The 288,358-nt window shown below is 45.7% G+C and overlaps 2 protein-coding genes, 1 long non-coding RNA gene and 2 pseudogenes across 3 annotated transcripts in view; 2 read left to right on the top strand and 3 right to left on the bottom strand.

Moving 5' to 3' along the window:
- Positions 1-143,538: 143,538 nt before the first annotated feature.
- LOC148163495 (uncharacterized) lies at positions 143,539-152,057 on the bottom strand. Its single transcript, XR_015768863.1, has 2 exons — positions 151,912-152,057; positions 143,539-145,636 (listed from the first exon to the last, which is right to left on the bottom strand). It is a non-coding gene; the product is annotated as an uncharacterized LOC148163495 (long non-coding RNA).
- A 3,160-nt stretch (positions 152,058-155,217) lies between these two features.
- Positions 155,218-155,806, top strand: LOC114205942 (large ribosomal subunit protein uL6 pseudogene; annotated as a pseudogene).
- Positions 155,807-163,821: 8,015 nt separating this feature from the next.
- DCDC2C (doublecortin domain containing 2C) lies at positions 163,822-287,029 on the bottom strand. Its single transcript, XM_088026159.1, has 13 exons — positions 286,743-287,029; positions 278,771-278,822; positions 268,098-268,174; positions 263,427-263,555; positions 258,801-258,938; positions 255,990-256,032; positions 247,921-248,047; positions 239,174-239,274; positions 236,920-236,929; positions 229,879-229,937; positions 193,166-193,229; positions 176,154-176,201; positions 163,822-164,153 (listed from the first exon to the last, which is right to left on the bottom strand). The coding sequence occupies exons 1-13, from the start codon at positions 287,027-287,029 to the stop codon at positions 164,044-164,046; spliced, it is 1,245 nt and encodes a 414-aa protein (XP_087882285.1). The 3' UTR covers positions 163,822-164,043.
- On the top strand, positions 221,033-222,206 carry LOC148163494 (mRNA cap guanine-N(7) methyltransferase pseudogene; annotated as a pseudogene).
- Positions 287,030-288,060: 1,031 nt separating the features above from the next.
- ALLC (allantoicase) overlaps positions 288,061-288,358 on the bottom strand; it is a 25,475-nt gene continuing 25,177 nt past the window's right edge. The window contains exon 11 of the mRNA XM_088026156.1: positions 288,061-288,326. Within this exon, the coding sequence (XP_087882282.1) occupies positions 288,120-288,326 (207 nt within the window). The 3' untranslated portion in view covers positions 288,061-288,119. The remainder of the gene's footprint in view (positions 288,327-288,358) is intronic.

Below are 288,358 nucleotides of genomic sequence, written 5' to 3'. Positions count from 1 at the left end.
GTAGTAGCGGCAATAGTGATAGTAGCGGCCGCGGGGGTAATACGAGTAGTAGTAATAACAGTAACAGTAGCGGCAGCAGCGGTAACAGTAGTAGTGGCAATAGTGATAGTAGCGGCCGCGGTGGTAATAGGAGTAGTAATAATAGTAATAGTAGTGGCAGCAACGGTAACAGTAGTAGCGGCAATAGTGATAGTAGCGGCCGCGGGGGTAATACGAGTAGTAGTAATAACAGTAACAGTAGCGGCAGCAGCGGTAACAGTAGTAGTGGCAATAGTGATAGTAGCGGCCGCAGTGGTAATACGAGTAGTAATAATAGTAATAGTAGCGGCAGCAGCGGTAACAGTAGTAGCGGCAATAGTGATAGTAGCGGCCGCAGTGGTAATACGAGTAGTAGTAATAACAGTAACAGTAGCGGCAGCAGCGGTAACAGTAGTGGTGGCAACAGCGATAGTAGCGGCCGCAGTGGTAACGGGAGTAGTAATAATATTAACAGTAGCGGCCGCAGTGGTAATACGAGTAGTAGTGGCAACAGCGATAGTAGCGGCAGCTGTAGTAACACGACAGTAGCGGCCGCAGAGGTAGCACCAGCGGAGTAGCAACAGTGAGAGTAACGGCAGCGTGGTAGCAGCAGCAGCCGCCGCGGCAAGGGGGGTGCTCGCAGGGAGGCAGCCGTCCGAGGAGTACTGGGAACGCGAGCAGCAGGGCCCGCCGCCGCCGCAGCATGTGCGCTGGTACTGCCCTCTAGTGGCCACCGCCAGCGTCCCTGGGCACCGGACCCGAAGGGTGAGTCTCCGTCTCCTCTGCCCCACCTCCTTCTTCCCGCACACTTCCCGGGGCCTCGGGGCTGCTTTCTCGCAGGTGGGGATAATTCGGTTCCGGAGCAGCCCCCGCGGGAGGAAGAGCAGTAGCACTAGGAGCCGCTCGGCAGCGGGAGGAGGAGGAGGGAGCGGAGGGAGGCAGGGCGCGCTGGATCATAACGGGAGCACGAAACGGCCCGGAAACCTGCGGACGAGACACGCAGAGCCCTGACTGGGGGGTTAGGGAAGAACTCCCGCATGAAGTAAGCCGGAAGCTGCCGGCTGAGACCTGAGTAGGGCTTACCAGGCCAGTGAGGGTGTCGGAGGGAGAGGGCGACCCTGCCGGACACATCCTAGGAGCGGAAGCCTGTCCAGAGCGGCCCCAGGGTTTTCAGCCTCGAGCAGCCGCTGCTGTTGCTGGTCCCAAGGTCCGCCATGGTCGAGGGAAGCGGCAGTGTCGAGGGGGCGTTGTCCCACGCCAAGGTTACAGAAGACCGTGACCTCTGCCTTGCCAGCAGACCCCTCTCCCCCCCCCCCCCAACACTGGCTTCCACCAGGCACCTGTCATGCTGGGCAGGTGCACACGACGAGAGACACGGCCAGCAAGGAGCTGCGGCCCCGGCCCCACAGCCGTCAGTAAAGTGATGCACGGAGCATTTACAGCTCCTTCCCTAACCGAGCATCCCGGTGAATCCCTGCCCAACGCCCTAATGGTAGCCTTGTGGACGCGTGTGAAGCAAAAGACCCACAGAAACTGAGACAAAATGTGCGCTATTTTAAGCGGCTAAATTTGGGGGTACTTTGTTACACAGCAGTGGATAACTATCTGCTTACCTAACGCGGGTTCCTTGAGATGTGGTGTAAATTGGGATTTTGTGAAGAAAATCAAAGGATTAAAAATTACTGAACCCACGTGAGAAATATACTCAGCTAATTTCAGCACAATTACATGCAACACATGACACATGGTATTCACTTGAGTTTCAAAATTAACTTTCAGTTCCATCTCCCATAGGGAATTTTTTTTTTTTTTTTTAAATACTCAGGTGTGATTATGATAACAGTCGCTTCTCTGGTCCTCTTTGGATTCCTTTCTCTCTGTGCTACCCCAGCTCTGCATGACCATCACCACCACCCCAGGCTCTTCTTGTACCCTTTTCCTGTGTCTGGACCGACTTTTATTTCCAGGAAAAAAGTCTCATTGAGTGTACTGGGTCTCTGCCAATGGAATTCCCAAGGCAGGTTTGCTTCTCCTCAGGGATGCTCGCGAAATGCCGGCCCCTCTTCATCTGTCCCTCAGAGGATCCCTGCTTTCTCACTGTCCCTGTCACCGCTGCAGTTGTCCCGGCTTGTAGAAATGCTTCAGACTTCGTGCTATCAGCCGCCGCCCCTCTGTGTCCCGAGCTGCCTGGATCTCTCTAGCCGAGGGTGACGGACGGACGGACCTTTTCCCTGCTAACTCCTCAATGGTCGGATCGGGGTCCGCAGTTAAAAGACTTTTCCTTCTCTGTTTTGTATCTTTGCTATTCTCTAGCACTTTCTCATCTTTTTACTGTTCCCCGTACACACACACACACACACACACACACACACACACACACACACACACAATCTGGACACAAACACGGACCTTTCTGCAAACTGTCATTAACCATTCTCTATGACTGTAACAGCCTGAGCGTGGTGCTTCTTAACCCAAAGCCGTGCGGGCTGTAGTAGTTTTACGCTAGAACCTCACAGGCAGGCTGCTAAAACCAGACACTCAATACTTCTTAACTTTCTCAATATGCATTTTACAATGAAAAACATAATTCTTATTAAAGAAAACACAGTATGGTTTAGAAGGGGCAAAATAAAATAGGTCTCAAGGACTCTACCACTGTCTTGGAAAGTTAGTTGCTGGGCCATGTTATCGTGAAGAATGTACAACTTTAATAGTCACTTTGTGTTCCTAACTCATACAGATCGCTCACATAGCAGGTCAGCGTAGATATCTAGATTTACAATCCAAACACGGACCAGATTTCCTGTCATTACAGGTTAATACATTGCTAATTGGAAGCAAAGAAAAATAGCCACGAGAATTGTCTGCGATTTTAAAAATGTATAATGGATATTTGCATGCTGTCTCTCTTCTGATGGGTCTAGAAATGTTATCCACTAACGCTCATAATGTACTGAATGCCACTTACTAGAATCCTTTGTAAAATTGTAATAAACGTGGCAAGCCTCTTTCACATGTCGGGTACTGCTCTGGGGTTATAGCATTTTCCTTCCCTTGACTCTGGATGCAGCACTATGAGATTATGGACTACTGTCGACATCCCCATGGTGCCAGCGAGGGAAGAGAACCACAGAGAGGTAGGTAATTCACCTTGCACACGGCTGATGACTGGTAGGGTGCGCGCTGGATCCAGGCAAACCCGAATGGAAGTCGATGTGTTGACCTCCACACTCTGATGCCTGTTTGATCTGCTCCATCCAATTGAGTCTTTTAACTGTATTATTCATTTTTAAAGAGAGAGACAGAGACAGAGAATTAATAGGAATTATAAATAATTTTAAGAGATGAGCCTGATTCCATCTGTTGGCTCAATCGCGGATCCTCTGGTCTTATGAAAAGACCAACGGCGTGGGAGAAAGCCAGGCGTGAGGCTAAAATCTCTGTGCTGTTAGGAAACAGCAGGATATTACATCATTGGAGAGAAGTTGCGATAGAAAGGGAAAGAATACAACGAACAGAGGTTTACACAAGGAACCACAGTGGCTTCAGCTTCAGCTAAGGCTGCAACCGAGTGTCCCAAATCCTCCCATCAGTAAATACTACGGTTTTACAAAACCAAGTAAAATGTCTTGTGAGAATTGGGGTCTGCTTGGCTTTGGCTCAGTTCAGAAGAAGGTGCTTAAGGAAACTTATAATTATAACCAGAAAATTCTACCAAGAAAAGTATTATTTTAATTGACTTGGCCAAAATAAATGTAACTTTTATAAGAAATTAACAACTCCTTCTCATGAGCTGTGAAATGAATACTTTTCATACGGTTGTAAAGGATATTTTTCTTGGTATCTCTCACTATGTTCCCACCTGCTTTACCTTATTCTATAGCTCACCACCACACAAAGCCGGGAAGCTGAGATTCAGCGTTATCTTCGATCACATGTAGATAGCATCCTGTGTCACAAAACTCTTGGAAACAGGAAAGAGAGCGATGCTAATGGAGGAGCTGAACGTGGATTTATCTGCTACCCACTAACTATGCATTTACTGGTTCGTTCATTTGCTCCCAGATTACAGATGGAGCAACTAAGCTTAGCCAGGTGAACAACTTGCTGAATCCTCCATATGTGTTCTTCAATCCACCTTTCACTGTACCTCCCTAGAGCAACCATGTGACCTGAAATTCCTACCTCACATTTGAGTGCAGTGGGTTGTATTCTCTCTCAGGTGAGAGGAGGTAAAATTTTATGAACTCCTTTCCAGAATAAAAATGAGTGCACAAAGGATAGTTTCATTGGGTGCATTTTGGAAGCCTTGACACGCACCTTGCATCGACAAGCGGGTGGTTAATATAGTCTTTGCACTTACTGAAGGAAACTTAACATGTGTACTCTTGTTGAATTCTGTGAAGCATGCCCGGCTTCCACTGCAGGACATGACAAAGGCTCCACCCTGTATCTCGCAGTTCCCAACAAAGTTTATCTCGCACAGATGGCATGATATAAAACTGTTAGGATCATTATTTATTTCAAAATATTTCAGTTGAGAAAACAGAGAGACAACACATCTCCATTTTCAGAATGTCCTAGAGCAGAAAGAGAATAACAGCATCCAAGATTCTTAATCGCACATAAAACTTTTGATAAAGGACATTTAAGAAATCATTATAAACCCATCAGTTATTCAGACAGTAAGATTTCAAAATCTTCACAATACACATCCCAGGGCCTTCTTGCCACAAGAAATCCCTGTTCGCATCCAAAATCATTCACCTGCTTCTTGGGATGCGTTAGCGCCTCAGATCGGAACACAGCAAAGATCAGTTTGTAAACAGCTCTTGCATCTGAAAACACACATGATGCATCAATATATTTCTCTTATAACATCTGGAATTAGTATGTCCACGGTGGTTGACGTTATGTTTAAAGTCAGATTCGTTTACTCCTTCATTTGAAAACCCCTTTGGCTGCACATTGCCCGTGGCAGGGCTGGCAGACTAGAGTCTGAAGCCCAGATCTGGCCAGCTGCCTGTGTTTATATGATCCTGAGCTAAAAACGGTTTTACATTTTTATAGGATTGTAAAAAAATAAATAAAAAGAAGAAGAAAATGCAACAGAGACTGGGTATGGCCCACAAAGCTTAAAATATTTACCATATGGCCCTTTACAGAAAAAGTTTGCCAACCGCTGGTCTACAGAATAAAATCCAAATTCCTGGTCTTGGCATCCAAGAGACCTCCTAAGTGAGCTCAGCATATTTCTCCAGCTTCATCCTTTACCTACTCCCCCACCGGAGCTGCGTTACCAAGTTACTATTCCTGCACAACTGCATCCCCCCAGACATCAGAACTTACAACAACCACTGTCTCCTCCCCATGGATGCTTCGGTCAAGGGTTACGGACGGCCACAGGAGGAGGGCCGCTGTCTGCTCCGTGATGCCTGGGGCCTTGGCTGGGGCCACTCTGGCCTGGAGGGACATCCACATCTGGGAGCCGGGATAACCCAGAGGCCGTGAATGCTGCTGTCGGCAGGGACGTCAGCCGGGCTATGGACCAGAGCCCCTGCGCATGGCCCCTCCGCTTGGCCTGAGCTCCCTCACAGCAGGCAACCTTGGGGTGGATGAACTTTTGACGTGGTGGTTCAGGGCTCCAAATGCCAGTGAGTGTTCCAGAAAACAAGGCAGGAAGTTCACCACCTCCGATGGCCCCTTGGGAGTGAGAGGCAGAATAATCTCCAGCACATCCTAATGCATACCAGCCAGTGACGAACCCGTCCAGGTGCAGAAGGAGGAAAAGCTGACGCTGCGTCTTAATGGGGTGAGTGCCCCAGATTCCACAGACAGGAGTAAACTCCCACGAGCCGTGGTCTACATCCATCCCTTCCAAGTGGGTCCCAGCCTTCTGCACTCAGAGCCCTGCGGGCCTCTCTGTCCCCGCGAATTATCGCCGTCTCCTTCCCCACCTGGCTCACTCCTGCACGTTCCTAAAGACCCTGCCCCACGTGCCCGCTTGTGAAGCTCCTGCCCTGCTGTCTGCCCTCAGCTTACCCACGAAGAGGAGGGAGATAATATGTATCTGAAGGAATGATGAAAAATCGAAGCTAAAGAACAGACATTAAATAGATGAATATTTCTGGAAAACTCTGCTGTGTGGAACACCGGCCCCATGGAAGGGGCTCCGTGCTTGCCCTGTGTTGTTTCCCTTCCTAGTGTTTGTGCTTCTAAGACAGGCAAGCACGAGAAGGGAGGGTTCGCGCTGACTCCAGCCCACCCTGACGTTGAGTCTGGCAGCTCCCCAGCTCGGCCCCTGGCAATGGAGAAGGGAAATGGCTGGAACAGATGAATGCAAGTAGCTACAGCCTTGATGTCCGAGAGCAGAGCTGCACTGGGGCTGAGATCTGACCCGTTTCCACAGCTACACCAGCAGCCAGCCAGAGAGGAGAAGGAGGGCAGGCGGCTCAGGCTCCAGGAAGAAGCTTGAGAGGGGAGAACGTGTGAATCCACGTGGTGGAGCAGCCCGCGGGGCTCCCGGGATGCCCTGAGGTTGGTGAGGGCTGCAGGGGTGGGCAGGATCAGCAGGCCATTAGTTCGCTTACTCATGTTCAACTCACATTTGACAAAAGCGAAGGGGGTTATAAAATCCCCTTCTTGGGGCACCTGGGTGGTTCAGTTGGTGAAGCGTCTGCCTTCGGCTCAGGTCATGGTCCCAGGGTCCTGGGATCGAGCCCCGCGTCAGGCTCCCTGCTCCGCAGGAAGCCTGCTGCTCCCTCTGCCTCTGCCCCACCCTCCTCTTGCTCTCAAATAAATAAGTAAAAAAAAAAAAAAAAAATTAACCACCACAGAAATCTCTCTGCATGTTTTCCGCATGTGACTGCCTCCTCCATGGGAACACATGGAATCTATGTATCTCTTTTCTGCAGACCCCAGCTCCCCTTCTGCATCTCGGCTCCTGCTAGCGGGTCGCACAGGCTGCCTGTGTGTGGCCACAGCCCAGCCCCTGACACTGCTCAGCTCTCACCAGCTCCTGGAGTGCTTGGCGCCCCCTCTCCACCAAGCCATGGGGTGGGGGACACCCATCAGCATGCCCGCACCCACTCCGCACCCACCTCATCCAGTTTGCTTCTGGTTGTCCCAGCCTAGAAAATCAAATCATCAAGCACGTTCGAGACTTAAAAGTCTTTAAATTAGAGCAGCAAGCCAAAAGCAGCTTCCCTAGGAATTAAACACCTCAACTTTAGCACATGGATTTGGCATTGATTTTGCATACCCAAGAGCCTTTGTGCTTCCCCCCCCCATTTATTTAATAAATATTGATAGACCAGGCCCTATTCTAGACAGCAGGGATAAAGAAGTGAAGAAAACGGATGAAGACCCCCACCTTTATGAATGTCTCACATTCTAGTGAGGGGAGGGACAACATGAATTAACAAAACACAGAGTGCTTAGACGGTGGTAAGGACAGCCGAGGAAACAGAGTCCTGATGAGACGTAGGGACTGTCACGAGCCACGGACATCGTGACAGCATGACCGAGAGCCACGGGAACAGAGGGAGGGGCACCTGTGTGCGAACGCGCCCAGCTCGGGCCCCGGGGAGCACCAGTTTGAGGACAGTGGGGAGCCCGGCGGCTTGCAGGTGGGGAGGCCCAGCGCACAGAGCAGGAGGCCATGAGAGGTGGGGGCCCGCTTGGGGTCCCGCAGGCGATGCCAACGACGGGCTTCATGTGGAGGACATGCGAAGTTCTCAGAGTTGTGCGCAGAGGAGGGACATGATAATTTATGGTTTGAAAGGACCCCTCTGGCTGCCAGGCTGAAGAGCGGCGTCTAGACAGCAGCCCAGAGGAGGGGTATGGGTCGGCCCCTGCACAGCGGACCAGGCGGCAGGAAGTGGTGCGATCCTGAGTGTATTTTGAAGATGGAGACAGTAGGGCTGTTGACATGTTGAGTGAGGGGTCGGAGAGAAGGGGGAACAGAGCACAAGAGTTTGTCATGGTCACTGACAGCGCTAAGTGGTTATTTACTGACAGGCAGGTAGACCTGTGTCCAGGCAGAGGGATCACAAGCAGGAGATGTGTGATGGGGCATCCCAGGACATATTCTGCGCTGGAGAAATATCAGCAAAAACAGCATGGAAAGCCAAGACCCTGGGAAACCTGCAGGGGCAGAGACCACCCAGGTGGGGTCCTGGGGGCTCCCGCACTGGGACTCGTGGGAGATGATAGCCAGCGGGGTCTGGGAAGCAGTGGCATGACATTGAAGGAGAGCCCGCAGGGGTGACCCCTCACAGCAGGGGAAGAGATAGTTTCAAGGAAGAAAGAAGAACCCCCTACATCGAGGCTCGGGGCTGACCCAAGAATCAGCAGCATGAAGGGCACTGGTGGTCCAGACACAGAGTTTCAGAGATGGAGGCAGAGCGCGAGGAGAGCGCTGATGGGAGTGTCGATGCGCAGTGCTGTGGAAGGAAGGCAGGAGATGAGGAGGGGAAGAGAGGAGAGCGGGGCAGACACAGCTACTCAAGGATGGGAGAAATAATGCCAGGTTGGCACGCCTAGGGGAGACCCGTGGAGAGGGAGGCATCCACGAGGCAAAGGATGGAGAACATGCTGGAGCAAAGTCCTGGAGTGGACAAGAGGGTGGGTTCGAGGTGCCCGGGGAGAGGGTGGGTCGTCGCCGAGAGTAGAGGCATCCACTGTGGGAAGGCAGGGAGCGTGGACACCGGTGCTGGTGGGCGTGTGGCTCTAGTGGTTAAGACTAAGGGAGTCCCCCTCCATTTGCTGTGTTCTCATTGCAGTGAAAAGCACGGTCAGCAGCTGAGAGTGAACAAGCTGGAGCTGGGGAGGGAAAAGGGCTGACAAAGAAGCACCCAGCATAGAAGAAAAGTAAGCACCCTAAGGAAAGAGGACGTGCTTTGCCAGGCAGCATGGAGGGTCCACCAGAAGCCAGTGGATTTGGCTTTACAGCAAGATATCAGCACAGTGGCTTGCTTTCCAGGAGCCACATCCCTGTTGGGCACATCCCTCCATGTTGTCTGGGGATAGGCAAGTGTAGGCAGAGAATGTCTATTTTTCCAAGTAAGCAAGAGAAGAGCCTGGAAGAGAAACCAGCCAAGAAGGAAGGAAGCAGTGTCTTCAAGGAGAAGCCTGAGCCTACGGTAGGAACGGGGAGAAAACATTCAGATAAAAGGGTGAGACTGTAAGAGATTTTTCAGATGGTTATGGGTTCCAGAGGGCATATCAGGGAGATGTGGGAGCTGGGGGGAAAATGTGGTTCAGAGTTGAGGTTCTGCAAAGAACTGGCTACCTCGATCCTGGTGCAAAATGAAATTGTGGGCCGCTTGCCAGGAATCAATAAGAGGCTCAAGAAGGAAACCTTGGGGCATTAAACCAAGCAGTGTTGTGTGTGCACAGCCCTAAATGAGGACCACACAGGTCACATGCCCATGAGCCAGCCTTGTTCCTTGTCCCAGAGGTCCTGGGTCATGAGATGAAAGATGTCCCCGGTGCCCACAGGTTTCTCGGTGGCTTTGTAAACAGGGCAACGGGTACGATCAGATGATCCGGACTTGCCCCAAAGAGAGTGCAGCAAGTCCGTGAGGCCGGGGAGGGGCAGGCAGAGAGGGCTTGCCAGGAAGTCTGGGCACACGGCCAGGATGCGCAATTCCCGCTGATGGAGGCTTGAATGCCAGGGTGGGAGGGCGGTGTTGCTCTGGACCCAGGGGCTCCCCCTGAGAAGCAAGGGCTTTCTTCTCTCTTCAAACCAAATAACAAACATGAAGTTGCAGAGGCCTGGCCTGGAGGTAATGTTCGTCCTTCCTCTTTCCTGGTCCCCGTGTTCCCAGAACAGCCCTGCACACCCAGTGCGGTTTGGGCAACACATATTTTAATACAGCGGACGCGTCTCCAAACACCCTCACATGTCGACTGTTAGATCACGGCAGGTCGTAGCAGAAATCATCCCAGAGCTTCCTGATGTGTTGCAGTCGGGGCTGTTCAGTTACAGGAATCCCCTCTGAACCTCAGGGCAGAGTGGATCAGGACAAAATGCCAGGAACAGGCGGGCCACTCTTGTCAATGACAAAACCGTTGTCTGGTGCTGGGCATCACGTCTAGCTGGGCTTGAATCTAGGCTCTGCCGCTCACTATCTGTGTGTCTTACTTTAACGGGTAACTCAATGACTCCATTCACTTCATGGATGGATCATAAAGATTACACGAAAGTGAGAGAATCTGCATAAAATACCCCAGTTCCTGAAGGTGCTCAAAACAGTACCGATGAGCATCAATAGATTTGCTGGGCGTGGAGGTGATGGTCGTGTTGTAGTAGGAGGTATGTGCCTCTCCGCTACCACCGGAGAGCCCCACTGGCCCCTCCCCACACAGCCTGTAGGTGCTCTCCTGGGAGTCCATGAGACACACCATTAAGGGCCTAATCCTCGGCCCAGGGAATGCAGCCACCTGCGTTCTAACTCACTTTTCCTGCCGTGCCAGGATTTGTATTTATTACGTATGAATGCCACTCACCAACTTAGAGTGCTAATGAAAACAATTTATGTTACAAATGGCTAATTATGTGACACTTGGAGCATTAAACATTCGGAACATGAAATTCAATAATGCATACATTTGATATTCAATTTACCACCAAAAGTAAAGACTGAGGACAGATTTTAAATCAGGTTAATTTGGTTGGATATTGTCAAGAATCAGCTGAGAGCTATTTCGTTTTCTCCAAGCCCGTCCTGCCTCCTCAGGGAGCAGATCTTGGGCACTAGAAACAGCATGTGCTCCTAGTTGATGCAGAACTGGGTTCTAATTCACACTCTACCAGCCTCCTGCTGTGTACTCTGCGGGAAGAGCTGAAGTCTTCTGAGTCCCAATTCACTCATGCATCCGCTTTATAAGGTTATTGTGAAGATTACATGGGTCATGTCTGAAAGTACTAAGTGCCTGGTTCACAGTAGGAATGTGATAAACGTGAGTGCTCTTCTCTGCAGGTTAGGAACTTGGAGCAAAGAACGTTTAGTTGTCTGCATAGTAACACACACACACACACACACACACACACACACACACACACACAGTGGGGAGGGAGATGGAGAAAAGTTGAGATGTAGGTCAACTGCATTAAGGATAACATCAAAGGCAGGAGAGGAAAAGGGCATACGAGAAGGGAGTGTGCCTCATTTCCAACAGTTGGTCAACTTCATAGAAGACCACACACTTTTTTTTAAAAGATGCTATATTTTTAGGACAGTTTTAGGATCACAGCAAAATTGAGAGGAAGTTTCCCATATACCCTCTGCCCCCACGTGTCCAAGCCTCCCCCCAACAGACGCCACCCCCCCAAAGTGGGACACTGTTACATCGTGAACCTAGCTTGACGCATCATAATCACCCAGACTCCACAGCTGACAATAGCAGTCATTCCCAGCGTTGCCCATCCTGCGGGTTTGGGCACATGAACAATGACGTGTGTCCATCATGACATCATATACAACAGTTTCACTGCTCCACCCATCCCCCACACCCTGTTCCCCCCAAACCCTGGCAACCACTGACATGTTTACAGACTCCACAGCCTCTTTTTCGGAATGTCATAGAGTTGGAATCTTACATTTTGTAGACTTTTCAGATTGGCTTCTTTCACTTAGCAATGTGCACTCAAGATTCCTCTGCATCTTTTCCATGGCTTATAGCTCATTCCTTTTTAGCGCTGTGTAATATGCCATTGTCGGACCACAGTTTATTTATCCATCACCTACCAAAGAACATCTTGGTTGCTTCCGAGTTCGGGCAATTGTGAATAAAGCTGTGATACACATTCATGTGCAGGTGTTTGCACGGACGTAAGTTTTCGCCTCCTTTTGGCAAACACCAAGGAACGTGATTGCTGGGGCATAGGACAAGAGTATATTCAGTTTTCTAAAAGGTCATCAAACTTTTTCAAAGTAGCTGCACGGTGTTGCATTCCCACCAGAGGTGGATGAGGGTTCCTGTTGTTCCACATCCTCGTCAACATCTGATGTCGTCAGTGTTTTGGATTTTGGCCATTCCAATAGATATGTAGTGATATATCATTATTGTTTGAATTCACATCTCCCCGATGACCTTTGATGAGCATTCTTCCTGTGCTCATTTGCCAACTGTCTATCTTCTGTGGTAGGACATCTGTTAAGGTCTTTTTAAAGGTATTTGTTTTGTCACTGTTAAGTGTTGGGTGTTCTTGGTGTATTTTAGAGAACAGTCCGTTCTCAGCTATGTCTTTTGCTAATACTTCCTCCCAGTCTGTGGCTTTTCTGCTTATTCACTTGACATTGCTTTTGCAGAGCAGAATATTTTGATTTTACTGAAGAACAGCTTTTACCAGTTATCTCTTTCACAGATCATGCCTTTGGTGTTACGTCTGAGAAGTTGTTACCACGCCCCGAATCTTTTAGGATTTCTGTATGTTATCTTCTAAGAGTTTTATAGTTTTGCATTTACATTTGGGTCTGTGCTCTATTTTGAGTTAATGTCTGTGCAGGATGTAAGGTCTGTGTTTAAATACATTTTTCTGCATGTGGACGTCGAGTTGATCCTGCACCATTTGTTGAAAACAGTCTTTGCTCCTTTGTCAGAGATCAGTTGCCTCAAGAAAGTGGGGGTGTTTCGGGTTCTGTACACTGTTCTGCTGATCTATTTGTCTACTCTCTCACCAAGACCGCATGTCCTGGCGACCGTAGCTTTGTCATAAGTCTCGAAGTTGGGTAGGGTCAGTCCTCCCATTTTGTAGTATAATATAGATGCTAAGGAGACATAAGAACTTAAAGATAAATATTAGGGGCACCTGGGTGGCTCAGCTGGTTAAGCATCTGACTCTTGATTTCAGCTCAGGTCATGATCTCAGGGTCGTGGGATCGAGCCCCGCATCAGGCCCTGGGCACTCAGTGCAGTCCGCTTGAGATTATCTCTCTCTGCCCCTCCCCCTGCTTGCACTCTCTCTAAATAAATAAATAAAATCTTTTTAAAAATATATATATAAATATTAAATTTCTTAGAGCAACACTAAAAATACGACACAAGGAATTACAATCTAAAACCAGCAGCTGACTTACCACAAAATACTTAAAATATATAACCCAAGAAGAGGGAGACAAAATGAAGAGAGAAGCAAAATGAAACACCCCCCAAAAAAAGAGGCGGGAAAAATATATAACAAATAGCAAACTGGTAGACTTATCACAAACTATATAAATTGTTAAAATATAAATATACTAATTCCAATGAAAAGGCATCAATTTTCAGACAATCAAAAAGCAAGAACCAACAATAGGCACCTCTAAGCAACACACACATGGTAAATGTAAAGGACCAGACAGGTTGAAAGTGAAAGGAGGGGAAGATGCACAATGCAAGGGAGAGCTTGTGTGCAGAGAAAGCTCAGGGAGACGCATCACCATCAGTCAGAAGAGACTTCAAGGCAAAGAGACAGAGGTAAGGAAAGAAAATTCACAATGAATAAAAGGTCAATTCTCGAGGAAGACAAATGTTCCCAAAGGTGACTGTCCCTGATAACAGAGCCACAAAATACGTGAAGCCGACGTGCCTGAACTAAAGGGGAAGAGAGAGAAATCAGCATCCTAGTTGATTTTTATACTTCTCTGTCATATGAAGCTCAAGACTGGCAAGGCTGGTCTATGATCACAGGGTCGGCTGAGGGGATGGTAACAGATCAGAAGGGGCATGAGGGAACTTTCTGAGGTAATGAGAATATTCTATAATTATATCTGATTACATGGATATATGTGTGTTGATATTTGTCAAAACTCATCAAAGCATACACTTGACTTTTTATAAAAGGAAAAGAATAGAAGATGCTATGTAATAAAGTGTGGCTACCATAACAAACATCACAAATGGGAGGCTTGAAAAACAGGTGTTTATTTTCCCTCATTCTGGAGTCTGGACGTCCAAGACCAAGGTGTCCGCAGGGCCCGTGTCCCCCGAGGCCTCCCTCCTCCGCGTGTAGACGGCGTCCTCCCAGGGTCGTCCCGCGGGGCGTGTGTGTCCCAGGCTCCTCTCCTCAGAGGACACCAGTAATACTGGATTAGGAACTCCTAATGACATCTTACCTTAATCACCTCTTTAAAGACCCTATTCTCAAATGCAGTCACATACTGAGGTTCCAGAGGTTATAACTTCAACGTATGAATTTGGGAGCAACACAGAGCCATGTAAACCGTAATGCAGTAAGAATACAGGAAAGGAAGACTTGGTAATAATCCAACTAAACCCATGCAAATCACTACGATGCGTGGCTTAAAAGAAAGTAACCCAAGTTAAACAGAAATTGGGAAGACATTCCTTTAAAATGAACCCACACGTATATATTTTTCCCTAAGATGGGCTTTTCTGTTTTGTTTTCTGGTAATTTCGGGGAGCCACAGGAATTTTCTGAAATCTGCGTTGATCCTTCTTACCCTGGTAATGAGCTTTGCAGAAGCGGATGTGAGGACTGTGAGGACGCCTGCTTCCACCCTGGAAGCTGACCAGCGTGCTTGGGCACAGCAGAGGGGCAAGCCTGGGCAGCAGGGCGGCCAGGTCAGGAGTCATCCTGAAGGGTGGCTGTGGGTCTTCCCGGACAGCCACCTCCCTGGACTACAGAGCTCGTGGAAATGGGGGATATCGACTTCTCCCCTCATCGATCCTCACGCTCCCCGTGTCCAGCTACCGCCGGGAAGACAGCTGAGTGAGACTTCCCTCTGTGAGCAGAACTGAAGTCCGTGTCGTGTTCAGAAGGTGACACCGGATGCAGAGCCCGGCTGCCAGTGAGGATTCGAACTCCCATCTAGAAACCTACCCAGCACAGGTGTTCTGCAGCGGGAATCCCGGAATGTAAATATTCAGGACTGCAGCGCTGACATCTTGAGTACTGTTGACCCAGTGCAGGCGGGGAACTTTGCTGCAGGCCACCGCCATCATTCTGAGTCTGTAAGCAGGTGTGTACACAAGTACCTAATTTATTTAAAATCAAGAGGCAGGTCACATTTAAAAATACAAGCTTTGCAACATCGCTGAGTTGGTTGTCTTTCACAAAACCATTCCATTGCAAAGTCTGCCCTCCCTCCCATGGCCGTTGGAATGGTTTCTTGTCCTCACGGAGAGTGGCCACACAGGAGCCCATCCTGCATGGCGTGGATTTTACTTGCCAAAGGATTTGGGGGCGGTGGGGGGCGCACAATGAAATGCGAGCTTGCTGCACGTAGAAAATCTGATGAAACCGGTCGTTAGCCTTCAAGGAGGAAAAGCGGGCCCAGTGCTTTCAAAATAAGCAAGGCCAATATTACACCATGACAGGCATTAGTGATGAATAATTAAGTGTCTCATATAATGTTGCTTGGGTGGAAAAAGGACAACTTTGCAATGGATGGACCTAAACCCCTTCTATATTATTATGTGACATGAGCGTGTCAGGGAGGGGTGTTAATAAAATAAATGCTTTTCTGAGGGCTGAGCAGGGGCCCTCCTGAGGCCGAGGATCTTTCAGAACCCCACAGTGACCCTGCCGGGAGAATTTCATGAAAAATTTAAGAGGGAAATTTCAACCTGGAACGAGCCCATGTTTCACGCCAGCTTGCCTGAGGTCAAACAGTGTTTTCTCGATAATGCTCAGTTAATGTCATAGATATAAATCATTCAACAAATGCAGATGTTACCATCTCCTGAAATGAAACTTCAGCGTCCCTTCAAATCCTATTTTTATGAGGTGCTGGAGTTATTTAAAACAATTTAACAAACGCATCCATGCATAACGTCCTATAAAAAATTTTTATTGCGAGAATTTTTTCTTTTCTTTCAGTAACTATAGCTACCCCTCTGAGGGGCCCCTCGATCACACCAACAGTTGCGGGACATTGTTGGCCGTGGATGTGTCTGTCATTTGCAGTAGCACGCTTGCCAAGAATTATCACTCCTCTCCGAAAAGAAAAATTATATTTCAAAGATCCTTAGTTCTTCCCAGCAACCGTTCTTTCAGCAAGGGGAAGAATAATCGCTTTAATTTTCAGGAAGTGCTAATTAGAATCTGCATTTTTATTCATTCATTCTAATTTCATTGAAAAGTGCAAAAGTTCTGCAGGCAGGCTTAATTAGGGCAACATTTAGAACAGAGAGATGAAAAAGCCACAAGGAACCACACCAGAGATTTCTATTTGAGGTAAATAAAAAACATGTTAATTATTTTCTTTGCGCATGTTGAACTGATCCCGTAGACCTAGGTGTCTCTACCTGCTCCCTGTCCTGGGCAAGAGCCGGATCGCACTCACGAAGCCTCGGGACCCAGGTTGAGGCTCAAAGGTGCATGTGACAATGCGCTGAGCCTTAACTATGTCCCAAGCACAGGGGTGAGTATTTTACAGCAGTCCCCCTCATTTATGATCCTCACTATTAAGCACACAAGGAAGTATTCACATCTTATAGATTAGGCTCAAAGAGATTAGGACATCCCCCCCGCCCAAGAAAAGAATCACATAGAGCTCCAATTTCAACCTGACATATCCAACTCCAAATCTCCTGCTTCTCAGCCAGTATGGTAGACCCCTCTATACAAGTGCCCCCTACAATGAGGGAGGTTCTACTGGCCCAACAGAAATTAGGCCAAAAAGTGAGCTCTCCAATCTTAGCAGCAAAAACAAGTCTGTGCAAAGCGGGACTCTGGGATTCTGGTTCTGGGTTCGCCTTGTACTGACCCAAATTAACTCGGGTGAGTCCATGAGGACTTTCGGAGCTCCAGCTGCTTGGTCCCTAAAATAATCCCACTCGTTCTGCCCCCTCTTGAAATAGTGAAGCAGGTGGGATCATGAATGAGACAAGTCTTGGAAAACTGTAAGGCTGGTGCTATTATAAGGTAAGAAGGATGCTAATTGCCTGCTTGAGAGCCTGAAGAGGCTGCCAGGGCCTCGCTGGGACAAGAAGCAGCATAATTTCCCTGCAAGAATCTAGAGACGAGGAAACAATAAAATAAACGCACAGAGAAGGGAAAGCACAGTGACGTTGAATGGACGCTCTTCGGGTAACGAAGATGTAGTGTGTGCTCCCACACGGACACTTAGACTCCCCTCCTGGGGTTTCCCAACGAATTTGCAGCATCTTGACTGGCAGGTCCTGTAACCGTCGGTGCCCGGGAGCGGGGGCCATGCACGGGACACGGGCAGGCGTTCCAAGCTGGGCTTCTTAGTTTTGTTTGCTTGCTATCTGAATTTTAACGATAAGCTAACCGTAAATGTTGAGGCAGCTTTTTTTTTTTTTTAAACTGAAACCAAATATAAAATATTTACTCCCAGGACATAGACTGTTGGAACCACGGGAGGAAACAGTCTGCTTTTAGGAATCAAACTGTGTGAGCCACCTGGTTTCAAGAGTGATTTTTATTTATATTCATGAGTAAAAACAAAGAGTAGCTGCCTATATTTTGCCCATCAGCTAGCAATTCTTTGGTCTTAACAGCTATATTAATATTCTAGACTCCACTTAGATTTCTTTACGACTCTGCCCTGTTCTCCAGGACCACAGAAAAATAAATGTGACCTTCTAGTCACTACTTGTGTATCTACTTGGTGGATGTGAAAGAGTATTTGCTGCACAATTAATAATTGGGGTGGTCCCCCATATCTGCAAGGGTTTTTGCAATCCTTATGAAATAATGTGGACTTGGAATTTAATAGGAGCCAAGTTAGCCTGCTGGGGGCCAGTGAACAACAGGCTGAATCACAGTAGCTCTCCAGGACATTGGTCTCTAAGCAGCCTACGAGAAGGGCTAGATTTTCAGACACTTCTTTCTCACAGTCTGGAGGCTGAAAGTCCAAGATCAAGGTGCTGACCGATTCAGTTCTTGGTGAAGAGATGGCCACTTTCTCATCGTGTCCTTGCATGAAATAGAGAAATCCGTCTGTCCTGTCGCTCCTTACAAGGGCACTAACCGATCCTGGGGCCCCACCTTCATGACCCCACCTAAACCTAGCCTCCTCCCAAAGGCCCCACCTCCTAATATCATCCCATTTGGGGCTAGGGTTTCAACATATGGATTTGGGGGAGACACACTCAGTCCCTAGCACTACATCTGTGAAATGGACACAAAACCCCTAAAAACTGGGTGTAGAGCACTAAGCATAGTGCAGAAGACAGGCCCCAGCTTTTATAATTTCTATTGGCATCCAGTGTTGAGTCTGAAACTGCTTTTGCACAAATATTTTTTGATGCAGAAAAAGCATTTGACAAAATACAGCATCCTTTCCTGATTAAAACTCTTCAGCGTATAGGGATAGAGGGAACATTCCTCAAGTTCATAAAATCCATCTATGAAAAACCCACAAAGACTATCATTCTCAGTGGGGGAAAGCTGAGAGCCTTTCCCTTAAGATCAGGAGCACATCAAGGATGCCCACTCTCACCACTATTGTTCAACATAGTACTAGAAGTCCTAGCAACAGCAATCAGACGACAAAGAGAAAGAAACGGTATTCAAATTGGCAAAGAAGAAGTCAAACTCTCTTCCCAGATGACCTGATACTTTATGTGGAAAACCCAAAAGACTCCACCCCCAAATTACTAGAATTCATACAGGAATTCAGTAATGTGGCAGGATACAAAATCAATGCACAGAAATCGGTTGCTTTCTCATACGCTAACAATGTAACTGTAGAAAAAGAAATTAGAGAATCAATTCCATTTACAATAGCACCAAAAACCATAAGATACCTTGGATTAAACCTAACCAAAGAGGTAAAGATCTATACTCTAGGAACTTCAGAACACTCATGAAAGAAATTGAAGAAGACACAAAAAGATGGAAAAATATTCCATGCTCATGGATCGGAAGAATAAACATTGTTAAAATGTCTATGCTGCCCAGAGCAATCTCTACCTTCGACACCATCTCGATCAAAATACCAATGGCATTTTTCAAAGTACTGCACAAATATTTCTTATTGAAAACTAAGACTTCTCACTGCAGCCAACTGAACCCAGCAAAAGCACTAATCCAAGTTTATGTTAACTTACCTATATTGACAATAGTTAGGTAAGATTTGTTAAAAACTCAAAATAAGCCCTATTCTTTATTTTAAATGATGGAGGGGGGGTCTTCCTTCTGTCTTTTCTGTTGGTCCCTTAAAATTTTACTCACTTTTCTTCTCTTAAAAATATCAGTGGCATTATTCAAACCACAGGGCAGAAGCTTCGTTCTAAAAGGCACAGAATGCTCTAGAAGCCGCAGGACTTGAGGGGATGCATCAGGCCCTTGCTGCAGAGCCAAGGTTAGAAACAGGTTTTCGGCCGGCTTTTCATGAGATTCCCCATCATCCTGATTCCTATCAGTCAGGATCAGTTTCCCCTGAAGTTATGTTCCTTTTCCCTTCTGTCTCCTGCCTGCACCTGCATCTTAATCCCTTCTAAAAACAGATTAGAAACAACCAATGTCGGTAGAGTCATAAAATCTAAGCAATCGGACTAGCAGTGACTTTGCTGATCTAGACGTTACATTTCATTCAACCAGCTGAAAACTGTTTCTGCAAGAAACATCACTTTTGAGGACACATGCATTAAAAATAAATCAGAACTCACAGACTCACTTCGTCTACACATGTATTTTTAAAAACTCTAAGAACCTTTCCCTTTTGTCAGTTCATCTTCTTTTGAGCTGATGGCTTCACCCGTTGAGGTAAGATGCGACAGTTCCCCATTACCTTCCTGACTCAGCGTGACTATGATTCCATTTATGTATTTGTCTCTGATTCTTTTCTAGAGTGTTCCCCAAGCCTTTCACCTCATCCTGCTGTCACATGACCAAGCCTGTCACAGGCTCCCCTGGGCCTGAAGAAGTTCTGACACCTGCCCTAAGTCATCCCTGGACCTCTCAGGAAGGGCGCAGTAGCATTGGGCAGGGGACCATGTATTCACAGAATTTACTCTGTTCTTAGAGTTGGCCCCGTTCTGGGGACTGTTTATTTTCTGCTGAACCAAATATTCCCACCTTTGCCAGGCCCCTTCAGAGCCGAGGATCTCTCGGGATAAATCGATACCTTAAGGTGTAGCCATGACAACGGGAGAGAATCAGCTAGCTTAAGCACAAATTGCATTGATTTTTTTTTTATTCAGTTCAAGATAACACCATGCTTGAGTGTCAGAATAAGTCCCCTTCTTTGCAACATGGGCTGCTACAACTCATAAGTGAACAGATTTTTGTAAAGGCATAATTGCATTAATGTCGCTGGATAAAAGTGCAGCCTCCCCTAAATAAAATGGACTATGCTGGCTGCTATTACAGTTTTAATAACCCATGACCACAGCAGCAGCTACTCCGTGTGGATTCCAGGCATCCTTGCTCCCCGTGCCCCCGTCGCGCACTCCAGTTGGCCATCCCTCTGTGCCTGGCCTCACTGGGCAGGCGCTGGGCCCTGAGCAAGAGACCACATGTGTCTCTCAGAGTGTTTCTAAAGCAACAAGAAGCCTTATTTATCTGCAAGATGAGACTTGAAATTGTGAGGAATGCGAAGAATTCTCCTCAACCCAAACATCATAAGTGAAATCATTAAGGTCCACATAGTTCCTTATGCAACTCGCCACTCTCCTAAAGCCAGAAGTAAGAGTGGGGTGGACAGATCACTGTGGCCAAGGGTGTGTCGTGCCCATTATAATCAACCACACAGTACAATAGCACTGCTCTTCCCTCCACCAGGAAGATAAATAATTCAGACACACAGTCTTGAGGACAAGCCACGCTCCCATAGCTGCTAAAGGTATTTTAATCATTGGTTGTTACACTGTGGCAGTTTTGGGTCTGCATACCCTGAATCCCCAAAGACAGTCAATTTTTAGGAAAAATACTCAATGTGACGACATATCCTTAGATCCCCAATTAAGACCGGAGCACACAGAAAGAACTCAGGAAATATCTCTACGAAGAAAACATCACAACGGAAGTCACCATGAAACTTTCAGTTATCATCTGGACTATGTTCTTTTTAACCCTGGGGAATACTGACATCTAAGTATCGGGGGAAATAAAAACAAAAGCTAATATTAATTAAGGGCTTACCATATACTTGGCATTGTGCAAAGCGTGTGACCACTGCACCCCTTGGTTCCCATAACAACCCTGAGAAAGGACTACTAGTCCCACTTTGCTGATGAGCAAACTGCAGGTGGAAGAGGCTAAGGAAGCAGCCCATACTCACCCAGCTGATAAATCCTAACACAGGTGCCAACAAAAGAAAAGAAACCCAGGCTTTGACTCCAAGGTTCGATCCTACATCACTAGGCTTTCAAGAGAGAATGAACGGACCATCACAATAGTACACATTAGCATGATCAATAAGGAAAATAGAGGAGCCCTCGGGATGGGCTGGAGTCTGGGAAGGTGTCCTGGGGAGTGGAGACCAGAGGAAGCCTCGCACACCTGGGACAGCTGTGGGCAGAGGCTCCGGCAACCCTGGCCGGGCAAGGTGGGCCAGGGGCATGAGCAGGGGGGCGGAGTGGGGCAGCGGTGGCATCCATGTGAGGGTGCGTCTGGAAAAAGAGGTTTGTTCCCATCCACTGCTGTCTTACATAGAGGATCCCCAGTCTCTCAGCCTGGCAGGTGGCCCTCTCCCTGCCTCCCATCATGTACATGAAGTGCTAAGGGCGTCACCATAGGAATGGCTTGTCGGTGCCTCAAACTCGACACGTACCGCACAAGGGTACCTCTCCATGTGCTCCCAAACTGCCTCCCACGAGTGCCCTAATTAACGCCCAAGTGCAGTTACCTCCCCCTCTCACCTAGCGAAGAAGCACAGCACCAGTCCCTGGCCACATCCCGTGCCCCAGCATCAGCACCCTGGTCACTGTCCTGCAGGGGGGTCCCCTAGTCGCCCCCACTCTGCTCATCGCCACTTCCTTACCTCACCTCTTTTCTCCCCATTTGAGCTGCCTACAAAGTTTCATTTCTTAATTCATCCTCAAACTGATGCCAGAAATGTCTTTCAAAATGCATTTTGTCATGTTGCTTCTTCACACTTCTAGATTTCCCATCACACACAGAAAACACCCAAACTCCTCCATCCTGGGGGAGACACTGGGCCCCTTGGTCTTGTGCCCCACGCCTGCCCCGTTCGCACCCACCCCAGCCTCAGAACGGCTCGACCCCATCAGCTTGGACTCCTACCTCCTCGGCCTGCAGCTCGCTGTCCCACCATCTCACACACTCTTCCATCCTTTGGGACCTGCCTCAGAAGCACTCTTCCTTGAGGGGCCTGACTCTGCAAGCCAGCGTCAGGAGCTCTGTTTTTGGTGATCGTTTGAGACCGAGCACGCTGCCTGGGGAGGTGCTTGCCACAGAGCAGTAACCGCCTGTCTCCCTCTCTGACTGGTCACCGGGGCTTCCTCCTGTGGCGTGGGGAGCCTCTGGGAGTCTGTGGGTGGGCTTCCGAATGCCACTGATCACGCTTAAATCGGATACAAGGTGTGTGTGCACGTCTTGTTGATGAGGCCAGGCTCTGAGCACCTGCGCTGTCTTGTTGGGAGAGGCTCTTACGGAGGTGCTGTAAGCGTCTGTCGAATGAACAAGGTTGCTGCGAAAACAAGCTGACCAGAAGCTTGAGACCATAAAATTCGAGGCTTTGAAAACCAAGAAGAAGAGCCTGGCCTTAATGTGTTAGTTTGAGTTCAGCTGGAATTGGGATCCATTTGGGCCTCCTTTCCTAATCATGAGAGACCCAGAGCTACTGGAGCAGCTCCTCAAATGAGCAATTTCAAAGCCTAACAATCTGTTTTTCTTTAGCCGTTGTCCATGTGGATGTGGAGGAGGGAACCAAGCATATTATTTTTAGATTTTATTTATTTATTTGAGAGAGAGAGTGAATGAGAGAGGGAGAGAGCATGAGGGGGGGAGGGTCAGAGGGAGCAGCAGACTCCCCGCGGAGCAGGGAGCCCGATGCGGGGCTCGATCCCAGGACCCCGGGATCATGACCTGAGCTGAAGGCAGACGCTTCACCGACTGAGCCACCCAGGCGCCCCGGAACCCAAGGATTTTAATGTTGAGTGAAACCCTGGTCGGTAAGTACTTATGGTCCAATCAATGGTAAACTCAGGTCACACGATACCGGAGCTGGTGAAAAGCCAGGAGGCAATAGCGTGAGCAAAGAGGGCAGTTGCAGTGACAATAGGCTTATCCCATCTCTCCTGACAATGCTGCCCTTAGGATGCATCAGCCCCCTCAGAGATATGATAGATACACCAAAGAATAGACAGACAGACGGATAGATAGATGATAATAGATGATGACAGATGATTAGATAGACAGGCAGACAGACAGGGACACACAGGTAAGAAATGGATAGAAAGGAGAAAGGGGCAGAGAAAGATGGCTGGTGAGTGGACACACACACACGCACAGGTGGATTTAGATGTGGGAACAATGTAGACAGGAGTTGCTGGTACTATGTTGGGGAAAAAACGGAACTCAGAAGCCTGTCCACATAAATATTATGTATTATATGCTACCTACTGGACATACCTACTACTGTAGAACACCCTACTTTGAAAAAAGTCTCATGATACACCCTGGCCAAAAATCCACATCTCTGAGCAACCAAAATCTCTGGCTTTTGGTTAGCCCTCTGGCTACAAAAGGTGGTTACATTACTGAAGAAACAGTCCACTAAATCAGTCCCTGTCTTGTCCCCAAAAAGCAAGCCTGAGAAAGCTGAGGGGCTGGTTGAGGCTGGGGCAGAGGCAACAGGAAATCACCATGGGTCTGGGAACAAGAGGGATGTGGGGGGGGCAGGGGAGAAACGTGGGGTTCAGACACGCACGTGTTTGGATCCAGCTCCTCTCACTATGTGATCATGGTCAGGTCACCAAACTGTACTGAGCCTCGATGTCCTCATTTGTAAAGTCGGTATAATTTCTCCACAGAGCAGCTTAGTTGGCTGGCCTGTAGTAGGAATTCATTTTTTCTTTAATTCCCGCCTCTCTTTTTTTTTTTACATAAGCATCTTTAAGGGTAAAGCCAATTCTTCTAATCATATTTATGTAGTATAGATTATGATTCTATTTGCTACTTACAAATATGCTATATTTGTGGGTATAATCAGGGAATCACATAAACTATGCTTGATACATAGATCTTCAAATAATGAATCATGGGACTAAAATAACGCATGGAAAGGCCACAGAGTTTTTACAACATTTTCAAACATAGCTGAGTTATCACCAGTACTGGAGTTCCTTTAGCCCAACACCCTGCAGTGTAATCACGGTTAGGGCCATGCAAGCTTGGTCTGATTAGGGTCCTGGATGTGAAGGCAGAGACAGGAAAGCCAGCCCAGCAGCACAACACTTGGCAATTGACCTCTTTTGACCTCTGTGCTGTGATGGAGACATGCCTTACCCATCTTGGAAGGTTTGCGTGTCAGATAAAAATGTGCATGCAGTTGACCCACACGTGGGGGATGAGATGCTCTTCAGTGAACACCGTGTCGTGTTTATTCCCATCTCAGTGGAAGGCAGCTTGCCATCCTCTCTGTAACAAGCCTGCATGCTCTTGAAGTCTTAGCGAAGTGAATGGCTTGCAGGGGTTCCTCACTCCCCCAGGGACCTCATCTAAGTTGGTTGTGCCACTTTGGCAGAAACCAAACCTACACTGTTCACCCTGACCTGAGCAATAGTGTTTCTTTAAAACTGACTCTAGAAAAGAAAACAATGCTTTCTAGGAGGGTCCGTATTTATGACCATACCTAATATAAATAACTGACCTACACAAGCCCAGCCTCTGTTCTCACAGAGCGATGTGAGGGATGCTGTCAATCCATGACCCCCAACAATCTCGGCAGGATATCACATCGAGGTCACCAAGCTCCTCCTCAAGATCCAGGGTGAAATGCTACAAATAAAGACTCTAGACAGAGCTTCCCACTGGTGTTAGAGAGCCCTGGTGTCCTGTAAACGGTGGCCAGTGAGTTCCCCTCTGCTCGCTGGGCAGCCAGGACCCTTGGCCACAGGAGACCTGGTTACGTTGATGTGCCTCCAAAACCAACACAATCACGGACGGTGTTTGTGCGACAAAGCAGGCAGCCCTCCAAAGCAGAGAGCATTTCAAACATGACATGCCTAAAAGACAAAGAAAAGCACGCTTTCCCACAGTTGTCAACTGTAATCAAGTAACACATATCTCCTTGTCAACAAGCATACACCCCAAGAACTTGATATGATAATACATATGTAAAATGCTATAAAGACAGTTGTTCCTATAAAAGGCTTAGAAAAAAACAGAAGATACAGAAGGGTCTATCTGAGGGACTGAAGGGGAGGAAGCCAATCATGCATCATCGACTGTCTGCACGCCCACTAGCAGTGGGAGGAGACCCTGGCGCAGGTCCTGAGGAGCACAGCCCATGGGGCACATGCACGCAAAGCCTGGGCGCACCCCAAAGTGCCCTGCGGTGTACAGAAAGAAGCGGTGTGTGTTCAAGATCAGAGAAATGTTCACTGCCTTTGGGCCAAATGTTCCACGTATTTTTGTTGATATGCTCGGAGTCAGCACAACCCACATGACAAAGAGACAAGAGTAGAGACCAAATGGTCACAGAGCGCTCACTCTCAGGGGCCCCGCGATGCGCTGAGCACGTTACAACACGGCTAATCATCTCAAACTCTGAGAAGAGAATAGATTTCTAATCCCCCTTTAGTGTTCACATAAATGAACATTTCTGCCTTTTTATTGGCAAGTAAATAAAAATATTTTGAAGAGATTTACTTTTCACATCAGTTAGCGGTTTGATTTTTTTTCTTCTTCGTGGTCATCTAGGCTCTGAAAGGAGTGGATTTCGTAGCAAATGCTACTGAAATACCAACTCCAAAATAGTGATGCTTCGTGAAAAAGATCATGGGTTCAGTCCCAAATTCATCTCTTACCAGTTGCCTGACATCAGGGTTTCAATCTCTCTGAGCCCGTTTCCTCATCTGCCAGAAGAGAATTACCATCTTTAAACGCTGGGCTTATTACTATAATAATAGCAGAGAATAACAGCTAACACTTACAGAATGCATACTTTTACCAGAGTTTCTAAGTGTTGCATCTGCTACTACTACTCAGTTACTCTTCCTCACAAACCTGGGAAACAGTGTGGTAGAGACCTCCAGCATTCACCAGGACCATGCCCTCCTCCTCTTTCTGGCCACATGGCAGGCTCTGTCCCCATCTCTCTACCTGCTGGGTAAACCACACGACTCACTCCAAGCCACAGAACGTGAGTGGAAGTGATGAGCATGCACGCACATCCAGAAGATGTGGCCTCTAAGAACAGCCCAGATACCCTCCTCTGCCATGCTCTTTCGTCCTCTAGAAAACGTGGAAGGAAGATGACCCCAGAGCAAACTGGGAAGGCCCACATTGAAGATGGCAGGCCATCCGTTTGCTGGGGCTCCTGGATGATTGTACAAGGTGTTCGTGAGCAACAAATAAGCTTCTATTGTGTTGGTGCCATGACACATTTTCAAGTCTACTGTTTGCCCACACTAGATGAGATCAAATGTAAACAGAATGTGCTAGATATAGACTCACCATTACTGTACACTGTCTTCACTTGAGGATGAAGCCCTAGCCACCAAGATCAGAAAGATGGGTGCATTGAAAAGACCAAAACCCTAAGAGTTGAAGACCCCCCCTCCAGCCCAGCTCCCGTACTGGGAGCACCACATTGCCCACAGAGGAGTGCTCCATACAAGGAGCAAGCTTCCCTTAGAGTTGAATGGGTCCAGAATGGATCCCCTTGTACTGCAAAAGGGGTGCAATTAGATGACAGGCTTACTTAAAAACCAAACCAAGAAGATGATAGGAAAAGAGAACCAGTTCACAGGAGCTGATTCTTGGGGAAAGAGAAGCAGGCCATCCAGAACGCTTGTCAGGACCCTCTTTAGTATATCTGACACCACCACCTGGCATTAAGATGTGTGACCATGGTTTTCCTCCTCTGTGACTACACACCAACTTAAAAACAAGGATAACTAACAACCTGGGGTTGGAAAACCCCGCCACATCGACGCTGCCCTTATGGTTGACTTGTCTACAATTCTTCTTCCTGGTGCTCATTTCCTCCTTGTATTCTTATAACACAACTGCATATGTATTTTCAAAGCACCCTGAGGCCCTTTGTGGACTAGAATGGAAAGCAAATTAATACAGTGAAAAGAATAAAATATTTCTGTGATTTGCTAAAAGGAGTTTATTTTTGCTCAAACCCGGGACTATGGACCCACGATTGTGTGTCCAGCTGGGCACTATATAAAATAACAGAAGCATCCAGTAACTTTGTCTACTTGATCACTTCCCAAATTCTGTGTTTTTATCATCAAGCATTTAGAGTAGATGTAGGTGCCACTTTGCACGTTAGAAAGCATGTGAGGATGTGGGCTGATGACCAGTGACAGCTAAGCCAGGAGCTGGAGAACTAAAAATGAACTCTCGAAAAGGTCCCTACAAGCATATCTCCTGTGTTTCCTAGAGGTGACAGGGGGAAACAAACTGGCCAGCCAGCTCCCTTCCTCACTCATCCATCCACCAGCTGCGGCCTCAGCAATGCACTTGAGTCGACTCAGAATCCAGTGTAGCCATGACTGTCCCAGAAAAATGGTGAAACTCCGTAGCTCTGTGAGAAGTCACTTGTCAGTGGACACAAATGCAGATCTCTCTGACCCATTCCTCTATACCCACCTGCCTTCAATCTATAAAATATTCCAAAGGCAGATCTATTCTGGGCTTTTATGGACACGCCATTTTATCTCAAAATGATGAACTCAATGTTTATCTTGATAGCTTTTACATGTGACTTCTTTTGAAGTTAATCATAATCAACGTAGACAACGAAATAAAAAATGCTAAGCATTGCATGAAAACAGGTGCATAGTTTGGTCAATAAGGAGGTGACCCACACAAGAATATTTCATTTTCAGACAGCAAATTCTATCTGGAGTGTGAACTAATTGTATCATTGCATTTTGTATGAAATACTGGCCAATTCCTAGTTATACCTTAGTTCACAAGTAAAGCTTTCGCCTTATTCAATGAATAAAGGAATAGAAGGCCAGTTGAGCACCCTCCATGCAAGATACAGATCTCTCAAGTTCCTGAACTGATACAATTGGTTCAAGGGAAGAAGTTCTCCAATGTTTTTGTTAAGTAATGATAATATTATCCTTATTGAGGGGAGTTAAAATTTTTTATTAAAAATACATTATTCACAAAAAAAAATAGAATGTCATAGGCACATGTTCTGGCAAAGCCCTCATGGAATTTTATAATAATAAGACTTGACACTTACTGTAACAGCCCTTTCCAGCTCCAAAACATTTCACACACATCAATAAACGGTTGTCGTTGACAAGGGGTTTAATATGCAGAATACCCCCAGGGGCCTCTCTTATCTCCCTGGCCGTTCGGCATTTATGTGCAGCCTCTTGATTTTTCAGCACCAGAAAGTGACATACGTAGAATGGGCCTCTCTAACTGCCCACCCCTTCCCCACAGGGTTCCAGACGGTCAGTCTCTCTGCCCCAGCGGTTCTCAAACGTGATTGCCACTTGGGCTTTCTCTCATCTCCACCTAAGGAATAAATAAACCCAGTTATTGGGAAAGATTAAGTAAGAGTGATACACGTTCCCAAAAGCTGAAAGAAATAACATGAGGGTAGTTATCAATGAGAAGTTTGCTGCTGAAAGCTATGCTTCTGATTTCATTTGTAAATGCAGTTTGCATACCTACTAAGACATTCTAGCTTGTTTGGCTTCAGCCTCGCCCACAGATAGCTCTCGCTATAGCTGAGAGCACTTAGAAAATAGAGTTTGAAGGCTTGAGTTCAAGCCTAAGCCCTGAGATATTTGGCCATCTTACTATAGTTTCCCAGACTGTGAAGGGAGAACCAGCCGGTTTTGAGAACTAGGGTTATTAGTTGTAGGAGGTGGAGAGCTGAAAATGAACTTTTTATAGCTTCCCTAAGAGTATGTGTCCTGTTCTCCCAACTAGTGAATGGGAAAACTTGGCTGGTAGATAATAAAACAAGGGTTGCTGTCAGCATTCAATCAGGGAGCATACACTAAATGTATTTTGTAAACTATAAAGTGCTCCATCAATACCTATTATCTATGTAACTATGATAGTCACTCATCATGGACAGAACATAGCAGAAAAATATTTGAGTGTTCAGACAAAGGCTAATGCACGTAGTATAGCATTTTCCACACCCTACAACATGTTCTCTGAGTGCAAGATTAGGTGTGTGTTTTTACTAGAGTTAGTGAAAGAAATGTGTCCCTCCAATGGCCCCTGCTCAGTTTCTGCCAACAACTGGCCTGTGACGTCTAGCCCTCTGGTGGCGAAGGACCACGCGCTGAGTGTTCCGAGTATTCTGGAGAGCCACATACTGAGATCTGGGAATCAGATAAAGAGGAAGCCAAAAGATGAACCTGCAAAGATCTATTTCATCTTCTAAATGAAGCATTCTGCACGTTCCTCTCAAGGTGTCAGCTGAAGGAGAGCGGCTGGTTGCTTCTAAGGAGGTGAGAAACAGAGGGACGGGAGAGGCGGACATCCTGTTGGAAGGGAATGAGCCAGCAGGCCAGTGGAAACATTCTCTGTAACTCCTGATCTCCACACATTTACAACCTGGCACTTGGCTGTGCTCCAGTCATCTCATCTGGCATTCAATCACAAACAATAGTTCTATTGAGTTCTGTAAAGCCAATGTCCTCCCCTCCCTAATGCTCTCTTCGTTACCTTCTTTGTTTAATGCTTTCAAAGTCTATTCAGTTAAATCAGATTTACAAGGGTTATGGTATTCCCAAGCCACGTCAGAACACTCGTTTATCTCGTATTCTCTCTTTGCTGAGGAAAAATGACTGCCAGCCTAAGCAGCGTTTTCTTAAAGGAATTTAAAAAAAAATGAATTTGGCCCACTGAACTTGTACTTCCACCTCCTGGGGGTTATCACTACAGTGTTGACATCGTTAGGCCACCCAGCTACCAGGCCACAAGCTACCTCTTACAGTTCTTTGCAGAATCAAGAAAGGTGAAGAAAATGGCATTTTAAGGCACCTCCGAGCCTGAAACAGCAAGTGGGACATAAGCTCGGGCAACCGCATTGCCAGCAGGCTAACAGCAATCTCACTGTCCCCGAGACTCAGACCCAGACGAGAGAAGTCAAAGGTGGGCGGACGGCATACATTTATGCCTCTTTCTCTTATTACAAAAACAATACATTCTCGCTGTAGAAAAAAACAAAGGCAAGTAAAAAGAAAATTAAAAAGTACGGTACCAGACACAACGTCTGTCGGCACCCCAGAATGTATCTTCCCACACGGATTTTTATGTTCGTTACACACATGCTCTTACCAAAGAAGGATTGTCACAGACATAATATTTTATAGCCCATTTTACCCTTTGTAACTTACAACTCTCTGCAGATGGCTGACAGGCACATGATCAACATCACGAGTCATCAGGGGACTGCAACTCAGAACCACAGGGAGAGGTCACCTCACAGTGGGTAGAAGGACGAGTATCAGAAAGCAAAAGATGGCAAGTGTTGGTGGGAATGTGAAGAAATTAGAACCCTTGAATGCCAACTGGTGAAGGCACGGTGGGAAACACCGTGGAGGCTCCTCAAAAAGTTAAAAACAAAAACACCACTGGACCCAGCAATCATTGCTCTGCCGGTGAGCTGACAGGGGCCTGTGAGCAAGCTGACAGATGCCGTCTCATGGCTTTTCCCTCTGTCTCAGTGCTTCCGAGGGAAGATCGTCATGTTAGGTCCACAGACACCAATGCAAATGGAAAGCCATGATCAATGAAAAAAGTGTTCTTTATCAAACATCGGTATTTCCCTTGTTTGATTGAATAACCTGTCCCTTTAGCCAGCAGATATCATTAGCTTAATAAACTGAGATTTATGATATTCATAATCTGTTTATTGAATTCATATAAAATTATTGAAAAGTAATATACCATAACTCATCCTTTTCTTTAAAATATAAATATTCATTGTTTATATCCTTCAAATGAAGGGGAATGTTCCCAGAGCTTGCAATGAATATCATTACCTCCCATCTCACATTATATATACACGGGCTGAGGAATTGAGAAACTTCTTTAATAAAGACCATGACAGACCGCAGAGACTGAATTACGGGTTTTAATAACCACCCTTTCAAATATTTGCATACCCAACTTGTTCAGGAGTTATTGATTTGTTTGCCTTTTATTCTTAGGGAAAACTGATCTGAAAGTGCGATCACAGGCACGCACTTCTCTATTCGAGGTTACTTGGGGTTTGGGCAGAAGGACATGGAGCTCAGAGGCATGGCGTCTCCGAGCAGGAAGGTGGACACCTGCTTTAGCTCCTCTCCGGGCCAGCTTCGCTCCGGGCCCGTAAGGCCACCTGCCGCCCGAGTCCGACACCTCACACGCCATCCTGTGGACCACCAGCTCCGTTTATGCTGCCAATGACATCACTCTGGACCTTGGGCCTTTCTCCTGCCCATGCCAGTGCCTGGTCAGCAGCACCACTGCCCACGTGAACAACCTGCTGATGGGTCTTGCTGTCCCCACCACTCCCATTCAGTCCAACCACCCATACAGTCCCCAGGTCACTAAAGTCAAATTCATGGGATAAATCTGGTTATGCCGCATCCCCACTGAAAAATATTCAATGACCCTCTTGTCCATCACACCAGATCCAGACTCTGCAGGCCTCTCCTGACCCTTTGCCATCTGGCCCCAGCCTCGCTGGGTTGGTGCAAACATCTTGCAGCTGTAACATCACTAGATCGGCCCATTGTAGAAAGATTTTCCTAAAGGCTTAATGAGCTTCTATTTCTCAACTCTTTTAGTAGTTTCCATTTTTGCAAAGTATTATACAATGGGAACGGTTTCCTTTATCCAGCACGTAATGATAATTGAATACTGTATACACAGTAAATAGAAGTAAAAGCCAAGGACAGGTTTTAATTGCATGTTTAAAGATATCATCTATGCACATAGATTTGGGGAGCAATATTATAATTTAGCAAAATGACATAAAACTTTAGAACATTTTTCATACTGTGGATAATGAGAGTATTAGCGGATTGACATGCTGTTTAGGCAAAGCTGCTGCATAGATTCTACCAATTGGCTTTAGATAGAAACCCACTTTCCACCCTATGGTGCCTATGGTGTTCTTCTCATTTATCTTGTGGGGGTGGTTATTGTCACAGATGTGGTAGACTGTTTACCATTTGGGGAGTTAAGCTGCTACATTTTCCTTTAAAAATTCCAACACATCCCTTTTTCATATAACATCAGCCCTTCATGTCCTTTGCTCTCTTCTGTAGCAATCCTGGAGTAATAATTAGAATTCTTTGTGCAGCAGGAAGGCGGGGGGGGTGCCTCGGTGCCCCGTACGTAATTCACTGCTGAAGACATGGCTCTGTGAGAATAGAAATTGTTCCGCTAGATTGTATCCACGGTGGACAGGAAGCCTGGAATATAAAATTGAATTAGGATTGTTTTTATTTAAAATGAGAATACATTGAAAAATGAAGCAGCTCTGCCTGGTGGGTGAGCCACAGCCCAAAGCCAGGCCTCCCTTCCGGAGCTTTCCACCACCACCTGCCAGTGGGATGCAGGTGCTGTGGGGAGACCGGCACAGGGCCTGGGACCCGGGAAGCACCCAACGGAGGTTACCAGTTCACGTCTAATTTCGCTTTCGATTTCATGCCTCAGAGGGAAAATGTATTTTCACAAAATTACCAAGCTTCCAGCTACTGAGTATACACATCAGCAAGGGGGTTCAAGGGTCATTTTCTCTTCTTGAATATTCAAGCGATGACATCACTTTTGCCATTTCTATAGGAAGAGGCTGCAGATACTTAAATACTCATTTCATTTGCCAGATGACGATAAAGATGTTAGGTCCCCCCGATGTTTTTTAATCCTATAATTGTTTCCAGATAAATTTTGAGTATTTTTATTATCCCATATAATAAGCAAAGCAGAAATTCCATTTAGAGTCAAAGAGGCCTCCTGAGAGGTTCCTAATGCTGTCAAAGTCCACGGCCCGCAGGGAGGCCCCAGGAAGGATCAGGGATATATACAGATGCTCAGGGCTGTGACCTCAGGTCGGTGGTGAGGAATTGTAGGAATTTGATGCAATAATTTAAAAATCTGAATTTCTTATCAAAAATAACTCTTATTTAAGGATAATAACAAGCATTAAAAAAGAAGGTTGTCAAGGTTAAGCCCAAGAGGCATTTTTAGCCATTCTTCCTGGAATTCCTTACCAGTGATCCAGTAACAAGTGACGGGATACATGACGTGCACACGTTTCCCAGGTTTTCATAAAGCACTGTAGCAGGTAACACAAGTCCCTCCCTAGCGCCATCGCCACTAGACCAACCTGGGGAGGGGAGCAGGGCTGCAGGGGTGCCTGCCCCACAGCAGGAGCGCTGCCACCCCGTGGGGGTGGCAGGCTGGGGGTCTCGGGGCTCCTGGTCCTGCTGCACAAAGTACAGACAGTTGATAAAAGTGGTATCTGTAAATCTTTTTACCAAATTTAGTTATACTTTCATACAGTCTTTTTCTAATTCCAAAGAGGATTCGTCTTCATGTGGGATGGGTCTGTAAGTGGCGTCGGACGCGTCACGTCAGCTGGTGGCCTCTTGTGTTGTCTTCCCAACACTCTGTGAGCACCCAGGAGCTACAGACGGAAGGAGCAACAAAGGAGGCCAAGTTTAAAAATCATCTCAAGGGCGGGGGTGGGGTGGGGGGATGGGTCGGCCTGGTGATGGGTATTAAAGAGGGCACGTTCTGCGTGGAGCACCGGGTGTTATGCACAAACAATGAATCATGGAACAGTACATCAAGAACTAGTGATGTAATGTATGGTGATTAACATAACAATAGAAAATGAAAAAAAACAAAAAAATCATCTCAAGGGCAACTTCATCTCTTTCATAAATCATTATCAGGGTTTCTTAAATAGGGACACACTTACAATTAATATGATAAATAAGACTGATAATTATAATACTTGGATAATAATATGTGTGTTAATATGATATACATAACACAGATAATATTAAGCTGTGTAATACGTATTAATAGTATCTGTAGGGCACCTGGGGACTCAGTTGGTGAAGCGGCTGCCTTCGGCTCAGGTCATGATCTCAGGGTCCTGGGATCGAGCCCTGTGTTGGGCTCCCTGCTCAGCGGGAAGCCTGCTTCTCCTTCTGCCTGCCATTCTCCCTGCTTGTACTCTCTCACTCTCTCTCTCAAATAAATAAAATCTTTAAAAAAATTTTTTTTAAACAGTATCTATAATATCAATACATGTAACACACAATATATTAAGGTACACATTTAATCACATAAATATCAGTGCATTGTCTAATGTTAGTATAGAACACACTATCAATATTGTATTAAATAATAAATATAATTAATTATAATAAAATACTTTTAAGTAACTACGAATACAATTAACAACATGGCTAATAACGAGTATGGCTGTCTCTTCTTGAACAGTCAAGTGGAAGTTCCCCATTTTACCTCACACACCTGCTCAGAATCCTCGCGAAGGTCCTGGCCGCGGTGGGAACGGTCGCAGCGGGTAAGCTGAAAGACAAAGCTTCCTCTCACCACCAGGCAGAAGGCCGTCCCGGGGAGAAACGAGGGCGCACGCAGTAGGCGCCGCGGCCGGCCGAGGCTGGGTCAGTCTCCCCGCGCAGAGGGCTCGCTCGCCTCCCCCTGCCCGCATCTGCAATGCCCGCCCCCCCCCCACGCTGCTGCCCGCCCGGCTGTGGGCTGCTCCTGGGTGGTCTCTCCCACGGGCGCGGGCTAGGCTCCGCCGGCTGAGAGCGAAAGGACTTCACCATTTACTTTTGAACACCGATCGCTGGACCTCTCCAATACTTAATGCCTTGCTTTTTATAACCACTGGAGTATCTCATTAATCCCCTCCCCTACCCCGCCACACACAGATCAGACTCAATAGCTTTTGGTCCGCTTTCCCGATTCAAGCGCCCCAAGCGGGTACTCTCGAGGTTTTCTTTGGACTTAGAAAGCTTATGCATGAGTTATTTTTCTTCTAGCTGGTTAAAATCTGCTGAAACAGTACAAATCAGATGTCAAACATTTTTAAACAGAGCAGCATTTAACGAAAACCAAAACAAATAAATAAAACTACAGTACACTGGACTCCCAGCAAGCTTACTTCTAGTGACAAGTAGGAGCTTCTGCTAAAACAAAATACTCATTTCAAATTGTGAACAATTACAAAATTTTAGAAAGAGGAAGTACTTACTTTAGTATGACTCATGGCATGGATGAGATAGCGGGTCGGCGCCAAATAAAGTATGCATCTTTCCTGTGCACACGGGTGTGTTTGATTCCAGAATAAAACGTAAGTCAAACCCACACATTTAATTTTTTTCTAATTTCATGTCGATTGGGTTATTCAGGAAAAAAAATCCATATATAGAAAATTTAAAAAAACAGGAAACCTAAGCAGCCCAAGTAAGACTAAAGCTAGAAACAGATCTTCAGATGGAATAGACACTCCAGGTGCTGATGAAAGATATATTTTTACATATTGATGTGTATTTTATAATATACAGATATATACTTTTAAGAATATATATCACAATGAACTCAGACGAATTCAGATGTGTATATTTATATATGTACATATAGCACGGTTATAAAATCAGTTTGTTTGTGAGAGGTGTTTTTGCTTCTTTAAAACTGAACACACAAGGCAGGCCTCGCCTGTTAGTACAGCCCAAGTGGGACTGTGGACTCACCCTCCTTTCTGCAGGTGAATGCTTCACTGAACCACAGCTGTCCTTAGTGCCCCTGGTCACAGGGTCTTGGCTAACTGCCCAGGAAAGCCCAGGTAAGCTTGCTCCGAATCACGGTCAAGGGAGCTTCAGGACCCGCGGCCCCCACAGCCTGATTGACAGGTCCCTGCAACAGAGACTCAGAGCAAGAAGGGTCAGGCCAATTAACAATAGCCCCTTGTAAAGCATTTCACAGTTTTTTAAAAAAGGCCCAAATTTTGTTGAATGGAGAAAAGCACTCACGCACATAAACTCAGGGCTCGCTCGGCTGTGAGGTACCCCTGGTGGGTCAGGCCACGAGGTCTCCTTTTGCTGCAAAGTCCTGAGGCTGCCAAATGCACGACTAGCTGCTCCCGTACACACGATTCTTGCTCAGAATCCGCGTCCTGCGAACACCCGAACGCCGGGTACATCCTGAGGAAACACCAAAGTCAGCATTTTCAGAAGAGAAAATACTTGGATTAATTGCACTGAGGACAGTGGAACCCATGCTTACATTTAAGCCATTCCATATCAAATGCATCTCAAAGCTTTTTTATGCCCCTCTTTACTGAGTATTGCTTTAGCTTCTTAAAATCCTTAAAAAGTGTTTACTAATAAAAACCACAAAATGCTGACTTGATTTTCTTGGGTTCCTGTGGGCTCGGGGACGGGTGTTAACACTGCAGAGCCCTGACGAACATCTGAGGACCAGAGCACATGTCTTAGAGTTTGACTGCAACCAGTTACATCTAACTCGCTCTCAGACAAATCGCGTAATTTTCCCCAACCTCAGTTTCTCTACCTGGAAACCTGCAAGAAGAACCCTTATTTTGCAAGGTACTCTTAGAACTGAAGATAGATAGCACAGAGTTCCTGATAAATAGCAGGAGCCCAGTATTTCAAACTTCTTACTGTAATTGTGGTGATGATACTTGAGATCATCATTATTAGTATCTTTTCTTTAAAGAAAGGTGAATTGGTTCTTAAATTAGTTTTCTCACACTGTATCGCGCCCTGGGGAGCTTAGATAGAAGAACTTTAGCGTTTCACACTTCTGGAGGTTGGAAGTCAAAGACCAAGGTGCCGCCATGTTCGGTCCTCCTGAGGGATGTGAGGGGGAGTCTGTTCCATCCTTTGTCCTTGGCTCCTCGGTGGCCATTTTGTCTTCCCGTCATCACTCTGCGTGTCTGTGTCCAGTGCTCTTCTGCTTTACAAGGACAGCAATTATATTGCAGCAGGATCCATCCTAATGATCTCATTTTAACTCGATTACCACTGTAGAGTCTCTATCTTCAAATAATGTCACGTTCTGATGTACTGGGCATCGGGATTCTAACATATGAATTTGAGGGCAGACAGTTCAACCCCTAATATATACATATCTGGGAAGAAAACAATAAAAAGAGCAAGAAGATGACGAGCGCATGGTGAGGAGGCAGCTCCGGGGCAGTGGGACGGAGGACAGAGAACAAGGCCAGCCTGGACCTCGGGTTGGGTGGGTCAGCTGCAGCTAATGCCTTAACTCCAATGTGACCTGTCCCTTAGTTGGTGTGTACTGCGTGTATAGCCTCTAAAGATAGTGAAGGAGAAAACAGACAAGAATAAGAGAGTGGTTTGCCCTCTTTCAGAAAACAAGAGAGTTAAAGTCCCTCAAGCGTGGATAAAACTCCCCTCAGACTCAGAGAGACTGCCCAAAGGGGCACCAAGCCCTTGATCAAAACTGACGAATAAGAGAGGACAACAGGGGGCAGAGTCGGGGCTGAGCAGCCTCCCTCTTCCTTGAGTTGGGATGTTTACACACATTCTGGCGGCTGCCACCCTATAACATTCACCCTCTACCTGACCTAAAGGATTCTGCTGGCCTTGGTGGCGCGACGAGGGACTGTCATCAAACCTCTTCCTGAAAAGGAGACAAATACTAGCAGTGGGGGCCCGGTTGCTGGACCAACAGCCTCATGACCGCTTCCATCATTCAGAGTCACCTATTCACCATGGGAAATTACAGGAGTCTTTAGGGCATGAATGAAGGCCCTGAATGAAGTCTTTGCAGACAGAGACAGACCTGATAGAACCAAGTTCAAGACCCCCAATCAAAAATCCTCTCTAGATAACCATCCACTTCTCTGGGTCAACACACAGAGAATTAAAACAATTGTTTAGATTACGTTGAGCCTCCAAGGCGAATACTTCACCCATAGTTTAAAATTTTTAAATACAGTCAAGACTCAATCACACGACAAAAAATTATTTTTCCCAAGTGACACATGGTAAAGAAGTGACATATCTTATGAGCAGAAATCTCATCTTATGCTTCTTCTCTTTCCTTGGACAGAGCATTCTTTCAATCAGTAATAATCACTGAGCAATAACATGCTTATAATGTACCTGAGCCTTTGAAAAAATAAGTATGTACCTCTGCTTAGAAGTTTTATTGTACTGCTCAAAATATACGACCTCATCTGCAGAATGACGATGTTAAAAGCAAGCAAAGTCACTTGCTTTGAGAATGCCAACTGTAAGAAAATGTCAAACGATGTAATGTGGAGTAATTAACAAGAAGGAAATGCTGCCCCAACGTTCGTGAGAAGGAAGAGATAAGCAGGAGGCTGTTTCTTATCATGTTTTCCACAGTGTGTGTAATCCCAGTGATCTCTGTTATTTGTTCATAATTGGGTAATAGAGCATGTATTATGCTATGATACACTCGCACTATTACTATTTTTAAAGCCTCTAATTCATTTCAGGAAGTGTCGACATTTCACACATTTTGAATTGAGGTCATTTAATCCTCGTGAAAATTCCAGGAAAAAAAAATATTATAATATTCACACATAGAGGAAAAGTCCAGTGTCTAAAGGTTAAGTGAATTTTTTCTAGGGTACAACTAGTAAGACTCAGGTCTTCTGCCCCTGAGTCACTGCTGTGTCCTTCTACAGCATGACGTCCAGGTGGAGGGGTCAGATATAGATAGATAGGTAGATAGATAAATCAATCAATAGATAAATTAATAGATGATCGGTCAATAGATTAATAGATAGATGATTGATAGATGATAGACAAATGATATATTAATCAGTAAATTGATAGATGATAGCTTGATGAATATAAACTGATGATAGGTGAATGATTAGTAGATGATAGATCAATGGATACATGGATAGATGATAAATCAATCAATACATACATGGATGATAGGTACAGATAATACGTGAGAGAGAGAGAGAGATTGTCTGTGGGCACTGGCTTCTACTTCCATTCCATTCTGTACTCTGTGCGCTCAGATCATAGGGTAGGACCTGGACAGTTTAAAACTACATATCGCAGACTCCTTGCAGCAGAGTTCTGGATGCCGTTTAGTTTCTGCCAAGAAGATGCATGCAAACGACATTCAGAAGATGGAAGGGGGCAGAGAGCATCTTTCCTGCAGCACTGATGGCTGGGTGCTGAGGTTGGGCAGTATCTGGACCCCGTGCTTTGGTCTTGGGTGGCAGGCACCGTGGTGGCTGCAGCTTCGTGACTGTGGACACCTCTGCACAAAGTGAACCAGGAAGACGCAGTGATTGCACAAAGCTCGGCTCATTAAACTTGAACTTATCTCAGTCGTGTCTCAAAAGGGGGAAACAGGGGAAGGGACTGGTAGGGGTAGACCCTTCCCCGGGTCTAGAGGGCCGGACGGAGGGTCGTGTTAGCAGAGTTGAGTGAGTCCGGTCTGAATGGCTCGGGGACGGCAGGAAGAGACGGGACCGGAGTACGCCAAGCCATGAAGCGTTGTGTTAAATCAGTTTTCCCGCCGTCTTATGACGGCAAAAATCTGGGTCTGAAGGAAGTGGTTTATTACAACTTGAAATAGAGTTTGCTTGCATGTTTTGGAGTGTTTATCTATTGTACAAGCCAGAGTTCATTTCAGCAATTATAGTTTCTGTGTGATTTTCCTTGACAGGATGGCAGCTCTGGCCAGCTGGACCCTGGAGTTAAATAACTCGTGGCAAGTCCCTGAGTTACTCTCTTTCTTCTTATCATTCATACGATTTTGCAAGCATTGAACTTTCTCAACAGAAATGGTTTCTGTTTCCTGCAGTGAATGCTTCCCTCTTGTTTTTTAATAAGGTACTCCAATGTAGATAAATGGCTTTATTTATTAAATGTCTTTCAAATATTAGAACAAGTCTTTGCTGCCAGGTGCCAAACTCTCTGAAGTGTAAATCCAAAAACCCCTGAAAAATAGCCATCCCTCAGAGAGCTGTGATTCTGAACTCTGCCCGTTGGAACCACCCGCCAAGCTTTTCACCAGATGCCTCGGCTCTACTGTCCAGTACTTCAATGCAGTAGTTGTGGGGGGGCAAGAAACTTTTTGTAATACAAGCCAATTTTTTATTCCAGAGAGGCTTAAGAATCCAAGACATGATCAGAAGGCAAGAGAGGCAGAAAAAAACCCCTGGGGAAGGACACCCACCCCACCCCAGCCTGTATGTGTGGCACAGACGGCTTCCTCACCCAGGTGAGCCAGCCGAGCTTCCTGTCAAGGAAATTGGCAGCACTTAGAGCAAACACCTCTGGATACTGGCCTCTGGGGATTCCCTAGCAAAACTTCAGGCTTCTTACCCCATCACCCTAGTCAACCATCCCTAGGTATGCACATGGAGGTTCTAAAAAGCTTTGTAATACCATTATCTAGTCTAAACCAGGGGTTTGCAATTTATGGCCGCAGGCTAAATCCAGCCCATAGCCTGTTTTATAAATAAAATTGTACTGGATTACAGCCCTGCCCATTTGTTTATGTGTTGATTACGGCTGACTTCTTGCTACTTCAGAAGGGTTGAGGAGCCATGAGAGAGACAGCACAGCCTCAGAGCCTGTCCTGCTTACCACCTGACCATCTACAGGCAACGTGAGCCAATCCTGGCCTTGACGATGAACTAACAACAGGACCCTCAAGGGTTTGGGGAAAAGGAACTCCTCAAGCTTATTTCGACCACCTTCCAGCGTGCTTCCTCCACTCACCCTCCCCAGAGCTCCTCCATAAAACCCACTTAACATCTTTCCGGCAAAGAGCAAGGAGGAACCCAGGAAACGTGCTTGGGACACATGGGCTCACGACTGTCCTGAGGTTCCAGGTGGCTGGACTGTTAAACTGCATGCCTGGCTTGCTCTTAGGCAGAATTTCCACATCTGGATATAGCTAACTTTCAAAGTTCACTTTGTGTACTATAACTCTTTTTTAAAAAAATATTTTATTTATTTATTTTAGAGAGAGAGCACGCGCAGGAGAGAATCCCAAGCAGACCCCCTGCTGAGCACGGAGCCCGACGGTCGGATGGACGTGGGGCTCCATCTCACAACCCCGAGATCATGACCTGAGCCGAAATCAAGAGTCAGACACTGAACCGATGAGCCACCCAGGTGCCTCTGTGTACTATACCTAGTAATCAGATCTTACAGTGAGTAATACTAAAGGTCAAATATTTTACAGTGTTAGGCACAGAAAGTACCTATGAGGGCATATATCACACTTGTGTGTATTAGTACATATATATGCACACATGTATATATATGCTAAAAAAGATCATGTTAAAAAAAAGATCATGTAGATCCATTGTGTATAAAAATATTGTATGTTGCAGATCATAGGTCAAACCGCAGAAAGAGGGAATGCAGGGTTGTGGATTTGCACTCCAGCTGCCAAGAGATATTTTGTTACAGAGAACCTCCTGAGTGTCCTAGTGCTAAATATAGACTCCCTTCCACTATAACAAATGCTCTTTTTTTTAAAGATTTTATTTATTTATCAGAGAGAGAGAGACAGAGGCAGGCAGAGGGAGAAGCGGGCTCCTTGTGGGACTTGATCCCAGGATAACAAATACTCTTATTGAGGGAGTGATTTTCATTCTCATCACAAGAAAAGATTCTCTAACTCTGTATGGTGATGGCTATTAACTGGACTTACTGTGGTGATCACTTCACAATATATAGAAATATCAAATCATTCCATTGTACATCTGAAAGTGATAGATACAATGTTATATGTCAACCATAGCTCCATATAGATAAGATGATAGATTAATAGACAGACAGGTAAGTAGATTGATAGATGATAGATAAGTAGGTAGGTAGGTAGGTAGATAGATAGATAATAGACAGATGAGAGACAGAGAGACAGGTAGCTAGGAGAGAGCGATGATACATAGGTGATGGGCGATCAGTGGTCGGTGGTGGCACTTTCCAGCTCGCTGCTCACGTGCAGAGCTCAGCGAGGGGCTTGGCCAGCTGCAAAGGCTGTGCAGGGTCTGTCTTACCTCTCAGACTCACCTTGGCATGAATTCCAAAGCAAGCATGCTTCGACAAAGCCTGCTACCAGAGAAACCTGATATCATAAGTGATTACCCAAAAAAGCCCTTTCCGGAACTCCAGACCTGACTGAACAGCCTCGCCAAAAAGTCAAAGGTATCAAATTCAAGATGGAGATTTTTTTTTCCCAAGCCATCACAAAATGAAAAATTGTGAACTTTTCCTGCGGCTGCCAGAAATCACGATATGGGGTCTTGGCCGTCCACCCGTGCTCACATGAAGCAACTGCAGGAGCTGGCTGCTAACAGGGAGACTCGAGTCTTGCAATGAAAGAAGAATCAATACGAGTGATCAAAGTCAGCTGGCCTAAGGAGAAAACTTAATGAAACTTGGAAAACAAGGTGTTTTTTATGTATAACCCAGATGCTTTGCTGTGCCATCACCTGCGCTCAGACTGTGCAGTGATCTTAGCACTGCGTCGGTTTGAGAACGCCAGCCGGGTGGGCCGGACCTGGTGAGCACCCTGCTCGCGCGGTTCTGTAAATCGCAGGCAACAAGGAGGCGCTAAGTGCAGTGTAACCGTCCAAGGAAGGGCAAGGGATGTAGCTGCTCCTCAGAAAAGAGAGTCCAAGAGTCCCTCCACGTGGGGAAATGCAGGGTGCACAACAGGTTGTTTTCATTGTAGCTTTACCATCAAAGGCCTGTCTCCAAGCTCGGCACATGTGCACCTGAGTTACCCATCACTTCCTCCAGCAGCCCCCACAGTAATGACCTCATTGTTCTGTGTCCATGGCCCCACTGCTCCAAGCGTGGACCATGCACAGTGGCATCAGCATCAGCCCATAGAAATGCCCAGTCCAGGGCCCTGCCCCAGACCCGTGGAGCAGAACCTGCATTTCAACAAGACCCCAGCGACGTGTGCAAAACAGAGTCAAGGAAGCACTCCAGAGAACTTCCTCGAAACCCGAACCCTGCAATCTGCTCCAAGCTCAGTGGCTGGGACTGTTCTCTCCATCTTCTGGAAAGCTCTTCGCATCACCAGCAGCTGCCCCACAGCCACATGTCTGGGACCCCACACCCCGTGCTGTGAGGAGGTCACACAGAGTCACAGAGCCAGTCTGGGTGGCCCAGCACTCTGCTTTCACTGATGAGGAAATGGAGTCTGAGTCCCTTGGTTGAGACCCAAACTGCGGACACAGGAGAGAGTACGCCTCGCAGCTTTCCTGGTTCCTGGTTTACTTCGGTTTCTTACTCTGTCATGAACAAAGCCGAGGCTGGGCCTCAGGAGAAGGGTTTGAGGAGCCACAGAGCCTCTGGGAGGGCAAGGAATCCCACGCCCCAATCAGGGGGAGGGAGCCCAGACAAGCGCCCAGTGCTCCCGCACGCTGTGTGACACCCAGGGTCACCGCGGTGTCTCCACTGTTTTCCCGAAGCGCACTTCCCTCTGGTCTTCCCGCTGCGACGTGGGCCCAGGGTCAGCAGGTGATGCGTCCTCATTGCTCACCTCCTGCAGCCCAGTGGTCAGGCCTCAGGGAGCCGACGCCACCAGCCGTGGCCGGCTCTTCCTTCCGGACCTGACAGGGACTCCGACACCATCTTCCACAGCTCGTGCGCTTTTCTGCCCTTCAAGGCCTCAGGAGGAAAAGGTGGCACGATCACACGCACTAATTGCTTCCCCTCCACTGCTACACACACGACGCGGTAAACTGCACAAAACACACATCCGGGAGGGGAGGGAAAGGCCTGTCCCCATGGGGTACCTGGAGGAATGCGTCCCTCTCACAGCTCACGGGTAGCAGGGCCCCTTCCTACTCATCAGGCTGTTCACAGGGGCCGGGAAGCAGGGCTTGGCATTGGTTTGCTAAAGGTTCTAGTTTTCAGCTGGAAACTTCTTCAGAAAATAGAAAAGCAGACTTGCCGTTGAGAGTGTATCGTCCCAATTCCCCTCCTTGTCACAGGAAACCAGCATTTGACCTGGCTACCGGAGGCCAAAAAGGCCCCACAAGGAACCAGGCAGACGGGCCAGGGCGGGAGGAGAGAGGAGGGGCGAGGAGGCGCGACCCCTCCTGCCACGCGGTTCGGAGACGCCAAACGAGCTCACGCCCCATCTGCCGAGGCTGCCCAACAAAGGACCCCCGACGGCGCAGCTCCAACAACAGAACCTTATTCTCTCGGCACCTGGAGGCCGCAGGTCAGAAATCCAGGGGCTGGCAGGGCCCGCTCCCTCCGAGGCAGGCCGCACCCTCCCGAGCCTCCTCCAGCTTCCGGTGGAGGCGCACTTCTGCTGCTCTCTGGTTTGCGGGCCCAGAGCCCCGGCGTCTGCCTCTGTCCCCACGAGGCCTTCTTCCCTCTGCGTGTCTCCAGCCCAACCCTTCTTAAAAGGACACCGGTCACTGGAGTAGCGCCACCCCAGTCCAGTGACCTCATCTGCACTTATCACCTCTATAAAGACGCTATTTCCGAATAAGGTCACGTCCACGGGCCGGTGGGATAAGACCTGAACAGATCTCCTTTGAAGGGCCAAGTCCACCCACAGCAGATTCCCGGCAGACGTCAGCGCAAGGAGGGAGGCCACGGCTAACCTTGGACAAGGCACACAACTGCAGAGGCCAAAGGGTCCTGGGCGAGGGGCGTCAGGACCAGAGGGCTGAGGAAGACCACGCTCCGAGAAGTGTGGTGGGCCTGGCAAGGACGCTGACTCGGGCAAAGAGGCTGTGATGTGACCGGGAGGATTCGGGCTGTTTGTTTTCTGAACAGAGGCATGTTGGCAAGTTGGAGGAGGCCCCGATTAGAAGCAAGAAGGTGGGAATGCAGAAGAGGGGTGTTTACTGATGGAGTGAAGTCGGCACAATGAGGGGGTTCAGCCGTGGGCAGGAGGGAGACTGAGCAGATTTGGGGGAAGACCCGTCCAGTAGGTGACGGAATAAGCAAACAGGGCGGGTGTGTTCGCAGCAAGGAAGGGCCGGAGGCCCAGTCATTTACTCGTCAAATACGTATCCAGCCACAGCTATGCGTCAGGCTTTCTAGGTGCCGGGGTTACAACAGTGACCAGACATGAAGCCCTCCCTCGTGCGGCTGGGGCTCTCCCGGGGGGAGGGAGGTGGGGTGGAAGACAGGCCAATGTGAAGATAAAGTTAACTTTCATGATACTTTCGGAGGTGAAATATGACGTGATAAATCATAGAGTAGGGTTGTCTGTGTGTGGGGAAGACACGATTTTGAAACAGGTGGTCGAGATGGGCCTTTCTGGGAAGGTGTCATTTGAGCAAAGCATTGCAGGGGTTGAGGCCATGGTTTAGTTGCTCATCTGGACCTGGGATGACGAAGGAGGCGTTCTTCGGGCCACTGAGACGTCCACGCTGAACTGCTGGGGGGCGTGGGGCAGGCGCCCTCCCTGGCCTCGTGCACCAGATCCTCTTCACCTGCAGTGCTCTTCCTTCAGACCCTGCCCCTCTAGCTACCACTCATTCTGCAAGACTCAGAAGGACCGTCAGGACTTCCAAGAAGCCTTCCCAGCCCTTCTCAGGCGATCAGGCTTGCGGGGCCCCTCTGCGCGCCACTCACACTCACTCTCACGGATGTCTCACGCGATGGCATGGTCTCCCTCCTCTGAGAGTGGGAGGCGCGTCTCCCGCTGTCCTTCCGTCTTCACTGTCACAACAGGACACACAGCTGGGGTTGGGATTCCATGGGTGGCCGCTGACTAACAGGTGAGAGAGGAAGGGGAGGGAGACAGTGGCACAGAAGGGCAGAGAGGCTAAGCCGGGGGGAGAGAAGGGGAGGGAGGGGGAGGAGAAACGGTCCTTTGAGAAAAGGAATCTGTCAGCCGCGTGCAGGATCATGAACTCTGCGAAAGAAACAGAGCGGACCTGGTGGGGTGAGAACTACCTTCCTGATCTTCCATTCCAATCCATTCTCCATAGGCGGACAGATCTTTCCAAATCCTACCTCTGATATTTTTCCTCTCCCTAGCTTGGGCCAGATGGAGTCCTTCTTAATTTCAGGACATGCTCTTCACTTCCCACCACCGGGACCCTGCCCACACGTCCTGTAACGTCCCTTACCACTGCACCTGAGACCCCACCCCTCTGTGATGGTTAAACTCACACACCGTTGATAACCCTTTGTCTCCTCCCAGCCTATTCCCCATTTTTCTAACCTTGTCTTTACAGTCATCTGACTTGGCCTTAGTTTGTGGATGTCAAGTGCAGGCTGCACATTTCTGACCGATCAGAAGGTCCATGAGCACCGCTTTACCCGTCTTTGTTCTGCCCTCACAGCTCAGCATCATAATAAATATTAATAAACACTTTGTACATGAATGAATGCATGAACAAATGAACGAGCGAACATGGTTTGAGGAGAACTGGCTGGTGGGTAGTGGGGACAGCACACAACGAGAATTTGGGACTCTGGCTCTCCGTCCCCGCAGCTGTGGGACCTCGGACGGCCAGGGAATCAGTGCCGGGGTACAGCCCCTCAGGACGCACAGAGCCTCTGTATTACGTACATTCTCTACGGCTTCCATTCCCCTCAGCTTTCTGATTTGCATGCAGCAAAACTCCAAATATTTGAAAGGCGCCTTCTAGTTCATTGACATCTCACAACATCCTATTTCCACAGTTTTTACAAGGTGGGTTTAATCACTCCGAATTACGGGAAGGAAATGAATATGACTTCACGTGTATATTAAACCTCTGAGACCAGGAAATGCCTGAGGCATGTGACGATCCCGGGACTGGTATATCTTGATCATCAAAATTATAAGGACGATCGCACCCAGACACGGAATTACCAAAAGCACAGAAAGCAGTGTTGTCCACGTTGGGGGGGGAGGGGATGAAATGCAGCAGGACATTCTATTTCCAGTAAGTATGCCATTTATCACAAGCCAGCATGTGACCCTGTGATGCACTCGCTTGGGGATGGGATGCTTGAGGGTGTGCACTTCTGCTCCATCTGTGTGGCACACAAGGAAATAAGGTCATGTGCATGGGCTCCAGCCACCTCTGGAAGCAGCAGTGGCTGGGGCTGACAGTCACGTGCTCGCAGACCCTCCAAAGCCAGCCAGAAAGCAAAGAGCTGCAGCAGCATAATGATGTGCCTGCGGAGTGGATGCTGGTCCCCTTTCCAGCCTGCAAGCTGCAGGAATGTGTCATCTACTTAGAACAAATGAGGGGCTGAGACAGAAGGTGTGAAATATTCTGGGGAACCTAATGAGGAGACGATCAAACATAGGAAGGATTTGGTCTGTTCATTTTCCAGGCAACCACTGCTAGTGCACGGTGACTACTGCACACCCAAAGGAAAGAAAATAAATCCACACTCTCCGTCAACCCCAAGACAGTCTCCATATTCTACGAAGGGCAGAAATAGGTTCCCTTGGGAAATTAAACCAGCCATTTTGGTGAATCTTCAGGAGAACATGCAATTAAAATTACATTTTTTTTTAAACGACGTTTCCCTCTCCGTGCTATGCAGCCAGATGCTGGAAAAACCCCTGAAGGTAGACATGCCCTCCTTCATCCTTCACAAGTCATTTGCTAACAGAGGAATCACAGCCCCAGCAGGAAGGGGGAAAAAGCTTATGTGGCTTTTTCTCAGCTGAGACCCTTGGCTTAAAAAATAAGCAAAAATGATCAAATCACCACATTAAAGGAATAACTATTAGCAAACTCTTATTTTCCCAGGATCAAGATCAGTTGAAACTATTGAAAATAAACATTCCAACGTTTTGAGATACTATCTAAAGATTTGCGATCCTGAGGGAAGTTCAAGAGAACAGTAATTACTGTGAATGTCCCATTCACCAAATCCGAAAGTTGGCAGCTATATGACAAAAGCCCAGGAATTCAGATATGATTAAAATCTTGACAGCTGTCAGAACAGGAGGGGAAATGTGAGTAAGGGGAGAAGCTGATGGCTTCTGCTCTGTTTAAAATCCTATTGACTCTTTCAACTGCTTCTCTTCCTGTTTCGTTCTCCTTCTAGATTTTGCAAATTACATTAACTTTTATCAGATTTCAGCAAAATTTTAGAGGTTGACATAACCAATGAACAAAGGAGGTAATTTCTGTTCATACCCGTTAAGTCCTCTGAAATGGCCACCAGCTACTCGAAATTTTTGAAGGTGATCTTACAAGTGTTCATGTATATTCTAGTTTTTCAATTCATTCATTTTGATTCTGATACTATGTGCTTGCACAATTGCTATCATTACGTCTAATTATATAATTAGCATAACATGTGTGATCATATAATTAGAATGTGCAATTACGTAATTATAATGTGTAATGGCATCACGGTGTAAATATCCTTCTGAAATGTCAGGAAGAAATATCCTCTGTTTGCTAGAGGTAGGTTTTAAAGTTCAGTTTCATGTGTTTTTTTTTTTTTCCAGGATGAAAATTCAAATATTATTTGAATCAAACGCTTTAATTATGTTTAGAAAATAAAAGCTTTATTTCTTTAGTATCTTTTCTAACTCAAGTGCAAGGTAAGATACTTTGCAATGTATCAAAAGTGTTTATTTGACTGATTGCCCTACATTATTTGAGTTGAGAAAATAAAATCATTAGAAATCCCGGCGACATGAGCCAATCTCAAAAAATGTAAACATTTGGGTCTAGCAAATTTATACTTAAAATTGTTTTAGAAATAATAAATATTTCCTTAAACCACAGTTTTAGAAATAACAAATATTTCCTTTAATCACGGTCTTGCGATACCACATGCCCAGCCTGCTTCACAGCTATCTCAAACCCGGAAGTACACAAATCAAGTTCACCCAAACCTACTCATCCACCCTCATGACCTACCTCCGTGGCTCTCAGACTAACAGCCCTCAGAACTATGCGGAAGGCTTGTTGGAACAGATTGCTGAGTCCCCCCCCCCCCCCCGCACCCCGGAGGGACTGACTGCGGAGTCCTGGAGTGAACCAGAGATTTGCATTCCCAGCAGGTGTCCAGGTCGATGCTGGCCCAAGGACCACACTGGAGTACTACTGTCTGATCCGTCACCAAGTCTCCCAAGAGAGAAGCTTCAAGTTCACTCTGGACTCCTCTGTGCTACTCAGCCTCTTTCCCTATGTGCTCACCTGGTCACCAGTTCCTGTGGATTGTGACCCTGGAAAGTAGGCCCTCAGTTACTTGTCAACCCTTCTCTCCATTCCCACTGACCCTGGCTTAATTCAGCCCTTACGTGCTTGTGCTTTATCAGACCCCACACGGGGTAATCACGCTTCAGCACTGCCCCTTTCCAAATGTCTGCCCGTCCTTCGTGGCCTACGAGGCCCTTGGGTCTCGGACACCAGCTTCCCTTTCAGACCCATTTCCCACCACCCTACTGGGCCCTAGCCGTGTTTGAGAACAGCATTCCCTGCATCAACTCTCTGCCTCAGCTAAGGCTGCTTCCTTCGGGTGCACTGAAGAACTAGACAGGACCCGACCCACCACTGGAAATAAGAGACTAGCGTACCAGGTCCCACCATGAACGTAGAAACCTTGATTTCAGACAAGTCAGCACAGAGTCACGATGAAGAAATATGGTGGGGTGCAGGGGGTGATTAGGGGAAGGGCAGGAAGAATTGCCCACTGTGCACCGCGTGCTTGCCTATTACCTCATTGAGACCTCACGTGCCTCTGCTTAATATGTTTCATTTGGTAGATGAGAAAATCTGAAGCTGAGGAAGATTATGCAAATTCTTTAAGGTCAAATACCCAGTAAGTGGCACAATCAAGTTTCAAATCCTTCTTAGAGCAAATACGTTGTCTGCCTCCAAAACTCACACTCGTTTAGCAAACTTCTGCTGTTCAATGAACTCACAGTTTGATGAAAAAAACAGTCAGAGAGTGCCAATGTGCCAACCAATGTCGAAAGCAATCTCTGGTGGGCCTGACCTCAGCCCTGTCCTTGTCGAAGTTGTGAATAAATCCTATGAAGACAGAGGGTCTGCGGCTCTGAGAGTCTGGAGTGTCTGCTGAAAAATCACTGGATTTCCAAACACAATATTAAACTGGAACAAGGACGTTTAGTTTTAAAATAATTGGACAACTTGCAGGATTAGAAGATATTTGATGTTGACAGCATTTAATTTGTGAAAGATCTAGGAATTGCACTCAACTGTCAATTCAGCAAGAGTCAACAGCATGACATACTCCTAAAACAATAAACAAAAATAAAGTTGTACTTGTTTTCAAGATGATGCTGAGTTCAATCTTTAAAATGACTCTTCTCCAGGCAATTAAAAAGAATGAATTGTAAAGATTTACCCAGACTCCACACAAGAGAAATAGGCCCATAGTTTAAAAAGGAAAGAAAACACAGAGCAAAAAAAAAAGAGGGTTAAAGCCATCAGTGTGCTGGGCTTTCAGTCCAGACACATGAAAAGGCTTGCACCGGATAAGAACCTGCGTTGCCTGACATGACGTGAAGGACCAGAACCAAGCAGGATGTTTGGGCCGCTGGGGTGGGGCTGCTCCACCCTTGAAACGAAAAGGGAAAAGGCTGCGAAGACTGCCTGTGACTGTAATTTAGAGGATGATTCATACTTGAGATGTGAAAGGACAACGGCTTTGAACAGAATCTGGGGCCAGCAACGTAAGACCCCTTCAGTTCCGGGCTCTGCTACGAAGAAACTCCATAACCTCCAAGGGGAGGCAGGGGTCAGCACAGACTGAGATGGAGAAAGTAAGAGTATAAAACTAAAATTTCACATCTGCTGAAAGGATGCTCCAGACCAGAGAAACGGCAAAGCAGATTTGAAAACAATAAGTAAGGATATATAAGATTTTTTAAAAATGAAATTAAGAAGGTTGTTCTAATGGTATTTTTTGTGGAACTTGACAAATTGATTCTAAAAGTGAGATCAATATAAAAAGTTCAAGAATAGCTCTGGAAATTCTAAACAAGAATATAGTGATATAACCTACACCTGATAAATAAAAGATGGGAAAATTGCAGACTAATATTATGAAATATTGATGTAAATATTCTAAAATTATATTCAAAAGATTCCAATATCAGATCAAATGGATATATCATGACCATATGTGATTTATTCCAGGTGTGCAAGTTGGGTCCCATACTGGAAATTCTTTATTTTTCCATACTGCAAACTCTTTGAAATAAAACATCATTTTAACACACACACACACACACACACACACACACACAGAAATATGAGGACAGAGGCTTTTCCTCCAGATATTAAGAATTATTATAAAGCAATACCAACTAACTGTGATTTTGGCATTGAGATAGACAAAACACTGGTAAAAATGCGGTCCCAAACTCACTCATGTGTAGTTTCTTGGAATATAATAGAGGAGGTATTACAAGCCATGGGGAAGTGTTAACATAGTCATTACCCACAGGTAAAAAGTAATAATAAAATTAAATACCAACCTCACATTATACAGTGAACTCTCAATGGCTGAATGAACTATATACGGGAAAAAAGCTTAAAATATTGGAAGAAAATATTGGCGAGTATTTTTATTTAACATGAATGAGCATTTGTGCTGTATGCCCCTGAGATTTCAGGGAGGTTGCTAGTACTGCATCATGTAGGGAAAGCTGATGCAGGCCTGAACAGATAATCCTGGGGATTTTGAGGATGTCCGTAATGTCACATGGAAAAGAACAATGACAAACTTGGGAAAATCAAGGTGCCCTTTGAGGAAGAGTTTAGCAAACCAAAACGGTTTTGCTAGAAAGAGAAGACTCGGGGAAACCTATCATAAGCTACAACCTGTCAGAAAAAGCGGGGTTTGTTATTCTCCATATCATCTCAAAAGGCAGAAACAGAACTAGTGGATGAAAACTGTCACAAGCACACTTCAAGTCAGAATGAACTTTCAGACTGTCACCAGCTGGAGTCCTCCTTGCCAGTCCCTGGGGAACAAGGGCTGGGGTCACCTGCTATTAGGACTTCACATTGGTTTTGTTATTAACTGTCTCACAAACAGCCTCACCACCACTCTCCCACGTGTAACAGTTGCCTCACACTCTCTATATGTGTGTATTATGTGACACTGACGGTCCCCACCCAAAGTACGTGTTTGCGAAGTCAGCTCCACACGGTAAGACATAAGGAGGAAAGGATGCTTATGTACAGAAATGTGTCAAACAGTGAAAACTTACCTCACCTTTCGATGCACACTAGGACACTGAGAATGAGCTACAACTCAAGAATAAATACGTAATTTTGAGGGATGGGTTTGACAGGCACAGCATACCAGTGTTACTATCCGTGGCCTTGCATTGGCAAACGGTGCAGGGTAAACTTCAAGAGCAGCCATTTTGAGCTTAGTTTTCTCACTTTTTGTGGAGACAAGGAAGTTTTGTGTAAGCAACTAGAGAGCAACATGGGGGTGGGAAGGCCGTGGGAATTTCCTTCAGTGACGGCCCCTGAGTACGCGGTGGAAGTCGCGTACCAGGGCTCTGGGGGGCTGGGCACAGACTCTTAGCTCTAACTGACCTCAGGCAAGCTGTTCACTTCTCTAAAACCTCAGCTTCCTCATCTTAAAATGTGGATACTGATAGTGCCTACTTCATTAGAGGTTTAAAGACTAAATAAAATCATCCTTACGTAATAACTACCATGATACCTGATAAGGAGTAAATACTCCATAAATGTTACCTCTTCTTATTTGAAATCAAACAGATGTCACTTGTTAGAGGTGTTCCCTTGGTCAGTGGCTCTTATAATATAATAGCTATTATTTACTGAGTTCTTGCAGTATGCCAGGCACTGAACTGGGCGACTTACATACATTAATCCATTCAATTCTTTAAATGACACCATTTAATGGGATGGAACCAAGTATTTGGTTACAAATTAAGTGAAATATCCAAAGGGTGTTGATCAGTGAGATCCAGCCCCTTGACAGACTGATACTGAAGCAAGTGCTTTAACCAGCATATGTCACTTATGCTCACAAAGTGCTCATTACCTCATCTGCTAAAGAGGCAAAATCCTGAGACCGTTAAGGGAGATTAACGAAACGTTGTCTTCAGAACACCTGGGTGCCTCACCCCTTTCTCTGCACCGACAGGATTTCCGGTGGCCTTTAGCACAGGGTCAGGAGATGTCGTTTTCATTCCCTTATTTGAGACCAGCTGGTGGTGATCCCAAAGCCTGGAACCACACAAACTCCCCTCAGTGGCATGGAAGCATTCAAGTGAGGGCAGAACGGCCATAGCTCTGGGCTTCCCAGTCCTGCTCTAGTCTCCAGCCAGCTCATCTGCTTCCAAGCAAGTGGGACAAACTGCACTTCTTCTGAAAAGATGCTCCAGACCAGAAAAACATCAAATGAGGCAAACGTGCTCTGCCAAAAACATTTCAGGTTGTGAAAATGTTGCAGAAAGATACATCCGAGCACATAACAGCTGCCTTCAGAATAGAGAACGTTTGTCAGGCCTCAAGAGTGTCGGTCAGTTCAGCTTCCAGAGTTGTACAGATGTGGAGGAAAGAAGCCTCTTTTCAACGGTGACCATATTAAATCTACAAACACTTTCTTGTTACTCGAGTCTGTAGCCAGGCAGCAAGCGTGGTGGGCTGGTTCTGGTCCTCAGCTTTGCTTTAACAGACAGGTCTCCTTGGTCGAATTATTTCCTCACTCTGTGTTGAATTTCCCTATAAAACAAAGGCATCAGATGCCACAAGGCCCAATATGATTCAGATGAATAGTTACAATGGATTGAATAAATGGGCCATAGGCAGAAATGTAAACATTTGCCTGAGATGTAATCTGGAGGGACTTTTAACACTGTGCAGAGGGAAGCTCTTGGTAACAGGCAAGAGTGCTGTCTGGTGTCCGTGATGGACAAAATGGAGGAAAGAATGGCCCTCTGGAACCACAAGAGCAACCAGTCTGGGAAAGCCAGCCCTGAGTGCAAGCCCTGAGTGCAAGCCTGAGTGTCCAGGTCTACTACTTCCAAAGCAAAGGGCCTTGGCAAACTGATGTCTCCCAGGACGGGGGAGATGGCAGGGAGGTGGGGCAATTCCTAAGGAACAGTGCTCACTGGCAGTGGGCTCTCTGCTGTGACCAGCAGCTCCTAAAACAGGCCCCAGTGACATCCCGGGATGTCATGTTTGAGCAGCAATGCTATCCCAACCTTGGTGTGTTAAAAAAAAAAAAAACCCACAGTGGAGGATGATGAGTACACATGGTAGGGAGAAAAAAGAATATGAAGTAGAGTGTGTTCCTCCATTAAAGAAGTGGTTTCCAGACCTGGCTGCTCATTAGGATACTCTAGGAAGCTTCTTAAAAATCCGATTGCCAGGCTCCAGACCAGTCAGAATTCCTGGAGCTAAGGGCCAGGAATGTGCGTGTTTGAAGGGTCTCCCAAGTATTGCTGGTGATGAGCTGGTGGGTGACTCTGCACTAGATTCTCCACTCCTCAGCTGAAATAGCACTCGGCACATTTCACCACTCTCGAAAGAGAAAGCAGAATGGGCCGCCCAGCTTTTGTCTGCTTGCTTTTCTGGTTTTGGGGAAAGAGGTGAGGTGGCCAGAGGTAGCACCTCACACCTTCCCAGATTCTTTCTCCAGACCTCTCCCTATGTAGGAGTGGAGGAAACTCGGGTCTAGCCTGCCACCCTGCCTCTTCCAGAGGCTCCTGCCCTGGTTGAGTCTCCCTCCTGAATCTCCCACCGCTACCCCTCCAATCTCAAGCCCACAGTCCTCGGCATCAGCAGGCTGGGAACGAATGAGCCTAACAGTGTGAGGGGGTACGTCCCCGAAAATGCCCGTGTGCTCGCCACTGTGGGTCTCCTTGCCTTGTATCCCGGAGGAACTTACATTAGGAGACTTGTGCACACAACTCATGAGCAAGGCTGTATTCCTTAGCCACTTATGTGGGTCCTGGGTCAGTTAAATTATAGGGACTAGAAAGTGCCTCCTCTAACACAATATTGACAAGCTCCTGTCTCTGTCCCCCTCCGAAACTTTTGCACTCAGTCTGTTTTCACTGGTTCTTTGTGAGCTTGTGGCTGGCTCTAAGACTTCATTCAGTCCCTCCTTCCTTCTCTCCCATCTCATCAAGTGCTTAGTGCTGGGGAGACGTTTAACCAAATGCTGGGGATACAGAACTAGAAGACGCCCCTTCCCTTAAGGATCTTGCCACCTGCCTTCTCCAGCCCTGCCACGTAGCACGTTGACCACATCTATGGTGAACCTTTTTATTAAAATTAAATGCACTCTCTTATGTAATACATAAACAATGTTCATTTACTCTTCCTGGGCCTCAGAGACTGGTCTAAGGTGATGGTTTTAAAATCATGTTCTACACAGACCGAGCTCCAATGCCCTGCTGGAGAGGGAGGCTCAGGTAAAAGCAGCAAGACTCCAGGCTTCTCTCCATCGCCAACATTATTCCCCACGTAAAAACTGGAGTTGATGTTTTATGAAATGCTTCAAAGTTACTGGTGCAGGTGATACATAGGGTCCTTCCAGAGTGTGCATTCTGTGATTCTGAGATCATGTATAAGGGCTGGATTTAAGAAGCGTTACATGAAGAAGAGTTTGGATTGAGGATGGAGGTTAAAAGGGAACCACCCTAAGAAACCATCTCAGGGCTCCATGTGCTAAAATCAAAGGAGGAGTTTTGAGTTACTCCCTCGAAGCCTGGGGAGGGGGTAGGAAAAGTGTCCAATGTTTTCATGCTACCAGAATAGAATTTAATGATCACCTGGCAGCTTCCAAAATTATAGTTGTAAACGAGGTTATTTTTGTCAGTTGACACTCCTCAGAAGAAAATTCAATGTACTCCGTATTAAACACTGATATACACATTCCATGACTAAATTATTCCTTTTATTACTTGAAGTATCCGAGTGAACACTCCATTCCCAGATACTTAACGGTAAGCAAACAAAGACTTAAATATTTGATGTGTTCACATAACTACCCAAGGAAAATAGTGTTTTCAAGGTTTAAAAAATAAAACAGAAAAAAGCAGATTTCAAAGTAATGCATACATTAATAATTATTTTCATCACTTTCTAAGCTGTCTTCGTGTTGAGAACTAGTTTCTTGAATAGCTTTGATGATGTAAGTTTTAGGCATGGATTCTCTGCCATTCAGTATCATACTGTAACAGAAATTCATCTGACCTGAAGTTTGCAAGAAATTATCATTTGCTTTAAATTAACCATGCAATTTTTTTTAAAGATTTTATTTATTTATTTGAGAGAGAGAATGAGAGAGAGAGAGAGCATGAGAGGGGAGAGGGTCAGAGGGAGAAGCAGACTCCCTGCCGAGCAGGGAGCCCGATGCGGGACTCGATCCCAGGACTCCAGGATCATGACCTGAGCTGAAGGCAGACGCTTAACCAACTGAGCCACCCAGGTGCCCCAACCATGCAATTTTTAAAAATAAGAAAACACACAGATTGTTAAAAGTGTCCCCTTTGCGGAACCCTCCTACACTGTTGGTGGGAATGCAAGCTGGTGTAGCCACTCTGGAAAACAGTGTGGAGGTTCCTCAAACAGTTGAAAATAGGGCTACCGTAGAACCTAGCAATTGCACTACTGGGTATTTACCACAAAGATACAAATGTAGGGATCTGAAGGGGTACATGCACCCCAATGTTTATAGCAGCAATGTCCACAATAGCCAAACTGTGGAAAGAGCCAAGATGTCCTTTGACAGATAAATGGATAAAGATGTGGTATATATACAAAATGGAATATCATGCAGCCATTAAAAAAATGAAATCTTGCCATTTGCAACGACATGGCTGGAACTGGAGGGTATTACGCTGAGCGAAATAAGTCAATCAGAGAAAGACATGTATCATATGACCTCACTGATATGAGGAATTCTTAATCTCAGGAAACAAACTGAGGGTTGCTGGAGTGGGGGGTGGGGTGGGAGGGATGGGGTGGCTGGGTGATGGACACTGGGGAGGGTATGTGCTATGGTGAGCGCTGTGAATTGTGCAAGACTGTTGAATCACGGATCTGTACCTCTGAAACAAATAATACATTATATGTTAAAAAACAGAAGAAGATAGTAGGAAAGGAAAAATGAAGGGGGGAATCGGAGGGGGAGACAAACCATGAGAGAGGATGGACTCTGAAAAACACACTGAGGGTTCTAGAGGGGAGGGTGTGGGGGGATGGGTTAGCCTGGTGATGGGTATTAAAGAGGGCACGTTCTGCGTGGAGCACTGGGTGTTATGCACAAACAGTGAATCATGGAACACTACATCAACAACTAATGATGTAATGTATGGTGACTAACATAACATAATAAAATAAAATTTAAAAAAAAAGTGTCCCCTTTGCCACAATTCTGACAGCGGTCCTAACCACATCTCCAAGGCTAATGCCCTTCTCTTTGTTGCCTTGGTGGACGCTATCTCAGGAAACGGCTTTCATTTCATGGAAGATTCAATCATCCTGACAAGGCAGTCTTCTTTTCCCCTCCATTTATGACAACATGCATAAAATAAAAAGAGTGAAAAATGGATTTTGACTAAGAACTAAATTGGCAAATGGAATTAGGGTCTCAAATGCAGTAAGGGCTTGGACATCCTCTGCTCCCATCTGTCTAAAACATCCCTGCACTCAGCCCTGGTGGGAGGCTGTGCCCCTTGGAAGGACTGAGGGACACAGCCCATGCACCCCCAGCACAGGCGGATGGCCCCACACGCGGGGAGCACTTTGCAAGGAGGAGACCTCCCAGCCGCACTGTGAGGGTGGCCCCTGCCCCTTGGGGGATCATCCAGGTCTCGGCATCTCTTGACTCCACCTGTACACGCGGATGGCCCCAGGTTTCTACTTGCAACCTTACCTCTCTTTCTTCTCCAAGTGTAAGCTGCCGAGGCGACAACCCTACCAGTGTCTGTGCTCCTGTCGCTACTGCCTGGTCACCACAGTGGAGCCCACCCAGCTGCGTGCAGCTCTCAAAGGTGCCGGGCGTGCCAGAATGTCACTGCTCCTTCCCTCGGAGAGTGAAGACCCAACAGACTGGACTCCAGGAGCAGGCTGCATGTTAATCCCTCATCCCCCGCCTTCCCCACGCTTTCCGGATTTGCGCCCATTGGCCACAGGAGATGTCCCAAGTGTTGCAACCCCCGTGATTAGGGGGTCCTGGGGATATATGAGGTACTTTGTGGGCTTAAGAAATGCTTTCATGTGAATTATCCCATTTTTTCTTCACAGTTGAAGATGCAGACAAGGGAAGGAAATGTCACTTCTTAGCATTTATTGAACATAGGGCAAATCCTGACAACACTGACAAGCAGTTTTACCTACCATTTTGCAGAAAGGTAGGCAGGCTCATGGTTAGTCACCTGTGCGCAGCCGGTCCGCCAGGGCACGGCTGCTGGCCTGCGACACCTCCCACCCTCCAGGCAGCAAGGCCCCTGCTCCATGTGGCTGCACCTTTCACATCCCAGTGCCCCAGGATAGAAGGGGGGGCTCCTGCCAGGGGGTTCTTTAGCCCCAGGTATGAACCCCATGCACCTGCAGCTCAGGGATGGTCCCAGAAAGCCTCGTGCACACACTGGAAAGGTGAAGGTTAGGGCCAGCTGGTCGACACTGGGAGAAGGTGCAGACCTGGCCCCTCGACCACAGGGGTTGCAGGTTTAGGGGTCCCTCCAGGGGAAGCAGGACCCTGCAGGCCCTTGAGAGGCCAGCCACCAGGCCCGGTGCCAGAGCTGCCAGAACTAGCCCCACAGCTCATCCGAACCAAAGGGAGCCAATAGCCAAACATGCAGGAGACTAAATGCCAAGCACAAGAGCAGAGGCAGGGACCATGAGTGGGGACCACGGAGTGTGAACAGTACAGCGACATGCCTGCCACCCCCCCTTTCCCCTCAGGGAGCAGTAAGCAGCTTGGAGGAGCGGCCTGGAGGTGCATTTTCGGGAGCAAGGAGTGTTGGGACCCTAGGGTGGGTGGGCTTTGCCTTTGCCTCAGGCTCCCGAGACCCAGGTCCCCGGGCCGGCTTCGAGCTCTGCACCCAGCCAGGGTGGGCCGCTCCAGGCTGGCTCTGGGTCCAGCGACACGGGAAGGGCCCATCAAGGCCCCCTTCCCAAGCTGCTGGCTGGGGTTAGCGCAGCGACGCTCAGCAACTCCGCTGCAGATTGGAGGCAACTTCCCCTGCCCTCCTTCAAGAGTGGAAGTGAGCAATGCCTCCAAAACCCCAGGGTGTGGAGGGAAAAGGCCAGATGCTGATGAGAAATGGGGACACGGCTCCTATGTGGGGCCAGCGGGAGACAGGAGAGGCAGCTGGGATAGGGAGGCGGGCCAGGGCTCGTCTCTGCCACTCTGACACCCCTACTCGCAGGTGCTGCTGTGGCTGCAAGCAGGGATGTGCGGAGGCTCCCAGGGGCATGAGGAAGCCCCTCCTGGCAGCCGAGGAGACCTGCCCCACCCGACACTCTGTCCTGCCCCGGCCACGGAGCCACCGACTGTGGCCAGCAGGGAGACGGGGAACAGAGCAGCCCCTCCAGAAGCTCGCCCCATCCTGGGGCTTGGAGAAGAGAATCGTGGGCCACCTCACCTCCAGCCTCCGGGCCTGGCAACGGGAGAGTCATCCACACGCCCAGCCGCAAGCGGTGTGGACTGAGGCCCAGACAGTCTCCGCGGACACGGGCGGCCCCCACCTTACACACACCAGCAGAGCCCGGGCTCCGTGTTCCCAGGAGACTCTAGTTGCTTCACAAAAAGGTGACAAGTGGGCATCTGCAGGAAGAATCTTGAAAAAGAACAATGGAACCAGTTTCCCCAGGAATAAAACAGCCGTCAACCTTGCTTCATGTCACGAGCAGTGTCACTGGATGCGTTTACCGGGATTCGTCAGTCCTATGGAGCCTTCCCTTCACGCTGTCTCTGCTTCTCTGGCCGGGCTGCCCCGTCCCCTCCTCATGCCTGGACATCAGCGTGAGGAGCCGCTGCCCCGGGCCTCCGTAGCGGTGCATCCTGCCCCCGGGGCGCCCCAGCCGACCCCGGCCCTGCCTCCCAGCCCCACTCTGTTCTCTTCCCCTCCCACCGAGGACTTCACACACGGCCTCGCCGACCTGGTGGCTGACCAGGCATGTCCACACACCGTCCCCACCTGCTCTCCCCTCTCCTAACTCCTGCCACAAAGAGCTGTCCCTGAGGCCGGTTGCTGTCCCCGCCCTCCCGAGATGCCTTCTGCATCTCCTCTGTCCCCAGAAGGGACCCATGCTCCAGACGCAGGAAGCATTACGAGCCAGTTCTCCTGCCACTGCCTCACTGCTTCAGGTGTGGTGCTGTGCTTCTCCAGCAAAATGGGGCGGTAGAGTCTAGGGTCTTATTCATCGGTTTGCTCATTATCAAACACGGATGGAGGGTCGGCTATGGGCACACCCCGTACACCCCGGGAATACAAACGCGGACAACAAAGAAGCCACTGGCAGGTGCTCACTGTCTGAGCAGAGACACCATGCCACGAATGCAAGCGCTGTGACATGGACCGAGAGTCTCCCCACAGGGTCGAGAGGCACCAGGGAAGGACCAAGATGGATCAGGGAGCCCCCAGGAGCCAGGGCGGGGCACTGAGCCAAGCGCTTTGCAGGCACGTGAGGTCACAGCTCATCTCAAGAGAAACCTGGTGGCCGCTGGTTGCGGTGCACGACGGAGGGGATGCAGAGGCCAGGGAAAGACACGCGGGTGATAAACGGGCCACTGCGTTGCCCCTCTTCCTCCCCCACCAGCACAAAGCGGTCTGCTTTCAGCGTTCCTGACAGCAAAGGAGTTCGGTTTGCAAAAATTGCTTTCACAGTAAAACCTATTCATGGCAGTGCACCTCCGGCAGGAGGCCATCCCTGACCGAGCAGAAGTGAGGTCTTGCCGCCCACTCTGGCGGATCCCCTGCCCACAGTCAAGCCCACACGAGAGAAAGAATGGCCGCGGGGTGGAACCAAGCAAACCATCGGGAGCAAAACACACATAAAAAGCCAGTGGTTGTGGATTTGTTTGGAATTGCTTTCCACTTCATAAATTAGGTGGAAGGGAAGGCGGTGGGGGGTGGTGGAAAGAACGCAGAGTTTAGAGTCAGAAGCCCTGGGTTTCAATTTGGGCCCTGCCCCTCGGTAGCTAGGGGATGTTGTATGTCACTTAACTTCCCGTCTTTAGTTTCCTTGTGTATAAATTGGTGGTAATCTTGGCTCCTCCTACAGCGATCATGAGACTCAGCTCTTCACTTGAACCTCAAGTCAGATTTTCAGGTGTTTTCCGAGTTGGGGGGCATAGGTCATACGTGGGTCATGATAATTAATCCTGACAACGAAATAAACCTTGCAGGACAGACGCCTTGATAATCGTTCCGGTCTCCTGGAGAACACCAGCCCCTGACTTCACTCTAAGTCCAAACACTGTGCTGGTGAATTTTGGGCCAAACCGACTAGCCATGGGTGCCCAGATTAGACATTATTTCTGGCCGTGTCTGTGAGGGCGTTTCTGGGTGAGATTAGCATTTGAATCTGTGGATTCAGTAGATGGCCCTCCCCGGTGCAGCTGGGCATCGTCCAAACTGTTGAGGGCCTGAGCAGAACAAGAAGCAGAAGAAGGGAGTATTTTTCCTGCCTGCTTGAGCTGGGAAATTGTCTTCTCTTGCATTCAGGCTGTGGGATTCATACAACTCGCTCCCCTGCTCCAGGTTTGCACTGGGTGAAACCACTGCGTTCCTGGGTCTCCAACATGCCGATGACAAATCACAAGAGTTTTGTATATATAAAATGCATATATTCCATCATGTATAATAGATGTATAATTACATATAAATATGCAATCAAATCATTAACATATAATGTAATCATAATAATAAAGCTATATATAACATATACGCAGATTCCTGGGTGCTACCCCATCCCCATCGTAATCTCTGGGCGGCTATATAGTTTTGTTTTCTGTGCAATGTAGATCCTTGGATTTTTTTTTTCAATACACTTTATTTTTTTAGAGCAGTTTTAGGTTCACAGAAAAATTGAGCAGAAGTTACAGAGATTTCCTATAAACTCCTTAACCACAGATGTGCACAGCCTCCCCCACTACCAACACCCCCCCAGAACAGCACATTTGTTATAACTGATGAATCTGCATTATCACATCATTAGCATACAAACTACATAGTTTAGATTAAGGTTCACCTTTGGTGTGCCCATTCTATGAATATGATCAAATTTATAATAAGTAGCCACCATAATAGTATAATACAGAACAGTTTCAGTGCCCTAAAAATCCTCTTCATCTGCCTATTCACCTTTTCCTCCCCGCTAACAACTACCTATTGTACGAGCTGTTCACTTACCGAGCTGGTCTGGAAGTCTCTGGTTTAGCGAAGTTTGCGATGTATGTGCGGATCTGCTCAGCGTATTGCAACCCTTTCATGTGTTCCTGAAAACCCCTGGTACGGGAGGAGGAGCTAACCAGGGAATTCTGAAACCGAAGCTTTATGAGGTTAGAATCTAGGTGACGTCAGGCATTGAAGGGTAGCAATCATTTTCTTTGAAGACATTTTCAGATAGAACATGGTATTTTGGTGCCCCTTCTGTATGTGTCCGCTTTCTCTGAACTTCATGTGGCAGGAAGTCGTGACTTGCTGGCCGGTGTCCGCCGCCTGCCCAGCTGCCTGTAGCACCTCGGTGGGGCCGCCAGGACTGTGCTCACCGATGGCACCCGCCACAGATGCTGGGGAGCCCTCAGCCAACAACAGGAGCTGAAAGCAGCAGTGCACGGCCCCCCTGAGGTTGGGCAACTTGCATCATACTGACCTTGTCATTAGGGCCGACGCAGAGACCTGGGCAACCAGCTCCACGCACTGCGGCATTATGCACAGCCGCCGGAAGCAATGGGCCACGGGACTCCCCGAGAGTCCATCACCAGGTGAGTGTGTAACAAAATCTGGATTATTCATACAATGGAGTGTGATTCGGCCACAAAAAGGAACGGAGTTCTGACCCAGCTGCAGCAGAGATGGCCTTGCCAACGTTATATGGAGTCGAATACCCCAGATGCAGAAGGAGACACACTCTGTGATTGCACAGATGGGGAATATCTAGAATGGGCAAATCCATTGAGACAGGAAACAGGTCAGAGGTTACCAGGGGGTCAAGGAGAAGACGAAACAGAGGCTCACTCTCTTATGGGGTCAGAGTTTTTGCTTGGGATAATGAAAAAGCTCTGGAAATAGGTACTGGTAATGGTTACACGACATTGTGGATGCAACTAACGCTACTTACAAGTAGTTACAATGGCAAATTTTGTTATATGTATTTTATCATCATTTCTAAAAGTGAATAATGCACTATACTGAAAACATTGACTTCCACACTTTGGTGGGTGAATTGTAAGGTTTGTGCATGACATCTCACTGAAGCTGCAGCACAGAAAAGGGAGGCTGACTCGGGGGGTCCAGGACGAAATGTGGTCACTACCCATCATCAGTGTTCTGGGCATTAAAACTCTATTAGTTTTAAAAGTACTGAGGACATCCTTACAAGATGTGATTATTAGTTTTGCAAATATAACCACACACCTCATTTGCTTTTGGAGCGAGTGAGCATCTCGCAGAGGGGCAAGTGCTCTGTGCCCCTTGGCGGACCTCACTCCCACCTGTGAGAACATCCCACAGGCACCACACTGACCCCGAAAGAAATTGTTACAGTAAGGAGTAACAGTAACTAGTAACTGGTACTACCAGAGTAACTGTTACAGTAAGGAGTAACAATAACTAGTAACTGGTACTACCAGTATAACTGTTACAGTAAGGAGTAACTAGTAACTGGTACTACCAGAGTAACTGTTACAGTAAGGAGTAACAATAACTAGTAACTGGTACTACCAGTATAACTGTCACAGTAAGGAGTAACTAGTAACTGGTACTACCAGAGTAACTGTTACAGTAAGGAGTAACAATAACTAGTAACTGGTACTACCAGTATAACTGTTACAGTAAGGAGTAACTAGTAACTGGTACTATTACAGTAACTGTTACTCGTGATTGTGTGAGTTATATATTTGATTCATTAAAAGAAAATATTCTTCAGAAACTCTTTGTCAATAATCAGGGCAGAGTCACCTGGGAGATTGAGTATCCGTGAAGGAGATGTGATGTCTTCTGAATACTGCTACAAGATACTTGTGGCCCCACTTTCCTCAGAGTACATGCAAAAGATATAAAATATGAGGAGAAGCAAACAAATCAAAATATAAGAAAAAGAAGTAAGTACTGAGGCAGCACCAAGGAAGCTTGGGAAGGTCCAAAACCCGAAGCTCCCCCTGGACGAGAGCAGCACAGCTCACTGCCTCACGAGCCGCGTGCGTGGCCAGTGTGTGCTCCCCGGCAAGATCTCTTGCAAGCCTTCACCACGCCTTCGTGGTCATGACCTTGGGGTGCTGGATAGTGGCTCATTTTCTATAACCTGAAAGGGCAGCCTCTTCGCATGAACAAATGCACTCTCTGCAGGCAGAACCATTTGTGGGCACGAGATGGAAATTGAATAAAGCCCCTTGCAAGGACCAGTAATCTCTTGCCCTTTATTTTATGGGTTCCAGATGTGTGCCAGTATAATCAGCCGTAGGAATAATTATTTGCACATGCAAATTGGCAACTGTAAAAGAGCAAAACGGTGGAGGCGCTTTCACCCCCGAACGCCTTACATTGGACCACTGGTCTGCTGACTTTTGCAACCTGACTTTCCTTTCTTGGTTATTACATCAGAGCAAGTTGTTTTTCTGGAGCTAAATTTCACAGTGAGTTTTAAGAATATGATGGTGACAAACATAAAGAATCTCGATCACACGATAAAATGTTGCCGAAATGATTCCAGTAAGGCACGCGGCTGATTCCCCAGACATGTAGGCCGCCTGCACCGCTAATGCTGTCTGGGCTGGAGGAGGCCCCATGGGAGGAGGCAGTGGAGGGACCAAGCAACAGAGGGGTCAACAAATAAGGACATCCTCACCTTGGAAAGTCATTCCCACCCTGTGACAGGCCCAGGGAGGGCCCATGAGGGGCAAAGAGCCCTTACAAAAACATAGAGGGTTCTTGCAAATTGCCCTGAAGTGGTTCTGCTAGTTCTGAGCAAAAAGCTGCAACTCGAGCTGCCCAGCACAGGAGAACTGATGCCCCAGAGATTGCAGCTGGGCATCCCCCGAGCCATGCAGCCCTCTCCCTGACAGTTCCCAAGAGAAAAGTCCCTCCCCTCCACCTTCCGTCCTACCCCCTTCCTCTATCTGAGCACCTACTGTACCCCTGACTCTCTTCTAGGCGTTCAGGATACAGCAAGGAACAAAGTCCTAGTCGCTGTGAAGCTTGCATCTTAGTTGGAGAGACATAAATAAACAGCAGGCACACAATACAATTTTATGAAGCTGTTTATGCTGTGAAGCCAAATGACAGAGGACGGTTGTGAGGAAGCTGGGAAGGTCTGCATGGAATGGGCTGGAATGGAGAGAACAGGGTTTGCCGCAGGAGGAAGAAGCCTCCCTCACTCTGTGCCACCGACCTCCCTGGGCTCCGCTCCGGACAGGATAAGTGCTCCTCTGGAAAAGCAATCTCTTTGCTGTAACTAAACGAGAGCACATGGAGGCCCACCCAGCATCAGGCCACAAAGATGCTCACCTGAGCGATGGATCCAGGTTTCTAACCTCACAGAGCCTAGAATCTAAGTGGGAGTTCCCAGCCCTAAACACACTTTAAAATCGCCTGGAGAGCATTTCTTAAAATAAGTCCTGACAGCACGCCAAAGCAATGGAATTGGCATTCTTACAGGTAGGACCCAGGGCATGGGTATTTTTTAAAACACTTGGGGCCATTTGAATGTACAACCAAGATGACCTAACAGCTTCCTTACAGTGCACAGGTGGATGCATGTAAGGGAACCCACTCTCAAACCCTCCCATTCTAAATGCAGTTTTCCTAATGTGGATCCACTTGAAATCAAGCTGTGACACTCGGTTTCCATCAGTTCTTAAATGATACTCTTCTCCCACTCACAGAAGAAAAGCATGCCTCTCTCCCACTGCGGTGGAAAAGCTTCCAAGTTCAGACTAAGGGGCAAATCTAAGTGTGCACGTGGGGACCGAGAGAGAGTGGTTCTCATCATCAGGCGAGGAAGACTCTGGCATGGTTGATGCTTCCTGAGTCTTTGCTTTCAACAAAATTAACAGGATCTGATTGAGATATTAGCTGGTAGATCATTATAATAGCTCTGGGATAATACATCAGTTATGTAATTTTTTGGCTTCTGTCTGAGAAGGACTTCAGAGAAGTGAATAGCGTCACTATGAAAAACTCCTGTTTTCGTCAATGCATTTCTATGGACTGCATGTATCACTATTTACATGCATAATAACAATAAAAACGAACACAATTGATGGCAAATCTTACCTCATTCTAGCAATAAGTAATATCACATATGAATCCACCAGCCAAAGAGGGAAAAGTAAACAGAACACACATACCCATCAATTAAAAGGGACATTATCAACACTTTACTTTGTATATTTAATAATGAATAAAATTATTATAGTTACACTGTTTTAATCAATTTTGTACTAATACTTATTGAATTCAGAAAAAATTTAGTACTTTCAGCCTTAGAGTCAAAGGAAATTTTTTTAATCAGTCTATATATGTATTTTTGTTGCAAAGAAATAGGACAACATGGTCAATAAAAGAATTTTGTTCTTTAAAAAAATATTATATTAAGATATAACTTTACGGGGGAAATAGAATAGAATTATGAGTTCAAGGAAGAAGCAATATGTAATATTTCCATTTAAAGAAGAGATTGTTCATGTGTTTTTAAATCAACCAGTGGTATCAAATCTCTATGGCGTTTAGATTCCCTTGGAAAAAAGTCACATAATCGTTATTTTTTAAATGTTAATATTCACAAACCCTGGAAATTAAGTCCTTCATAAAGGCTTAAAATTATGATGAAAGATTTTAAATTTCAACCTAAAAATGTATAAATGCATAAGTTTTCTTAAATTATCTCTAGAGTGTGTTCGACGCCCGCTGGTGCTGACCCTCAGCCACCCTCTGATGGAGCGTAGCTGACATTTCCAAGTCCTAAACTGCCGACCCTTTGCCTGGCGCTTCTATTTACCTTTCGGTAGAGCACGCGTAGCCCCCTTCAAGACGTGGCGACTTATCTGAAATCACAGGAAACCAGCAACAGCAAAGGGAATTAGAGTGTGAACTTCTGGTGACCAAAGCCCAGAGGGCTAAGTTATTTCTGCCAGAGAATAAGAAAAAGACCAACGAAGCCCATCTGAGGACCCACATTCTCTTTGCAGGGCTTTCCTCCACCTTCTGAATATAAGATCCATTTCCTTTTGGGTCAGCCAATTCACCAGAAAACCGTCTTAGTAATAAATCCAACAGACTTCAACTATCACGAATCTGAATCAGAAACTTTAAAAACTCTCCAGAATCTCACTGAACAAAAGGAAGTGTCAGAGCAAAGCAGGATAGCGACTGTGTGTTTGTGGAGGAAAGCTCCAGTGTGAGAGCATCGTGGGGACCCCAGTACGCACCCACGCACATGCTCAGGACCCCAGAGCCCATAGTCTGCCGCCACTGGCCCTGCATTCAACGTCCTTTCACACCACCAATAAAAATATGCATGTAAAAGTTTACATCACTTGTATCAACCAAAAGAACAAGTTTCAAATCTGAAAAAGAGGAGAAAAATAAGAAGCACTCTTAGGGACAAGATAGAATTGATATATTTGGAGGGAAATGCCTCCTGAGAACCTCATTTTCCCATCAATTAACGACAGGCGCAGAGTGGGAAGGTTGCTTACAGAAACATTGTGTAAGCCCCAGGAATCTGTGCCTAAGAGGAAAATCCTCCCTGCCCCCGTCGGAGATGGTACGGGCAGAAAATGACGGGTAAAGCAATCAAAACAGATTAGGTACCTAGGTGGGGCATCCCTCTGGGAGCAAGAGCCCATGAAGATGGAGAAACAGAGTGAAATAAATCAGTTCTGAAATGTAATGAAGAAGGTCCAAAACAAAATATCTTACTGAAGCCTATTTGCGGGTAATGCCCCACCCTGCACTGGAGTTGCCCTGGGGTTGGGTAAGGAGGCTCTGAAGCCTTGGTCAGCCCCCCAGCCACTCTGAGATGCCACCGTGGCCCAAAGTCACTATGAAGATGCCATCTGTCGAGGAAGCAGCCTCAGGGGTCCCTCAAGAGTGGCAACTTTGGAGCCAGCGGCATGGTTCAAATAGTGACCTTGGGCCCATTGTTAAACCCCACCTGGCCTTAGTTTCCCTGTGTGTGAAATTGGATAACATAGTACCTGCCTTACAAGGTGGTTTGAGAATGGTGTTAATATCCATAGACTAGAACTGTGCTTATGGCATAATTAACCTGCTCCATGTGTCTAATGTTCTTTCAGTATTAGAAAGAAACTTACTTTAAGGTAAGTTTTGAGAAGGTCAAATGTAAGTCAAGAAAATATTCTGTATGATTGTCATTCTAATGGATACATGTCACTACCTGTTTTTCCAAACTCACTGAATGGACAACACCAAGAGTGAACCCTACCGTAAACTATGGACTTTGAGTAATAATGATGTGTCAGTGTGGGTGTATCAATGGGACCAAATGTCCCGTTCTGGTGGGGTATGTCCCCAGTGGGAGAGACTGGGTGTGTAGAGGCAGGAGTATATGGGAAATCTCTGTACCTTCCTCTCAATTCTGCTGTGAACCTAAAACTTCTCTTAAGATAAATAGTCTTTTAAAAAAAATAAGTACATCAAAGTGACATCTACTGAATAATTACAGTGCCCAGACCAGAATAAACTGTTTGGGATTAAGAAAAATACCAAGGCTGAGTATGCGTGCGTGTGTGTGTGTGTGTGTGTGTGTGTGTGTGTGTGTGTAAGACAGAGACAGAGACTCATAAATGGACTCAGATATTTCAAAGGAAGGGCCCCAAGATACCTTCACCGGGATGGCTCCTTCAAAACAGTGGCAAGCCTGGAAAGTCTATAAAGAACATGATAATTTGGCAATCAGGGGGAACAGACAACCATGAAGAACCATGAAGAACAGAGAACCAGGGTGGAACAGAGAACCTGGGTCTTCAGGCTCCATTTGCTTGGTAAATGTCTTTAATCTGCCTAGTGTTCATGGGGGATACCTGGATGCTAGTCTATTTTAAGTCCTTTCGGACAAAGAAGCTAATGAGGATGCGGATGGTTTGGGTCCTCTTTGGTTGCAACAAATGGACAGAATTGCTTGAACTCATTCATTCATTCAACCAACTTCTTGGGCATGTAGTATGACTTGGCACTACCCATTGCAAATATGGAAAATGTCGTGACCACGCCTTCAGAGAGACCTGACTGGGGAAGCAGACGTGGAGAACACATGTCCTTGTGCATCAGAAGGCTGCAACAGAAGCACACAATGTGTCCAGAAGTAGCGAGAGGGGGACAGAGAACAGCACTGACCGTGGTGGGGTTGGGTGCAGGAGGGGAGCCAGCAGGGACAGAGATGGTTGGACTCAGGCCGATTTTAGGGACACTGGAGGAGGCGGGGGTCATGCAGGAGCAAGGATTCGTGTGTAGCAATCAGGGAGGATGGAATTACAAGACCAAAGGTACTATGAGAAAACAGCCTGAAGCGCAGAGAAGGAGCTGGCAAGGGCTGTTAGGAAGGGGAGCTCCCAGCGACAGGAGGAAAGCCCAGCCCAGAGAGGCAGAGAGACCAGGGAGAGAGTATGGAGGTTTGCTAGGATTCCTTCAAAGCAGTTCTTTCTGCTTTGCTTTACAGTCACACCTCCTTTCTGTCACCGGTAACCTATTTGAAAAGAGGGCTTTCCTGTGTTACTATTGAGAATATTACTAGCAAAAGTCCAGCTTCTGTTAGGTATTATTCTTCCAGACACTACCTCATTTTTTTTCATTAAAATCACCTTCCCTTTTCTCCCGTGCTCCACAATCATCTGTATTGCACCTACCTCCTCATTAACATACAATGTTAAATATTCCTGTGTTAGCTTCTGGTTCTGCAGTCTCAACCAGCAAATCAGTTTTGCTAATAATTAACAGTAATGAGCGCTTTTTGTATGCATACTCGCTAACGGGTTTACAGCATTCATTGTTCAATGAAACATTTATAACCTTTGCAGCTTATTAAAATGATTCAATCCTTAGGTAGTATACATGAAAAAATAGAGTAAAATTGCCACATAGTTTCAAGAAAATAATTCTGATAATTTAAACCAGTATCTCAATGACTTTACTTATTCCTGTTGTCACTAACTTCTTACCATTTGAGTTTAAAATAACAATCACTTTCCATACGTTCTGAGATGGCTATGAAAGCAAACATTAGCTACTGAAAGTAAGTGGAAAACCACTATGGGACATATGTAGGCACCCCAAATAAGTGTGGAAGACTCCAGCAGCCATCACTCAGGCCTTGTCATTGATGCTTAATGTAGAAATCTCATCAACCAGGTCATGTGGTTTGCAGAGAAGGTAAAGGGAGGAGAGGCTCCTGGGAAAGAACTCTAGAGGAAAACAGAAACCACCACAGGAAGCTTGGAAGAAGGCAGATTAGGAGCATAGTACCAAAAACAGTAGGTTTTAATTATCCAGCAAAAGCCCTTATTTGGAACACCACACTCATGAGCAATGCAAAATAACGGGTAGCTCTCTACCTACGTGTATACAGATGTGTATTTGTAAACAGCAAAAGGTTAACAAAACTGCCTATCCACAGGGAGGAAGACCAATTAGGAAAATTATTAGAGTCTGTACATCTTACCCCAGTGAGTGTTAAATATTTGTTTGCATTCATTATTTGCTGTCCTTTGTTTGCATTCACAAATGTGCTTGCATCACAGCATTTGTCATCATAAGGACTATTCATATGTTTATAGACTTCCACTTGTAAATAAGGTGACGGTTGTATTTAAACTAAGAAATATCTTCCTATTCAAGCAGGCCTGGAATAAGGCTCTAGTGTATGAGTACGTGCACTTTTCTTCTCTCCTATCTTTACTTAGGAGACTGCCTTTATTTTATAGCCAGTTGGATGGGTGCTGTCCAAATGCCTGAACTAGCAAAACCCACAAGGTGGGGAGAGGAACCTTGGAATAAGGTTGGTCTCATTGTCTAGGGCCACAAGTAGGCACAAGTTTATGTGCCAGATGTTATTCAGAGTTAGAGAAATCAAGATCCAAGGCAAGCACCTGTATTTCCAGAGAGACGGAAACCAAGTCTGAGGCAAAGGGACTCCAACAGAGCAGAACACAAGGGCTCACAAGCATAGGGGCAGGAAGCTGGAGAGGCTGGGCCATGTTTATAGGGCATGTGAGGCTCCACCTGTGTAACAGAGGCTGCTGCTAAGGGGCTGGGGTATGAACAGCACACTGATTTGGCAGAGGCTCTCCCACACTGGGATGTCAAAGGAGGGGCAGCCATGGTCAGTGCTGCTTTCTGAGATCATGTCTTCTCAGTGGAAGGGGCAGCCCCTGGCAATAATGTAAACAAGGTTCTGAGAACCTCCTCCATCCCCTGCTCCCCATATGATCACCAGGTTAAGAGCTGGCATGTCAGTATGGAAGGCGAGGCATCAGGGAGACCAAGCTGGTGACAGTAGGAAGCAGATAGGTGAGGGAAGTTCACAGAGAGAGACAGAGCAGTGGGGTTTGAAGACAGAAGCAATCTGAGGTGCTGATATGAGAGACTGTGGGTACCTGCCACAGACTGAAGGTTTGTGTCCGTATGCTGGAATCCTAACCCCCAATGTGATGGTGTGAGGAGGTGGGACCACTGGGGTGATTAGGAAATGAGGGTAGAGCCCCCATGATGGGATTAGTGCCCTTTTAACAGAGGGAGAGACACAAGAGCTCTCTCTCCACAACGTAAGGACACAGCATGAACATAGCCATCTGCAAACCAGGAAGAGAGACGGCACCAGACACAGGACCGACCAGCACCTTGATCTTGGACTTCCAGCCCCCAGAACAATGAGAAGTAAATCGCTGTGTTTAAGCCCCACGGTCTGTGGTATTTTTTATGGTAGCCCAAACAGACTAAGACAGTGCCAAGGCCACAGATTCGGATGGAAAAGAAATGTAAGAGCATTAAGATGATTTGAATAGGTAAGATTATATATGGATGTCTCTTACTTTTTCATTTGTTTGGGCTGGTTGGCTTCTGTTTAAATCCCTACCTTGTTGCATAAAAGTTGTTTGAAACAGCTTAAGAAATACAAAATTATTCACTCTTTTATTTGACAAAGAACCATGGCTAACTGCACATAGACTGGTGGGAAGGTTGAGGTAGCAAAACGTGTGCTTAGGATGTGTCACAATCATCAAAATGGGGCAGTTCTGAACTTCCCCAGTAACCAGTCAAGAAAAGCATATTTACATTTTAGGTGTTGCTCCACTAGGTTAGGAGAGGCAAGTCATAACCATCAATAATGAGAGACTGTTAGCTACTTCATCTCTACTAGTGTAGTTTCGAAAATTCCTCTGTGACAGCAAGTCACGGCCACACTGTTTCTATAGGAAGAGCAGCTCTTTATGGAGACCTCTGTTTCCACCTCTCTCTTGTCACTTCATCAACAGCATCTCTTTTTTTTTTTACTTTAAATTATTTATTGTTATGTTAATCACCATACATTACATTATTAGTTTTTGATGTAGTGTTCCATGATTCATTGTTTGTGCATAACACCCAGTGCTCCACGCAGAACGTGCCCTCTTTAATACCCATCACCAGGCTAACCCATCCCCCCACCCCCTCCCCTCTAGAACCCTCAGTTTGTTTTTCAGAGTCCATCATCTCTCATGGTTCGTCTCCCCCTCCGACTTACTCCCCTTCATTCTTCCCCTCCTTCTATCTTCTTTTTTTTTTTCTTAACATGTATTGCATTATTTGTTTCAGAGGTACAGATCTGTGATTCAACAGTCTTGCACAATTCACAGCGCTCACCATAGCACATACCCTCCCCAGTGTCTATCACCCAGCCACCCCATCCCTCCAACCCCCCACCACTCCAGCAACACTCAGTTTGTTTCCTGAGATTAAGAATTCCTCATATCTGTGAGGTCATATGATACATGTCTTTCTCTGATTGACTTATTTCACTCAGCATAACACCCTCCAGTTCCATCCACGTCATTGCAAACGGCAAGATCTCATTCCTTTTGATGGCTGCATAATATTCCACTGTGTATATATACCACATCTTCTTTATCCATTCATCTGTCGATGGACATCTTGGCTCTTTCCACAGTTTGGCTATTGTGGACATTTCAACAGCACCTCTTGAGCAGAGCATCCAGAACTTTCAGAGAATATTTATATTTATCACAGCATCTCCAAGGTTTTCTGTGGGACCCATCCTGAAAGAAAACCTGACAAAAACAGTCCTGTGTTCATACTGGAAATTGCCTGCAAGACCCTAGCTCATGGAACCTATTATTGGTCATTGACGTCCCATACCAAAGAAATTTTTATTAACTTCAGTTAAACTTGTATTTAAAAATTAAGTCAAAGACATTTTTATTTAAATTCAATTAACTCTCTACCTACTAAATATATTGTACAGTAGCTCCCCTTTTCCCATAGTTTTACGTAGCACAAATATTTTAGGAAACATCATAGGGCTGCCAGAAAAATCAGTTCTTCCTAGCCTCAAAATACATTATAACTGATAACCTATTTCTCCTCAAAATGTTCTTGTGCACACAGACAAGTCATAATGCTCTACGGAATTATTATTTTCTGCTTATTTTATCAAGCACAAGAAACTCACGCATATTCTAATACAATATCCTCATATCAATCGTATCACTGAGATAAGTTAAAGGTGGTTACTATAAACCCTGAAGCAACCACTAAAGTAAAAATACAGAATTGTAGCTAATCAACCAACAGAAAAGAACAATTGAATAAGGAGAAAATGTCCAATTTCCCAAAGAAGACAGTGAAAGGAAAAGAAAGTAATAATGGTAGAAATAGAAAAACAAGTAGCAAGATGATACAGTTAAAGCAAACTGTCAACAATAATCACATTGAATACAGATGGTCTAAACTCCGCAGTTAAATGATAGCAATGGTAAGATTGAATAAAAAAGCAACACTCAACACTATACTGCCTACAAGAAACTCACTGTACAAATAAACATTCAATATCGGAAAAGGATGGAAAAATATAAAACATGGTAACACTAATGCACCAGAATTATCCAACTCTTCATAGTAGATTAAAAAAACAAGACTAAACCATATTTACAAGAAATTCACTTTAAATATAAGGGCTCAGTATGTTTAAAGTAAAAGAATGGAAAATATATAGCGTGCTAATATTAATCAAAGGAAATATTAAGAAAGTATCCTATTTTTATAAAAGTCAGACTTCAGAGGGAGGAACATCTAACGGATGAAGAGTGGCACCGTATCATGATAAACGGGACATTTCTCCATAAGACATAACAATTGCCAAGAAGTGAGCACCAAACAAGAGAGCATCAAAATACATGAGGTGAAAACTGATAGAACAAGGAAACTGGACAAATCCATAATTCTGGCTAACGACTTTGACACCCATCTTTCAATAAGTAACATACCAGCAGGGAGAAATCAGTGAAGATAAAGTTGACCTGAGTAGCACTATCAATCCACTTGACCTAATGACACATATAGAACACTCTACCCAGAGCCGGAAGTCTCCGGCTCTTCACACATTCTTCTCCAGCTCAGTCTGGAATATTCACCAAGACAGACCACAGGGAGCTGCAAGATACACATCAACAAATTTAAAAGAAGAGAAATCATACAAAACATGTCCTTGGATCACAACGTAATTAAACTAGAAATTATAGCCAAGGGATAGCTGGGAAATCCTCCCGTATTTGAAAAATTACACAACACACTTCCAAATAACACATAATTCAAAAAAGAGGTCTCAAGAGAAATTTTAAGACATTTTCAAGTGAATGAAAGTGAGTGTATAGATTATCAAAACTTCCAGCAAAAACAGAGCTAGGAGGAAATTTTACAGCATTAAGTGTTACATATTACAAAAGAAGAAAGCTCAAAATCACCCACCTAAGTTTCTACCTCAGGAAACTAAAGAAAGGAAAACAGTTTAATCCTAAAGTAAGCAGATGAAGAAATCATAAAATTAGAGCATAAATCAATGAATACAGAACAAGAAAAACAGTTAATAAAAACCATAAGCTGCTTCTTTAAAAAGATCAATAAAATTGATAAACCTCTAGCCAGACTAACCAAGAAAAAAATGAGAGAAGACACATGTTGCCAATACTGGAAGTGAAAGAGGGGTCATCATCACTGAGTCCACAGACATTTAAAAGATAATAAAGAAATGCTAGAAGCAACTCTACGCTCTCCTATTTGATAACCTAGATGAAATAGACCAATTAACTGACAGATTAAAAACTACCAAACCCACACAGGTAAAGCAGATCATCTGGGTAGGCCTATTATCTACTAAATAAATTCACTGGTGAATCCTACTAAACTATTAAGGAAGAAATGATACCAATTCTCCACAGTATCTTCCAGAAAACAGAAGCAAAGAGAATACTTCATAACTCATTCTATGAGGCCAGCATTACCCAAGTACGAAAACCTGATAAAAACAATACCAAAAAAAAAAAAAAAAAAGGAAACTACAGACCAAGACCTCTTATGAAGAAAGATGCAAAAACCCTGAATAAACTATCAGCAAGTAATGTACAACAAAATATAAGGAAAGAATTTTACACCAAGATCAAGTGGACTCACTGCAGATGTGAAAGACTGGGTCAACATTTGAAAATAAATCACTGCACTAAACCACATTGACAGGCTAAAACAGAAAAAGCACATGCTTTTGCATATAGCAATTGGAACAGAAAACGCATTTGACAAAACTCCAACACCCATTCGTGATAAAACTTCTCAGCAAACATACAGAAGGATTTTCTTAACTTGTTAAAACAGAGGGAGAGACACAAGAGCTCTCTCTCCACAACGTGGAGAACATCTACAAGAAAATACAGTTAGTGTCATTCTTAATGGTGAAAATCTGGATGATTTCCCCCTAAGTTCAGGAACAAGGTAAGGGGTTCCTTTCTCAACACTCCTATTTCACACATGCTGGAAGCCCTAGCTGGTGCAAGAAGACAATAAAAGGAAATAAAGGAAAATAAAAAACAAACCATGGCCAAGATGGGCTGATGTCAGGAATACAACACTTCTCTCTCACTTAAAAATCTATTAAAGTAACTAATGACATTAATAGATTCATAACAGGATAAATGACAAAACCCACATGATTATCCCAATAGATGTAATGAAATAATCCTATAAAACTCAATATCCATTCAAGATAAAAGCTCTTAGCAAACTAGGAATAACCTAAGAGTGGGGGTTAAAAAAAACTGTTGCAAAGATAAGTCAACAGTGAAATGTTTAAAGCATCCCCTTTAAGAGCAAGAATAAGAGAAGAGTACCCTTTGCCACCACTTCTATTCAATATTGAACCGTGAGAGGGGAAAAAAGAAAGAAAGGGAAAAATTGAAAAGATATAAAAGGATTTAAAAGAAGGAAGATTGCACATAGAAAGACCAAAAGAATCAACAGTTAAATTATTGAATTAATAAGAGAGTTAGCAAGGTCGTTGGGCAAAAAATCAATCCACACAAGTCCGTGGCATTTCTGTAACCAGCCATAAATGTTAGAAAAATAATCCCACAATTCTCCATAGCAATAATAAGAAAAACACAAGAAAAAAATCTAACCAAAGATGTACAAGATCTTTATGGAGAATATTAAGCGCCATTGAAAGACATTGGTCATCTTTGTGTGCGCGCGCATGCGTGTGTGTGTGTGTGTGTGTGTGTGTGTGTGGTATTTTTGTGGCTATCGAGGATGATATGTTTTTTTTTACCTAATACCTAATAAGGTTGAGGGAAATATCCATGCTCATGGATAGGAAAGCTTACAGCATAAGGTTATAAATTCTCCGCAATTATCTCTCTTCAAAGCAGTCTCCATCAAAATCCCAGCACTGTTTTGAGGAAGTTGGAAGGCCAATTATAAACAGTCTCTGGAAAAACAGAGGCTCATCTCATACTAGCTAGACTTTTATGAAGATTAAGAACAAAGTTGATGGCGGACAAGGGAGCGAAGGATTTGCCCTCAGAGATAACAGCACTTGCAAGATTATAGTGACGTAAGGCAGTGTGATTTGACGCAGTGGAAACCACAGACCAAGGGAGCCGAGCAGGAAGCCCAGGAACAAAGCTATGAATGTGTTGTAAGTCGCACTCTGTGACTGTGTGTGTGTTGTGTGCAGAGCTGGAGTTGCAGAGGGAAAGGGACAGAAGCACCACTGGTTACGTCCTTGTGACAAAGTGCAATTGGATCCCCACCTCAGATCAGACCCAGGAATCCATTTCAGTGCACTACACTGTGCTACATTTAATATACTGTAAGGTTCATCTATAAAAGATGCTACTAAGAATGTTAGTTGTATTGCAAAATGAGTACAGTATTTTTCATAAAATGTGTGCGTTCCTTTACAAAAAAAAAAAAAAATCCATTTCAGTGCGATTTACAATCTTACTGTGAAGTCAAGGCAGAAGACACTTAACAGGCCGTAGAGAGGAAGGTCTTCATGAACTTTGGAAAGGACGGAGTTCTGTCTTCTCTGCCTGGAACCCTCTCCCTGCTTCCCTGGCACCTCAAACCAGGGGTAAGCGTGCTGGGAGACAGGGTGACAAAGCACAAGAGGCTGGTGCAGAAACCACTTGGACGGCCTGGGAGCGATACAGGGTTTCTGCGAATCACCGTGGCCGAGACCACAGCCACAGCAGACGCAGGCGCTCCTTCACTGAAGTCTGTGCACTGAGTGGGAGCTGGCCCCGGGGACAGCAGGGGACAGCAGGCTCCACGGGGCCCAGGCACAGCCCACCTCCAACGGCAGGTGGATCCAGCTCCAGCCTTCACCCTGTGACACCGACATGCTTAGCACTTCTGTTTGCTCTTTATTTCAATCTTGGTATTTTTAAAATACAGCTCTTCCATTTTTAGTTAAATAGAGTAGTGGTTGATGTTTGAAATTTTACACAGCTGAATTTCTTAACGTTTGAATAATCGTATCTCTGACAAATACCTGTCCGCCTTGGACTGGAGGGGACAGGTGAACCCTGCCTTTGCTGCCCCCAAGTTCTGATGTGAACGTGAGGACAGACTCACCCTGTCTGGGAGAAGGGGCTACCAGAAATGGCTCTGGGAGTGACGACTGACACTCCAGCGATGAGCAGAAAGAAACATGGCAAAGTGAGTTGACACAAGTTTGGAGATCAGAGAGAGACTTCAAGGAAAGGTAACTACCTGAGAAAAGTGTGAGGTGGGAACCAGCCTCCCAGGTGTGAGAATCCGCAGTTTGGTTCTAGATTTAAATCTTGGCTCTCGTGCTGAGCAGGTTTGTGATCTTATGTGAGTGAAGTAAACTTTTACCTTTCAAATCTACTCTTCAAGGATTCTGTCAGAATGAGAAAGGGACACCTGGGCGGCTCAGTCGGTTAAGACCCCACCTTCAGCTCAGGTCATGATCCAGGGTCCTGGGACCGAGCCCCGCATCGGGCTCTCTGCTCAGCGGGGAGTCTGCTTCTCCCTCTCCCTCTGCCCCTCCCCCTGCTCCTGCATTCTCTCTCTCTCTCTCTCTCTCTCTCAAATAAATAAAAATTTTAAAATTCAGAATGAGAAACAATGAGTGCAAAATGCCTGGAAAGTACTATGTATTCTGTGTGAGCTATGATTATTATTAATAAAGTAGGGCGGTACCTCCTTTTTTTCTCCATATGCTTGGATAATGACCGGGCCTTCACCACTTGTCACTTTATAGTCTATGTTTCACTCGGTGGTTTGCATTTCCACATTGGTCATAAAACATGTTTCCATTATGAGTGGGTCCATTCCAGGACTCCATATGCTCTTCTGTTTATCCATCTTTTTTACCAATGCACCGATGCTAAATGTCTCCTAATTGTTTCACCTTATTATCTAATGGAGCTAATGGAGGAATTCCTTGTTCTTCAAAATTGCTTCAAATATTAGTGGCAGGTTGTGTTTTCTGCATACACTCACTCATGTGGTCGACACGCTACTTCCACACCCTGCCCGGACTGCAGATCACTGAGTAAAATAAAGGTCTGGAGCCGCCAAGCTTTGGGGTAGCTTGTCACACAGCCGTAACTAGAAAGATATTCTTGGCCCTTTGCTTCCGTGAGCCTGTCACATAAAAAAAATTTAAAAAAAACCCTCAGGGGATATTTAATAGAACCGCTTTCCCTTGTGGATAAATGTGGATCTTTCCAACACTGAGCCTTCCCATCAGGATGAGTGCCACGCCAAGTCCTTCCCGTGTATCTACTGAAGTGACATGTGTTGTCTTCCCATTTAATCACTGGAAAGAGCTGAGTTGTGTGTGTTTTTCCCTAACGATAAACATCTTTGTATTCCTATGATAATCCCACTTTGTCAGGAGGTACTTTTGTATACACCCCTGGAATTGGTCTGCTAACATTAATATATTTCAGGGTGTATTCATAGAGAGATTAGCATATAATTTTTTACTGTTCCCTGATTTTGATATCAAGGTCATACCAAACACATAAATCAGTCGTCTCACATCTTTCCTGATTCTGCTCTCATAACTGGGATACACACCCCTGGAATGTTCCCTGGAGCCTGCACATAAAAGTCTTCAGGTTTGGTGCCGAAACTACCAATACAATCACTTAATGTTAAAAGTACATTTAAATTGTCTATTTGTTCTTGTTTTACTTTAGGTACATTCTAAATTTTCTACGGAGGAGACTAAAATATCTTATTTCTGTGCCATTCTGGAATAATAAGTTTACCCTGTGTAAAATCCTAAATTGATGATTATTTGCTCTTAGCACTTAGATGTTTTCTTTGCCTTGTGGCCTCTGTTGTTTCTGTGGACCCTTGCTGTCATTCTGGCCGTAGTTCTTAAAAGGCGACCTCTCTTTGTCTCCTCAAACTGCTTCTTGTCTTTGGTGCTCTGCTGTTTCATGGTAACCCATCTGCAGGCAGATTTGTGGAGTTGCTAATGCTGCGTGGGGCTCATTAAAATAATTGAATATGACTTGTTTTAGTTCTGTGTATACTATACATTCTTCTTACATTTTCTCCCTTTCCCAGCCCCTCACCCACCATCCAAGCAACTGTGCTGGATTTTGGCACGTGAGTGACACTGGCCAGAAGGAATGAGGCACCCAGTGAAGAGCAGAGGGAGCTGGGGACATCCCAGGTGGCCCGTCAACAAGCAATTCCAGCCACATAAATTCATTGGTGTGCTGGTCACATGGGCACAACTGACTGGAGGTTCACGGGCTGTATGATGAGCACCGCGATAGAGTGCTGTCCAAACATGGATGAGAGCACGGATGACCAGAGACACCAATGCCACTCTGAACTGAGACTCAGGGCGTGGGTTCTCATCCCGCCTCTGCCACTGACCAGCCGTGCCACTTAATTTATTTTCTGAGCCTCAGTTTGCTCCTCTACAAAAGGGAAGAGGAAAACCGGCTGCAGATGCCCTGCAGGGCTGTCGTCAGGATTAAATGAGCCCCTTGATGAGCAAGTTCAAGATGATCTCTCAAGAGCCACACACGGAAAGCATCGCAGATGTTGCCAGAAACGCCTGCTAGTGCTTCCCAGGCCTGCTTGGAATCCAATTTCAGAAACAACGCGCCCGCAGGAGAAAAAACGTGGTCCAGGGAGGCAGGTATTGGACACAGAAGGGAGGGATGGCAAGCCTGGAGAGTAGCAATTTCTGTAGCTGTTGATTTTACAAATCATTAAACATAACAGCAAATATAAAGCAAGCGTTTCCTGCCCAGATCAAAAGTGGAGTCAGAGGGTAATGTTTGATGTTCCCTGTGAGTGGCCATTCCATGGCCATTCCATGGTCAGCTGGTGCAGAATGGTTCCTGCTTTGTTCCTCCAGGAGCAGGTGTACCACTCATTGCAGGGGCCAAAACCACCAGGGCCCCTGTGCCCGGAACCCCAGGTCTCCCCAGGACCGGGAACCCCCCCATGGCCACTCCCAGAAAACATCTACAAAGCTGCCACAGTAGAGCTGGGTGGACACTGGAAGAGCCATCCTGTCTGCTCTTTGTCTTGTGTCTCAGCAGAAAGACCGTGATTTCTGTGCCTGTCAATCAATCCTGTTCCAACCATGAATAGACCCTAACAACCTGCATTTGCGAAGAACACCTAATCTGAGTTCCTGCACTTGTGTCTGATGCCTCTGACTTTCCTGTCCTCAGCACCGAGGACTGTGTCTGACATGGAGCTGACCCAAGAAAAGTGTTACAAGCATGTGGCTCACATCCTAGGGTCCTCTGGTTGCCATTTGGTTTATCCAGACAGAGACAGATTTGCCCTTTTCTATTGCATATCTGACAAGGTCCAGAGATAATCTGACCATCGTGCAGGGGTCCACACACCAGCCCATTTCACAGGGCTTGATGGAAACATTTACTCTACACCCTGGTGGCGATCCTAGGTTCCCACCGCTGGAGTTTTAAATACTTTGACAACATGGAAACTTGAAAGGTGATATTTCTTTTAAATCAAGAGCATGGGCTAGGTTGAAGACAGAAGGAAGGAAACGCACAGACCATTCCATAACATTTTGTTACTTTTTTCTTTTTTTTTTCTATTTTTCTCTTTCCAATGGTTCTAAGATATATGAGGCTGCTTATTGGTCACGATGTACTTATGGAAAGAGCTTTCATATCTCATGCAGCTCACAGTGGCTCCAATGGAAATCTATTTGTTGTGACTAAGTAAGAGTGATATTTTTGCTAGGGAGTACCTGCTACATTGCATTAGTTTTATTTGGGGAAAAAGCATTTTCGTCTCTGAATTGCAGTACATTTGATTTCCTTGGTTAGCTCAAAAACGTAGATTGACTGATTGACTTAAAAAGCGTTCACGGAAGCTCAAGGGATTAAAGCAGGAAATACCTATAAGTGCATGCTGTGAGAAAATAAATAAAATAAAGGCATGACATTGGTTACTTTTGAATTAACAAACATTTCCCTTTTTGGAAATTTTGTTTGTCTTTGAAATGAAGACTGAATATATACGATTTACATCAGATAACTTTCCAGTAAGTTTTTTCTGACCATAGACTCTTCATACTGCTTTTCTTAACCTCTGCTATTTTTCTGCTATCACACGACTATTCCTGTACCTTTAAGTATCTGGGGCATTTTTGCAGGCAAGATGGCACTTAAATTATTAAAATAATAAGCAGACTGGAGAAGATGTACACATTTCTCACTTACTGGTTTAAGTAAAATGGATGCCTCACAATCAATTCTGAGGCAGAGCCAAAGAATTTGCTACCCAAGGCAACACAGGTACAGCAAGTCACTTTATGAACAACACTGGAGACTTTAGTCACATGAATAAGGTACTTGTAGTAGACGCTGACTGCCAGCAACGTGTCAGAGTTCACCTGATAGTGCAGACGATGTTTTATTTTCACAAATGTTGATCTGTTCATCCATCCACCCATCCAACCAACTGTCCATCCATCCATCCATCCATCCATCTATCCATCCATCCATCCATCCATCCATCCACCCATCCACCCATCCATCCATGCATCCATCCATCCATCCATCCATATTTCCCCATCTATCATCTGCTTATCTATTCATCTATCTAACTTTTACATGCACACACCATTTGCACAGAGCACTGTTACATGTAATCAGACAAGTAATATCCCAAAATAAAATCTTTTCAACAGTGTGCAGTCCACCTCTGGAATGCGAACCCATCAAAGGCAACATTACACTACTTAGCTAGTGTTCAGCACAGTACCCAGCACACAGTAAAGGGGGGGGGGCTCAATACATGTTTCCTGATTAAAAAACACTGAAGGAATCATTGCAATAGCTCAGAAGGCAAGTGTCAGTCAACTGTTGGTTCCATGGAGTTAATGAAAACATGGGTCATTTGCCAGGTTTATCCTGCAGTGTCGTGACCAGGTCTTTCTCATGTGATGATTCATAAAATGGTTCATCTTTAGAGGTTTGCAGAAACTATGCGATATCCTTGGGGCTTCTACAGATTTCCTTGGGCTATACTATTAGAAAATTAGATCTGAAACTCAGCCAGTAGTGCATCCTTGATTACAATTATGGTTAATAGATTTAAGGAGAAGCATCTTACATTCAAAGTTTCCGCCCTTGAGTGGCTGAGAGCATCCTTCTTTATGGCCATGGAACTTGGAACACCAGAGTAAGTCCTAATGCTCCCTCAGACCTCCCAGGGATCTGTGCGGCACCCACACCACGGGGTCTCCAGCCAGGAGGCTTGGAGAACGGGCTGCCCTCCCATCTGCAAGTGGAGCTTTCATCCTTTCAAATATCGAAAGACAAAAGGAGGCTCCTGGTCCCTTTTCTGAATAAAAGACAGCATAAGCATATATACACATCTATAGCTCTCTCTAGATAGGTATCTAGGAAACTTTATCAGCAATACAGAAAGAAATCTCTAAAAAGAAGCGATCTCAACAGTTTCTTCAAATGTGCAAGGCTGGGGACAGCAGGCACAGAAACACACAGCTGTTTACAAAGCTAAGTATGATGGGCAACTTTCACAGTAAAGAGAGAGAATAAATGCTTATAAATGCTTTTTAAATCGAGAGAGAGATAAGAAAAAGATCTGGAGAGAGACAGAGACAGAGACACAGGTGAAGAGACAGAGAGAAGACTCGAGACAAGTGTTTGTCTTTCTTCATCCGGAATGCCACGGCCAAGTACCGCACGGCGCCGGCTCACACAACAGAAATGTGCTCCTCATTGCCGTGGAGGCAGCAGCGTGGACGGGTCGCAGACTGCTGGCTTCTTGTGTCCTCAAGTGGCATAAAGCAGGGAGGCTGGCTCTCCGGACGCTTTTCACAAGGGCACTCCTCCCACACAAGGGGGGCCTCCTCACCACCTGCTCACCCCTCAAAGGCCCCCCCCCAGCACCGTCACCTTGGGGGCTGGGATTTAACATATGAATTTGGGGGGGACACAACTGTTCAGTCATAATGGCATTATTACTGTATCACCCCTGCTATAGACCGAATGTTTCTGTACCCCCCAAAATTCATGCAGGTTCTTAGCCACCCTAGCTGCCTGCCTTTTAAGACAAAGAATAAGCCTAGCCTGGAACCCTCTATGGCCAACCCTCAATGAAGCACAGAGTTAAGGTGAGCCTTCCTTCCAACTGTGCTGCTGGGTCCAGGACTTCTCCCGGCCACCTCGGCGCCCGTCCAACACAGCTCACGTTGGTGACAGGAATGGGCATCAGCTTTCATGTGACCCAGCCCCACCTGGAACACCCTCCCAGACTCCTCGGCCCCACAGCCCAGTTAGAAAGGCCCCCAGCCTCCCTGCAACCCAGCGCCAGAGCCCAAACCTCCAGGGCCCACAAGAGCAGTGATTCAGTGAGGAAACCATCTAGAAAAGAAACCAGTACTTTTTGGCCACAGAGAAAGTGAAACTCCAGACTATTTGTTTCTTTTTTGGATAAACATTTAAACACAGGAAGACCCCAGGGCTCTGCGTAGACGCACTGCCCACCCCTGAGTCCTGTCTTCCTTGGCCACCAGAGCCAGATGGAGAAATGTCAGCAAGTAGACCCCACTTGACAATATGGCAAATGCCAGAGACTGTCACCACGTGGTATAGAAAGTCCCGTGCTCCTGCTCTCAGGACCCAGGACAGAGCATGGCCACTCCATCTCCTCTGCCCTTGCCACCTGCCCCTTGGGAGTCCTGCCCTCCAGAGCCCTGCCGCCATGTCTTTCCTGGCCACAAAGAATCGCCACATACAACAATTAAGTCTTGAACTTGGAGCCACTGAGATGATCAGAGACAGGTAAAATGGGGGATCTCCCTATTGGTACCGGATGTTCCATTAAAGGGTATTGTAGTAGAACCAGTAAGACATGTTGCATTGATAGAAGCTTCCAGCCCAATTCCATGGACTCTGACCCCTTCCCACATTGAAGAACACACACAGATAAGCATATGGGTAGACAGATCAACAGTCAGAAAGATAAAACCAACTTTTGATTATCTGTGTTAATGGAAGGACAACACAGAAAAGTCAAAATCGCAAAGCACCCAATCTCATTTGAAGATTTTAAGTTATTTGTCTTGACTTTTTCCATCAACTTGTCTCTGGTATAGCTGGAGAGAGAGACAGACACAGGGCAGAGAGGAAGGAAGGGGAAATTAAAATACTGTCATGTTTGAGAAATGTTTAAATATCTTTGTTTCCCATTCTTCTGGAGATGCAAGCGCGCGAGGAGATACGGTCACAGCGGACCACTCCTGCCTGGAGCCATGCGGAACTGGTGCCGGTCTTGGCTGAGTGACTGGGCACGCAGAGCAGCTTTGGGGAAGTCAGCGGCTCACCCTGTGCTTCAGCTTCTTCCCCAGAGAGAAGAATGACAATCCCCACCTTCCTGGGCCATGGGTGTTAGCAGGCACAGGCAGACTCGCACTCAATGACAGCCTCGTGACTATCGCCCCATCCCGTGGGGGAAGCAGTGCCTGTGAGCCCCAGTTTACATGCCTGCAGAGACAGTGTGTAGGCGCCACCTGCATCCCCAGACTCCTGCTCCCCAAAGCTGAGCCCTTTGCACTGTGTGGGTGGGTGGTGGTGGTGCATCGTCCTTCCCCTTCCTTGAAGACCCCAAAAGCTGCCGTTGGGACATTCCCCATGCCCAGCTGCCCTTGCCTTTAGCAGACTTATAAGGTGGCGAGCCAGGGAGCCCGTGGTGTCCCCCACTGGGCCCCACCCGTGGAGGGGATTGTTCCACCACTGTGGGGACAGGGAGGAGGGGGCACTAGGCAATCTAAATCCAAGCACGCTTCAATTCCACACAGCCAAAGATGCTCTGTCAACCTCGGACCTCCCTGAGCCGCAACTTCCTTCTGTGCAAAAGGGGATTGATAATCCTGAGCTGCTAACATGCCCCCGGGGTTTGGAAATCCTGGCCTGGGCCTTGAGGTGATACCAACAGGTGCTGAGTCGTGCTCTGCACCACCATTTACCACACGTAAGTGGGGGCGGCTGTGCCACCTGTCTGAGCCTCACTTTCCCCTCTTGAACACCACCTACCTTCCCTCACTGCTGTGGATCAGAAGACAAAGGACAGAGAACCAGCGCTTGCAGGATGATCGTGGTCGTTTCTACCAGTTACCAGCATGATGACAACGATCTCAAACGCAGATAATTAGACGTAAAGTAGGAAAGACACCAAACCCGATTCCCGATCCCTCCTACACTAAGCAGGAGTGGTCACTGCTGTTGTCGGGACAGTCCCCCAGCCCCTCTGTGAAGCTCTTCCCTGGGGGCCTCCCAACAGCATCGGATTCTAGCAGTGACAACAATCACAGGGAAGAGTGATCCGTTGGCAGTCTTTTCAGGCTAACTGTGTTTAGGCACTATCCAGAGCACTTTACATGAGTTTCTTGAGTCCTCACAGGGTGGAGGCTGAACGGAGAGGCCCCAAGGCCTGGGGTGCACTAGGGGCATCATTTGTGCTTGGCTGCTCTGGAAGAGGCTGATGAGCAAGACAGAGTCTGCAGTAAGGTCGAGATCCACTTTCCTACAGGAACAGAGCCTGTCCAGGTGTCGGCAGCCGCGACAGACCAGTCCCCAGACCACAGGACAGCATCAGCCCCGTGATTGCCCATGTCATGTCATGTCGGAGATGCTGGGCATGCTGCTTGCTCTCATTACTAAAGTGAAGTCTGGCCAGAGGATCTTCACGTTTGTTTAAGGCCTCCGGGTCTTTAGGGACTTATACTTTTATATTGAGAGACCTTCACCTAATTAGATGGCGGTGCCTTCCCACGAAGTAGGAACAAGTCAAGAATCAGCATGAGTGGGCGCCTGGGTGGCTCAGTCGTTAAGCGTCTGCCTTCGGCTCAGGTCATGATCCCAGGGTCCTGGGATCGAGCCCCGCGTCGGGCTCCCTGCTCGGCGGGGAGTCTGCTTCTCCCTCTCCCACTCCCCCTGCTTGTGTTCCCTCTCTCGCTGTGTCTCTCTGTGAAATAAATAAATAAAAGCTTAAAAAAAAAATCAGCATAAGTCACAGTGAACGGCTATGTCACAGTCCATCGGGTGTGTTACAGATCCGTGCTTCTCCCCACTAGGTCCAATTCCCCCTCTGGGGACGTAGGACTGTCCTCCTTCCTCTGAAGGTAGACATGGCCACGTGACTCACTACTCCACAACTCACCACGTCCCCTTCCCTTTGCTCTGTGGCCGGTGATGTCCCAGAGCCACTGCCCACCCGAAAGGGACGTCTGATGAGCCAGGAATACACCTCTGACATTCGGGCAGGGGGTGTTTGCTATGCAGCCTCATCCGGGCTATATCCCGGCTGAGACGCTGAGCATCTCATGGGTCCCAGGCACCGTTCTAGGCTCTAGAGATGCAGCCCTTCCTAAGGCAGCTGATTAGAAGTCCCGGATAGCGAGGCCTGCCTGACAAGAAAACCAACGGCAGCACTGGTTCATTCAGGAAGACAGCGGAGAACCTAAAAGAGAGAGGCAGGGACATGCTGAGACCATTGCTGTGGAGGGCTGGGGTCAGGATGAGCTGGCTCCGGGTGTGGCCGGTGGCACAGCCAACACATGGTTCCTGGAAGGAATTTCAGTGTGTGTGTGTCTGATGAGGGCAGTAACAACCCAGAGCAGGCAGGAGGGCCCCCGTGAGCTTTGCTTCATCTGTGCACCCGCAGGGGGGCGGGTGTTCCTCCCAACAGTCGTCTGCCCAGAGCAGACGGGGTCCTCAATGCACACTTGTGGATGGAACTGGCTGCCGGTGCGAGGCATTCATGCCACCGCTCTTCGGCTTCCCGGAAGGCTTTCGCCCTGCACCGTGATTTGGCCTGTCCAGCCTGCAGCTCTGGGTCCGGGCCAAGATGTGGGGCAGAAGAGGGGTGCAAGTGAGAGCACCGAGGACCCGGCAACACACGGAGCTGCAGCCACCTGGCCCCGCTAACCCCAGAGCCAGCCGCCTGTGTGGACGCGTCCGCCTCCAGGAGCCCCCAGCCCTCGTGCACACACTTGGCACAACACACTGTTGATGAAGCAGCGGTTAGACAGCTAGGATTTCACATTCTGAAATGAAATTTTTTTAATGCACAGTCCTTTTTAATTCTGTTTCTAATTACTGCACCGTATACAACCCAGAATGATGGGGAATTGATAAAATATGCAAATGAGCCAACAATTCATAGAATACATTAGAATTTCCATTTAAACTGTTAGTTAAGCTGTACACATTTGTAAATGTAAACATTCACCCTCAGGAAAAATATTTTTTAAACTACAGCATAATTGGAAACTCCACAATAATATAGAACAGAACAAGATCGTTGCAGGGAAGGGTACCCTCTCGCTGTAAATTTAAAAAGAACATTTCCACGGGGTTGTCGCTCGCTCCGAGCTGCTCCAGGGCACTTCCTCTGGGTCTCCATACAGCACTGCGTGCTCTCCTCCAGATAGGCCGTGGGGCCTCTCCCTCCCTCGCCAGGAGGCTCTGCACCACCACCGAAAAGAACCAAGCCCTCTGTGTCCCTCCCCGGCCCCACCAGCTCCCCCGCCACCGAGCAGGCGCTCGCTGAGTTCATGTGGAAATTGAACAAGGGGGAAATGAACCGAATTGAACAGGACTGAACAGAATTAGTTTACATGCGGTGCTAGGATGTCTGTGGATTTCCATTTGAGGAGCTAAGGAAGCGCATCCAAATTTCCTCCGCTTCTGCCTGTGCACAGAGGGGCCTCAGGTCAACCAGCGTGCAAGCAGGACTGAGTGGGTTAGGGGGTGTCCGGGGCTGGAATCACCCACAATCTAAGTACACAAGGCTGTGCATTTGCCCCGCCTTCCCGTTTGGGAAGGTTCTACACCCCGTGTCTGGATGGAGAGACAGTGTCCCTAACCCTGAGTGCAGCTCCCTCCTGAATTGCCTTTACCTGGCTCCTCCTTACACGGGATGCTCTGCGCTCACCAGAACCCAAGTGAAGACAGACACTGAGTCTTCAAAAAGGCTGCCGCTACCCTTATTTCCATCCATTAGAATTTAAGTCAGGAAAATGTCGGCTTTTGTGAAAAGCATACCTGACCATGAAACACACAAAACCCATAGGCCGGTTCCTACCCAGTTTTGCCAGTGCTGCTAGGAAGCGTGGAGCTAAAGGAGCTAAAGGAGCCGCAACCCCCATCACCAGTTCTTGGTGGGCTGTCGCCTCTCCCCTTCTATTCGGCTCCTCATTTCCCTTTTTTACTATATTCTCTACTGGCATGCATCGGAAACAGACTCAAGTTCCTTTTGAGAATGATAAGACATAATTAATAATCCAAACAGAACGAGCGTCTGAACATCATGAGAACTGCCAGGCGACCAAAGCTGTGCGCACATCCCAGGGTTACCGTGGACCCCACAGTTCCTTCCCGCAGTGTCGAGACACACACACCAGACATCTCACAAACCATACTGGGGAAACAGGACTCGTTTCAGATTGAAAAAAGACAAATCATTTGGCAGACAGCGTTCGTGATTTTCCCAAAGGCCAACGAATTAATGATCTATAAATAGGAACCACACTCCTGTGCTTCATCACATTCTCTAATCACTTCCTCCAGAGACTGATCAATTAATGAGGAGGAGGGAGGAGGGAGCTGGAAGGAAGGCAGTTGTGTGAGTACACGCTGTGTGCCAGGGGACAGTACGCACGGGGCGGAGGCGGGGCTCAGCCACAGGCCCACTTCCCGGGGTTCCGGTCACCTGTGGCCACCTGTGGTCCAGGAGCAGATGACCCCACTTCTGACGTGTGGTCAGCAGGTCAATAGAGCCTAAGGCTACGTCACCCACCTACCCCACCTCATCACGTGGGCATGTTACCATCTCACACCATTACTCGAGAAGGACAGTGAGTGCACAACAGTAAGATGGTTGGAGAGTGAGCACCTTCCTGTGTCTTTTGTTACAGTCATTGTTAAAATTGTTTAATTTTGTATTAGTTTTTGTTGTTGATCTCTTACTGTGCCCAATTAGAAATTAAACTTTATCATACATATGTGTGTGTTTAGGAAAAACAAGTATGTGCAGGGCTTGGTACTACTCCCCGTGGTTCCAGGCCCCTCCCTGTGGGTCTTGGCACGCCACGTACCTGCCACAGACCCAGGGCGACTACTGGACAGGGTTCCACGTGAGTAACTCTGCAGAGTAGGCGTCATCATCCTTATTTTATAGATAAGACTCATTCCACTGAAGCTGAGAAACAAATGACTTGGCCAGTGTCACAAAGTCGTAAAGTTGTAAACATTCCTTACAACAGCAAGCCCCCAGTTTTTCCTCTAAAAGATGCTGTGGTGGGGCGCCTGGGGTGGCTCAGTCGTTAAGCGTCTGCCTTCGGCTCAGGTCATGATCCCAGGGTCCTGGGATCGAGCCCCGCATCGGGCTCCCTGCTCGGCGGAAGCCTGCTTCTCCCTCTGCCACTCCCCCTGCTCGTGTTCCCTCTCTCGCTGTGTATCTCACTCAAATAAATAAAATCTTTAAAAAAAAAAATAAAAGATGCTGTGGTGCTTAGTGAAAACTCTGTCATACTTAAATGTTCTGGTGCCTCCCATTATTACATGTCATTCTTACACTAGCTGTGAGAGGTAGCTAAAACAGGGATCTGCCCATTCCGAAGTCAAAAAACTGGGGTCAAGAGGTTTAAGAGCCTAGTCTGGGTCCACCCCGATAGTGCACAGCAGAGCGGATTGGAGGCCCTCTATGCCCCATGCTGCAACATCCTCACCGGGTTCCCTCCACCTGTCCTATGGAGACACGAGACCCTGCGCCCAAAGGCACTGGGTCAAATGCGTCTGCTTGCAGGTTATCCTACCAAAAGCATTTTTCTCATGATTTTATGCCTCTTTTCCTCTGCACTGGATTTCCTTAGCCAAATAATACATTTCAAAGTTTTGAGTAAGTCCTTGGGGATAAATCCAGAAAAATGCCTTCTCCTTCAGATTCGATTCTGACCTGTGCACCAAGCTCCTAAGCTTTATGACGAGTACCTTCCTCCTGCCCGTTTAATACGACAGCAGAGTCGAGAAAATATAACCATCCCTGGAAAGAGGAGGTTAAGTGAATGCCTGATGGCCTCCAAGAAGCAATTAAGACTCGAGCAGAAAGCTGGAGCTGGTGCTGAACCTTCCCGTCCCCAAGCCCCCGAAATCCCGGGCCCCCGCCTCAGGAGAGACTGACATATTTCCAATGACGACGATGATGAATATTCAGCAGCCTGAACACCACTGGCATTTTTAAATCAATTATCAATGGAAACCCTCAGTCAATCAATGGGCTGAGGATAAACCTTCATCGAAACAGCTTTTCTGCTACCAACGGGTGCAACCTCCCCGCCCCCACCAACGTCTAACAACTCCTGGGATTCGCGAACTCTCTTCCTTGACATCACCTAAGCCTTTCAACCCTTACAGACAAGATTTCCTTCTTTCCATATCTAATAATTCACATCGATAACCGCTCCCCGCCTCCCTAATACGAACACGTCTGGCCTGACACTCATCCGAGATTCTGGTTAAATGAGAGGAACCTGAGCGGGCCATTGTTGTTTCGTCTTTGAATTGTTTAAGTGTGACTGAGCTCCATCAGGTAGTTCCAATACGACCCTAACCAAGGTTCCTGTGAGTAGTTGAGTGGCTCAAAGCAAAGCAGCAAGAAGCCAGTTTTGCTAGGTAACCAGCTGAGTGGTTTGCAAGAGGCCGGTTTCCTCACGGGGAAGTCGGGGATTGCGAGCACCTTGTGGGGCTGCAGTGAGAACCAATGGAAGATAGAGGATGGCAGGTGGGCGGGCACGCATCTCACGGCGGAGGGCAGAGGAGGGCCGCGGTGACCAGCAGCCCTCGCGGAGGGCCTTCTGTGGTCCACAGGTCTCTCCCCTTCCCCTGGGTGCTCTCACACCTTAGGGAAACTGGAAGAGAAAACCTCCCCTTCGCAAGGTCGTGCAGCTCCCCGTGGAATACCGGAGAAAGAATAAAAAGCGTTAAGAAAGGGGTGGAATTAAATAAACCCTAAGGCTCCTTCTAAGTAAGATTGTCCTTTTCTGGGCTCCCTGTGACAGTCGAGAAACCCACGAAGACAACAAGGATCAGTTGGTTATGTGCCTTTCACGGTAAGGTACTGACTTGGGAATTCCAACTGTTTGGACCAGCCCCGACATGGCAAACTGTTCGACCCATCTCAGGAAAGAGCAAAGCGAACGGGCTATTCCTTAGACCATCCATCCAGTCAACCCAGATTCTAACAGAGGGCCCTGGGGAACGAAGGAAATTAAGAAATTTTGAGATTAAACGTGTACTTCCCTGCAGTCCTAGCAGGTAAGACTGGAAACTCTGCCCCAAAGCAAAGGACCCTGGGATCAGAGATGTTGAGTAACATCGCCAAGGTCACACAGCTAACAGATGGCAGTGGCAGCACAGGAATTCAAATCTGTTGTCCCTGCACCCTGGAGAGTCAGATTGGCCCTCACAGCCGCAGAGATGGGGACCCACGGAGCCTCACAAAGTGGAAATTGATGCCAGGTGCCTGTAAGGGCTTCGTATCAGTTATGCATGAAACCTCACAGATCTGTGTGAACTAATATTCCTGCTTCCAAGATGAATTGCAAGATAAAAACTCGTGTTTGTGTTAGCAAAAGAAAACTTCTTTGGGGGATAAAAGAAGGGGAAAAAAAAAACCGACAGCAGTTCTGGATCTAAATTGAAGGAAGGAGAAAATATCCTGAGTTGAATAACTCAGGAATCAGTCTTTTCCCCGCGAGAACACAGGTTATTTATGAGAAACAAGGTTGAAATGTCTGCACCTGGAGCGGCTTCCAGAGGCTTTTGTCCTGACGCGGGGGGGGGGGGGGGGGGGGGGGGGGGGGGGGGGGCTATACCCAGTTGGTGGATAAACACTGACATCTAGTGGCCAATTAAATTAACCAATTACATTCTCTATTGAACCACCTACACCGGAAAAGAATTTGATAGTATGTATTTTGTAATTCATCAGACTTTTACTGAATACCTAGAACATGATAGATGTCATGCTAGACATTATACAACACTCTTCAAGCCTACAGAAATTTCTCCCACCAAAACCAACCCCTGAAAAAAATGGAAAATTCTCTAGAGCCTTAGACCTCCTTACAAATGCTCAAGGTGACCTAGCCAGAGAGGTCAGCGAATTGCAAGGGAAACGAACAGCTGCCTGAGTTTGTGGCCACATCAAGGCCCCCGTGACTGGCTGAGTGCAAACCTCAAAGCCTTCCCTGCTCATGTTGGTTCAAATGACGGCATCAGTACACGGCAAAGCTGACTTCCCTTGACTAATCTCCCTACCCTGGTCAACAAAGCCACCTTCCCCTTCCATGAGGAGTAAATTGTCACTTCCATAACTCCTTATACCTGGATTTGGGGAAATAAAAGAGACCCCAGAAGACAGGCAGGAAGACTTGGTTTTCCACCACGGCTGCACCCTTGGCATCCTCAGCCTAGTTGTTGACCTCAGTGAGGCTGTGACTTTGTCATAAAACGAGGTCCTTTCACTCACCTCACAAACTGTGAGGACAGAATGGAATCTTTCTTCTTGAAGTTACTGAGCAACCTGTATGAACCGAGCCCTATGCCCACCTGGCTTGGAGCTCCGTGCCCCGGGATCATCACCCATAATCAACACCTTCTCTTCCCTTCCCCTCTGCTCCCCAGATCACTCATGGCAGAGTCAGGAGGTGGGACCGGGTCCCCTCTAAGACTTCTTCCAAATGGACCAGTTATACTTCTACAGAATTCCCTCACTTCCTGCTCAGCTCCCAAGCAGGAGCTACGAGCCCATACAGAACAAGGGGCTTCCATGATTTACCGTTAAATTAGAAAGCCTATATTTCAAAGGTATGGATGTAAATTATGCCTGTGACAAAGGCATTAAATCACGCAGTGTTGAGGTTCCCAGACCTTATTTATGAATTTAGTCTTGCACATAACTTTATCACTTTCATTTTAGGTGGGATTCTTCCAAATCTTAAGGAGTGCCTGGCTTAAGACTAAAGTAACAAAGTACCTATGACAATCCCAAAATTAGATTCTTCAGCTATATCACTCAAAACAGTAACCAATTCAAAATAAATATTGCTCTTTTCTCTGGTTTAATTAGCCAATGGTTTGACTGGACTCATTTTTCAGAATGAATTTATGGTATTTGCAACAATATGGGTCATATCCCCTGACCAAACGGAGCCTGGCCTCCGAGAATAAATGAGCATTTTGCTTAGTCAGACTGGCAAGTAAAGGGAGCACGAAAAATGTAACATGCATATGTGGCATTTAATTGTGATATGCCTTCCCTGTTAACTAAATAAAAACATCATTTAAAACCCCCCTTTAAAAATATTAGTAACAAAGGATCAGAGTTCAGATCCCATACGTCTTGGATCTCAACCAACATCTTTTAATTAAACCTGGGGCACGGCCACACTAGAAGCAATTAGTATTTTCAAATAAAGCAGCTCTTTCTCTCAGATGCGAAGCTTTAAAGATTCATGTTGTGTATTGTACTTACTGCAGTAAGAAAAACAACAGAGACCTTTACACATCCAATACATAAAAGGTTTAAAGAAAGGGATTCTCTGTGAGCTAGTTAACCAGAAATTAGGTATATTAGAATATACCATTCTCTAAGCATTTTTAGGGAATTAGGATATTTCTACCTTGTGTCTTTCTTTGTGAGCCCTCAAAAAATGCAGTAATAGACTGTTCTTAAAAATATGATATATCTCTTCTGAGGTGAAAAAATAGTTTTAAGGAAATCTATGAATTTAATTTTTTAATATGATTCCACAGCAAACACTGTGAGCGACCTTGAGTTTAGTATTCTAAAAACAAAGCAACAATAGAGATGACCCCTCACACAGCATCTACAATTCGGAAAGTTCCTGCCCACCATCATGTTAGGTTATTCCTGAAATCTAGGAGGTAGCCAAGGAGGTAGGACTAGCTCCACTCTTCAGATGAGAAATGGAGGCTCTGAGCGGCATGGACGGGGAGGGAACGTTTGTATTGTTCTCTGGGACCTGACCAGCACAGTGACCAACTACTGAAAGCAATTCACAGTCTGAAAACAGAAAAGTGCCATAAGATAGGATGTGCTAAGTGCTGCTGGGCGTGAGAGGAGAGCCGGTGCTGCTGGCTGTGGGGTCCGGCCAGGCAAGCTTCCCTGCGGGGGCGGGGGCAGGATGATGCTCGAGCTGGGAAGGCAGGAATCTGAGTGATGCGCTTATGGTCCAGAGCCTGGAAGACAAGAAAGATGTGGAGTTACGGAGGAGACGAAAGAACTTTACGGTGGGAGTCAGAACATGCCGGGGCTCCAGAAGGTGGTTTTCGGGTGAGACTGACTAGGCACCCGAACAAAGAAGATCCCAAGTGTCCCAGGACCTCAAGGTAACAGGGGGCCCTCTGGCTGGCGTGATCGGAAGAAAGGCCACAGATTAAAGACGGCAGCATGGCCCCAGACTCAGGCACACTTGCCTGGATCCAGTAAGAGCGAGCACACACAACGGAGAAAAGCCAAATCCCTCTTTCATTCCGTCGTGGAGCCTACGGAAATTTCCTTGAGGTTCCATGAGATCTGCTCTATCTCATTTTCTCATTTCAAGTTTTGCATTAATTTCAACCTGCTCAAGACATTAAAGCACTAGAGAGTTAAAACATTCTAGGAGGTCTCCTTTCAAATCTCGTGCCAAGGCTTCCAGCCGGCTTTTCCATATTTAATCAAAAGCACTCGGATGCCTGCTTTCAAAGAAGTGAGCGCCACGCGCCCTGCCCACCAGCGGGAGGCTGAGGCTCTTCAAAGCGCTGGGCCAATCAGCCTCAGCCCATCGGCAGAGCTCAGAAGCCGGGGCGCTTCGCAGGCGAGGACTGAATGCGGAGTCAGGGGTCAGCGGCCCACGCACTGAATACAGCCACTTGGTGGGCGCTGGAGCCCTCTGTGACTTAGGGAAAGCAAGAGGAGGCTCTTTCTTCACTCCCTCCTTAACTGTCTTCTAACCTAATTGACAGAAAGCCCACAGAAGTGCAGTAAGAATTCCTCTCTAGCCGGTAGGTGAAAATGTGGTTTGTTTTTTTTTTTTTAAGGTGCACAAGGAAACGAAGGGCATGAGGCTGGCATGACCTCAATTTAAGGAAACAGTAACTCCTGCTCGGGACAAAGGAGGCAGAGTAGAAATGCGGGACACGGAGCAGGTGGGTGAGGTCATCAGATTTCATGTGTCAGGAAGGAAATTCACGAGTATAGCAATCCAGCTTTTTAATTATGAATGGGGTCTGTTTAATTCTCCAAATTTACTACTATTTCCTGAGCTGGGTATGTTTCTGAATTGAATATACCGGCAAGTCATTTCCTGTCCTTGGGCCGCGAGCTCTAGAGATGACCCCTCACACGATGACACCAGCTTGGGACGTGCCCCCGAAGGTCTGACCTGCTCCTGCCAAAGACCCAAGTCCCAGCGGCCGTGCAGGCTCTTGGACATTTCAGAATGGTTAACGTTACAGTTCTTGCGATTATCACGAGCTATTGTCCCGGGAGTTAAGACGTGAATAAGAGAATGCTTCTGTATTCTCATAATAAATGCAGGGAGCTGAGAAATCTTTCTCATGCAACTCTAAAGCAGAATTAGGACATTAAAGAGGGAAGCCCTGTGGTGGCCTTTCTGATTATCCAGTAATAACCTTGCTCGGTAGCTCCTGGAAGAGACAAGTGTTTTCTGTAAATTTAGTTGTTGTCTGCTTAGAACGTAAGTCCTAGTGGATGAGTCTGTTTTCTAGTATAGAGAATAATACGAGGATTATATGTATCTCATTTCCTACAGTCCCCAGAACAGCCCCAGTACATGCGTGCTGATGGGTAATAAAGTACAATTCCAAATGACAAAATCCTTACAACCAGATCAGGTTTTCCCATAAAAAGCATTTTTCTCTCTGGTGCTTGTTTGTAATCCATCATGCCATAGGATGAACCAGCACCTTAAAAATATCTTACATCTTAGAAAAACAACAATACTGACATACAAATATTTAAATAAATCTGTGCTCGCAACCTAATGAACTCATTTCAGAAGACTAATAAATTCTCAGGTAGAGAAGTTTACATCTGTATATGAACGTGAATAAGGAAACAGAAAGACTTGGGAAGAAGAAAAATAGAAATAGTTTATACTTTTTCCAACTAACTTATTTTTTTGCTATAGCAAAAAGAATAGCAATACTTCACTGAGTCTCATCGTCCTAACTCCTTGCTCATAAGAGAGGCAGAGAGGGAGTGATAATTTTTAACATATTTACTTTGATTAACTTACATCATATTTACATTTATTATTAACACATATTTTATTATTTTTAGACCTCATGCACAAAGCCAGTGAGGGAAATAATATCAAAATGAACACAAAAGATGCCAAGTGACAGGGATTTTTTTTTAATTTTTTATTGTTATGTTAATCACCATATATTACATCATTAGTTTTTGGTGCAGTGTTCCATGATTCATTGTTTGTTCATAACACCCAGTGCTCCATGCAGAACGTGCCCTCCTCAATACCCATCACCAGGCTAACCCATCCCCCTACCCCCCTCCCCTCTAGAACCCTCAGTTTGTTTTTCAGAGTCCATCATCTCTCATGGTTCGTCTCCCCCTCTGACATACTCCCCTTTTCTTCCTCTCCTGTTATCTTCTTCTTTTTCTTTTTTCTTAAAATATGTTGCGTTATTTGTTTCAGAAGTACAGAACTGCGATTCAATAGTCTTGCACAATTCACAGCGCTCACCGTAGCACATACCCTCCCCAATAAGTGACAGGGATTTTAAAAGGTACACCTGCCGACAAGGGCAAATATCCTATAAAAGCCTGGAGGTGACCTACAGTGGGAAATGCACCAGACCAGAGGCCGGGGAGGGAAACAGGTAGCAGGCCGTAGAGAGCTTTGCCACGAAGGCGGGCACCCTCACGGCCCTGACCTAAGCCTCAGTTTCCCGTTCTGCAAAACTGGACCGGAAAACCTGAAATCTACTTTCCGGCCCCCAGTGTGCACGGCTTCCACGGAGAATGAAGTGTGCACCCTTCCTCGCTGGGCGACGCGGATCCACACAGATGCTCGCGCCAGACTCACATCCCCACGTCCCCCCACATTTATCTGCGTCTGATTATCAAGCTGCAGACTGGACCGGTGCCAAACGGCAACTCCTGTTACGATTTCGAACCGCCTCCCACATAAAAAAGAAAACCATCTCTCTTCCTAGCCAGTGAGTGTCCTCTAAGCCAGAGAGGCCCTTTCTGAAATCCTCAAGGATGGGACGCCTGGGTGGCTCAGTCGTTAAGCGTCTGCCCTCGGCTCAGGTCATGATGCCAGGGTCCTGGGATCGAGCCCCGCGTCGGGCTCCCTGCTCCGAGGGAAGCCTGCTTCTCCCTCTCCCACTCCCCCTGCTTGTGTTCCCTCTCTCGCTGTGTCTCTCTCTCTGTCAAATAAATAAAATCTTTAAAAAAAATAAAAATAAAAAAATAAAATCCTTAAGGACGTAACCAACGGGAAGGGTCTGGTGTGTGGAGGAGTCAGGGCCCACCCTCACAACTGCCGGGAAAGCCACTGACCCAGTGCAGGAAAAGTATGGCCCCTGGACCCCCCGGTTCTTGTCATGGGGCACACCTGCTTCTTTGGGGATCATTGTAAGCAAGAATATTGTGTTGCTACTGACACAGGCAAGAAAGACATGTTCGTGCATTTCTCAGTGTAAAGTGAGTTTTCAAATGGCCCAGTCAAAGTAAAATGACATTTTCCATTCATAGGAAGGGAGGGGAGAGGAAGCGCTCCATCTCTTTAGGGGCCCAGACCACACGTTGGGTAGGAGCCTCCTTAACCCACTGGCCAGCACGCTGGCTGTGGGCACGCCCAGTTCCAAGAGAGGCTGTAAGGAGTCCTTAGCGGGTACCTGGTTTCCTGAATGAACCTCGGGATTATGCCAGCAGCGGGAAGGGGAGAGTGAGTATCAGGGCCACCAAGCAGGGCCTGCTACGCACCATTTGTGGACATCGGCCCCTTCCCATGCCTGTGACTCTGAAAGCCGGGGTCTGGCTCATCCTCTCGTCAGCCCCAGGGCCCTTCCACAGTACGGATTAACATTACAGTGTCTCTGAACGGAGAGAACGTCATAAATCTCCTCTGTGTAGCTTGAGGAGGTGAGTAGCAAACAAACAGTCGCGATGGTCATCACCAGGGAGCAATCACCCCTGTCACCCTGGGAGTTCCCCTAGGACACGCTGACCCTCACCTGCACACCCCGCAGGTGCATCTCATTCCCCCCATTTCACAGGTTCTGCCGGTCAAGCCCCCGGCCCCACTGCGTCCGGGCCATCTAGGGCAGCAGAGCCTCATCCAGGAGGCTGCACTCTCACACCTGTGCCTGCAGAAAATGAAACCCACCCTCACTGTCCTAGAGACGCCAGCAAGACGAGTGCTTCTTCCTCCCTGGGGAGGCCTCGCTCATCCAGCAGCATCTTGTCACAGCCCGTGGTAACCCTCCTCCAGAACGTCCACCGGAGCCCCCGCGTGGCTCATCCACAAGCGCTGCACGTGGATGGCCTGCAGTCCCACCCTGTTGTGGGTGCACGGCGAGCGGAAGAGGAAGGAGCTGGGAACCAAGCATGGTGCAGACAGGGTTCCAGTCGATGCCTGCACCTGCGCTTGGACCCTGCACTTTGCTAAAATGTCAGCTTCTGTCCTAGAGCTTCTTCTATAACCATCGATGATAAATTGCTTACCAGCCACCACAGATCAGGCCACTGCCCACCCCACCCATCACCCTGGCTCTTCCCTTTGGGTATTATCAGGCAACTGGTGTTCAAAATTCAGCCGTGCAGAACGCACCCAGGAGAAAACCTCTCCCGCAGTGACTGGCTCTTGTAGCCGAATGCTGAGCCACGTAGAGACTGTCCAGGAACACAACAGCTCATCCCCAAAGTTGGCGGCTTCACCGGTGGGCACTGGAGCAGGGATGACAGCTCAGCATCGGAATTCGTCTGCATCCCCGGGTGGGATGTCGATCAGGAGAATCAGAACCACTGCAGTACACGTGTAGTTGTGGGAGGGGAGGGAGAGGCCGGCAGAACCTGAGTTCCACGAGGCCAGGAGCCTCTGTTTTGTGCAGAGCACCTAGAACAGTGTCTGATGCCTCATGTCTCTCAGTAAAACTTGTGAAATAAATGCTGGTTCCTACATAACACAAAGATCACTAAATATCTCAATTTGTCTTCGGGATCTGCTGTTTCCTGCAGTGGCTTTTCGTCTGTGCCGTGTCCCCACCCACCGGGGCCACCCTACCTCCTCCCTCCTCTACCCCAGTGTGAGTGCCCCAGGGAGAGTCACAACCTGCCCATCACACTCCGCTCAGGATTTTCCCAGAGCCTTCCTTCTAGAAATAATGAAAACAAATGCCATAACTTTATAGTTTGTACATCCCTTTATACATTACTTTTGATATACGTTTGCTTTTTATAAAAAATAAGGAGAGAAGGCTTAGCTTTTGGCTGCAGAATCTCCAGGTGCCAAATCCTAGTTCGCTCGCCAAGAACCATGTAGCCTCAGGAAAACCTGTTGAAATAGATTTGAACCTCAGTGTTCTCGTGTATGCTTTCAACATGAAGCTCTCTGCAGAAGGGACAAAGTCTGAGACAAGAGCAACAAAGTGGGATGAAAACATGAGGATTCTGGACAAGAGCCAGCCTGATCAGAAGGAAGAGTCTGAGACCCAGCAGCAGGAGGGGCGCTGTGGCAGGGGGCAGGCGGGGAGCCTGGGGGCAGCTCTGTCTGCGCCCAGCATTGAAGGGGTCGACCAGCCGACCAGAAAGCAAGGTAGCTGGCAGACTTCAAAAAGCTATATCTGAAGTGCCAGGTAGATTAAACACTGGGAGACCCAAATATTCCAGCAGGTGGACTAGAAAAGAATTGCACTTTACCAGCTCCACAAACAAGGGGATATATCACTCGGGTTCTGAAGAAAAAAAGTTCTGTCAAAAATGGCCACCATATATAAATAAATCATTACCATATAAAATGCCAGCAAGATAGAAATCTTCAGAGAATGTGTAATGTCAAAACATTTACATGATATGTTTGTATGTTAAAAAAAAGTTACCAAAGGGTAGGAACAGTATGAGCTCAACTTTGTAAAAACTAGGCACAAATATACATAGTTACATCAGGACCCAGGACACAAGACAGGAAGTGGCAATCTTTTGGATGGTGAAATTTTACTCTTCTTAAAAAAGGTATTCTTACTTCCTATCTCGACCACGTATTAATTTCAAAACAAGAGGAACAATATGACATAAGCACTCTGTCTTTTGAGATGTCTATATTTCACTCCATTTGTAAGCCAGTAGCTGTTCTCTTAAAAAAAAGAAAGAAAGAAAGAAAAAGAAAGAAAGAAAACAAATTTCACTGCTTGCTTTTGTTCCTCCTGACCACTGAAACCTAAGCTAAAACTCAAAACCAGAACCGATGTCTGTGTGCTCAGCAACAAAGTCCACAGGGAAAAAAGCAGGAAGATGCTTAATATGGTCGGCAGAGCCATTCGTTGGCTGTTTCTAAGATCAAAAGTCATGGATTCTCCATCAGACAGGTCCTAACACTCCCAGGCTCTCTGCCTAGCAGATGGCAGAACAGCTTCATGCTTCCCTCTAAGATCTCGGTGTTATGGGGGGGGGGGGTAGAATTCCCTTGCGGGTCTCCACAAGGTCATCCTGCTTTGGGGGGACTCCGTGTCATCTGAAGGACACTAGCAAGAGATTCAGGTCCCCCCAGAAAAACCTCCACTGAATGACCAGTTCATGAGATGGAACTGCTTTCTTTTCATGATAGGAAAGATTAAAGATTGCTTTCAATCCATCCTTGAACTGCCCCGGTTTTCAAACATTAGTGTCTGTGTTAATTTAACATATATTGATTGGCAACTCTGATTTGGTAGATCTGGGGTAGAACCAAGGACCACACCTTTTCCACCTGCACTCGCTCACACCACACTTTGCAAACCACTGTCGGACGCACCTGGGTTTCTTGGACCTAAGTGGAAATTGGACCAATTCTGCTTGGAATTATGCAAGAGCAGTTGAAGGGAAGGTGAATTTCGGTCTTATTTTTGTTTCCCCCTTGAAAAAAATTAATATAATATCACTATTTATTGAGCCCTTGTGTGCCAGGAACTGTGATAAGCATTTTTTAATTATCTTATTTAATTCTCATGACAACCCTATGGAGCAGGAATTATTATCACATTCAGTAGATGAGAACCGAGCTCAGGAATGGTGTGCTCAAAGATCTACAGTCACGGAGAAGCAGAGGGAAGTTTCCATTATTCTTTCTCTCTCGAAAATCCAAGGACAAGTAAGTTTATTTCTATTTTCCACTCTGCTGCTAAACTTCATTCTTGTTAATAAATGTATTTCCTCATAAACAGCAGGCTACACATTTTTCTCCTTTCCTCTCAGAAGGATATTTAAAAATGAGCAGAGAAACAGTTATCTCATCTGAGAGAAGAAAGGAGAAAACAGAACATAAACAGAGAAGGCAGGCTTTGCACAAAAGTTCGAGGGAAAGAAGCATGAACAGAGTCTCGTCAACGAAGTGAAGATTTCTACAGACAGGTCTGGAGGAAACGGGACCCTGTCACTTGGTCATATGTGCCGGGGAAGAGTAACATGCAGTAAAGGACCTGAGCACAATTTCCAGCCTTTTCCAGCAAGCTCCTACCTGAGAGCAGTTCCTGGCTTCTCGACTCCACCGAGAACATGAAATACATCAGGGCGTGCGGTGCTCCTTGGGGAAATTCTTTTATTTTTTTTAAAGATTTTTATTTATTTATTGAGAGAGACAATGGTAGAGAGAGAGCACGAGATGGAGGAAGGTCAGAGGGAGAAGCAGACTCCCTGCTGAGCAGGGAGCCCGATGCAGGACTCGATCCCGGGACTCCAGGATCATGACCTGAGCCGAAAGCAGTCGCTTAACCAACTGAGCCACCCAGGCACCCGGGGAAATTCTTTTAAAATACTGAATACATCTGGGAACAAAGTAAAGCAAAGTCTCTGGAGATAGGAAGAAAATGCTTACCTAAAACTATAGATCAGGCATGTCCAAGAACTGGAAGGCTCCGTAAGGGAGCATCTAAGAGGGACTCGGGACCAAAGCAAGATGAGTGACCAGTGGCACCATCTTTAAAAAACAGCAGCAGGGGCACCTGGGGGCTCAGTCAGTGAAGCATTCGACTCTCCATTTCTGCTCAGGCCATGATCCCAGGGTTGTGAGGTAGAGCCCTGCATCAGGCTCTGCACTCAGGGGGGAGTCTGCTTGGGATCTCTCTCTCCCTTTGCCCCTCCTCTCTCTCAAATAAATAAATAAGTAAATAACAGCAACAGAACACACAAATGCCTCACATAGCTATCAATGGAACTGAGGTCAGAAAAATCCACCAGCCTCAAGACAGCAATGGAAAAGCACACACACCTCCAGGAACCAGATCCCAGGGCTCTAACTTCAACACAACCTCTTCTGAACAGACCTCATTTTCACATTTCTCTGCCACACAGCGTGCAGGACCAAATCATATTCTCTTGTTCTTTGCAACCCACCTCAACACCTCGAATTCATAACATATTCTCTTCTTGGGAATTGTAAGATGTGAGCAAGAGAGAGGCAGTTAGGCCATCGAAACCCGGGAAAGGCTCACCTATAAGCTTCTTAGTTCACAAAGCAAATCAGAAAGTTAAGGTCCTGGGATTTGCTTTCCCAACAAAATCCTCTGTCACTCCACCTCACCCTCTGTGAATGTCTGTGTTTCTGTGAATGTTCCTCCCTTAGCCCAGAGCACCATTCTTCCTTACCTGGGTCCTCCTCATGAACTCCTATTCATCCCTCAGAACCCTCTCTGAAATACTCTCTAGCTTTGAAAACAGTCTAACCCATCTCATCCTCTGGGTCAGCACCAGGCCTGTGGACATGTTTCATACCTGAGCCGCAATGACTGTGTTTGTCTGCCTCCCCGTTCAGCCTATCCAGAGGTGTGTGTGTGTGTGTGTGTGTGTGTGTGTGTGTGTGTGTGTGTGGATGTGCGTGTGGATGTGTGGTCATATGTGTTTTTTCCATATATCCAGCATATCCGGACATGTAGTAGGTGTTCTAAGTGCTCAGAAGTGTTTCTTGAACGAATATTGGTCAAGAAGGAATCTGGCCAAGGCCTTGGAGGATGTGGAAAAGCTGGAGAAAGCAGAACATTCAGCTTGAAAACCAGCCTGGATGCTGGAAACAGAAATTCTCAGCAGCAGTTTTGTGGACATGGAGGGCACTGTGCGTGCCCTGCAGTAACAGACTGATGACAGAGCCAAAATAATGTATGTTCTGAACAAAAGGGGAAAATGTGTTTATGATACAATATGGCTCTCACCCTCCTGATGACTCGTCCTGTTGCTGTTTCAACGCTGGGCAATTTAATTTAATTTTCTTTCCAGCTCTGTCAAGGCCTTTCATTATTTATTGGCCAGCCCTCCAGATATACTGTTGCAATGCACACATTTCCATATACAACAATTGCATTTGGACAGGGAGAGTATTTGGATATATGCTCTTTGTTTATACAAAGATCCAATCAGCGTGTGCAGGCGAAGCAAGATGGGCATGTGTGGTCTAAGCGGCGTGTTGGAAACTGGGCCAGGTACAGGCACTTAGCTCTGAAGGCAATTTTTCCAACGCAAAGTAATCATGATGAGCCCATGGCTGGATCCAGAACGCTAAAAAATAAACATCAAATTTATGTAGTGTATTTAAGGGCTTTCATAGCAGAAATTATTTATGTGTCAGGTACCATCTATCATAGGAGTGAGCATTTAGAACACTTTTAAAATGCATATTAGCTGCCTCATAGACTGACTACAATAACCCTCCCGAAATTACTGTAGTCTATCATGTACCCAGGGAGCACTGGGTCTTTTTAAAAAAGAAAATGTATATTATGTTTCCAGTGGAGCAAACAGTGTCTCTGAGCCCTCTTGGTCGAGTCCATCAGTGCCTGTAAATCGACAGCCTTAGCTCCCTTATGAGGCACGGCCACAGCTGGAGCACAAGAATGTGATACAGCAGAACAGATCAGGCTTGGACGCCGTCACTGGCGATGGTTCGTTGCCACTTCACTTTCTTTTTTTTTTATTATTATTATGTTATGTTAATCACCATACATTACATCATTAGTTTTTGATGTAGTGTTCCACGATTCACTGTTTGTGCATAACACCCAGTGCTCCACGCAGAACGTGCCCTCTTTAATACCCATCACCAGGCCAACCCATCCCCCCACCTCCTCCCCTCTAGAACCCTCCGTTTGTTTCCCAGAGTCCATCGTCTCTCATGGTTCATCTCCCCCTCTGATTTCTCCTCCTTCATTTTTCCCTTCCTTCTCCTAATGTCCTCCCTGCTATTCCTTATGTTCCACAAATAAGTGAAACCGTATGATAATTGACTTTCTCTGCTTGACTTATTTCATTTAGCATAATCTCCAGTCCCATCCATGTTGCTCTAAAAGATGGGTATTCATCCTTTCTGATGGCTGAGTAATATCCCATTGTATATATGGACCACACCTTCTTTATCCATTCATCTGTTGAAGGGCATCTTGGCTCTTTCCACAGTTTGGCTAATGCGGACATTGCTGCTATGAACATTGGGGTGCATGTGGCCCTTCTTTTCACTACATCTGTGTCTTTGGGGTAAATACTCAGTAGTGCAATTGCTGGGTCATAGGGTAGCTCTATTTTTAACTTTTGAGGAACCTCCATACTGTTTTCCAAAGTGGCTGTACCAACTTGCATTCCCACCAACAGTGTAAGAGGGCTCCCCTTTCTCCACAACCTCTCCAACATTTGTTGTTTCTTGCCTTGTCAACTTTTGCCATTCTAACGTGTAAGGTGGTATCACAATGTGGTTTTGATTTGAATTTCCCTGATGGCTCGTGATGATGAATATTTTTTCATGTGTCTGTTAGCCATTTGTATGTCTTCTTTTGAGAAGTGTCTGTTCGTATCTTCTGCCCATTTTTTTACTTGATTATTTGTTTTTTGGGTGTTGAGTTTGAGAAGTTCTTTATAGATCTTGGATATCAGCCCTCTGTCTGTAGAAGAAATAATACCTATTCTCCTGAAGCTGTTTCAAAAAAATAGAAACAGAAGGAAAGCTTCCAGTCTCATTCTATGAGACCAGCATTACCTTGATCCCCAAGCCAGGCAAAGACCCCATCAAAAAAGAGAATTTCAGACCAATATCCCTGATGAATATGGATGCCAAAATTCTCAACAAAATTCTAGCTAATAGGATCCAACAGTACATCAAAAGGATCATCCACCACGACCAAGTGGGATCGATCCCCGGGATGCAAGAGTGGTTCAACATTCACAAATCAATCACTGTGATAGAACACCTTAATAAGAGGAGAGAGAAGAACCATATGGTCCTCTCAGTTGATGCAGAAAAAACATTTGACAAAATAGAGCATCCTTTCCTGATTAAAACTCTTCAGAGTATAGGAATAGAGGGAACATTCCTCAATTTCATAAAATCCATCTATGAAAAACCCACAGCAAATATCATTCTCAATGGAGAAAAGCTGAGAGCCTTTCCCTTAAGTTCAGGAACACGACAAGGATGCCCACTCTCACCACTATTGTTCAACATAGCACTAGAAGTCCTACCAGCAGCAATCAGACAACAAAAAGAAATAAAAGTTATTCAAATTGGCAAAGAAGTCAAACTCTCTCTCTTCCCAGATGACATGATACTTTATGTGGAAAACCCAAAAGACTCCACCCCCACATTACTAGAACTCATACAGCAATTCAGTAATGTGGCAGGACACAAAATCAATGCACAGGTGCTCCTGGGTGGCTCAGTCATTAAGCATCTGCCTTCGGCTCAGGTCCTGATCCCGGAATCCTGGGATCAAGCCTGCACCGGGCTCCCTGCTCGGCGGGAAGCCTGCTTCTCCCTCTCCCACTCCCCCTGCTGCTTGTGTTCCCTCTCTCGCTGTGTCTCTCTCTGTCAAATAAATAAAATCTTTAAAAAAAATCAATTCACAGAAATCAGTTGCTTTCTTATACACTAGCAATGTAACTGTAGAAAGAGAAATTAGAGAATTGATTCCATTTACAATAGCACCAAAAACCATAAGATACCTTGGAATAAACCTAACCAAAGAGATAAAGGATCTATACTCTAGGAACTACAGAACACTCATGAAAGAAATTGAAGAAGACACAAAAAGATGGAAAAACATTCCATGCTCATGGTTCGGAAGAATAAACATTGTTAAAATGTCTATGCTGCCCTGAGCAATCTATACCTTCAACACCATCCCGATCAAAATACCAACGGCATTTTTCAAAGTGCTGGAACAAACAATCCTAAAATTCGTATGGAACCAGAAAAGACCCCGAACTGCCAAGGAATTGTGAAGAAGAAAGACAAAGCTGGGGGCATCACGTTGCCTGATTTCAAGCTATATTACAAAGTTGCGATCACCAAGACAGCATGGTACTGGCACAAAAACAGACACATAGACCAATGGAACAGAATAGAGAGCCCAGAAATGGACCCTCAACTCTATGGTCAAATAATCTTCGACAAAGCAGGAAAAAATATGCAATGGAAAAAAGACAGTCTCTTCAATAAATGGTGTTGGGAAAATTGGACAGCTATATACAGAAGACTGAAACTCGACCGTTCTCTGACACCATACACAAAGATAAACTCAAAATGGATAAAAGACCTCAATGTGAGACAGGAATCCATCAAAATCCTAGAGGAGAACATAGGCAGTAACCTCTTCCACCTTGGCCACAGCAAATTCTTTCTAGACACGTCTCCAAAGGCAAGGGAAACAAAGCGAGAATGAACTTTTGGGACTTCATCAAGATAAAAAGCTTCTGCACAGCAAAGGAAACAGTCAACACAACAAAGAGGCAACCCACGGAATGGGAGAAGATATTTGCAAATGACCACTTCACTTTCTGTCGCCAAGTTGCCATGACATTTGCCCAACTGGCCAGTTAACCGTGCTCTGCAGAATTCCCCTAAGAGGACGCCTTCCTTAAGGGGAGGACTTCGAGCCCTGTGGACTTCGGTCCTGTCTGCCTGCAATTACCAAAGGACCCAGAAAGGATGTGAACAGACAGGTAAGAACAGGAAATGTTCCCTTTGGAACAAGTGACCTTTCCTTTGGAAAGTGATCTTTGAAGAGTCCCTGGCTGAGGGTTGGTGTGTGTGTGTATGGAATTGGGGGGGGCGGGGGGGGAACAGGAGAGGGAATAACCAATCACTGCACACAGAAGCTAGAAGCTCCTGGTTGTTTTGATTCATCCACTGGGCTGGGAGTTTCTTAAGGCAAAGCTAAAGAACTCTTGGCATGTGTTTTATGCTGAGGTAAATTTTCTAAAGGTAAAAACATTCGTACATATTTCTACAATCCTATTTCTACGGACCGATATAAAGAAGAACCATTTCTTTCTTTTTCACGGATTTTTTTAAGAGAGAGAGAGCAGGGGGAGGGGCAGAGGGAGAGAGAGAATCTCAAGCAGGCTCCATGCCCAACAAGGAGCCCGATGCGGGGCTTGATCTCACGACCCTGACATCATGACCCAAGCAGAAATCAAGAGTTGGACACTTAACTGACTGTGCCACCCAGGTGCCCCATGGATTTTGGGTGGTTTTTTTTTTTTTAATCAAATTCCAAAACTGTCCTTCTGTGGCCCTGAAGCATGGAACATGAACTGTAAGGTATTTGACCAGATCTGGTCTAGATGGTCTAGGCATCATGCCTGGAGAGCATTGGGGGTTGAACTAGGAAAGGAGCGTTTTTGTCTGGGGCTCTCTCGCTTGGTCTGCAGGGTCTCACAGTGTGATACACACGTTCACAAGCTGGCAAGGGTGTGACTCCAAGCTCACATCCTGGAGCCTCAGGACCACACCAAGAGGCGGAAGAATCCTGTGGTTAAGAGCATGGGTGTTGGCACCAAGATGACCTAGACAGCCCAGCACCATCCACCCACTGAATGCCTTTGGGGAAGTTATTAATGGCTCCCGGTCTCAGGGCTAAAAATCGAGCCTGCCTCAGGGACCAGAGAAGAGGAAACAGGGAAATGCAGGCCCAGCTCCCAGAGTCGACCTCCTTCGTACTCAGCAAGTGGCTGTGGGCCCCCATAGCAGTCACAGCTTGGGGCCATCAGACCAGAGACAATACTGAAGCATGGACTGGTTCCATCTGCCTCTAGTGGGTTCTAATTCAATCTCTGATGAGAAACAGAAAATCTCATCTTTTTCTCCATCAATTTTCTTCTTTGAAGAATGCAAGATTACCTTGGAGGGGGCGCTAACAAAATCTGGAATGGTATTCCTAAGCCTCACATGTCATGGACACCCACATAACACACACGATCATGTGTATTATTATCGTTGTTTGCTAATAAAAAAGTAAAGCATCGTATCATAAACTAAGGCTAATAAACAGATGCCTGTTGTTGTCAGAAGGTCATCCTGAATGGGTGTGCAACTATTGTTGCACCAGGTGTTGAACCATTTCTTTTTATTTTTTTCCTTAAAAAGGTATTTTTTTGGGCTTTTATTTATTTTTTTATTATCATAATTCAATTAGCCAGCCTATAGTACGTCGTTAGTTTTTGATGGAACCACTTCTTTCTAGATGGAGATTTGCTGTTAGTCTTCGGGAGACATGTAGCTATTTTCTTTGAATTAATTATGTTCTTTAATCCTTCACTAAGAAATATCGGGTATTATGCATTTTAATAAATAACAGCACGATGACTGACATCTTGGACTTTAGAGGCAGACAGACATTTCCAGTTTAGACTTTACCACTGACCCACAGCAGCTTCACACACTGAGCTTCAGTTTCCCTGTCTGTGACCCTGGAGTTTTACCTCGTGGGACAGAGTCATACACATAGCCCTTCACCCAGCCCCTGGCAGACAGCAAACCCCCACTGAAAGGTAGCCACGAATGTTGTTAGTCCTATCACAAAGTAAATAATTAAATTTAATATAAATGGAAAGCTAGCACTGGAAGGAGATGGGTACAGACTGCAATTTTTACAACATTCCAGTACACTTTAGAACATGTTTTTAACAAACAAACAGACAGATTGGGGGAGATTTATGCAAAGGAAACAGAAACATATTACATAATGATATATAATATGTAACTGTATGTTATATTAATTAATTATTATAATTATATATAATTATATATATATTATAATTAATATGTAAGTTGGACCACCATATTTAACAAAGGAAATTGTTTAAGAATACTGCATGAGGAAAGAAATACAAGATGGTATGTACCCTGATGACATGTTAGCTAGTAACTCAGCTGTGGTTGACGAGCGTGCTCTCTGTGAAGTGCGATGGGTAAACCATGGATGGGCTGCATTCCTTGGGTTCTAAAAGCCCAGTGGTCATCACACTACAAAGTCACCCACTAAATTATTCACTCATTCACTCAACCAAACAACCAGTATTTATTTACAACAACGGTTGCCAAACATCAGGGGAAGTTACAAGGTGATGGTAGAGACTTGGGTTGGGAGTGGCCTCACTCCAGGGAAGTGAGAACACACTGCTTCTTACATTTGCACACTACACGTCCCCCTCTACCCAAAGCTCATTGTCCTGAGGCCGACGCAGCCTTCTCCAGATGTTCAATAGAACTGTCTGACACGGCCACTCCCACGTGTCAGGTCACCTGGAGACCGGCATCTCCCCACCAGACACATGTTCTTCCGAGCCTTGCTTCTTCCCTGTCTTCCCAGCCTCATTCAATGGCAGCATCATCTGTCCACATGCACTAGGAACCTACACATCACCCCAGACTGCTCCCTGTATGTCAGCACATAAATCTACTCACTGCCAAGACGTGCAGGTTTACCTCCTAAAATAACTCCCATATCCATCAATTTCTCTTTATTTCCACCATCCCTAGTCCAACCTGCCATCACGTCCCACTGGGCCATTCCAAAGCTTCCTGACTTATTTTTATATCCATTCTGCCCTCTCTCTGATAGATGGATGGATAGACAGTTAGATAGATAGATAGATGTAGCTACAGATACATATATAGAGAGAGAGGTAGAGGGATCTTTGTATACATCTAGCTGCCTCTGTATTTATATATCAAATCAACTAGAGGGAAATTTTCAAACAAGTATATGTCATTCATCTCGCTAATGACCCCAATTGCTTTTAGGGTAAAGACAAAAATCCTTTTAATTTTCAGTCCCTCCAAGGCACTATTCTCCCTTCCATCTGTCGGGATTCTCCACTTACTCCTTCTACTCTGTTAGCTCACCCTCATCCGCACCCATCAGATCTCAGCTCAAAGGCCGCTTCCTCCATGACCTTCCTTCTTGACCATATTGACAAATCTCCGTCTCACTCCACTGCACTAGTCACAGACTGCAGTTAGGCATTTGTTACGGACATTATCTGATTGGTGTCTTCCTACCTTGCTTGACCACCGGTCCATTAGAACAGAGCTTGTTATGTCAGTACTGCATAGCACAGAGTCTAGCTCCCCCAAAAACCTCAAAGCAATCTTTAAATAAATATTTCTCTTAAATAAATATTCATTAAATGAAACTTTTGAATAAATATATGTTTGTTGATGCATGATGGGGATGAGTCATATTCTGGTGGAAGTGTTACCACAAAATACTTTGCTTCACCCATAGAATGTGTGACTCCACTGTCCTGCCTTAACACACAGCACAGAATGAACTTCATTGAATCTGTTTAAGAATCCAGGATCTTCCAGTGAAGTCACCATTAATCTTTCCAGGACCCAGGCCCTTTCATTGATTTTTGAAAGCTATGTAGCCTCTTCCAGCAAATGCACATGTAAACATGCGTGCACATAAAATGGGATTCGCAGCTCTATCCAGCGCATTCCCAGATGCTGGGCAGAGGACTGCCGTCCTCGTGTCTTAGCAGAGTCACCCTCAACAACAAATATGACAGTCCAGGACTCCAGCTGCAAAAAGAGGAAGGTGAGGCTGTTGGGTTGAAATTTTCTTGAGGCCAAGACCTACCATTCGTGGTGTTTTTAATTTCTAACATGACCTCCTTCCTCCTTACAGGGTTTTTTCTGAGTAAAAATCAAAGGCAATGAAAGAGTCTGAGCGTTAGGACTACTAGGGTTTTATTTAATAATCGCACTGGTTTCAGGACACGGATCCTATAAGTAACCCCAACCCCTCCCTCCAAAAATGATGAACACTTTTAAAGGTGAGAATTGATCCAATGGAATGTTTTTGAGTATGATAAGTGGTCACTTTATCAAAAAATGATTTTAGCCTAATTGACTTGGACTTCCAGATCCAAGGTTTTCCTTGCATAGAGAAGTTGCCCATTGTTATCTATCCTGTAAATAAACACACTGATGATAAAGCCAGTTCTATTATTTGCTAAATGAGTCATTTATGGGAAGCTGCAGGAGCCTCTTACAGTGTTTACCTCTTAGAGTCTGAGGACTGGAAATAATATGCAAAATTCCTAGCACAGTGCTTGGCTCAGAATAGGGATTCAATAAAGATTAGCCATTATTGAAACTTCCTAGTTAGTCTTTATTCTAAATAAGCCATTCCAAATACCACTTTACCATTAAATGTCTACTAAGCTAAATAATATTGAAAGGAAAATATGGGAAAATTCCACTTTCTTTCCAAAAATGCAAATTAAAAGCAACCATTAAAAGACAAATAATTTTCACACACACACACACACACACACACACACACTATATATATATATATGCCAGTTAAAGGAACCAGATGAAAGAATTCACAGATGGTATTTTTAACCATATGCAGAAATGACAGTGTGAGGGTGGGTATGTACTCTCCAACAGTTTCCAAAATGGGAAAAGCTATCAACAAAATGAGATGGGGAGATAAAGGAAATATGATATTATTGTGGAAATGGTCAATTTATGGGTTTCCTGACATTTCATGTGAGTTTGGAGAATTACTAGTATGTTGGTGAAAATGCATAACAGCAGGGGAACAAACCTGAAAAATGTTGTTTGCGTACTGTTTGACAACATAATATTTCAGGGGGCAGAGGGGACATTTCAGCCACATTGGGAAACAATGCCATTACTGTGACAGTCTTCAGTCACCCTGCTTAAGCACTGTGCTCACGTCTATCAGCCACCACGATGAGCAGTGGGGGTGCCGCCTGGTTGTGCTTCTAGAAGACAGTACATTTCTTTTCTCAAAACAAAAAACACTAGCAGCTTTATGACTTAAGTCTAAACCATTAGGTCGGTTACCAAAAAAATTACATTTTTCAAAATAACAAGTTAGGAACTCTGCAAATCAACTGACCTACAGTCTCAAAATGTTCATTGTGAAAGATAGAGAAGCCAAGCAGCTGTTCCAGATTAACAGAGAGCAGAAATGTGAGAGCTCATGCCGTGCATGGTCCTCAACTGGATTGTTTTGAGTCAGCCATAAGGACATTATTGGATCGACTGGGGGAATACATTAAATTGTTGTATGAGAAAATTGCTGAATCTCCCGTCTGATAGAATAATACTCTCCCAAAGAGATTTTCAAGCCCTGATCCTCAGAACCTGTGAATGTGCTGGATTGCACGGCCAGGGGGAAGGATAGATGCTCTACCACTGACATTAACAGGGGCTGGTTTCCTGGACCACCCAGGTGGACCCAGTGTGATCCTAGGAGAGTCAGAGCTAGAGTCAGGTGCTTCAGGAAGGACTCCATCAGCCACTATGGCTTTGAAGACGGAAGGGGCCCTGAGCCAAGGGATGCAGGCAGTCTCCAGAAGCTGGAATGGTGAGAATGTGGATTCCCTCCTGGAGCCTCTGGAAAGAGGGCAGCTCAACTGACACCATAATTCGAGTCCAGTGAAACTCATCTCAGACTTTTCATGTCCAGAAATGCAAAATAATGAATTTGTGGCTATTTGTTGCAGCAGCAGAAGAGACCATAGGAATTCTGTGGAAATTATATAGAACGATGTTCTTGTTTTTGGGAAATGTATGTGGAAGTACCTCGGATGAAAATGGCATGCTCTCTGCAACCAGTCTCACAAGTAGCTCAGCAGAAAAAGAGGGGGGTGGAGGTCAGACATTAACATGATGATATGAGCAATCTCCTGATCAATCTCCGTGAGAAGAATGTGGGCACTCATGACGCCAGCAACACTCTTGAAAGGGTCTAAGATTTTTTCAGAATTAAAGTTCTGGTAATAAAAAGAGAAAAAATAAAAAGAAAGACTGTAAGATCATGTCAGAGTTCAGTGAGAAACAGGGTTTTAATCCATGAGCAAAGTCTACCATGGGCAAAGGAAGAGAGTGTGAAACCAGATGCACTGCGTATTGGAAGATCCCAGACAGCCCGCTGAGGGGAGCTGATGAGACAAACCCCAGGTCCCCCCTAACCTCCCCTCCCCAGGAGTTTTATTGTCTGGAGAAGAACAGAGGGTCTTTGGGTGGGGGCGCCACGTGGACTGAAGGTAGATATACCCTTCAGATGACAGGGGTTGAGTGAGAGCTTGCTTCCTGCACGCTCACTTGTGTCCAGTTTCCCCACGGATCCCCTAGGACCCCGGCAGCCGGCTCCCATGCTCCGGGCAGGCGCCTGGCCAAGCCAGCTCTGAGGAATCTGAGCAGCCGTGAGGGAAAACATCACAGCACCGCTGGTGGGGTTCCCACCAGATTGGCACTGAGACCACCCTGCAGAAAGACCCCCGAGAGCACATGCTTTCAATCACCGCTCCAGTGCTGCACTCTGAAATGTGAGCAGTTATTAGACATTTGAGAAATACTTCAATATGAAGAAACAGTCCAAAATAATACACTTTGTTTTGCAAACTGAAAACATCCCCTAAGATTTTATTAATAGTGTCAGAGAACAGGAAAAGATAGTGCATCCGTACAACAAAGTACTAAAGACTTTTTTCAAAAAAAGAAGGAACATGTGGAGAACAAATACATTTTGAAAACAAAAACAGCTTTTGGAAATTGATTTTATGAGAGCAGAAAATTTTTTAATTCAATGAATTAGTTGGAAGACAGAGAGAGTGGAGAAAACTTCACAGCAGAGGAGCCCCTGTGGCTCCCCATTTCCCTGTTTCCATGGTGATCAGTCACCTTCTTACTGGCCTATTTCAATGCAACCACAGTCTAAATACTCTGCCCTGGGAGCTGACCAGGGTCACCCCTGGGAACCTGTGCTCTAGAAACGCTGCACCAGCTTCAACCGGTGCAAGAAACGTGAGGCCACCTAGGGACAAAGCTAAAGGTGTCAGACGAAGTGTGAAACCAGTTGCGAAATTGGGCAGGAGGGGAAAGGCGATGCTGAAGGAGGCGCGCTGGGGAAGCAGAATGCAAAGCTTCTCCAAGGTGTCAGGGACGGGGTGGGCAGCACCAGCTGACCCTTGAGAAGAGTGAGGGCAGCCTACTCGGGTGGCTCTTCTATGTCTTTGCCTGTCTCTGATCTGATCCATTCCATTTTGGTTTTAAGGTGTAACTATCAAAGTCAACCTGATTTCAGGGGTGCCTGGGTGGCTCCATCAGTTGAGCATCTGACTCTTGATTTCAGCTCAGGTTATGATCTCAGGGTCCTGGGATCCAGCCCCACATCAGGCTCCACACTCAGTGGGGAGTCTGCTTGAGGATTCTCTCTCTCCGTTTCCCTCTGCCCCTCTCCCTACTCACAGACTCTCTCTCTCAAATAAATAAATAGATCTTAAAAAAAAGAAAAAAGAAAAAAGAAAAGTCAACCTGATTTCAGCCACTTTCATTCCAATACCATAGGACATTTTAAAAATAAGTCTTCTGAAAGCAGAGAATCTTAAATGTATTGATGAACAAACATGTCGTCATTCTAACTTCATTGAAATAATAGTTTACTCTCTGCAACCCTTCATATGGGACACAAATGCCCTTTCCACTGATATCTGTTCAAAAATAGACACACTACTTCAGTTCACAGTGAGCTTTTCTCCCAGGTACCTGGAGGCTTACTTGATCTTGCCAAAAATAAAGTGGCCAGTCATTATCTTCACATTTGGGATGCATTCCATCTTCTATCCATTGGCCATAATTAACATTTCACTCAACAAGGACCTGTCATTAATAAGTATCATATCCCCATTTCATAATTATTTATCCAACTAAAAACCATTTTTAATTTGTCAAGTTTGTAAGAAAATACCACAATGTTCACATTAAATAAATGCTAGTAGCAATTTTCTTCATTGCAGAAGTAATCACAGAAACAACTCAAAGCTAAAATTTCCATTACTTTACAACCAATGCTTAAATTTCATTTATTTGATGATGTTTCCTAATCATTCTCTCATTGTAGGCAGTGACATCAGAGACAGGAACTGCTAACAAGCTACATTTTGAAAATTCCCCTCTGACCCAAAGCCAGACTGGGAGCCATGAGGGCTGAACATGGGGTCACTCGTGTCCCTGCCTGATTCTGGAGCTCAGCCGTTCTCCTGCTGCCCCTTCCCCCGGTTTTCCAAGTCTTCCTGAGTTTTGTCAGTGTTGAGGCACAGAGTGCGGAATGTGAAAAGTAATTCTTGACAGGAGTCTGGTTTGCTGTAGAGAGCCTCCTGTATGGAAGGGGCACAGAGAGCAGGTGCCACTCCAGGCATCCCCCACACTTGCTGTGGCCCCATGTGTGCCGGAGAGAGCAAACAGAGATACAGGGCTTCTCACATGGGACAGCCTGAGGATTTTACTCACTGTGGGTCTGGGTGCCTAACTGAGTGCCTATGTTTCACCAGACAAAACTGTTGGCCATTAAAATCAATGCCGGCACATCTGCTTCCAGTCACGAGAAAGTAACAGGCTCCAGACCTACACTCAGTCGTAAACAACCAGAGCACTGGGCAAAATGTGAAAACACCATTTTTTAAATTTGTTTTATTGTTATGTTAATCACCATACATTACATCATTAGTTTTGGACGTACTGTTCCATGATTCATTGTTTGTGCATAACACCCAGTGCTCCACGCAGAACGTGCCCTCTTTAATACCCATCACCAGGCTAACCCATCCCCCCACCCGCTCCCCTTTAGAACCCTCAGTTTGTTTTTCAGAGTCCATTGTCTCTCATGGTTCGTCTCCCCTCCAACATACTCCCCTTCATTCTTCCCCTCCTGCTAAATTTTTCTTCTATTTTTTTTCTTAACATATATTGCATTATTTGTTTCAGAGGTACAGATCTGTGATTCAAGAGTCTTGCAAAATTCACAGCGCTCATCATAGCACATACCCTCCCCAATGTCTATCACCCAGCCACCCCATCCCTGCCACCCCCCACCACTTCAGCAACCCTCAGTTTGTTTCCTGAGATTAAGAATTCCTCATATCAGTGAAGTCATATGATACATGTCTTTCTCTGATTGACTTATTTCACTCAGCATAACACCCTCCAGTTCCATCCACGTCATTGCAAAGGGGAAGATCTCATTCCTTTTGAAGGCAGCATAATATTCCATTGTGTATATACACCACATCTTCTTTATCCATTCATCTGTCGATGGACATCTTGGCTCTTTCCACAGTTTGGCTATTGTGGACATTGCTGCTATAAACATCGGGGTGCACGTACCCCTTCGGATCCCTACATTTGTATCTTTGTGGTAAATACCCAGTAGTGCAATTGTTGGATCGTATGGTAGCTCTATTTCCAACTGTTTGAGGAACCTCCATACTGTTTTCCAGAGTGGCTGCACCAGCTTGCATTCCCACCAACAGTGTAGGAGGGTTCCCCTTTCTCCACATCCCCGCCAACATCTGTCGTTTCCGGACTTGTTCATTTTAGCCATTCTGACGGGTGTGAGGTGGTATCTCATTGAGGTTTTGATTTGGATTTCCCTGATGCCGAGCGATGTGGAGCACTTCTTCATGGATCCATTGGCCATTTGGATGCCTTCTTTGGAAAAATGTCTGTTCATGTCTTCTGCCCATTTCTTGATTGGATTATTTGTTCTTTGGGTGTTGAGTTTGATAAGTTCTTTAAAGATTTTGGATACTAGCCCTTTATCTGATATGTCATTTGCAAATATTTTCTCCCAGTCTGTCGGTTGTCTTTTGGTTTTGTGGACTGTTTCTTTTGCCGTGCAAAAGCTTTTTATCTTGATGAAATCCCAATAGTTCATTTTTGCCCTGGCTTCCCTTGACTTTGGCGATGTTTCTAGGAAGAAGTTGCTGCGGCTGAGGTCGAAGAGATTGCTGCCTGTGTTCTCCTTTAGGATTTTGATGGACTCCTGTCTCACATTTAGGTCTTTCAACCATTTGGAGTCTATCTTTGTGTGTGGTGTAAGGAAATGGTCCAGTTTCATTCTTCGGCCTGTGGCTGTCCAATTTTCCCAACATCATTTGTTGAAGAGACTGTCTTTTTTCCATTGGACATTCTTTCCTGCTTTGTTGAAGATTAGTTAAACATAGAGTTAAGGGTCCATTTCTGGGCTCTTGATTCTGTTCCATTGATCTATGTGTCTGTTTTTGTGCCAGTACCATACTGTCTTGAAGATGACAGCTTTGTGAGAGAGCTGGAAGTCCGGAATTGTGATGCCGCCGGCTTTGCTTTTCTTTTTCAACGTTCCGCTGGCTATTCGGGGTCTCTTCTGGTTCCATACAAATTTTAGGATTATTTGTTCCATTTCTTTAAAAAACTGCGTGGTATTTTGATGGGGATTGCATTGAATGTGTAGATTGCTCTAGGGAGCATTGACATCTTCACAATGTTGGTTCTGCCAATCCATGAGCATGGAACGTTTTTCCATTTCTTTGTGTCTTCTTCAATTTCTTTCGTGAGTATTTTATAGTTTTCTGAGTACAGATCCTTTGCCTCTTTGGTTAAATTTATTCCTAGGTATCTAATGGTTTTGGGTGCAATTGTGAATGGGATCGACTCCTTGATTTCTCTCTCTTCTGTCTTGTTGTTGGTGTATAGGAATGCCACTGATTTCTGTGCATTGATTTTATATCCTGCTACTTGACTGAATTCCTGTATGAGTTCTAGCAGTTTTGGGGTGGTGTCTTTTGGGTTTTCCACATACAGTATCATATCATCTGCAAAGAGTGAGAGTTTGACTTCCCCTTTGCCAATTTGGATGTCTTTGATTTCTTTTTGTTGTCTGATTGCTGTGGCTAGGACTTCTAATACTATGTTGAATAGCAGTGGTGAGAGTGGACATCCCTGCCGCGTTCCTGACCTTAGGGGGAAAGCTCTCAGCTTTTCCCCATTGAGAATGATATTCGCTGTAGGTTTTTCATAGATGGCTTTTATGATGTTGAGGTATGTACCCTCTATCCCTATACTCTGAAGAGTTTTGATCAAGAAAGGATGCTGTACTTTGTCAAATGCTTTTTCTGCATCTCTTGAGAGGATCATATGATTCTTGTTCTTTCTTTTGTTAATGTATTGTATCACGTTGATTGATTTGCGGATGTTGAACCAGTCTTGCAGCCCAGGGATAAATCCCACTTGGTCGTGGTGAATAATCCTTTTAATGTATTGTTGGATCCTATTGGCTAGGATTTTGGTGAGAATTTTTGCATCCATGTTCATCAAGGATATTGGTCTGTAATTCTCCTTTTTGATGGGGTCTTTGTCTGGTTTTGGGATCAAGGTAATGGTGGCCTCATAAAATGAGTTTGGGAGTTTTCCTTCCATTTCTATTTTTTGGAACAGTTTCAGAAGAATAGGTATTAATTCTTCTTTAAATGTCTGATAGAATTCCCCTGGGAAGCCATCTGGCCCTGGGCTTTTGTTTCTTGGGAGATTTTTGATGACTGCTTCAATTTCCTTAGTGGTTATAGGTCTGTTCAGGTTTTCTATTTCTTCCTGGTTCAATTTTGGTAGTTGATACATCTCTAGGAATGCACCCATTTCTTCCAGGTTATCTAATTTGCTGGCGTAGAGTTGCTCATAATATGTTCTTATAATTGTTTTTATGTCTTTGGTGGTGGTTGTGATCTCTCCTCTTTCATTCATGATTTTGTTGATTTGGGTCATTTCTCTTTTCCTTTTGATAAGTCTGGCCAGGGGTTTATCAATCTTGTTAATTCTTCCAAAGAACCAGCTCCTAGTTTCATTGATCTGTTCTACTGTTCTTTTGGTTTCTAATTCATTGATTTCTGCTCTGATCTTTATTATTTCTCTTTTCCTGCTGGGTTTAGGCTTTATTTGCTGTTCTTTCTCCAGCTCCTTTAGGTGTAGGGTTAGGTTGTGTTTTTGAGACCTTCCTTGTTTCTTGAGAAAGGCTTGTATTGCTATATACTTTCCTCTCAGGACTGCCTTTGCTGCATCCCAAAGATTTTGAACAGTTGTGTTTTCATGTTCATTGGTTTCCATGAATTTTTTTAATTCTTCTTTAATTTCCTGGTTGACCCATTCATTCTTTAGCAGGATGCTCTTTAGCCTCCATGTATTTGAGTTCTTTCCGACTTTCCTCTTGTGATTGAGTTCTAGCTTCAGAGCACTGTGGTCTGAAAATATGCAGGGAATAATCCCAATCTTTTGGTACTGGTTGAGACCTGATTTGTGACCTAGGATGTGATCAATTCTGGAGAATGTTCCATGGGCACTAGAGAAGAATGTGTATTCCGTTGCTTTGGGTTGGAATGTTCTGAATATGTCTGTGAAGTCCATTTGGTCCAGTGTGTCATTTAAAGTCTTTATTTCCTTGTTGATCTTTTGCTTAGATGATCTGTCCATTCAGTCAGGGGGTGTTAAAGTCCCCCACTATTATTGTTTTGTTGTCAATGTGTTTCTTTGCTTTTGTTATTAATTGCCTTATATAATTGGTTGCTCCCATGTTAGGGGCATAGATATTTACAATTGTTAGAGCTTCTTGGTGGATAGACCCTTTAAGTAGGATATGGTGTCCTTCCTCATCTCTTATTACAGTCTTTGTTTAAAAATCGAATTTGTCTGATAGAAGGATTGCCACGCCAGCTTTCTTTTGGTGTCCATTAGCATGGTAAATGGTTTTCCAACCCCTCACTTTCAATCCAGGGGTGTCTTTGGGTCTAAAATGAGTCTCTTGCAGACAGCATATCGATGGGTCTTGTTTTTTAATCCAATCTGATAGCTTGTGTCTTTTGATTGGGGCATTTAGCCCAGTTACATTCAGGGTAACTATTGAAAAGTATGAATTTAGTGCCATTGTATTGCCTGTAAGGTGACTGTGACTGTATATTGTCTCTGTTCCTTTCTGATCTGTGCTGCTTTTAGGCTCTCTGTTTGCTTCGAGGACCCCTTTCAATATTTCTTGGAGGGCTGGTTTCGTGTTTAGAAATTCCTTTAGTTTTTGTTTGCCCTGGAAGCTTTTTATCTCTCCTTCAATTTTCAATGAGAGTCTCGCTGGGTATAGTATTCTTGGCTGCATATTTTTCTCGTTTAGTGCTCTGACGATATCATGCCAGTCCTTTCTGGCCTGCCAGGTCTCTGTGGATAGCTCTGTTGCCAATCTAATATTTCTACCATTGTAGGTTACATATCTCTTCTCCCGAGCTGCTTTCAAGGTTTTCTCTTTGTCCCTGAGACTCGTAAGTTTTACTATTAGATGTCGGGGTGTTGACCTATTTTTATGGATTTTGAGAGGGGTTCTCTGTGCCTCCTGGATTTTGATGCCTGTTTCCTTCCCCACATTAGGGAAGTTCTCTGCTATAATTTGCTCCAATATACTTTCTGCCCCTCTCTCTCTTTCTTCTTCTTCTGGGATCCCAATTATTCTAATGTTGTTTCGTCTTATCGTATCGCTTATCTCTTGAATTCTGCCCTCGTGATCCTGTAGTTGTTTATCTCTCTTTTTCTCAGCCTCTTTATATTCCATCATTTGGTCTTCTATATCGCTGATTCTCTCTTCTGCCTCATTTATCCTAGCAGTTAGTGCCCCCATTTTTGATTGCACCTCATCAATAGCCTTTTTGATTTCAACTTGGTTAGATTTTAGTTCCTTTATTTCTCCAGAAAGGGTTTCTCTAATAACTTCCACACTTTTTTCAAGCCCAGCTAGTATCTTTAAAGTCATGATTCTGAACTCCTGGTCCGACACCGTACTAATAACCGTATTCAGTAGGTCCCTGGCTGATGGTACTACCTCTTGTTCTTTTTGCTGAGGTGATTTTTTTCGTCTTGTCATTTTGTCCAGAGGAGAATAGATGAATGAGAGAACAAAATGCTAACAGGTTAACAACGTCCCCAGCAAATATACTCTATACAAATCAGATAAGACCTAAAACCAGGGGAAAAGAAAGGAAAAGAAAGAAAAAACAAAGAGAAAGAAAAAAAAAAGAAAAAGATAAAAACAAACAAAAACAGAACAAAACAAAAAAAAAAACAGAATCTGATCAAATATGATCAGGCTGGTGCATAGATCAGTGCCACACACTAGATTTTGGGCGTATTTTGGTCTGTTAGAAGAAAGTGCCTCCTAAAATTTTTAAAGGAAGAAAGACTCCTATATGTACAAAATAAGGGTTGATACAATGAAGGGATGGAAGATGACTATAAAGATGAAAATTATAAAAAATTTATAAAAGGAATTGATAAGAAGTTGTTTGAAAAAAGAAAGAAGTTTAAAAGAAAAAAAGAAAAGAAAAGGAAAGGAAAGAAAAGAAAAGAAAAGGGAGAGAATGTGATCAGGGAGGAGACTAGAACAAAGCCATACACTAGTGATTTAGGGTATATTTTGATCTGCTAGAAGAAACTGTATCTCAGAATTTTAAAGAGAGAACAACTTATATATATATGCCAAAAATAAGGGTAACTACTATGAAGGGATAAAATATGACTCTAAAAATGAAAAATAAAAAAAATTTTTTTTTAAAAAGGAATTGATAAGATGTGGTTGAAAAAGGGAAAAAGAAAAATTCAAAAAAAAAAACAGTTAAAAAATTAACTTTGAAAAACTAAAGAATCATTGTAAAAAAGCCATGAATTCTATGTGCAGTATTCCCCTAGCGCTGGAGTTCTCTCATTCTCCTTGATCGGTAAACTTGGTCTTGGCTTGCTGGCTGTTCGGGCTGATCTTCTGGGGGAGGGGCCTGTTGCCATGGTTCCCAAACGTCTTTGCCGGAGGCGGAATTGCCCCGCCCTTGTCGGTCCGGGCTAAGCAAGCTGCTCGGGTTTGCTCTCAGGAGCTTTTGTTCCCTGCAAGCTCTCAGTACAGCTTTGGAGGACGGGAGTGAAAAAGGTGGCCTCCCAATCTCCACCCGGAGGAGCTGAGAACTCGGGGCCCCGCTCCTCAGTGCGCCCCCAGAGATAAGCAGTCACTCCCGTGTCCCCGGTCTCCGGCCGCACTCGGTGCTCACCCGGCCTGTGACCGAGCGTTTCTATCTCTGGCACCCGACCCCGTGTGGAGTCTCCAAACCCAGCAGATCCTGCGGTGCGCTCCCGCGCCGCTCCTCCCGGGGGAGGAAGGGGAGTCTCCCCGGCTCTGCCGCTTGTGGGGTCCCTGCTGGAGGCGCAGTGGCCCGACTGGGCTGCGGATGACAGTTTATGGTGACCCCGAGCTGAGAGCCCGCGCCTCGGCTCCGTCTCTGCAGCCGGCTTCCCCGCTCCGATCCCTGGGAGCTCTGCCGCACTCAGGCACCCCCGGTCTTTCTGTGACCCCGAGGGTCCTGAGACCCCACTGTCCCGCGAGGGTTCCACCCCCCGCTTAGCCACTGGAGCGACGTCCCTCCGCGGAGCCGGCTTCTCAAAGTTCCGATTTTGTGCTCCGCGGCTCTAGCACTTGCCAGAAGCGGCCGACGGGTCCCCCTCCCCCGCCGTCTATCCTCCCGAACATCGCCTCGGATTCACTTCTCCGCACGTCCTACCTTCCAGTAAGTGGTCGCTTCTCTGTTCAGAGAGTTGTTGCTACTCTCCTCTTCGGTCTCCTGTTGAGTTCGTAGGTGTTCAGAATGGTTGGATCCCTATTCAGCTGAATTCCTGAGACCAGACAAAATCCAGGTCTCCTACTCCTTCGCCATCTTGCTCCGCCCCTGAAAACACCATTTTTGATGTCAGACCAGCACAAGGACTGTGTCCCTGGAGACAGAACAGTCTATGGAAAGGGAACCCCAAATTAGCCCAGCAGCCAGATGAGTAGACCAGGCAGAGGGAGCTGGAGCTTGCTATGCTGAGTGGGGACAGGACCGAGCTAGGCAGAGGGTGAGCTCCAGAGACCCGCAGGCAGACCCTCCACGGTGGCTTTGGCTGAGTCTGATCTGCGTGCACAGGGGGAAGCTCTCTGAGAGCAAAGCTCCGGAGCTCACGTGGGGCCCGAGGGCCGAGAGGACAGGTATCCGTGAGGACAATGGGCATTCTGGCAGCACATCCTGACGGCCTGGGTGGCTGGCGTGCCCTCGAGGCCCTCTGGGGGACCAGGATCTTTGGTGGGCTGCCTGGCCTCACCCATCACTTTCATTCCAGGGTGCCCACTCCCGAGCATTTCATCCAGCTCTCCTTTACCATGCTCCAGTATGGGGGTTCTTGTACACGGAGTTTCTCCCGTGGCATGCCTGGCCTCCTTGCATCTGGCTGATCCACCATGCCATATGCATCATGATCCTGGACGTAAACTGGGCAAAGCAAACAGGCGACGGTCCCCTGCTCCTTGTAAGCTTTGACCCATCACTGTGTTCACATTCCACTGGTGAGAACCAGTCATTTGGCTGCAACCAGTTAGCTGTGTGCTGAGAAACGCAGGCAGGCCTGGCAGGCCTGCTGCTCCAGAGACCACTTGTCCCTAGAGAAGGGAGATCATGAACCTGGTGAGCGGCTAGCCATCAGGGTTTGCATTCTTGAAGCCCCCACCCTGCTCCTGATGTTGCACCTTGCACTGGTTCTGGATTTACTTCCTGAATAGCTCGTGAATAGGTCTCCTCATCCCCCCACCCCCAGCACCAGCTCTCACTTGCGTTATTGTGATGCCGCTAAAATGGTCTTTCCTCCTCCGCTCTTCATATGCTCCTCTTCACACTGTGGCCAGTGGACCTTCTCAAAACATGAATGTGAGCTTATCCCCTCAGTGCCTCTTGTCACTCTCTGGGTAGAGACCAAACTCAGAACTACACCGCGCGGTCCCTCCATGACCTCAGCCTCACCCCATCCCTGCACACTGTCCTCCTTCCAAACCTCGTCCCCGTGCACCATCCCCACCCAGGCTCCATGCCCTTCCTTCCCTCTGGAATGACCTTCACTGCTGACTCTCCCTCGCCCTTCAGATCCCAAACCCATCCCAAGGCTTGCTGACGTCCACTCCCAGCTAAATCCCCTTAGACATTCCGGTAGCCCCATGAAGTAAGCTGTCACCATGGCATTGGCATTTCTGCACTAATATGTTTAATGGCTTAATGAGTGTGTGGAATATGAGCTCCCCAAGGGCAGGAATGCCATGCACAGTGACCGACGTGGTGGGAAGGGAGAGAGAAGAGAAGGAAGACACGAGGAGAGAGAGCAAGATGAAAGGAGGGGGGTGAGCCAAGCAGGGGAAGAAGGGAAGAAGGAAGGGGGGGAAGGGACAGGCTGGGGAGACTCACACATGAGCCTGACAGTCACCCTTGCACTTCTGACTTCAGGGGATGGTTCACAAGGAGGACGAATGGGGAACTGAAGAACATGACGGGACACCTGACTCTTCCTAGGAAAAAGCTATGTCAGAGGAGACACTGCCAAGGACCACACACTCACAACACGGTGCTTACATTTCCCCGTGCTGGCCCCCGGGGTCACTAGGGTTTGGTCGGGAGCTTAGCAGCAGGAGTAGAATGAGAATGAGGACATCCTGGCAGGAGTTCCTGTCATGCCAGGGAGCAGAACGGGCACCTGCTCATCTCCACTGAGAGTCTATTACACGTCAGGCACTCTTCTGAATACTTGGGATCTGTGAGTTTAAAAAAAAAAAAAGCAGACAAAAGCCTTTCTGTCGTGTAGTTTACATTCAAGTAGAAGTAGACTCGGTATTTTCTCATCTCCCAGATGGGACCTGCGGGCCCGACGCACTGCCCGGCCCCGAGCATGGTGTGGGACCCAGAGACTACAGGCACAGCGGATAATCACAAACACACCCGTGCTGTCAGTTCTGCGAGCTGCCTCCTCCTTACCCACACTCATTATCACGGAAGCCCCGGAGACAATCTGCCTTCAGAAACACCAGGAATGGGAGTGCCCGGCTGGCTCAGTCAGAAGATCGTGCTACTCTTGATCTTCGGGTTGTGAGCTTGAGCCCCACCTTGGGTGTACAGACAACTTAAAAAAATAAGATCTGAAAAAAAAAAAAAGGCTTAAAACACTAGGTCTAAGGAAGAAACTACTGGCGGTGCAAATGGACAAGCGTTACCAGAACTGATTTACAAAGTGATGTTTGTAATGGCAGATATTACCTGCATCCACAGTCATTTCCATTATAAGCATAGGTCCCTAAGGGGCTAAGATGATGAGAATTATGTAAAGGGCAAATGTCATATTTTATTCTCGGAATATCGCCATTTGGGTAAATAGGCAAGAGGGAGCCTGCTCAGGAATACATAAATATAAAACTATGTGTACGCATCATACCTGCAAAAGCGAATTACAGACTAGACTTGCTGCAGTAGAATATCTCCATTTCTTTAAAATTTCCATGAATTGTCTTGGTAATTATGCTTGTAAGACTATCAAGCACTAATATGGAACAACTTTGGATTCCATGGACAAGCTATTCGCCAACTTCCAGACTGTGCCTGCAGATCTCTTTATTTTTCACAGCATCTAAACAGGAAATTAAAGTTAATAACACGTTTTTTAGCTGATTTTTCAAACTGGTGTTTTTAAAAATCATAAATGCTTGAATATTAAGAAGTGGTTCATTTCACAGGCACATTTTTTCCCACTTTTCCAGTAACTGGCATGATGGGATCATGAAATAATTCCAAGTGTTACATCGTCCCTCCCTTCTATCAACATCCTGCCCTAAGGGAAGCTCCTGCCCTTTGGCTTCCAGCCAAGACCATAATGACAAGGCATGATTTGGGCCCCAAAGAGGCTAAAACATCAGTAGTAAAGGTGCCCAGTTTTAATTTGAGCGAAGCAGAGACGTAAAGGGAACCAGCCTCAAAGCTGTCTGTGCCGAGTCCGGCTTGGGGAGCGCCTGTGTGCACGCACCTGCAAGAATGCAGAGTGCATTTCACACAGGCTACATTTGCACATGGTTCACTTTCGAAGTCCCAGTCTATCATTTGTAGAGGTAATAAATTGAGCCCCTTGATTTTTTGGCATGCCTCGGCATGCGTATTTGCTGTTCTGACTTTTTCAAGTGTCTTTACATTTGACTGCACATACATTCCATCTTGCTGGAAGTCAGACACTCATTAATTCACTTGACTGGGCTGGAAAACTACTCTTTAAAAAGAACAGAGAGTCAGAAAATAAAACATTTTTCCCTGGTTCATAAACAAGGAATCAGCAATATAATAAATACCAGGAAAATCAGACCAAAGAAAAACATAATTCAGCACTGACCATACAATTCACATCCAGGTCCTACCACAATTTCAATGTAATTGGTAAAAAGTAAGTTAAAACACTTTTTTTAAGATTTAAGTTTTTCTTTCTCTACAACTAGAAAAGCTAATAAAATCATAAGCCGGCATCCACTGTCCCAGCGAATCTTTAGACTCAGACACACTTGAAGTCATGAAAGTAAATTATGACACTGAATTTCCAAGTGCTTGTGTAATGTGATGTATTCTCTATGAAGACCCCAAAGAAATAAATATTCCAAGCCTTCTGGCCGAGGTCACCCTATTGATTGAGCAGGAAAGGGCATTCTAAAAGGCAAAGCATTTTTAAAAATTAACACTACACAGATGCACCTTAATGCTTTTAAGAAATGTCTCCGGCAGATGGAACATCGATTTAAAGAGTTAAAAAAAAAATAATCCACTCATGATGGAGAAAAAGAAGAGCGATATTTAGAAAACACAACGTTCTTCACTGCCCTGCGGTCCTACCTCAGGGGAAAGCGAGAGAGAATGGAGGAGAGAGGGAAGCAAGTCTCTTTAAGGATTACAGAACCACAGTGCTTTGATGGGCACTGAGTTCCCACGGCGTTCTGGGCACAGGAATGAGAGGGGAGAGCCAAAGGTCGTGAGGTCGGCCAGGGAGGTTGTAACCTTCGAAGCACTGGTCCCATTTGTAAATAGCCATGGCTTTGAGGGAAGAGAATAGAAACTCATTTATATTTTGGAAAATGTAACTGGGCCCGTGCAGCATGAGGAGGGACCTCCGGAGGGCCGGGAGAGGTGGGTCCCGGCAGCACCGTGCCGGGTCACCGCGCATAGAGCAGACGGTCCTCCTGTAGGGCTTCAGGGTAAGGGACGCAGGGACTCTGAGAGCCGGGAAATGGGCACGTGACAGCAACTCCAAGGCACTGCTTCTTCCAGGCGGGAGCACTCGAAGGTGGAGTCTGTCACCAAGCCTTGCCTCCAGCTGCAAGATTTAGGTTTTTACATCAAAGAGCAAGTCTTTGGTGTGCAAGAAGCTCTGGCTTCCCGTTTTCATCTCATGGTCATTTCCCCCGATCAGTCTTGCTCACAGATGTCGACGTGGGATTCTATGCCTGTGGTTTGCGATGCAATGAGGTCGGAACTCGCTCACAGGCATCCCCTGCCAGGGGCATTCTGTTCAGATAAAACTGGCATGAGAAGTCGCCAAAGCCATCGCCTCAAATGTCCTATCAGATTCTGCTCTTTTGTCTTCACGGCCACTTCAGACCCTGCCCCATACCCACAGACCTCACCCGGAATAAATCAGAAAACTTTAGACTAAAAGACACCTACGTGTGTGTTTATGGTAATAAGCTACTCAAAGTTTAACTATAATTTCATCTCAGCTAACAGTTATTTACTTAGCACCTAATATGCACCAGGAACTCCACTAAGAGCCTCAGAAATCCACAGGAAAGGACCTTCTCTTTGCCTGTAAGGACTTTGCCGACTTGTGCACGGGTTTCAAGTCCTAGAGCCGCAGTTCCAATCTGACACAGGTTTGGAGATTCCAGAATGTCAAAACCCCAACAGAGAGCCCGGATAAACTTCAACAGTTTGATATGCAAAATGGTGAAGGTCCACCAGTGGGTGAAGGCACACTCACACCCCATTCGGTCCAAATTTTTTCTGCTAGTGTTTTGTTTCTTTGACGTTCAACTCTGAGCCAAAATGTTAACAGTTGGCCCAGGAAACTCATTCACGTAGAAACTCACGCACATAAAAATTCACACTCATAGCAAACACTCTTCTTTTTACTTTGAAATTCCTAGAGTTTCTGTCAGGTGTACACGGCAGAGAATTCTGACATGGGGTTTGGTGACGTCCAGGGGGGCTCAGCCGAGCACACAACCCGCGAGGTGCTGGGGCCTGGGCAGAGTGAGCTGGGTCTCCCTCTGGTCGCCCCAAGGGCCCTGGCCACCGTGCCCTCCATGAATCTCCCATCAGACCAGGCTGTGGCAGGGCTGAGAACGCCCTCCCAGCAGCACCCTGGATGAGCCACACATCCAAGGGGCCATGTACACGACCTGTAACGGATCTCCCTGAGAGGCGCCCACTTCTGGATCCTGCACGTGCCTTATGAGAATCTAGGTTGCCAGGGCAACACATTTGTACCCTCCATCCCTTGTGTCCTTCCTTGGCACTCTATTATGGCCACATCATTATACACGCCAAATGGAGCAAGGTAAGAGCGAGCATGGGGAAGCCACGTCTCACCACGTTGGGATCCTTTTCAGTCACAAAGTAAAGGGGTTTGTGGTTGTTATTTCCTGATTTTTAGGTTTAGAGTAGGCTAAAGTCAGTTTTTCAGCAATAAAACACTGCCTTTGGAAGCCTGCCCACTCTAAAATCACTATCTTTGTTTCTTTGTTTAAAAATGCTAATCAGTCCAAATATCTTTCTGAAAGTGAAGGTACCATTCCGTGTGTGTGTGTGTGTGTGTGTGTGTGTGTGTGTGTACGTGTGTGAATACACACTTAGTAATAGACATGGTCATTCACAATGTCCCAGGAAGCATTTCAATATGACCTTCACCCTAAAACCCATGCAGAACATGTGTTGAGAGATTGCTTTGCACAGCACCATATAGTAGTCAGCTAACAAATTTCTTTCACCATGTATGTGACAAGAAGTAAATGAAATAAAGGGCTGGGCTCCAGGTCTTCCCGCCACAGACAGGGCTTTCCTCACACCCAGGAGTCGTCCTTACCTGGCTACTCACCTGAGAGTTGTCTGGACTCTCCACCCAGGGCGATCAGTGGCATATGCCACCCTAGAGTCCTTCCAGCCCTACTTGGAAAAAAAGGAAAGACTTCCCAAACCTACAGTGTTGGAAGAAGCCCGTTCTAGGCACACATCAAGACACAGCAGAACCTGCACATCAGCAGGGGACAGAGTTAACAGAAGGACCACAGAGGATAAACTCTCAGCATGAGAACATTCTCCAACCAAGAGATGCCCTTTGTGGGTATTGAGAAATTATGAGTCATCATTGAACATGGGGAATTTAAGATGCCTATAAACTAAACCTGTAATGTTTGATGATTTGTCTTTTTTTTTTTTTAATGAAAACATCTCCTTATATATTATGCATAGCTTATTTTCAATTGAAGGGCTCAGAGCTATAGAATATTCTCAAGATTTCTGGTTAGAGGCTTTAAAGAAAAGGACGAACACCAGCACTCCCAAGCACTTATGCTGGCGTCTGGGGCCCCAAGTTATCTTAACCTGGTTCATTTACATAACTAGCTTTCTGGAACACAGTCTTTCAACTTCTGAATGTTCTACAGGCAAGGGTAGCAGGCACTAGAGGGGGCTGGAATTGGGGCTCAGAAGCAGGGTGACCCGTGCGGTCTCAGCCCTGGGAGGAGGAAACTCCAGGAAGGGGGTCGTGCGGACTGGAGCGGGCGAGGGCTGAGGGCAGGGCGACGGCAGCTGGCTCTCAGGTGCGCGCAGGAAACACTGCGCCACCAACTGCCGTGCGAGCCCTCGAGCCATCGGCCGCACCGCGGGGGACGTGGGGCGTGGGGCGTGGGGCGTGGGGCGCGGACGGCTGCGGGGCCCGCGGAGCCCGCGCGGCTCTGACCTCTCCTCCTCCCCCAGGCTTGTCTGAACAGCGTGTATATGTTGTCGTCCCTGCGCTCCGCCACCCCCGGCAAGGGGCCGGGCTCCCTACAGCGCAGCGCAAGCAGCAAGGTCTTCAGACCACGGGGGCGCCAGGCCCTTCGTCCGCCGGGTCCGAGGGGCCGTGCCGGGCACCGGCGGACACGTGCTCCAGGATGCTCACCTGCTCTGCCCAGCTTTCCTGAGCACTTCTCAGACGACACGAGCTTGTCCCTAAGGGCCTGCCCTTTTCCCAGCCTGTTCTGGGAACCTTATAACTGCTATAGGACAGGCTCCCGTTACGTTCATCGCCACCTGGGCCTGGAGGGCACGCAGACCCGACGGCTCTCTGCGCAGGGGAAGCCCGCAGGACCACGTGCAACCACGCAGCACCGTGGGCCTCTCACGAGCTGCGTGAACCCGGGAGCAGGGCTGGCGGTCCAGGCATCTCCTGGAGCTGCAGGCGAAAGCAGCAACACGCTTCTCCGGCCATCACAGCCTCCAGAGTGGAGTCTGGACGGTCTGCACCCGGCCTCTTACTGCACCTTAGCATCACCAGCACGGTCGCCGCTCTGGAGTCTGGTTTGCCGTGTCGTGGTTCTAGGCAAGGCTCATCCCAGAGCGTCTCTGCACCAACACAACGCTGGTTTCTAAAGCAGGTTCTCTCTTCCCCAGTGTTTAACATTGTTCTCTAAGCGGTCCAACTAGTGACAGAAACTTGCTACTTTCTACACAGCGTTGCCGTTCCTCTCTGATTCCATTCCTCCACTCCCACCAACATCTCTGCGAGTTTACATACCGTTCTGCTTCCCATGAGATGCCTGGCTTTCTGTATCCCCCATCTCAGCCAATGTCAAATGCCCCTGGGCTCAAAAACAGATCCCACACCCACTTTCTTACACTGAGCAGGAAAAGGAGAAATACTTACTATGAGTTATTTCACACATATGTAACTCCAATTCCAAAAGCATATAGAAATTATCAGAAAATTGTAGATTACCAACTCTAATTCTTCATTTTTCCAAATATGATGTTTATTTGTACCTTAGAAAAAATCTTCTAAAGACATTTTTTTGTAATTGTTTGCTCTGCATCCCAGGAAACCAGCATAACAAGATAAAAATCCAAGATTTTTTTTTAAAAATGTATTAGCATATACCTCTTATGTGTCTACATCTTTATTTATTTGTATATTTTTCCAAAGTAACCAAATAACCTAGAACCGTTTCTAGGTAATCATCCTCCTTCTATATGATCATTACTCATTTAAGGCCATTTAATGAAGAAATACCCTCTCCTTCTGAGATATTATCTACAATTGGGTTTAAAAAAAATTAACACTCAACACGCTTCAAAAATAATAAGATCCCATGGGCAAAGTCCTGCTGTGAGATATATACTAGTGAGACCTGGCTAAAACAAATAAATCTCTAAGAATAAAATGGAGCTTAGTGAATGTTACTGTCCATGAACTTGCTACGATGTTACGGAGTTTACATTCCACCAAATGGGACCAATTAATCTAAGACTACCTGGTTGGCTGGACTATAAAAGAGGGAATCTCCCTTGATATCTTGTCATTCCTTTATTTATTCCATAATCATTTTTCATTTAGTCGAGAAACGAAATCTGAAGAGCTTCCAGGAACAGACTCCACTATCCAGGTGGGGTCCCAGGGTCTTCATGGATGGAGGGCCCCTTCTGCCCTTGTGACTTGGGCAGATAATGGGGATAGTGGAAGGGGGAAGGGTACATAGGAACAGACACATCTTAACAGACACTATCTTTGTGCAGGGCACCGTGTGGGATCCCTCAAGGAGGAAGAAGTCCCAGCCACAAAGGACTCCCACCTTGGTGACATTCTAATCCTGTCTCTAACGAGGCAGGCTAGACATACGGGATGAGAAAGAAAGGGCTCAGGCCCGGGACACAGACACACTCGTTGTCAGACAGGCTCTGTGAAAACCCTTCTGAAGTACAAACAACATTCTGCAGAAACACAGACTCAGCACAGAGGAGGTAAGATCTGTCAGCCTTACGAGGTACGTGGGTTTTGATCAGCCAAAGAAAGAGGGAAAGGATCTTGCAAATAGAGAAAGCAGCATGAACGAAGGTGGGAGATGTGAAAACACATGGCATATTCAGGGAACAGCAAGAGGTCAGTGATTAATCCCACATCGTTGAGAAACAAGTCCTATCACGTATTCTCATACTGGGATGAGACCTGCGTTTGCTCCAGTCTTGATCCCATTAATTCCAAGAAGCTCCGTGTCAAGCTTCCTTCTTCTTGTCTCATCAGGTGGAAATGGCAGAAGTCACGTGGTGAGGACAGCGTGGATCTCTCGAGCTGGCTCGTGTGGTGGTTGGTCCAGACTCGCAGCCCTTTCTCCTGTGGCTTGATGGTCAGTGTCAGCATCGTGGGCTATAAATCATGGGCTCTCACAGCCCTTAAATTAATTTAGAGTCACGGTTTGCTGAAGGCGATCACTCCGAAAATAATAAGAGGAGTTATTGCCATGGCCTAGGATTAGCATTCAGAAAACCTGAAATGATTCTTTATTCTCTACGGTTGCTATTATCCAGCTCAAAGATTCATCATCTTTCATGATTATTATGAGAAAGGTAAGTAAGAAAAGTCAAGATATGGACTTGGAGGGGCACCTGCGTGGCTCAGTGGGTGAAGTGTCTGCCTTCGGCTCAGGTCATGATCCCAGGGTCCTGGCATCGAGCCCCGCATTGGGCTTCCTGCTCGGTGGAGAACCTGCTTCTCCCTCTCCCTCTGTCTCCTGCTCTGCCTACTTGTGCTCTCTCTCTCTCTCTATCTCTGTGAAATAAATAAATAAAAATCTTTAAAAAAAATATGGACTTGGAAAGTATTTGTGACTTAAAGTTCAGGAATAAGGAACATGAGTGAAGAACATGATTATCGAATAGACAGGAGTCCAATAGATGAAGAGATTTCTTACAGTTACCAAAATTATTTAAATACATATCGCTACAAAGGACCGGAAGGAAAAAAGGTACAGATAATCTGCAATGGGGCCCACTTCCGAAAATCTCCACATAGTTTGCTATTAGAGCTTTGTGTGTAGTTGCAAGAGAGATTAACTCTGAAGACTTTAAACAATAAATGTTAATAATTGCCAAATTATTTACGGATTTCTTGTGTATATGTTTACATGTAAGTCCTTCGAAAACAATAAAGAACTGAAACATTTGCACAGAGCTGCTAAGAAAGCACGGGATAAAGCATCCTACACAGGAACAGCTTTCTTCAGTTTATCAATTAGCAGAATTAGCAGGGAGACGGGGAGAAGCAACAGATTTTACTTTATCAGAACATCTAAAATCCTGCAGGAATGTCTTAAGTATACACAGTCTTGCCTTAAAAAAAACCCTAGCCTGTGGCATCTGACAGCTCTTGGGGCGGGAACAGTGAATGTTATAAACACTGACAGAGTTTTCATTTCCATGTTAAGTCCTAAACTAAGGAATGATCAACCTCTATCCAAAAAAAAAAAAAAAAAAAATTCTTTGATTCTCTGCACCTTCTATCAAACGAAGTGATCCCACTAACAAAAAGTTGCATCACATTTAGGAATTTCTCAGGGTTCCACCTGTGCCTACGAAGCGTATCTGATTTTTAAACTGAGGACAGGGAGTTTGCTGAGCACTTTCTGCAAGACTCAGGCTGGTGCTTGGAAATATTACATTTAATCTTCATGAAGCCCTGGGACACAGACACTTCAATTGTCCCAATTTTAAGAGGAGGAAACCAGGGCTCTAAGGTTACTTTTATGGCCCAGAAAGGCATCTCTTTGTAACGCTAAAATGCCCGCTCGGTGCCTTGAAAAGTGGTGGTCATCCACCAGCCCAGCAGGGTTCTTAAATCCCCGACACTTGCAGCAAAGTGAGGTGGTCTCCTGCACTTGCCTCGGTGACCCAGAGCTGCACACACCCGTAAGGAGGGGACCCGGACATGGTCTGGGTCCCGGGTGGGGGCCCACGGCCCAGAGGCCCTGCACACTCCTGTCCATGTCTCCACGGCATCTTAGAGAGAGAAGAGAGAGCAGAAATGGATGAGCCGGCAGGCTGCTGAGAAGAGCCAACACTCACAGAACCCCTTGGATGTGCTGGGCACTGGTCTAACTTTGCATATGTCAGCTGGCTTCGTCACGACAAGCTGGGATGGCAGTGCCATTTCCAGCCCGTTTCCCGCCCAACCCCAGGGAAGGACAAAGCCAGGCCCAAGGCCTTTGGTCTTCCCCCGGGTGGTACCGGGGGTCCAGCCAAGGCCTCAGCATGAGAAGACCTGCCAGAGGGATGCAGGACACTTCTTTTCCCTCCTATCAGGTCAGGTGACTCCGGGGCACAAGGGATGATAGGGCTAACAGCCCCTGCGCATATATTATATCCACGAAACCTCCGATTTCCCACAGGGGAACCATGCAGACTTAGCTTCTGCAAAGTCGTGTCTTCTATGATTATCTTTACGAAGCAGAACGTGCAAAGGGGCTCCGAGAGTCTACTTTATCTGCATGTACTACCTCAAAACAGTCACGGCCATTTTTAGGCAGATTGTTTTTTATTTTAAATTGCAGGTTTCTGTAAATAGTTTACACAATGAGCACACATAATTTTTATTTTCAGAGAAAAAGAAGATTCCATTTTTTGAAAGGAAAACTGCCTTGTCATTTCTCTTTCCCTCTCTAGGTGTATGGTGAAGCTGCATGATCTGTGAAGTCTTCAATAACTTTTATACATGAATGAGCTTCAACAAATCCTAAATATAAGATTTTTAGGGGATTGATTGCCAGTGAAACAGTCCACCCGGGGATGACCACAGAACAGAGCTTCCCATATATTCCGAGGGCAAGGTCACATGGGCAGAGGTGACCCAACCAAATTCAGTCAAGCAGATCAGCAACGTTTATTGAAACCGTACTAAACACAAAGCATAATACCAAATCCTGAAAGATGCTCATCCTTTAGACAGCAGGCGACCATTAAAAGCCAATCCTAGTGGTGTAGGGGTCCAAAGCTCTCCCCTTAGCTGAAGCAGCAACCATCGTGAGGGGGTGTCACCTCCCAGGGCCCCCACCCTCCCCACCCCCGCGACTGCACACCCTTCCCACGCCCAGGCCTGACCCCGGCCCACACACACCAGGCACCAGTTCCTGGGGTGCTCTTTGGTTAGCGTCCCGTCTGCACAGAACCAGCTGTGTGTCTCCTGCTGAGACCGCACCTGCTCTCTGCATTCTGGACTGCACCCAGAGCCACCATACCCGAGCACCAGTGCCCCCCGATCCCATGCCAACTCCCTGGGACTGTCAGAGCCCCTTTACAGGCGCTCCCTGTCTCCTGAGGGTCCTCACGCCCCCCGTGCTGGTCTCTGTCCAAAAAGCACGCTCTCACCCCACCTGCAGTGCCCAGATCCTCAGCCCGTCCCCGGGGCCAGGCTCCTCAGAATTCCAGTTTCGACTCCATTTTTGCCTTCCGGGAGACCACATTCACTCCTAGAATCCCAGCCAGCCCCATCCACGTGGCCAACTCCCATCTCTTTCCAAAGTTGCCAGACCTTGCTATGGGTTGAATCACATCCCCAAATTCTCATGCTGAGGTCCTAAGCCCAACACCTCAGAACGTGAGCTTATGTGGAAATAGGTTCATTGTGGATACACCTGGACAAGGTGCGTTCACGCTGGAGCCGGGTGGGCCCTAATCCAATACGACCAACATGTCCTCATTTAAGGGGGAATTTGGACACGCACACACATGCACAGCGGGGGCACCACGTGAAACAGAAGGCGGAGAGCTGCTAGAAACACCAAATGTGACCCGCCAGCCATGAGAAGCAGGGGAGGGGTGGCAGGATGAGACTCGCCCTCATGGCCTCAGAAGGAACCCCCCGAGACACCCTGTCTTGGGCTTCTGGCCTCCGGCCTGTGAGATGATGCTTTTCTGTTGTCTGAGCCCGGGTCTGCAGCATTCCGCTGGCCACCTGGGAAATCACTCAGCACCTCCGTGCCCAGCCGCCCCCTGTCAGCCCCCAGCCAGCCCCCCGCTCCCACAGGGCCAGCTGGGCACATGGCCCAAATGCAGGCAGGACCCTCATGGGTCGCTTCCACCATCACCCCTGCCCCTCCTGAGCCCACCCTCTCCTGGCCCAGGGCCTCGTGTCCCCCACCGCACCCCCAGCCTCCAGTCTTGCTCACCCTCTGATCCAAATCCCACCTCGTCATCCGAAGGCCCTCCACCCGCACAGACCTGAGTGCTGCTCCCCACAGGGAAGGTTCCAGGCGCTGCGTGCTGCTTCCCAGATGAGGCCCAGAGCCCTTCCTGATGTCCCTCCGCTGGCCTCGGGGGTCTCATGTCTGCTCACCCCACCTCCTGCTCTCGGGGAAGCCCCACTGAACTGGCCCTGTCCCCAGACATCTCAGAGTCCCCCCGGACTCGCTTCCAAGGCCTGTGTCTGTGGCCTGGAGGACGTGTCCTCTTACAGCACACTGTGGATGGACAGTGGCCCAGTTGCCTCTTCTGAGAGCCCCAGGCGCTCTGTGGCCCGCGGGCCCTTCCCGGGGCTGGTGGCACTCCTGGGCCCCCAGAACAACAGCATCAGTTAGTCTGACGGATGAGACTCGCGTTCCCAGGGAGCAGGGCTCAGGTCTGTCCTTTCCTCCACTGAGCCGTTCCCTCGCCACAGGACCTTGACTCCAACAAACATTTTCCTAAGTGACTTCTTTCGTGAGCATGTGTTTCCTGTGTAAACTGCTCGGAGTTCTGAATTCACACGTGGGCCACTGGTCCCAATCCCGTGGAAAAGACAGACACGTGATGCAGACAGAGAGGTGGAATTGGCCCAGGCACAGCTTATTACAGACACTTTCTGTTCGGAATTGGGACTGAGAATCGCAACCTCCAGGCCCCCGCGATGTTTTGAGGGAGGAGCAAAGTCCTGGAGCTGGGGCGGAGAAATGAGAGACAGGATGTGGGCCAACCCCTACAATAAAAAGGAAGGAAGTTCCCAGTCTGTGCTCTTCAAGGTGGTAGGCGCCGATTCAGATTTAACTTAGTTAAATTTAAATTAATTAAAATCAAATGAAATCGAGGATTGGGTTTCTCCACCATATCCCATGGTTCTGGAAGTAGGAGAAGAGGAGAGGTGTGGACCTACAGCCCTCTGAAGGCATTAGGATAAGACTGGAGAGAGAGCCCCCACTTTCTCCATGAAGGAACAGGCCAAGCTGCTGCTGAAAAGCAGGGAACAATGAAGTCTGTAGGGTCTTTGCGGTGTGTGGCTAAATAGTGAGTTTGGAATTGTCGGTAAAGGGAGCAGGAGGGGGACTCATATAGGGGAAGCGGCAGAACTAGCAGGGACCCTGAGTCTCCGCCAATGGAGCTGGGGGTCTTGCTCCGTACTTCCCACTCCCCTGGGCCGGGGAAGGCAGGGCACCCCACCAGCGCACGGCCTTGGAAGCCCTGTCCATGGGAGATGGGGAGACACGTACAGGGGTGTGGAGAGAGGCTGGCCCCTCCGAACTGGCACCGTCTGAATGAGAACTGCATGCAGGGCCACCGGCACCAAGTCAAAGCCCCAGCGCGGGCCCTGGACCAAGCCCTCCTGCCACCCCTCCGTCTTGCCAATGTGCTGTGTTCACATAGCGGATGATCCCTGCTGTTTGGTATTTGACTTTGCTGGTGAAGTGCAAGCATGGATCAGGTATTTATCAGTACGTGTCCACTGGAGGATGAATGAAGGAATCCATCATCTGAGGGGCCTCCTATCTGGAGGAGTCACCTTAAAGCCCTTTTAAACACCTCCCTCCTCGAACCAGAGCGTGACATGCAGATAAGCCTATGCCGATGTCCCTGTGCCACATGGGCATGTCCCTGTGCCCGCACGTGGGGTCCCAACCCCACCCTCACTGCCACGCAGCTTTATACCACGGCTTTTACCCCTCTGAGCTACATTTCCCTCATCTAAAAGGAGGGGCTCATAACGCTTCAGAAAAGAGCTACCAGAAGAAACTGTTGAGTGTGTCTCACAAGAGCTAGGCGCACTTCACTGTCACCACTCACTCCCCACCTTTGTACTCACTCTTCTCTCGGGCCGCAGGGTCCACACAGGCGTGTTTGTTGACATGTGTTCCAGCCCGCAGAATCAGCCATCTCTAACGCAGCGGTGCTTCCTGACTCTGGTCTGATCCCCCAAGCCTGGCCCAAGCCTGGCCCTACAACCATTCAGCGAATGTGCTTCTGCAAATAAACAGGTGAATGGGTGATCACTACACTCAGCAATCAACTGGAAATTAGTGACTTTTTATTTTTTTTAATTTTATGTTATTATGTTATGTTAATCACCATACATTACATCATTAGTTTTTGATGCAGTGTTCCATGATTCATTGTTTGTGTATAACACCCAGTGCTCCACACAGAACGTGCCCTCTTTAATACCCATCACCGGGCTAACCCATCCCCCCACCCCCTCCCCTCTAAAACAAATAATCAAGTCAATAAATGAGCAGAAGACATGAACAGACACTTCTCAAAAGAAGACATACAAATGGCTAACAGACACATGAAAAAATGTTCATCATCCTGAGCCATCAGGGAAATTCAAATCAAAACCACATTGAGATACCACCTTACACAAGTTAGAATGGCAAAAATTGACAAGGCAAGAAACAACAAATTCTTTTTTTATTTAAGATATTTGAGAGAGAGAATGAGATAGAGAGAGAGAGCACGAGAGGGGGGAAGGTCAGAGGGAGAAGCAGACTCCCTGCCGAGCAGGGTGCCCGATGCGGGACTCGATCCTGGGACTCCAGGATCATGACCTGAGCTGAAGGCAGTCACCCAACCAACTGAGCCACCCAGGCGCCCCAGAAACAAGAAATTCTTACACTGTTGGTGGGAATGCAAGTTGGTACAGCCACTTTGGAAAACAGTGTGGATGTAACTCAAAAAATTAAAAATAGAGCTACCCTACGACCCAGCAATTGCACTCCTGGGTATTTACCCCAAAGACACAGGTGTAGTGAAAAGAAGGACCATATGCACCCCAGGGTTCATAGCAGCAATGTCCCCAGTAGCCAAACTGTGGAAAGAGCCGAGATGCCCTTCAACAGATGAATGGATAAAGAAGATGTGGTCCATATATACAATGGAATATTACTCAGCCATCAGAAAGGATGAATACCCCACTTTTACATCCACATGGATGGGACTGGAGGAGATGATGCTAAGTGAAATAAGTCCAGCAGAGAAAGTCAATTATCATATGGTTTCACTTATTTGTGAACATAAGGAACAGCAGGGAGGACATTAGGAGAAGGAAGGGAAGAATGAAGGGGGGAAATCGGGGGGGGGGAGACGAACCATGAGAGACGATGGACCCTGAGAAATTAGTGCCTTTTTAAAATAAACAAGTCCTGTGTCTGATCCCTGATGTAAAGCAGAAGAAAGTGAATGGTGGAGTGTGTGTCCCCTGCGGAATCTGTGTCCCCTCCAAGGTCACTTGCAAACATTCCCATGTGTAGGGCTCCGGGGCCAGGACCACGTCTTCAGAGGGACCCATACATTAATGTCCCCATAATTTGGAAATCGGGGTGGTTAAGTTCTAACTGTATTCTGAGCTTTTGGAGCAACTGGAAAAGCACATTAAATCTATCTGTAAGTTGAGGAATGTTTTATATGCTGAATGCTGGGGTATAATTGATAGAAACACAGCTCATCGTGTTGAAGCAACTGAGAAAAACACATTGAAAAGAAGTAGAACAGGGGCGCCTGGGTGGCTCAGTTGGTTAAGCGACTGCCTTCGGCTCAGGTCATGATCCTGGAGTCCCGGGATCGAGTCCCGCATCGGGCTCCCCGCTCAGCGGGGAGTCTGCTTCTCCCTCTGGCCCTCCCCACTCTCATGTGCTCTCTCTCTCTCATTCTCTCTCTCAAATAAATAAAATCTTTTAAAAAAATCTTTAAAAAAAAAGAAAAGAAAAGAAGTAGAACAATATAAAATATAGCTGGAACTTGCGAATTATAAGCCATTTATTTTCCTTTCACACCATATTGGATCACAGAGAAGAGTGATGTCATTATTTTATTATTTATCACTACTGGGACTTAGCCATGTGAGACTTGGCTGAGGTATCTGGATTTCAGACCATTTGTTTTCTGCTTTTATCATTAATCATTCCTCCAGCCAAACCCTGAAGCTATGGAAATGCAGAGATCCCAAACCCCCAGCTGTTATGATCCTGGAAGACTCACTGCCAAATGCCAAATAGCATGTCTGCATGTACAGGTTGGGCCAAAGATGCTGCTAACACAACAACGTACAGGCCCAGGGCTGGAAGGAATGTCGGAAGTCATCTGGGACCCTCACTCCCCAGGCTAAGGGTCTAGGCCTGGGGAGAGGTAGCATCACACTGGAGAGCACCCGTTTTGCCTGACCCTCATTCCTAGATGCATGACTTTGGGTGAGTAATATAAATGCTCCCGGCCGATTTTCTTATTTGCAAACCACCCTCCCCCACCCTTCTCCTGTTCCTCATCATGATGGTTCCCCTTCTGAGAGGTGCACTGCAGAGATGGTGAATGTTTGTGTCAAGTATTCTGGAAGCAACATCACTCCACAGAGGCTGGCCCGGACACTTGGTTCCATGTCACTGGAGCGTCCCACCACTGATACCCAAAGACAGCACGACTTCCAATGGCCATTCTGTCACCTCACTGCCCAATATGGGGACCACTGGTACATCTCGCGCTTGAGTGCTTGAAATGTGGCCATCCAAACTGAGACGTGCTGGAAAGGTAAAATATACGCTGGATTTGAAGGCTTACTACAGAAAGAGCCGACGATCTCCTTCATACTTTCATACTTTCTCCTTTCATACTCCATACTTACCTGGAAATGATGACATTTTGGTATATGAGGTCCAATAAAATATATTACTAAAACTAACTGTACCTGTTTCATTTTACTTCTTTTAATGTGGCTACTAGAAAATTTGAAATTGCCCATATGGCTCCCATCTGTGGCCCACATTCACTTTCTTTTGGATGGCGCTGTCCTAACACCCTCGGCCAGCCCAGCCAAGCCCTCGCACGGGATTTCCTCTCATTCGGCAGAGGCCACCCAGAGACAGGAGACCAGCGACGATGCGGGGGCTTGTCCAAGGCAGCCCAGCTCTCGGCCTCAGGCTGGCTGTTCTGTCAATCTTCACATGGCAGTGGGAACTCAGTCCACACCCTTTCTTGCCTTTTGCTCTCTATTTTCAGGTTTTCACATGGTATCATTTAAAACAGACACCCGTAGATACTTACTTATACTCCCAGGGCCAATGACCTAGCTGAGTGTTATAGGTTAATTATGTCCCCAAAAGTATATGTCCCAGTCCTAACCTCCAGGGCCCATGAATATGAACTTACTTGGAAACAGGGTCTTTGCAGAAGCAATTAGCAAGGATGAGGTCACTGTGGATTAGGGTGACTCTAAATCCAATGATTGGTGTTCTCATAAGAAGAGGAGATGCCTAGCGAAGACAGACGCACAAGGAGCATGCCCTGAGACAACAGAGGCAGCGAGCAGGGTGATGCCCGCAGGGATGCCAAGGATTGCCAGCCACCGCCAGATTCTGGAAGAGACCAGGAAGGATCTGACCCTGAGTCTCAGAGGGAACGCGGCCCTGCTGACACCTGGATTTCCGACTCCAGTGTCCCGCCTTGTGAGAGAATACATGTTAGTTTTAAGCCACCCCATTCGTGGTACTCCATGACGGCAGCCTCAGGAAATGAATACGGTGTGCGGAGGGACCGCCCTCTGATGTGCTCTGCCGTGATGAAAAGAGTTTCCTTTGCAGGTTCATAACCAAATAGCAACCTTTTTGGAAAAAAATACATATTTTATTAGTAATCGTAAGACATAATTTCTAGAAAACAAAGCATAAAGGGTACATAATGTCCAATTCCATTTATAAAAACACAATTTATTGACAGAGAGCTGACCAGTAGTTGCCTGGGGCCAGGCGTGTGGGAAGAAAGGACCACCGAGGGGCACGAGGCAACTTTTGGGGGGTGACGAAAACTTTATATTTTGAATCAGTGGGGGGCTCATGGGTCTATACATTTTTCAAACTTCTTCAAAACGCACAGTTCAAATGGATGCAGTTCATTGTATATTTCAATTAAGTTGATAAAAAGCTAAGCAGGGGATTGTAATAGGCTGAGCATTCAGTAAGTGTTAGCAGGACCATCTCCCTCCTGACGCGGGGCTAGCAAGGTCTCTGCGGAGCCTCAACCCCTGCACCGTTTCAGCTGCTCGGACGGGCTTCTGTGCCGAGTAATCCGCGCCATGAAACCTTCAGCTGCGGTGCCCATGGTGTTGCTTTTATTATTTTTATTTAAGGAAAGGTTTTGACACTGCAGACACAGTAAAAGGAAGTGAAAATCTAATGTTAACAGAAAACACACTTTTAAAAATCACATGCTAGTCAGAGTCTTTTATACTAACATCTTTAACATATTTATAGTTGCAGCTTTTTTCACTTTTCAAATATTTCAGGTAACATATTGTTTGATTCTGTTGGGTCTCTTAACATTTCTGTTACACTGTCTGAGCATGTTTCTCACAAGTGATTTTCATCCATTTGAAAGAACAGGTGGAAATAAGGATGCAAACAAATCATCAAGCATATGAGTCTTTAAAATCTTGTCTAGGTGGGTCATGCTGTTTAAGTCATACTATGAAAAAGGACAATCACAAAGTCTTCACCCAAAGCAACTGCAAAACTCAGAGGCTAATCACAAATGTTCTTGTCATATGGATACCCCAAGCAAACAATGCAAATGGTATTTAAATATCATTGGATCCTGATGAGATTTTAGCTACACAAGAGAGTTTTTTAATGTGAGACACACACACTAATTTTCCTCTTAACCTTAAGCAATGGCATAACCCACCGTTAATATAAAATCCAAAAAAAAAAAAAAAACCTCTGCATCCTTTCCGCTAAAAAATAATCACCTAGACAAAAGAGGTATCAGGAGCCATGGCAAGACTTTGTGTTGCCAGTACTTACAAAACAGTCCTGACAGTTTCAGTCGAAGGGGGGAAGCTGACAGAAATCGGAGAGTTCTCAAAGGGCTTCTGCAAGCCTCTGAGAGCTGGCTAGACATTGTTACAGTCTCCCCGCCCACCACCATAAGTCAGGAATTCCGGTGAGCTCGGAGCTAGAGATACTTTAAAGATGTTCTTGGAAAATATCTGCACGGAAAGGGGTAAATGTGACCACCATAATGATCTGCAATGATATTAATTTACATGCCCCTCTTCGTGTTTTCTTCCACACCACACGACTTTGTCATGCCCCTGCTTAACCAATTAGAGATTAGGAGAAGGTGGAACTAATTATTACCTGGTAATGACAGAATGATTTTTGGCTCCATAAACTGTGAAAAGTATAGATAATGCACTCGAACATTTATGGGATCTTACCTACTCTACTGCTAACCCAAGCCCAATACTACATAAAACGTATGTGTCAGCATTACACTACTATAGTCAGATTTTTAAGGGAATCCAGACAAAGTTGAATTCTTTCAAATAAAATTGTTAGTAACATCATGTTGGATCTTTACATGCATTAATTTTTCAGTGATAAATGGAGCCTGTTATTAGCAGATAGGCTCCCGCCTTTACTCTGTGAACCACACAGAGTTTTACTCTAATCGGTGAGAGCATATGCCCAGAATTGTATGTCTTCTGACATTTATTTCACAGGACTTGTGAGGATGGCTGTAGCTGCCCACCTAGCAGCTTAAAAAATTCTAAGGACAGCCACTGCAATTCTTCAACATCTAAACAGAAAGAAATTCCTGGGCCAAACAGAGCCGATCTGATGGTTTTCTCTTTCCCCTTCGAGGCAAGGCAATGACTCCAGGTCAGCAACAGGCGTGTCCCCACCAGGCTGACAGCCGGTTCCATGTGTCTCAGGGCTGCACCAGGCACTGGGCTGGCCTGACTCTTGGACTCCGCAGGACTCGGCTTTAGGAGGCCTCTCCTCTCTTTGGAAATAAAAAACAAAGGAGATTACAATGGAAATGGCAACAAAAAGATCACTGTTCCCGGGTTTGGCAGAGAGTGAACTCAGCCCAAGCTTCCTCTTGGCTAGCTGCTATCAAAGGTAGTGTTTTCTCTCCACCATTAGCTCGCTACACTGCAGAAACACAAAGGTGAACGATCGTCTTGTCAGACATGGGCTGGAAGGACATGTAGTTAGGAAGAAATATGTGTCCTGACTCTGTCAAGAAAGACCAAGCTCCCTGAAAAGCCAGGTGACCAGAGCCCAGGAGGAGGATTTCTGGGAGTGGAGCACAAGAAGGGTGAGCCCCAGGCCCTGCTGCCTCCTCACACTGGAGGTCAGGGTCAAGGTCAGCGAGGGCCCCACCATCACAGGTAGACCATCAGCCTGCCTTTTGTCCTGTAGGAAAGCAGGAGGCACTGACCTCACTGCGAGTGAACACACCTTTGTTTTAAGTTAACAAGTGTAATCTCAGGGGCTTGGAAATGCCCCATGGTTTTGGTTCTCAATTATGCAAACCTGGATTGTTCCACGTATAAATCACCCATTTGTGTGGATTATGAACAACAAGGAAAAAGCAAACGAGTACACTGAGGCTCACAGACTTCAGCTGGGCAATAAGGGCCATTCAGCCGTGTATGCAGGGACCCGAATCCGCGTCTTCTGGCTCCAGGCCACGCCCACTGCATTTCCGATCTAGGCACGATCGTCCGCCACCCCCTTCACCACAGTCCCTGCGGGGTCAGCCACGAGGAATGACTCGACTTCAGGACCACCAAGCAGAGGATCTCTCCCGTCCTTGATCAGGCACAAGGGGCTGGTGGCTATCTGCTGTGGCGAGAAGTGATACTCTTGGAGTATCCACCACATTTTGTGGAATGTGGCTCTGCCCACGGGACTCTGACCTCATGAACATCAAAACACAAGCAAAGTCGTGGCACTCTGGATTTAACTCAGCATCCTGCACAGGATTTTGTTTGTAGCTGGGCAGTCTTAGCTTTAAGACATGAGCAGCACAATAGAGCCCCTCACTGAGTGTGAGAAATACAGCAAACAAAGAAAGGAAGGGAAGGCGTCAGTAGACACAAATGACATACTTCAAACCACTGCTGTTGCTTATCAGTGAGCAAATTATTTCAAAATCTTTTCGTTAGTAGAACTGGAAATGTACCCAGAGCAGATCGTGGCTCGGATTTCTATTTAGACATCTATCTTTGTCTTTCTGATCTGACATTTCTAAAGGTCTAGAATGATTAACTATTTTTATTTTGTGGTGACGTTTTAGAATATGGCCAAAAGCCGGTTGGCCGTTAGCGAGGAAATCCTTTTGGCTTCGTGCTTGCTGCAATGAACTGTAGTGTTGGTGGAAACATCCTATGAGCTCGCTACAGCAACTGGACATCAGAGCCATCAATACTCTCCTGAGCCGAGAGAGCCATAATTCCAAATTCCATTTAGGCAACCACTGGGCGCTGTTCTGGTAAGTTAGCTATTTCCTCTAGAAACCGTATTTTCTTGCCCTGCCTCTCTAGAGCCGCCTGAAAGTACTGCACTAAGGTAGAAAAGGTTAACCCGGAACAGAGGGGTTTCCTATCTCCTGCCCAACCTTGGTGCAGATCTTTCCAGCAAGCAGTTTCTGAGATACTTCTCCAGAGCTGCCAGCTGACCGGAGGCCACCTCTTCATTCTGCCCCCCCCCCAATTTATTGTTTGTATTAACAATCCCCACCACCGGTTGTCAAATGGCAGATTAAACATCAGAATTAACCATCTGAGGTGCTAAACCAGATAGAAACAAAATTAGAATTAAAATTAGAATTAACTCCCATTCCTGCAAGGAGTGGGGTGGGTAGGTCCAGGCGGAGGACAAATACATGGAAAATCAACAGATCAGAGCCTGTGGAGGCCTGGCCCTGCGGGGTGGGCCCCGGGGCTGCAGCTCTATCCACAGTCACCCTTCCACCCTGTGTCCCCAGGGTGGCGCACGTGAATGCCACGAGGCCTTGCGCGGTGCACCAGGGAGGCCACCCAGAGTGGGCGCCAGAGCCATGCAGGTATTTAGGTCACCGACTTACCACCTCCTTCCTCTCAGAGAGCGTGACGCGATTGATGTGATCAGTCCTGCCCCCGGGCGCCGGGCCGAGCCCCCCTCCCTAGCTGTCTTAACAGCCTGATTCCTGCTGCTTGTGATTAGTGTGGCCTCAGCAACAACTCTGCAGGGGGCTGAGGAATGTTTTGTAATATAAACAATTCCTAGGACCCTTAAATTCGTGTCTATGTAGGTCTAGATTTATCATGAGGGAAGCATCATACGGATTCTGCACATAGCATCCATGAAGCATGATTGTGATTCTTTACAACCAGAACTAGGTAGACACTGAACACTAGTTTTATGAAATACTTTCATTTTTATAAAAACTTTTAAATTTTGCATAAAGTGTATTTCAACTATCAGCTTTATTTATTTTTTTAAAGATTTTTATTTATTTATTTATTTGACAGAGAGAGAGATAGTGAGAGCAGGAACACAAGCAGGGGGAGTGGGAGAGGGAGAAGCAGTCTCCCGCTGAGCAGGGAGCCCGATGCGGGGCTCGATCCCAGGACCCTGGGATCATGACCTGAGCCGAAGGCAGACACTTAAGGACTGAGCCACCCAGGTGCCCCAATCGGATTTATTTATTAAAATAATTTTTATTTAGTCTTTTTATATTCACTAGTTATTATTTCTATTTTGCCTTTTAATTTTAATAAGTCTGAATATTTTACCAAAAAGCTCTCTCAAAAACATCATGAAAAATACATCTAATTTAACTTTTACTTACCTAAATTTATATTTTATTGGTAACATGTTGAAATTTTATATTTTGCAACTGCATTTTCCTTTCTAATCTTCTAGATCAAGGGTTGGTGGATTTTTTCTACAAAAGCCCTACGTTATGGCCTGGTGATGGGTATTGAGGAGGGCACATTCTGCATGGAGCACTGGGTGTTATGAACAAACAATGAATCATGGAACAGTACACCAAAACAAATTATGTAATATATGGTGATTAACATAACAATAAAAAAATTTTTAAAAAAAGCCCTACGTTACATCATTAAAAATGATGAGAGTTGGTATTTTGCTACAAGTAGAAAACCTGAAAATGGGGCCTAAAGCAGAGAAGAAATAGTAACGGAAAACATTCACAGAGGCAGCCTGTCAAAAATTTTAACAACAGGGGTGCCTGGGTGGCTCAGTCCTTGAGTGTCTGCCTTCGGCTCAGGTCATGGTCCCGGGGTCCTGGGATCGAGCCCCGCATCGGGCTCCTTGCTCTGCGGGAAGCCTGCTTTTCCCTCTCCCACTCCCCCTGCTTGTGTTCCCTCTCTTGCACTGTTTGTCAAATAAATAAATAAAATCTTTAAAATTTAACAACAGTAAAGATGAGCACACTTCTGTCAAACATGACACACATAAAATTTGTGAACAGGTGTCACTAGTTTATTTTATGAAAATTTAATTATTGATCAAAACAGCAAATATAAGCATGAAAATCAAATCCACAACTTGAACAATTTGCTATTTTGCCAACTTCAATCATAAGAAACATAACTTCACATATATTTTGATTTTATTTCTATGAATGAATATTGATTATGAACAAATATGAAGAATTTTTATTGTAACCATTTATAGCTTATTTATAATTTTTAAATGTTAACAAACTGAATGCCTGGGTGGCTCAGTTGGGCAAGCGACTGGCTTTTGATTTTGGCTCAGGTCATGATCTCGGGGTCCTGGGATCCAGCTCCTTGTCAGGCTCTGCGCTCAGTGGGGAGTGTGCTTGAAATTTTCTCTCTCCCTCGGTCCCTACCCACCCCCCCTCTCTTTCTAAAATAAATAAACATTTTAAAATAAAATAAAATAAATGTTTAAAAAAAGCATAGTGTCTGGGCCTCCATTAATCACAGGGATTGCTAAGGTCGGGGCACACCCAAATAGAACCACAGGAGGGGCTGTTTCCTGGGCAAACATGAAAGCCCTACATGTCCTAATCAGGGGTCTTCCTGAAAGGCTGGTTTTGATCGTGGAAGCCCCAGATCAGAAGGCATATCCTTCCCCCACCCCCACCTGCATCGCCAGTCCAAGTTCCTCAGGCTAATGAGCAATGATGCCCACATTTTCTCCAGGATCTACTCCCCTCGCCCCCTCCACTTCCCAGCACAATCCTACCCAAAATCTCCACTCCAGCGCACCGGCTGCCGTTGAGAATTGTGCCACCTGGAATGGCTGCACCAGCCCGCCACACCTGTCTCCACGCTCGGGTCACATCTGCCACCTTGATGAAGCTTTCCCTGACTGCACCTGACAGTCTCTCTTCTGTCACCTTGGACAGCACGTGTTCTCTGCACCCCAGGAGGAAGGCGGCCTTGAAGTTATGTCACCAGGGATGATGCCTTATGCCCCGACCACCATCTGACACTTGTTGAGGCGCTACTACATGTCAAGTACTGTTGGGTACTTGACATTCACTCTCAAAGTAGTATTAACGGAACTGAATTGACAACTCTTCCTCCCCCCGATGCTACAGGTCCTGAAATTCCCGCCACACTACGTTTTCCAGATTCTTGCTGATCAAGCTCATATCTTATGCAAACCAACCCATCCCACTGTATTTCATTAACTGTTCAGAGCAGAGGAGTCACTCAACAAAAATGCAGTATTGTTGCTATAGAGGTCAAAGAAAAAAAATCGTATCTAAGCTTTAAGTAACTATGCAGCAACTACAGCTTTTACGTGTACGTATGTCATTCATCAAAATTAACTCCTAGCTTAGCCTTACTCGCTTCTATACCACACATACAAAATATTTGTTTTTTTTTCACATCCCAAATATGGCAAGTCTGAGAAACATTGTTTTAAATGGTTGGAAAGATGACCAAGAAAAATTATTTCACCCAAAATGAAATTAACACTTCTCTGATAAATTCATTAGACTCCTAGAAAGCATACCAAAAAGTTAACTAATGACATATGTTATGCTATTTTTTTTTCAAATATCAATATAAATAGATGAGATCTATAAAGAAAGAACCTACATCTGGTCGTTATTTCTCATTGACTGCTTGGCTAGCTCTGGTAAAAGAAGAATGAGAACTCCATTTGACTGTCCACGATTTTTATGACTATTATTTTTATAAGATCTGTTTTATCTTTAAAAAAGGGCGGGGGGAGGTGGCGCCTGGGTGGCTCAGTTAGTTACGCATCTGACTCTTGGTTTCGGCTCAGGTCGTCATCTCACGTGCCCTGAGACAGAGCCCTCCATCGGGCTCCGCGCTCAGTGTCAGTCTGCTTAAAATTCTCTCTCCCTCTGCCCCTCCCCCCACTAGTACACACGTGCACTCCCTCAAATAAATACATAAATCTTTAAAAAAAAAAAACCTGTCTTTACCACGGAAAGATGAGAACTACACTCTTACAGTAAAAAGATACTTTGAGAGAAGTAATTATTTTTAGATATCTAATCCAAATGTTTAGTTTGCCCCATGTTCACGGTTTTGAGAAAACAGTTCTAGGAACACATGGGCCTTTGAGGGGTTGTTACAGGAAGCTGTGTTTCCATCAAGCGCATTTGTCTCTGCAGTGGAGGGTAGGTGCCTGCTCACACAGAGTCACAAAAGCTGGTTACACACAACTCTCCCATTGGTACAGTCACTGGTGTCACCTTGACAGCTGGGAATCAGCCATGGTGGGAAGAGTCACACCTCGGAAGCTGACAAATGTTTACAGGAAGGGCTTCCCCCACCCTCTCCCAGAAAGCCAACTGTTCACCATTTACCAGCACACCACTGCCTATTAGCTAAGACTTTTTCCCCCAGAGTATTCTTGGTGAGCATATGGGAAGAGGAGAAGAAATAATGTAACCATTTTGAAAATGTAAACACAGATGTTGGAGGAAGGGTCCAAACTTCTAGTTTTAAGACGAATAAATGCTGAAAATCTAAAGTATAGTATGGTGATTATAGTTAAAAAATACCAGATCATAGACTTGAACATTTCTAAGAGAGTAGAGCTTAAGTGTTCTCACCACAAAAAAGAAATGGTAATTATGTGATATGATGGAGATGCTAGCTAAAGCAACAGTGGTAATAATGTTGCAATATATAATGCATCAAAACATTGTACACCTTAAACTCATAAATGTGATATATCAACTATATAGCAATAAATATGGAAAAATTTTTTCAAAAAAAAAAGAAAAGAAAAGAAAGGGGGTACCTGGATGGCACAGTCAGGTAAGGGTCTTCTTTTGACTCCAGTCATGATCTCAGGGTACCGGGATCGAGCCCCATGTCAGGCTCCCCACGGAGCAGGGAGTCTGTTTCTCCCTCTCCCTCTGCCCTTCCCCCTGCTGGTGCTCCCAATCTCTCTCTCTCTCAAAAAAATAAATACCTTTAAAAAAGAAAAAGAAAAGAAAGTTTAACTCCAGAATTCCTAAAAAAACAAATGGAATACAAAAGGAATTATCATGGAAAAGTTTTTACAAGAGTAATGAGGAGTCAGTGATTTGGGGCTAAAAAATGAGGTAGCTGATGTTGATAATTACGAAGTTGGTCTCCCATACTTTTCATTTCCTTATATTTTCTACCAGTTTCTGTATTAAAGCTTTAATAGTAGCATAGAAAGTATACATGATTTTGGCCTTAAAATTTATCAAAAGAAATTAAAACATACCAAAAATCAGTGTTTCATGAAAAGTTCTAAGTTTTCATTGGACAGATTTTTTTTAAATAAAAATAAAAGAAGTTATGACATCTAAGAGCTACAGTTTGCTGACCAGCTCACCAGCACCTGTACCCCTAGGAGGTAGGTATTCCCTGACCTTTCTCCCATGGCAATCTGGAATTTGCCCATTATGCAAAATGTCAGAAATAGATCAAAATATGTCACTATGAGAAATAAGAAAAAAATTTAAACTCACCAATTTTCTAATTTTAAAAATTTTGAATATCCTATGTGTGCTTCCCTCTGCCCCCCAGAAAAGAAGTCAGCTTACTTAGCATGTAAACTTGTTTTCCTACCAAAAAGTGTGACAGGGAAATTTTATTCAAACTAACGTGTGTTGGCGTTACTAGTGCACAATGCCAAAGACATACCACGTCTAAAATCTCTTTTAAAATTCTCTGAGTAGGTCATTCTAAACCTCAAAGTTCACATTCAAATCTCTTTTAAGTGTTTTATCCCAGCATTTGAAATGAGAAACAGGAGCTAAGGAACAAACAGAGCATCAAATGAGTCCATGATGTGCAGTTAAAGCTGGGTTTTCACTGAATTTTCTTTTCAATCATTTAGCTGAGTCACCAACAGTGAATTATTCTGCATATGCCTTATGAATAATAAGCAGAGATACTTCTTAAAAGCAACCCATAATCTTGGTGATAAATGGCGTTCTTATAGCCAAGATGCCATTTCCAGGTAAAACTCGTGCCCACCTGTTTCTAAATGGATTTCCACATCGCTAATATCTCATTAAAAGATAAGGTGTGCCTTGGCCAGCCCCAGAAGAGCTGTAGGAAATGACCAGACAGCCAAGTAAGGGGAGCTGCCTATTTCAAAATGAACAAAGACATATCACTTCCCTATCCCACCTGGACTTATCCAAGACCCAAAAAGCAAGCCCACGAGGTTTGCAGCTGGGACTAGCCTGCAGAGTCTGTGCTTGGAACTCATGCATTTTCCCCAAATGAGAGCCCCCAGCGTTCACCCATGGTCTTCAGCAGTGCTGATGTGTATGTCCATGTGACGTTTTGTTAGCTTGTTTCTAGTCTACAATAGATTGAAGGTAGTCAATTACAGTGGGGAGGATGAAGTGTTGAGACAAATTCCCTGGAAGAAGAGTTCACCGACAGGGCAGAGCCAGAAAGAGAAGGACAGAAACAGCAGGACACCAAAGACCTATAGGGATCTTCATTCCATACACCATTACACAGCCATCTGTTTTCACAATGCTCATCCTGAGTCGTCGAGACGATTACGTTGCCTGAGTATGCATGAGGTCCTTTCACACAGATTTACCCTCCCAAGATGTGCTCACAGGTGTGTGAGCACTCTGCAACCACAGTTCAGTGAGTAGCCACACCTCTATCGCGGTCCCTGCAGGGCACCGGCTAGCAGCCAGAGTTACTAAAATCCTATTCTGGGTTGGATGGGGTGTGTGCTCACTTGTGTGGTGCCCCTGAGTCAAGTGGAGGCATAAAAAACACCCTTCCATCTCCCCTTCATACACTTTCAGAAGAAAACTAGTCCACTTGCCCCTGGAAGAATGAGAACCCTATAGTCTACAGCTGTTTACCGTCACTGGGCAAAATCTCTCACCCTACCTTCCAAGTATTTCTCTACCAACATTATTTATTCTACCCAAAAATCTCCTTTCCAAAGGGCAAAAGGCAAGAGAATGTTCTATCTCTGATACAGAGAAATTCTGTCAAAAAACAAATCCCCTCAAAACTACAAAACTAAAGGCAAAACCCAGGACATCTATTTCAGGCCAAGATGTAGTAACAGGGACTGGATTCATTCTCTTTGTTTAAACAACTAGAAAACCAGAAAAAATATATGATTTTCTGGCACTGGACAGCCAGCATCACTGTAGTCCCTGAAGAAGGGAAATAAACAAGGGGGCCACAATTTCTTGGCTTTCTGCCTGGAGGCAGTTTCCAGGCCAAAGAGCAGACAAGCCAGGAGAACCCAACCAGACCAAGGGGATGGGGCAGCAGTGGGGGCAGGAGTATCAGAGAGGACGGGGCTGCCCAAAGAGCAAGCTCCAAGATCTGCAGACTCCTCTGGTGAAAAAGTGATCTGTATATCCAGGAGAAATAACTACCCAAGAAAAGACCCACCATGAAGAAACAGGCAATTTCCAAAGCCCACCTAAACTGGAAATAGTTGATGCTCCTGCCAGCCATGTGGGAAGACCTCATTGCACTTGGAATGTCAGGTAGACTCCTCCTAAAGCTTCCTTCCACATGATCTGGAAGACCTAGGCAGGTATATGCCTGCTATGCTGGGATCTTCCTAGCAGGAGGCCATCTTTAGAACCATGCCAGTCTGGACCCAGCCTGCTCAACGAAGGATGTGAAATGAACCCAAAAGTCTGTCCCATGGGCTATGAGGTGGTCTGACTCGAGTTCAGCCCAGCCAGGGTACCCCAAACCAAATAGAAACTGATCAAGTTATCAGATCTTCTCCCTTTGCATTAGATCAAATGAGTTTTGTAAATTAATCTGACTCAGTCTGAGCTTTCTGGTTCATGTACAAAATGTGAAGCAATGGCTATTAATGTGCTCGATCCAAAGGAATAATGTAAAGAGTTAAATTATGCCAGTTTTACATCCTGTCACCAGATATTTAAAATAGAAAATCAGTTTAATTCCAGTGATGATTCAGTTTCTCATCCAAATTCATAGAATAAAGTAAATGTTTTTGGAATTCCATTCTGTTGAGGATGAGAGCACCTGACATTACTGTGAATGCTATTGTGAATTCAGTTAAAAAACTGAACATATGAGATTTTTGCCACATCTCCTGCGAGAATGAAGACCATTCTCAGCAATCAGACTGTCAACATTCCAGAAAATGTCGACATCACTCTGAAGGGATGCACAGTTATTGTAAAGGGACCCAGAGGAACCCTGCGAAGGGACTTCAATCACATCAATGTAGAACTCAGTCTTCTTGGAAAGAAAATGACGAGGCTCTGAGTTGACAAATGGTGGGGAAATAGAAAAGAGCTGGCTACTGTTCGCACTATCTGTAGTCATGTACAGAACATGATCAAGGGCGTTACACTGGGCTTCCATTACAAGATGAGGTCTGTGTATGCTCACTTCCCCGTCAACGTCGTTATTCAGGAGAATGGTTCTCTTGTTGAAATCCGAAATTTCTTGGGTGAGAAATACATCCGCAGGGTTCGGATGAGGCCAGGTGTTGCTTGTTCTGTATCTCAAGCCCAAAAAGATGAGTTAATTCTCGAAGGAAATGACATTGAACTTGTATCGAACTCAGCTGCTTTGATTCAGCAAGCCACAACTGTTAAAAACAAGGATATCAGAAAATTTTTGGATGGTATCTATGTTTCTGAAAAAGGAACAGTTCAGCAGGCTGATGAATAAGATCTGAGTGGTCCATCTACAGAAACAGCAAGATGCCGGATGATTTTTCAGACTTGTGATATTTTAAATATGCAATAAAAGCTATACTGATAAAAAAAACTGAACATATGACAAAATAGTAGGTTTTGTGAGGATCACATGAGTCCACATTGAAGTGGAGCACTGTGTTGTGGTTCAGTAATATTCTTACCAAACTGAGGACTTACGGAGCAGAAAGGTATTCAGAATGGTTGTGCTGTGCATGTGATAGTCCACCAACCAGCTGTCATTGTCAAATTGATATCTTTATATATCAAAGAGCATGTGAACTACAATGTTTTGGTGACAATGTTGTTAAACAAAAACAAACTCTACTTGCTGATAGGTCCTTTTCTCTCTGCTTCCTCTCATCCACCATTGCAAAAATGTTTGCACTTTGAAGAACCCCTTTGTACATCAAACTAAGGGTTCTACAATGGATTAAATATTTCTTATATTTTTCTAAATTTTTGTTTTAGTTTGTTCAAAATCTGTTGTAAGCTTTGATCAGATTATTCAACCCAAAGAGCCAAATAAAACCTACTTTTGAAGTCTGGGCAACTTGCAATTATTGGGGAAAAGCTTGAAAACAGGACTCATTGACATTTATCCTTACAAAAACAAAAGAAACGCCCAACATTTTAAATGATGAGAGGCCAACGGGAGAGGAGGATTTCATTCTGAAATTCTATAATTTTGCTTGAAACCATCTCAACTTGTAGGAGGAATTTGTTGATGAAGCACCTATTTTTAATTGTATGAATTTATATGTTGTACCACAAGAAGATAAAATTCAGAAGCATCATGATTTTGTAGCATATAAACTTAACAAAACATTCAAAGATCATCAAAAGAAACAACTTCTCTGATGAGTTTATAAAAATATTTGTCAATGGAATGTGCCTTAAATGGAAACAACAAAGACAATAACCACAAAAGTATTTGTTTGAAATATTTACAATTTCAATATTTTTTAAATAGTATTGAGAATTTCCATATTTAGCAAAATTTGCTCTGCACTTACCAGGTCCCTAAACACCTCTGAGAGAGTATTTTCTCAATTAAAAATCTGTAAAATTAAAGTAAATAGAGAAGGAGTCAAATGAAGGTGTCAAAAATCTCAAATTTATTATCCACAAATGTTACTTTGAAGATGATTGCTGAAAATTTTATGAAAAATTAGTAAGAGACTATATTAAAACATACATTTTTTAAAAAAAATCAAGGACACGGTATTAAATAAAGATAATTTTAGGATGCAATTAACACATATGAACATATACCAAGAATAGTCATTTTGCTTTAAGTTCAGATAACATCAAAAATCTCCATTTATTTTGTTTTAATGCACATAGATATTTTGTGTTTTATATAAAAACTTGTTTTAAGAAGTTTTTCTAATATAACTATCTTCAGATGCACCAATGTGATCAAATTAATTTGGAGTTAATAAATCTCTCTCCCTCCACCCCGGCTCTGTCTCTTTTTAGGTATGTCTGTGTATGTATGTCTGTGTGACTTTCTCTACCCTATCCTCCTTCCCTCTTTCTCTCCCTCCCTTTATGCACATATGCATATACTAAATTATCTTTAATACTCTTTTTGCTATTAAAAATATCCTGGTTCAGGGGCACCTGGGTGGCTCAGTCAGTTAAACATCTGCCTTCAGGTCAGATCATGATCTCAGTCTCCTGGGATAGAGCCCCACGTCATCGGGCTCTCTGCTCAGTGGGAAGCCTGCTTCTCCCTCTCCCTCTGCCTGCCGCTCCCCCTGCTTCTCTTCTCTCTTTATATATATATTTATTGGTTCAAATAATAGATTATATGATCATCCTAATCATTGGCTCAATGGAGAATGCTTCAGCTTTTCCTTCCCTCCTTCCCTTTAAGTAGAGGGAGAAAAGTGCTTGCTCCGACATCCACCCAAAATCAAGTGAAGGAGGCGTCATATGTACCAATCACAAAAATTAAGGGCTTGCAAGAGAGATAATCTGATGTGCCATTCCCCAGTTGGGAGCCTGCATGGCAGCTGACTTGCTGATCTGCCTCTCTGTACTTACATGAACCAAAGGAGAACAGAGTTAAAATGCGGCAGATGCAAAACTGGGGAAGCACACAGTCCTAGCATTTGCATGTCAAGAATGCATGAGAGAAGCACTTCTGAGATGGCAGAGTAAGAACCATCAGAAGACCACCCCTCTATACAAGTAATGAAAATACTACCAAAGAGTGTCAAAATTAACTTTTTCATAACTTATGAAATTAACCAAAATGTTGCAGCTATTCAAAGAGCATTTATTCAAGACAAATAACTGAATCTCAGTAAGAACAGCAAACCTATTTCAATCTCCCTCTCCCCAGCTTAGCAGTAGCCATGAAAACTAACAGTCTCATAACTGTAGTAGCTGTGAAAAATTGTAGCTTAGCATCCACTGGAGAAAGTAGAATGGGTTTAGGACTCCCCAGAAGTTCATACCAAGATATCTGTCCCTATTTGACCTGTCTGGCAGCATTGTAAAAAGCTCTATTCTCGGGGTTTCTCTTTATTTAATATGACTCTGGGGCTCACTCTGTACAAACAGCCATATCCCCTGGGGCACTTCTCGAAAACAATCAGTGGCAATTGTTTAACATTGTGGCTGCTTGAAGTGGCAACATTAGTTAGGGCTGACCAAAAATTCTTACTTCTTAAGTTTTAGTTTAAAGGAAAAACTAGGGAATGAGATGTCAAGAGGGACCTTTGCAAAGTTCTGACATATTCTTGAGAAGCTAAAAGGTCACATACACATGCAGAGCTGTGTGTATACTCAGGAAAACCTGAGAAGGCCCTGCACTCTCACCTCTGGCTGATCTTAAGACTGTGCAAGCAAGAACTAAAGGCAAAAGCAGAGTGGCAAATCCCCTGCTGGAATACTGGAGGTCCCCAACACACATATAGAGCCCTTCAGGGAAGGTTGGATACTTTCTGGGTTCGGGTGTTTTAAGAAAATCTCTATCCAGTCAGTAGCTGAACACTAAACTCAACGAAGTCCCAATCAGATAAAGAGATCTGCAGCTAGATACATCATAATCAAAATATCGAAAGCCAAAGGCAAAGACAGAATCTTAAAAACAGTAAAAAAAAAAAAAGCGGCTTCTCATATACAAGGGATCCACAATAGAACACCCATACTGCTAAAAACTACAGTAAAGATAGAAGCCCAGAGAGACTCACCCCTGGGACAGCAGTCATGAGAACAGTCATCACTGGGACCAAAAGAATAAATATCTGAGAAACGAGAAAAACCCCAGCCCCTCCACAATGATCACTGGGATGATGTGTGCCCTTCCCACAACTTGGTCGGGGGAAGCCAGTCACAATTTTCCCAGTCTTGAGTAACTTACCTGTGCTAACTACTTCCATGGTAGCAGAAATTGTTTCTTTTGCTGTATCTTTCTCTGTAAAGGAGAAATAAGCTCCCACTGTACCTTTTCCTTCTGGTTCCTGCTACAAAGTTCAGAAGGTACAGCAGATGTTCGCAAACTCTCCTCTTCTGCTTACATTCTCTTTTTCTCATGTACGCCATTAGGTTCTGACACTGTCAAATCAGCATGCCTTCTTTGGTTCCCTTCTTTCCAAACCCAGATATTTGTCTTTTGCTATTCTTCCATAATTTAGGCCTTGAGGGAACTCCCACAGTGAAAGGTATAAAATTGGTAAGGTTTTATTTTGCCAAAGCATTTATTATTTGAACAAATTTTGTGTCTTCTCAACTCTGTTATAAAATTCCACCTGAACTATTTGCCCCCAGTCTACCATGAAACCCACATGCTAGCATCCTGCCTGCCTGTCCCCTAGCAGCCCTCGTGTTCTCTGTACCTTCCCTTAGAGAACTAGCTCTGTAAACTGTCCATGCAGTTTAGACCTGCTTCCCTGCCTAAAATACTGTGGCATCTTCATTCATCTGGTAGCGCCTGAAGTACTCTCTCTTACCTTTTCTTCTCACATCTAACCTTCCATAGTCCTGAGTCTCTAGGGGACAGCTGTCCAATCGCACTTATTACTGAACCCCTATGAGCATCTTTAATGGGTTTCCTGTCTCAAGGTTCATGAGTCTAGGCTGCCTTTAAGGAAATAATTCTATTTCACTCCCTTAAACTTCATCCTCTCTCCCTGTGTTATATTTCTTTAGGTCCCAATAATTCTCCCTGATATGATAGCAACTACTACTCCTTTTCCTAGTTTTATCTTCTCTCCTCCCTAGTCTTGGCTTTTAAGAGCAGTTTTATAACTCTCTAGCCTGGCCTCCTGTAGCAAAGTATTCCTTAAGGTCTGAAAACATCACGTCTTCCCTTGCAAGCCTCTCCAAGCTATCCTCTAAGATTACAAACTTTGTCCCCAAAAAACCATTTCATCTTCCAACTGAAGGAACCTACCATCCTTACTTTCTCTTCTCTGCTCCTTTTCTAATCTCAAGACCCAACCTTGAATTTGGCATGCATCACTGCCCCTTTCCTAGTAAGTGTATTTGATCCTTCTGCTCTCTCCTACAATTTCTTAAATCCCCTCTGCACTCTCCATTGCTGACCCGTGTATATTTCATGAAAACATATTAAAGCAACCAGAGATTCCTGCCAGCAGCCCTACAACTGTGACCACATCTGTATCAGTATCCCATTCCCTCCTGTTACAACAGAAGTGGTGCCAAATGTCCAAACAGCCCTCTCTCCACATGCTCTTGCCTCCTGTCCCTGTAGCTTCTTAAAATAGGCCCATCTCACTCTTCCCATGGGATCATTCCAATAATGGCTTGCAACATTTTGAGTAACAATCATCTGAAAGAAAGTGAAAGGAAAGGAGAGGAGAGGAGAGGGGAGGGGAGGGGAGGAGAGGGGAGGGGAGGGGAAGCAAAGGAACCAGAAGGGCAGGGGAATTAAAACCTTCCCTCACCCTCCATCTCCCTCCTTTTCCTGACCCACTTCCCCATTGCCATTAACAGGTTTACTTCTCCCAAAAGTTTCATTTCTTCTTCTGTCACATTCTCTCTGTCCTTCTGAGAAAGGTGAAATCTCCCCACTGAGCGAGGAGCCCAATGTGGAGCTCGATCTCAGGACAGTGAGATCATGACCTGAGGGGAATGCAGACGCTTAACCAACTAAGTCACCCAGGCGCCCCTCGGGGGGTGATATTTTAATACAATTAGGGACTAAGCTAAATCAGGCCTGGACTACAGTGCTCCTAAGATTCAACCACCCTCTTTCTCCTACTAGAAGTTCTGTGAGCAGAGGGCTTTCATGGGTCTTGCTCATCATTTTTCTCTTATGAAAGATATACAGAAATATTCCACAGGGCACTGTAGAGGCTCAGACCAATGAGAAATTTGATTCTCATTATATTTTCAAAAAGTGGACATACAGGAAAAATGAACTATTCATCATTCTAAACATATAATTACAAGAAAAAGGAGTCCATAGATGACTTTCACCAACCTTGTCAAATTATTTTAGTGATCAAACTGATTCTTGAAAATGTAACTACATTACATGTAGATAGCCTGCTGGCAGGGGCTAACATATAGCAATGATTCATCAAATCATTATGAAAAAGTTTAATTTTTATCAACATAGGTTTAGATTTTATTTTTTCTATTCACTTAATAGATAAACCCAATCAAATGTATTTAGCAAATCGATCGAGCCACTTAAAGGAGGAGAGTCACATATTCCAGGTATAATCCAGATATGATTGGCAATTCACAGCTTCATTCTGGAGGAAATCTTGATGGTGGCAGGGGCTCAGTGTGGTGATAAGATTCCCCATGTTTTCAACGGTCCCTCCATGAAAAGAAAGACCAATACAAGGGAAAATTATTCAAAGGGGAAAATGTACAAAATATTCCTAATGCCCAAGCATCAGCCCAAAAAGCCAATGGGGGTGGATGACTCGACCACTGCTGATCCAGGGCGGAGTCTCAGGTACTTTGAGGAGATCCATCAGTGAAATGATGGGAGTGGGGACTTTTAAGTCCATACAATTTACAGAGACAGTCATTAGGCTGAAGAAAACAGCAAACAAGACGCTCGGGTGGAGGGGAGTAGGGGAGATACGGGCATTAATGTTTCTGGGGGCATTTCTGCAACTCAAAAGAAAGCTATTTCTCTGCAAGTTTTTGTTAGTCAGCGTATCTTAGGCAGACAAGAAAAGGAATACAAACAACAGAGTTCCAATCTGCTCTGCTTTCTGGCTTAAATAAAAAACAAACAAAACAAGACTTACTTCTCTTAACAATCTTTCCCACAAACACAGAAACACACAGTATTATCTAATTAACAGAGAAACAAATGGGTTTTACCACATTTTAAATTTGCAAAAACGTCCCTGAAAACCTTTATATGTTTCCAAGTGTTTGAGACCTTCAGCCATTCGGGTGTGCTCCAGGAACAGACTCCAAGCTGTGGCCCGGCTGCAGCCTGCTACTGGTGGAGGTTCTGGGGATCAACACAGCAACCCTGACAGGTAGAACCAAGAAAATCACTCTACAAGGAAACACAAGTTCATGTTCAACTTTTTATAAAAGACTAGTTTGATTTAGGAGCACCCAGGTGGCGCAGTGGGTTAAGCGTCTGCCTTCAGCTCAGGTCATGATCCTGGAGTCCTGAGATCGAGCCCCACATCGGGCTCCCTGCTTGGCGGGGAGTCTGCTTCTCCCTCTCCCTCTGCCTCTCCCCCTGCTTATGTGTGCTTTCTCTCAAATAAATAAAGCTTTTTTAAAAAAGACTAGTTTTGACTTAGAATGTATGAAAATGGGATTATAAACTATTATAATTCTTTGAAGGTTTTGAAAATGGACCCATATGGCACATAAAATCTGGCTTTCTTCAAAAAGCAAACCATAAGAATGACTCTTAACTCTAGGGAACAAACTGAGATTTGCTGGGGGGGGATAATGGGGTAACTGGGTGATGGGTATTAAGTAGGGCACGTGATATAATGAGCACTGGGTGTTCTATGCAACTGATTAATCATTGACCTCTACCTCTGAAACTAATAATACACTATATGTTAACTACCATGAATTTAAATTAAATAAATATATAAATAAAATAAAAATGAGTATGCTCCAGAAAAAAAAAGCAATAGGAGTTTCAGAACAATCTAGGAAGTTGACATTTGAAGTTAAATAAACTTTAATGCAGACCAGCTTCTAAAACATTTTTAAGATCAGTAAAAATACAAGAACATGACACTATTGAGCCTACTGTCAACGGTTGTAATTACTTTAACAATAATTATAACAGTAAATACATTGAAGTTCTTAACATGACAAAGTCCACTACCTGTAAGATGAGGACACCGAAGTCTCTACTGAGCACATGTCACCTTGTAGATAGCTCATGATTTTTTTTACCAAAATGTAAAGGCAAAGAGCCTATAGCTTCTTTAACTATGACTAGAATGTGAGCAGAATAGAGATAAAAGCTGTATGTGTACACAATAAAACTTAATCCCCAAATTCTTCAAATGTCCATAACTGAATAGAGATATTTGAAGGCATATGTCATTTGTTGACATTAAAGTCTTTGCTGAAGAAAACTTAAATCTTTGCACTTAATTGCATGGGTATTACCTTTGTCTTCATGAAAATAAGAAAATAAATTAATACAATCCTTTTCCCACCTAACTTGAACATTTTTTCTTTTCATTTTGAACTGATCGTTCAGAAAGTAAAACTATTTTCATACTTAGAACATCATATAGCAGTTCTAGATTCCCCTCTGTGAGAACCAAGAGGGGCGCCTGGGTGCCTCAGTCGGTTAAGCATCTGATTCCTGATTTTGGCTCAGGTCGTGATCTCAGGATTATAAGTCCAGCCCTGTGTTGGGTTCTGCGCTGGGCACGGAGCCTGCTTAAGATTCTCTCCCTCTGCCCCTCCCCACCCTCTCTTAAAAAAAAAAAAAAAAATTAAAAATTCAACAATACCTTCCTATACACATTCCAAGAAAAACAAATGAGGGGAATGTGTGCACAGGTTTTTTCCAAATTCCTCTGGTTTTTTGAATGGTCTTTGTGAGGCTTAATTATAAAGAACTACATTTCATTCTTTTAAATGTTTACTAAAAAGAAATACCACCAAGAAAAGGAATTATAACACTACGGAATCCGTTGGAAAACCCTCATCTTTAGCTTTTGAAAAGACAAAGTGCATGGGCTTATTTCACCCCAGATGCTATTTTCTTGCTCTTAAAATATTCGTATGTGAGATGGAAGCACCGTGATTGAAGGAAAACTGAGTGTCAAGTAGATATAAAGGTGATTTTTTTTTACTTTATTGGTTTCCATTCCAAGGCCATCTGCAAGACATAAAAAAAGCAGGTTAAAAGAGAACTTCCCAAAACTACTCTGGCCACATTTTATTCCCAGATCCCAAGAGCTGACATTCCTGTTAGAGTCTAGATTCTGGGTGTTTTTCTAGACAGCAACCGTTGGCATGTTGAGAATCTACAGTATTGCATGAAAGCTAATCACAGAGCATTGAAACAGCAGTTTGCTCCCACGCAGGTACTGATACAGAAACAACCTTGAAAACTTATTTTGAAATTATTTCAGTAACTATTTTATATCTCATTAGTTCAGTGGTTGATCTAAAGAACCCCCCTTCCTGAACTGCAAATCAAAACCACAATGAGACATCACCTCACACCTGTCAGGATGGCTAAAATAAAAAACACAGGAAACAAGTGTCAGGATGCAGAGAAAAAGGAACCCTCATGCCCTGTTGGTGGGAATGCAAACTGGTGCGGCCACCACGGAAAACAGTATGGAGGTACCTCGAAAAGTTAAGGTAGAGCTACCCTATGACCCAGTAGTAACAATTGCACTAGGTATTTACCCAAAGAATACAAAAACACTAATTCGAAGGGATACATGCATCCCTATATTTATAGCAGCATTACCTACAAGAGCCAAGATATGGAAGCAGCCCAAGTGTCTGTCAATAGATGAATGGATAAAGATGTGGTGTTTATATACATATACAATGGAATATTATTCATCCATAAAAAAGAATGAAATCTTGCCATTTGCAACAACGTGGATGGAATTAGGTTTTATGCTAAGTGAAATAAGCCAGAGAAAGACAAATACCCTAAGATTTTGCTCATATGTGGAATTTAAGAAACAAAACAAACGAACAAAGGGGGAGAAAAAGAGACAAGCCAAAAAACAGACTCTGAACTATAGAGAACAAACTGATAATTACCAGAGGGGGGGGTGGGTGGGAGGACGGGGGAAATAGGTGGCGGGGACTGAGCACACGCATCCTGATGAGCCCTGAGTATGGAAGGGCTGAATCACTGTACTGTGTACCTGAACCTAATATAACACCGTATGCTAACTACACTGTAATTAAGATTAAAAACAAAATAAAATATAGAATAAAATAAAATAATATGAAGATGGCCTTTTGTCCATCTTCTCCCCTTCCAACCTCAGCCCCCAATTTCAAATGTGGTAAGACGCCATGACATTGCTTGGGTCTGCTTTTTTTGTTTGATTTTAATACTTAATAACTCTCTGAAGGGAATTAAACAGTCCATCCCCCGGGCACCCAGACCTCCCTCAAACTGCACCCCAAACGTGAACATCATCCAGATGTGATATTTTATAGGAAGCAGTATTCATGTATCCATTAAAATTAAATGAGTCTATATTACACCAGGATAGCACTAGGAATTTCAGAGAGCTTAATTTCATTTGATTCATACAATAATTCTGTACTAAGGCAGGCTGAGTATTATAGTGGATTTAGAACTAATTTTTTTAAGGAAGTTCAAGTCCTGCCCCTGCCACCTAAAGCTACAGTCACACGTGACTCGGGACCAGCCTCCAACCCCGTGATGACCGTGAAACAATGCCTGCTGTAACCTCTGCCATCTCGAGATTTTTTCGCAGCTCTAACATTCTCATTTTACAGAAAACAAGTGATGCTCAGAAAGGACAAGTAGATGTTCAGGACCATATGGTCAACAAAGGTGGCACGTGGACTGGGCCCATAGTTTTCACCCCCAATCCATCCTCTTCACACGATGACACACACCAGGACACTGGGACAGAAGCAGCTGGCTAAAAGGAGCAGGAAATGCCATCCTAAAGTTATTTTTCAAGCACCAAAATATGTACTAAGCTTGAAGCTAGATCAGAATCGATGGACTCTCCACCAGAAACTTATTAGTTAACCAAAAAAGCTATGGTGGTTTCCATGTGATTACAGTTTTCTCCTTACGGTGTCATAAATGCTCAGGGCATGTCCAACAAGAAATCAAGAAGCCATCATTACGGTGAAATGACAGCTTTCCTTTCTCCGTCCACAAGCCAACTCTATATAACTAATTAACAACAGTGAAGACCTTGATGATCCTAAAATCCTTGTTTCCATTTTTGTTCTGGCAGGCAAGAAGTTCAGTTAACCATAAGAGTCAAATACACTAATAATCATAGCAGAGAATCTGCTTGTCTTCTCATTTAATAACAAACAAAAACAACCAAAATGAAGTAACAATAATAACTAACACATTTTAGTGCCTTCCATGTGTCCAGCACTGTCCTAAGCATTTTATAGTAAACATTATTGCTTTAAATTATCCCAACAACCTATGAATTAGGTATGATTATTAGCCCCAATTTATGGATGAGTAAACGGAGGCACAACATAGTTCACACACTTAATGGAGAAGCTAAACTTGTATAATCTGACTTGAGAGTCCATTCTCTTAATCACCAAAAATGTACCTTTCCATGGGTTCTACTGTCATTTCATTTGATTCATACATTTCATTTCATTTGATTCATTTGATTGTATATGTGCTTGGATGTATATTATAATATGTATAATTACAAGATACCTTAATTCACTTTTAAATAGGAAAAATTAATCATAGATCACTATGTAAATATATGCCATTTTCAGGGCAGATGAGTCACTCTGGAATACCAGCTATAGACTGATACTGTAAGAAATGAAAGTCTGAGAAAGGTGGCAATATACATAGGTCTCACTAATCACTTCCTCCCCTTCCAGCTTTACATTCAGGGAACAGAAGAAGGAATTCCAGATGAATTTAGTCTTAGTCATTCTTTTTTAATTCTGGCCACCAAAATATGAAATGCACAATTTTAATATTGTACTAGCATACCTCTTCTGTATAATGTGAAAAAAATGTCTAATTTTATTTTCATTTGCTTTATGATCCTTTCTAGCTTCTGACTGTTGTTCTTTACAACCTGGCTGATATTTTGTTTTCATGGTATTTGTTGTTTAGTTTTTTCTCCCTGGGTCATCTCTTTTTGTCCCACTGATGGTTGTTCAAATGATTCTTGCTTGTCAGGTATCTGTTCTTGGGATGGTTGTCCGAAGGATGGCTGTTCAAATGATTCTTGCTTCTCAGGTATCTGTTCTTGAGATGGTTGTTCCCAAGATGGCTCTTTGAGCAATTCTTGTTCCTCAGGTTGTTCTTCTGATTGTGTCGATGATGATTCTAGTGATTGTTGTCCCATTGGTGGTTCTTTTTGGTCTTCTATTTTTACTGGGGTTTCTAGTAGTATAGGTGTGTTTTTTCCCTCTAGAATGTCATATCGTCCTTTTTCTTGTTTTCAGTAAACAAAATAAAACAAAATCACCAATAAACACAGTAGCCATCTAAACCAAGTGAAATAAATCATAAAATGACAAACATTGCACTATATCATTGATTTCATATTGATAGTGATAATATTTTAATAAAAATAATTCTCACATAGGATATTACACTTACAATGTGCTTTACATACATTATCACTTTTACTCTCACTTGGAAATAAGATCTTAAACAACCATAAAATAGGTAGACTGTAATAGTATCAGAGAAGCTTAAGAGAAGCAAGTATAAATGATGTTACCAAATATTAAATAGGACGTATTTGTTAGCTATTTAAAAACTAAATTTATTTTAAAAACTAAAAAACCATAGGGAAGGCTCTTGCTTTTTCTATAGGTCACTGAGGTTAAAAAAAAAAAAGGCACTTTTAGTAAGATCAAAAAGAAAGAATCAGAGTGCAGAAGAGTCCAGAGCCACTCTTTCTCCAGAAGAGGCACCAACACATGAAAACAACCTATAGAAGCAGAAAGATTACGAGGTACTTATGAAAGGATCACTCGGCAAACCACGCGTGTCAACGATGATACCATCTATTCCTGCCGTGATACAGGCCATTGGGAATAGGGGATCCGAGGCTGCTCCTGGAACTTGAAACGAGAACTATTTGAAAATTACCTGTGGAAAAACATCTTCAGTGGGAGGCCTCACAGAACCTCAGAGAAGCCAGGGATCTTCACCGATGTGCTCACCGGTTCCCTTCCCTCAAAACCTGTTCTTTCTCTCCTTTGCAGAAGCAGGACCTAGAGCCCAATCCAGAGCCCCAACTCCGACCTCATCCTTGCCCCTCAAATCCAGCCTGGGGCCACATCTGGTCAATCTGGTCAACTCCAAGAATCTTCCTGCAAAGCCCATTCTCTTTCTAGTAGTAGCCCACGCCCGCTCCAGGCCTCTGTCACCTCAGGGAGCGCTGTCCCTTCCGCGCAGCCCACGCCAGGCCTCTGTCACCTCAGGGAGCGCTGTCCCTTCTCCGCGGCCCACGCCAGGCCTCTGTCACCTCAGGGAGCGCTGTCCCTTCTCTGCGGCCCACGCCAGGCCTCTGTCACCTCAGGGAGCGCTGTCCCTTCCGCGCAGCCCACGCCCGCTCCAGGCCTCTGTCACCTAGGGAGCGCTGTCCCTTCTCCGCAGCCCACGTCAGGCCTCTGTCACCTCAGGGAGCGCTGTCCCTTCCGCGCAGCCCACGCCCGCTCCAGGCCTCTGTCACCTCAGGGAGCGCTGTCCCTTCCGCGCAGCCCACGCCCGCTCCAGGCCTCTGTCACCTCAGGGAGCGCTGTCCCTTCTCCGCGGCCCACGTCAGGCCTCTGTCACCTCAGGGAGCGCTGTCCCTTCTCCGCGGCCCACGTCAGGCCTCTGTCACCTCAGGGAGCGCTGTCCCTTCTCCGCGGCCCACGCCAGGCCTCTGTCACCTCAGGGAGCGCTGTCCCTTCTCCGCGGCCCACGCCAGGCCTCTGTCACCTCAGGGAGCGCTGTCCCTTCTCCGCGGCCCACGCCAGGCCTCTGTCACCTCAGGGAGCGCTGTCCCTTCTCCGCGGCCCACGTCAGGCCTCTGTCACCTCAGGGAGCGCTGTCCCTTCTCCGCGGCCCACGTCAGGCCTCTGTCACCTCAGGGAGCGCTGTCCCTTCTCCGCGGCCCACGTCAGGCCTCTGTCACCTCAGGGAGCGCTGTCCCTTCTCCGCGGCCCACGCCAGGCCTCTGTCACCTCAGGGAGCGCTGTCCCTTCTCCGCGGCCCACGCCAGGCCTCTGTCACCTCAGGGAGCACCGTCCCTTCTCCGCAGCCCACGTAAGGCCTCTGTCACCTCAAGGAGCGCTGTCCCTTCTCCGCAGCCCACGTCAGGCCTCTGTCACCTCAGGGAGCGCTGTCCCTTCTGCGCAGCCCACGCCCGCTCCAGGCCTCTGTCACCTCAGGGAGCGCTGTCCCTTCTGCGCAGCCCACGGCCCACGCCAGGCCTCTGTCACCTCAGGGAGCGCTGTCCCTTCTCCGCGGCCCACATCAGGCCTCTGTCACCTCAGGGAGCGCTGTCCCTTCTCTGCGGCCCACGCCAGGCCTCTGTCACCTCAGGGAGCACTGTCCCTTCTGCGCAGCCCACGGCCACGCCAGGCCTCTGTCACCTCAGGGAGCGCTGTCCCTTCCGCGCAGCCCACGCCCACATCAGGCCTGTCACCTCAGGGAGCGCTGTCCCTTCTCCGCGGCCCACGCCAGGCCTCTGTCACCTCAGGGAGCGCTGTCCCTTCTCCGCGGCCCACGTCAGGCCTCTGTCACCTCAAGGAGCGCTGTCCCTTCTCTGCGGCCCACGCCAGGCCTCTGTCACCTCAGGGAGCGCTGTCCCTTCTCCGCAGCCCACGTCAGGCCTCCGTCACCTCAGGGAGCGCTGTCCCTTCTCCGCGGCCCACGCCAGGCCTCCGTCACCTCAGGGAGCGCTGTCCCTTCTCCGCGGCCCACGCCAGGCCTCTGTCACCTCAGGGAGCGCTGTCCCCTCTGCGCAGCCCACGCCCACATCAGGCCTGTCACCTCAGGGAGCGCTGTCCCTTCTCCGCGGCCCACGCCAGGCCTCTGTCACCTCAAGGAGCGCTGTCCCTTCTGCGCAGCCCACGCCCACATCAGGCCTGTCACCTCAGGGAGCGCTGTCCCTTCTCCGCGGCCCACGCCAGGCCTCTGTCACCTCAGGGAGCGCTGTCCCTTCTGCGCAGCCCACGCCCACGCCAGGCCTCTGTCACCTCAGGGAGCGCTGTCCCTTCTCCGCGGCCCACGCCAGGCCTCTGTCACCTCAAGGAGCGCTGTCCCTTCTGCGCAGCCCACGCCCACATCAGGCCTGTCACCTCAGGGAGCGCTGTCCCTTCTCCGCGGCCCACGTCAGGCCTCTGTCACCTCAGGGAGCGCTGTCCCTTCTCCGCGGCCCACGCCAGGCCTCTGTCACCTCAGGGAGCGCTGTCCCTTCTGCGCAGCCCACGCCCACATCAGGCCTGTCACCTCAGGGAGCGCTGTCCCTTCTCCGCGGCCCACGTCAGGCCTCTGTCACCTCAGGGAGCGCTGTCCCTTCTCCGCAGCCCACGTCAGGCCTCTGTCACCTCAGGGAGCGCTGTCCCTTCTCCGCGGCCCACGCCAGGCCTCTGTCACCTCAGGGAGCGCTGTCCCTTCTCCGCGGCCCACGCCAGGCCTCTGTCACCTCAGGGAGCGCTGTCCCCTCTGCGCAGCCCACGCCCACATCAGGCCTGTCACCTCAGGGAGCGCTGTCCCTTCTCCGCGGCCCACGCCAGGCCTCTGTCACCTCAGGGAGCGCTGTCCCTTCTCCGCGGCCCACGTCAGGCCTCTGTCACCTCAGGGAGCGCTGTCCCTTCCGCGCAGCCCACACCCGCTCCAGGCCTCGTCCCTCACAGAGCGCCTGAGGGAAGGGAAGGCTCTCACCTTCCCCTTCCCTCCTGCTGTCAGAGGCATTACCTTCCACGAAATCTGATCCTGCCGCAGCGCGGTCTGACAGGGCGACAGGAGAAAGCCCCAGCCCTCAGAATGACCCGGAAGGGGGCAGCAAGGACGGCCGGGCCCGCCCGCACTCCCGTGCCCCTCCGCGAGCACAGAGCCACCTAGACCCTCCCGGCCTGCACGCGGGGCCTCACTCCCGCTCCGACCCCAGGGCCCGGCGCTCCGGGCTGTGAGGCGAACGTCGGGGGCACCTCCTCCTGCGCTAACGGGAAGGCCGTGCGGGAAGATGGCGGCGCGTCCCTCGGAGGAGAGGCAGCCAGCGGAGCCCCCGCCGCCCGCAGGCCCTGAGGGATCCAGAGAGCCTCCCCACTGTGCGAGGTCCCCGAGGCGCGGGCGTGGCTGGGCCGCCCTATCCGGCCCTCAGAGGCCTTCCGCCGAGTCGGCCGCCGCCCCGGCCCCGCAGGCGCCTTCCGGGGGCTCGGCGGAAACCACGGCCCGGCCGGCTGCCTGCGCACGCGCCTGGGCAGAGCGCCTCCCCGCACCGCCTCCTGGGCGGATCCAAATGACAGGCAAAGGCAGTGAGAGCCAGCATGTCCCACACATAAAGCTTTCCTAAACACACAGAAAATTAGAATGTGCAAGATTAAAAATAGAATTAAGATATTAAAGCACTTACACCCCTGACTGAAATGGACAGATCATCGAAGCAAAAGATCAACAAGGAAATAAAGACTTTAAATGACACACTGGACCAGATGGACTTCACAGACATATTCAGAACATTCCATCCCAAAGCAACGGAATACACATTCTTCTCTAGTGCCCATGGAACATTCTCCAGGATTGATCACATCCTAGGTCACAAATCAGGTCTCAACTGCTACCGAAAGATTGGGATCATTCCCTGCATATTTTCAGACCACAATGCTTTGAAACTAGAACTCAATCACAAGAGGAAAGTCGGAAAGAACTCAAATACATGGAGGCTAAAGAGCATCCTACTAAAGAATGAATGGGTCAACCAGGAAATTAAAGAAGAATTAAAAAAATTCATGGAAACCAATGAAAATGAAAACACAATTGTTCAAAATCTTTGGGATACAGCAAAGGCAGTCCTGAGAGGAAAGTATATAGCAACACAAGCCTTTCTCAAGAAACAAGAAAGGTCTCAAATACACAACCTAACCCTACACCTAAAGGAGCTGGAGAAAAAACAGCAAATAAAGCCTAAACCCAGCAGGAGAAGAGAAATAATAAAGATCAGAGCAGAAATCAATGAAATAGAAACCAAAACAGTAGAACAGATCAACGAAACTAGGAGCTGGTTCTTTGAAAGAATTAACAAGATTGATAAACCTCTGGCCAGACTTATCAAAAAGAAAAGAGAAGTGACATAAATCGACAAAATCATGAATGAAAGAGGAGAGATCACAGCCAACACCAAAGAAATACAAACAATTATAAGACCATATTATGAGCAACTCTATGCCAGCAAATTAGATAACCTGGAAGAAATGGGTGCATTCCTAGAGATGTATCAACTACCAAAATTGAACCAGGAAGAAATAGAAAACCTGAACACATCTATAACCACTAGGAAATTGAAGCAGTCATCAAAAATCTCCCAACAAAAAAAGCCCAGGGCCAGATGGCTTCCCAGGGGAATTCTATCAGACATTTGAAGAAAAATTAATACCTATTCTCCTGAAACTGTTCCAAAAAATAGAAATGGAAGGAAAACGTCCAAACTTGTTTTATGAGGCCACCATTACCTTGATCCCAAAACCTGACAAAGACCCCATCATAAAGGAGAATTACAGACCAATATCCTTGATGAACATGGATGCAAAAATTCTCACCAAAATACTAGCCAATAGGATCCAACAGTACATTAAAAGGATTATTCACCACGACCAAGCGGGATTTATCCCTGGGCTGCAAGGTTGGTTCAACATCTGCAAATCAATCAATGTGATAACAATACATTAATAAAAGAAAGAACAAGAACCATATGATCCTCTCAAGAGATGCAGAAAAAGCATTTGACAAAGTACAGCATCCTTTCTTGATCAAAACTCTTCAGAGTATAGGGATAGAGGGTACATACCTCAATATCATAAAAGCCATCCATGAAAAACCTACAGCGAATATCATTCTCAATGGGGAAAAACTGAGAGCTTTCCCCCTAAGGTCAGGAATGCAGCAGGGATGTCCATTATCACCACTGCTATTCAACATAGTATTAGAAGTCCTAGCCACAGCAATCAGACAACAAAAAGAAATCAAAGGCATCCAGATTGGCAAAGAAGTCAAACTCTCACTCTCTGCAGATGATATGATATTTTATGTGGAAAACACAAAAGACTCCACCCCAAAACAGCTAGAACTCATACAGGAATTCAGTAAAGTGGCAGGATATAAAATCAATGCACAGAAATCAGTGGCATTCCTATACACCAACAACAAGACAGAAGAAAGAGAAATTAAGGCGTGGATGCCATAACACACCCAAAACCATAAGATACCTAGGATTAAATCTAACGAAAGAGGCAAAAATCTGTACTCAGAAAACTATAGGATACTCATGAAAGAAATTGAGGAAGACACAAAGAAATGGAAAAAGTTCCATGCTCATGGATTGGAAGAACAAACATGGTGAAGATGTCAATGCTACCTAGAGCAATCTACACATTCAATGCAATCCCCATCAAAATACCATCCACTTTTTTCAAAGAAATGGAACAAATAATCCTAAAATTTGTATGGAACCAGAAGAGACACCGAATAGCCAGAGGAATATTGAAAAAGAAAAGCAAAGCTGGCGGCATCACAATTCCGGACGTCCAGCTCTATTACAAAGCTGTCATCATCAAGACAGTATGGTACTGGCTCAAAAAGAGACACATAGATCAATGGAACAGAATCGAGAGCCCAGAAATGGACCCTCAACTCTATGGTCAACTCATCTTCAACAAAGCAGGAAAGAATGTCCAATGGAAAAAAGACGGTCTCTTCAACAAATGGTGTTGGGAAAATTGGACAGCCACATGCAGAAGAATGAAACTGGACCATTACCTTACACCACACACAAAAATAGACTCCAAATGGTTGAAAGACCTAAATATGAGACAGGAGTCCATCAAAATCCTAAAGGAGAACACAGGCAGTAACCTCTTCAACCTCAGCCACGGCAACTTCTTCCTAGAAACATTGCCAAAGGCAAGGGAAGCCAGGGCAAAAATGAACTATTGGGATTTCATCAAGATAAAAAGCTTTTGCACCGCAAAGGAAACAGTCCACAAAACCAAAAGACAACTGACAGACTGGGAGAAGATATTTGCAAATGACATATCAGATAAAGGGCTAGTATCCAAAATCTATAAAGAACTTATCAAACTCAACACCCAAAGAACAAATAATCCAATCAAGAAATGGGCAGAAGACATGAACAGACATTTTTCCAAAGAAGACGTCCAAATGGCCAACAGACCCATGAAAAAGTGCTCCACATCACTCAGCATCAGGGAAAGCCAAATCAAAACCTCGATGAGATACCATCTCGCAGCAGTCAGAATGGATAAAATTAACAAGTCGGGAAACGACAGATGTTGGCGGGGATGGGGAGAAAGGGGAACCCTCCTACACTGTTGGTGGGAATGCAAGCTGGTGCAGCCACTCTGGAAAACAGTATGGAGGTTCCTCAAACAGTTGAAAATAGAGCTACCATATGACCCAGTAATTGCACTACTGGGTATTTACCCCAAAGATACAAATGTAGGGATCCGAAGGGGTACGTGCACCCTGATGTTTATAGCAGCAATGTCCACAATACCCAAACTGTGGAAAGAGCCAAGATGTCCCTCGACAGATGAATGGATAAAGAAGATGTAGTATATATATACAATGGAATATTATGCAGCCATTAAAGGAATGAAATCTTGCCATTTGCAATGATATGGATGGAACTGGAGGGTGTTATGCTGAGCAAAATAAGTCAATCAGAGAAAGACATGTATCATATGACCTCACTGATATAAGGAATTCTTAATCTCAGGAAACAAACTGAGGGTTACTGGAAGGGTGGGGGGTGGGAGGGATGGGGTGGCTGGGTGATAGACATTGGGGAGGGTATGTGCTATGGTGAGCACTGTGAATTGTACAAGACTGTTGAATCACAGATCTGTACCTCTGAAACAAATAATACATTATATGTTAAAAAAAAAAAGAAGAAGAAGAAGATAGCAGTAGGGGAAGAATGAAGGGGGGGAAATCAGAGGGGAGATGAACCATGAGAGACTATGGCCTCTGAGAAACAGACTGAGGGTTCTAGAGGAGACGGGGGTGGGAAGATGGGTTAGCCTGGTGATGGGTATTAAGGAGGGCACGTTCTGCGTGGAGCACTGCGTGTTATACGCAAACGATGAATCATGAAACGCTACATCAAAAACTAATGATGTAATGTATGGTGACTAACATAACATAATAAAAAAAAAGATATTAAAGCACGTTTATGTGAGTAATAGATTACCATGAAATGTAATATAAGTTTACATTAAATATTAATATAAAATAAAATAATGTGTTATATTATTATGCAATAAAACATATTTCCAAACTCCCTGAGCTCTCTTTGCCCTTTAAATGCAGTCGCCAATGAGATGTTGCTAGTCCCACACACACGTGCTCCATTTCCTATCAGAGCCAAGCCCACGACCCGGTGGACCTCTACATGGGGCTAAAAGTGCATCACTTGGGTGCAGTCCTCTGTCTCAAGTCTCCTGTCTGAAATCTGTACTCCTTGTCACAACTTTCAGGAGCTTTAGTTTTTCTCTTCTCTGCTTTTTTTTTTTACAAAGTTTTAGAAGGGTATGCAGTGAAATATTACAATAATCGTATAATGCCTGGATGGAACTGTGGGCTGACAGACAGCGCCACCATATGGTAGGTCTAAACCTGCACTTGTCACGCACTGAAAAACCTGGCCATCCAAAGTACAGTTTAGAGGGGTCCCTGCTTAGTGATGAGAAAGTAAATCATCTGTTCAAAGCCACATAATACAAGTGGAAGGCAGCCAGTAGATAGAAGGGCCGGTGGGTGCCCGGTCTGGGGCGATACATAAAGTGACCTACTTGGGGACCTTTTCAATGGGAAAACTCACAAATGGACAAAGTGAGCCCAGAACAGCCATCTGCACGTGTCACACGTGCCCCACAAATGATCATCGATAATTCACTCTCTTACCAGGAAATGGAACCACTTTTTTATTCTTGCTGAGGTTCTTGAGAGATGCTAAAAAAGAGAGAAAAATCCAGATATTAATAAACTGACCAAAGGGTTTACATACCATGAGATTTAGAAGTAAGATCTACAGCTAAGGGAATTGCTGGACTATAACCACATGGACTAATATAGAGAGAGAATTTAGAGCCAGTTTCAGTAAAAGGATAATCGTGCATCATGATACAGAAAGTCATGCCAACACTATGCAAATTGTAGTTTCTGAGATGAGAGGGCAACTGGCAAAACTGTGATCTTATTTTTTTCCTCTAAAGAAAAGCACATTTTTCTTAAACTGCTTCCTCATGCAGCTTCATCGAGGGAAGTCAGGGGCACATGGTGGCATTTCCTTCGCTCCACACAAGATTTAGTAGGTAACAGAGTCTCTCCGGTTACACCAGTAAACTGTAAAATGCAGGTGTCGGGTGTACCCTACAAACAACCAGAAAATGTAAACCAGCTCAACTTACACAGCAGCTGCCTTTCAAAGACCCCAACAGTAAATAGCAATAAAAATAGAACATTCAGTCTAAAGTGAAAAACACTAAAAGAAATGGATGACTTAACGTCAACACTTGCAAGACAGAACCCACTAACACACACGGTACAGCGTGAATAAATGCAGTGCAGCTTGTGTGGATCTGCCCCATTTCACAGCCTATCTGGCAATTTTGCTTTGACTTCAGGTATTCTGAGGTTTATGGAGTCTCTGCCAACTCAAGAGCATAGCATGAAAATCTCGGTCCTATCATAGATACATGCTTCTGAGTGTACCGATGTGCCCAAGTTCCCACCTGGCATAATTAACACAGAAATACTTTTGCTAGTAAGCACTTCAGTGAACTTGAACTCAGGAGCCAAACAGCTAGACTTGAAGCTGTTCTAAAGGCCTGACATTTTGGCAAGTGAGATGAGAAAAGGATGGACAAGAGCAGCTGCGGGAGCTGACAGGCACTGGGGGAAGAAATTCGAGAAGCTGTTACAAGATGTGATGGGAGAGATTAAACTGGCAACGGCAGCAGCTGGAGAATCTGAAAACTGGGGCAGAAGAGAATGAACAAGAACTCAAGAGTTTCAAGAGCAGGCTGGTTGTGAGGACATCGTGCGAGGCCAAAGGCCGCCGGAACCAGACTCCCCACAGCAGCTGGAGGAGGTCAGGAAAACCCTGCCTCTGTCCACAGAGAGTTCCGTCAATTTAACTGCTTTAAAGTGTATGTGATTTGAACATGTTGTGAGAGCGGTAGTCAGCACTTGCCGGGAAACCTCATTTTCGTTGTCATTACTTCTATGACTGCCACAGTAGACAGCAGCCGCCCACTATAAACTAAGATGTCAGGCTCAAATTGGTGAAAATAAATCCCATGTTTTGGTTTAGGGTATAATTTGTTTGCAAAAAGTTAGAAGCCCAGTGTTAGACAGCACTTAATTTTTGTACTTTGTAACTATTACCTAGGCATCTGATTTCTCTGTGGGCTAGAATGTTTTTAAATAAATCAGCAAAGACATTTTCCAAGTCCTTAGGGGGAATTACAAATTAAATCAAAAAGTAGTTTGAATTCACAACATCTCCGATAGTGGCTTGAAGGATTCCTCTCCCACTGGGAACCTAGAAAAACAGGGAACCTAATGAGCAAGCCTGCAGTCAGTATAGGCTATTTTATTCTTAAAATAATTTTAATTTTCTGCATTCAAATGTGCTCATGATAGAAAATTTGGAACATAGAGAAAAGCCCCCTAAAATGGAAACACATTTAAGTCACAGACCCGCCACCTGCTGTTTTAAATTGCAATCTACATGAAATCTGGCAATAGAAAATAAGAACTTGTCAGACTTTATAGCCTTAGGATAAACTTCCAGATGCAGATTGCTGGCTCAGAGGTACACAAGCTTCAAAGTGCCCTGCAGAAAAAATGACCCAAGCCATACCCTCCTGAGAACATAGCTTCCCAAGTGATGGCTGCTGGCTCTTCCACACACGCAGAAATGGGGATGGCTCCTCCCTGCTCCTCACTGCCATGTCCAAACTGTTAGCACTTTCTCCTCCCTAAAACCTTTCACAGTTTGTGTCCTCAGACTCTACTTGCCACTTACCCTCCTTGGAGCAGCCCACCCCTCTCTCCCTGACTCTCCCAGTCCTCAGTTCCTCTCTCAGAGCCCCTGTCACAGCCCTTGGGGATCTCAATAGCCCCTCGCGACAAACCTCCCAGACTTGGTCTCTCAGCTCTGCCATCTCATCACATCCAGCAAGCCTGTTCTCCATCCTTCTCCCAAGGCCACACGTTGGACCTCATCACCACCAAGCAACGTGATGACCCACGTCCACTGCCCCCTGTAATCCTGACGGAGTTCTAATACCCCCTTCACCTCACTTCGCCTGGAGCTAGCATCTTATATAACCATGGTGCACGATAAAACTAAAATTAACATTAAGACAATGCTATTTAACTACAGGCTCTGGATTCCACCAGTTTTTCCATTAATATCCTTTTTCTGTTCCAGGACCCAGTTCACCATAGCGCCTTGTAGTCAGTGGTCATGTCTCCTAGTGTCCTCCGAACTGTGACAGCTTCTCAGGCTCTCCTCACTTCCCACGGCCAGGACGCTTCTGAAGACTACTGGCTGGGACGCCTGGGTGGCTCAGTCGGTGAAGAGTCTGCCTTCTGCTCAGGTCATGATCCCAGGGTCCTGGGATCGAATCCCACAGCGGGCTCCTTGCTCAGCAGGGAGCCTCCTTCTCCCTCTCTCTCCCTCTGCTTGTGCTCTCTGTCAAATAAATAAAATCTCTAAAAAAAAAAAAAGACTACTGGCTGGGAATTCTGTAGAACGTCCCTCGGGTTGGGTGTGGCTGATATCTTCTCATGAATGGAACGGAGTTACGGATTTGGGAGAGCAACAGCAGAGAGAAGCAGTGTCCTTCCCACTGCATCCTACCAAGAGGTATATGAGATTGACATTACTTTATCACTGATGGTACTAACCTTGACCCCTCGAGTTCTCCACTATAAAACATTCCAATGTTTCCTTTTAAAGACTGACAACTGATGATTTCATCCTTACATTTTATTTTACACATAAAAAATAAGACCCAGATAGTAACGGTAATAGAACTTCATCCGAAGAGAAATTGCAGAGGAGATGGGGTGGGACGGATGGCTATCGGATCTTTAAGGTCCCTTCCTAGACTAAATTCCAATCATGTTACAAGCTGTTTATTCTTCTTTTCTTCATACTGATGAAAACATATCAGCATCTCATTTGAAAGAAATGACAACACATTATGCTATAGGTATTATTCCTGTGAAATTTGCCAAGAAATTCAACAAAAGTATATGGTGAAAGCAGGTGAGAATGCCTTCCCGGACCATTCGACGTTAGCAAGTGTTTCACCCTGAATATTTGCTTGGTGCACAACAACAGTAAAATGTCCAGTGGAGGACCGGTCAAAATCAGGTGTGCAGAGATGGCTGGAAATTAAAGCAAGACACTGATGGAGGCGTGACACAGCAGGAGAGGGCCCCTCGGCCAAGTGAAGAGATGCGGGTGTCTCTTCACAACAGCAAACAGACCTGCAGAACCCAGGGGAGTTCCAAGAGAAGCAAACACAGAATGAAGAATGGCTGTGGGTTTCTATACAGTTTAGAGCTCCCAATCTACCTTTAGATTACTTTCCGCATTTAACACCACAACAGTGCCACATGCTATCAACTCTCTAGATGAGGAAAATAATGTTAAAAGAATTTGAGTGACTTGCTTGAATGCCACAGATCCCAGAGACAGGGCGGGTACTTGGCCCACACACATCGTTGATTAAAATATTAAGGTTCATTTGAATGATCAGTACCTCTGAATAACACTGTGCTTCTCCGTATCAATTCCCAAATAATTTTAATAAAATTTATAAGTAATTACATATTAATGTTGTCTTATCAGTTTTAATGTATCCAATGACAGCTCCACAAGACCATTTTGGAGAGTGATGTCAATAAACGGGGAAAGCCTATACCCTGTTTCCATGGCTCTCAGGTAAGACAATGGCCCCTTTTCCTGCACCCATGTGTATAAGGCACATAGTCTCCCATCACTGAAGAGGAAAGCAGCCATATAAACTCAACTTGTCTAGACACCAAGAAACAACTTTTATCAACTTGAAAGATTATTTAATTGAGTTAACATTATTAATCATACAAAACTGGAGAGGAGCTTCATATTCAGGCAGACCTCATTTTATTGCAATTTGCTTTATTGCATTTTGAAGATACTGGAATTATTTTATGGTTTTGATTTGTTTTGTTTTTTTTTACAAATTGAAGGTTTGTGGCAACTCTGCATCAAGCATGTCTGTCAGCACCATTGTTCCAACAGCATTTGCTCATGTTTGCAAGTCACATTTTGGTAATTCTTGCAATATTTCAAACTTTTGCATTATTGTCACATGTGTTACAGTCATCTATAAACAGTGATGCCCACTCCCTGAAATCTCAGATGAGAGTATTTTTTAGCAATAATTATTTCCCAATTAAAGTATGTACATTCTTTTTATTTTTTATTGTTATGTTAATCACCATATATTACATTATTAGTTTTTGATGTAGTGTTCCGTGATTCATTGTTTGTGCATAACACCCAGTGCTCCATGCAGAATGTGCCCTCTTTAATACCCATCACCAGGCTAACCCATCCCCCTACCCTCCTCCCCTCTAGGACCCTCAGTTTGTTTTTCAGAGTCCATTGTCTCTCATGGTTCGTCTTCCCCTCTAACTTACTCCCCTTCACTCTTCCCCTCCTGCTATCTTCTTCTTTTCCTTTTTTCTTAACATATGTTGCATTATTTGTTTCAGAACTAAAGATCTGTGATTCAACAGTCTTGCACAGTTCACAGCGCTCACCATAGCACATACCCTCCCCAATGTCTATCACCCAGCCACCCCATCCCTCCCACCCCCACCACTCCAGCAACCCTCAGTTTGTTTCCTGAGATTAAGAATTCCTCATATCAGTGAGGTCATATGATACATGTCTTTCTCTGATTGACTTATTTCACTCAGCATAACACCCTCCAGTTCCATCCACGTCGTTGCAAATGGCAAGATCTCATTCCTTTTGATGGCAGCATAATATTCCATCGTGTATATATAGCACCTCTACTTTATCCATTCATCTCTCGGGGGACATCTTGGCTCTTTCCAAAGTTTGGCTATTGTGGACATTGCTGCTATAAACATCAGGGTGCACGTACCCCTTCAGATCCCTACATTTGTACCTTTGGGGTAAATACCCAGTAGTGCAATTGCTGGATCGTATGGTAGCTCTATTTTCAACTGTTTGAGGAACCTCCATACTGTTTTCCAGAGGGGTTGCACCAGCTTGCATGCCCACCAACAGTGTAGGAGGGTTCCCATTTCTCCACAACCCCACCAACATCCGTCGTTTCCTGACTTGTTAATTTTAGCCATTCTGACTGGTGTGAGGTGGTATCTCACTGAGGTTTTGATTTGGATTTCCCTGATGCCGAGCGATGTGGAGCACTTTTTCATGTGTCTGTTGGCCATTTGGATGTCTTCTTTGGAAAAATGTCTGTTCATGTCTTCTGCCCATTTCTTGATTGGATTATTTGTTCTTTGGGTGTTGAGTTTGATAAGTTCTTTATAGATTTTGGATACTAGCCCTTTATCTAATAGGTCATTTGCAAATATTTTCTCCCATTCTGTCGGTTGTCTTTGGTTTTGTGGACTGTTTCTTTTGCTGTGCAAAAGATGTTATCTTGATGAAATCCCAATAGTTCATTTTTGCCCTTGCTTCCCTTGCCTTTGGCGATGTTTCTAGGAAGAAGTTGCTGTGGCTGAGGTCAAAGAGGTTGCTACCTGTATTCTCCTTTAGGATTTTGATGGACTCCTGTCTCACGTTTAGGTCTCTCAATCATCTGGAGTCTATTTTTGTGTGTGGTGTAAGGAAATGGTCCAGTTTCATTCTTCTGCATGTGGCTGTCCAATTTTCCCAACACCATTTGTTGAAGAGAGTGTCTTTTTTCCATTGGACATTCTTTCCTGCTTTGTCAAAGATGAGTTGACCACAGAGTTGAGGGTCCATTTCTGGGCTCTCGATTCTGTTCCATTGATCTATGTGTCTCTTTTTGAGCCAGTACCATACTGTCTTGATGATGACAGCTTTGTAATAGAGCTGGAAGTCCGGAATTGTGATGCCGCCAGCTTTGCTTTTCTTTTTCAATATTCCTCTGGCTATTCAGGGTCTCTTCTGAATCCATACAAATTTTTGGATTATTTGTCCATTTCTTTGAAAAAACTGCATGGTATTTTGATGGGGATTGCATTGAATGTGTAGATTGCTCTAGGGAGCATTGACATCTTCACAATGTTGGTTCTGCCAATCCATGAGCATGGAACGTTTTTCCATTTCTTTGTGTCTTCTTCAATTTCTTTCATGAGTATTTTATAGTTTTCTGAGTACAGATCCTTTGCCTCTTTGGTTAAATTTATTCCTAGGTATCTTATGGTTTTGGGTGCAATTGTGAATGGGATCGACTCCTTGATTTGTCTCTCTTCTGTCTTGTTGTTGGTGTATAGGAATGCCACTGATTTCTGTGCATTGATTTTATAGCCTGCTACTTGACTGAATTCCTGTATGAGTTCTAGCAGTTTTGGGGTGGAGTCTTTTGGGTTTTCCACATACAGTATCATATCATCTGCAAAGAGTCAGAGTTTGACTTCCTCTTTGCCGATTTGGATGCTTTTGATTTCTTTTTGTTGTCTGATTGCTGTGGCTAGGACTTCTAATACTATGTTGAATAGCAGTGGTGAGAGTGGACATCCCTGCCGCGTTCCTGACCTTAGGGGAAAAGCTCTCAGCTTTTCCCCCTTGAGAATGATATTCGCCATAAATTTTTCATAGATGGCTCTTATGATATTGAGGTATGTACCCTCTATCCCTATACTCTGAAGAGTTTTGATCAAGAAAGGATGCTGTACTTTGTCAAATGCTTTTTCTGCATCTATTGAGAGGATCATATGATTCTTGTTCTTTCCTTTGTTAATGTATTGTATCACGTTGATTGATTTGCGGATGTTGAACCAGCCTTGCAGCCCAGGGATAAATCCCACTTGGTCGTGGTGAATAATCCTTTTAATGTACTGTTGGATCCTATTGGCTAGTATTTTGGTGAGAATTTTTGCATCCATGTTCATCAAGGATATTGGTCTGTAATTCTCTTTTTGATGGGATCTTTGTCTGATTTTGGGATCAAGGTAATGGTGGCCTCATAAAATGAATTTGGAAGTTTTCCTTCCATTTCTATTTTTTGGAACAGTTTCAAGAGAATAGGTATTAATTCTTCTTGAAATGTCTGATAGAATTCCCCTGGGAAGCCATCTGGCCTTGGGCTTTTGTTTGTTGGGAGATTTTTGATGACTGCTTCAATTTCCTTAGTGGTTATAGGTCTGTTCAGGTTTTCTATTTCTTCCTGGTTCAATTTTGGTAGTTGATACATCTTTAGGAATGCATCCATTTCTTCCAGGTTATCTAATTTGCTGGCATAGAGTTGCTCATAATATGGTTTATAATTGTTTGTATTTCTTTGGTGTTGGTTGTGATCTCTCCTCTTTCATTCATGATTTTATTTATTTGGGTCATTTCTCTTTTCTTTTTGATAAGTCTGGCCAGGGGTTTATCAATCTTGTTAATTCTTCCAAAGAACCAGCTCCTAGTTTCGTTGATCTGTTCTACTATTCTTTTGGTTTCTAGTTCATTGATTTCTGCTCTGATCTTTATTATTTCCTTTGTCCTGCTGGGTTTAGGCTTTATTTGCTGTTCTTTCTCCAGCTCCTTTAGGTGTAGGGTTAGGTTGTGTATTTGAGACCTTTCTTGTTTCTTGAGAAAGACTTGTATTGCTATATACTTTCCTCTCAGGACTGCCTTTGCTGCATCCCAAAGATTTTGAACGGTTGTGTTTTCATGTTCATTGGATTCCATGAATTTTTTAAATTCTTCTTTTATTTCCTGGCTGACCCATTCATTCTTTACCAGGATGCTCTTTAGCCTCCATGTATTTGAGTTCTTTCCGACTTTCCTCTTGTGATTGAGTTCTAGTTTCAAAACATTGTGGTCTGAAAATATGCAGGGAATGATCCCAATCTTTTGGTACTGGTTGAGACCTGATTTGTGACCTAGGATGTGATCAATTCTGGAGAATGTTCCATGGGCACTAGAGAAGAATGTGCATTCCGTTGCTTTGGGTTGGAATGTTCTGAATATGTCTGCGAAGTCCATTTGGTCCAGTGTGTCATTTAAAGTCTTTATTTCCTTGTTGATCTTTTGCTTAGATGATCTGTCGATTTCAGTGAGGGGGGTGTTAAAGTCCCCCACTATTATTGTATTGTTGTCAAAGTGTTTCTTCGCTTTTGTTATTAATTGCCTTATATAATTGGCTGCTCCCATGTTAGGGGCATAGATATTTACAATTGTTAGATCTTCTTGTTGGATAGACCCTTTAAGTAGGATATAGTGTCCTTCTTCATCTCTTATTACAGTCTTTGTTTTAAAATCTAATTTGTCTGATAGAAGGATTGCCACCCCAGCTTTCCTTTGGTGTCCATTAGCATGGTACATGGTTTTCCACCCCCTCACTTTTAATCTGGGGGTGTCTTTGGGTCTAAAATGAGTCTCTTGCAGACAGCATATGGATGGGTCTTGTTATTTAATCCAATCTGATAGCCTGTGTCTTTTGATTGGGGCATTTAGCCCATTTACATTCAGGGTAACTATTGAAAGGTATGAATTTAGTGACATTGTATTGCCTGTATGGTGACTGTTACTGTATATTGTCTGTGTTCCTTTCTGATCTTTGCTGCTTTTAGGCTCTCTCTTTGCTTTGAGGACCCCTTTCAATATTTCTTGGAGGGCCGGTTTCATGTTTGCAAATTCCTTTAGTTTTTGTTTGTCCTGGTGGCTTTTTATCTCTCCTTCTATTTTCAATGACAGCCTAGCTGGATATAGTATTCTTGGCTGCATATTTTTCTCATTTAGTGCTCTGAAGATATCTTGCCAGTCCTTTCTGGCCTGCCAGGTCTCTGTGGATAGGTCTGTTGCCAATCTAATATTTTTACCATTGTAGGTTACATATCTCTTCTCCCGAGCTGCTTTCAGGATTTTCTCTTTGTCTCTGAGACTCATAAGTTTTACTATTAGATGTCGGGGTGTTGACCTATTATTATTGATTTTGAGAGGGGTTCTCTGTGCCTCCTGGATTTTGATGCCTGTTTCCTTCCCCACATTAGGGAAGTTCTCTGCTCTAATTTGCTCCAATATACCTTCTGCCCCTCTCTCTCTTTCTTCTTCTTCTGGGATCCCAATTATTCTAATGTTGTTTCGTCTTATCATATCGCTTATCTCTCGAATTCTGCCCTCGTGATCCTGTAGTTGTTTATCTCTCTTTTTCTCAGCCTCTTTATATTCCATCATTTGGTCTTCTATATCGCTGATTCTCTCTTCTGCCTCATTTATCCTAGGAGTTAGTGCCCCCATTTTTTATTGCACCTCATCAATATCCTTTTTGATTTCAACTTCGTTAGATTTTAGTTCCTTTATTTCTCCAGAAAGGGTTTCTCTAATAACTTCCACACTTTTTTCAAGCCCAGCTAGTATCTTTAAAGTCATGATTCTGAACTCCTGGTCCGACACCGTACTAATAACCGTATTCAGTAGGTCCCTGGCAGACGGTACTACCTCTTGTTCTTTTTGCTGAGGTGATTTTTTTCGTCTTGTCATTTTGTCCAGAGGAGAATAGATGAATGAGAGAACAAAATGCTAACAGGTTAACAACGTCCCCAGCAAATATACTGTATACAAATCAGAAAAGACCTGAAACCAGGGGAAAAGAAAGGGAAGGAAAGAAAAAAGAAAGAGAAAAAAAAGATAAAAACAAAAACAGAACAATACAAAAAAAGCAGAATATGATCAAATATGATCAGGCTAGTGCATAGATCAGTGCCACACACTAGATTTTGGGCGTATTTTGGTCTGTTAGAAAAAAGTGCCTCCTAAAATTTTAAAGGAAGAAAGACATATATGTACAAAATAAGGGTTGATACGCTGAAGGGATGGAAGATGACTGTAAAGATGAAAATTATAAAAGATTTTATAAAAGGAATTGATAAGTTGTTTGAAAAAAGAAAGCAGATTTAAAAAAGAAAAAAGGGAGAGAATGTGATCAGGCAGGAGTCTAGAACAAAGCCATACACTAGTGATTTAGGGTATATTTTGATCTGTTAGAAGAAACTGTATGTCAAATTTTAAATAGAGAACAACTTATATATATATATGCCAAAAATAAGGGTAACTACTATGAAGGGATAAAATATGACACTAAAAATGAAAAATAAAAAATGTTTTTTTTAAAAAAGGGATTAATAAGATGTTGGTTGAAAAAGGGAAAAAGAAAAATAAAAAAAAAAACAATTAAAAAAATTAACTTTGATGAACTAATGAATCATTGTAAAAAAAAGCCATGAATTCTATGTGCAGTATTCCACTAGCGCTGGAGTTCTCCCGTTCTCCTTGATCGGTAAACTTGGTCTTGGCTTGCTGGCTGTTCGTGCTGATCTTCTGGGGGAGGGGCCTGTTGCCGTGGTTCCCAAATATCTTTGCCGGAGGCGGAATTGCCCCGCCCTTGTCGGTCCAGGCTAAGCAAGCTGCTCGGGTTTGATCTCAGGAGCTTTTTGTTCCCTGCAAGCTCTCGGTACAGCTTTGGAGGACCAGGGCAAAAATGGTGGCCTCCCAATCTCCGCCCGGAGGAGCTGAGAACTCGGGGCCCCGCTCCTCAGTGCGCCCCCAGAGAACAGCAGTCACTCCCGTGTCCCCGGTCTCCGGCCGCACTCCGCGCTCACCCGGCCTGTGACCGAGCGTTTCTATCTCTGGCCCCCGACCCCGTGTGGAGTCTCCAAACCCAGCAGATCCCTGCGGTGCGCTCCCGCGCCGCTCCTCCCGGGGGAGGAAGGGGAGTCTCCCCGGCTCTGCCGCTTGTGGGGTCCCTGCTGGAGGAGCAGTGGCCTGACTGGGCTGCGGATCACAGTTTATGGCCACCCCGAGCTGAGAGCCCGCGCCTCGGCTCCGTCTCTGCAGCCGGCTTCCCCGCTCCGATCCCTGGGAACTCTGCCGCACTCAGGCACCCCCGGTCTTTCTGTGACCCCGAGGGTCCTGAGACCCCACTGTCCCGCGAGGGTTCCACCCCCCGCTTAGCCACTGGAGCGACGTCCCTCAGCGGAGCCGGCTTCTAGAAGGTCCGATTTTGTGCTCCGCGGCTCTAGCACTTGCCAGAAGCGGCCGACGGAGGCCCCTCCCCCGCCGTCTATCCTCCCGAATATCGCCTCGGATTCACTTCTCCGCACGTCCTACCTTCCAGTAAGTGGTCGCTTCTCTGTTCAGAGAGTTGTTGCTACTCTCCTCTTCGATCTCCTGTTGAGTTCGTAGGTGTTCAGAATGGTTGGATCCCTATTCAGCTGAATTCCTGAGACCAGAGGAAATCTAGGTCTCCTACTCCTCCGCCATCTTGCTCCGCCCCCCAAGAAAGACTTGCTCTTTAAGTAAAAGAAATTTTACTGAGTCTGCAGGATCCAGAACTCTTGCTTATTTAGGAAGCTTTTGTTTCTCCTGCTGATATGGCTAAGCAGTCATAAACAGACCTGGTGTTTTGTGGGTCTCTGTTGCCCCCCCATTGCCATTGCTATCTGGAGGGCACTCTGACCTGGGAGGCAGCAAAGTGGTGTCTTGGTGTCTTGTACACTGATTTTTAAACATAATGCTATTACACACTTAACAGACTACAATATGGTGTAAATGTAACTTTCTTGTACAGTAGAAAACCAAAACCTTCATCTGACTTTGCTTTACTGCAATATTCGCTTTACTGGAACATTTGCTCTATTGTGGCGCTCTGGAACCAAACCCACAGGATCTCCCAAGAATGACTGTAGATCAATTACTATACTGGAACTGAATTAGTCTGGCTAGCCCAAGAAAGACAGAGATCTTAGGTTCTCAGAAATGACTTAGGTTTAGGAGTAAGTAAAGTATCTAAGGAGAAAAGTATAGTGAACACTTTTCTCTAGAATTACTTGGCTCAGGTTCTGTCTAAAGGCAAAGATTAGATTCAAAACTCAAACAACCCCCAGTGAACTAAAGTCAGGCCCTCGGGTGGGCAGCATCACGAGGGATGGGGCAGCTCCTCACATGCTCATCAGCTGAGAAGAGCGGATAGGAGCAGCTAAACCACACTCAGATTGCACAAATCCAGCCCAACTGGAACCAGAAGGGAGTGTCTGATGCCATGGCCCCCTCTTACCCGCGAGCACTGGGGCCCCGGGACCGGTCTGAGCTGACACAGCCAGGAGACAGCAGGCTCCAGGACTACTTCTGGATGCTCAGCCCTCACTCTCCTCTGCACCAGGTTTAGTCTAAGCACCATTTTATACCTACATAAAAGATCACAGAATATCACTAAATGAATTTGCCAAAGAAAATAAAACCTCTCAAATAACAGCACTTATAATGTACGGAATGGAGAGAAATGCACACTGGCTAAGTTACTGCCTACCAAAGACCGAAGATCACACAGAAGCACTCAGACACGTTGATGGGTAGATGGAGAAACGCAAACCAGGGCCAGACACCAAGCCAATGGTAACCATCTGCTTTTCTCTCAGTGTTCCTTATCCTGGGTCAAATAAGGTGTGCATTCAGTGCAGTCATTTTCTGCTTGGTTAACACCCTCCCCTACTGACCAGGGCTGGCCTCACACACCTTAGAGCTCAACTACTTCCTTCCCACACCTACTTAACCAGTAGTCAGGTTCTTCAAAGCAAAGGTGGCGTCCATGTACAAGGGAAGTTGGGACACCAACTTAGCTTCACACTACAGTGTAAATAACTGGTAACAGTTCCCCAGAGCAGAGGCCTTATCTACTGGCCACCCGATAGGAAGAGAGAAGAGCAGGGAAGGACCCACTGGGGGGCCAGGAGACAGGGAAGGGGCCATGAGGGCTGACAGCCCTGAAACCCAATCACCAATCTGCTCGGGGTCACTCTGATGAGATTCATAAAAACAGCAGGGGATGAGCAGAAGCCTGGTTCGGGCAAGGAAGTCCCCTCGCTTTACCCAAAGATAGGAAATGAGAGTTAAAAAAATAAACAATCTTAATTAATTTGGCCAGAGCAGGCTGTTACCACAAGTCAAAAGACGTGGTCAAAACAGACCACGCTTAAGAAAAGCACACAAAATCATGAGGTGCTTTTGACCTAAAAAGGTGTTGATCAAAAAAGCAAGCCGGTCACTGGGTACGTGTTCTCTGCTCTTTATGAGGCCCACCCTGCCTGCTGGACCCAAAGTCTCACCAACCATTAGTAGCTCTTTGAATGACAATCAGTAAGTTACAATTTTATTTTAAATGATTCGTAAGTTTCCAGATTTACTAAAATCATAGGAAGGAAAACAAAAGACATCTAATGAAGACTCCAAAGAGCCTGAGAGTCTGGCCTGGCCACGCTCTGCCTGGGGGCTGCCGAGCCTTCAGCACACGGAGGAGCGACAGGTGAGGACCCGTTGCATGGAGGCTGCGCAGGGAGGTTTCTGAGCCAGGCACCTGGGTGCTGGGCAGCATCGTGCTTGTTCCCTGGCTTTGGCCCTGGAACTGGGAACCCTCAGAAGCAAAGTAAAAAGTTGAAAATCACAGAGGAAAAAATACTGGTCTTTCCTTCTGCTTCTTTTGTTCCTTCACTCCAAATATCCCTCTACTTCCCAATTCTCAAAAACAAGCAAAAATAACAGCAGTGGGACATGGCCAAAAATTATTCCCCGTAACATAAAACAAACAAACTTACTACTGCCTTGGATTAAACCTCAGGGACTTAAAATGGCCTCATGGCCCCAGAAAAACGAATTTTGCAAATGCGAACAAAATGTAAGAAGGCACAGCACTGTTCTGGAAACACGAGTTCCAACTGGCCAGAACCGGGGGCCTCGAGCCCCTGCTTCTGTGGAGGTCGACAGAACAGATGGCCACTAACAGCCACGAGCATTCGGTAGGAAAGGTGACATTTTTTAAGTGAGGTATGAAATGAGCTCATTCCCTTCTCCCAAATCAGTCTTTGCATCGGGCCACAATCTCTGGTGGCCTCAGATTGGCTGATTAATTCCAACAGCCCTGTGGCCTCTACTTGAGTGAAAAAGTGCCCGGAGACCTTGAAGCCTGTCACTGAAGCACAGATCCATGGAGCAGAGCCCAGAGATAACTTGGCCACCTGGAAACCAACCGGAGTGGTCATAAAATCACTCGCAGCCACCTCTTCAAGGCGACTCCGTGCTGGCGTGAGAGGCGAACCCTCTGGCAGGCCAGTGTGTGCAGGACCAGGCCCATGGGAGGCACCAGCCCGGCCCTGCGGCCAGCACTGCACCTCACCAACAATGGGGGGGAGAGAGATGGATTTGCTTGAATTTCTGCTGTTCCTTCTGTCACCTGTGTCACCGAGGACAAGGCAGGTTGTCATTCTGTTCCCCTCCGGAAAATGAGGAGTGTCACCTAGCGAGGCTGCTGAAATGAAAATAAAAATCGAAAGGAAATATCTATGGAGGTGTTCTGGAATCCATGTGTATTTTTAAAGTGCTGTTAAACCAGATGGTTCAGTATATGTCTCCTACACTTAAGGCTCCATAAAAGCCTATAGCATTTAATGGGATTTTTTAAAGTACTCCAGACCTGGAGTGCAGAGAAGAGCACAGGAGGGACTGGGAGGGGGGACAGGTTAGGTGTTGCCCACCAAGATTTCTCGGGCGTGAACTGTCACCTGAAGAGCATCCTTCAGTTAAAAATCAAATAACGAACAGAGACGCCGTCGTTCAGACCCATACTCTACAACTGAATGGACACTCCGGCCGGCTTACCCGTGGTGCCCAGCCAGTTTCCTTTGGCCATGAGGTGGCTATCGGGGGCCCTCATGTGCACCCCAAGCCAGGCAAACCCCACCTTCCAGTTGTACCATTCAAGGGATGCACTTTATAAACCACCTCCTTTCTTCAAAACAAAACAAAACAATTCTCTGATCATCTTGTTGGCATTTATCATACTGAATGATGATTTTCCTCTTAAGTTACCAAGAAGAGTCGAAAATCAAGGGGTAGGCATTCCCCAACATTCACTGGAGATTCTATTTCCCCAACATCCAATAGGAATTGTTTTTGAAGGACGCCCAGGTGGCTCAGCTAGTTCAGTGTCTGCCTTTAGCTCAGGTCATGATCTCAGGGTCCTGGGATCAAGCCCTGCATCGGGCTCCCTGTTCATCGGGGAGCCTGCTTTTCCCTCTGCCTCTGCCACTCCCCCCGCTCATGCTCACTCTCTCTCTGTCTCTCAAATAAATAATTAAGATCTTAAAAAAAAAAAGAAATTGTTCAAAGATTCTGATTGTGGAGATATAAACAATTATAATGAAAATTTAAAATTGAAGCCCCAAACATAATAAGGTAGGATGGGTCCTCAGTCAGCCTGTGCCCCCCACTCCCCGTCCACAGACGGGAAATAATATAAAAGGTCAGCTGGCACAAAGAACCTCACTCCTGTCTGGGAGCCTGAAAACCACTGCCCCTCCTGTAGCCCAGCCGCTCTGGTCCCCAGATGCCATCCCCCCTCTGCTCCTTGGCGGCTCTACCCAACAAGAACCCAGTGCTCTCCTCCTTCACATAGAACCCTCAAGGCTCTTTGGACAGCTAGTTTATTTTAGCCGTGAACAGTGCTAAGAGACATTAGCTGGTGAGACATGAGAGGTGACAGTCCACCCACAGGACTAGGGAGTTTGGGCGCATCTCCTCCCTACGAGCCAGCAGAGCTCCCTTCAGCCTCTCCTGTGTAGACACCCCTCTATCTTTCTTCAAGGGGAACAATGCCCAGGTCCTCACACTCAGGTCCACAGAAGAAGCGGAGGCAACAAACAGAGCTAGGTAATCCCTGCTATGAGATAATCTCAGAAGACACTATTATCTCACGGAACTGTAATCACCACCCTTTCAAGGGAAAGGGGCTGCAGGTGTTCTGTTTTGGGGACTAAATCACAACCAAAGAGCACAGTAGTTACTGATAAAGATCCAAGCCATGATTCAAGGCTACGGCATGAACCTCAGGGTCCTCTGCCCCTACCCATGGACACGAGACCTTCAGACCCCAGAAGACACGCCATCCAAGTTCTGCTGCAACAGGAGAATTCAGAAATGGGAAATAACATGTGACCTTGGAAAGGATACCTACCCACTCTGTGCCTCAGCCCCCTCATCTGTAAAATATCCAACTTACATAATGAAAAGACAGTTCCTACGTCCATACGATTTTTACAATTTGCAAAGCGTTTCCCAAGCTTTATGTCATTTAATACTGTAAAATGTCAGTTCCTACTCTTCATGGCCAATATGTTACACCAGAAAGGCATATACATCAAACTTCTTTTAAAACTACAAATCTAGGGGTGCTTTTGGCTCAAGTCAGGGTCTCAGGGTCCTGGGATCAAGTCTTGCATCAGGCTCCCTGCTCAGCGGGGAGTCTGCTTCTCCCTCTCCCTTTGCAGCTCCCTCATGCTTGCTCTCTCTCTCTGTGTCAAATAAATAAAATCTTTAAAAAAATTTTTAAATAAATAGAACTACAAATCTAAAAAGTTATGACTATAAGTAAACAGTTATGAAAACAATTTAGGAAAGAATTTCTAATTTGGTGATGTTACTGTTACAGGGTTGGGGTGGGGGGCCAGGAAGGTATGGTGAGCAAGAAGTAAGACCTTTTGTCTACTGAATGTTCTCTGCATATTTTAACTATATTTCCAGAGACAAGAATGACTTGCTGTTTATATAATAGGATCATACCAGTATCCACACCCATGGCTGAATTATTACAGAATATACACATTTCTATTTCTTCACCATCTACATGACATACCTTTTGTCTTCGTGTTGTGTCTTAAGGGAACACTTTTCTTAAAAGACATTCGTGAATTGTCTTCCTGAAATAGAAACCATCAGTGTTAGCAGCTGAAACTTTATTCTCTGAACTATAAGCAGGAGTCCTCAGGAGCGAGACGCTCAGCCACAACCAGACCCTGAGGACCGAGGTCTGCAACAAAGTTTAGTCTACTGGAGATATTAATGCACTCAACAATGATTTGCCAAAACATGACAGCCGCACTGGAAGGCTACCTACGTTTCTATGAAACGGCAAGTGCCACCTTGACTCTAGCCTGGCCTGTGAGTCCAGACCAAGAGCAAAGAAGCCCATGGATCCCCATGCATGAGACAAGTTCCCCTCGTCTGGCCTCAAGCTCCAGCCCCAGTCTGCTGGACTTTTCACTCTGTGCAGTTCAGGGACCGAGCTGGAGAACGGGACCTATGGACCCAGTTTACAGATTCCCGTGGGCCACTCCAAGCTGTCCACCACCATCTCGTCCTCCCCAACATTTCCCATGTCAGAAAGGACCCAGCTTTACTGTGCAAAGTGGAAAACTGGAAAGAGAGTCCCTCCTATCCTAACAGCAAGAAAAAGTGAAAAAAATCTATGAAATTACAATTTTCTTGAACTCATCAGAGAGTTGAGACCACAGGGAAACCTACTAGCCTAGAATCCAGCAGACAGACTCTGCCAAGGAGAGACAGCGCCTGAGCACCAGCTGCCCTAGGGTGGAGTGTGGGAGAAGACAAGGGGTAGGAAGATTTCAGACGCAGATCACAGATCAGATCAGAGTGAGTGCAACAAGCCTGGGGGCACACAGCTAGCACTCCCTGGATGAATGGCTGATTCCATGGCCAGGGCAGAGGAAACAGAGGGAGGGGCCTGTGGGCTAACTCGTAGTAACAGAAGAAAGGAAGTTCTTAAAATAACAAAACACATCAAAGGATCCAGGAGCCAGGCTGAAAAAAATACAGTGGCCAAAACTGGAAAAATTAGAACAACAAATAATGTAATACTGGATTAGAACCCAAAGTAGAAAATAAATATACAGAAGTCCATAATGATGTGAATAAATGATTGAATAAATAACTAAATTGGAGATAAGAAGCACATATTCCCTATGAGGTGGTGGTGAATTCACACTTTACTTCCTTTGGAGGTGAGACTTAGCAACTCGCTTCCAACACACAGAGTAGGAAAGGCATGAATAGTAAGTTTACAGAGGAGAACCTGATAACACCACGTCACCCAAAAATGAAGGTTGCTCTTACTGGGGATGCCACATGGATGTCCTCCAATATGATACAAGAAGGGCACTTCACCTCTGCAACATTCTTCCAAAACCCCAGCATGATCATGAGAAAACACCACTGGGGGACCCTTTCTGGGGCCTGCCTCACTCTGATGTCAAACCAAACAAAGGCATCGCAAGAAAACGGCAGACTAATAGCCCTCATGAAAACAGACAGTGGGATCCTTCACAGATATTAACACATTAAACCTGACTATGTGTAACGAAAGATAATACATCATGAACAAGTGGGGTTTCTCGCAGGAGGGCAGAATGGGACAGCTGCTGAGGGAAAGTTGGCCAGTTCTTTATGTCCCGAAGTTAAATATGTTTTTACCACAAAACCCAGCAATCTCACTCCTGGGTATTTACCCAATCAGTGCATAAATGTCCAGAGCAGCTCTTTTCAAAATTGCAAAAAATTGGGCAAAACCCAAAGTCCTTCAACTGGGGAATGGATAAACATGCAGTATTCCATCTGTAATGCTGACCACTGCCCAGCAAGGGAAAGGGACAACTGGCCGGTCCCTACAAGACAGAAGAATCCCCCCGAGGCTGCTTTCAGGCAGCAGACCGGAGTAGAAGGAGCCCGCGTGAGGCAGAAGGGCCCACGCCACCGCCAGGCTGAGCGCAGACTCATCGGAGACCCACCTCGAAATACCCACAGGCCCTCGCTGACCAGTGGCCACTTACAACCAGGCACAGGTACCAAAAAAGGAAAATTCCATACATTCCCATACTTCCTAACCTTCCCCCCTTAACTACAGCACCCCCCAACCGCCTCGTGGCAGACAGTCTCCCCTTTGCTGCCCACCCGCTGCTACCTTGCAGCATATTCAATAAACTTCTGTCTCCTTTGTTCTGCCTCCAGTGAATTCTTTCACCGCCCAGGCCGCCAGCCTCCGGGTCACCCCACAAATCCCACATGGACAGGGTCACCCCACAAATCCCACATAGACCGGGTCATCCCACAAATCCCACATGGATCACAGTAAGTGGAAGACAGACTCCCAAAAGAACATACTCCCTGACCTGAGATCCCTAATGCTGGAAGCAGCCTCTCCCTGACCTGAGATCCAAAATGCCAGAAGCAGCGCTTCCCTGACCTGTCCATGGGAGTCTTAATGTCCCCCTCGGAGCCCGTTGGTGCGTTTCCAGCGAGCATCCCTCTGCCTCCCGCCTGTGAGTGAGTTAGGAGCAAGATGCTGACAGCCGCAGGAGGCACTCCGAGTCCCACCATGAGAGAGGGCAGGACAAACCACACAGAGCTCCCAGGAGAACCCAGAAGGCAGCAGCAGGAGCCACTTTGCAAAGAGACAGAAGCCTGGGACCTCAATCCTCTCCGAAAACAGAAAACAGCACAGCAAAGAGATTTACTGTGTGCAAAACGATGGCTGATTTCATCAGGAGACAGGATTTTCAAAATGAAGAAATTGTGCTTTATCTTCAGAGGCATCACATGTATGGAAAATCACTTTTGCAAAATTTAGCATTGCTTAAAAATGAGAGAAAAATGACGTATTTCTCTATTTGCATTTTATCATTCTTTTCAATAAAACTGTTCGATTTGGCTTGCAGCACCGGGGAAAGCCTGCAGCAAACAATCCGTAAGTCCTTACACCGTCTCAGATTAAACATTAAAAACTTGACTGGGGGCAGAGCAAGATGGGGGAGGACTAGGAGACCTGGATTTCGTCTGGTCTCAGGAATTGAGCTGAATAGGGATTAAACCATTCTGAACACCTACGAACTCAACAGGAGATCGAAGATAAGAAGAGTAATAACACTCTGAACAGAAAAGCGACCGCTTACTGGAAGGTAGGACGTGCGGAGAAGTGAATCCGAGGCGATGTTCGGGAGGAGAGACGGCGGGGGAGGGGGCCTCCGTCGGCCGCTTCTGGCAAGTGCTAGAGCCGCGGAGCACAAAATCGGACCTTTGAGAAGTCGGCTCCGCGGAGGGACGTCGCTCCAGTGGCTAAGCGGGGCGTGGAACCCTCGCGGGACAGTGGGGTCTCAGGACCCTCGGGGTCACAGAAAGACCGGGGGTGCCTGAGTGCGGCAGAGCTCCCAGGGATCGGAGCGGGGAAGCCGGCTGCAGAGACGGAGCCGAGGCGCGGGTTCTCAGCTCGGGGTGGCCATAAACTGTGATCCGCGGCCCAGTCGGGCCACTGCTCCTCCAGCAGGGACCCAACAAGCGGCAGAGCCGGGGAGACTCCCCTTCCTCCCCCAGGAGGAGCGGCGCGGGAGCCACCACAGGGATCTGCTGGGTTTGGAGATTCCACACGGGGTCGGGTGCCAGAGATGGCAACGCTCGGTCACAGGCCGGGTGAGCACGGAGTGCGGCCGGAGACCGGGGACGCGGGAGTGACTGCTTTTCTCTGGGGGCGCCCTGAGGAGCGGGGCCCCGAGTACTCGGCTCCTCCAGGCAGAGACTGGGAGGCCACCATTTTCACCCTGGTCCTCCAAAGCTGTACCGAGAGCTTGCAGGGAACAAAAGCTCCCGAGAGCAAACCCGAGCAGCTTGCTTAGCCCGGACTGACAAGGGCGGGGCAATTCCGCCTCCGGCAAAGACATTTGGGAACCACGGCAACAGGCCCCTCCCCCAGAAGATCAGCGCAAACAGCCAGCAAGCCAAGACCAAGTTTACCGATCAAGGAGAACGGGAGAACTCCAGCGCTAGGGGAATACTGCACATAGAATTCATGGCTTTTTTACCAAGATTCATTAGTTTTTCAAAGTTAATTTTTTAACTGTTTTTTTTCTTTAATTTTTCTTTTTCCCTTTTTCAACCAACATCTTATCAATCCCTTTTTGGAAAAAAAAAACCCATTTTTATTTATCATTTTTAGAGTCATATTCTATCCCTTCATAGTACATACCCTTATTTTTGGCATATATATATAAGTTGTTCTCTCTTTAAAATTTTGAGATACAGTTTCTTCTAACAGATCAAAATATACCGTAAATCACTAGTGTATGGCTTTGTTCTAGTCTCCTACCTGATCAAATTCTCTCCCTTTTTTTTTCTTTTTTTTAAATCCTCTTTCTTTTTTCAAACAACTTCTTATCTTAACAATTCTTTATAAAATCTTTTATGATTTTCATCTTTACAGTCATCTTCCATCCCTTCATTGTATCAACCCTTATTTTGTACATATATGTCTCTCTTTCTTTAAAATTAGGAGGCACTTTCTTCTAACAGACCAAAATACAGCCAAAATCTAGTGTGTGGCACTGATCTGTGTACCAGCCTGATCATATTTGATCATATTCTGTTTTTGTTTTGTTCTGTTTTTCTTTGTTTTTATCTTTATCTTTTTCTTTTTTTCTCTCTCTTTCTTTTTTCTTTCCTTCCCTTTCTTTTCCCCTGGTTTCAGGTCTTTTCTGATTTGTATACAGTATATTTGCTGGGGACGTTGTTAACCTGTTAGCATTTTGTTCTCTCATTCATCTATTCTCCTCTGGACCAAATGAAAAGAAGAAAAAAATCACCTCAGCAAAAAGAACAAGAGGTAGTACCGTCAGCCAGGGACGTACTCAATAGGGACATTAGTGCAATGTCGGACCTAGAGTTCAGAATCATGACTTAAAGATACTAGCTGGGCTTGAAAAAAGCATGGAAGTTATTAGAGAAACGCATCCTGGAGAAATAAAAGAACTAAAATCTAACCAAATCGAAATCAAAAAGGCTATTAATGAAGTGCAATAAAAAATGGGGGCACTAACTGCTAGGATAAATGGGAGGCAGAAGAGAGAATAAGCGATATAGAAGACCAAATGATGGAAAATAAAGAAGCTGAGAAAAAGAGAGAGAAAAAACTACAGGATCACGAGGGCAGAATTCGAGAGATAAGTGATACGATAAGACAAAACAACATTAGAATAATTGGGATCCCAGAAGAAGAGAGAGAGGGGCAGAAGGTATATTGGAGCAAATTATAGCAGAGAACTTCCCTAATGTGGGGAAGGACACAGGCATCAAAATCCAGGAGGCACAGAGAAACACTCTCAAAATCAATAAAAATAGGTCAACACCCCGACATCTAATACTCAAAACTTATGAGTCTCAGAGACAAAGAGAAAATCCTGAAAGCACCTTGGGAGAAGAAATATGTAACCTATAATGGTAGAAACATTAGATTGGCAATAGACCTATCCACAGAGACCTGGCAGGCCAGAAAGAACTGGCATGATATCTTCAGAGCACTAAATGAGAAAAATATGCAGCCAAGAATAGTATATCCAGCGAAGCTCAACTTGAAAATTGAAGGAGAGATAAAAAGCTTCCAGGACAAACAAAATCTAAAGGAATGTGCAAACATGAAACCAGCCCTCCAAGAAATATTGAAAGGGGTCCTCTAAGCAAAGAGAGAGCCTAAAAGCAGCATATACTAGAAAGGAATACAGACAATATACAGTCACAGTCACCTTACAGGCAATACAATGGCACTAAATTCATATCCTTCAATAGTTACCCTGAATGTAAATGGGCTAAATGCCCCAATCAAATGACACAGGCTATCAGATTGGATTAAAAAACAAGACCCATCAATATGCTGTCTGCAAGAGACTCATTTTAGACCCAAAGACACCCCCAGATTACAAGTGAGGGGGTGGAAAACCATGTACCATGCTAATGGACACCAAAAGAAAGCTGGAGTGGCAATCCTTCTATCAGACAAATTAGATTTTAAAACAAAGACTGTAATAAGAGATGAAGAAGGACACTATATCCTACTTAAAGGGTCTATCCAACAAGAAGATCTAACAATTGTAAATATCTATGCCCCTAACATGGGAGCAGCCAATTATATAAGGCAATTAATAACAAAAGCGAAGAAACACTTTGACAACAATACAATAATAGTGGGGGACTTTAACACCCCCTCACTGAAATGGACAGATCATCTAAGCAAAAGATCAACAAGGACATAAAGACTTTAAATGACAAACTGGACCAAATGGACTTCACAGACATATTCAGAACATTCCATCCCAAAGCAACGGAGTACAGATTCTTCTCTAGTGCCCATGGAACATTCTCCAGAATAGATCACATCCTAGATCACAAATCAGGTCTCAACCAGTACCAAAAGATTGGGATCATTCCCTGCATAGTTTCAGACCACAATGCTTTGAAACTAGAACTCAATCACAAGAGGAAAGTCGGAAAGAACTCAAATACATGGAGGCTAAAGAGCATCCTGCTAAAGAATGAATGGGTCAGCCAGGAAATAAAAGAAGAATTTAAAAAATTCATGGAAACCAATGAACATGAAAACACAACCGTTCAAAATCTTTGGGATGCAGCAAAGGCAGTCCTGAGAGGAAAGTATATAGCAATACAAGCCTTTCTCAAGAAACAAGGAAGGTCTCAAATACACAATCTAACCCTACACCTAAAGGAGCTGGAGAAAAAACAGCAAATAAAGCCTAAACCCAGCAGGACAAGAGAAATAATAAAGATCAGAGCAGAAATCAATGAAACAGAAACCAAAAGAACAGTAGAACAGATCAACGAAACTAGGAGCTGGTTCTTTGGAAGAATTAACAAGATTGATAAACCCCTGGCCAGACCTATCAAAAAGAAAAGAGAAATGACCCAAATCAACAAAATCATGAATGAAAGAGAGATCACAACCAACACCAAGACATAAAAACAATTATAAGAACATATTATGAGCAACTCTATGCCCCCAAATTAGATAACCTGGAAGAGATGGGTGCATTCCTAGAGATGTATCAACGGCCAAAGCTGAACCAGGAAGAAATAGAAAACCTGAACAGATCTATAACCACTAAGGAAATTGAAGCAGTCATCAAAAATCTCCCAACAAACAAAAGCCCAGGGCCAGATGGCTTCCCAGGGGAATTCTACTAAACATTTAAAGAATTAATACCTATTCTCCTGAAACTGTTCCAAAACATAGAAATGGAAGGAAAACGTCCAAACTCATTTTATGAGGACACCATTACCTTGATCCCAAAACCAGACAAAGACCCCATCATAAAGGAGAATTACAGACCAATATCCTTGATGAACATGGATGCAAAAATTCTCACCAAAATCCTAGCCAATAGGATCCAACAGTACATTAAAAGGATTATTCACCACGACCAAGTGGGATTTATCCCTGGGCTGCAAGGATGGTTCAACACCTGCAAATCAATCAACGTGATACAATATATTAACAAAAGAAAGAACAAGAATCATATGATCCTCTCAAGAGGTGCAGAAAAAGCATTTGACAAAGTACAGCATCCTTTCTTGATCAAAACTCTTCAGAGTATAGGGATAGAGAGTACATACCTCAATATCATAAAAGTCATCCATGGAAAACCTACAGCAAATATCATTCTCAATGGGGAAAAGCTGAGAGCTTTCCACCTGAGGTCAGGAACAGGGCAGGGATGTCCACTCTCACCACTGCTATTCAACATAGTATTAGAAGTCCTAGCCACAGCAATCAGACAACAAAAAGATATCAAAGGCATCCAAATCAGCAAAGAGGAAGTCAAACTCTCACTCTCTGCAGATGATATGATACTGTATGTGGAAAACCCAAAAGACTCCACCCCAAAACTGCTAGAATTCATACAGGAAATCAGTCAAGTAGCAGGATATAAAATCAATGCACAGAAATCATTGGCATTCCTACACACCAACAATAAGACAGAAGAGAGAAAAATTAAGGAGTCGATCCCATTTACAATTGTACCCAAAACCATAAGATACCTAGGAATAAATATAACCAAAGAGGTAAAGGATCTGTACTCAGAAAACTATAAAATACTCAGGAAAGAAATTGAAGAAGACACAAAGAAATGGAAAAATGTTCCATGCTCATGGATTTGCAGAACAAACATTGTGAAGATGTCAATGCTCCCTAGAGCAATCTACACATTCAATGCAATCCCCATCAAAATACCATCCACTTTTTTCAAAGAAATGGAACAAATAATCCTAAATTTGTATGGAACCAGAAAAGACCCCCAAATAGACAGAAATGTTGAAAAAGAAAAGCAAAGCTGGCGGCATCACAATTCCGGACTTCCAGCTCTATTACAAAGCTGTCATCATCAAGACAGTATGGTACTGGCACAAAAACAGACACATAGATCAATGGAACAGAATCGAGAGCCCAGAAATGGACCCTCAACTCTATGGTCAACTCATCTTTGACAAAGCAGGAAAGAATGTCCAATGGAAAAAAAGACAGTCTCTTCAACAAATGGTGTTGGGAAAATTGGACAGCCACATGCAGAAGAATGAAACTGGACCATTTCCTTACACCACACACAAAAATAGACTCCAAATGGTTGAAAGACCTAAACGTGAGACAGGAGTCCATCAAAATCCTAAAGGAGAACACAGGCAGCAACTTCTTCGACACTCAGCCGCAGCAACTTCTTCCTAGAAACATCGCCAAAGGCAAGGGACGCAAGGGCAAAAATGAACTATTGGGATTTCATCAAGATAAAAAGCTTTTGCACAGCAAAAGATACAGTCCACAAAACCAAAAGACAACCGACAGTATGGGAGAAAATATTTGCAAATGACATATCAGATAAAGGGCTAGTATCCAAAATCTATAAAGAACTTACTAAACTCAACACCCAAAGAACAAATAATCCAACCAAGAAATGGGCAGAAGACATGAACAGACTTTTTTCCAAAGAAGACATCCAAATGGCCAATAGACCCATGAAGAAGTGCTCAACATCACTCGGCATCAGGGAAATCCAAATCAAAACCTCGATGAGATACCACCTCACAGCAGTCAGAATGGCTAAAATTAACAAGTCAGCAAATGACAGATGTTGGCAGGGATGCGGAGAAAGGGGAACCCTCCTACACTGTTGGTGGGAATGCAAGTTGGTGCAACCACTCTGGGAAACAGTATGGAGGTTCCTCAAACAGTTGAAAATAGAGCTACCATACAATCCAGCAATTGCACTACTGGGTATTTACCACAAAGATATAAATGTAGGGATCTGAAGGGGTACGGGCACCCCGATGTTTATAGCAGCAATGTCCACAATAGCCAAACTGTGGAAAGAGCCAAGATGTCCATCGACAGATGAATGGATAAAGAAGATGTGGTGTATATACACAATGGAATATTATGCTGCCATCAAAAGGAATGAGATCTTGCCATTTGCAACGACGTGGATGGAACTGGAGGGTGTTATGCTGAGTGAAATAAGTCAATCAGAGAAAGACATGTATCATATGACCTCACTGATATGAGGAATTCTTAATCTCAGGAAACAAACAGGGTTGCCTGAGTGGTGGGGGGTGGGAGGGATGGGGTGGCTGGGTGATAGACATTGGGGAGGGTATGTGCTATGGCAAGTGCTGTGAATTGTGCAAGACTGTTGAATCACAGATCTGTACCTCCGAAATAAATAATGCAATATATGTTAAGAAAAAGAAAAAGAAGATAGCCAGAAGGGAAGAACGAACGGGGGGAAATCGGAGGGGGAGACGAACCATGAGAGACAATGGACTCTGAAAAACAAACTGAGGGTTCTAGAGGGGAGGGGGTTGGGGGGATGGGTTAGCCTGGTGATGGGTATTAAAGAGGGCACGTTCTGTGTGGAGCACTGGGTGTTATACACAAACAATGAATCATGGAACACTACATCCAAAACTAATGATGTAATGTATGGTGATTAACATAACAATAAAAAAATTAAGAACTTATTTGCAAAAACCTAGTGACTTCCTTTACAATATCATAAATACTTTCTACAACATCTTGCAGATGTGCGGGGCTCAAAACACAGATTCAAGTTGACGTTCATTCTTTGCCATGTTGCAGGGTCATTAGCAGGGCACACAGGTCCCCTTCTCCAAGGTGCCTGCATCACTGTGATCTGAGCTGGCTTACCCCACCCATGACTGCCACCCTCCCTTACCCAAAATTCCTCCTAGGAAGTAAGCAGAAAGAATAAAATTGTATTGTTTGTCATCAGCTCTGCCCGGGATCTCGTGGCCTCAGAGTAGGGATATTTCACTTAGGTGAGGTTATTTGAGTATTTCCTTGATTTTCAGTTATCTGTATTATTAATATGGAAAAATGTTAACTCTACACATGTCAGTGATTGCTTTCATCTCCACTTCAATTTATATTTCCAAGTTTTGAATCGGAATCCAGTCTAGTCCAAATAGACCAAGAAAGAAAATGTCACTAATAATTCAATAGAAGGTAAACTTTTCCTAAATCTACATTACAATTCCCTGAAAGGCCAGAATGGAGGTAAAAGATTTCACCATGAAAATCTCACTGGAAATGCAGTTGTAAGGACAGTCCAGGTAGACGCACTCTCAAATTAGGTTAAGACCCTTTTTAAAACATCCCTTACAACAATGAACCTCCCTTACACATCATGTATATGTTCCTCTTTTTCTATGGGATAAAGGCAATGAGATCTTTTAAATAAAATGCTTACTTTTGATATCAAAATTATTTATTGGGAAAATGAAAGGATTTTGGTAAATATTGATGGTCGTGTAGTAACTATGACCTCTTGGAACAACTGAGTATAAGCAAGGTAAGAAAATGTTTCTAAAAAATGTGAGGTCACAGGATACAAAAATCAAGCTACAGAAATCCATTGCATTCCATGCACTCATAAAGAAGCATCATAAAGAGAAATTAAGAAAACAGTATCATTTAGAATTGCACAAAAAAATAAAAAATATCTAGGAATAAACCTAACCAAAGACATGAAAGACCTATACTCTGAAAATTATACAATACTGATGAAGGAAATTGAAGACAACACAAAGAAATGGAAGTACATCCCATGTTCATGGATTGAAAGAACAAATACTGTTAAAATGTCTATACTACCCAAAGCAGTCTACACATTTAATGCAATCCCTATCAAAATAACAGCAGGATTTTTCACATCAACTAGAACAAATAACACTAAAATTTGTGTGGAACCACAAAAGACCCAAAATAGCCAAACAATCTTTTTTTTTTTTTAAGATTTTATATATTCATTTGCGAGAGAGACAGAGAGAGAACAAGCAGGGGGAGAGGCAGAAGGAGAGGGAGAAGCAGGCTCCCTGCTGAGCAAGGAGCCTGAATTGGGACTCGATCCCAGGACCCTGGGATCATGACCTGAGCCAAAGGCAGATGCTTAACCATCTGAGCCACCCAGTGCCCCAAAACAATCTTGGAAAGGAAAAGCAAAGCTAGAGACATCACAATTCCAGACTTCAAGTTATAGGACAGAGCTGTTGGGAGAACCTGAGTGGTGCAGTCAGTTGAGCATCCAGCTCTTGGTTTCAGCTCAGGTCATGATCTCAAGGTCATGAGATCGAGCTCTACATCAGGCTCCGTGCTCAGCACTGAGTCTGCTTAAAAGACTCTCCCTCTGGAAGAATGAAGCGGGGGAAATTGGAGGGGGAGATGAACCATGAGAGACTATGGACTCTGAGAAACGGACTGAGGGTTCCAGAGGGGAGGGGGGTGGGGGGATGGGTTAGCCTGGTGATGGGTATTAAAGAGGGCATGCTCTGCGTGGAGCACTGGGTGTTATGCATAAACAATGAATCATGGAACACTATGTCACAAACTAATGATGTAATGTATGGTGATTAACATAACAATAAAAAATTTAAAGGAATCAAAAATACTCTCCCTCCTCTCCCTTTGCCCCTCCCCCTCTCTCAGATGAAAATAAATAAATCAAAAAAATTACACAGCTGTAGTCAACAAGACAGCATGGTACTGGCACAAAAATGGACAGAATAGAAAGCCCAGAAATAAACCATGATTATATGGTTAATTAATCTTCAGCAAGGGAGTCAAGACTATGCAATGGAACAAAGACAGTCTCTTCAACAAATGGTGTTGGGTAAACTGGTCAGCAACATGCAAAAGAATGAAACTGGACCACTTTCTTACACCATACACAAAAATGAACTCAAAATGGACAAAGGACCTAGATGCGAGAACTGAAACCATAAAAATCCTAGAAGAGAGCACAGGCAGTAATTTCTCTGACATCAGCCATAACAACTTTTTTCCTCTAGATGACTCCTGAGACAAGGGAAACAAAAGCAAAAATAAACTGTTGGGACTACATCAAAATAAAAACCTTCCGAAGGAAACAATCAACAAAACTAAAAGGCAACCTACTGAATGACATATCTGATTAAGGGTTAGTATTCAAAATATATGAAGAACATATACAACTCAACACTCAAAAAAAACCCCAAATAATCCAATTAAAGATGGGCAAAAGACATGAGCAGACATTTCTCCAAAGACAAGATACAAATGGCCAACAGACACATAAAAAGATGCCCAACATCACTGATCATCAGGGAAATGCAAAACAAAACCACGATGAGATATCAATCACATCACACCTGTCAGAATGACTAAAATCAAAAACACAAACTAAAAGTGTTGGTGAGGATGCAGAGAAAAAGGAGCCTCGTGCACTGTTGGTGGGAATGCAAACCGGTGCAGCCACTCTGGAAAACGATACGGAGTCTCCTCAAAAAGTTAAAAAATAGAACTACCCTCTGATCCATTAATCGCACTGCTGGTATTTACCCAAAATACAAAAACACTAATTCAAAGGGATACATGAACCACTATGTTTATTGCAGCATTATTTATAGTAGCCAAATTATGGAAACAGCCTGTGTCCATAGATTGATGAACGGGTAAAGAAGTAGTATGTATACAATGAAATATTACTAAGCCATAAAAAAATAATGAAATCTTATCATTTGCAATGGCATGGATAACCCTAAAGAGTATAATGCTAAGTGAAATAAGTCAGAGCAAGACAGATACTGTATGACTTCACTCATATGTGGAATTTAAGAAACAAAACAAATGAACAAAGGGAAAAAAAGAGACAAACCAAGAAACAAACTCTTAACTACAGAGAACAAACAGATGGTTACCAGGGGGGAGGTGGGTGGGAGGAACATGTGAAATTTAAAAAAAAAAAAATTATTTACTAGGAAAATGGCCAGGATTTCAGTAAATATTGATGATAATGTAATAACTACGACCTCTTGGAAAAATCAAGTGCAAGCAAGATAAGAAAATGTTTCTAAAAAATGTGTCTGCTCCTGCTGAGTCCTTCCTTTGTGGATTTGCTGTCATCCTTAAGGTGGAGTTTTAAAAATCAGAAGCCAAGAAACAAAATAAGGGGCAACACATACAACAGAATAGAAAGTAGCTCCTCAGTAAATTAGGCACAAAGGAGAAAAAGGGGAACAGCTCCTCTCTAAAAACAGAGAGAAATGTCAGCTGCAGAGACAGAAAACAAATTCTGATTCTCATTTTAAATGTCTGTTTCCTGAAAATCTCAAATGTAGCCAATCACCAATTACCTTTTGAGTACCTACTATGTGCCCTCGGCTCTACTGGTCACTGCTGAGGGCTGCAGGGAACGTAAGGTGTGGTCTTTACGAAGAAGAAATATATGGTTGTACTGAGGGACTAATTAACAAATAGGAAATGCATGCCCCGTGAGACAGCAAATAACAGATCTACAAAATTCAGTGTTAATACCGTGTATAATAACCTCGTTAACACAGAATAAGTTGGGCAGGAATCTCAAAAACTGACAAAGTTTGGAGTGTCAATGATGGTTTCACAGAAGTGGTCAGACTTAGGTAGGGACAGTAAAGGTTTGAAAAGAGCAGGGACATAGTTAAAGGGGAAAAGGTGTAAACAGAGTCAGGAGAGCAGTATGATGCCAGGAGTTGACCAATGTCAATCAGCACTGAGGCACAGACCAGAGGGAAGACTCAGATCCAGGGACATTGGAAAGTAGACACCGAGTGGTACCTTTTTAGGGAAGAACAAAGGTGCCATGACAGAGACAAGGAGGAACCGAGTGGCATTGAGGACATGTCCTATTTGAGGGGACATCTAAGTGGAAATGCAGAGGCTCATAAACATCACAAGGTTCTACGTGCTATGAGGGTCTGGAAGAACTGAGGTCATCCAAGGTTCCATTAAAGACAAGGGGCTGAAATGGCATTTGGAAACAGAAGGGGGACCAGAGGGGAAGGTTAACACAGTTTAAATAATTTCAGTCATTAGGGTAAAGTCCCCATGAGGGAAGCAACAGAGAGGAGAACCAGAGTGACAGAATGTGAGGTCTCTGCTTGGGGGTGGGCCGAGAGAGAGAAGTCAACAGGCTGTTGGGACAGGAGAGTGTCCTGTCAAGGAATGGAGGAGTTTGATGACCGAGAGATGGATACACAGTGTCAAGAAAAATTGAAGGATAGAACAGCAGATGAGAAATGTTCGCTGAGTCTACCCACCACAGGGCAGCAGCTCTAGGAGAGGCAGGGGTGGGGCCAATGGGGAGAGACAGGATGAGAGTGGAAGGGTCTCCTGTAGCGCCCTGACATGGGGCTATGCACAAAGCAAATGACGACGAGCTCCCTAGGTCAGCGAATGAAGACAGGCGAGTACACCTGCTGGACGGCCGTGCTGGAGGCCCCCGTGCTGGATGGCCAGGACAACTTCTCAAAGCAGGCACCTCTGCTACTGGACAGCAAGACAAACGTCCATGAGTCGGGGGAAGAGTAATGACACTGACAAGGCAGACAGAAATCACAGGCACAGAGACCCTCACAAGTGGCAAGAAAAGAAATTTTGGAGAAGGATGGAGGATGGGCTCATTTAGGAAATAAGGGCATGTGTCTTCCTCTGGGGCTTGAAGCCACAGTCTGACTCAAAGGCAACCTCAGGATGCTGAGCAAGAGGGCATCCTAGGGGTCTCTCCAGGCCAAAATGGCCACCTCTACCTTGCTCGCATCCAGAAGTGCCATACCTGACTTTCATCCCAGAGTTCTAAAAAATTACCAGAAGCCGCTGAAGGGCCACCTTTATTTACTTTTAGAAACACACAGGCTGGAAAAGGGTAGAAAAGCCAGTCCTGGAACGTGTAGATGAAGATGTGGACAAGATCATTGTCACCGAAAGATGCAGGTGAGCCACCCAAGCATCCGAGGGCTTGAGGAAGAGCAAATAAACCTGCACGGAGCATGAGCACACTCGGTCTCCACAGGCGGCAGCCTTTCTGCAGGACCCAGGACAGGACAGAGGCCACTCATGCTCCAGCGACTAAGCCTGCACCGTCCTGTCTCTGAACCTTGCACGGAGCCTTGCGCAACTGAACAGGCTCTGAACGCAGAGTACACCCTCACTGGATGTCTGCAACTGGTTTCAGGAATTTCTATTGCAATAGGGAAATTTCCTAAAATCACAATATTGAGAGAAGGTGATGTTTCCAATATGAAAGGATTGGATAAGAGTCATTTCTAGGGGTGCTTCTGGCTCAGACTTTTTTTTACGATTTATTTATTTGTGAGAGAGAGTGAGTACGCATGCACACATGAGCAGGGGGAAGAGCAGAGGGAGAGAGAATCTCAAGCAGACTCCCCGCTGAGCATAGAGCCCTACATGGGGCTCAATCCCCCAACCCCGAGATCATAACCTGAGCCAAAATCAAGAGTCAGGCTCAACCGACTGAGCCACCCAGACACCCCTGGCTCAGACTTGGAAGATCCCGCAGACCCAGTATCCTCCAGGGACAAGGCCTGGGCAGGGAGCCAGCTGCTGGCCTGATCAGGCCTGTTGGTCAGTGGCAGGTGTGTAGGCTTCACGACACACATTGGGACAATAGTGACAAAGAAGGTTGGATGTCACAGAGGCTTCTGAATCAGAGGATGGAACCAAAGGATGTTTAGGAGTGTTTGACTCCACCCCAAATAGATGTACGGTTTGCTGAAATTCGCATGCACTCTCTGCCCATGATCTTTGCCAGTCTGTGAAATGCATTACTTAAAGCATTTCAATGTGAGGTATAAATCTGTTTTTGACTTATCACAAGTTCAAAAAAAAAAAAAGCCTGTTTTCTCTATACTCGTTCTATTTACAAGCAAAAATGTGAATTTTATTTATAGAACATTTTTTTTTTTTGCACTGCTGTGGATTCTCCTCCTTTGGTACCAATATAGACAAACCCCGAAGATGAATAAAGAACATGCCTTTACTTGACTTGATATCACATGGCTTCACGGATGGCGTCTCTGAACAATCTTAGGAGCAGACCTCGGTTCTGAGTTACAGGTACCCGACTATTTCTCATCTCCACTTTCTCTCAGGGAAAAGCTGCCAGGTTCACAGAAGATAATGTGGAGGAATCAAGAGAAAAGGCCCCTAAACAATCTCATTGTCAATTCAAAGGGCCCATGGACCTTCCAGCTCCCTTCCTCTTCCTGTTTTTGATTTTCTTTTCTCTAACCACTCATGGGTGAAGATACTTTTTTTCTCCAAAATATGACTGTCAATTGTGGGTAACTAAGTAATAAATTCACCTAAAATACCTTCCTAGAGTGTGGTATAGGCAGCCAGTAAACGTTTCTCATTAAGCTTTCCCAGAAATGAGAATTTAAAATGCTACTTTCTGTGTCCAAAAATTAGATTTATGGCCCTACATTACACAAACCTAAACTCCAGGTTGCTTGGTACCATACAAAACATTGTAAACTGACCACGTATATTTTTGTAATTAAGAATAATTCATACATTTTAAAAGTTATAGACAGCTTCTCTATAACTCACATGGAAAACCAAGTAAATGTGAATAAAATGCTTTCCTTTTGTGACTGCAATGGTTTGTGCGCTACGTGGTGATATTTTAATTTCTGGGTGGTGCGGTCGGTTGAGGGTCTGACTCTTGGTTTCAGCTCAGGTCATGATCTCATGCATTGTGGGACCAAGCCCTGCGTCAGGTTCTGTGCTCAGTGGGGAGTCTGCTTCTCTCCACCTCCCTCTGACCCTCCCCCCACTCTCTCTCTCTCTCTCTAAAACAAATAAATTAAAAAAAAAAAAAACCTGTCCACCTAAAACTAGAAGGAGTGTGAGAAGAGGACCACCCGTGGAGAACAGAAATTGGCCACAAAGCCCCCCACTCTGGGGCTAGGCTCACAGCTGAGGGGACCACCTTGCTGAATGCAGAAAGACCCTCCCTTGGGTCCTGTTTCTGCTACTTATGCATTATAAGTTGGGCATAAAGTTCTATTAAATGTTTTGCTCTCACCCCACAGGAGGTACCTCAGCTGACACCTTTAATTAAGAGTTTGCTTGCACCTGGTGCTGTTCTTGTCTATATCCTAGCAGATGGCTCCAAGTAAAGAGTTTTGTCCATCTGCTAAAAATCAATTTTCTATAACAGATAGCATCATAGACAACTGCTGAATGAGAAAACAAACTAATAAGTGAACAGCCGAGCACCGGCTGATGAGGAGCAGGGCGCCTACCTGAGCATCTGGCTGAATGGGTCCTCCCTTCTTCCCTGCACAGTGACAAGCGTGCGGACCCATCGGAGATACACTGGACACAGCCGGGAGCTGCAGGGAGCTGGGGGCCATCCTGCGCCAGAGGCAGCCGCTGGAGGGAAGTCTCCCTGCTGCACACTCGAGGCTGGGAGAGGGGCGAGGACGGGCAGGCCCCTCAGGGAGCAGGAGGGTCCTCAGACCAGAAACCAGGAGTGAAGTGTGGACACTTCCCAGACAGAAAGCGGTAGAAGAAACTGGCCTGCACCTGCGGGCCTCTTCCTAGCGTCACTGAGGTACAACGGACAAGTAACAACTGTGTATATTCAGGTGGTACAACTTCGTGGTGTTTAAGGAGTGCTGCTTTGGTGACCGCAGATGAGTTAATGAGTGTGTCCATCTTGCATAGACAGCTGCTTTGCACGTATGGCGCGGACACATAAGGTCTGCTCTCAAGTAAACGATACAGTGTTGCTAACTATAGATCCCCAGGCTTACTCTCCGTATGACTCGCCGATCTTCTTACTTGCTGCTACTCTAGACTGGAATGCAGCCTTTCATGTCCCCCCTCCAGGTCCCTAACTGTGATTTCTAAAATTGTCATGAGTTCAACACAAGTGTTTCAATGGAGCTCCCCACATGAAAAAATAGATTGGTTCATCCTATTATAAAACATATATTTAATACATTATGTTTTATTAATGAAGACCATTACACAGAAAAAAATATATATATATAGTTGAAGGTAAAGCATCTCTTCTATTTTAAAGTGTAAATTTCTCTTTTTGTTTGAATCCAAATGAATCTTCTATGTATAGAAGAATCCAAGCCTTATTTTTCTAGAACCATGTAATTCCCTAAAAATTTCATTACTTAATATTTAATTCACCAAATCCCACTTAGCATTATTGATGACTTACACTTAGCTTTTGAGACTCCAGTGTTGATCAATATGAACCTCGTCTTTCAGGAAAGCAATAAAACACTTAGCAGTAGTGACAGAATGGTATCAAGATAATAAAGAGGAAAAAAATGGGAAAGATACTGGGCAGGCAATGAATTTCAAAAATCAATTAAAGAATCAATGCCGTTTTCATTTTGTCACAAAAACCCTGAGTCAGAGACAATGCTAGATCAAAAACTCCCTGGTTTTATTGGCATTTCTGGCAATGTTAATTAAATGAAAACCGTCTCCTGATTGACTGATAAAGCATACAACAAGAGCGAATCACGGCTACAGGTTTGTGCACCCATTTACCGTAGCAAGATGCTTACACCGTGTTTCCAGCTGTAGCTGTAAGCAAAGGAAAATGCCTCATGTTCTGAGCTTAGCGTTTATTAAATATGTTAAATCATTTAACTATGATTCATGTCAGTTGATATAAACCATTACTTTGATTATTTTTTAAAAGGTCTCAGTGTTTTGTCACTCATTTTATAGCGAGGGATGTATCAAGTACTCACTTTTCTTATCAGATCGTGTCGGGCATGAGGACCACTGTTTCCAGCCTTGGTGACCACTTAGGTCACCTTGCAAGGGCAAGTGCCTGTTTCCTTCCAAACCCCTTGTCCTATGAGACTTGATTCTCAATGAATGTCTAAGCACAGCAGGATTTGGGTGGAGTCATAATGTCAAGAAAACCAGAAAATAAAATAGAATACGACTCTCTTTTTTTAAGAAAATAAGCACACAGCCTTTATCAATGATAGCTAACTCCTATAACTATGGGATCAAAATTACCCACTGTTTTGTTCTATTTTGTTTTTCAATTTTCTTATGACTTCACCCAAATTCATATTGCATTTTGAAATTTCCAACTTTTCAATAACACAAACACTGAAAACTGGAAGCTAGGAGAGGGCCGAACCTCTCTCTCTCCTGCCAAACTCAAGTCCTAAAATTCCCAGGCATGTTTGGTGAAGAATTTTTTTTAACAAGCCATGCTCCTTGTCAGGTAAGGAAGGGAGGCTCCAAGCAGGAGGTGACCGTTCAATAGGGAAAAACACAGAACAGGGAGTTATTGAAAACCTGAAAGCACATACAAAATAACGGGACAACTGGGGAAAGCGACATATTACAATAGCCAGCACTGTTGCTAAAAGTGGAGAACACTAAGAAATGACCAGATGGGTGATTCAGACTGCTGAACCAGGTGAAGATCGACATTGGGGAGAGACTAGAAATCAAACCAGAAACAAGCTCAGAGGTCAAGTACGAGAATCAGTGCCACACGGCACAGCGTTCCTTCAGGAGAAGCCAGGGCCAGCCCTCTGCTGCAGGGGAACACAGCGCCACCCCACCAAGGAGCTCACACCTGCACAGACAGGCATCCTCTGACCATCTTCTGACCATCCTCTGACCATCTGCAGCTGCTTCCCCTCACCTGGGCCCCGCTTCTTCCCACTGCCCGCACTATCAACATCGCTTCCCCGGGGAAGGAAGATCAAATGATGAACTTGCCAAAACACATCAGCACCTCATTGTGCAGAAGACAGGAGCCTTGCCACTTAGAGATGTGTTCTAATCCTAACCAAGGGCAAATAACCTGCAGACAGAATGATTCTCAATTCTTCATCACCAAATCAGAGACTGGATAGCAGATTATAATGTTCACTTAGCATTCTAAATGTTTCCATTTATAGACATCAAGATTTTATTAGAGTGGGTGACAAATATATATATACAAAACTTTACATGTATCTCAAGGAATAAGTTTAATAACTAACAGACATAAGTTTTAGTCATATGTTGTGTGATATAATTTTTTTCTTGTTTTTCCAACAGGCTACAATATAAATGTTTTGAAGGCAGACAAAATCTGCTATTTTTCTGTCACACTGACAGCATTTAACCCAAAAAAGCTCAACAGTTTTGAGGTGTGGACCACAGTTGCCATCACCACCCATTCGAAGGGACTCTGGCTTGATCTCATCATACGTTGTCAGAAAACACACAGAATGCCCCTCTAAAAGGTGAGAGATCATTTTATAAATCGATGAGTACATATGCTAAAAATCTTACTTTAAGATCCTTTTTTTACACTTATTATTAATCACTTTATGCTTGATATTTGAAGCCTTTGAGGAAAAAATATCACAATCATCATTTCATCATTTTACACACTCTGCACCCGGAAATTGTCACTATGGCAATCTGTCTCTATGCCTCTAAATCATAAGTGACCTGTGTGTTCATGTGATACCCTAAAATGCAAAACTTAAATAAAACCACCAAAATGCACACCTAGAGCATTCCCAGTGTTCTTTGATACATTTCAGAGACTTACTATCAGTCTAACGCAGGATGGAATAATTTAACATCTGGTTTCATGGATTAGGTTTTATTTTGCATTTTTAAATGTATCACTGGGTAAATTATTCCTTCTGTTTTCTCAAGCCTCTCAAGTTTTCACTTGAGAGTGAAAATATACAATAACAATATATACCTAATGAGAAATCAAATGGAATATTTATTCCAGTAAAAGAGAAATGAAATTGTCTTTTTTGATCCTGGCATGAGATGCAAGGGTCAAAACAGATGATAACCAAAGCAAAACCTGTAACATTGCTCTGAAGGAACCCTACACAAGCACGATTCGTATGTTGTCTTGTTGGTTGTTTGGGGCTTTTCTTAGTGTGAGTGGCATCTCTGATCAAAAATGTTTAAATCTATTTCTAATAAGTAAAATCACCATTCTGAAGTATACTAAGAAAAATTCTAAAATACTGAAAATATCCTAAATATTGATTCATAGTATTAAAATATTTTTTATTATCAGCAAAGTCATAATCCCTTTAAGACACTATGTAAAGGGGGGGCAGAGCAAGATGGCGGAGAAGTAGGAGACCTAGACTTCGTCTGGTCTCAGGAATTCAGCTGAATAGGGTTCAAACCATTCTGAACACCTACGAACTCAACAGGAGATCAAAGAGGAGAGTAGCAACAACTCTCTGAACAGAGAAGCGACCACTTACTGGAAGAGTCATATTTTATCCCTTCATAGTAGTTACCCTTATTTTTGGCATATATATATAAGTTGTTCCCTCTTTAAAATTTTGAGATACAGTTTCTTCTAACAGGTAAAAATATACCCTAAATCACTAGTGTATGGCTCTGTTCTAGTCTCCTGCCTGATCACATTCTCTCCCTTTTTTCTTTTTTTTTTAAATCTTCTTTCTTTTTTCAAACAACTTCTTATCTTATCAAGTCCTTTTATAAAATTTTTTATAATTTTCATCTTTACAGTCATCTTCTATCCCTTCATTGTATCAACCCTTATTTTGTACATATATGTCTTTCTTCCTTTAAAATTTTAGGAGGCACTTTTTTCTAACAGACCAAAATACGCCAAAAATCTAGTGTGTGGCACTGATCTATGCACTAGCCTGATCATATTTGATCACATTCTGCTTTTTTTGTATTGTTCTGTTTTTGTTTTTATCTTTTCTTTCTTTTCTTTTTTTTTTTCTCTTTCTTTTTTCTTTCCTTCCCTTTATTTTCCCCTGGTTTCAGGTCTTTTCTGATTTGTATACAGTATATTTGCTGGGGACGTTGTAAACCTGTTAGCATTTTGTTCTCTCATTCATCTATTCTCCTCTGGACAAAATGACAAGACGAAAAAAATCACCTCAGCAAAAAGAACAAGAGGTAGTACCGTCAGCCAGGGACCTACTCAATACGGACATTAGTACGATGTCGGACCTAGAGTTCAGAATCATGACTTTAAAGATACTAGCTGGGCTTGAAAAAAGCGTGGAAGTTATTAGAGAAACCCTTTCTGGAGAAATAAAAGAACTAAAATCTAACCAAGTCGAAATCAAAAAGGCTATTGATGAGGTGCAATCAAAAATGGGGGCACTAAGTGATAAGATAAATGAGGCAGAAGAGAGAATCAGTGATATAGAAGACCAAATGATGGAAAGTAAAGAGGCTGAGAAAAAGAGGGAGAAACAACTACAGGATCGCGAGGGCAGAATTCGAGAGATAAGTGATTCGATAAGACGAAACAACATTAGAATAATTGGGATCCCAGAAGAAGAAGAAAGAGAGAGAGGGGCAGAAGGTATATTGGAGCAAATTATAGCAGAGAACTTCCCTAATGTGAGGAAGGAAACAGGCATCAAAATCCAGGAGGCACAGAGAACCCCTCTCAAAATCAGTAATAATAGGTCAACAACCCGACATCTAATAGTAAAACTTATGAGTCTCAGAGACAAAGAGAAAATCCTGAAAGCAGCTCGGGAGAAGAGATATGTAACCTACATTGGTAAAAATATTAGATTGGCAACAGACCTATCCACAGAGACCTGGCAGGCCAGAAAGGACTGGCAAGATATCTTCAGAGCACTAAATGAGAAAAATATGCAGCCATGAATACTATATCCAGGTAGGCTGTCATTGAAAATAGAAGGAGAGATAAAAAGCTTCCAGAACAAACAAAAACTAAAGGAATTTGCAAACACAAAACCAGCCCTCCAAGAAATATTGAAAGGGGTCCTCTAAGCAAAGAGAGAGCCTAAACGCAGCAAAGATCAGAAAGGAACACAGACAACATACAGTAACAGTCACCTTACAGGCAATACAATGGCACTAAATTCATACCTTTCAATAGTTACCCTGAATGTAAATGGGCTCAATGCCCCAATCAAAAGACACAGGCTTTCAGATTGGATTAAAACACAAGACCCATCCATATGCTGTCTGCAAGAGACTCATTTTAATATCTCATTTTTTGTTAATTTTTTTATTGTTATGTTAATCACCATATATTACATCATTAGTTTTTGGTGCAGTGTTCCACGATTCATTGTTTGTGCATAACACCCAGTGCTCCATGCAGAACGTGCCCTCCTCAATACCCATCACCAGGCTAACCCATCCCCCTACCCCCCTCCCCTCTAGAACCCTCAGTTTGTTTTTCAGAGTCCATCATCTCTCATGGTTCGTGCAAGAGACTCATTTTAGACCCAAAGACACCCCCAGATTGAAAGTGAGGGGGTGGAAAACCATTTACCATGCTAATGGACACCAAAAGAAAGCTGGGGTGGCAATCCTTATATCAGACAAACTAGATTTTAAAACAAAGACTGTAATAACAGATGAGGAAGGACACTATATCCTACTTGAAGGGTCTATCCAACAAGAAGATCTAACAATTGTAAATATCTATGCCCCGAACATGGGAGCAGCCAATTATATAAGGCAATTAATAACAAAAGCAAAGAAACACATTGACAACAATACAATAATAGTGGGGGACTTTAACACCCCCCTGACTGAAATGGACAGATCATCTAAGCAAAAGATCAACAAGGAAATAAAGACTTTAAATGACACACTGGATCAAATGGACTTCACAGACATATTCAGAACATTCCATCCCAAAGCAACGGAATACACATTCTTCTCTAGTGCCCATGGAACATTCTCCAGAATTGATCACATCCTAGGTCACAAATCAGGTCTCAACCAGTACCAAAAGATTGGGATCATTCCCTGCATATTTTCAGACCACAATGCTTTGAAACTAGAACTCAATCACAAGAGGAAAGTCGGAAAGAACTCAAATACATGGAGGCTAAAGAGCATCCTACTAAAGAATGAATGGGTCAACCAGGAAATTAAAGAAGAATTTAAAAAATTCATGGAAACCAATGAAAATGAAAATACAACTGTCCAAAATCTTTGGGATACAGCAAAGGCAGTCCTGAGAGGAAAGTATATAGCGATACAAGCCTTTCTCAAGAAACAAGAAAGGTCTCAAATACACAATCTAACCCTACACCTAAAGGAGCTGGAGAAAGAACAGCAAATAAAGCCTAAACCCAGCAGGAAAAGAGAAATAATAAAGATCAGAGCAGAAATCAATGAACTAGAAACCAAAAGAACAGTAGAACAGATCAACGAAACTAGGAGCTGGTTCTTTGAAAGAATTAACAAGATTGATAAACCCCTGGCCAGACCTATCAAAAAGAAAAAAGAAATGACCCAAATCAACAAACTCATGAATGAAAGAGGAGAGATCACAACCAACACCAAAGAAATCCAAAAATTATAAGAACATATTATGAGCAACTCTATGCCAGCAAATTAGATAACCTGGAAGAAATGGGTGCATTCCTAGAGATGTATCAACTACCAAAATTGAACCAGGAAGAAATAGAAAACCTGAACAGACCTATAACCACTAAGGAAATTGAAGCAGTCATCAAAAATCTCCCAACAAACAAAAGCCCAAGGCCAGATGGCTTCCCAGGGGAATTCTATCAGACATTTCAAGAAGAATTAATACCTATTCTCTTGAAACTGTTCCAAAAAATAGAAATGGAAGGAAAACTTCCAAATTCATTTTATGAGGCCACCATTACCTTGATCCCAAAATCAGACAAAGATCCCATCAAAAAGAGAATTACAGACCAATATCCTTGATGAACATGGATGCAAAAATTCTCACCAAAATACTAGCCAATAGGATCCAACAGTACATTAAAAGGATTATTCACCACGACCAAGTGGGATTTATCCCTGGGCTGCAAGGCTGGTTCAACATCCGCAAATCAATCAATGTGATACAATACATTAACAAAGGAAAGAACAAGAATCATATGATCCTCTCAATAGATGCAGAAAAAGCATTTGACAAAGTACAGCATCCTTTCTTGATCAAAACTCTTCAGAGTATAGGGATAGAGGGTACATACCTCAATATCATAAAAGCCATCTATGAAAAACCTACAGCGAATATCATTCTCAATGGGGAAAAGCTGAGAGCTTTTCCCCTAAGGTCAGGAACGCGGCAGGGATGTCCACTCTCACCACTGCTATTCAACATAGTATTAGAAGTCCTAGCCACAGCAATCAGACAACAAAAAGAAATCAAAGGCATCCTAATCGGCAAAGAGGAAGTCAAACTCTCACTCTTTGCAGATGATATGATACTGTATGTGGAAAACCCAAAAGACACCACCCCAAAACTGCTAGAACTCATACAGGAATTCAGTCAAGTAGCAGGCTATAAAATCAATGCACAGAAATCAGTGGCATTCCTATACACCAACAACAAGACAGAAGAGAGACAAATCAAGGAGTCGATCCCATTTACAATTGCACCCAAAACCATAAGATACCTAGGAATAAATTTAACCAAAGAGGCAAAGGATCTGTACTCAGAAAACTATAAAATACTCATGAAAGAAATTGAAGAAGACACAAAGAAATGGAAAAACGTTCCATGCTCATGGATTGGCAGAACCAACATTGTGAAGATGTCAATGCTCCCTAGAGCAATCTACACATTCAATGCAATCCCCATCAAAATACCATCCACTTTTTTCAAAGAAATGGAACAAAGAATCCTAAAATTTGTATGGAACCAGAAGAGACCCAGAATAGCCAGCGGAATTTTGAAAAAGAAAAGCAAAGCTGGCGGCATCACAATTCCGGACTTCCAGCTCTATTACAAAGCTGTCATCATCAAGACAGTATGGTACTGGCACAAAAACAGACACATAGATCAATGGAACAGAATCGAGAGCCCAGAAATGGACCCTCAACTCTATGGTCAACTCATCTTTGACAAAGCAGGAAAGAATGTCCAGTGGAAAAAAGACAGTCTCTTCAACAAATGGTGTTGGGAAAATTGGACAGCCACATGCAGAAGAATGAAACTGGACCATTTCCTTACACCACACACAAAAATAGACTCCAAATGGTTGAAAGACCTAAACGTGAGACAGGAGTCCATCCAAATCCTAAAGGAGAACACAGGTAGCAACCTCTTCGACCTCAGCTGCAGCAACTTCTTCCTAGAAACATCACCAAAGGCACAGGAAGCCAGGGCAAAAATGAACTATTGGGATTTCATCAAGATAAAAAGCTTTTGCACCGCAAAAGAAACAGTCCACAAAACCAAAAGACAACCAACAGAATGGGAGAAAATATTTGCAAATGACATATCAGATAAAGGGCTAGTATCCAAAATCTATAAAGAACTTATCAAACTCAACACCCAAAGAACAAATAATCCAATCAAGAAATGGGCAGAAGACATGAACAGACATTTTTCCAAAGAAGACATCCAAATGGCCAACAGGCACATGAAAAAGTGCTCAACATCGCTCGGCATCAGGGAAATCCAAATCAAAACCTCAATGAGATACCACCTCACACCCGTCAGAATGGCTAAAGTTAACAAGTCAGGGAATGACAGATGTTGGCGGGGATGTGGAGAAAGGGGAACCCTCCTACACTGTTGGTGGGAATGCAAGCTGGTGCAACCCCTCTGGAAAACAGTATGGAGGTTCCTCAAACAGTTGAAATTAGAGCTACCATTCGATCCAGCAATTGCACTACTGGGTATTTACCCCAAAGACACAAATGTAGGGACCCGAAGGGGTATGTGCACCCCAATGTTTATAGCAGCAATGTCCACAATAGCCAAACTGTGGAAAGAGCCAAGATGTCCATCGACAGATGAATGGATAAAGAAGAGGTGGTATATATACACAATGGAATATTATGCAGCCATCAAAAGGAATGAGATCTTGCCATTTGCAACGACGTGGATGGAACTGGAGGGTGTTATGCTGAGCGAAATAAGTCAATCAGAGAAAGACATGTATCATATGACCTCACTGATATGAGGAATTCTTAATCTCAGGAACAAACTGAGGGTTGCTGGAGTGGTCGGGGGTGGGAGGGATGGGGTGGCTGGGTGATGGACATTGGGGAAGATATGTGCTACGATGAGCGCTGTGAATTGTGCAAGACTGTTGAATCACAGATCTGTACTTCTGAAACAGATAACGCAACATATTTTAAGAAAAAAGAAAAAGAAGAAGATCGCAGGAGAGGAAGAATGAAGGGGAGTAAGTCAGAGGGGGAGACGAACCAGGAGAGATGATGGACTCTGAAAAACAAACTGAGGTTTCTGGAGGGGAGGAGGGTGGGGGGATGGGTTAGCCTGGTGATGGGTATTAAAGAGGGCACATTCTGCGTGGAGCACTGGGTGTTATGAACAAACAATGAATCATGGAACATTACACCAAAACAAATATGTAATATATGGTGATTAACATAACAATAAAAAATTTTTTAAAAAAAGACACTATGTAAAAAAATTAATGGAAAATAGCCCTTAAGAATATACACAAAAGTGAGCAAACAGAAGCTTGGATGGCTGTGTCGTGTTAGTTCATGAAGTTTTACCATCTATTTAAGTAATCAAAAATGGAAAATTCTGCAAAAGCAGAGGAGTGTGAAAAGATCTCTCTGGAAGAGGCAAAAGCATCAATAGATTTGGAAACAGAGTCTTCACTCAGTATTAATGAAAACATAACCACTCCTGGGACTGGGCTTTCTGAAAAGGCTCCTATCTGTGGACAAGGAGACACACCAAAAAAGAGAAAAAAATGGAATTTGAAGACGATCTTATAAAGGAAAGTTCTAGTTGTGGGGAAGATACTCCAACCAAGTAAAGAAAACTTGATGCTGAAATTGTCTCAGAGGAAAAAGGTTCTGGTGATGATGAAGGCATTTCAAGGAAAAGAAGAATGGAAACTGATGATTTTCCAGAAGATGAACCCTCTACTGGAGATGGCACACAGAAAAAGAGAAAAATAGAACTTGAAGATGTTCCTGAAAAAGCAAAAAAACTTAGAAGAGGGACACAGCTCAGCAGTGGCTGCCCACTATAATGAACTACAAGAAGTTGGTTGTTGTAATGAACTACAAGAAGTTGGAAGCATAGCCGAAGTCGTATTTTTTACCTAAGAAACTTTAATAATTGGATGAAAAGCGTCCTCATTGGGGAATTTTTAGAAAAGGTACGGCAGAAAAAAAAAAAAGTGATATCACTGTTTTGGACCTGGAATGTGGTAAAGGTGGAGATTTGCTCAAGTGGAAAAAGGGAAGAATTAACAAGCTAGTTTGTACAGATATTGCTGATGTTTCTGTCAAACAGTGTCAGCAACGGTATGAGGACATGAAAAATCGTTGTCGTGATAACAAATATATTTTCAATGCAGAATTTGTAACTGCTGATTGTTCAAAGGAACTTTTAATTAACAAATTTCCTGACCCAGAAATGTGCTTTGACATCTGCAGTTGTCAATTTGTCTGTCATCATTCATTTGAATCCTAAGAGCAGGCTGACATGATGCTCAGAAATGCTTGTGAGAGATTGAGCCCTGGAGGCTATTTTATTGGTACCACTCCCAATAGCTTTGAACTGATAAGACGCCTTGAAGCTTCAGAAACAGAATCATTTGGGAATGAGATATATACTGTGAAGTTTCAGAAGAAAGGAGATTATCCTTTATTTGGCTGCAAATATGACTTCAACTTGGAAGGTGTTGTGGATGTCCCTGAATTCTTGGTCTATTTTCCATTGCTAAATGAGTAAGAATGTCATTAATCTGTTACTCTTCTCTTTATGCCTTAAGAGAAATAAAGAAAAAAATTAAAAAAATAAAGAATATACACAAAAGTGAAAACGGATTCTAAGCAGAAGAATTGGATGTTTTTACTATTTTTATCTGTATTTATTAATAATTCTATAATAAATATGATTTTTTATAATTTGGTAAAGTATTCTTAATTTTAAGACATGGGATATCATAGAAGAAGATTCAATTTCACAAAATCACTAATGCCCACAGTGAGTAAGGCACTCTGTGTGACTGGTGCTGAGAAAAATGAAAATACAGGGGCGCCTGGTGGCTCAGTCTGTTAAGTGGCCAACTCTTGCTTTCAGCTCAGGTCATGATCTCAGAGTGGTGGGATCAAGCCCTGCATCAGGCTCTGCACTGGGTCTGGAGTCTGCTTGAGATTCTCTCCCTCTCCCTCTGTTCCTCCCCTGTCCTCTCTCTTTCTTTCTCTCTCTCAAAAACAATTTTAAACAAAGAAAAAGAAACAAAAAATGAAAATATAAATAAAATGAAATTCTTCCTTCTAAGGATTTTAACCTCTGGTAGGAATCACAGAGAGGAGAATAACTGTCCCTAAAATTTACTCCCTTCCCACTGGAGAAGGCACTTCATGGCTATTTCTAATCTTTATACGGACTCCACAGGTTAGAAGTTATCTCGATTTTGCAGATAAGGAACCTGAGGCTCAGGGCAGGAAACTGCACCCCAGACACAGCTTACATGTGTCCCAGGGCAGGAAACTGCACCCCAGACGCAGCTTACATGTGTCCAGAGTTTGCCCTCTTCACTCCATCATGTTTACCAGCATGTTCAGACTAACAGCAAGGAACACATATGGCAAACAAACGATATATTTTCCAAAGAATTTCTTGACACTGAAGTCTGAGAGACTGTTATCTGAGCTCCCAGGGACATCTCCCTGAACACCCATGGTTGCTTTCCCAGCAAAGTGCAGATGAGCTAGTTGCTAAACATTCCAGAGGACGGAATTTGAGATAACAAAATTGGTGACACTGATTTTAATGAAACAATTGCAAGTGGGAACAGCCAAGTGTCTAATTTCCAACTGAAAAACGCTTTCATTAAAATACTGCAAACACCATTTTAAACACAGATAAGTTGCACTTTTCAAGAACTTGCAAACCCATTTTTCAATCAATTACTTTGAGGTAAGTAAATCTATAAATATGTAAAATAATTGTTGGTTGGGTTAATGAAGTGCAGAGAGGTAAACTTACTGAACAAGGGGCACCTCGAAAGTTTACAGAGGAGCTAGGACAGGAATACAGCACTTCCACGTGGCCACATGCACACCGGCACACGACAGGTGCATCTGCATGCAATGGTATACTTGCTTCCACGTGGCCGCATGCACACCTGCACACGACAGGTGCATCTGCATGCAATGGTGTACTTGCTTCCACGTGGCCGCATGCACACCGGCACACGACAGGTACATCTGCATGCAATGGTGTACTTGCTTCCACGTGGCCGCATGCACACCTGCACACGACAGGTGCATCTGCATGCAATCGTGTACTTACTTCCACGTGGCTGCATGCACACCTGCACACAACAGGTGCATCTGCATGCAATGGTGTACTTGCTTTCACGTGGCCGCATGCACACCTGCACATGACAGGTGCATCTGCACGCAATGGTGTACTTGCTCACGTGGCTGCATGCACACCTGCACACGACAGGTGCATCTGCATGCAATGGTGTACTTGCTTTCACGTGGCCACATGCACACCTGCACACAACAGGTGTACTCACTTCCACATGGATGTGTGCACATCTGCATGCACCAGGTGCATCTGCTTCCACAAAGCTGCACGCACATCTGCATGCAACAGGTGTATTCGCAGACCGTATTGCACCTCCTGTGTGCGCCCCACCCCAGGTACTGTCAGGATTCTTTTACAATTCAGTTATCTCTGAGAACATAAATAAAAATCCTAACATCAAGCACATTTCATACATGTTATCTCTAATACTGGAGGTTGATTTTGCTATAAATAAACCACCAAACTTCAGAGGAAGAGACTGAGCTCTGATTTTCTACAGCGTTAGCCCAAGGTTCACGTGGGGGAAGTGATGGACGGAGCGTTCTACTGCAGGTGGATCTCATGTCAAAACCCAAGTGGTTTTCCCATGCTGGTTTTGATTAGGTAACCTTCCCAAATATTAGTATTTATGGCCCAGGTTTTCCACAGAGTGACAAGGAGTCTAAGTGAACTAAGGAATAAGTAAATAAAATCTTGCATACTTAGACAAAAATCATCGTGGTCACTTAATCATCTAACAAATAACAGTGAGACTTTTTTTTAAGTAGACTCTGCTCCCAGCGTGGAGCCCAACTCGGGGCTTGAACTCACGACCCTGAGATCAAGACCTGAGCTGAGATCAAGAGTCAGATGTTTAACTGACTGAGCCACCCCACCCAGGTGCCCCAACAGTGAGACTTTGATTCTGTGAAGGACAGAGCTACTGCCAGGAGGGCAGGACCATGGAGATGGACATGCCCCTACCTGCCACGTGGGGCCAGCTGTCTAGCAGAGCCACACCTTCCCAGGGCGCTGGGAGTATTGCAGCTGTGGGGAGCCCATCCTCCTGTGGCCCCACATGTTGACACATATTCATCCTTAGCCCAAGGGCCAGAGCCCGAAGGTGAAGGTTTAGGGCTTCCTGGAAAGCCCAAGTGAGCATCTGCAGGTGCCTGCTTGCAACTAACTTATAGAGGGCATTCCCTAACACATGACACAAGTGGAAGCTTGGCCCTCCTGCTTCCTATCTGCCCCTCGGGTGGATCTGTCTGCCTATCTGAAAGGCCTTAACCATGTTTCCTTCCCCTCTGAGTTTGCTTCCTCTCTGTGGGACCAAAACTACGCTGTATGAGGGCGGCGTAGAGGTTATCTTCCCGAAAAAGCACCTGGCAAGAATTTGGAATCCACCGATTATCTTGTTAGGTCTGTTTTCAGAATACAAAACACAAAAATTACAGAATTTTTGATACAAACCTTTCTTTCATTATCTTCACAAGGACTTTCATCTTATTTTTCCTATTATTAAGGAAATATAGTAATCAACTATCTGCAAGAAGGACACTGTCAGATAAACCATTCCTCACTTTCCCAGTTGCCGTACAGACATTTCAGGGCTTCCTCTCCTGCTCTGACCTGGCCTTGCTCCTCCCATTTTCCACCCAGTTCATCAGGCACTACACCTTTCCTACTCTAAATTGTTCTCCTGCACTTCTCATTAAGTATTTTCTACAGAACAGGACACATTATATTCTCTGCTGCTCCTGTGGGTTTTCATTCATAGAGCCCCACCTTCAGATGTGTGCGCCGCTCCGCCTTCCTGCTTCCCCAGCACTCGCTTCCCACTGGATGGGCAAAGCATCAACTACTCATCGGCCCCCAAGGATGATCTCACTTGTTTCTACCTTGTGTTATTAATGTGCATATTTGTGGGATATTCCACTCGGACAGTTCTCGAGCCTCCAATTTAGGTAAAATAGTGTGCCATGAGCACAATCTGACCTAGGTAAAAAGTATACACTTCATCTTTATTAGTTAATTAATGTTGATGATATTCCATTTTAAGGTGAAAATATTACTGAAGTGTCAGAGATCGTCAGAGTTACCATCAGTGTAGAATTAACATATTTAAAGCATTCTGAGGATGAAGAGGTGCCCGAGGAAAACACGGCTCTATTTTTTAATTCTGCTCTTGATTTCACCCCCTTCTGTACCAGTAGCATGCGTCATAAATAAACCACTTGTCCACATTCCCTGGGCTGGAGGTGAGCCATATCTGATCCTGACACCCACGCTGACAGAGCTCCTCCCGGCCCGCGCTGTTCCAACTCCGTTCTAACCACAGCAGAGAGGGGCTGGGAGAGGCGGTGATGAGGAGTCCGTGCCTGATGCGCACCAAGATTCTGCTCGCGATGATGCAATGTTTGCACATAGACAGAGCTGACGGCCGCACAGCACTGCAAAGGTGCTTGTTACCACCGAATGGTACTCTTAAAAATGCTTAAAATGAATCATGGAACACTACATCAAAAACTAATGTGTAATATATGGTGATTAACATAACAATAAAAAAATTTAAAAAATAAAATATAGGGTAAAATTTGAAAAAAAATGGTTAAAATGGCCAGTGTTATGTTTTATATATACATATATCTTACCACAAAGAAATGTTAGATGATAACAGAAACCCTTATGATCAAACATCAGAAATCTGTATTTTAAAAATAATGTTCACAATAGGGGCGCCTGGGTGGCTCAGTCATTAGGCATCTGCCTTCGGCTCAGGTCATGATCTCAGGGTCCTGACATCGAGCCCTGCATTGGGCTCCCTGCTCAGCGGGAAGTCTGCTTCTCCCTCTCCCACTCCCCCTGCTTGTGTTCCCTCTCTCCCTGTCTCTCTCTCTCTCTGCCAAATAAATAAATAAAATCTTTAAAAAAAAATGTTCAAAATAATATGCTCTCTTACAACTTTGCAAGGTCATTTTCATTTTACTCCACGATGAGAGACTTAAGTTTAAGCACCTTAGCCACGGTAACTCAAAGCAAATCCACAAATGGTTATGAGACACTTATTGTGTATAAGGCACTGTCCTGGACACTGTGAAGGACACATGATGCCAAGACACATGCTCAGCCCCCTAAGGATTCCACAGTGGGGGCAGGGAGAAACAACACACAAAAAGAAAACTAATATAGTCAGTGTCTAATAAACATCACATGACTCATTTTCCAAATTAACAGAGAAATGAAACACGAAATAAAACTAGAGTTCACGAGAGCAGATAGAGATCACCATGGCCTCCTGGCCAGGAAGTGTTAATTAGATATCGTTTCTTTATTATTATTACTAGCTGTTATAATGTACACAAAATGCCTCCTTTCTTCCTCATCCCTCAAAAACCTAGGCTAGATTTTGGGGCCAAAAACCTGCAACTCCATGGGGCGTTTCATGCCAATAAGGAAAAGACGCCAAGGAAGTTCTGTTCGGGTCACATGGGAAGCAAAGATGGTGCTGTGTGGACGTCATAGCAGGAAAACTCTTGTAGCCATGAGTAACACAACACCTGCTGTCACAAGGAACAGACCATGGAACCTGACACGGTAAATAGCTCTCCTGAGAAATTAGGCACAACTAGCGTATGGTCTCACCAGGCAGAAGAAAACACAGCCTTGGATCATTCAAAACTGGGTTCAAATCCAAGCTCCCCCACTTCCTAAGTACAGGGTGGTAGCAGGTTACTTACGCTCTCTCCTATCTCTTTGCTTCTGGTCTACCAAGTTGGGTGTTGACACCCTGGGTGAAGAGTGCACGTGAGGTGAGGCGGGCCCGTGTGGCAGGGCTAGCGCAGCACCTGACAGAGAAAACACTCAGCAAACGGGGGGTCTGTTCCCCCCAGGCCCTCCCTGCCCACCTCACGTCATTAATGTCTGGACAAAAGAGAATGGGGGTTCCACTGCTCCGTATCACCTTCTTTCCCCAGAAGCTGAGATTGCAAACCAAGACATTTAAAATCTAGGTGCTTGGGTTTGCCATTATTCCGATGATGCATTAAGAAAGACACTTTGATCCACTCTAAGAAATTAAATCTACTGATTGATGTCAAGTTACTAATACAAAAACTCCCAGAGGCCCGAGCAGATTTACATAACAAGTCAATAAGGCATGGATGACGAATTTCAGTGGCCAGTCCACACAAGGCACTCAGGCTATTGCATAAACTCAATGTCATCACAATGCCTGTGCCCTCTTTCTATTAAAATACGACATTCGGCTATTACACAACTGAACCCCATGAGTGCCCCTCTACGCTACTCCCCCCAGTGCAGACAGGTGCTCTCTGTGTCGCTTCCCCTAATGCTCCAGGACAGACCCTGCTCCAACGCTCAGAACACACTCTTACACTCTGGCACCAAAGCAACTAAATACTCTCCTTCCTCCTCAGTTGAAAGTCTTCCCAATCATCTAGATACACACTATATACTTTCACTGAAAACCACCTCCAAATCAAAACGATTGAATAGAAGGAAGGAAAAGAGAATGGTTTGAAAGGGTATTTATTCCCTTTGATTGTTTTAGATCATGAACTCCACTGATGTTGAAAAACCCAAACAAACTTCATTTCCCACAAACGCCCTTTCCAAGGTGGGCAAGAAGTAGGAGACAACTCTGAGCAGCCGCAGCCCCTCCCACCAGCCCTCTGGGCTCCCTTCCCTTCCCTCTGTTCTTAAATGGGGAGCAAGTTTAAGAGTGGAAAGGGATGGCTCACGAGGCTGTTGCATCCCCAAGTTTACTTATAGTCCTGGAGGCTTCAGCATTAGAATAGACCCAGACTTGATATCCCAGACTTATTACACAACCTCCTGCCTGGGGCCAAAAGGTTTAAAACAAGAGGGCCTCCTGGGGGGGGGGGGGCTCATCTGACTCTTGATTTTGACTAAGGTCATGGTCTCAGGGTTGTGGGATCGAATCCCATGTTGGGCTTTGTGCATGGAGTCTACTTAGGACTCACTCTCCCTCTGCCCCTCCTCCCCCGGCTTATGCTCTCGCTATCTCTCCCCAAAAAAATTTTTAAACAAGAAACCGCCTTGGGGAAAAAAAATCTAGAGATAGATAGAATTTTGAAAACAAATCCCCAAAAATCTATTTCCTACCTACATGAATTGTATATTTAGAGTAAATTTTGTCTTAAATATGCTCACCACAGGGACACCTGGGTGACTCAATCAGTTAAGCATCTGACTTTGGCTCAGGTCATGATCTCAGGGTCCTGGAATCAGGCCCCAAATCAGACTTCCTGCCCAGCGGGGAGCCTGTTTCTCCCTCTCCCTCTGCACATCCCCCTGCTCATGCTCTTCTCTCTCAAATGTTCTCACCACCAAAAAAAAAAAAAAAAAGGAAATGGTAACTGTGGTTGATATGTTATATAGCTTTAATTGCCAAATATTCCTCAATTAAAAAAATAAGATAAAAGGAAAGTAAATTTTGTTTTCCCTATACACATACTTTATACAGACTAGTCACATACTCTCATAGAGAACCACAGGAACATGCTTCCTGCTTTGATGGCACATCCTCAGCATCTGGAGGGAGAGAGGGTAACAGAAGTGCTCTCCTGGGCTAGCTCATGCTGCCACCTATGGAGCGTGCGCCGTATGCACCCCTGCTTTCCCCAACAAGACGAGCTATTTACACAACACCAACGCCCCACAAAGCAGAATGTCCACGGTGTCCACAGACGCCTACATACCTACACACCAGCTGCTCTTCACCTCCCGACTCTCCCCTCTAAAAATATATCTTGAAATTTGTTGGGAAAACAGTTTTCAGTCTGTGACTAGAAGCACAGTGACAGGTAATTAGGACACGTATAGAAGCAATTAAAATCACTCACATAATTCCTGGCACCCAAGAGACCAGATCTGAGGTACAGACTGCCTGCGAAACACGCTCTGTTTCTAATTCCATGCTGATCTATATTCAGAATGCACTGGGCTTTCTGATTCTTTCTTCATCAAACGTGAGCTCCACCCAATGTGTTAAAAGGATAAGGAGGTGCCTTCCATCCACAGCATTAAATACAAAATAAAAGTAGAATCAGCTCACCTTGTTGCCTTCAAAATCAGGGGGGCTATTATGTATCTCTTCGTCTTCCTTAACTATGTCTAGAGAGAAAACATACCACGTTTCAGGTTTAGTGGCAGTCAAGCTATGTCAAACCCCATGAGAGGAGCAGAGGGGGTGGGTCGTGGAATTCGGTGAACCACTTCTGTGCACAGAGCTGAAAATGTGGCTCGTTTTTCCACAGTGCCTGCCCTGTGTTTTTGCCTTTTGCTCCACTTACGAAATGCTAGCCTATTTAATGAAATTGTCGGGGAAATCCTTAAGGAGAAACACTAGAAACCCCTTTCATGTAAACAGGAGTGGATTTTCCCTCCAGATGCCTCTTGTCAGCAGGTAATAAACGCCTAGGATCCTCTGTTTGGCCCTGGGGATCCCAGTGGGAACCCAAACCAGAGCCCTCTTTCCCTGTGTTCAAGACACGTCCGCCGCCACCTGGGCGGTCCTGCTCCTCACACAGCAGTGCCTGCTCACATCTTTGTGTATTATTTCCCAGTTTTTGTGACTTGTTGGCAAAAAGCAGTGAGCTGTGTTTAACTGGTGCCCTGGAGCCTCTCCACGAGGGGAAAGCCATGTGGTTCTGTGGCTAAGAAAGAAAGGGCCCCCCTAGGGGCTACCGTATTTCTGTACGCGTCAGAGTAGGCACGCTCAGCGCATGTGCCACGTGTCCATCGCGGGCTGGCGAGGGGGTCTCCTGCTCACAGTCACCCAGGATGCCAGACCGATGGAGACGCCAACTCCCCGTGTTTCCATGGCTTCAGGGGCAGAGGGGCAGTGTGACTCTTAACACCTCTGCCAGGACGTGTGGCTCATTACGTCCAGCCGCCTGTCGTCCACAAAGGCAGGCTGCAAAGCCACACCTGAGGTAAAGTGGGTGAAGTATTCTCTCACCAAACAACCACAACTGGTGTCCATGAAGAGCCCTAAGGACCCCACAGCTCCTTCCAGCTGACCCTTGAAGGCGCAAGACTTAGTCTCTGGCTATGTAGACATGTGGGTGACTACTCAACAGCCAGTCCCACTAGCCCAGACCTCGGCTGTCCAAATGCTCTGAAAACTCAGACTATATGAGCATTCTCGTCCTGTAGCCTACGTGGAAAGTAATCGTGATGACTAAGACTCTGGGGACTGCTCCAATTACATGAAAAAATAAACACAAAAAGCACATTCTTTCAAAGAGTAAGTGACGTGATTTGTCCAACCATTGCTTCATTCACTTATTCGGCAATATACACAGAATGCCTGCATCCTGCAATCCTGACATATGACAGTGACAGTGCATGCAAACCAGCGTGGCCCCCAAGATACTCAGTCAGACGGGGAGATGAACATTAATTAAGTCACACAATTAAATATAAAACCACAACTGTGATATGCTTTGTAAGAGAGATTCGTGGAGAGAAATAGGCTATCATGGGGTTTAACATACACAGGAGACCATGGAACGTTTCCTCTGGTGTGACTACAACTTGAAATATGAGGAATGAGAAACATTAGTATATAAAAAGGCAAAGAGAGAATGTTGCAGGCAGAGGGGACGGTGTGTGGCAGTCTTGCTGCAGGAGAATGCACTGAGGTTGAGGGGGACTGGGGATGGTCAGCCTACGGAGAAAAAGCGATAACAGTAATCTAGCCAGGGAATGGAGGCAGTCAGGACCGGCGGGACGGTGGTGTAGACAGAGAGGGTGGGTCGCTTCCAGACATATTTAGGAGGTAAAACTTGCCGATGTTGAGATGGTCTAGGAGGTAAAACTTGCCGATGTTGAGATGGTCTGGGTATGGAAGAGTTGAAACAGTCAGTCTTGGGAATATCTCTAAGTTTGCTTTGGTCTTACTGGATGGACGATGTCATACACCTGCTGAGACAGGGAGAGAGCAAAGGTGTGGGGATGGTGTGGAAGGACACGTGTGTGTTCTCACCGTGCTGAGCTTTAACGTCTCAGAACATCTAACTAGTGATGTCAGTTCACAGTGTGTGTCTATCTGGATGTGCATGTGTGTGTGTGTGCAGATGTGTGTGTGTGTCTATCTGGATGTGCGTGTGTGTGTGTGTGCAGATGTGTGTGTGTGTCTCTGGATGTGTGTGTGTGTGTAGATGTGTATGTGCATGTGCACCTGGAGCCCAGAAAAGAGACCTGCAGAGAGACTGACACCACAGTGATGGAGAATTCTGTCTGTGGAGAAGGTCTAGAGCTAAACGAAATGTTGCCCTGACCCGACCCACGCAGACCTCCAATATTCCATGCCAAGTGGAGGATCAGAAGTCTACGGAGAAGAACGAGAATGGGGCCCCTGGCTGGCTCAGCCAGAAGAGCATGTGACTCTTGATCTCGAGGCTGTGAGTTTCAGCCCCACACTGGGTGTAGAGATGACTTAAAAAATAAACTCTTTAGGGGCACCTGGGTGGCTCAGTCAGTTAAGCATCTGCCTTCGGCTCAGGTCTTGATCCCAGGGTCCTGGGATCAAGCCCCACATCAGGCTCCCTTCTCAGTGGGGAGTCACAAAGAAAATCACCTCCTTCTGTGTGTGCGCTCTCTCTCTCTCTCTCTCTCTCTCTAGCTCTCACTCTCTCTCAAATAAATAAATAAAAATCTTTTTAAAAAATAAAATAAAATAAACTCTTTAAAAAAGAATGAGAATTGAGTGGCCAGACAGATGGAAGGAAGGAAAATCAGGACACGGGTGGGTCTTGCCAAAGAAGGAGAGTATTGGAGGAAAAGGGAGGGGCCAAAAGTGTCAGATGAAGGTGAAAGGCCAAGTGTGATGAGAACTGAGAAATGCACCGGGCTTGGGTCATGAGGTCAAGAGCTGTTTCACGTCATTGTGGGCAGAAGCCAAGAGAGGCCCAGGAGAGGGGAGGGGTTGGAGACAGTGCGGGAGGAGGGACCCTCCCTCCAAGGACTGGGAGACACGGAGTTGCACAAAGGCAGGAGGCCAAGGGAGGGATCATTCTGGTTATAATCGGCTTGCTTCCAGCACGTGTACCATCCGGCCAGGAGGATTCGAGTTCAATCCACCCAGAAAAGGGTGAACAAATACCTGACAGCATAAGACCCTTGAGGGGCTCGGAGGAGACGGCAAAGCCGGGAGAAGGCGGGACGGGCACACCCACCGTGCAGACCAGAAATTAGTGTGCAGATCCTGCGGTTGCCTGGCCCCCAGCCAGTCCTCACCTGGCTCCTCGCTAAAAGAAAATCCTATCTCAGGCGCTAGCCACACAATTCAGAAGAGCCTGGGCCCCTTTCCAGACACCGGATGCTGACACTGGTTGGTCTACACCACCAAAGGCCCATTGCCTCTCCCCAGCTACTGACAAGGACGAGGCAGACACATGGCGTAGATTTCGGGAGGGTCCCTGGGAAAGACTTTTCTCACTACTTGAAAAGGCCACAGGGAAGGAAATGGTCTCTCCATTCTTCTGGTCAGCGTTCATGTGTCTCAGTGTACCACCCAGAGCAGAGGCAAACATCTTGGAGACCGTGAGGAAACAAGGCTGAGGCCAGAAGTTGGCGTGCAGAGGGAGGTGGGCAGGGCAACGCCAGCAACTGGGTCCTCAGTGACCTGGCCGAGCCGATGAGCCGGCCGACCCTGTGAGCTCCCGTCACACAGGAGGCCTCCAGACTTGTGTTACATGGCCTGGCCTGATATGCGTTCCTTATGTGTAAGCCACGTTCCTGCAGCTTTCTGTTCTTTCCAGCTAGAAGCACCCTAACAGATACAGTACTAATTATGCTTTTTAATTTATTCATTGAAGTGAGCACCCCAAGGACCTTTGTTAGCTTAGTCCGAGTTACTCCATGCTCCTAAAAGTGCCAAAGCTTTAAAGCTCCATTATGTTTTTTCTAATTAAACAATTCAGAGATTACACAAATTTAGACTTCTCCTAATTAGTCCAAATTATTTTGGTTTTACTTTAGTTTGTGTCTTATTTTTAGCTCCTTCTCTAGAGTGAAATGAATTACAGTTGAGGTGCATTGCTCCGGTTGCTACAGGGAATCTAAGTAAAGTAAATCTCTTCTACACTGTCTCCTGGGGGCTCTGAAAAATCACTGCAATTCAGTAGATGTCAGAACTAGACCCAGTCTTGGACGCCTGGGTGGCTCAGTCATTGGGCGTCTGCCTTCGTCTCGGGTTGTGATCCCAGAGTCCTGGGATCGAGCCCCGCGTCGGGCTCCCTGCTCGGGAGGGCTGTTTCTCCCTCTTCTACCGCCTCTGCTTGTGTTCCCTCTCTCGCTGTCTCTCTCTGTCTGTCAAATACATAAATAAATAAATCTTAAAAGAAAAAAAAAAAAAGGACTAGACCCAGTCTTCTATGATTTCAGTCAGTCCACCCTTCCCATTCACGGACAGGACATGCCCAGCACCTGTTGGGGAATGACAACCCAATGGTACGCTAGTAGAATAGAATTGGTGAGAAATGCTAAACTGTACCCCCACCCCAGAAAAAAATCAAAGATCAGAGTCCAGAACTACACAGAGCCCACTATTCTAGGTACTTTTCTGTCTTTTTATAGAGTTTATGAAAATAAACATAAACTTAAGTCTGGCATAAGACATTGCCTTTGTGAAAAATGTGTACTCTAAATCAAGTAGAATTTTAACATCAATGTTTGAATATCTGGGTGCCAGTTTTGTATAGATTGTAAGAGTTAAGAAATGTTTCCTTAACACTGGGGCATAATAACTCAGGACTTTGAAATGAAAGCTGGTGTAAAAATTTGCCTCTCCCGGAGAATTAAAGCTGATAGAGCATCTCTCTTTTAAACCTCCACTGAAGACCTGTTGACAGAAATGTTGGCAAGGGGACACGTTATGTGCTACTAAAAGCAAAGAGAAACAAAAAACATTGAAAATAAATTATAATTTCTTAAAAACAAAAGCGCAAAGGGAGACAATGTAGCATAGGAAGAAAGAAAAGGCGAGTAAAGATCAACTACAATCCACGTCCAGAGAGACGACCACCAGCACAACACTTCGTAACATCCACAGTCTCTCCCTGTCCCTTCTGCTGTATTTCCCACATACCATGCTTTCCGTCCTGGTCAGGAGACACCTGGTTCAGGACAAATAGGGTTCAGTGACGTTGAAACTTCACTAGTGATGACACATGTAAGCAAGATCACACAGTTAACTGAGAAGAGCATCTCTGACCTGGCACCACGATTTCATGCCTCTCATGAGCCAAAGACAGACATCAGTGGAATTCTATGAGCGTCTCAATGCCAAGTGGAGGAAAGCTCAAGGATGAGCCAGGAACCCTGGATGTAAGAAGGTGCCTTCAACACGGGCAGGAAGAAGGGGCTGTACAGAAGCCAAGGACAACTGTCTCCATTGGGAGAAAACCAAGAGACAGAAGGTGGAGGATAGAAACAGTGGTGTGTATCGCTGGAAGTACAAATCGATTTTTGTGAGTAAATCACAAAGAAAACAACTGGAAGACAGGACCACAGAAATAGGGGCATTTTAGGAATCAGAACACGGGTCAAAATGCACAGTTGACAGTCATCTTGCCCTGCCAGGGACAGCGATGCCCAAAGCAGCCATGGCCTCTCCTCACCGCTGTTTCTGAAACTCCCTGCCCCACATTCCAACCCCCCCATCCTCCCCTCTCTGCACAGCAATGAGAGATCCTCAAACCGACTTAAAAGCACAGGGAAGTTTCTAGCCCTTGGAACACAGGAAAGATTAAAGGCCGCACAGTGTGAGTCTTGCTCATCACCACAAGAAGTGGGCATTCCATGATGTCACCTACCAGAAGCAAAGGACAGCCCACCTGCTCTAGTCATCAAAACTTTAACCTGGAGTCATCACTCAGCGATGGCAGCTCAGCGACAGGTAGCGATGTTGCCGTGGTAAACAGAGCGGCCTCCAGCCTGTGTTTGCCCCTCACTGATGTTCCTGCCTTCTGCCGACAACAGGTGCCATCAACTGCAAATGAGTACTCGCCACTGCAACTATCCCCTCGGTTTGGAGGATGCCCGATTCTTGAGGTGCCCCTCACCGGTCTAGGCTGGACTCCAAATTCATAAATTGATTGCTTGGGATGTTATATTTTGTAACACTGTGTCTTTACAGCAACACTGAAATAAAGACAAGGTGATGCCACAAGCATAAGAAATAACATTGTGACATCGTCAGGCTCGCCCACAGGTTAAAACCAGTTACCTGAAAACATGAGCAAAGTACTCCAGGTTATTATAAAAGCCTACACCATCACCAAATAGTTTAACACTAAGGCCAGACCCTCCTTCATTAATGGACTGGGAAGTCCTAAGGGCATCTTCCCCTCCTCCCACAAGGAAACCAGTAACCCCAACACGCACCAGAGCTCACCCAGCGCACAGACACAGAAGTTAGACAAACACACGGTTCTCCAGGTATGTGGGCCACTTTGATGCGGAACCCCACCCAGGCCAGGGCTGCCAGTCATAGAGCGCCCATCCCCTGCGCTGAGGACCCCGCCCAGGGAACCTGCCAAACCACATCCTGCTCTCCCTGCTCCACAAGACCACCTTCTTCCCTCCCCAGGGCAGAAAAAAAAATCCTTGGATTCTGCATGCTGGCAGGGCCTACACTGTGTTTCATGGGGATCCTAAAAGGAAAACCATTCCTGGGGGAGGAAATCAGAGTTAACCTAAAAGCTTAAACATTATTGTAATTTTGGGACTTCTCTGAAACATGGAATATGCTAACGCACACTGTGGTTCCCTGAGGGACAGATGGGAAAAATAGTGCTTCCCAAACATAAATGACCACAGGGACCTTGTTTTCAAAGATGCAGAACTCAGTCTGCAGACTTGGTCTATCTACAAGAATTTCACTTCAGCCTGCTGTGCCTTGCATTCATTTATCCAATCACCCAGGATTTTCTTGCATCTATTCAATGGGACTTAATGAGCATGTGCTGAGCCCCTGCTGGGTGTCAGGAAATGGCACAGTGGGAGAACACCTCCCCAGGTGTGCGGTGCCCCCACGCCTCACTCAGCTCCTCCAGCCCCTCATCTCTGGCCCCCGCAGGTGCAGCACGTCTTTGTCTCTGCTCACACTCACACACACACACAATGTCACAGGAGGGGTGCTGGCCTAGCCCCCACTCCTCTCGTCTTAATGTCCATTTATGCAGCCATAGCTGGGAGTCCCATTGTCTCCTTGTCCTTCAAAGCTGCAGAACTTGCTTTAATACCGTCCCCTGACAATTAGGACGCACTGAGGATGCAACCAGGATGCAACTCAATGCACTGAGACATCAGCTCTCCCTGGTGTGCAGGAGAATGGTCAGACAGAAAGCAGCACAGCAGCGGTTCTTTCTGGTTCTTTCTGAACACCCCCCGGCCTCCCCCGCTAGGTGGCCTGGCTCTCCTCCTCTCTGCCCACCTCTCCCACCCTTCCTGACTCCCCTCCCCTGGGCCTCTCCCTCCCACTACACACCCTTCTGGGGAACCCCTCTCACCACACAACCTCGAATACAATGGAAATTAACTCCAGCAACAGAAACTCATGAGTATGTTTATTGATCACAATTATGAAAATAGTATTTGTGACACTAGGGTTTTACTTGTATTAAAAACTTGCATCAGACACTCATGGTCCACAATCCAGAACAATAACATATCAAGGACAATAATCAACATTGGAGGAGGAGCGGGGGGGGGTGTTAATTTTTGGTATAAAAGTAACTGCCTAAAATATCCTAACTTATTTATTATAAAAATTCTTAAATGTACAATAAAAATATAGTGTTAGTTTGGGTTTTAAGAGAAAATTAAATCTTTTGATCATTTCTCAACACGTCAAGGAAAAGAATAAATAATATCACTAGCAATTTGGAAAATACAACGAGACACAATGGGAAAGTGCTCAAAATGCTCAAGGAAGTGGCTAGTGCCTTTACATGGTCCGTCACACCTCGTCATATTATCGAGGGAAAGGAACGTAGCAGAAGTTAATAATAAAGTGAGAAAATTAACAGTGACTGATTTTCAAAAGAGGAGCCAAAAGCTTGCTGTCATCTGGGTTTGGCGCTCTGGAACCACAAACTCAGCACAGGGGCCAAGCCTATGTCAGAGGGATAAAAATGGTACCCAAATGCAGACATTGAACTTTTACAGAACATACATTCTTTTCTCAAGAACTAACAATTAGAAATGTGCTTCTAGGGACACCTGGGTGGCTCAGTCGGTGAAACAACTGCCTTCAGCTCAGGTCGTGATCTCAGGGTCCTGGGATCGAGATCTACATCCGGCTCCCCGCTCAGTGGGGAGTCTGCTTCTCCCTCTGCCCTTCACCCTGCTCCTGCTCTCTCGCTCTCTCTAATAAACAAATAAAATCTTTAAAAAAAAAAAAAAAAGAAAGAAATGTGTTTCTAGTGTTTTCAGGTAGATTCTGTGGACAAAGCCATGCAGTTCAGAGCTCACCTACCCACCTGCCCTTTGCAGGAGCAGGGGTTGAGGCCAGAGACCCCTGGAGACGTGATCTGCCCTCTGGGCAGGCGAGGGGCATAAGGCCCCTGTACTTCTGCTCCTGTCCAGGCTGAGGCTGCCCCTCACACCTCATCCACTTCCCCTGGACCTTCCTCAGACTCCACGTCTCTGTGAGCCCGAAGGAAGGAAGGAGAGAGGTGGTCCACCGTGCACCGGGCCTTGGACCAGGGACTCACACATGCATTACTTCACTTAGCCCCACACGAACCTGCCCAGTGGCACCATGCCCATCGCATGGATAAGGAGATGGGGGTTCAGAGGTCAGAAAGCCAGGCAATGGAAGACCCATGAGTCCCCACCACATCACCCGATGCACCACTCATTCCATCACCCTGTCATCCCACCGATGATCACTAAGGGCCTCCTCCCTGCCAGGAACTGTGCCAGGACAAGGGTGACTACAGTGAGCACAGCAGTCCGACCCCTTCCTTGTAGGGGGGAAAGGGACAGCAATCACGTCACAACAAGGCTAACGATGCTGTCACAGACCGTGACAACTGCTCAGAACAGTCCTCAAAGCAGAAGAACTCACCAGGGAGAAGGGCAGGCAGGAAGGATGGGGAAGGACAGGAAGTGGAAGGAGATGGGGTCTCTGAGCCCATCACGACCATGGTGACAGCCTCTGGGGGTCATCCTGCATAGGACCTGAAGGATGAGCAATACCTGACCAGAGGGGCATAGAATGTGCTAGAGGCTGGGCGCGCGTGGGGGAGGGGAGGAGGAGGAGGCTGCAGGCAGGCGGGGCTGAAGCAGCTGAATCCGAAGGTGGTAGGCCCGGTCCTGCAACACCTGCTACCCACCTGGTCCACAGGCACCTCCACCTGCACTTCCTTGTCCTCTTTGACTTCCGAGGCTCCCTGGGCTTCTGTGGGAGGAGTCTGGGCTTTATACACGTCACCTTCTGGAGGAAAACAGCACAAACAGGTTTTCAAGCCAACGTCCACTGCACATTTTTCTGGCCCAAACGAAAGTCGAGGCTCGGCATCCTGTGAGCTGCCGGTGTCGTGTGCAGGCAGCCAGCCCCAGGGTTCTGAGTCCCAGCATGGGGTCCCCCACTGCCCTTGCTTCTGCCTCCATGTCTGCACTGATGGTCATCTCTGTGTCCTACCCGCCACGGGACTCAGTCCCAGAGATGAAACACACTGATCGCCTGGCAAACGTGTGTCCAGTCAAAACAGAAATAACTACAAAGCAACCTGCCAGACACCAAAATAGTATTCTGAGGACATGTACCTTGATTACTTCAAAATTACTTCAAATTACTTTAAAATTACTTATTTTGAAGGAATGAACAAAATGAGTTTTAACCCACGAGGTGTTAAAATTGCACACTGTAGTCTACTAAGTCGACAGATAAAAATCATCTAATCAGCATTACAATTGGATGTCTTACATGCTTATAAAATCCCAAGGTTCTTGAAAACCTTATCCTCATGCTGACAAGACTAGGTGACAGTAAAAGAAACAGAAGAAGCCAGCCACTTCCCTCAACCCCCAGAGGATGTCACCACGGTGGTGATGGGCTCAGTGACCCCAGTTCCTTCCACTTCTTCTTGCCCTTCCCCGCCCTTCCTGGCCCTCAGCCCCAGAAGGACCATTGCACAGCCCTTGACGGAAGGGACAAACGTAAGAAGAAGGCAGAGGGCAGCATCCATCCGGACCCCGCAGGGTGCCAAGCCCTCCTCTGTTTGCTTGACACTTAACACTCACACAAGCCTCTGTCAACCCTTCCACGCCCATTTGTTTGTAGATAAGGAGTGTGCCGAGGGCCCCACACTCGGGAACACGCTCGGGAACACGCTCGGGGCCACACTTGGGAATACGCTTGGGAGGGCGTAGCTGGAACCTGGGCGCCGGCACACTGCACTGCTTCCTGGAGGGAAGGTAGGATGCATGCCGGGCAGCCCCAGCCATGTTGGACAGGCTTTGCCAAGAAGAAAATTTTACACACACTGATTAAAATCTCTATTATGTTGATAGAGCATCTCAGGGACTATAGGTTCAATAGACTCTGGTCTTTGGCCCATCCTGGCCATGGTCAGGTTGCATCAGCACACTGTGTCGGCCGCACCCACCAGGCAGGAGCAGTGTGAGTGCCCTCTATCCAGACCAGGGCCTGGCGCACAGCCGGACAACACCATCATCTCTGGTGGGAAGGCCCAACAGGGGCGGGGAGCAGGAGAGAAGCACAGGGAGACAGTCAAGATGTCACCTGGAAAGCAGCAAAGAGTTCCCAGGAAGCTGAGAGACAATCAGAGCACAAAGAGGAAAAGCCGGACTCGCTGTGCGTGGGGAGTGCCAAGGAAGGGAAAGGCTTTAACAAAAATGACTTCCCTGAATTGTTGGATGCTGCAGCGAATCAAAGGGGAGCCCTCCTTCCCCTGGTCCTGGCCTCTGCATCAGCAGCCACCACCAGCAAAGCGACTGTGCTACACGCTGATGGGACTCGAGGTGGCCAGCTCCCAGCAGGGCTCCACAGAATAGAAGCAGGAGCAGAACACGTATTTTTTTTTAATTATTTCATTTTACAAGAGGCGCGGCAAGATGGCGGAGGAGTGGAGACCTGGATTCCTGGTCCCAGGAATTCAGCTGGATAGGGATCCAACCATTCTGAACACCTACGAACTCAACAGGAGATCGAAGATAAGAAGAGTAATAACACTCTGAACAGAAAAGCGACCACTTACTGGAAGGTAGGACGTGCGGAGAAGTGAATCCGAGGCGATATTCGGGAGGATAGACGGCGGGGGAGGGGGCCTCCGTCGGCCGCTTCTGGCAAGTGCTAGAGCCGCGGAGCACAAAATCGGACCTTTTAGAAGTCGGCTCCGCGGAGGGACGTCGCTCCAGTGGCTAAGCGGGGGGTGGAACCCTCGCGGGACAGTGGGGTCTCAGGACCCTCGGGGTCACAGAAAGACCGGGGGTGCCTGAGTGCGGCAGAGCTCCCAGGGATCGGAGCGGGGAAGCCGGCTGCAGAGACGGAGCCGAGGCGCGGGCTCTCAGCTCGGGGTGGCCATAAACTGTGATCCGCGGCCCAGTCGGGCCACTGCTCCTCCAGCAGGGACCCAACAAGCGGCAGAGCCGGGGAGACTCCCCTTCCTCCCCCGGGAGGAGCGGCGCGGGAGCGCACCGCAGGGATCTGCTGGGTTTGGAGACTCCACACGGGGTCCGGTGCCAGAGATAGAAATGCTCGGTCACAGGCCGGGTGAGCACGGAGTGCGGCCGGAGACCGGGGACACGGGAGTGACTGCTTTTCTCTGGGGGCGCACTGAGGAGCGGGGCCCCGAGTTCTCGGCTCCTCCGGGCAGAGGTTGGGAGGCCACCATTTTCACTCTCATCTTCCAAAGCTGTACCGAGAGCTTGCAGGGAACAAAAGCTCCTGAGAGCAAACCCGAGCAGCTTGCTTAGCCTGGACCGACAAGGGCGGGGCAATTCCGCCTCCGGCAAAGACATTTGGGAACCACGTCAACAGGCCCCTCCCCCAGAAGATCAGTAAGAACAGCCAGCAAGCCAAGACCAAGTTTACCGATCAAGGAGAACGGGAGAACTCCAGCGGTAGGGGAATACTGCACATAGAATCCAGGGCTTTTTTACCATGATTCTTTAGTCTTTCAAAGTTAATTTTTTTAACTGTCTTTTATTTTTTTTGAATTTTACTTTTTCCCTTTTTCAACCAGCATCTTATCAATCCCTTTTTTAAAAAACATTTTATTTTTTAATTTTTAGACTGATATTCTATCCCTTGATAGTAGTTACCCTTAGTTTTGGCATATATATATATAAGTTGTTCTCTCTTTAAAATTTTGAGGTACAGTTTCTTCTAACAGTTCAAAATATACCCTATCTCTAGTGCATGGCTTTGTTCTAGTCTCCTGTCTGATCACATTCTCTCCCCTTTTTTTTTCTTTTTTAAATACTCTTCTTTCTTTTTTCAAGCAACTTATCAATTCCTTTTATAAAATTGTTTATAATTTACATCTTTACATCATATTCCATCCCTTCATCATATTAACCCTTATTTTTGTACATATTTAAGTTTTTCTTTCTTTAAGATTTTGGGAGGCACTTTCTTCTAAAAGACCAAAATACGCCCAAAATCTAGTGCATGGCACAGATCTATGCACCAGCCTGATCATATTTGCTCATATTCTGGGTTTTTTTGTTTTGTTCTGTTTTTGTTTCTTTTTATCTTTTTCTTTTTCCTTTTTTTTTTTCTTCTTCTTTTTTCTTTCTTTCCCTCTCTTTGCCCCCACTTTCAGGTCTTTTCTGATTGTTTAGAGTATATTTTCTGGGGACATTGTTACCCTGTTAGCATTTTGTTCTCTCACTGATCTATTCTCCTCTGGACAAAATAACAAGATGGAAAAAAATCACCTCAATGAAAAGAACAAGAGGCAGGACCCACTGCCAGGGACCTACTCAATACGGACATTAGGACAATGTCGGAACTAGAGTTCAGAATGATGATTTTAAAGATACTAGCTGGGCTTGAAAAAAGCATGGAAGTTATTAGAGACACCCTTCCTGGAGAAATAAAAGAACTAAAATCTAACCAAGTCGAAATCAAAAAAGCTATTAATGAGGTGCAATCAAAAATGGGGGCGCTAACTGCTAGGATAAATGAGGCAGAAGAGAGAATCAGTGATATAGAAGACCAAATGATGGAAAATAAAGAAGCTGAGAAAAAGAGAGATAAACAACTACTGGATCACGAGGGCAGAATTCGAGAGATAAGCGATATGATAAGACGAAACAACATTAGAATAATTGGGATCCCAGAAGAAGAAGAAAGAGAGAGGGGGGCAGAAGGTATATTGGAGCAAATTAGAGCAGAGAACTTCCCTAATGTGGGGAAGGAAACAGGCATCAAAATCCAGGAGGCACAGAGAACCCCTCTCAAAATCAATAAAAATAGGTCAACACTCCAACATCTAATAGTAAAACTTACGAGTCTCAGAGACAAAGAGAAAATCCTGAAAGCAGCTCGGGAGAAGAGATCTGTAACCTACAATGGTAGAAACATTAGATTGGCAACAGACCTATCCACAGAGACCTGGAGGCCAGAAAGGACTGGCATGATATCTTCAGAGCACTAAAGGAGAAAAATATGCAGCCAAGAATACTATATCCAGCTAGGCTGTCACTGAAAATTGAAGGAGAGATAAAAAGCTTCCAGGAAAAACAAAAACTAAAAGAATTTGCAAACACAAAATGAGCCCTACAAGAAATATTGAAAGGGGTCCTCTAAGCAAAGAGAGAGCCTAAAAGCAACATAGACCAGAAAGGAACACAGACAATATACAGTGACAGTCACCGTACAGGCAATACAATGGCACTAAATTCATATCTTTCAATAGTTACCCTGAATGTAATTGGGCTAAATGCCCCAATCAAAAGACACAGGCTATCAGATGGGATTAAAAAAACAAGACCCATCGATATGCTGTCTGCAAGAGACTCATTTGAGACCCAAAAACACCCCCAATTGAAAGTGAGGGGGTGGAAAACCATTTACCATGCTAATGGACACCAAAGGAAAGCTGGGGTGGCAATCCTTCTATCAGACAAATTAGATTTTAAAACAAAGACTGTGATAAGAGATGAGGAAGGACACTATATCCTACTTAAAGGGTCTATCCAACAAGAAGATCTAACAATTGTAAATACCTATGCCCCTAACATGGGAGCAGCCAATTATATAAGGCAATTAATAACCAAAGCAAAGAAACATATTGACAAGAATACAATAATAGTGGGGGACTTTAACACCCCCCTGACTGAAATGGACAGATCATCTAAGCAAAAGATCAACAAGGAAAGAAAGACTTTAAATGACACACTGGACCAAATGGACTTCACAGACATATTCAGAACATTCCATCCCAAGCGATGGAATAAACATTCTTCTCTAGTGCCCATGGAACATTCTCCAGAACAGATCACATCCTAGGTCACAAATCAGCCTCCAACCAGTACCAAAAGATTGGGGTCATTCCCGGCATATTTTCAGACCACAATGCTTTGAAACTAGAACTCATCACAAGAAGAAAGTTGGAAGGAACTCAAATACATGGAGGCTAAGAGCATCCTACTAAAGAATGAATGGGTCGACCAGGAAATTAAAGGAAAATTTAGGGCACCTGGGTGGCTCAGTTGGTTAAGCGACTGCCTTCGGCTCAGGTCATGATCCTGGAGTCCCGGGATCGAGTCCCACATCGGGCTCCCTGCTCAGCAAGGAGCCTGCTTCTCCCTCTAACCTTCCCCCCTCTCATGTACTCTCTCTCTCTCTCTCATTCTTACTCTCTCAAAATAAATAAATAAATCTTTAAAAAAAAAGGAGAATTTTAAAAAATTCATGGAAACGAATGAAAATGAAAACATAATTGTTCAAAATCTTTGGGATGCAGCAAAGGCAGTCCTAAGAGGAAAGCATATACTAATACAAACCTTTGTCAAGAAACAAGAAAGGTCTCAAATACACAACCGAACCCTACACCTAAAGGAGCTGGAGAAAGAACAGCAAATAAAGTCTAAACCCAGCAGGACAAGAGAAATAAGAAAGATCAGAGCAGAAATCAATGAAATAGAAACAAAAAGAATACTAGAACACATTAACAAAACTAGGAGCTGGTTCTTTGGAAGAATTAATAAGATTGATAACCCCTGGCCAGACTTATCAAAAAGAAAAGAGAAATGACCCAAATAAATAAAATCATGAATGAAAGAGGAGAGATCCCAACCAACACCAAAGAAATACAATTATAAGAACATATTATGAGCAACTCTATGCCAGCAAATTAGATAACCTGGAAGAAATGGGTGCATTCCTAGAGATGTATCAACGACCAAAGCTGAACCAGGAAGAAATAGAAAACCTGAACAGACCTATAACCACTAAGGAAATTGAAGCAGTCATCAAAAATCTCCCAACAAACAAAAGCCCAGGGCCAGATGGCTTCCCAGGGGAATTCTACCAAACATTTCAAGATGAATTAATACCTATTCTCCTGAAACTGTTCCAAAAAATAGAAATGGAAGGAAAATGTCCAAACTCATTTTATGAGGCCACCATTACCTTGATCCCCAAACCAGACAAAGACCCCATCAAAAAGGAGATTTACAGACCAATATTCTTGATGAGCACGGATGCAAAAATTCTCAACAAAATACTAGCCAATAGGATCCAAAAGTACATTTAAAGGATTATTCACCACGACCAAGTGGGACTTATCCCTGGGCTACGAGGTTGGTTCAACATCTGCAAATCAATCAATGTGATAACAATACATTAATAAAAGAAAGAACAAGAACCATATGATCCTCTCAAGAGATGCAGAAAAAGCATTTGACAAAGTACAGCATCCTTTCTTGATCAAAACTCTTCAGAGTATAGGGATAGAGGGTACATACCTCAATATCATAAAAGCCATCTATGAAAAACCCACAGCAAATATCATTCTCAATGGGGAAAAACTGAGAGCTTTCCCCCTAAGGTCCAGAACACGGCAGGGATGTCCATTATCACCACTGCTATTCAACATAGTATTAGAAGTCCTAGCCACAGCAATCAGACAACACAAAGAAATCAAAGGCATCCAGATCGGCAAAGAAGAGGTCGAACTCTCACTCTCTGCAGATGATATGATACTGTATGTGGAAAACCCAAAAGACTCCACCCCAAAACTGCTAGAACTCATACAGTAATTCAGTAGAGTGGCAGGATATAAAATCAATGCAGAGAAATCAGTGGCATTCCTACACACCAATAACAAGACAGAAGAGAGACAAATTAAGGAGTCGATCCCATTTACAATTGCACCCAAAACCATAAGATACCTAGGAATCAATCTAACCAAAGAGGCAAAGAATCTGTACTCAGAAAACTATAAAATACTCATGAAAGAAATTGAGGAAGACACAAAGAAATGGAAAAACGTTCCATGCTCATGGATTGGAAGAACAAACATTGTGAAGATGTCAATGCTACCTAGAGCAATCTACACATTCAATGCAATCCCCATCAAAATACCATGCAGTTTTTTTCAAAGAAATGGAACAAAGAATCCTAAAATTTGTATGGAATCAGAAAAGACCCCAAATAGCCAGAGGAATGTTGAAAAAGAAAAGCAAAGCTGGCGGCATCACAATTCTGGACTTCCAGCTCTATTCCAAAGCTGTCATCATCAAGACAGTATGGTACTGGCACAAAAACAGACACATAGATCAATGGAACAGAATCGAGAGCCAAGATGTCCATCGACAGATGAATGGATAAAAAGAGGTGGTTTAGGGCACCTGGGTGGCTCAGTTGGTTAAGCGACTGCCTTCGGCTCAGGTCATGATCCCAAAATCCCGGGATCGAGTCCCACATCAGGCTCCCTGCTCAGAAGGGAATCTGCTTCTCCCTCTGACCCTACCCCCTCTTGGGCTCTCTCTCTCTCACTCTCTCTCTCAAATAAATAAATAAAATCTTTAAAAAAAAATAACAAGAGGTGGTATATATATATATACAATGGAATATTATGCAGCCATCAAAAGGAATGAGATCTTGCCATTTGCAACGACGTGGATGGAACTGGAGGGTGTTATGCTGAGGGAAATAAGTCAATCAGAGAAAGACATGTATCATATGACCTCACTGATAGGAGGAATTCTTAATCTCAGGAAACAAACTGAGGGTTGCTGGAGTGGTGGGGGGTGGGAGGGATGGGGTGGCTGGGTGATAGACATTGGGGAGGGTATGTGCTACGGTGAGCGCTGTGAATTGTGTAAGACTCTTGAATCACAGACCTGTACCTCTGAAACAAATAATAGATTATATGTTAAAAAAAAGAAGAAGAAGAAGATAACAGGAAGGGGAAAATGAAGGGGGGGAAATCGGAGGGGGAGACGAACCATGAGAGACGATGGACTCTGAGAAACAAACTGAGGGTTCTGGAGGGGAGGGGGTTGGGGGGATGGGTTAGCCTGGTGATGGGTATTAAGGAGGGCATGTACTGCATGGAGCATTGGGTGTTATATGCAAACAATGAATCATGGAACACTACATCAAAAACTAATGATGTAATGTATGGTGATTAACATAACATAATAAAAAAATGCTACTTTTTCTATTAAAAAAAAAAGTAAACCCAAACAATTCAGGTGGATTTGAGTTTCATGTTTTCTTCCAAAGGCTGATTTGTTCGCAGGTTGTTTGCTGCGTCACTGGCCTTATGGGAGAGCACGCCCACCCAGATGTTCACAGAGAGGATAGAATTCCTGCATCGATCTGGGAGGGCTTCTTCGGTGGAGAAGCCTATTGCCTTCGCCACTGGGATTTTGTTTCTCTCCTCTCACTACCACGACCCCTGGAGTTGAATGTCTCATTAATAAATCAGATCGTCACAAGTGAAGTTTTAAAATCAGACAGTTACAAGCCGTATCTTTGCAGTATGAAACTGGCCTGGAAACACACACACACACACACACACACACACACACACACACACACACATCCTTCAAATGGTAGCACTTTTTAATGCCCACAGCCAAATGAAATTCACATTACCTGCGCTGCTTTGCATTAAAGGTTCTTCTAGTGTTTTCTTCTTTCCCTCTTTGGCATAAAAAACAGAATCCTGTTCCTTCTGGGGAATGTTGTTGTATTTATGAGGTTCTTTTCCTTTGGAATCCTCCTAAGGTACAAATTAAGAATAAAAAGTATGTGAGGAACAGCAGTGTACCATGAGGTTTTTTTTTTTAAAGATTTTATTTATTTATTTGACAGAGTGAGACACAGCGAGAGAGGGAACACAAGCAGGGGGAGTGGGAGAGGGAGAAGCAGGCTTCCCGCCAAGCAGGGAGCCCGATGCGGGGCTGAATTCCAGGACCCTGGGAACATGACCTGAGCTGAAGGCAGACGCTTAAGGACTGAGCCACCCAGGCACCCCAAAAATCACTGTTTTCAACACCTACCAAACTATTCCCACTGGAACCTCTGAGCAAGGCACAGCATCTCTGATAAAAGGATATTAAACATGTGGTAGGTTTGTTTTGGACTGAGATAAAGGGAAACTCAGATGGTCTAAAAAAAAATCTGCAGACAGTAATGACCGAGCAGGAGGGGATCACAGTGGAAGATGAGCTAATTCTGAGCATCATCCCAGCTCTGTCCCAAAAACTGTCTTCATAATACAAACCACCTTTCCAGTTTTCCTGTTTTCTGTCTTTACTGAACACAGGCAGAACGATATAAATCAAGATTTCTCCTGAGCTCTCTATGGCACCTCCCTATAACATCAAGATATTTATGAGGCAAACAACCGGCTGTTTTATCCTTGCAGAAATTAAAGTGCATAAAATAGTCCCATGACCAAATACAAGAACCAAGCAAAATCTTTCTACCTACTTTTAACAGGCTTTCCTAAAAGTTGAAATCATGCTCATATGTATAGGAAACAAGATCTTGGCAGAACTGGTGTTAGAAACAGAACACAGTGCACGCTGCTCGTGTTTTGGAGGCAGCTGGGGGTAGGGATTCATCTATTTTGCAACCATTTTCCCGATCCTCAGCCTCTACGACAAGACACCCTGTATTTACTGTTACCTCTGAAGTAATACCCGAAGGACAGTGACACAGGAAGAGTCCCACCCTCTCACAAGGACACAAAGCAACACTGGTGCAGAGCAAAGCGCACAGAGAAAGCCAAGACCGTTGCAGCCTAGCCACCGGCCACCAGCCCCACCATCCCAGGCGCAGCAACACGAGGAGATGAGCTGGTCCACACTGACCTGGAAGGGGGCCCACACAGAGCTTTGGGCTGGTGAGATGACAGATGAAGAGCGCCCATAAGTTCAATAAGTTGATTTCATTGTTTAATCTCATCCCTTACCAATGTACCTGATGGGAACACGAGTTTCTACAAGCTCCTTATTTCTATGACATCCAGTGAAACCCGGAGCCGCACTGGTTTGGCTTCTCGTCAATCTGAGCCCGAGCCCCGCTTTGGGGCCATCTGTCTCCGCAAGGACAGCCTGACCTTGTCTACCTGCACACCCATTTCCCTTCTTCCCCTTCATCCTGTACCCCCAGCACTGAGGGCAACCTCCATGTGTGGTGACTTATTTAGAATGGTTATTGCTTACATCTCACCACTAGAATGCTGGAAGCTCCATGGGGCCAGAGATGTTTGTCTAATGATGAATTCCCAGAGCCTGGAGCCGGGTGGCACATAGAAAGCTCTCCGTATATACTTGCCCAGTGAGTAAGTGAACGGTGCTGGTATGAATCTCATACCCCTGTGCCTTTCAGATGCTCACAGGAGCTGTCACAACTTGAGGATGGTGTTCAAGTGCCTCAGCTCAGCGCTGTGACCTTTGAGTCTAAGCCCGCCTACATTCCCAGTCTATTCCCTGCTCAGGCTTTGCCCATCTTCTGGCTCATCTCCACCTGCGATGCCCTTCCTCCCTGGCTTCCAATCCCAGTGCAAGCCGAGCTCAGAGTCCCTGTGCCACGTTCCTGGAGCACCTGCATGTCATCACCAGAACACAGCCCCTGCCCTTTGCATTCCTGGTTCCAAGCAAACAGTGACCTCCCAACACAGACACATGCCCACTGAAGTAGTCCCAACAGTTGCTTAGTAAATCTTTGCTGATCTCTTGAGCTAAGTAAGAAGACGTGGGGGCAAGTAGGCCGGGGCGCCGGGTGGCTCAGTGGGTTCAGCGTCTGCCTTCGGCTCAGGTCATGGTCCCGGGGTCCTGGGATCGAGCCCCGCGTCGGGCTCCCTGCTCGGCGGGGAGCCTGCTTCTCCCTCTGCCTCTGCCTCTCCCCCTGCTCATGGGCTCTCTCTCTCAAATGAATAAATGGAATCTGGGGGAAGGGTTGCCGGAGTGCAGGGCATGGGAGGTGCAGGGTCGGCTACACCATCGGCCCAGCCTTCCTTCCCACACCCGCGAGGCGACCTCTACATGCCCTGCTGTCCCAACCTGCCAGGGACACCCCAGGCATTTCTCCAGAGCCGCCACCTCCTCAGGTGCTGGTCCTGCTCTAATGTCACCATGTCCCGTGCAGAGGAGCCCTCGTCCGCACGGTCATGCACCTGCAGCTCCTGCCCACCAGCTCCCCACTGGCCTGCCCTCCGCAAGGACAGGAAGGGGCCACCTTCAGCTTTACACACACGTCTGCCGTGCAGTGGACACTCCGCGTGCCTCTCATTGTCAGAGCAACACAGATTTACGGCATTTCTCAGAAACAACAGATTGAGCAGGAAAACAGAGAATCTGTGGCTGCCCCATGCAAGGAAACGTCTAGGCATCACCCCTGTCCCCACGCCTCCCTGCTCTGAGTCCTGAGTCCGAAATCAACACGAGTGCCCTACAAAGGTGTCAGGTGCTGCTTTTCCATTTCATTAATCTTTTCCCCCATTAAAAACATTCTCAGGAAACATACCCAAGGCACACTGTGTTCATTTCTCTGCAGTGCTGTAGGGACTATCATTTTTCTCTGGAGCCTATTTCATTCGACCTCGCCGAACTTCAATGCTGTTGTAACAGATAGTCTTGCTCAGGCACATGAAAGGCAGCCCCCCAAGGTAATGTGGATGAAGTAGAGAGTTTGTCTAGTGGAGGAACAGCAACCACCTAGCTGAGTTCAGAGTCAGGCCACTCCCAGGAGGAAAGCCAGCGCTGCACGCTGAAGGCCTCCCACTAGCTTCCAGAGTGAATGTCCTGCTTCCAAGTGGGTCAGGGTCCGCCATCAGAGAACCAGCCCCTATGCCAAGCATTAATAAAGTGGAACATTAGCTGACATTTGAACCTGACTGTTGCCTCTTCAAGCCACTAGGAGACACAAATGCAGCCTTGGATGTTGTGTGATACTGCTACGGTCTTGACATTATTAGCCTGCAAGTGTCAGCTCAACACACTTGCTCCATGCTGCACTTTAAAGTCCAGTCCTGGTCATTAAAGTACGGGTGTCCCGTGGTGTGCATCTCTCTGACTGTTTCACGCCCGTGTGCGCACATACGCACACACAGGCACCTTTAATTTGTCAGTGTTTTATCTCCTGTTCATTTCTGTTCACTACCAACATTTGTGCTCTATGCCCAAAAGAGAAGTAGGTAATATTAACATTCTGGTTGTGGATGTGATATAAATACAATGCTTATTAATTATTTACTGATATTTTACAGAGGCTTGCACATTAAAATATTCATTTTAATATAGGAAGGCAGTTTTAAACATTTATTAAATTAGCCTCACTTCCTTGGAAAGTAATAGACCCAAAATCACGGTAAATGAGTTGCTGAAAACTGAATCTGATCTAACGAAATAAGAATAGGTTCACTCAGATAAGTCAATCAGAGAAAGACATGTATCATATAACCTCACTAATATGAGGAATTCTTAATCTCAGGAAACAAACTCCAGGGTTGCTGGAGTAGGGGTGGGGTGGGAGGGATGGGGTGGCTGAGTGATAGACACTGGGGAGGGTATGTGCTATGGTGAGCGCTGTGAATTTTGCAAGACTGTTGAATCACAGATCTGTACCTCTGAAACAAATAATGCAATATATGTTAAGAAAAAAAAGAAGAAGAAGATAGCAGGAGGGGAAGAATGAAGGGGAGTACGTCGGAGGGGGAGACGAACCATGAGAGACGATGGACTCTGAAAAACAAACTGAGGGTTCTAGAGGGGAGGGGGGTGGGGGGATGGGTTGGCCTGGTGATGGGTATTAAAGAGGGCACGTTCTGTGTGGAGCACTGGGTGTTATGCACAAACAATGAATCATGGAACACTGCATCAAAAACTAATGATGTAATGTATGGTGATTAACATAACAATAAAAAATTTAAAAAAAAGAATAGGTTCACTCAGTTAATTTCCTAGGACTCAACAGTCATGGCTCAAGTTAATGGACACCTGGAACCCCAACGGCTTCTCCTACGTTCCCACATCCACAGTCACCCAGACACCTGTGCTCCTGGCCATTATGTTTCTTCTCATTTCATGGAATCAAATGCCATGAATCATAAGACACGTGGTTATTTACGTGTCGCTAAGAAACAAAGCAAACTACCAGCTAAACTATGTCACATGGCTTCCCTGTTACCTGGAAGTTCTGTTTTCTACTGAAACAGCCCTTTCAGAACTTTTAGACATAGATTTTTATCACATAGCACATCTGGATGTAAAGCAAGAGGACAAGGCCACAGAAATAAATTGCTCGACTCCTCTCAAGATTCTACACCCAGAGTCGGGCTCTTCTGAGCCATTTCTGCGTTGAAGCTGAGTATGTCTGTGCTTTGCCAGGAAGTGTGGACAGAGTGCACCACTATGATCTCTGGAATTTTCTTCCAAGCTGCTCGGCACGTTTCGAGGCTGGTGCTTTCTTGCCTGGAGCATGGGAAGCAAGCCTTCTGCATCTGCCTCAGTAACAAGATGTGGTGGACGAATGTGGCAGAGTGCTTCCTGGCCACCAAACCCCCTCTCTGGATGCAGAAGAAGTCTGCATACCTTGGCTGCATACCTCCACCAAGGGAGGGTCTATTTCTCTACCTCCCAGAACCTTGCAACCATGGGGACGATGCCCAGCACCAACGTCCAGATGTGCTCCTAAAGCCAGCCTAGACCTTGCAGCCCAGCAACCCCGGCAGGTAACACAGCCTGTAAGGAAGCCTGGTGCAACTGGCCCAAGACCCACCCAGCCAAAACACAGGACTTAGAGAAATAATAAAACATCTCTGTGTTAATCCCCTAGGGCATGGCTCGTTACACTGTAATAGATTACTGAGCCTGTATCTTCAGCTGCACATGGTAACTTCCTTTCTCAGGTCCCATAAAAGAGTTGGTTGTTCCTTTGGAAAAATATAAAGAATTAAAGAAGAATATACTCCACTAGCATAAAATTGCTATTCTTTGTACCTTTCTGGGAATACAATAATTTTTCACTTTGATTCTGAATCGTATCAACATCATCTTGATGACATTTGCAGCAATGACACTCAACACGTGTAGTGCCAACCATGCACACGCCTCAGCTGAAGAGACAGGCTCGCTGTGATGACAGCGAAACCACACATGACCACCAACAGCAGTGGTCAGAGGCCATCTACGTAGGAGGCACCCCACTTCCCACAGAAAACAAATCAAAGAAGTTTAGTAAGAGAGACATGGAAAGCCTAGCACACACACATAAAGAAGCAATTGTACTTACCATAATATGGTTGCTGTGACTAACTCTAAAACCCAGCCTCAAAAAATAAAATAAAATAAAACAAAACAAAATAAAATAAAATAAAATAAAATAAAACCCAGGCTCATGCAGCCAGAGAAGCCTGGGGTAGTTTTCATCCTCAAAAATGCACCTGTTCCTCAAATGGGGCAAAGGTTTGTAAGTATTGAATTCTCAGCTCAATATACCATGTAGACCTCCACACCAGGGAGCAAGAATACAGTAAAATACCTTGACAGGCATTAGTACCACAAACACAGAGATTTTACATCAAACTTAGTTAACATCAATGCCTGTTGTATTCTTTTAGGAATTCCTGTTTTTTCTGGGAAAAAAAAATGTGTTTGCTCTGTTGTTACATGCCTGGTCATACACCATGGAATATTTTCAATGATAGATTTGTTTTTTCTAAAATAACACTTTTTATTTGCATTGCAGGGTATGCATGTTTGTGATGATTCCACTTAAAGATTCTTAATGTTATATATCATCCTTAAAACCCATTAACTTTCCCAGTGATCGCTTTCCAAAAGAGAAGAGAAAGAACTATAGGCGATATCAGAACAAACGTGTCCCAAATTTTAGACCAAACAGAACAAATATTTAATAAAAGGAAAAGAAAACACTATCCCTACCTATCAGGACCCAGAGTCAGAACAACATAATGAAGTGAGGACATAACAAAACAACCTTGGACTCCTGGCTCCGTTCTCTGTGCTCAGAGGCTTCCCACACCATTAAAGTATGGGATTCCAAGGTTGTACCACTCAGGCTAAGTTTCAACGTTCAAACTCAGAGCTCACAGCTGAGAAAACTCTGTTCATCCACGTCGGCTCCTTCTCCACCTGGAACATCTGCCCCCTTCTCTGTGCCACGTTAGGACTTGCGCCCCATTTGCGGATCTCCACGTTTCGATTACCCTTTCCTGCAAACCATCACCCTATGCATGAGACTCATTCACACAAATGTTTTATCATGAAACAAGTCTGTGTTGTCCAACCACACACAATGAAGCTCATCCTTAGGGCAGAATCATGTCTATTGGTTCTGCATTCTCGACGATTCTCGTTCACTCATTTACCCAACAAACACTTAATACTGAAGGCAATCCACAGAGAAAGAAAACTGAAAATAAATAAGATGATCATTCAGCTCAGGAAGCCATCAAAATAACCAGAGTCAATTCAGAAAAGCCTTGACACCAAAGCCAGACAAGGACCACATGAAGAAGCAGCATTGGAGACGGATCTCATTTATGAATAGACATGCAAAAATCCCTCACAAAATTGAGCAAAGCATATTCTGAAGAGCATTTTTTGGCAGAAGGCCTTTCTCAGCGAAGGCGGGAGGGTGAGGACAGCAGTCGTGAACTCAGGGCAAAGAGTTAGGTGGGCTGTGTCATTACCTCCAGCGACACTGAGCTCCTTCAGCGCAAGTGTGGACAGGCAAGGGGCTGGGCTCATCCAAGGCTGGACTCTTGCCAGGCAAATACCGGGGTGGTTCAGAGGGTAAGGAAGCCAAAGTATTTCCAAGATGGTGACTAAGATGGCGGTTATGAAATCTGAACTGCACCAGGAGGAAAGCCACGTCAAGGGCTGGCCGTGAGATGTTGGGAAAGAATAGCTCACTACGTGGGGGACCTCGTGGCTGATGAGCCTCCGGAGGGAGGTGCCTGAGCAAAGGAGCTGAAAGCTGGAGCCAGGCAGAGAGTAGGCGCTCAACAGCTTTACTGAATGAATAGTAATGTCAGGGAGACACTGAAATAGCGTTTTTATAAGATGGGTGGGGGCATGTGGTCATCACACACATGGGTGGTAAAGACCCCTACGGCCGCCAAGAACTGGCTTCGGCCTGCCTTCCCAGGCTTGTATCCTGACACTCACTGGCTGCTCCTCTTGTGCTGTCTATGTCACACTACGTGCAGATAAGCGTACACAGTGAGCGCTTCTCACCTCTACGCCTGACGTGCCCCCTTCCTGCTGCCCCCAGGCCCAGGGTGGCCACACCAGGCTTGGCCACTCTCCCTCCTGTCTGTCCCTACACTCTGAGCTCCATGTCTCGTGGCTGCACACACAGCAGGAAGCCTGGCACCAACACTGGGCCCGGAAGCTCCGGGCCCCACTGCCAGGGCTGGCCTGGGGGGCATCCTTGTCACATGTCCCCAAGCACAGTTCTCATCTTTCCTGTGTGAAAAGGACCTACTTGGTTTTTTTTTAGAGAGAGAGAGAGAGAGAGCGTGAGCGGTCAGGGGCAGAGGGAGAGAGAGAATCCCAGGCAGATTCCACACTCAGCACGGAGCCCGACATGGGGCTCGATCCCAAGACCCTGAGACCATGACCTGAGCCGAAATCAAGAGTCAGACACCCAACCAACAGAGCCACCCAGGCACCCCGAAAAGGACTTACTTTTTTCTTTCTTCGTGAGTATTTCTCGATGTCTGCATACTTTCTGAAAGACCAAAGATAGTCAGCTATAAGTCTGTAAAAGTCAGCCAGAAAATATCTTTCTAAAATTGTAGGCTGCAGCCTTGGCTTTCAGGAGGGCAAGGCCTTGCTGAAGGCACATCCAGTCCCCCCATCATCACGAACTCACATCAACAGCATTTCCCCGCCTCAGAACAGAAGGGGCCCCCACTGGGGTTGGCTCAGTCTCCTTCCTCAAGACTTTAGAAAATCCGATGGCTTTCCATTTCTATCAGGGTGAGTGGCACCACATTTATAGGCACCTTCTGCCCTGAAGCTTGTATACGGTCATGGGGGGACATCCTAACAAGTTTGAGGTTTCAGGCAGTTGGCAGTCACTCACACAAACATGGGTTTTTCATGCAACTCTCACAGGGACCCGTGGCACACACGTCATGCTCTCCCTGGGCTGGAGAGGAAGCATGGCTCAGGGACATGAGGGTTTAGTCAATGCCGCACCCTGACCAGCGGAAGAGCAGAGACTCCAAGCCCAAAACCCAGCCCAGCCTCCTCCCACCACCGACAGACCCCTTGTCTAACTGCCACCTTTCGCCCTACATGGCCCGGGGTACACACCCCGCTCCTAATTCTTCTGTATGGGGGCTGACCCCCGCCGGTGCTACGCACGGGAGGGAACGCTCTGGCACCCCACTCTCCAGCAGAAGGGCACCTCCCGGGTCCACGTCGTGGGTGGGGGACAGACTTCAGTCTCTTAGCTACTCTGTGGACTCGTTTCCTCTTTGGTGACGGAGAAAGATATTTAAGCCACCAATAGACCAGTTCAGGGTTCAACACATGAACAGGTGACAGGGAAAACAAAACACATGGAGAGCCGGGGACTCATGTGGGGAGCAGGGGACACGGGAACAGAGAGGGCCGTGCATCTCAGCTCAACGGCCCCTAAGGTATTTCTACCCACCATGCAGTTAGCACCATCAGCAATGAATTAGCAAGTGGATAAAATCAGGAAATAGCCCTGCTTGCCAGGCATGTGGCAGGACCCCAACCTAACCATTGGCTGTGGGGTCATTGCCTACGGACAGGACAAAAGAAGCCATTCTCTGCCTCAAAGTAGAAACCCTCACAGCAGGTGAGTGCAAACAGATACCTCCTGGGATGTGTCTCAGCTTCCCAGGCTCTGGGCCAGGGAACTTACGGGGTGCATGCAGGTGAAACCATCTGCCTGCTCCACCACAAGATGAACACTCACCCCTCTTTTTCTTTGCTCAAGATAATGACCATGAGACACATGACGGAGAAGCAGCTGCAGGGAAGGTCCCTGACAGGCCCTCAGACAGTTGCCGCCACTGCACGTAGTTCAAACACAGCCTTGGGGCTGAGCAGTCAAGGCTGCAAAATCCCACCTTCAGCAGGAAACCGCTCCCCCCAGCCAGCCCTGGAAATCAGGAGCTCCCTCGGGGCAGGAACGGGGGTTAGGTGCCCGAGTCACACACCGTATCCCACAGCCTCCTGGAAGGAGGGCTACAGGGACATTGCAGGGAGGCGCCTGACAGCCGGGTACCAAAATAGGGAGGAGCAGAGCCCCGCCTTCCAGGGCAAGTGACAAAGGGCATGGCTGGCAGGGCACAGTCCCCCGGGGCTCATGGTCTCTGGCAGGCATATCTGAGACCTTCTGCCTGCCATCCCACGCCCCACCCTGTCATCCCACAGGACCCAGAGGCAAAGAAATCAGACTCTGCCCTAATACCGGGGCTTTAATCTGGGACAAAAATCAAGGATTTGGATCAGTATATACTGCTGAACTCCACAGTCTTGCAGGTCACCTCCTTCCTGAGCCTGACCCACCACTGAGCCTGGACACCCAGTATGGACACACGTGAGCCCAGCAGGAGCTGCAGCCACTGAGGGCTCCAGACTAATAACCACCAAAGTCTCTCAAGGAAGCATCAAGTGCAACTGTGCCCTGGGAACGTAAGTCAGACCACCTCATCAGGGGACTTCAAGGTCCTTGAATGGTGAGAACTGCAGATGGACAGAGTCCACACCTGTCTATGTGAGCTGTGGGCAAGCAGGTCAGGGCCCAACACTGGGCTGTTCTTCACAGTAAAGCCACTCGGCATCCCTCAGGCAGGAGCCCACAGGAGAACATTATGCACTCATCACAAGAACTTGGCCAAATTCAGATGGCAAGCAGGGGAGTGAGCAAACTGCCCCAGGAAGGGACAGCCAACCTTCTAGTTCTCTGGTGACAGGAGGGGAGACCCCACCAATGCTTTTGTCTTCCTTGTAGACGTTCCCGCAAGTCCACAAACACACACACCGTGGTGCACCCCGTTAGCCTGGGCCAGGACCCACCATAACCATCACCACTGGTTTCACCAGTAGGGCCCGCCACCCCACACCAACTCCGGGGTCCGGGACACATAGACAGTCAGGGGAAGCCGGCCGAAGGAGAAAAAACAGAACGAGGTGCTGGATGGAGGCTGGGCTACCACGACTGTGTCCCGGGCCAACGTGCTTTGCAGGCTGAGGCTCTTTCTGTCTGAGACTCCTAGTGTCCCCCCACCAGCAGTTTGCTCAACACAAGGGCTCACTGTCCTTGTGACATCATCACACAACAGGGGTTCTCATGCCTCACTGTGAAAATCCAAAATTGTGTCCTCTATAAAATGAGAATATCAAGTTTCACTCCAGAAAAATAGCCAAGAGCTGAACAGGCTGTACTTGGGGGCGATACTGGGGAAAAAGGCAAACTCTACCAACTCAGGAGGGCAAGGTAAGAAATGTGCTCACTGTTGGACCTCACTGGGCACCTTGGAGGATTTCCAGTAAGGGAAATATTTGAAGGTCTCCAGTCCGGCGGCAACGTAGAAGTGGTTGTCTTGCAGATCCTTTGAGTTGTCCAAGAGATGCCCATTCATGGTAAATAATCTGTGAACAGAGCAAGAAGAAGTGGCCGGAGATTTCAAGCAGTGACCTCAGGGCTGGGGGCATTTCTGCAGACAATATGACCGGAATGTGGGCTATACTGGCAAGCACTGAAAGCGTAGGAAAGCGTAATCCAAATGGGCTAATTAAACCCCATGGGAGCTGCCCTTCCAAAGTTAGGCTTGTTTTCCATTTTTAGGTTTCTTAATTAAAGTATATTTTTAATTATGTGCAAGTATTCAGAGGCCCTTGAGAACATTTTAAGCTCTTGGTTGGTGTTCAATTAATTTTAATAACAGCAAAAATTAATACAAATTGGCTTGTATTGTTATAACAATACCTGGAAAACAGACCGGTATTTTATTAGCAAATAATATGCCTTTTTATAAGCACCAAAAGACTAATATTTGTCTCGCTTTTATTCTGTACCCTTTTTTGGCAAGTATTCATTCACTCATTCATTCACGTAAGAAATGATTCAACTCACTCAATGTTGAGGATCTTTATGCACTGGACAACGAGGTGGGCACTGTGTCGGACATAACTATGAGTAAGGAAGTCACTGCTACCCCCAAAGTCAGGGTTTGTACCTAAACCTATAAACACAAATGTGACCAGCGAAGGGCAAAGATCCAGACTTCCAAGAGGAGGAAAACCAGACTCAACTGTAGGCCTCACAGAGGCGGGGGCAAGCCGTGGGGTGGGGAGGGTGGGAGGTTTCCTCATGGGAAGACGGGTAAAGCCATCTGGGGTAGCAGGAGGGGCCTGGGCCAAAGGCCAGAAAGCAGGGGTTGACTGTCACTGAAGGGGAAAGGCACACACAGAACTTGCACAGAGAATTCTGGAGCCTGGAATATTCTAGGGAGAGGAATTGATCATTAAGTTTGCCACAGTGATGGGAGACATGGGAGAGCAGAGAAGAGCTAGGTGCCAGCAACAGCCAGCAGACCGTCGTGGACGCGTCACGCTGACGCGGCTGCTGGAGGAAAGGAGCCTGGCCTGCGACAGGAGGCTCGGGCTGCTAGAGCAAGGGTGTGCGAGGCGATCGGGAGACGGAGCAGCGACCTCCAGACTAGGAAGACGAGAAGGGCACGCTGAGGAGGTCGAAGCCACAAAACCGCCCCCCCATCAGTCCTTCTCAAACCTTAGCGCCAGAACCACCTGGAAGGCTTGCTGACGCGCAGACAGCCGGGCCCCGCCCTTAGGGCCTCCAGTTCCGTGAGCCTAGGATGAGGCCGGAACACTCATCTCTAACAAGTGTCCAGCTTACCCCGCCACTGCCACTGCTGCTCTGGGAGCCCCATGAGGACGGCCACCTTAGACCAGCCCTGGAGCAACGAGAAGACCTTCCAGACAGGTGACCGCAAGGAGAAGCCCCCAGAGAGCCACGTGGGCAGCAGGTGGCCGTGACAAGGAGCACAACGCTGGGAACTCTGTTCCTCTCCTGCCACGGCCCCTGTCCCAGGACACTCGGTGCGTCACCACACTGGAGGACCCAAAGAGCTGGTGCAAGCATCCCCAGGAGCAAGTCAGGGAGGCCAGAGGCCAGCAGCGGGCAAGGTGGGGAGGGAGGCAGACGCGACCGAGGGCCAGCAGGGCCATGCGGGCTGGAGGACGGCGTCTCCTGCTCTGGCGCCGGCCATCGAGGTTCCACCACGGAGTGTTTGGTGCAGACCCCGGAAGCAGAAGTGTTGGAGCAGATGGACCAAGAATTTAATACAAACATGAAAAATACTGTAAATGAAATAAGAGGAGAAGTTACAAATATGAAACAACAAGAAAGTGTAAAGAAGAAACAAGCAGAAATACGGAGGTGAACACTGAGTTACGGAGACAGCACTGGGATGAGGCGCCCAGCAGAAGAGGTGCAGACACGGCTTGAGCCGCTGTTGGGAGGACACAACGGACAGGGTCTCCCAGAGGCACGCGGCATGAGAAACAACACGTATAAGAGAAAAGCCGAGGAATGAGGATGAGGAGGGGTGCCAACAGCCCAAAAGTAAGAATCTCAAAAAGAAACTTAAATGTAGAAAGGAAGAAAAATGTATAGGAATAATGAAGATGAATTTCACAGGATTAAAGAAAGAGGGAGGACCTCAAATTGAGTCAATAGGCATCAAAAACGAGAGACCACTGGAAAACTCGCATGTGGGCACATTAGGGAGACATCCAGGAAGGCACGCGAGCGTCCGGAAGGGCTCTCCCCGGAGGAGCAGGGAGCAAAGGGGTCAGAGCCGCACCGACAGCCCAAGACAAGGAAGTGATGTTTTCAAAATCTGAAAGGAACGAACTTTGAAGCTAGCCACACCCTCATGGAAGTGGGAAGGCCCGCTAAAGTACCGTCACACCGACTCACACTGAGAGCATCTCTACAGGAAGGAGCTAAATGAAAGGAAAAGCAACTCCAGGAGACGCCACGAGGCATCACGTGGAGCAGGGTGACCACGCACCTCGGCACAGTTTGGGTTGTCATTAAAAAAAAGTTAGATCAAAGAAATCCTACTCAGGATAATCCAAAATTCAAATCGTGGATCACAAGCACTGTGACGGGGTTGTTGAGGGGGAGGCCAAGGAGCTGGAGGAGATGGAGTCTGGGTTTGATTCCGGGGCCCAGGAGAATCTTGGCTCCATCAGCAGAAACAAGGAAGGGGATGCATGAGCTGACAGCTCAGGTGGAGGGAGGTGGATGCAGGGAGTGAGCTCTCAACAGGGGCGGAGCTGGAGGGAAAAAGGGCCCTGGAAAAGCTCAAGTCAAATGTCCCAGACACACCGAAAGAGCTTCAGGTCTTCAGCAATGGGAGGCTTGCAAGGACGAGATTCGTTGCTTGTATGTTTCTTTGAAAATGTCTGTTCTCAGAAGGTTAAGTGTTCTTTTTATGCAGTGATGAGACCAAATAAAATTACCCTTTGTACTTCCAAGCATTTGTTTCATTCCTAAGCTCTGCACCTTTTCTAAACTCAACCATAAAGAATTGGTTGATTAGATTGATTGATTAGAAAAAATTAAAAGCTTATTAATCTAATGTCCTATTTTCCCACCGAACATCCTGTTTCCTTGCCTGCTTCACCTCTGCCATTTCACATGTGATACGTGTGATTAATTCTACCACCGCTTCTGGCTCCTTCCAAAAGCACACACAAGTCAGTCTGCCCCACATGGTGATGGGCTCTTTGTTTGAGAGTAACACACTGATATTTCTGACTGCGTTCTGCAATCATCTGGGCACCCACAGTACTGACTTTTAGGTACCCTCTAACTTCCCTGGCACGTGTAGGGTCACGTGGTGACTCACCGCCCTAACTAGGTTAACGACTACCCCGCGGCTCTACATGCCCAACAGCTGATGTCCCGCTCACAAGATAGGCTCAGTCTTCATCACTGGTGCCACAGTTGTTGATTGTAAATCAAGCATTTACATTTGAATTTACCCCCCAAGAGAGATAACTGCCAGCAAGTGAAATAGGAGTAATGTTTTGGCTCTTCTATCCCAATGCCTACCACCTGGGGACCATCACTGTCCATAAAGATGATACTTCCAACACTCAGCATCATTCCACATCTCTGCCTTTTCAACTCTGAAAGTTTGTGCCTTCCCTACGCTTTCTCAGCCCACTCCCATGCAAGATTTTGGGCCTCATCATCCCCAGCGGTGTTCCCAATATTGAAGCTTTAACCTTTCTCTCTGCAGCCTGCTAGCCTGGCCGCTCCCACAGCTCCCTCCTTGTGGTCCACTGATCCACACCAGGCCCGTGGTCTAAGTCCACCCACCTGCCTCGGGATTCACTCCCACAACCAGCCATGGCCACCCTGCCTCTCCCCATCCCCATGTCCTCATTCACCCATTCACCACACCTAGCACATGGCAGATGTTCAATAAACTGTGTTGAATGAAAAATGAAATAAATTGGTTAAAAATAAGTACGGGGGTGAGGTGCGCCTGGGTGGCTCAGTCGTTAAGCGTCTGCCTTCGGCTCAGGTCATGATCCCGGTGTCCTGGGATCGAGTCCCGCATCGGGCTCCCTGCTCAGCGGGAAGCCTGCTTCTCCCTCTCCCACTCCCCCTGCTTGTGTTCCCTCTCTCGCTGTGTGTCTCTGTCAAATAAATAAATAAAATCTTTAAAAAAAAAAAAAGTAAGTGTGGTGGGGCGCCTGGGTGGCTCAGTCGGTTGAGCATCTGCCTTCACCTCGGTCATGATCCCGGGGTCCTGGGATCAAGCCCCGTATCGGGCTCCCTGCTCAGTGGGGAGTCTGCTTCTCCCTCTGCCTGCCCCTCCCCCTGCTTGTGTTCCCTCTCTATCTCTAATAAATAAATAAAATCTTTTAAATAAATAAATAAATAAAAATAAAAATAAGTATGGTAAAAAGACAGTAAATATTGTCTGTTCCAAAGAATTAAAATCAGAGTTAATGATGTAGGTTTGGAGGTCTTGTTGGTCCAGGGTGAACATTCCCACGCTGTGACCAGGTCTCCCCCAGGTGACAGAGTCTTACTTTCGCACGCCTCCTAGAGGGAAGACTTTCTCCCCAATCATGGCCAGCACACTATTCCATTCCATCAGACTGAATTTGGGTATGATAATTTTTACAGGTGGGATAAATAGTCTTCCATTTGTGAAAACACTGTAAGAATAAAAAAAAAAAAGCATTCATTAGTGCCTTACACTTGAGGGGGAAACATTGGAAATTCAAAGAGGGCCCTCTACTTCCAGAACCATAAGCTGCATGCGATGCGCCAGGCAGCCCTCACACACACAGCCTGACCCACGAGAACCGTCACCAAGCAGCTCAATGCTGAAAGCCTGGTGACACAGCAACACTGCAGGGAGACATCTTTTCGTAGACTATCAAATGCCCAGATGAACAGGACACAACTCCACTTTTTAAATAATATGCTTCCACTGTGGTGAGTAAAATGGAAGAAAACTATGCCCATTTGGCAAACAAAGGGAGAATTTTGCCCTTAAAAATGCAGTTATTTTCCCTTCCCACAGAGCCAAGATAGCGTCCCAAAGGAAATAATGTGCAATCCTCCAAAAAGATAACAGAAACCATTGATTTCACTTTTGCAGTCTTAAGGCAGCTTCACCATGATCCCAGCGGGTTTATTTTATTTTTTTCTGTGTCAGGCAGGGGGCCAGCCATGGGGAGAGTACTCGGTGCAAAGTTCTACTGTGAATGAGGCCCTGCCACCTGCTGTAAGTCTAAAAGTAATAAATAGTATTTAACATTAAGGAGCTCAATTTTACAATTCCAGTTTTCAATTTTTTACATTATTATTTATGGTTACTCTTGTTTTATTGTTGTTGATTTTCCTATAATGTAAATAATTTAAAATTGGATGAATACATCTTTTTCTTTCAGAGAAAATATAAACTTTAATTCGTTTGTGCAAAATACAAAGAATCAGTTTTCTCTCCCAATGCTCTGTGGCAAGGGGCTTCCAATCCATGCAGAGATCACCTTCTATACGTAAAATATTGCCCCCAAATAAACCCTACAAAAGGTTCTGTGCAAGTTATATTACAATGCATTTATGTGACAGCACTCCTACAATAAAGACTTGCTACAATGTTTCCATCTCTTGGTTTTCCTAAATGTTTTCCAAAAGTCTTTCAAACATAGATTACTACTAGGAATAAAAGAGAAGTGTTTAAACAAGGTCATGCTGGGCACCTGCCTGGGTGGCTCAGTCATTAAGCGTCTGCCTTCAGCTCAGACCATGGTCCCAGGGTCCTGGGATCGAGCCCTGCATCGGGCTCCCTGCTCCGCGGGGAGCCTGCTTCTCCCTCTCCCACGCCCCCTGCTTGTGTTCCTGCTCTCCCTGTGTCTCTGTCAAATAAATAAATAAAACCTTTAAAAAAAAATAGACAAGGTCATGCTGTGTTTTTGTCTAAATTTTTAAAGATACTTAACATGCATTCTTATCCTGAGTGTGGGGAAATAGGCACTCTTATGAACTGAATTGTGTCGCTCCCCCCAAACTGTGGCAGTGCCAGCAGACTAAGACACACACACACACACACAAACACACACACACACTGGAGCTGTTGATAAAAGTGTCACGCTCCCCTCGGGGGCAAGCTGGTCACATAGATTGAAGAAATCTGACTGGTGAAATCCAACCCATGGAAATGAAACAGATTCATACATAAAGACTTTTCCCATAGGATTATTTATAGAAACAAAAATGTGAAAAGAACCTATATATCCAGGTACTGAGAAAAGGTTAAATAAACTGTGGCACAGCCATACAATAATAAGTTATGCAGCAGTTTAAAATCGTTTATACAGAATCTGTATTTACAGGGGGAAAATGGTCAAATATAATTAATGCTGGAAAAAAAAACACAACAGCAGGTATGGAGAGAACACGGAAGGTGAGTGTCCTTCAGGCTACAAGGAGGACCTGAGAAGTGGGATGAGGGATGTCGATTTATTCCTTACGGTGTTCTAGATTCCCACATTTATTTATAATAAGAATGTAAAAATGGGAAAAACTACCCATATGAATATTTTAATTTTTAAAGACAAAGAAAGGAAAGAAATGTTATCTCCAATTTATAAATTAGGAACTTACAAGTTCGGAGGGTGTGCTGGACTTAACACATCTCCCAAAGTTTGCTGGTTGAGCTGAAGAATGAACTAGACCTTCTTGCTATGCCACAATTCAAGCATCAGTCTATGGGCTACCCAACACTCCAGGTAGCTGGATGACCAACCGACCCCACCTGAATACCCAAGAACAGTTTCGAGGGAGAGGCTATGGGCGGGCAGGAGCCCCTGGACGCACGGCCAAAGCCCAGCGTGGTTAGATTAGGGCATATCCTAATTTTGGAAAACTATGTAGCCAGTTTTTTAAAGCACAGCTTATCCATATGTGCTCATAAAGAACCATCTCCAAGATACGCTGTGTGGTGAAAAAAAGGAGGAGACACAACAGTACCCCTAGGATCCATATGCTGGCATCTGTGAGTCTGCCCTATTACGATCCTCCAGAAGTGGTTAGCAGCGGTTGCCTCCAGGGAAGTCCCTACAGATCTAGGGACATAAAGTGGGAGGAATGCTTACTTTCAACGCACATCTTTTAAAGCTATGTATTTATTTACCATGGGCATAGGTCACTCTGGCCACAAAAAGTAGTTAATTTCTTTAAATTAACTTTGAAGTAAGAGAAGTTAAAGGCATAAAACTACTATTCAATGCACCCGCTAAGGTGCTCATTAAAGTTAAGTAGGAAACACTTTAAATAGAACATGTTTTAAATTGTTAACATAGGAAATATTTTAAATTTTTAAAAGTAGGAAATAGCACACGGACCTAGGAATGGACCTTAGTCAGGGGCTGATGACGGTGATGACAGTGACCCAATGGGTCCCACGTGATGCTGCTTCACTTAGTGGCGGAAGCAGGACATAAATCCGAGCCTCAGCCTCCACACTTCAGATGCACGTGGTCTGGGCCAGCTCAATTCTGAGGAGGTCCAGACAGTCAGGGGAGCACCAGGCTCTCTCTCCGAATCCGGCGCGTGCTCAAACAAGCCACCCCCCACCACCCCACCAGCCCGGCTCCCTGCCACCCCAGCTCCCCCATCTGTGAGAAGGGAGAAACCCCTTTCGCCCTGGAACATTGAAGACCCTGGAACCCGCCACAGCTATTTTGTTTGCTTGTTTTTATAGTTACAAGGTCTCCAAGCAAACATGATCAGGTCTTTGTAGAAAAGACACTGCATTTGAATGGATATTTGGGTCCATCTAGTGGAATTTCTAGCACACATCTAAAGCAGGGAGCGCATGCTGCAGGTGTAAATGGTCCATAATAGAAAAAAAGAATGTCCGTCAAAAGAAGTGAGAATCACTGATGTTTTGGCTCGTGTCAAAAAAAAAATGTAGCTTTAGGGATACGCTTCTTTGCCAAGAAGGATCCATAAGCCAGTACTGTTCCCTGAGATTTCTATACATTCTTCAGAAACAGATGTCTTTCACACAATTTGGAAATACCAGGCCTCTCATCGCTTCAAAACCGCTCTCAGATTTACAGAAGGCACAGTTGAAAGGAGAGGTATTTTATGGAAATGATTGTCGAGGTTCTGAAGAGACGTGAAAGGGGCCAAGGTTGGCTACTAACAGGTCATGTTTCCTGCATCCTTCTGCCCCACAGTCTGGGCTCTGAGGAGTCCGTCAGGGGCTTTCCACCTGATGGCCCCCAGCCCTTCGCCGGTTGGCACGCGCGTGAAGGACACCGGGTCAGGGATGCAGCAGATGCTGACAACGGCCAGGACCGGGCGTCCCCACTAGCAGCTTTCGGACACGCAGAGCCCACACTTCTGTAGAAACTCACTGAAATTCTGTCCCCTGGGAGCAGAACATGGCAAAAGGGAGGGTACTATCTCCATCTCCACATCAGAGGTTCTAATCATAAAATACTGTAACATCCAGTACAAGAAGGATTTGGAGAGTGCCTGCTCCGTGACCGGCACTGGGCGGGCCCGTTGGACCCGTCACCAGGGAGCCCTCAGCACACGTGCGGTGTGCATCATCAGTCCTGTTTTACAAGCGGGGACCCAGTTCAGAGACACGGGGGTGTGCCAGTCACAAAGACAGGAAGGTGAAAGGTGGGATTTGAGCCAACGATGGGTCTGAGTCGACTGTGTGCTTTCTACAACCCCAAACGTAAGGCAGACTGGCCCAGAGAGTGGTCTCATCCCAGACACACTGTCCCGGGCACCTCGACCCCTAGCCTCCGCCGTGGCTCCCGGGGGCGTGGGGACTCCTGCCAACCCCATCCTGCGGCCGTCCTACGGGTCTTGGCCAGTACGAGCTCAGGGTAGGGAAACAACCCGTAAGTGTCCTTTCAACACCTACCAGCTGCAACGGCTAGCTTTAAAAATAAATAAATAAATAAGAGCCTAGGATTAAGTCGTGTGTGTGAAGCCCTTGCCTTTCCACCCCCATGTGAACTGTTGGACAGCAGGCAGTCGGATTGCCTTTCCAAAATCAAGGTTCAAGAGAAGAAAGGATATGTAGCGCCTGGAAGGCTGAATCATACAGGTGTCCCTGTCGGGGGCGCGGGGAGGAAGAGGGTCGCGGTGAGTCTGTCTAGCTGGAACACCGTCTTTTAGGAGCCACAGCCGTCGTGATTTCTCACCCACAAGACCTTACTCACTTAACGTGCCGGGAGGTACGGTGAAATGTTTGCCACCTGGAAGGCACATTCATATCATAATGTACCACTGGTTTGATCTGAAAAGAGGAAAAGCAAGTGTCAGAATTCAGCTCAAACTGACAAACACCTGTTAAATACCAACAGCCGGCACAGCGCTGCCCTGAAACCCAAACAAAGGTGGGGGCAGGCCTGGCTAACAGACACACAGGGGCGGCCCCAGGAAGGGCTCTGGGCAAGCCGGATTCCGCCCTGGGAGGGGGAGAGGACTCCCGCCAGGTGACTGGGGCTCGGGGTCGGAGAGCTGTGTATTCCAGTCAGGGTAAAGGGCCAGGTGAGCAGGTGCAGAGCGGGCTAGAGCCATCACAGAAGGTCCGGAGAGACAAGCTGTGCGGCGGTGCTCAGGACGTGCCCAGCAGCCCGTCCGACAAGCAGGCATCCCTGATGTACTCCCCAGGGCCCAGCAGCCCGTCCGACAAGCAGGCATCCCTGATGTACTCCCCAGGGCCCAGCAGCCCGTCCGACAAGCAGGCATCCCTGATGTACTCCCCAGGCACGCTGCTCGGCCGAACTGTGGGCCCCAAGAACGGTGGTGGCTTCTAAGTCAGGTCATGGGGTTCGGCTAGAATGCCCTGCAAGCAGGTGAGAACACCTCCCCTTGTTCCCTGACCCCTCTCTTCTCTTTCCTGTGAATCCACCCTGAGGGGCTGAGCCACCCCTGGGGCCTCATTCAGCTCCCACCTCACACCCCTTGTGGCCTAGACACATGGAGGAAAAGGATCTCTGAGCCCTGCCTCGGGCAAGCAAAATCTCTCTTCCCTAGGGTCTCAACCTTTAAGAGAGTGCAGAAAGGGGTCTGCGCTGTTGATACACTGGGGGAGGGTCAGGGCCACGGCCCCACATAGTCCCAGAGTTGCCTCGAGGCTTCTCCATCATGACCCCCTGAAAGTCACTTCCCAGCCGTGTCCCTTCCCTGTCCCCCAGCCCACCAGGCTGGAGAGCTTGGGGCCGGCTCACCCTCCGGACCTCCATGGCCCAAGTGCGCCACCTGACACACGAGGCCTCCACAGTCCCTCTCCCCGACCCCAGTCTACCCCACCTGCCTCACTCTGCCCCTCTGCACTCCGCCAGCCTCCACGCAGGACCCAGCAGCACAGCACCTCTGCTCAGGCTCCTGCCAGATTAGGGCCCTCTGGGTGCCCCCCACACCACATGCTGCCATTCCTGCCAGCTGCCTCCCTCCCTGGTGCCCTGTGAGCTCCTGGCAGAGATGCACTGAGCCCGCCGACCTCCCACCGAGTCCACCAGGAGGCCTCACCTGGAGCCCCGCCCCCGGGGGCTACACCCACCTGGTGCTGCTGACCCTCCCTTCCCCATCTCCGGCCATGTGTGACCCCTTCTCCCTTCTGACCCAGGACCGACTGAGCAGAGTCACTCGGTACTGGAGCATTTGCTGCAGGCTTGGGGCTCAGGTCTGACAAATGCGCCCCTCCCTCATCGCCCAGCTCCTGAACCCAAACCTGCAACGTTGGCGCAGCTCTACCGAATTACCCCAAGTGAGTGAAGGTCACCTACACAGTTCCTGTGCCAAGAATAACACTGACCCGTGTACTCTGAGTTCACCGTGAGAGGTACGAGGAAGCCGCACGTACCATTAACAGCGGCGACAAAGTTTTGGCATCTCATGCTCCCCCAGCATGGGTTTTTATAAAAGAGGAGAAGGAAAATCTGCTCTTCTGGGTCTTCTGAAGGCAACAACGAGCCAGCGTGCACGCGGGGTGGGGTGGAGAATGTCAGAAGGACCGAGCCTATTCAGCAACTTGCTGCAGGCTGAAACGCCCTCAGTCAGAAGGGGCAGCTCCCTGTGAGGCACGGAGAGAGCACAGCGAATCGGGAGGCAGCCCACTGGGTGGGAGAGCACAGCCCGTGGACGCGGACCGACCAGGGCTCCCATCCCACACCTGCCGCTCACTGTCCATACCACTTTGCAGGGCCGATTTCACCTCTGAGCTGCAAACTATTCATGTTGGCAGCAGGGATGATACACCTTGGGGGGGGGGCGGCGGTAAAAGGCACAACACCACACCTGCCACATAGTGACAGTCCATCCAATTACAACACATGCAGAGACATAGAGAGACGCAGAGAGACAGAGGAGGGGAGGGGGAGGGACTGGAGAGAGATGGACAGACCGCGTGGCATCTCGATCTCACTGAGGCTCAAACAGAATTGCTGATTTCCCCCACAGCCGACTGGCTACCCCACGCATCCCCATCTCTTGAAAGCGGCACCACCACGGACCCATTTGTTCAACCACAGAATCTGGGAGACACTGGTGAGTCCTTTCCTCCCCTACACCCCTCAACTAACCCATTAGTGCATCTCTCAGTTCTACCTCAGAGCCGTATCCTGGACCCATCCACGGCTGCCGTGCAGGTCAGGCGGCCCCACCTCTCCGCGGCTTGTCCTCCCACCACCACGGGGAGCAGAGCCTCCCTTGTGAACATCAGTCAGAATGGTCACCCTCTGCCTCAGAGCCCATGCAGTGGAGATAGCCACACATCCACTAAAATCCCCGCTCCTCCCTTCTTCCCCACACCACAGCCCTGGATGTATTCCTGCAGCTCTCAAACATCAGGCTTGTTCCTGCACAAGACCTTGAGCCTGGAATGTTCTCCCATGTCTGCACACCTTGCTCTTTCCTGCATTTAGAAGTCCATTTAGAAGCAACTCCTCCAAGAGGTGCTCCCTGACCAATCACACCCTTGATTTATTTCCATCTAGCATTTAATACTGTCTAATATGTTTGTGTTTATTTATTTACTTATTATTGACTCCTCCTTATTGGAACGTAAGCCTCCTGAGAAGCAGAGATCTTGATTGTCATGTTCGACAAAGGATCCCCAGAGCCTGAACAATGAGTGGTCCATAGGAGTTTGAGAAGAACGTTGTGAAATGACTGAATAAATGCTGTCATGGCAAGTGATAGGCAGCTCTGATACCCCAGGAAGAATCCCAGAAAAAGTGAGGTCATTGAGCACGGTGGTAATGCACATGCCTACAGCCGTGTCACACTATATATAAGATTATATACACCTGCATACTGATGGCAAAAAAACCAAAGCCATGAATACCAACAACCACTGACCTAGCTTAAAAACAAAACAACAGAAATTATTATCTGCAAAACTCTATTAAGGTGCAACTACCCTAAGAGACAGCTTTCTGCTTGATTGCATAAAATTATGGAAACAATGAGCTAATTGCTTTTTTATGTGTTAATGATTCATTAACCCTGAAATCACCTGCCTAATTAAATAACCCCAGCAATTAAATACAGGATTCTGGGTTTTTTTCCCCTGTACTGCACATAATCTCCTAAGAAAGCACAGGTGGCTTTCTGTTACTGATGGTGATGACACGTTCAGAGATCGTGCATTCGCTCATCCGCCCTGAGAGGCCGGGGGGCTCAGTGGGCTTTTAGAGCTCCTTAACCAACAGTCTGAGGTAATTAAACCAAATCTCTACCAATGCCAGAAGACACTTAAGGTTGCCGCAGGTTATTTCCCTAAGTAGCAGCTATGGTTTATTGAATGCCCATTCTGGCAGGCACTGCATTCATACCTAACCCTCAAAATAACCAGGCAAAGTACCCACGCGGTAAACAATCAGAGCTGCTTCTTATTTTCTTCACCAAGAACACACCGTTATGAAGTGTCCTGGCCACGATAAGCCATCAAAAAATATTTGATTGTAGATTTTAGCCAACCGGGGGTTTGAACCTAAGCCGGCGTGGCACATAGGAGCCTGAGTCTGAGCCATCCATGATTCCAGCACTGTCTCCATCACCTTCTCTTTACATAACCTGCAACAGGTTGTGCACCTGTGTCCTCGTGCATGCATGTAGGTGCAAGCGGCGCCAGTCTCCTAAGGGCTGCTTTCAGTGTGCCTAACATGAGATGAGATGATGCAATTGTGGGGCGCTTAGCAAAGCACCAGGAATGAGTTAAGAGTTCGGCTGAGAGCAGTTGTTGTTTGTTGTTGTTGTAAGCTTCAAAGTCCCTGCTCTTTGCACCCCTTCGAGCTGCTCCAACTACCCTCAGCGAACATCCTCACAGCCTATTCCAAGCAAAACATCAAACAGAAAAGACTCAAGAGAGTCTAGCACCAAGAAATAGACCTCGTCAGGTAACCACATTAAGGGGAGAATCTCATCATGAGCAAATGGTGCTCATCAGGGTCTGGAATGTGGGCCATGCGAGCTAAATTAACAGAGAGGCCCCTAACACCACTTGACAGAGGATGCTGAGCCTAAGAGCCTAAACAGATGTATTTGTAAAGAGACAATCACCACAGATCACAGAAACCCTACAGAGAGTGCAGTGGGCTCCCCATTTCTCATTCTGCTCATTAAGGAAATGGTCACCCTGGGCCACCTCCAAAGCCACTTTGGTTCTCATTCTGTGATCCTCTGGGTCCAAAAATAAACCAGCTTAACTCTTTCCCAAAATGTCCAGAAATCTGCAGAGGTCAGCCCCTCTGCAGCATGATGTGAGGACAGGAAAGGCAGGTGGGGGGAATCGCCCTTCACCCCCCACCCCAGGCTCCATTGCCTATAGCAATGTAGCAAATCTGGGCAAACCCTCAACACCTTCACAGCCCTCGCCCTGGCTTTACCACTGTGGACTCTGGAGGGGAGACCAGGCAACTGTGTCTAAAACAGGGCTGGGGAAATGGGTTCTTGGCCTTCTTGGTCATGATGAGGATGAATTTTTATTTCCCGGTTTTGGGGAAATGTTGAGGGTTGTTTACATTTAAAAAAACAAAACGAAACAAAACAAAAGAACCATGACTGGGGTTTTATAATTGACTTAGCTGATACCATGTACCATGTAAGGTTCTATCATGATTCTAAAAGTTAGGCTTTTGTTCCCTCTGGAAGGTTGGGAGGGATTGCAGGGCCCCCTGTCCAGACCTCACTCGGGGTTTCTTGATGGCGATGCCACTGGAGGGGTGGGTCCCTGTCTGGTTTTCTGAGTGCCTCCACGACAGTGGCCCAACTGAGTTATCATAAGACTTGAGTGGAAGTTCCCAGAGCTAGAGGAGTGGAAGGGTTGAGGATGGCCCAGGCAGGAGTTCCGGGTCCCCTGTGGGGCCTGGAGACCAACCACTTGCCTGGGGTCAGCAAGGGAAGTCAGAGCAGCTGAAGCCCAGGGCTCCTGACCTCTGACAACAGCGGGGACTCTGGAGCCAACAGCGACAGAAACAACAGCAACTACTATCAGCTGAGCTCTTAACTTACTTCGGGCATTTTGCTAAGCAGTGGGCAGTGCATTACCTCATTTTGTGTTACTCATACCAAAAGCCACCAAATTACTCCTCCTGAGGGCCATTCAAATTTTCATGTTTCAAATCCTATTGGTTTAGTGATTTGTTTTTTTATATTGAAAGATGCTTTATCTTCTCCAAACTATTTTGATTTACCACCTGCTCCTCACACACCAACATCTCTCTCTCTCTCCTCGTCCCACCTCGGCAACCTCAGGCCTCTTCCTCCAACAGAGGGGGACACAGTATGCAAGCCAAGTAATCAACCAACGAGCAACCTTGGGGTGAGCTCGGCATGCAGAGGACATCCTTCAGCGACTCCTTTTGTAAACATAAAATAGCAACACATGAGACTAACCACTCCTACTGCCCTACTGTCGACTGCCTACGTTACCTGCAGAGTCTCGAATGATGGCGTATGAATAAAATAACCAAAAAGGAAGAAAGAAAAAGAAAGAAAGAAGAAAGAAAGAAAGAAAGAAAGAAAGAAAGAAAGAAAGAAAGAAAGAAAGAAAAAGAAAGAAAGAAAGAAAGAAAGAGAAAGAAAGAAGAAAGAAAGAAAGAAAGAAAGAAAGAAAGAAAGAAAGAAAAAGAAAGAAAGAAAGAGAAAGAAAAAAAGAAAGAGAAAGAAAAAAAGAAAGAAAAAGAAAGAAGGAAAGAGAAAGAAAGAAAGAAAGAAAGAAAGAAAGAAAGAAAAAGAAAGAAAGAGAAAGAAAGAAAAAGAAAGAAAGAGAAAGAAAGAAAGAAAAGAGAAAGAAAGAAGGAAAGAGAAAGAAAGAAAGAAAGAAAGAAAGAGGAAGAAAGAAAGAAAGAAAAAAAGAAAGAAAGAAAGAGAAAGAAAGGAAGAAAAGTGAGACTATGGGGGTGCAGGATTAGGAAAAATGCAAACAGCGGCAGAGAAAAGAAGAACAACAGCAGGGTGAGTGCAGGCCAGCGCACTCACACTTTACCATTATTGCTGGGGCCAGAGGTGATCCATTCTGCGCATACGTTTAAATCGTGTGGTTAAAAGAAGTAGTAAAGCTGCGGATAAATGCCGACCGATGGAGGGGGAAGAGTTACCCACGTCAGCTTCGATGAGGAGGCTAGGGAAAGCAGGTGCACCTAGCAAAGTTGGCAGAGAGGGGAGAAGGAAGCAAGCTGGCAGACCGACGCCACACGGTGGGCTCCAGCGCGTGCCCAAGCCAGTCACTCCCCGTCTGCCCGGTGCCAGAACAGAAATCTCCATCGTTGGGCCAAGACACTGTGTCCGCAGTGTCTCTGACAAAAATGCAAATGTATCACAAGGCGGAGGAAGGAAGTCAGCTCCCTCCTGTGACAAAACAGCAGAAGTCATCCGCGAAGGCCTGCGCCCTGGGAGGGAAGGGCGTCGGAGGGTGGGGGGAGAAGGGTATCCCAAAGAGAAAGGGAAGAAAGTGAGGGTGCAGAGAAGAGTCACCCCACATAGAAGCATGGTTCCCTACACAACAACACAGAAGAAAGTTCAAAGCAGAACCAATAAAAGAGAAAGCAGAGGCAAAGAAATCAAGAAAACCAATAAAACCGAAAGTTTGTTCCTGGAGAAGATTGATAAAATTGATAAAACTATAGACAGTCTCATCAGGAAAACAGAGAGAAGACACAAATGACCAGGAATAGCAGCATGAGGGGTCACATCACTGGGTTCCACAGATGTCAACAGGGTCAGAGAACATTATAAACGACTTCATGGGGCGCCTGAGTGGCTCACTCGATTAACCATCTGATTCTAGGTTTCAGCTCAGGTCATGATCTCAGGGTCCTGGGATCGAGCCCTGTGGCAGGCTCCATGCTCAGCCGGGAATCTGCTTCTTCCTCTCTCTGCCCCTGCCCCAGCTCCCATGTGCTCTCTCTCTCTGTCTCTCTAAAATAAGGAAATCAATCTTAAAAAATTAAAAATAAATGACTTCTTGCAATAAATTCAACAACTGAAATGAAATGGACAAATTAAAAGACACAAATTAGCAAAGTTCACTCAAGAAGAAACAGACAACCTGAGGAAGCCTATTATCTAGGAAGGCAGTTGGACTTGTAGTTAAAAACCTTCCCACAAAGACAACTCCAGGCCCAGTTGGCTCCACTGGTAACTTCTGCCAAACATTTAAGGAAGAAATGATACCAAAACTGGAGAAAGACATTACAAGAATAAAAACCTACAGACCAGCATCCGTCCGTGAACACAGATGCAAAAATTCCAAACAAAATTTTAGCAAAAAAAATCCAACAATATATGAAAAGGACAATATTTCATGAGTGGGGTCTGTCTCAGGAATGCAAGGTTGGGTTAATATTTGAAAATCAATCAATGTAATTCATAATATTAACAAACAAAAAATGAAAAACCACGGGATCATCCCAGCAGACACGGAAAAAGCCCTGCCTCATCCTACATCCCAAGCAGAGCCTCTCCCCCAGTGCAGGCCTGACCCAGCCCAGTGGGCAGAGGGCATGGTGTTTTATATCGTCGGCCTTCAGCCGTCTCCTCCTCCCTGCTCTTCCAGGGTGCGGCTGGAGGGCAAGGGAAGGGCAGTGTCTAATGCGAATGGAGCTGCTGCAGCTGACTTCCTTAGCGGGTATCCAATGTGGCTTTGGTGGCTTTGAGGCGAGGGGGCTGGAGCAGGTTGTTCCGAGAACCAGCACAGAGCCTTCCTGCTACACTGTTTCTGAAATAGGAGACACAGTCTCCATCTGAGGCCTCACCGGAACCTTTCCGTCCCTAGAATAAGATAAACAGCTAAAACAGTCAATAAAAGACTAGTCTTTTAGCTCATTATTATATTATCGCCACAATTATGGGGATGTCCCCCAAAAGCCACAAAGCAGGAAAGACATGATGTAGTAAGTAGTAGTAAGTAATCAGAGATGATAAAAGAGGGGTAAGGTAGGTAGTTAGGCAAGCAGTACAGGCAGCAAGAGAGAGAGGTGCCCACCAGGGGGACCCACAAACCTCAGCCCTAGGGGTCTGGCACTCTGTCCTCATAGGGAACAGCAGGACACAGATCTTAATTTCAGGCTACATTTACGGTCCACTCATGGGAACAGATTTCTTGGACCAAATCTTCCCTTTCAGTCAAAGCTCTTGGTTGTGGCTCATTCAAGGTTGGCCACAGCACAGATACAAGTCCCCGAACATACTACACTCCCACCCAGACAGTCATTTACATATCAAACAACAGTAGCAATCCATTTTCAGTGACTTCTTCCACAAAGAGGGAGGGGCCAAGGCAGCGGGCCTCAAGCACCCGCCAGTCACGCACACTATGCCGCTCAACCCCAAGGGTAGTTATGGGCGTTCTCATGCACCACTGGAAGCAATACACCTTTTCAGAAACTTCCTGGCCATAAATATTGAAGAAGTTACAATCGTGCCTCTAATTCCACTTCTCTACAAACAGTCATGACTCTGAGCAAATATGTCTGTATAAGGGATCCATTACATCACTGCTAAAAAAAATGAAAAAGCAGAATGACCCAAAGATCTGCTAATAGGGGTGGGTTAAATAATTATGACAGGTTCACATGACAGAATATCTTGCAGCCATCAAAAACATGTTGCAGAAGATCAGTCACCATGGGAGAAAGCGGTCACAACATACAGTAAATAAAAAACAGATTGGAAAACAGTCTGTATTGATGGATCCCATTTCTGCAAACACATATACACATATGTACACATGTATTGTACATGCGTGTGTTTCCATGTATACATGCTTGCTGCTAGAGCACAGAACAGCACCTGGAAACAGACGTGACAAAGTCAAAGAGCGCTGACCTGGGGAGATAAGATTGTGGATGACACCCATTTTCTTCATTGAGCTTTTCTGCACAGCTTTTTGACATTCTGCTCAATAAGGACTCCTTGTACAAACAGATTTTTTAGATGAAAAGCATAAACTCCATAAGAAAAATTACAAAACTCTCGGGGGTGACTACAGCCCGGTCAGTGTGAGTGCCCAGCGGCCCCCACTCTAGTGTGCTGACTTCACATCCAGCATGTCACCCAACCTCTCTGATCAAAGCCTCCTCAACTAGAAAACGAGGGGGGTTGACAACATAATCTGCATGTTTCCTGCCTGTCCTAAAATGCTAACTGCTAATGATAATCATATCTTATTTTTTAAGTCACCAAAATGTATAAAGGGTACACATAGACTGAAGCTTGAGGGCAACTTTTCAGAATCATTGCTCGCTCCCACTCCCTGCCCAATTGGAGAGAGGGAAGCAGGTACCCAGGTGTTAAGAATAATCACACACCATCTCCACTCTCTCTATTCGGTGGCCCTGAATTTTAGTCATGGCTGGAACTGTTTCTTGTTGGAGACTTTCCCACTGCCCCTGGCAAGTTACAGGTTGGGGGGAGAGGGTATGTAATAAATACAACTTGATTCATCACGCTGCCTTGAAATGCACACCCTAAGCAAACAGCTAAATGCTTCTGCAGGCTCGTGCTTGAGACCCATGCTGGAGCTCCTAGGCTGTCCTTTACTGGAACTCGGGCTGCATGTTCAAGGGCACACAGAAGCCCTGTTTCTTTAAACTGTGGAGGAAGAGGACCAGCACTGATGTCTTTCTGGCACATTATTCATCTCTCACCATTCAGTCATCATGCCAACTCACGGAGGAGAAAACATAAGAATACCCAAACTACCACTTAGAGAAGTAAATACTCTCAAAAATCTCACCTTTGAAACACCAAACAAAATGACAAGGCCATTTAAAAAAGAAAAAAGTAAAAATCATGTTACGTTCTAAATATCAACAGCATATCTTGCTTAAAACCTAGCAATTTGTTGCTTATTTTAAAAGGTGGATCCCTTTTATACTTATTAAATGGATTTTTTTTTTTTTGCTAAGAATCAGGTGATGTGAACAGTGATGGAAGGCTCCACCCTCTAGACCTCTCAAATGTCTGTCAGGCACAAAAATGTTGAGAACTTGGGGCAAATCTTTAAATTTAGCGTTATAATTAACTTCAACATTATATAACTTAAAATAGCTTTTCCTGACACCCATCTGTCCAAATCCCCCCAAAACAAAAGAAAAGTGAAAAGTTTCAATAAATAATTGCACAGTGTGTCTCGAAGATGACAATCTTCCTAACCATGGTCTTAGAGTATTTTTACTGACTCCCATCAGGTTCGTTACTTAAGTGCTTTGACAAGTATGACAAGCTTGCACAGTGGATTCGGGCTTCAAGAGCAACATGCCTCTATAGGCATTGCCTACAAAACGCTGATTTTGTAAAAGCGACATCATTCAACACTGACATTCGAAGTTTTCCCGGATCACCCAATTTATCCCATCTTTAGTAATTAGCAGTGAACACTTACTTCCTTCAACCTTCTCATCTTTGCGGGTTTTCTGGGAGCTATATGAATATAACTGCAAAAGAAGAAAGAGAAACCTAATTAGAATGTAAATATTGAGGTGGAAGATCAGAGCCTCTTGAGAGAGGACTCCTTTTTGGAATTCCCATAAGAGATTCCACAACAACTTAAACTAGAGTCAAGAGCAGCACATGGGACATGGACACCCAATGGCAAGGTCAACGGCAAGGTCACCGCAGGACAATGCCCCAATGGCTGCCATTGGCAACGGCCATGGGAAACTGCCTCCTGAGTGACCCTCTTTCCCTCCTATAACCTTATTAATCCAAAAGGGACAGTATCAGTCATCTAATTCAACCTCCTTATTTAGCAGGTCATCAGAAGGCCCACGAGTGAGCTCACTCAGAGTCCTGCAAACTGGCCAGAGTCAGAGCAGAGTCCCTCCCTATCCAGCTCCTCATCACCTGCACCATCCCCTCCTGTCACACAGAATCACATCATTGTCTCCGTTCTGCCAAAACTGAACACCGGGAAATGTCACCAGAATAACACATATGTGAGCCCCACTAGTACAACTTTTGACACTTGGGGACTTTTGGAGAACCCTCCATATGCCTCAAAAAAAGAACAGATATTTTTTTCATGATAATAAACACCTTAACTTTATATCTTTTAAAGTTTCTTCCTGATTTTAAAAAAATATGTATCTGAGATTGTTGTTGCTGTTGACAGTTTTAGCAATACTCAGAGAAGGACTAAGAGTTGGCAGTGGGAAGGAAAAAGGAGTTAAGAAGTATTCAGTAGAGTCAGGAGTCACAAGCCAGATGCCTACAGAGGCCAGGCAAGTAATGACGATGCTTGCCCAGGGCAGCATTAGGGAATGGTGGGGACTGTGGCGAGCTTGAGCCCACTTCCTGCCTGAGGTGAGCAGTGCTCATTGCTCCAGGGCACTGGTCTCACATGGAAATGCAGGCAACTAAAAACTCCATCCTTTTGAACAATTCAAATCCTCTATGTCTTTTTTCAATAAAACTAAAATGTCATACTATTACATGAACCCCCTTGTTATAAAATGTCCCAGCCAATTCACATCTTTGAAAACTGTGTGACGCAAACTAAACATGGCACAATCAGATCTCTGGCTCACCACCTCTGCTTGTGGCCCTTGTATGAGCTCTTCTTCCAGTTTTAACCCCCCAAATTCCGTGTTTGATTATGAACAGTAATCCCCAAAGGAGACAACTTATTCTATCATTAGGTGGGAAAAAAAGTAAAAATAAATGCATGGGGTGCCTGGGTGGCACAGTTGGTTGGGCACCCAACAATTGGTTTTGGCTTGGGTCATGATCTCAGGGTCATGGGATCAAGCCCCACATAGGGCTCCATGCTCGGCACAGATTCTGCTTGGGATTCTCTCTGCCCCTACCCCTCCCGCTCATACTCTCTCTCTGCCTGTCTCTAAAATAAATAAATCTTTTTTAAAAAAGTAAAAATAAATGCAGAAAAACTAAGGCATAAAATGATCCTACAAAAACACAAAATGCTATTTATTGTTTCAATGCTGCATTCCAAAGAACACACAAATACAAGAGAGAGAGAGAACAAGTAATTCCTCAGAGATGCAGTGAACTGGAGTCTTCAGGCCAGTGCTTGGAGACGGGCTTGGTGGGGTGTGGGTTTCCTTGAAGGGGGGAGAGGGGAGTAGGCATTTGAGCAGAGACTGGATGTTAACGAGCCACGTCCTTCCGAGCTGCTTCCAGAGAACAAAGGAAAGGAAGAAACTTCCCATTCGAATCAAGCCAGGCATATTAAAGTAGTGCGTTCATTAAATTCTTACAGCACCACATTGGATATGAACTAACCCCGTTGTACTGATGAGGACATGGATCTTCAGCAAGGTCATTTAATTGGTTAAATGCTACTGAAATAGGAAAAGCCAGGATTCAGTTCAACCCAGGCCTTCTGTCCCTGAGACCACATTCCTGATACTCTGGCTGCCTTCTTCTCCCTGATACCCACTCTCCTCAGGATACAAACGGGTGGCAAGCAGACAGAAGTAAATGTTGGGTGCAGGCAAACTATGATAGAGTGATTTAAAGCTCTTTCATTTCATAAATCAACAACAAACTCATAAGGCAAACAGGAAAAATTCCTGGCACAATCCAAATTCTTTGGGTTCTCCCCCAAACGTGTGCACATGCACACATGTGCACACACGCACACACAACGTCCTGATTTACATACTTTTGTGAACATAGCTTTCTCCACAAAAGAAATCATGAATTCTAGGTTTTACTGGACATTTTTTTGAAAGGTAATTACTAGCCTATAATATTTTGTTTCATAGAAGAAAAACTTATGTTCTTCATCTCAAATTAATTCATTCCAGAAAATGTAGGGTTTGAATAATGATTGGATTCTATATAGACTTGCTGGTGTTTGTCTTTTCAATGTATTGTTTTGCAGCCATTATTATGAGAAGAGCCCCAGGATGGCTAATACATCACCAGGTTTCACTGCAAATTTCATTTGCTAGTGGCACAATTAGAAGATTATTTGCTGGAGAAAATTAATTTTAACTGTTCAATGGCTCAGTAATTACAGAATATACATTCCAACAAGTGCTAGCTTACTGATACCAGCAGAAATCAAGCCAAAATATTTGTCAGAGCTTTATTCACCAAAGTCTGGATTCCGATTTCATACTTCACTGATCTAAAAAGTAGTGAGGAAAATGAAATTTAAATGTCTCTCCATGATAAACTTCCCATGCAAATAGCACCCATCCATGTACATCACTGAAGGTACACAGATAATTCCAGAGAATCGAGGGCACATGGGAACCCCATCGGCCCTTCCCACTCCCCACTCCGTCGGTGAACAGGACCACGCTGCCTCCCTCACAGAAAACACTAACAAACATGAAGAGATCTGAGAAGAGAAACGCCTCAAAGTCTCAGTGTTTCGGCCATGTGTCCAAAACATTTCAAATAGACTATGACAGTTTCCCTCTCAAATCAAGGGTCTAACAGGGTCTATTAGAAAATGTCTCAACCTGCAGGACAGAGGAAAGAGGAGCATGTACCAAGCATGTTCGGACATGTTGGCCCGTGCTTCCAAGCTTCCTTCCTCATCAGCTCACAAATAAAACACATGCCGATTTTACAAGGAAATGTTTGGGGGGGGGAGATTAAATACTTTTCATTATACATACATTGAAAAGGATTTTAAAGTCAATTTTAGTAGCAACATATTCTCCTACCTGAATACTGGCTTCTGTAGGAAATCAGAATTCAGCATACATAGTGTCTAAGTCCACAAAGACACCCAGACCGAGTGGAGTCAACAAAAGACAAATATTTCTCACAGTTCTGGAGGCTGGGAGTCTGGGATGAGGGTGCCAATGTGCTTGGGTTCTGGTGAGGGCCCTCCTGGTCCATGGTCCTTCTCGAGAGTCCTCACATGGCAGCAAGGACACCGAGCTCTCCGGGGTCCCTTTTACAAGGACACTGATCCCGTTCATGACTGATTCACCTCCCCAAAGCCCCACCTCCTAACACCCACACTGGGGATTAGGTTTCAACATAGGAATTTGGGGACGTCACAATAATTCCGTTTACATCACGGTTACGGTGATATATAACGTAGCATACAATCAAGCCTGAAAACAACCATCACAAAATCAGACATCTATAAAGGAATATGCTCTTGTCAGTGAGTCCTCACACACAACAGCATCAGCATTGTAAGAAACTTAACTCTAAAATGTCATGGCATTAGTCCAATACCTCTGGGCAACTCGGATGTCTATGGATTAAGATTTTCCTTCAAAAACAATAGGATGTTAAATTTGCATCTTCACAGATGCAATTAAGAATTCAGATCACAAGCCAGCTTGCTCACAAAATTACACTATCTGGGTGGGCCCCCAAATCTCACGTTACTAACTGAATTCAGAGTGTCTTTGGGGGAGCACCATGCAGAAGATGAACACAGCAACCCCCTCCCAAGAATTTCACCTTTACCTCAGCCCTGGATGAACTTCCTCAACTAAAATCCATATAAAAGGAGTCACTTACAGACAAAAGTAAACTAATGAGGAGATTACTCTCTCAACTGAGAGAAAACAACTAAAATAACAGGAAACAGGGCACCTGAGTGGCTCAGTCGTTAAGCGTCTGCCTTCGGCTCAGGTCATGATCCCAGGGTCCTGGGATCGAGCCCCGCATAGGGCTTCCTGCTCGGCGGGGGGCCTGCTTCTCCCTCTCCCACTCCCCCTGCTTGTGTTCCCTCCCTCGCTGTGTCTCTGTCAAATAAATAAATAAAATCTTTAAAATAAAATAACAGGAAACAGAAACAGGTTTCCAACACGGGCATCGCAGATGCAGAAGGACAATATTTCAATAAAAGCAAGGACCAAGAAACTCTGAAGAACGACACACATGATTTGAAAAAGAACAAGGGAGAATTTTTAGAAATGAGATATTAAAGGCCACCCCACATCGACCGCGAGGCAGAAAACACAGGAAGTGTAAGACAGAGGCATCCTCTGAAGACACAACGGCTGTTGAAAGTTACCACACCAGCCTCCAGAGAGTTCAATCTATTAGCTACTTGGACGTATCACTTAAACCACAGTACACTGGAGTTAAAGAAAATATATTTTAAATAGCCAGAAAAGATAAAATATTACTTTCAAATAAGTAAATTATGATAACTGATTTCTCATCAGCAACCACGAAGTTAAAAGACCATAGAAAAACACCTTCCAGGGAAACCGGTGGCGCAGTCGGTTAAGTGTGCAACTCTTGGTTTGTGCTCAGATTACAATCTCAGGGTCATGAGATCAAGCCCCACCTCGGGCTCTGTGCTCAGTGAGGAGTCTGCTTGAGATTCTCTCTCCCCCTCTGCCCCTCCCCCAAGTCGTTCTCTCTCTTTCTCTCTCTTTCTCTCTCTCTCTCTCTCAAATAAATAAAAAAAATAAAATCTTCCCCAAATAAAGAAAAAGAGAAACACCTTCTGTGGACTGAAGGACACTATCATTTACAGAATCATACATCTATAAAAATATACATGAAGAAGGAGGGAGAGAGGCTTCCATCCCTGGGGACCATGGACTAAGTAACTCTGATCAACCTGTCCACTAAAAACTAACAAAATTGAACAAAATGAAAGCATTTACTTGAAACTTTAGACATCTAACAAAATAATGAGGAATTACCAGGCCAAGATCCAGGAAATAAAGAAAATCCAAGCATGTGAGCCCACTATCTGGGGCCACTGCAGCCCAGGGATTACTGCCCACTGTGGACAGATGGCTGAGAGGTTGAACCATGTCTTTGACAGGCTCAGCGGTCAGCAAGCAGAAGCACTTGCTCAGGGCACACCAGCAACGGGGCTCCTTGTGAACTACCCATCTTTGTGAACTGGGACCCCGGTGGGGTCCATCCTGTCTTCAAGCCATCTGGGTGGCCCAAATTATCACACAGTCTGAAGTTGTATTAAGGTGATCATGAAGAGTTGACGACAGGTTATCTGGCCAAAATACACAAAAAGTCAACTTTGGCAAAAGACAGTATCACCCTAGGCCACAAATTATTTCTGCAAGTAAGTTTTGAAAGTAATGTCCAGCACACAAAGATGACTAGGCAGACAGAGAGAGAAGACAGCATGACAGAGAACGGGCAGTGACAGCCCTATAGCCGGGCTCCCTCCTGGCTCCCTGGTGCTGGGGAGAGCCAGCTGCTGAGGCACCTGTGGAGAGGCTCCCACTGCAGGGATGAAGCTTCCTGCCTCAGCCCTGGGAGTGAGCCTGGAAGCACCCACCCCAATCAGGCCTTCAGACGATGGTAGCCAGCAGGCTGACTGCAACCTCATGGAGAGTCTCTGAGCCAGAACCACTCAGCTAAGCTGCTCTTGAATTCCTGATCCCAGAAACCATGAGATAATAAAGCTTTTTTAAGCCAAAAAGCTTGGGGTGATCGGTTATCTGGCAGTAGATAACTAATGCACCCGTCCTAGAGAGAGTCTTACCCATATGCACCAGCAGACATGCAAAAGAATGTTTACAACAGGGCCGTTGTTTATTTCAGCATAAAATTTAGAAAAACCCAAATTAGCCATCAAATGATCGGATAAGTAAACTGGTAGTTTAGTCAATGAAAGAACACATGGCAGTAAAAGTGAATGACCTACTATTGACATGGATGAAACTCACAGCCTATTACCCCGTGAGAAAGCAACTAACAGAAAACTATATACAATATGATAGCATTTATATAAAGTACACAAACATGAAACATTGAAAAATCTGTCCTTTGAGGATCCATTATCACGGAAGGATGATACTAAAGCCAAAACAGTGGTCACCTGTGAAGAAAGGATGGGGATGGAGGTGGCAGGTTTTCAAACACCAGTCGTGCTCTCTCTTGATCCAGAGTGTGGTTTACACAGAGTTTTGCTTAAACTATACATAGAATTGTATACACTGCTGTATATACAACACATTTCACAATAAAGGAAATGAGTTAGCAACAGCATGAGCACAGGCAGTCTGCCTTTTAAAGGCAGGCACAAGACATGGGTGATGCTGCCCCAGGTGAGGAATTCGTGGAGGATAAGGAACAATTTCCTCCTTGCATTTGTAAAGAAGCTTTTTCAGAGGTCCCGCATCTAAACAGAATCTGTCATAGTAGCGACCCCTTTCTTTTTTACGGGGATTTGTTCTTATCTCCCCAAAACATACACTACAAAGCTCTCAAAGCCCCTACAGCACCCCAACTCTGCGCCACAGGAAGGGAAGAACAACAGCTATTTGTTGAAGAACTGCAAGCTTGAATTTTGGGTTGCAAAGACATTTGTATAATGACAGTTACTAAGAAAGTTTAGAGAACCTGTAAGAGGATTGGAGTACCCCTGAGAAGAAAAGTATGCGTATAAACAGGACTGCGCTGTATAACCCCATATGCAATAAGACCTCAAAGGGATTGTAATGCCAGCATCAGGCAAAACAAAAAGGAATCAAACTGACATTTTGAGTGGACACCATCCAGTATGACTAACCAGTTGAATATGGCCAACCAATTTCCATTAGGATTTCTACAGTGACCCCACTTTTATACACAGATGCATTTCCCCAAGACAGCTAACATCTCTCCCGCAGATTGTCTTGATCTCAACAGACACGGTGGGGAGGGAGGGGGGAGTGTTTCTTTGCTCTCCGCAGACTTTCAGAGTCTGTGCTGTAGGCCAGCATTGCCTCTGGGCCAGGATTCTGGAGGTCACGGGTACAACGCTTGCAAGGCCTCAGTCTAGCAGGAGACACCGCTGGGAGATGCTCGGATTTCACACCTTGGCAAGTGCGTTCATACTCGAATGCCCAGCCGGCTATGGCAGAACACCAGTCTGGGGCAAGCCAGCAGAGGGACAAGCCACGCAATCAGACCCAGATCTGATTCCTGCCTTCCAACGTGCTTCCCCAGTATTCCCCGGCATGGCTAACTCCCTTTCTTCCTCCAGATCTTCGAGCCAAGGTCACCTTTTCAGAGAGGCCTGCCCTCATGGTCACTGCCCGCCCACTCCTCGTCCCCACGCCCTTTCTGGCACTAATACACCTGCTGAGAGCAGGTGGACGCCAGCCCTGCCCACCACCGGCAGGAGGGGCTGTGCGCACAGGTGTGCTGTCCACCGCACTAGCGAGTCACCGGGTACAGAACGCCGCCGGCACTCGTCAGGTCACCGTGAGAAGGGGGCGACAGTGCGCCTCCGTGCTTGCGCTCACCAGGTCACGGAGCAGAGGGGGACCCGTGCGCCTCGCGCACTCGCCTAGTCACCGCCAACAGATGGCGACAGATGTGCCGCCCGCGCTCTCCGGGTCACCCCGCACAGAGGGCAGAGGGCGACAGGTGCGCCGCCCACTCGCCGAGTCGCGGCGCAAAGAGCGGCGGGCCGCGCGCGGAAGGGGCGCCGCACTCACTCGAGCTTCTTGAAGGGCTCGCGGCCGGCCGCCACGTACTTGCCGCCCGCCTGCAGCGCCTGCAGCTCGAGCACCGGGTGCCCGCGCGTCGGCGTGAACAGGCGCCGCACGCCGAAGGGCGCCTCCACCTGCTCGGTCAGCTGGTCCAGCAGCGCCTCGAAGGTGGCCACGCGGCGCCGCGGCAGCACGAACCTCCGGCCCGCGAAGAACGCGTCCCCGTTGCGGTACACCAGGATGGTCTTGGCGGGCGTGGTGTCCACCAGCACGTGCGGCTCACGCGTGCCCATGGCCCCACCGCCCCAGGGCCGCCGCACACCACTCGCTGCACTCGAGCCGTGGGGCAGCCAGGGCGTGGGCGTGCGACTGCGGTGTGCCCCGGCTCCCCGCCCGCGCTGACGCCAGCCGGCCATTGTGACCACCTGCACCCCTGAGAGGGGCAGGACGATGGCCAGGTGAGGGGCGGCAGGGAGCCGGAACAGGTGAGGGCGCCGGCACCTGAGAGCCTGGAGAGGTGAGGGGCAGGAGGAGAGCAGGCTAGGGGAGGGGGCATCAGCGAACCTAGACAGGCGAGGATAGCAGAGCTCAGGGAAAGGAAGGGAGACAGCCCCTCTTTGTGATCTACCTCTCTGCGGAGGCGGTGGGAATGGGAGGGTGCTGAGGATCCACCCCACACTCACCACAACCTTCCCACTACACTTGCCAGCCTCCTATGCCAGAGAGGTTGGGGACATGGGGGGGCGGGCATCAGGATTGTCTGGATAATCAAAATTGTGTCAAGGAAGAATTGTATGGAATCATTGAGAGCCTGTGAGAAACTGGATTACTCGTCACAGCTAGCACCCGGTTTCTCAAAGGTTAAACATTCAGAATGCACTTTCATTTGGGGAAGAACAATTCAAGGTCGCGGGTGCCCTTGTGGAAGTTATTCCTTTTCTGGGTAGAAATGGGCCCAGAAAGAGGATGGGTCCTCTTGAGCTGAGACCATCAATGATTCCAGAAATCTATTTTTCCAATGGTTTTGATAGGCTTACGCTTTTAAAGGCAATAGGCTATGAATACATAGCCTGCCAAATCTACAGACAGAAGGTACAGAATATGCTATAAATAGCAAGATCTTGTAGTAGTTTTTAAAAGTCATCTTTATGAGACCGCCTGCTTTTCATAGCCACAGCCAATTTTTAACCTACCACACACTTCATAGCAACAGTAAGTACAGATGTCAACGTGTAAGAGTGACCACTTTATTAAATCACCAGGAATTATGTTGATCTTAGAAAGATTCATTGCTAGGAACCTCTTAAGTTTTAGGTGTTAAAGACACTTCAGGAGAAGCGTGGGACTATGTCATCCCATAGCCCGCGCCGGCCACGCGTGGAGTCAGAGGTTGGCTCGGAAGCCCGCTTTCACGAAGAACCTCATCTTGGGCTTCTCGCGGGGCCGCAGCAAGCAGATGGAGCTGGGGAAGCCCTTGAGTCGCAGACGGCTCACGCCGCCGTCGGGGGACATGGTGAGCCTCGCGTGCGTGATGACGTCCTGGAGCTCCAGGGTCAGGCTGTTGAACAAGTGACTTTCATTGGCGGAGAGCTGAAAGAGAGGCCAGGAAGAAGCCCTTGTGG

This window comes from Eumetopias jubatus, unplaced genomic scaffold, assembly GCF_037043125.1.
Source record: "Eumetopias jubatus isolate StellerSeaLion01/CBP00866 unplaced genomic scaffold, mEumJub1_p1.0 scaffold_9, whole genome shotgun sequence".
NCBI lineage: Eukaryota > Metazoa > Chordata > Mammalia > Carnivora > Otariidae > Eumetopias > Eumetopias jubatus.
This window is presented reverse-complemented; position numbering and strand designations above follow the sequence as displayed.

Excerpts from the sequence above, each read along its gene's own strand:
- DCDC2C (XM_088026159.1), bottom strand. The coding sequence starts at position 287,029 with ATGGGCACGCGTGAGCCGCACGTGCTGGTGGACACCACGCCCGCCAAG. Across the intron at positions 258,939-263,426 it reads CCTCTAGGAGGCGTGCGAAA|ATTATTTACCATGAATGGGC; the intron begins GTAAGACTCTGT and ends CTCTGTTCACAG. Across the intron at positions 239,275-247,920 it reads TTTAATGCAAAGCAGCGCAG|AAGGTGACGTGTATAAAGCC; the intron begins GTAATGTGAATT and ends GTTTTCCTCCAG.